At 42.7% G+C, this 288,358-nt stretch overlaps 5 protein-coding genes and 1 long non-coding RNA gene across 23 annotated transcripts; 4 read left to right on the top strand and 2 right to left on the bottom strand.

The window, feature by feature from the left end:
* The first annotated feature begins 25,899 nt into the window (after positions 1 to 25,899).
* On the top strand, positions 25,900 to 87,194 carry LOC115135413 (LHFPL tetraspan subfamily member 6 protein). 2 transcript variants are annotated; one of them, XM_029670091.2, is made up of 4 exons: positions 25,900 to 26,202; positions 26,830 to 27,378; positions 85,596 to 85,694; positions 85,860 to 87,194. In XM_029670091.2, exons 2-4 carry the CDS (start codon positions 26,994 to 26,996, stop codon positions 85,976 to 85,978), a joined length of 603 nt encoding a protein of 200 aa, XP_029525951.1. In that variant the 5' UTR covers positions 25,900 to 26,202; positions 26,830 to 26,993; the 3' UTR covers positions 85,979 to 87,194. The 2 variants fall into 2 exon arrangements, with proteins under 2 accessions (XP_029525951.1, XP_029525950.1); XM_029670090.2 differs by having other exon boundaries at positions 25,900 to 26,352.
* Positions 87,195 to 111,827: 24,633 nt separating this feature from the next.
* On the bottom strand, positions 111,828 to 119,194 carry si:ch211-215c18.3 (uncharacterized). Of its 4 annotated transcripts, XM_029671973.2 has the most exons (6): positions 118,807 to 119,194; positions 118,357 to 118,389; positions 118,172 to 118,267; positions 117,814 to 117,980; positions 116,227 to 116,419; positions 111,828 to 115,692 (listed from the first exon to the last, which is right to left on the bottom strand). In XM_029671973.2, exons 2-6 carry the CDS (start codon positions 118,367 to 118,369, stop codon positions 115,586 to 115,588), a joined length of 576 nt encoding a protein of 191 aa, XP_029527833.1. In that variant the 5' UTR covers positions 118,370 to 118,389; positions 118,807 to 119,194; the 3' UTR covers positions 111,828 to 115,585. The 4 variants fall into 4 exon arrangements, with proteins under 4 accessions (XP_029527833.1, XP_029527834.1, XP_029527835.1 ...); XM_029671974.2 differs by lacking the exon at positions 118,357 to 118,389 and having other exon boundaries at positions 118,172 to 118,294; positions 118,807 to 119,192; XM_029671975.2 differs by lacking the exon at positions 118,357 to 118,389 and having other exon boundaries at positions 118,807 to 119,192.
* A 20,450-nt stretch (positions 119,195 to 139,644) lies between these two features.
* LOC115136385 (uncharacterized) lies at positions 139,645 to 140,894 on the bottom strand. Its single transcript, XR_003864605.2, has 3 exons — positions 140,772 to 140,894; positions 140,412 to 140,566; positions 139,645 to 139,807 (listed from the first exon to the last, which is right to left on the bottom strand). It is a non-coding gene; the product is annotated as an uncharacterized LOC115136385 (long non-coding RNA).
* A 34,844-nt stretch (positions 140,895 to 175,738) lies between these two features.
* On the top strand, positions 175,739 to 203,285 carry LOC115135412 (upstream stimulatory factor 1-like). Of its 13 annotated transcripts, none has more exons than XM_065023472.1 (11): positions 175,749 to 175,931; positions 176,386 to 176,455; positions 176,562 to 176,611; positions 177,059 to 177,127; positions 178,464 to 178,609; positions 178,763 to 178,876; positions 179,063 to 179,204; positions 179,435 to 179,489; positions 179,799 to 179,857; positions 179,972 to 180,078; positions 180,668 to 180,958. In XM_065023472.1, the coding sequence occupies exons 5-11, from the start codon at positions 178,475 to 178,477 to the stop codon at positions 180,899 to 180,901; spliced, it is 846 nt and encodes a 281-aa protein (XP_064879544.1). In that variant the 5' UTR covers positions 175,749 to 175,931; positions 176,386 to 176,455; positions 176,562 to 176,611; positions 177,059 to 177,127; positions 178,464 to 178,474; the 3' UTR covers positions 180,902 to 180,958. The 13 variants fall into 13 exon arrangements, with proteins under 13 accessions (XP_064879538.1, XP_064879546.1, XP_064879540.1 ...); XM_029670079.2 differs by lacking the exons at positions 177,059 to 177,127; positions 180,668 to 180,958 and adding exons at positions 201,912 to 202,040; positions 202,379 to 203,285 and having other exon boundaries at positions 175,750 to 175,931; positions 176,562 to 176,650; XM_029670080.2 differs by lacking the exons at positions 177,059 to 177,127; positions 180,668 to 180,958 and adding exons at positions 201,912 to 202,040; positions 202,379 to 203,285 and having other exon boundaries at positions 175,754 to 175,931; positions 176,562 to 176,650; positions 179,972 to 180,066.
* A 4,399-nt stretch (positions 203,286 to 207,684) lies between these two features.
* Positions 207,685 to 240,613, top strand: f11r.1 (F11 receptor, tandem duplicate 1). Of its 2 annotated transcripts, none has more exons than XM_029670078.2 (10): positions 207,685 to 207,945; positions 219,682 to 219,738; positions 219,921 to 220,037; positions 220,245 to 220,385; positions 224,164 to 224,366; positions 235,159 to 235,261; positions 237,183 to 237,290; positions 237,553 to 237,565; positions 237,835 to 237,892; positions 238,348 to 240,613. In XM_029670078.2, the coding sequence occupies exons 1-10, from the start codon at positions 207,897 to 207,899 to the stop codon at positions 238,381 to 238,383; spliced, it is 885 nt and encodes a 294-aa protein (XP_029525938.2). In that variant the 5' UTR covers positions 207,685 to 207,896; the 3' UTR covers positions 238,384 to 240,613. The 2 variants fall into 2 exon arrangements, with proteins under 2 accessions (XP_029525938.2, XP_029525937.2); XM_029670077.2 differs by having other exon boundaries at positions 219,676 to 219,738.
* A 595-nt stretch (positions 240,614 to 241,208) lies between these two features.
* On the top strand, positions 241,209 to 287,300 carry ubash3ba (ubiquitin associated and SH3 domain containing Ba). The gene is made up of 13 exons (XM_029670076.2): positions 241,209 to 241,796; positions 270,788 to 270,841; positions 271,470 to 271,656; positions 271,962 to 272,160; positions 274,907 to 275,076; positions 275,325 to 275,533; positions 275,741 to 275,885; positions 276,123 to 276,243; positions 276,372 to 276,587; positions 276,736 to 276,880; positions 279,705 to 279,811; positions 282,738 to 282,847; positions 283,067 to 287,300. Exons 1-13 carry the CDS (start codon positions 241,666 to 241,668, stop codon positions 283,202 to 283,204), a joined length of 1,932 nt encoding a protein of 643 aa, XP_029525936.1. The 5' UTR covers positions 241,209 to 241,665; the 3' UTR covers positions 283,205 to 287,300.
* The last annotated feature ends 1,058 nt before the right edge of the window (positions 287,301 to 288,358 follow it).

Raw genomic sequence — 288,358 nt, 5'->3', positions numbered from 1 at the left:
AATGTGATTTTCTGGATTTTTATTTTAGATTCTGTCTCTCACAGTTGTGTACCTATGATAACAATTCCAGACCTCTGCATGCTTTGTAAGTAGGAAAACCTGAAAAATCAGCAGTGTATCAAATACTTGTTCTCCCTACTGTATACACATACTAATCAGGGGGAATTGTAATCAGGTGTGCGTAATGAGACAAGACAGTCCGGGGTTGGTGGAAATGAATCCAATTCAGTGATGCCTAGAAGGCATGTGACGTAGACCTCCGGAGCTGGTGAACAGAATGAGCAGCAGCACCGGGGGGGTCCGTGACTGCACCCCCCCACGACACGCTGCACAAGCAGCGGGACAACACCGGTGGGACACGGAGTGGGCCGGTCAGGGATGTGAAAATCCCTAGTCAGCGACGCGTCCAGGATGTCCACCGCAGGAGCCTAACACCGCTCCTCTGGGCCGTACCCCTACCAGTCGATGAGGTACTGGAGACGCCCCGCCCGACACCTCGACTTCACGGATCGACTATGCCGGACCTCCCTCGATGTCCAAAGGTGGGGGCAGGGCATCACTGGGTCCAGCCTCAGCGAGGGGACCGTGGAGAGCCAGATCCGGTCGCCTGGAGAGAAGATAGTCGCCTCACTGTGGTGGCGGTCGATCTGCCCACTGGAGACGAGTGTCCGCAGCGTTCTAGGTCTCCTCAGCACGCCGAAACCACTAGTCCACCACAGGGGCCTCGGTCTGGCTCAGATGCCAAGGGGCCAGGGCCTGGTGATTCCCCAACACGCACTGGAAAGAAGTGAAGTTAGTTCAGGAGTAGCGGAGGGAATTCTGCCCATACTCAGCCCAAGGTAGAAAATCAGTCCCCTCCCCTGGCACGGTCCTGACAGTAATACCTCAGGAACCTGCCCACTTCCTGATTGACCCTCTCCACCTGCCCATTAGCTTGAGGACGGTACATGGAGGTGAGACGCCTGGGGGTCACGGTCAATGAACGCTTTCCATATGCATGAGGTGAACTGAGGGCCACGATCTGGCATAATGTCCTCCGGGATCCCGTAGTGCTGGAAGACGTGCGGTTTGCATGGCCGACAACAACTCAAGCAGAGGAAGGAGGCGACAAGCTTTGGAAATCCAGTCCACAACGACGAGAACGGTGGTGTTCCCCTGGGAGGGGGGGAAGGTCAGTGACCAAGTCCACAGAGAGGTGAGTCCAGGGTTGTTGTGGAACTGGCAGGGGAAGGAGCTTTCCATAAGGGATATGTCTTGTTGTCTTTGATTGGGAACAGATGGACCAATGCACAGCGCGGTAAGTGTCCATATTGATAATGTATTATCATGAACACAAAACAAAATAACGAGAACGACACGAAACAGTCCTGAACGGTGAATACAAAAACCACTGAACAGAAAGAAAATAATCACCCACAACTCAAAGGTGAAACCAGGCTACCTAAGTATGGTTCTCAATCAGGGACAACGATTGACAGCTGCCTCTGATTGAGAACCATATCAGGCCAAACACAGAAATCCCAAATTATAGAAAAAAGTACATAGACTGCCCAACCCAACTCACGCCCTGACCATACTAAAACAAAGACAAATCAAAGGAACTAAGGTCAGAACGTGACAATATTGCTGTTTACCTCAGCTCATTGGCTATCTTCCAAGCTAGATTTCAAGATGATTTTGGTCATTGGGCCAAAATACAGTCAATCAACGATAGACCGCTCCTACCATTGGTGCGCAATGAGGTAATTGATTGGTGTCTTCAAATCGGTTTGTTTCGGTCAATACGTCCCGGGAAAAGAGCCATCAAGTGTGATTGTGTTACTAACAAACAGAGGATTGCAATGAAACCAACCATGACTGGATAAACGTGTGTGTATTTACCACAAATGTTTCGTCCAAAGTTGAATGAGATGGAAATCACGACGCAAGCGGTTTACAAATGTTTCGTGTTAGGCTATAAAAATGTATTTTATCAAACAAAACTAACATTCATTGTGGAGCTAGGACAATTGGCATTGCCACCAGAGGAATATTTTCAAAGGTAAGCAATTTATTTTATTGTTATTTCTGACTTCTGTGACTCTAATGCTTGGTTGGAAAATGCTAATAATACTTTTGTTAGCTGGGTGCTCTCCTCAGATAATCGCATGGTTTGCTTTTGACGTAAAGCCTTTCTGAAATCTGACACAGCAGCTGGATTAATAAAATGTTAAGCTTTGAAATGATGTTAGACACATGTATTTACAGCCCTACAGTATAATAATGATACACGTTATATCAACATAAAAAGGCTTTATTTACAACCTATGGGGTATAAGATGTTGAGAATAGTGGAATAAGAGATTCAGAAATTGATTAAATACCCTAACCCTAAGTTATATTCAATGTCAGCAGAATTTTCCAGTGAAAAATGCTCAGTCTAAAGTCATTCGGCTATGGGTTTCATAGCCCTATAAAAATGATACAAGTTATATCACCTGAAAATGGTTTTATTAACAATACGTTGGGCAAAGTGCTATAGGAGAGTCTCATAACCCCTAACTGTCACACCCTGATCTGTTTCACATGTCTTTGTGCTTGTCTCCACCCCGCTCCAGGTGTTGCCCATCTCCCCAATTATCCCCAATGTATTGCTGCTGACCTGTGTTCTCTGTTTGGCTGTTGCCAGTTTGTTTTGTCTGTCAAGCCTACCAGTGGGTTCACATTGCCCCTGTCTTTTTCTATAGTTCCTGTTTTCTTGTTTCCCAGGTTTTGGCCATTCTGCCTGCCCTGACCCTGATCCTGCCTGCCGTTCTGTACCTTGTCACACCGCCATGGATTATTGACCTCTGCCTGCCCTGACCCTGAGACTGCCTGCGGTTCTGTACCTTTTGACTCTGATCTGGATTACTGACCTCTGCCTGCCCTTGACCTGTTGTTTTGCCTGCCCCTGTCCTAGTAATAAACCTTTGTTACTTCGACACTGTCTGCATCTGGGCCTTCCCTAAAACATGATACTAGCTTGAGTGCAGTCTTTGCCAATGAGAACCAAGACGGGTCTAGCTTTGTCCTTCATGACTAGGAATGGCCTCAATTCTAGGCCGTAGGAAATCCTACGTACATCCATCTCATTAGATCAGAACAGGATGGATCAGCTGAATCATATTACTGGTTTGCATCCTAAAAAAAATAGTTGTGTTTTGCTGCACAACACACTTACATTATCTGCCTACCCATCATTGTCAGGCTATTTGATGTTTAAGCTTCAGTAACAGAAGAACACCATGGTTGTAATAACACTTTAAACAGGTAGTTTGTAAATGTGTAGAATGTGTTTGTTTTAGGTCTTCATTGGTAAGTTGACGTCTGTAAATTAGACAGTCACTGAGGATTTTCTTCTGAATAACTGGTCAGGGCATAGCACTTTCCATTCAGCTTCAGGCAACTTTGATGTAAGTTTTGATCACACCTGTAGTGACTACTTCGATCTGTCACACCCATTGTTGCTTATCCGTTGCTTACATTATCAATGTAATTACACCCAACACAATGTTGAAAAACAGAATGCTTCCCACCACTAGATCACACACGTGAGCTGGAAGTGATCCCAACACTGCCACCAGTGTAGCGGAAGAAAGTGAAAGCTGCAACAGGGACTCTAACCAGGGCTCATTCTTGGCAAAGTGAACTCTAACGGCCATTGCCACGAAAGTCTAGGCAGACGCAGTAGTCCTACAATGCTGGCATATGCCTTGTTACAATAGTTTAAGTGTATAACATGATTGACACGACCATAATAATCACCATGAAACGGCCTTGGATGTTCCATAAATGTAAGCCAGCATAATTCATTATTTTACATTAACCTGTTTAACTGCGTTGATATGGCTTAATTGATCATAGTCCAGACTCGTTATAGTGCAAACACCATGTGGTTGCACCAGGGGAGTTGTTTTGGGGTCTTCTGTTTCCACAGATTTATTGATGATTTAATTTCCCATCATGAAACTGTATCCCCATTCCCCAATCAAATACCTGTCACGCCCTGATCTGTTTCACCTGTCTTTGTGATTGTCGCCACCCACCTCTAGGTGTCACCCGTTTTCCCCATTAGTCCCTGGGTATTTATTCCGGTGTTCCCTGCTTGTCTGTTGCCAGTTTGTCTTGTCAAGTCAACCAGTGTGTTTTTCCATGCTCCTACTGTTTCTTAGCTCTCTTTTGCTAGTCCCCCTGGTTTTGACCCTTGCCTGCCTTGCCTCTGATCCCACCTGCCTGACCACACTGCCTGCCCTGAACTCGAGCCTGCCTGCCACTCTGTACCTCCTGGACTCTGACCTTGTTTCTGATCTTTTGGCTGTCCCGTGGATTATAATAAATATCAGAGACTCGAAAAAGAAAGACAAATACAGCTTTTTGGCGACCCCTTTAAAATCGGACATAGCACCAGTACCCCAAAGTATTAAGTGAAAACAAGCATATAAAACAGTATTGGCATTAATAAAAAATAAAAAAATAAACGTAAGGCTACTATTATATAAGTATTTCGGTGACACTGGTTGATTAACAATATTGGGATGCTAACAGGTTTGTTTTCTGCATTTCTCCAATAACTTTCAAAAGATTTTTACAAAGTTTGCCCCCCAAAAATGTATTTTCATATGAAGTCGCACAAAAATGTGTATTTTCCTACGAATGAAGTCAAAACATTTGTTTTGTATTTTCACATGAATTAAGCCACAAAATACATTTTGTACATATTTGCATGAATTGAGTGTGAGATTGTGTTGCAACATTCACCACCATGTAAGATGGCGCCGAAGCAGAAGGCAGACGTTTTACGTGCCCCCAACCAATTGTGTTTTTTTGTTTATCTGCGTTGTTTAACTTATTTTCTTACTCTTTCTATACATAATGTTGCCACTACCGTCTCTTATGACTGAAAATAACTTCGACATCAGGACTGCGATTACTCACCAATGACTAGCAGAATCCTTTTTCTAGTTTCATGACACTGATGAGCCCGAGGGAGCCTTATATTCTCTGCTTCGGGCTCATCAGTGAAGGTCCCGACCCCAGCGATCTGCATGAAGAGAAGGTGGAGAAAGATACAGCTGGCTGGTTATACGATGTACCGGCAGGGTAGAACATCGGCATCTGGTAAGACAAGGGGCGGCGGTCTATGTATTTTTGTAAACAACAGCTAGTGCACGATATCTAAGGAAGTCTCGAGCTGTTGCTCGCCTGAGATAGTGTTTTTCATAATAAGCCGCAGACCACATTACCCACCGAGAGAGTTTTCATCTATATTCTTTGTAGCGGTTTACATACCACCACAGTCAGAGGCTGGCACTAAGATAGCATTGAATGAGCTGTATTCTGTATTCTGTATTCATAAGCAAACAAGAAAACAACTAGGCACTCCAAGTAGCCGGGGACTTTAATGCAGGGAAACTTAAATAAGTTTTACCAAATTTCTATCAGCATGTTAAATGTGCAACCAGAGGGAAAAGAACTCTAGACCACCTACACTCCACACATAGAGATGCATACAAAGCTCTCCCTCACCCTCCATTTGCCAAATCTGACCCTAATTCCATCCTTCTGATTCCTGCTTACAAGCTAAAATTAAAACAGGAAGCACCAGTGACTAGATCAATAAAAAAGTGGTCAGATGAAGCAGATGCTAAGCTACAGGACTATTTTGCTAGCACAGACTGGAGTATGTTCCGGGATTCCTCCAACGGCATTAAGGAGTACACCACATCTGTCATTGGCCTCATCAAAAAGTGAACAGTGACTGTAAGTACATACCCCAACCAGAAGCCATGGATTACAGGCAGTATTCGCAATAAGCTAAAGGCTGGAGCTGCTGCTTTCAAGGGGCGGGACTCAAACACGGAAGCTTATAAGAAATACCAATATGCCCTCCGACGAACCATCAAACTGTTATGCAGGTGAGTGAGGACCCAACAGCGATTCAACAGAAACAGTCTTTTAATGTCCAAACAGGGAAAACATAAATCCTCAATCTTTACAGGAGATGTCCAAACAGGGAAAACATAAATCCTCTATCTTTGCAGGGGAGTCCTCCTTCTAGTAGTAGAGGAGAATTGCAGGGCTAGCGGCAACAGACTGCAGGTCCCTCTGGGTAGGTGCGGGCCGTAGAGGACAGAGACACCTGCTCACACGCAGCATCTAATGAAGAGGCAGATAACGACAGGACGGGACAAGGGCAAAGCAAACAAGAATCCGACAAGGACAGAAGCAGAAACAGAGAGAGAAATAGAGACATAATCAGAGGCAAAAGAGGAGACAGGTGAGAGAGAGTAAACGAGGTCGTTAGGAGAATGGGGAACAGCTGGGAGCAGGAACGGAACGAAAGAGAGAGAGAAAGATAGTAACCTAATATGACCAGCAGGAGGAAACGAAGAGAAGAGAAAGCACAGGGACAAGACATAACATGACAGTACCCCCCCACTCACCGAGCGCCTCCTGGCGCACTCGAGGAGGAAACCTGGCGGCAACGGAGGAAATCATCGATCAGCGAACGGTCCAGCACGTCCCGAGATGGAACCCAACTCCTTTCCTCAGGACCGTAACCCTCCCAATCCACTAGGTACTGATGACCACGGCCCCGAGGACGCATGTCCATAATCTTCCTGACCCTGTAGATAGGTGCGCCCTCGACAAGGACGGGGGAGACGAACGGGGCGCGAAGAAAAGGCTTGACACAGGAGACATGGAAGACCGGGTGGACGCGACGAAGATGTCGCGGAAGAAGAAGTCGCACTGCGACAGGATTAACGACCTGAGAGATACGGAACGGACCTATGAACCGCGGGGTCAACTTGCGAGAAGCTGTCGTAAGGGGAAGGTTACGAGTGGAGAGCCATACTCTCTGACCGCGACAATACCTAGGACTCTTAGTCCTACGCTTATTAGCGGCTCTCACAGTCTGCGCCCTATAACGGCAAAGTGCAGACCTGACCCTCTTCCAGGTGCGCTCACAACGTTGAACAAAAGCCTGAGCGGAGGGGACGCTGGACTCGGCGAGCTGGGACGAGAACAGAGGAGGCTGGTACCCGAGGCTACTCTGAAAAGGAGATAGCCCGGTCGCAGACGAAGGAAGCGAGTTGTGAGCGTATTCTGCCCAGGGGAGCTGTTCTGCCCAAGACGCAGGGTTTCGAAAGGAAAGACTGCATAAGATGCGACCAATCGTCTGATTGGCCCGTTCTGCTTGACCGTTAGACTGGGGGTGAAAACCGGAAGAGAGACTGACGGAAGCCCCAAACAAACGGCAAAACTCCCTCCAAAATTGAGACGTGAATTGCGGACCCCTGTCCGAAACGGCGTCTGACGGAAGGCCATGAATTCTGAAAACATTCTCAATGATGATTTGTGCCGTCTCTTTAGCAGAAGGAAGCTTAGCGAGGGGAATAAAATGAGCCGCCTTAGAGAACCTATCGACAACCGTTAGAATAACAGTCTTCCCCGCTGACGAAGGAAGACCGGTAATAAAGTCTAAGGCGATGTGAGACCACGGTCGAGAGGGAATGGAAAGCGGTCTGAGACGACCGGCAGGAGGAGAGTTACCGGACTTAGTCTGCGCGCAGTCCGAACAAGCAGCCACGAAACGACGCGTGTCACGCTCCTGAGTGGGCCACCAGAAACGCTGGCGAATAGACGCAAGCGTACCCCGAACGCCGGGATGGCCGGCTAACTTGGCAGAGTGAGCCCACTGAAGAACGGCCAGACGAGTAGGAACGGGAACGAAAAGAAGGTTCCTAGGACAAGCGCGGCGACGGAGTGTGAGTGAGTGCTTGCTTTACCTGCCTCTCAATTCCCCAGACAGTCAACCCGACAACACGCCCCTCAGGGAGAATCCCCTCGGGGTCGGTGGAGGCTACTGAAGAACTGAAGAGACGGGACAAAGCATCAGGCTTGGTGTTCTTTGAGCCCGGACGATAAGAAATAACGAACTCGAAACGAGCGAAAAACAGCGCCCAACGAGCCTGACGCGCATTAAGTCGTTTGACAGAACGGATGTACTCAAGGTTCTTATGGTCCGTCCAAACGACAAAAGGAACGGTCGCCCCCTCCAACCACTGTCGCCATTCGCCTAGGGCTAAGCGGATGGCGAGCAGTTCGCGGTTTCCCACATCATAGTTACGTTCCGACGGCGACAGGCGATGAGAAAAATACGCGCAAGGATGGACCTTATCGTCAGAATGGGAGCGCTGGGACAGAATGGCTCCCACGCCCACCTCTGACGCGTCAACCTCGACAATGAACTGTCTAGAGACGTCAGGTGTAACAAGGATAGGAGCGGATGTAAAACGCTTCTTGAGGAGATCAAAAGCTCCCTGGGCGGAAACGGACCACCTAAAGCACGTCTTGACAGAAGTAAGGGCTGTGAGAGGAGCTGCCACCTGACCGAAATTACGAATGAAACGACGATAGAAATTCGCGAAACCGAGAAAGCGCTGCAGCTCGACATGTGACTTAGGGACGGGCCAATCACTGACAGCTTGGACCTTAGCGGAATCCATCTGAATACCTTCAGCGGAAATAACAGAACCGAGAAATGTGACGGAGGAGACATGAAAAGCGCACTTCTCAGCCTTCACATAAAGACAATTCTCTAAAAGGCGCTGGAGGACACGTCGAACGTGCTGAACATGAATCTGGAGTGACGGTGAAAAAAATCAGGATATCGTCAAGGTAAACAAAAACAAAGATGTTCAGCATGTCTCTCAGTACATCATTCACTAATGCCTGAAAGACAGCTGGAGCGTTAGCGAGACCGAACGGCAGAACCCGGTATTCAAAATGCCCTAACAGAGTGTTAAACGCCGTTTCCACTCGTCCCCTCCCTGATGCGCACGAGATGGTAAGCGTTACGAAGGTCCAACTTAGTGAAAACCTGGCTCCCTGCAGGATCTCGAAGGCTGAAGACATAAGGGGAAGCGGATAACGATTCTTAACCGTTATGTCATTCAGCCCTCGATAATCCACGCAGGGGCGCAGGGTCCCGTCCTTTTTCTTAACAAAAAAAAACCCCGCTCCGGCGGGAGAGGAGGAAGGGACTACGGTACCGGCGTCGAGAGCTACAGACAAATAATCCTCGAGAGCCTTACGTTCGGGAGCCGACAGAGAGTATAGTCTACCCCGGGGGGGGAGTGGTACCCGGAAGGAGATCTATACTACAATCATACGACCGGTGAGGAGGAAGGGAGGTGGCCCTGGACCGACTGAAGACCGTGCGCAGATCATGATATTCCTCCGGCACCCCTGTCAAATCACCAGGCTCCTCCTGTGAAGAGGGGGCAGAAGAAACAGGAGGGATAGCAGACATTAAACATTTCACATGTCAAGAGACGTTCCAGGAGAGGATAGAATTACTAGACCAATTAATAGAAGGATTATGACACACTAGCCAGGGATGGCCCAAAACAACAGGTGTAAAAGGTGAACGAAAAATCAAAAAGAAATGGTTTCGCTATGATTACCAGAGACAGTGAGGGTTAAAGGTAGCGTTTCACGCTGAATACTGGGGAGAGGACTACCATCCAAGGCGAACATGGCCGTGGGCTCCCCTAACTGTCTGAGAGGAATGTCATGTTCCCGAGCCCAGGCTTCGTCCATAAAACAGCCCTCCGCCCCAGAGTCTATCAAGGCACTGCAGGAAGCTGCCGAACCGGTCCAGCGTAGATGGACCGACAAGGTAGTACAGGATCTTGAAGGAGAGACCTGAGTAGTAGCGCTCACCAGTAGCCCTCCGCTTACTGATGAGCTCTGGCTTTTACTGGACATGAAATGACAAAATGACCAGCGGAACCGCAATAGAGACAAGAGGCGGTTGGTGATGCTCCGTTCCCTCTCCTTAGTCGAGATGCGAATACCCCCCAGCTGCATGGGCTCAGCACCTGAGCCACTGGAGGAAGATGGTAGTGATGCGGAGAGGGGGGAAACGGATAACGCGAGCTCTCTTCCACGAGCTCGGTGACGAAGATCTACCCGTCGTTCTATACGAATAGCGAGTTCAATCAAAGAATCCACGCTGGAAGGAACCTCCCGGGAGAGAATCTCATCCTTTACCTCCGCGTGGAGACCCTCCAGAAAACGAGCGAGCAACGCCGGCTCGTTCCAGTCACTGGAGGCAGCAAGAGTGCGAAACTCTATAGAGTAGTCCGTTATGGATCGATTCCCTTGACATAGGGAAGACAGGGCCCTGGAAGCTTCTTTCCCAAAAACTGAACGATCAAAACCCGTATCATCTCCTCCTTAAAGTTCTGATACTGGTTAGTACACTCAGCCCTTGCCTCCCAGATTGCCGTGCCCCACTCACGAGCCCGTCCAGTAAGGAGAGATATGATATGACGTAGGCGATACGAGCTGTACCCCTGGAGTACGTGTTGGGCTGGAGAGAGAACACAATATCACACTGGGTGAGGAACGAGCGGCATTCAGTGGGCTCCCAGAGTAACACGGTGGGTTATTAATTCTGGGCTCCGGAGACTCGGAAGCCCTGGAAGTAGCCGGTGGATCGAGGCGGAGATTGTGAATATGTTTCGAGAGGTCGGAGACTTGGGCGGCCAGGGTCTCAACGGCATGTCGAGCAGCAGACAATTCCTGCTCGTGTCTGCCTAGCATCGCTCCCTGGATCTCGACGGCTGAGTAGAGAGGATCCGAAGTCGCTGGGTCCATTCTTGGTCGGATTCTTCTGTTATGCAGGTGAGGACCCAGGACCCAACAGCGATTCAAACAGAAACAGTCTTTTAATGTCCAAACAGGAAAACATAAATCCTCTATCTTTGCAGGGAGTCCTCCTTCTAGTAGTAGAGGAGAATTGCAGGGCTAGCGGCAACAGACTGCAGGTCCCTCTGGGTAGGTGCGGGCCGTAGAGGACAGAGACACCTGCTCACACGCAGCATCTAATGAAGAGGCAGATAACGACAGGACGGGACAAGGGCAAAGCAAACAAGAATCTGACAAGGACAGAAGCAGAAACAGAGAGAGAAATAGAGACATAATCAGAGGCAAAAGAGGAGACAGGTGAGAGAGAGTAAACGAGGTCGTTAGGAGAATGGGGAACAGCTGGGAGCAGGAACGGAACGAAAGAGAGAGAGAAAGATAGTAACCTAATACGACCAGCAGGAGGAAACGAAGAGAAGAGAAAGCACAGGGACAAGACATAACATGACACAAACAGGCAAAGCGTCAATACAGGGCTAAGATCGAGTCGTACTACACCAGCTCTGACGCTCGTCAGGTGTGGCAGGGCCTGCAAACCATTACAGACTACAAAGGGAAGCACACCCTAAACTACTTCTATGCTCACTTCGATGCAAATAACACTGAAACATGCATGAGAGCACCAGCTGTACTGGAAGACTATGTGAACTCCGATCTCCGCAGCCGATGTAAGACATTTAAACGGGTCAACATTCACAAGGCCGCAGGGCCAGAGGGATTACCAGGACGTGTACTGTGAGCATGCGCTGACCAACTAACAAGTGTCTTCACTAACATTTTCAAACTCTCCCTGTCCGAGTCTGTAATACCAACATGTTTTAAGCAGACCACCATAGTGATTGTGCACAAGACACTAAGGTAACCTGCATAAATAACTACCAACCCGTAGCACTCACGTCTGTAGCCATGAAGTGGTTTTAAAGGCTGATCATGGCTCACATCAACACCATCATGCCAGAATTCCTAGACCCACTCCAATTTGCATGTCGCCCCAACAGATCCACAGATGATGTAGTCTCTATTGCACTCCACACTGCCTTTTCCCATCTGGACAAAAGGAACACCTATGTGAGAATGCTATTCATTGACTACAGCTCAGCGTTCAACACCATAGTGCCCTCAAAGCTCATCAATAAGGACCCTGGGACTAAACACCTCCCTCTGCAACTGGATCCTGGACTTCCTGATAGGCCGCCCCCAGTTGTTAATTAAGGGTAGGTAACAACACATCTGCCATGCTGATCCTCAACACAGGGGCTCCTCAGGGGTGCGTGCTCAGCCCCCTCCTGTTACTCCCTGTTCACTCATGACTGCATGGCCAGGCATGACTCCAACACCATCATTACATTTGCCGATGGCACAACAGTGGTAGGCCTGATCACCGACAACAACTAGACAGCCTATAGGTAGTTCAGACACCTGGCTGTGTGGTGCCAGGACAACAACCTCTCCCTCAACATGATCAAGACAAAGGAGATGATTGTGGACTACAGGAAAAGAGGACCGAGCACGCCCCAATTCTCATCGACGGGCTGCAGTGGAGCAGGTTGAGAGCTTCAAGTTCCTTGGTGTCCACATCACCAACAAAGTAACATGGTCCAAGTCATGAAGCATGCACGACAAAACCTATTCCCCCTCAGGAGACTGAAAATATTTGGCTTCTACAGCTGCACCATCAAGAGCATCCTGACTGGTTGCATCACTGCCTGGTATGGTAACTGCTCAGGCTCCGACCGCAAGGCACAACAGAGGGTAGTGTGAACGGCCCAGTACATCACTGGGACCAAGCTTCCTGCAGTCCAGGACCTCTATACCAGGCGTTGTCAGAGGAAGGCCCTAAAAATTGTCAAAGACTCTAGCCACCCTAGTAATAGACTGTTCTCTCGGCTACCACACGGCAAGCGATACCGGAGCGCCAAGTCTAGGTCCAAGAGGCTTCGAAACAGCTTCTACCCCCAAACCATAAGACTCCTGAACATCTAGTCTAATGGCTACCCAGACTATTCGCATTGTGCCCCCCCTCCCCTCTCCACACCACTGCCACTCTCTGTTGTCATCTATGCATAGTCACTTTAATTAACTCTACTTACATGTACAAACTACCTCAACGAACCGGTGCCCCCGCATATTGACTCTGTACTGGCACCCCCCTGTATATGTTTATTTTTTACTGCTGCTATTTAATTACTTGTTACTTTTATCTCTTATTTTGATCCGTATTCTTTTAAACTGCACTGTTGTTTGCATTCGGATGGTATGCACCTGTTGTGTTCGGCGCATGTGACAAATAAAATTTGATTTGAGGTAGAGACAGGTGGGTTGTCTTTGTGTGCAGGTATCCCCAAAGAAATACCATTCTAACGGCCATGTCAGACTGCGAAGAGACACAGTGTTACGTGTATAAGTACCTGTCATGGTGCCCTTTGAATTTGCTACAATGTTATCCTCAATCCCCTGCGTATGTCAACACCTTGCAGAGTATCTTTTAGAGAGTAACAGCTAAGCCAGCAGCCTATAAGTCGAAACGAAAGGTAAACTTACAAATGTGTGCATAATGACATGGTGTTTTATGTAGGCTACACTTCAAATGAAGTAACCTCATAGGCCTATGCTTATTATCTTGTGAATTTAAGTCATGGATTGCATGGGTAAGGATTGCATGTCCTTGTCGGGTTCAAGAGCTGCCTCAAACCCCTGTCATAGACAGTGGCGATTTTAGCCACTTGGTGGGGAAAACTCCCCCCAAAATAGTTTTGATGCATGACAGAAAATCCACTACACAACCCCACACTAAACAATATATGAATTGCACTGTAATGGTGACAAACGGTGCCCACAAACTCTTAGGGCCTACATAAAGCTGTCCCAACACCAGAGTCCCAACAGTTTACAACTGCTACACCTGTCTATCAGTAGAGCCTTGTCGGGCAGCGAAACAGTTCATTCAGCTCATTTACTGCCTTTAAAAAACCAGCTGATATGGCTGACTTGCTTAAACAAATGTGGTTTCTACTGAGAATTGAGATGTACAAACTATGGCATGAGGGGATGACGAGCAGATACGAGGCAATCCGTAATTTCGATTAAGACATTAATGAGTGAGGTAGGACCAACGTAGTCAATATAACTATTTATTCAGCACTTTGAAATGTGCAGCGATAGAATTCAGAACAGGGGCCGTTCTTACAGTATTCTCCCTGTACACAAAGTCAGAACCATAGGATAAATAAAGGGGGTATATAAGCAGACAATGAAAGCTCTTACAATATTCAATGATTGCATTTCTCTAAAACAGTCTATAGGCTACATGTGCACCACCAAGTCAGAACAGTAGGCTAAATTATGTAGGGAAAAGGGACCAAATTATTACAGTGAGGCACATGGGCTACTAACAGCTTACTACACAACATACCATTAGCATTACTTTCTTAGCTACAGTATACATATCTCCCTGGTATATTACATAATTTATGCAGCAGCATTCAAGACATTTTTGGACTCACCTTGTTGTGCTGTGCTCACTTGAACAGCAACGTGGCGCGGTGGTCCTTCGTGGGCAGATTTTGTTTTCAAATTTGGTCATCAAAGTCTGGCATTCTCTGGATTTGTGGTGCTTTCAAGACAACTGGAAACTCTAAGAATTTTTTTAGAATCATGATGACATCAGTGATCTTCAGGTCGGAGCTCAAGGAAGAGGCCAAAGTTCCCTACTTACAATTTAATTTTTTAAATTTTGTTATATTTTTTCATTTAACCTTTATTTATCTAGGCAAATCAGTTAAGAACAAATTCTTATTTACAATGACAGCCTAGGAACAGTGGGTTAACTGCCATGTTCAGGGGCAGAATGATAGATTTTTACCTTGTCACCTCTGGGATTCGATCCAACGCTCTAACCACTAGGCTACCTGCCGCCCCAAAATGGAAGACTGTCAAAAATGTATTATCCCAGTTGGAGCTTGTTATTTTCCGAGTTCCCAGTTGTCTTGAACTCACTGAAGTCTGATAATTCCCAGTTCCGAGTTTCCAGTTGTTTTGAGCGCGGCAGAAGTCATGCTGATTGACAGCATGCTTGATTGACAGCATGACCAATGTTCAATGTTTATCGTTTTAAGCTTGGAAAAGAGACCCTTAAACCAAGACTTGGACCACACACCCACTCCACTGAATAGCAGACTAGTGATTGCTTTGCAATGCTTGCAGTTAGCCACTGATTCCTTCCAAACAACTCATTGTTGAATTTGCGATTTCCAACTTGTTGTTTATGTCCAATGGCTGATGAGCACCGACACGTTTTATCTATAATTTCTCTTCATATAACAAGGATTGAAAGGATTTGACAGTAGATTGTCGACTTGATTCATGATGATAACTGCAAGCTTGCTAGCTAAGATTTCAAAAGTATGATGTTGACATGATTAGTCCAATCAAAGCTAATGTAGATAGAACGTTATTTGACTTTATTTTATCTGTGGACAATGCCCTTGAGCCTTCTTGGATGGGTACTTCGATTGTAGCTCAATGGCAGCACCCAAGTGGCTTGAATTTTTTTATCTCTGCCTGTATGTTTTGCGGTGATGTAGCATCCCCATGAATGAATGAACATTGAGCCACAGCGCAACTAGAGAACATTAACAACCCCTATGTTCTGTATTTTCCGCTGGCTGCCCCAAGGTCCTGGAGTGGCCTAGCCAGTCTCCAGATCTCAACCCCGTAGAAAATCTTTGGAGGGAGTTGAAAGTCCGTGTTGCCCAGCAACAGCCCCAAAACATCATTGCTCTAGAGGAGATCTGCATGGAGGAATGGGCCAAAATACCAGCAACAGTGTGTGAAAACCTTGTGAAGACGTGCAGAAAACGTTTAACCTCTGTTATTGCCAACAAAGGGTATATAACAAAGTATTGAGATAAACTTTTGTTATTGACAAAATACTTATTTTCCACCATAATTTGCAAATAAATTCATAAAAAGTCCTACAATGTGATTTTCTGGATTTTTTTCTTCTCATTTTGTCTGTCACAGTTGAAGTGTACCTATGATGAAAATTACAGGCCTCTCTCATCTTTTTAAGTGGGAGAACTTGCACAATTGGTGGCTGACTGAATACTTTTTTGCCCCACTGTAGATGGATAGTGAAAGGAGATAATATGCTAGGCTACCAACCAAGTCATGTCAGACAAGTGATTATTTCTTTATAACCTACAGTACCAGTCAAGAATGTGGACACACCCACTCATTCAATGGTTTTCTTTATTTTGACTATTTTCTACATTGTAGATTCAAAAATATATATATTTTTATTTCACCTTTATTTAACCAGATAGTCTAGTTGAGACCAAGTTCTCATTTACAACTGTGACCTGGCCAAGATAAAGCAAAGCAGTAAGACACATACAACAACACAGAGTTACACAGGGAATAAACAAACATACAGTCAATAATACAGTAGAAAAAAGTCTATATACAGTGAGTGCAAACGAGGTAGGATAAGGGAGGTAAGGCATAAGTTTGCGAGTTCGAATCTCATCACGGACAACTTTGTTTGCTAACTAGCAACTTTTCAACTAATTACTACTTTTTTTAGATACATTGCAACTATTTACCATGTTAGCTGACCCTTCCCATAACCCCAACTTGAACCCTTTTAGCTAACCCTTCCCCTAACCTTAACCCTTTTCGCTAACACTTTCCTTAACCCCAACCTTAACCTTTTAACTTCTTGATGCACCCATCCCGTTAGCGGGATCATTTTCGTCAACATCCGCAGTATGCAGAGCGCCAAATTCAAATTAAATTACTAAAAATATTTAATTTTCATGAAATCACAAGTGCAATATAGCAAAACACAGTTTAGCTTGTTGTTAATCCACCTGGCATGTCAGATTTCAAAAAAACTTTTCGGCGTGTGTTAAGTGTTTATGTAAGGACATAATTACAATATAGCAATTAAACACTGGAATGGAAGATGTGCAGAAGGTGAATGTGCAAGTAGAGATACTGGGGTGCAAAGGAGCGAGATAAATAAATAAATACAGTATGGGGATGAGGTAGTTGGATGGGCTATTTACAGATGGGCTATGTACAGGTGCAGCGATCTGTGAGCTCCTCTGACAGCTGATGCTTAAAGCTAGTGAGGGGATATGAGTCTCCAGCTTCAGGGATTTTTACAGTTCATTCCAGCCATTGGCAGCAGAGAACTGGAAGGAAAGGCGGCAAAAGGAAGAATTGGCATTGGGGGTGACCAGTGAAATATACCTGCTGCAGCACGTGCTACGGTGACCAGTGAGCTGAGACAAGACGGGGCTTTACCTAGCAGAGACTTGTAGATGACCTGGAGCCTGTGGGTTTGATGGTGAGTATGAAGCGAGGGCCAGCCAACCAGAGCGTACAGGTCACAGTGGTAGGTAGTATATGGGGATTTGGTGACAAAACGAATGGCACTGTGATAGACTGCATCCAGTTTGTTGAGTAGAGTGTTGGAGGCTATTTTCTAAATGACATCGCCTAAGTCGAGGATCGGTAGGATAGTCGGTTTTACGAGGGTATGTTTGGCAGCATGAGTGAAGGATGCTTTGTTGCGAAATAGGAAGCCGATTCTAGATTTCATTTTGGATTGGAGATGATTAATGGGAGTCTGGAAGGAGAGTTTACAGTCTAACCAGACACCTAGGTATTTGTAGTTGTCCACATATTCTAAGTCAGAACCGTCCAGGGTAGTGATGCTGGTGGGCAGGTCCAGGCAGCGATTGGTTGAAGAGCATGCATTTAGTTTTATTTGCATTTAAGAGCAGTTATAGGCCACGGAAGGAGAGTTGTATGGCATCGAAGCTTGTCTGGAGGTTAGTTAACACAGTGTCAAAAGAAGGGCCAGAGGTATACAGAATGGTGTCGTCTGCGTAGAGATGGATCAGAGAATCACCATCAGCAAGAGCGACATCATTGAAGTATACAGAGAAGAGAGTCTGCCCGAGAATTGAACCCTGGGGCACCCCCATAGAGACTGCCAGAGGTCCAGACAACAGGCCCGCCTGATTTAAAACACTGAACTCTATCAGAGAAGTAGTTGGTGAACCAGGCGAGGCAATCATTTGAGAAACCAAGGCTGTTGAGTCTGCCGATAAGAATGTGGTGATTGACAGAGTCGAAAGCCTTGGCCAGGTCGATGAATACGGCTGCACAGTAATGTCTCTTATCGATGGGGATTATGATATTGTTTAGGACCTTAAGTGTGCCTGAGGTGCACCCATGACCAGCTCTGAAACCAGATTGCATAGCGGAGAAGGTACGGTTGGATTCAAAATGGTTGGTAATCAGTTTGTTAACTTGGCTTTCGAAGACCTTAGAAAGGCAGGGTAGGATGGATATAGGTCTATAGCAGTTTGGGTGTAGAGTGTCTCCCCCTTTGAAGAGGGGGATGACCGTGGCAGCTTTCCAATCTTTGGGAATCTCAGACGACACGAAAGAGAGGTTGAACAGGCTATTAATAGGGGTGGCAACAATTATTGCAAATCATTTTAGAAAGAAAGGTCCAGATTGTCTAGCCCGGCTGATTTGTAGGGGTCCAGATTTTGCAGCTCTTTCAGAACATCAGCTATCTGGATTTGGGTAAAGGAGAAATGGTGGGGGCTTTGGCGGGTTGCTGTGTAGGGTGCCGGGCAGTTGACCGGGGTAGTGGTAGCCAGGTGGAAAGCATGGCCAGCCGTAGAGAAATACTTGTTGAAATTCTCAATTATAGTGAATTTATCGGGGGTGACAGTGTTTCCTAGCCTCAGTGCAGTGGGCAGCTGGGAGGAGGTGCTCTTATTCTCCATGGACTTTACAGTGTCCCGGAACTTTTTTGAGTTAGTACTACAGGATGCAAATTTCTGTTTGAAAAAGCTAGCCTTAGCTTTCCTAACTACCTGTGTATATTTGTTCCTAACTTCCCTGAAAAGTTGCATATCACGGGGGCTATTCGATGCTAATGCAGAACACCACATGATATTTTTGTGCTGGTCAAGGGCAGACAGGTCTGGAGTGATCCAAGGACTACATCTATTCCTAGTTCAACATTTTTTAACGGGGCATGCTTATTTAAGATGGTGAGGAAGGTACTTTTAAAGAATAGCCAGGCATCATCTAACCCACTGGCTCCAGGTCATCTATAAGTCTTTGCTAGGTAAAGCTCTGCCTTATCTCAGCTCACTGGTCACCATAGCAACACCCACCCGTAGCACGCGTTCCTGCTGGTATATTTCACTGGTCATCCCCTAAGCCAACACCTGCTTTGGCCGCCTTTCCTTCCAGTTCTCTGCTGCCAATGACAGGAACGAATTGCAAATAACTGAAGTTGGAGACTTATATCTCCCTCACTAGCTTTAAGCATCAAAGCAGCTTAACGATCGCTGCAGCTATGCACAGCCCATCTGTAAATAGCCCATCCAACCAACTACCTACCTCATCCCATTTTTGTTTTTATGCTCTTTTGCACACCAGTATTTCTACTTGCACATCCTCACCTGCACATCTATCACTCCAGTGTAAATAGCTAAATTGTAATTACTTTTCCACTATGGCCTATTTATTGCCTCACCTCCTAACTTCATTTGCACACACTACATACAGGTATTTCTATTGTGTTATTGACTGTACGTTTGTTTGTCCCATGTGTAACTCTGTGTTGTTGTTTTTGTCGCACTGCTTTGCTTTATCTTGGCTAGGTCGCAGTTGTAAATGAGAACTTGTTCTCAACTGACCTACCTTGTTAAATAAAGGTGAAATAAAGAAATGTTAATAAAAAAACATTAGCAACAACTGGCCCGATTTCAGGACACCGATCCAGTAGTAATGATGGACTGTAATTTCTCTTTGCTTATTTGAGCTGTTCTCTCCATAATATGGACTTGGTCTTTTACGAAATAGGGGTTTGTTCGGTATACCATCCCTACCTTGTCACAACACAATTGATTGGCTCAAACACATTAATAAGATTAATAAGAAGGAAATAAATTACAAAAATGTACTTTTAACAAGGAAAGGAAAGGAAAGGAAAGGAAAGGTGGGATACCTAGTCAGTTGTACAACTGAATGCCTTCATCGACATCCACGTCTTCGGCGCCCGGGGAACAGTGGGTTAATGCCTTGCTTCGGGACAAAACGACCTTGTCACCTCAGGTTTTGAACACCTGTTAATTGAAATGCATTCCAGGTGACTACTTCATGAAGCTGGATGAAAGAGCGCCAAGAGTGTGCAAAGCTGTCATCAAGGCAAAGGGTGGCTACTTTGAAGATTCTCAAATATAAAATATTTTTTGATTTGTTTAACACTTTTTCGGTTACTACACGATTCAATGTGTTATCTCCTAGTTTTGATGTCTTCACTATTATTCTACAATGTAGAATATAGTAAAAATAAAGAAAATCCCTGGATGAGTAGGTGTGTCCAAACCTTTGACTGGTACTGTATATAACCTATCATAATGGATCTAATAGGCCTATATTTAGATCATTGACAGTTTAAAGAGAGGGAGAATCCACTCGTGAATATATTCAAACAGTGCCTCAGATCAGCTGCTTTGCGCATGCAGGAGTGTTTCTGAGTTGCCTCTCCTCCCACCCCTGCTTCATTGTTTATTCCTACGAGGCCGTTAATACCTATAATTTACTTTCACTTGCCCACTGTGCAATGTACGATTATCCTACAGGTTAACCTACAGGGAACTCGATCTAGTGTGCCACTATAGGTTTAAAATCGTCTGCAAATTAGCGCTATTGTAGCTTATTTGAAGAGTAGTTTGACATGGGACACATGTTGGTAAAGCACCACGGATAAGGTCGTTAATAATTGCCATTATGCACAGTTTTTTTACAAGTTCGCCTAGGCTACACAGTAGAACGTTGTATGGCGAATTCGGGGGGAAGACTGAAAGGGACTCAACTCCAGTTCTTTTCGCATTCAGTGACAGTGCCCAAAACGATTTTTGTTTGTGCTCTTAACCCACCATTAGAAGAGTGTATTAGAAGGTTAGAAGAGTGTATGCCTTTAGTCTGACATTAACAGGGGTAAACTTGGTGTATGCGTGCGTGTACATGCGAGTTATTGGATCATTAGATTGATAAACGTGAGTGGACAGTGATGCCTGTTTGAACGAGTGTATTAGATAATTAGATTGATGGTCATTGGTTTTATATTCCCCTACATTCAGCCTGGTCTCATAGACTAGACGTAACATAGTACATGTATAATCAGAAATACTGAAATTAGTATAATATACAGTATTATGCTTTGTGTGGTAACATAAGACAGACGGTTGTTTAATCCAAAACAAAAGTAGGGTGGTTGGTCAGGCGTACCAAAAGTTTGCGAGTTCGAATCTCATCACGGACAACTTTGTTTGCTAACTAGCAACTTTTCAACTAATTACTACTTTTTTTTAGATACATTGCAACTACTTACCATGTTAGCTGACCCTTCCCATAACCCCAACTTGAACCCTTTTAGCTAACCCTTCCCCTAACCTTAACCCTTTTCGCTAACACTTTCCCTAACCCCAACCTTAACCTTTTAACTTCTTGATGCACCCATCCCGTTAGCGGGATCATTTTCGTCAACATCCGCAGTATGCAGAGCGCCAAATTCAAATTAAATTACTAAAAATATTTAATTTTCATGAAATCACAAGTGCAATATAGCAAAACACAGTTTAGCTTGTTGTTAATCCACCTGGCATGTCAGATTTCAAAAAAACTTTTCGGCGTGTGTTAAGTGTTTATGTAAGGACATCTCTCAAAACAGCTAGCAGCCAAGTAGATTGGTCACGAAAGTCAGAAAAGCAATAAAATGAATCGCTTACTTTTGATGATCTTTGGATGTTTGCACTCACGAGACTCCCAGTTACACAATAAATGTTCCTTTTGTTCCATAAAGATCATTTTTATATCCAAAATACCTCCATTTGTTTGGCGCGTTATGTTCAGAAATCCACAGGCTCGAGCGGTCACGACCGGGCAGACGGAAATTCCAAATAGTATCCGTAAAGTTTGTAGAAACATGTCAAACATTTTTTATAATCAAGCCTCAGGTTGTTTTTACAATATACAATCGATAATATTTCAACCGGACTGTACCTTCTTCAATAGGAGAGAGAGAGAAAATGTCTGCTCCAAGCCACACAATGACGCGATGTAATCTGTCTCGCTCATTTTTCAAAATAACAGCCTGTAACTATGTCTAAAGACTGTTCACAACATGTGGAAGCCATAGGAAAAGGAATCTGGTTGATATCCCTTTAAATTGAGCGAAGGCAGGCAATGGAACAGAGAACTTTCAGGAAAAACAGCACTTCCGGGTTGGATTTTCCTCAGGTTTTCGCCTGCAATATCAGTTCTGTTATACTCACAGACAATATTTTGACAGTTTTGGAAACTTGAGTGTTTTCTATCCTAATCTGACAATTATATGCATATTCTAGATTCTGGACCTGAGAAATAGGCAGTTTCATTTGGGTACGTTTGTCATCCAAACATCAAAATACTGCCCCCTACACTCAACAGGTTAACCTAACTCCTAAACTTAACCTTAACCCTAACCCCTAACGTTAGCCACCTAGCTAGAAAATCATATCATGCGTTTTGCAAATTTGTAACATATAATACGAATTGTAATTTGTAACATATCATATAAAATGGGTGATGGACATCCGCAAATGAATACATCCCATACAAAACGTAACATATCACACTAAATGATGTTTCTCAGATTTACGTACAGAATAATAAGAAATGCTCTGGGACTAGGTTGCGACCAAACAAACTCCTTTCGTATTTGCCTTAACTTCTTGCGTCGAGCCAACCCGGATCCGGGATCATGACTACGGCCTCAAGCTATTACCATAACGCAACGTTAACTATTCATGAAAATCGCAAATGAAATGAAATCAATATGCTAGCTCTCATGCTTAGCCTTTTGTTAACAACACTGTCAGAACAGGGCTCCGGGCAGCCGAGCGGAAATGGAGGAAAACTCGCCTCCCTGCGGACCTGGCATCCTTTCACTCCCTCCTCTCTACATTTTCCTCCTCTGTCTCTGCTGCTAAAGCCACTTTCTACCACTCTAAATTCCAAGCATCTGCCTCTAACCCTAGGAAGCTCTTTGCCACCTTCTCCTCCCTCTTGAATCCTCCTCCCCCCCCCCCTCCTCCCTCTCTGCAGATGACTTCGTCAACCATTTTGAAAAGAAGGTCGACGACATCCGATCCTCGTTTGCTAAGTCAAACGACACCGCTGGTTCTGCTCACACTGCCCTACCCTGTGCTCTGACCTCTTTCTCCCTCTCTCTCCAGATGACATCTCGCGTCTTGTGACGGCCGGCCGCCCAACAACCTGCCCGCTTGACCCTATCCCCTCCTCTCTTCTCCAGACCATCTCCGGTGACCTTCTCCCTTACCTCACCTCGCTCATCAACTCATCCCTGACTGCTGGCTACGTCCCTCCCGTCTTCAAGAGAGCGAGAGTTGCACCCCTTCTGAAAAACCTACACTCGATCCCTCCGATGTCAACAACTACAGACCAGTATCCCTTCTTTCTTTTCTCTCCAAAACTCTTGAACGTGCCGTCCTTGGCCAGCTCTCCCCGCTATCTCTCTCAGAATGACCTTCTTGATCCAAATCAGTCAGGTTTCAAGACTAGTCATTCAACTGAGACTGCTCTTCTCTGTATCACGGAGGCGCTCCGCACTGCTAAAGCTAACTCTCTCTCCTCTGCTCTCATCCTTCTAGACCTATCGGCTGCCTTCGATACTGTGAACCATCAGATCCTCCTCTCCACCCTCTCCGAGTTGGGCATCTCCGGCGGGCCCACGCTTGGATTGCGTCCTACCTGACAGGTCGCTCCTACCAGGTGGCGTGGCGAGAATCCGTCTCCTCACCACGTGCTCTCACCACTGGTGTCCCCCAGGGCTCTGTTCTAGGCCCTCTCCTATTCTCGCTATACACCAAGTCACTTAGCTCTGTCATAACCTCATGTGGTCTCTCCTATCATTGCTATGCAGACGACACACAATTAATCTTCTCCTTTCCCCCTTCTGACGACCAGGTGGCGAATCGCATCTCTGCATGTCTGGCAGACATATCAGTGTGGATGACGGATCATCACCTCAAGCTGAACCTCGGCAAGACGGAGCTGCTCTTCCTCCCGGGGAAGGACTGCCCGTTCCATGATCTCGCCATCACGGTTGACAACTCCATTGTGTCCTCGTCCCAGAGCGCTAAGAACCTTGGCGTGATCCTGGACAACACCCTGTCGTTCTCAAATAACATCAAGGCGGTGGCCCGTTCCTGTAGGTTCACAACATCCGCAGAGTACGACCCTGCCTCACACAGGAAGCGGCGCAGGTCCTAATCCAGGCACTTGTCATCTCCCGTCTGGATTACTGCAACTCGCTGTTGGCTGGGCTCCCTGCCTATGCCATTAAACCCCTACAACTCATCCAGAACGCCGCAGCCCGTCTGGTGTTCAACCTTCCCAAGTTCTCTCACGTCACCCCGCTCCTCCGCTCTCTCCACTGGCTTCCAGTTGAAGCTCGCATCCGCTACAAGACCATGGTGCTTGCCTACGGAGCTGTGAGGGGAACGGCACCTCAGTACCTCCAGGCTCTGATCAGGCCCTACACCCAAACAAGGGCACTGCGTTCATCCACCTCTGGCCTGCTCGCCTCCCTACCACTGAGGAAGTACAGTTCCCGCTCAGCCCAGTCAAAACTGTTCGCTGCTCTGGCCCCCCAATGGTGGAACAAACTCCCTCACGACGCCAGGACAGCGGAGTCAATCACCACCTTCCGGAGACACCTGAAACCCCACCTCTTTAAGGAATACCTAGGATAGGATAAAGTAATCCTTCTCACCCCCTCCCCCTTAAAAGACCTAGATGCACTATTGTAAAGTGGCTGTTCCACTGGATGTCATAAGGTGAAAGCACCAATTTGTAAGTCGCTCTGGATAAGAGCGTCTGCTAAATGACTTAAATGTAAAATGTAAATGTAAATCTCAGATTTTCAAAAATATGCTTCTCTACCATAGCAAAACTAGCATTTAGCATTTAGCGTTAGCATTTGGCATTAGCATTTAGCATTAGCATCACCAGGCAACATTTTCACAAAAACCAGCAAAAACATTCAATAAATAATTTACCTTTGAAGAACTTCGGATGTTTTCAATGAGGAGACTCTCAGTTAGATAGCAAATGTTCAGTTTTCCTGAAAGATTATTTGTGCAGGAGAAATCGGTCCGTTTTCTGCGTCATGTTTGGCTACCAAAAAACCCCGAAAATTCAGTTATAAAAACGCAGAACTTTTTCCAAAATAACTCCATAATATTGACTGAAACATGGCAAACGTTGTTTAGAATCAATCCTCAAGGTGTTTTTCTACATATCTCTTCAATGATGTATCGTTCCTGGAAGTGTGCTTCTCCCTCTGTATCGCATGGTAAAATGAGTGCCACTGAGAATTGCGCACCAATTTAGACAAAGGACACCAGGCGGACACCTGGCAAATGTAGTCTCTTATGGCCAATCTTCCAATGATATGCCTACAAATACGTCACAATGCTGCAGACATCTTGGACGAACGGCAGAGAGCATAAGCTCGTTCACGGCACATTCACAGCCATATAAGGAGACGATAGTAAAACAGAGCTTCAAAAATTCCGCTAATTTCCTGTTTGAGGTCTCATCTTGGTTTCGCCTGTAGCATCAGTTCTGGGGCACTCTTTTAGCAGTTTTGAAAACGTCAGAGTGTTTTCTTTCCAAAGCTGCCAATTATATGCATAGTCGAGCATCTTTTCGTGACAAAATATTGCGCTTAAAACGGGCACGTTTTTTTAATCCAATAATGACATAGCGCCCCCATAGGTTGAAGAGGTTAAGTAACCTTCTGTCTTATGTAACCATACCAAACGTAACATATTATATACATTTGATTGTCTCGGATTTACTATGTTACGTCTAGTCTGAAACCAGGCTGTTCATGTTTTCCTTAAATAACCTTTTGTCTCTTGTAATCATACCAAATGTAATTTACAGTATACGAAATTGATTGTTCCGGATTTAAATGTACTATGTTACGTCTAGTCTATGAGACCAAGCTGCAACCGCAGGAGGCAAACAGGAACCAACCCACATTCTGCTGCTCACAGAATAATTGTGTTCAAGCCTACGTCGTCGTCACTCACTTCGAAGCCAAGGAATGTTGCTCTGGTCGCTGCATTGGGACAGAGGTGTTTTCAGTTTCCCGTTAACTCCAGAACGCGGACCGCTTTGCCTACAGTAACTGAGGGAGTTTGACATATTGGATATCTTTTTTTCGATAACCGAGAGCTGTACCAACGGCGGGCACTTTATTGAAGTCGTGTTGCTCTTCTCTTTATCAATTAGATTGCACTTTGAAATCGACCTCTCACCTACACGTTTGGGATCACGTTGAGGAATTGAAACGTAAGATTTTTGAAAACTTTCCCTTGCATTACAAGAATAGAATAGAATGCTCGACACAATGTCTGTTTGCTTCGAAATTAAGCGCCTATGGTGCTGAGATGAAAGGAAATAGGAAATATCTATGAACACACGGACATCTATGCCTGAGAGGTAATTATTTTTTATATTTAGCAACTTTTGATATGAGAACAAACACTGCAGACTGCCATTACATTCTAAAAATAGCCTTGATTGCCTTGGGTTATTATTAGTAGGCTAAGGTTTAGCAGGTCTGAATTTTAAAGCTCATATGCAGTATTGTAATTATGTAGGAAGCTATTATAATTATTACCTATGTAAATAATTACATGTATGTATTGTTAAAATGAATCACCCGTTGAAATTAAGGGCACATTAACAAAGTCAAGAGATGCCACTTGCATTATTTAATAGCACTGTAATAAGTCTTAGCCCAAATTATAAAGATGTTTTGCAAATGTGAGGTCCATAGTTTATGATCCCTTAACCTTCATGTATCCAGTGACAGTATAGTTGTTTTTCCTGTCTGTACCTCAAATCCAACTCTCTCTCCCCCTCACTCGGTCTCTCTCTATGTCTCTCTCTATGTCTCTCTCTCTCTCTCACCAGGGGTCATCATACAGAGAAGAGGCTGGACGATTAACACCGCTGGTGCTAGCCTGGGAATTATTCATCAACAGAGCTGCTGATAAAAAGCAAACAACTTCTGTGGGATAAAAAAACAAACATTTTTTGGGGGTCATCGTTGTTGCTGGTCACTGAGATACTGAGATATGGGTTCTAGCCTGACATGTGCGGGCGTGGTGTGGGCTCTGCTCTCCTTCCTGTGTGCGGCGGCCTCCTGTGTGGGTTTCTTTATGCCATACTGGCTCCTAGGGTCCCAGATGGGTAAACCGGTCTCTTTCGGGACCTTCCGGCGGTGCTCGTACCCGGTGCGTGATGAGGTTCACCAGGCCACGGTGATGCTGGAGCAGTGTGGGCGTTACGCCTCGTTTCAGGGTATCCCCAGTTTGGAGTGGAGGATCTGTACGGTGGTGACAGGGGTGGGCTGTGGCCTGCTGCTCCTGGTGTCCCTCACGGCCCTGATGGGCTGCTGTGTGTCTGACCTCATCTCCAGGACCATTGGACGGGTGGCCGGGGGCATCCAGTTTGTAGGGGGTAAGTTAAAATCATTAAGCACTGTTAAGATTGGATGGGTGGAAGGATGGATGGGTGGAAGAAAGGATGGATACAATAATGAGTAGACTGACTCCTCCACCAATGGATGTAGAATGTTATCGTTGAATGATTTAATAGAATGAAGCTGGGCTGAACGACGACTCCACAGCGTTATTTTTGGTTTCTCCGTTTGTCTTATTTTTCGGACCTTGGGGGTCTGAAGAGAGAGACATGAGGTTGTGATGGCGGGGGCTTCCTGATCCAGATGCAACACACTCAACATGTGGTGTGTGTCCTCTAAGAAAAATGCCTCTATAAGAGGAAAGGCCTCTGTAGTAAATCAGAGCATACTGCTTATCTTCCCCCTCATGCACTCATCCCCCTCTCCTCCATCTGTATAAAGACTTTGATCACTATTTTCATTCAGCCAGTGTGGGGGACTGGGGTTGATTTAGTGTGACCATTTCATGCTTGCATATCAGGGCCTCGGAGTCCTCGCTCTGTCTCTCTCAAATTCTGTATGCTTTAATGGCATGAATGACGAGGTCAATGTTGCCAAAGCGATACACATGAAAAGTATGAAAACAACCGGGACAACAATGAGAATATTAGCTAGAATACTAAATATAATACTAAATATACACGCATCTTCCAAGAATAATGGAAACCCCTACATGAAGTGTCTTAATAGGGTGTTGGGCCAGAACAGCAATGTGCCCTTGGCAAGTGTCTGGAACTCCATTGGAGGTATTGTTAGCAATTTATGTTATTCTTTAATAACACAGACCACAAAGCAAATCAGGGGGAGGAAAATAGGTTTATTCAAAAAGGACAAATCATGCTAGGAAGTAGATGGTCATGCTCCCCTGTCCTCAGTGATTCTCTCCAGTGATTCTCCCCAGAACAAAGGGACAGCATGTAGTTTTATAACCCAGCCCTAGCCTGTGGTTGACCAATTAGAATTCCTTGTAATAAAACTAGCCAATGGCCGAATAACAAAGTATCCTATTTCAGAAGACATATCCCTCCCATGTCTCTGACCCATTGCTCATTAATCCCCTATTACAGAAAAAAACACTATTTCCATTGATCGTTATTACTCTTTTGACTTCTAGTCCTTTTGACCTCTCGTCCTTTTGACCTCTCGTCCTTTTGACCTCTAGTCCTCTCTCTGCGTTGTGTATTTATCTTCAACATATTCTTACAGTATGTTACATCATTCTTCCACCAGAGATTCCATCATTTGGTGTTTTTTTTTTATGGTGGTGGAAAACGCTGTCCAGAATCTCCCAGAAGTGTTCAATTGGGTTGAGACAGAGAGGAAGAGGCCAAGTGAGAGGTTTTACTCCACCCTATATTTGTCCACAAAAATAAGCCCACGAAGTGAGGAATTTTTGTATGGAGGTCAATGAGAAAGTATGAGAAACAAAAAAATGTAATTGCCAATTTGCTACGTAAAGCTTATTTGATCGAATAGACATTTTGTAATGGTTAAGTTATAAAAGCATTGATATATTACTGGATGCACGTGGTGTTTCGGCGACTTTAAATAAGTCGCTCTGGATAAGAGCGTCTGCTAAATGACGTAAATGTAAATGTAAATACAATTTATCTGGGAGTTATGCCTTCTGTCATAGAGATAGAGGAATCATCATGGATATAACCAGTGGCGATTTTAGCATGTAAATCTTGGTGGGACAAAAAATGTTTTTGTGGGATGCATGCCAGTAAAGCCACTAGACAATACATTCATTGCACTATAATGGTGACAAGCGGTGCCCATAAACTGTTAGGGCCTACATAAAGCTGTCACAACACCAGAGTCCCAACAGCAGTCCCAACGGCAGCTACCACTGCTACACCTGGCTATCAGCGGAGCCTTGTCTGGCAGCAAAATAGTTTATTCAGCCTCATTTACTGCCTTTAAAAAAACATAGCTGATATGCTTACACAAATGTGGTTTCTACTGACAATCGAGGTGTACAAAATATGGCATAAGGGGACGACAAGTGGATAAGAGACATTGAGCGAGCTAAGATGGACGTAGTCAATATAACTTTGTTCAGCACTTTTGAAATGTACACCAACAGAATTCAGAACATGGGCTGTTCTTAGTGTTCTCCCTGTACACCAAGTCAGAACCGTAGGATAAATAAAGGGGGCATATAAACAGACAATGAAAGCTCTTACAATGTTCGATGATTACATTTCTCAAAAACAGTCTATAGGCTACATGGTGGTCCTTCGTGGGCAAACGTTGTCATCAAAGTCTGGTATTCTGTGAAGGTATGGTGCTTTCAAGACAACTGGGAACTCGGGGGTAGAATCATGATGATGCCAGTGATCTTCAGGTCGTAGACCTAGAAAGGGGCCCGAGTTCTGAATTTACAATTCTCATTTGAATTAAAGTTTTCCCAAGTGCCCAGTTGTCTTGAACTGAAGTCAGATTTTGAAGTTCTGAGTGAATTTGTTGTTTTGGGAGCTGCACAAATCATGCTTCATTGACAGCTCAATGTTTATAATTTTAAACTAGGAAAAGAGACCCTTTAATGTTAGACTTGTAACCACACTGCCAATCCACTGAATAGCAGGCTAGTGATTGCTTTGCAAGACACTGATTCCTTCCAAAACCACTCATTGTTGAATTTGCGATTTCCAACTTGTTGTTTATGTCCAATGGCCGATGAGCACCGATACTTTTTATTTATAATTTCTTCATTATTTCTCTTCATATGACAAGGATCAAAAATAATTTGCCAGAAGATTGTCGACTTGATTCATGATGATAACTTCTTGCTAAGATATTGAAGTATGATATTGACATGATCAGTCCAATCAAAGCCACTAGCTATAATGTGATTTGACTTCATTTTATCTGTGGCCAATGACATTGTGCCTTCTTGGATGGGAACTTCTAATGTAGATCTACCCTTAGACTTGGCGGTGATGTACTGTCCCCATGAGTGACAGAACAGTGAGCCAATCACGCCGCAACGCTCTGTATTTTCTGCTGGCTTGCATCACCACCACCACAGAAAGCATTGAGATAGGCTGCCTTACTCAAGAAAACAAAAAAGAGACCATGTTTGTACGTGGCTTTATTAACTCAATGATATATATATATTTTTCTACATTGTTTGCAAACTGATATGTGACACATATTAATGCCAAAATATCATGCAATACTGGGAAAGCCCCCCCAAAGAAATGTGGGCCACCTGCCCTGAATGACGGGTCACCACTGGATATAACCCATTTTACCACACATATTGCCATTGAGGGCTTCCACCATTTCTTAAAGTTGTCAACTGGGTGGGGATTCCTATGAGTTGGTAGCAATCAGCCAATGAAGAAGAAAATGGACTAGGCCTCAATGGTGCTGCCCCATGCTGTCACAGACACTATTGTGGCACAGATACAAACATGGCCTGTTGTTCACTCACGTATCTGTCCTTTCATTGGCTAGAATGGTCTCACCTGATCTCTCCTGCCTGCCTGTCTGCCTTCTATCTTTGAGGACATCTATTTCCATTGTTAGAGATGTCTTGTCAATATAATAGACACTGTTTGGTTGAGATCTGGTGACTGAGATGGCCATGGCATATGGTTTACATCGTTGTCATGCTCATCAAACAATTTGTGACAACTCATGCCCTGTGGATGGGACATTGTCATCCCATGGAGGCATAGCCATGGTGTTCAAAAGTACTGTAATTTCTAAACAGTTGACCCAATATGGATGGAAATGCCCTCAGATTAAAGCTGACAGTTTATCCTCCTAGTCATTGTATCATCTCAAATCCAAAGTGCTGGAGTACAGATCCAAAACAACAACAAATGTGTTACTGTCTAAATATTTTTGGACCTCACCGAGTACGGTTACATGTACACAATAATACAGTTATTGTGGATAGTGAGATTAGTGTAATAGTTTGTTTAAAACGTTTACATGCTTTGCAAGAACAACAATTTCCCAAATAATCCAATTTACATGGACACATCTGAAATCAGGCTACCTGATGGGACTGAAATAAATGTGGAAAATCACCATTCAAAATAAACGTTCTACCAAAGTAACCATGTTATTTTTGCAAAGCCTATTTGATTCTGAGTTCGGACATATAACATTTGTTTGCGTGAACTATTTCTAAGATGTTTTTCTGAACTCACTTCACTCGTGCAAAAGAGGGAGGCTTGCCCCACTGGTGCAGGTACATGTACAGATCAAATAAACTTCTTGAACTCTGATTAAGCTGTTTACATGTCCTAATAATTTGTAAATTTGTTCAGAAAACCAGGTGTTTTAATTGGCGTATGCTAACCTAGATTTTTACCTTACACCAATCAAGATAGTCACGTAAACGCTTTACTCTGCTTATTGCCATACTCGGCTTACTGCCACAATCAGTTTAATACTGAATTATTAGTGTGCATGTAAACATAATGTATCTCTCCCCTCTCTCAGGAGGCCACTGGCCATTTCATGCACGATAAATATCTCCCGACATTTTGCTCTCTGAGAACACAGCATCCGCCTCATTATTCATTAATGAAAGAGGAGGGAGACTGTTTATCCTACTCAATTCTCCTCTAAATTCTGTTCTATGGTCCATGCAGTGGTTCTTACATGCTCAGAAATACACTTCCATTAGGTAATGGCTATAATGCCAGCAGTGGGGATTCTTAGAGATCCTCACTTATGAAATTATACAATACTTTATCTGAATTTTCATGGAAATTCACTTGTTAAGTAACTAACGATTTTCTGTTTATTCAGTTCATATCAACAAAGTACTGAGTAATGGGTCTTAATACTTATGTAAATGTAATTTTTCAGTTTAATTTTCAATAAATGTGCAAACATTTCTTCATCTGTTTTTTGGGGATTGTGTGGGGGAAAAATACATTTAATCAATTTTAGAATAAGGTTGTAACGTAACAAGCGAGGAGCGGAGCGATTCCATTATGACTGGAGCATGGAGCGAGATTCCCAAAGGCTGGAGCATAGGCCTTCTCGTTCGCTACAATTTCGCTTCTGACCTGCTCTCCAGGCACCATCTCACGAGCCTGAAGCCACAGACTGGCCAAAACTTTCTAAATATAAATGTATAAAAATCATTTCAAAAGCATTGTCATTTAAAAAAAATGTATTTCATTCAGTATTTCAAGTAAATCACAGCCTATATGTGATATGTATAGACTATAATGATTTGATACAACAAAATGTTTAAATGCTGTGTGCTACCAGCCTATTGTGTCGCACTCGCAAATGCTTCACAATGTATTTCTATGTAGGGTACAGCCTTGAAATAATATAGCCTATATAATGAATTTGTTCCTTCTTGGGAAGTAAAGTGGAAAGCTGCATTGTTGTCATCAACATATTGTTGCATCTGCTGCATTCCTGCAGACTAAAGAGTGAACGGTCGGCAAACAACTGCGCTCATTGAGTGACAGGGGCCGGGGCTTGGTGAGAGAAGGAGAGAGCCGATGCAAGTAGCACAGTAAATTATAAAAACAGAGTGGTGTATCACTTTAAAACCTCTACATGATCAGTGGGTCCCCCACGGGACAGTTGCGCTAACATAGGCTAATGCAATTAGCATGAGATTGTGAGTAACAAGAACCTTTCCCAGGACATAGACATCTGATATCGACAGAAAGCTTAACCACCAACTCACCATCCTGAGACTCAAACAACCTCCTGAAGCCTCAAACAACTTTCTAAAGACTGTTGACATCTGCTGGAAGCATTGGGAATTGCAATCTGGCCCCATAGACACAGCATATTGAATAAACTGCCTACTACTCTGTCCCAGATGCTAATATAGGCATATTATTAGTAGTATTGGATAGAAAACACTCTGAAGTTTCTAAAACTGTTTGAATGATGTCTGTGAGTATAACAGAAATCAAATGGCAGGTGAAAACCTGAGACAAATCCAACCAGGATGTGGGGAATCTGAGGTTTGTAGTTTCATTTAAGTGATTGCCTATCCACTTAAATGAAACTACAAACCTCAGATTTCCCACTTCCAAGCTACTCAATACAGCCCCCCTGTCACCAAGAAGTTAATTTAATAGTTATATATCTAAGATGTGCCAAATAAATTCTCTCCAGCTGAGTTTTGCTCACTGGTTAATGTTAGCTAAGTGGCTAATGTTAGCTTGGAAGATCAAGCTTCTTGCTAACAGAAGCAGAGAAAATTCCCTCCTGGATTAAGAAAGTGTTTGTTTTGTGTGTGCTGCAAACTGCGTTTTGAGATACTTTCTGGGTTGTCTGTCCTAGTAGTAAATATTTGTGTGCACTCGTTAGCATTTACCTAGCATCTGCTCTGAGGATTCCTTAGTACTTGTTAACATTTTATTAGCATTCTGGTACGTGACTTTTTTTGGAGAAAAAAAATATAAATAGCACCCCTTGTGTCCACTACCAGTAATACCGTACATCCTGGGAATGCACAGGCATGAAGGTATGGAAATCTGGATACCGTCCAACCCTAGTGTATAATGTAGCCCTGTCTGTGTGTGTGCGTACCTGTGTGTGTGTTCAACGTACAGTGCATTCGGAAAGTATTCAGGCCCCTTGACTTTTACCACATTTTGTTACATTACTGCCTTGTTCTAAAAATTTATGAAATTATTTTTTTTCACCAATCGACAAACAATACCCCATAATGACAAAACAAAAGTTGTTTAATTTTTTTATTTGCATAAGTATTTAGACCCTTTGCTATGAGACTCAAAATTGAGCTCAGGTGCATCCTGTTTCCATTGATCATCCTTGAGATGTTGCTACAACTTGATTGGACAGGATTTGGAAAGACACACACATCTATTTAAGGTCCCACAGTTGACAGTGCATGTCAGAGCAAAAACCAAGCAATGAGGTTGAAGGAATTGTCCGTAGAGATCTGAGACAGCATTGTGTTGAGGCACAGATCTGGGGAAGGGTACCAAAACATTTCTGCAGCATTGAAGGTCCCCAAGAGCACAGTGACATCCATCATTCTTAAAATGGAGGAAGTTTGGAACCACCAAGACTCTTCCTAAAGCTGGCCACCCGGCCAAACTGAGCTATCGGGGGAGAATGGCCTTGGTCAGGGAGATGACCAAGAACCAGATGGTCACTCTGACAGAGCTCCAGAATTCCTATGTGGAGATGGGAGACTCGTCCAGAAGGACAACCATCTCTGCAGCACTCCACCAATCACGCCTTTATGGTAGAGTGGCCAGACCGAAGCCACTCCTCCTCCGCGGCCAAACTTACCCTAGTAAAACTGACTATCCTACCGATCCTCGACTTCGGCGATGTTATCTACAAAATAGCTTCCAATACTCTGCATCCAGTTTGCTGAGTAGTCTATCACAGTGCCATCCGTTTTGTTACCAAATCACCTTATACCACCCACCACTGTGACCTGTATGCTCTCGTCGGCTGGCCCTCGCTACATATTCGTCGCCAGACCCGCTGGCTCCAGGTCATCTATAAGTCTATGCTAGGTAAAACTCCACCCTATCTCAGTTCACTGGTCACGATAACAACACCCACCCATAGCACACGTTCCAGCAGGTATATCTCACTGATCATCCCCAAAGCCAACACCTCATTTGGCCGCCTTTCCTTCCAGTTCTCTGCTGCCAGTGACTTGAACGAATTGCAAAAATCGCTGAAGTTGGAGACTTTTATTTCCCTCACCAACTTTAAACATCAACTATCTGAGCAGCTATCCGATGGATGCAGCTGTACATAGTCCATCTGTAAATAGCCCACCCAATCTACCTACCTCATCCCCATACTGTTTTTATTTGATTTACTTTTCTGCTCTTTTGCACACCAGTATCTCTACTTGCACATCATCATCTGCTCATGTATCACTCGTGTTAATCTGCTAAATTGTAATTATTCACTTATATTTATTGCCTACCTCCTCATGCCTTTTGCACACACTGTATATAGACTTTATTTTTTCTACTGTGTCATTGACTCGTTTATTGTGTTATTGGCTTGTTTATTGTTTACTCCATGTGTAACTCTGTGTTGTTGTCTGTGTCACACTGCTTTGCCAGGTCGCAGTTGCAAATGAGAACGTGTTCTCAACTAGCCCACCTGGTTAAATAAAGGTAAAATAAAAAATTTTAAACCGCTCACTTTGAGTTTGCCAAAAGGCACCTAAAGACTCACAGGCCATAAGAAACAAAATTCTATGGTCTGATGAAACCAAGATTGAACTCTTTGGCTTGAATGCCAAGCATCACATCTGGAGAAAACCCGTCACCATCCCTATGGTGAAGCATGGTGGCAGCATCATGCTGTGGGGATGTTTTGTAGTGGCAGGGACTGGGAGACTCGTCAGGATCGAGGGAAAGATGAATGGAGCAAAGTACAGAGAGATCCTTGATGAAAACCTGCTCCAGAGCATTCAGAACCAGAGACTGGGGCGAAGGTTCACCTTCCAACAGTACAAAAACCCCAAGCACACAGCCAAGACAATGCAGGACTGGCTTTGGGACAAGTCTCTGAATGTCCTTGAGTTGCCCAGCCGGAGCCCGGACTTTAACCCGATTGAACATCTCTGGAGAGGCCTGAAAATAGCTCACCATTCTACCTGACAGAGCTGGAAGAGGATCTGCAGAGAAGATTGTGAGAAACTCCCCAAATATAGGTGTGCGAAGCTTGTAGCATCATACCCAAGAAGATTCAAGGCTGTATTGCTGCCAAAGGTGCTTCAACAAAGTACTGAGTACGGATCTGAATACTTATGTCAATGTGACATTAAAAAAAAAAACAGTTTTTGCTTTGTCATTATGGGGTATTGTGTGTGGATTGATGAGGGAACAAATCTATTTAATCCATTTTAGAATAAGGCTGTAACGTAACAAAATGTGGAAAAAGTAAAGGGATCTGAATACTTTCCGTATGCATGTGTGTCATGGTGTCAGTGTCCTTTCCATTCTTGTGGGTTTTGGAGAGCTTGTCAGGGGCCTCTGAGTCTGCCTACGGAATGTTTGTAATGCCTTGGAATTCACATAGAATGTCAGAGTGCAGGACATTCTAAACCCTCCCCGCCACCCCCACCATCTCACCACTCCAGAAAATAAAGCCACCTACAGCTGCCACTTTCCATGGCCACATAATAGGTTATGCTGCCTTGCTATGTGGCTGTGAGGGCAGGCAATGCTCCAGTGCTTAGGGTGGGCTTCTATATACTGTTTTGGTTGGCTGCTGCTTGCAACTGCTCTCATTTTCACTATCAGACATTAGATCTTGTCAATTCATTTATGTATGCAGGGAAAGCTGATATCTATGGGTACACTCACAATACCGCATCCGCAAATGATTTAGCTTTGCAGTTTTTAGCAATCAGTTGGCAAGAAGAAACGGATCTGTTGTGCTGATATGATCTTTCATTATAGGTTTTTATATCCTTGACATGTTTTTCACTTTGAGTGTTTCCCTGCCTCATTCTGGTTCTGTTTAATCTGAACATATTCCCCAGACAACATCTTGCGTTTGCTAATACCGTCATTCCTGGGCTGAATTGCTGTAGCAGCAGGCAGACTCTGTGAAAGTCTGAAGATATAATCACTACACAAACACCCAAGGTTTAAGACAGATTCCAATCCACCCTTTTATCAACAGTCTTTATAGGAATACATCAGCAATGAGGCCAACTTGTAGCAATCATGGAAATGTGAGATTCAGAGATATTTTTTAAATATTGCATCATCACCCTTTGCTTAAATTCCAGTTACTTGCCGGTTTAATTATACAAACATCACCAATTGGGACGTTTAGAACCATCTTAACAAGTAAAAGTCACTGTAAAAGGGTTCAGTACAGAGAGCATGGCAAATGTATTGGAACCAGTCTGTTTAGTCCAGGGGCACAGTAGGGCTACTGACACGGCTGGATTCAGCCCAGAGGGAGATCTTTGAAGGCTACACAGTCTCCTTTGTTCTCCAGCCTCACGGACGTGCCAGTGGCATTATGCCTCCTCTCACCAACCACCTTCTATGGAAAATCTATTGGCTTTCATTATATTATAGCCTGCAAATAGACAACTTTACTTCAGTTGATCCCTTTCTCTCTACAGCTGTCAAGGTTAGTCTCAGACAAGGAGGTAAGTCTCAGACATGGTTCAGAATCCTAACCCCATACGCACTCAGGCAAGTGAACCGGACAAACACTCACACACACCACAGTACAGTCATTTAGACATCCAATCCAATATGGAGTAAATCACTGCCTCTCAGGCAGGTTGTTAAATATGCAGAGTGGTTGCGTTGCATAATTAACAGCTGTAAATTGCCTTGTGACCAACTTTCTCATTTCCCCTCATGACTGTCTGTCAACACTGCTGCTGCACACACTGTCCTGCTTTCAGAAGCCAATCACAGTAGATGTTTTATTCTCCTTGGTAATAACAGTTTGGTTGGTGACTGTCTGAAGTTCTTTACTCTGCGGTCAGTGTTGTGTAGGGGTTCTAGAAGGCTAAATGGAATGGTGCTGGGTTGGTTGACTGCTATTCTCTTACCCTGTGGTCAGGGACAGAGTAGGGGTGCACATACACACATACAAATCTAAATTGCACCTGGGCTGGAATATTACATTATGGCCTTTCTCTTGCATTTCTTTTTTTTTATTGCATTTCAAAATAAAGTTTTTTTTTCTTCTTTGTATTGTATTATCTTTTACCAGATCTATTATGTTCTCTTACATTTCTTTCACATTTTTACAAACTGCAAAGTGTTTCCTTTCAAATGGTACCAAGAATATCCTTGTTTCAGGGCCTGAGCTACAGGCAGTTAGATTTGGGTATGTCATTTTAGGCGAAAATTGAAAAATAGGGGTGGATTCTTAAGAGTCATCCGCATCCATAGGTTCGGTTTGCACCTAGCAGAACTTGGCTAGGTGAAGCGACTGTATGTGCTCGCATACTCCCTAAAGACCTTTGCTTGAAAAACTTAAAAAACTGCAATATTGCTGCTGTTTATCTCTCTTGAGCCACCGTGCAACAACATAGCCAGTAATGCTTCCTCAAAATAATTTGAATTTATCTAAGATAAATCAAGAGATTTGTAATAATAATCCTGGTTTAGGAAGACCACCAAAAACTCTGAAATTTTAATCCCAAACTATTTTCAGACAAGATAGAACTGCCAAAGGGGGCGGCGTTGCAATCTACTGCAAAGATAGCCTGCAGAGTTCTGTCCTACTATCCAGGTCTGTACCCAAACAATTTGAACTTCTACTTTTAAAAATCCACCTCTCTAAAAACAAGTCTCTCACCGTTGCCGCCTGCTATAGACCACCCTCTACCCCCAGCTGTGCTCTGGACACCATATGTGAACTGATTGCCCCCCATCTATCTTCAGAGCTCGTGCTGCTAGGCGACCTAAACTGGAACATGCTTAACCTGTTGCGACGAGCAATCCCGTATCCGGGATCCTATTTATAGCCTCAAGCTCATTACCATAACGCAACGTTAACTATTCATGAAAATCGCAAATGAAATTAAATAAATATATTTGCTCTCAAGCTTAGCCTTCAACACTGTCATCTCAGATTTTCAAAATATGCTTTTGAACCATAGCTAAACAAGCATTTGTGTAAGAGTATTGATAGCCTAGCATAGCATTAAGCCTAGAATTCAGCATGCAACATTTTCACAAAAACAAGAAAGCATTCAAATAAAATAATTTACCTTTGAAGAACTTCAGATGTTTTCAATGAGGAGACTCTCAGTTAGATAGCAAATGTTCAGTTTTTCCAAAAATATTATTTGTGTAGGACAAATCGCTCCGTTTTGTTCATCACGTTTGGGTAAGAAAAAAACAGAAAATAAAGTCATTACAACGCAAACTTTTTTCCAAATTAACTCCATAATATCGACAGAAACATGGCAAACGTTGTTTAGAATCAATCCTCAAGTTGTTTTTCACATATCTATCGATGATAAATCATTCGTGGCAGTTTGGTTTCTCCTCTGAAGAAAATGGAACACGCATGGACCTGGAGATTACGCAATAATTTCGACGGAGGACACCGGGCGGACACCTGGTAAATGTAGTCTCTTATGGTCAATCTTCCAATGATATGCCTACAAATACGTCACAATGCTGCAGACACCTTGGGGAAACGACAGAAAGTGCAGGCTCATTCCTGGCGCTTTCACAGCCATATAAGGAGACATTGGAACACAGGGCATTCAAAATCTGGACCATTTCCTGTATGAAATTTCATCTTAGTTTTGCCTGTAGCATTAGTTCTGGGGCACTCACAGATAATATCTTTGCAGTTTTGGAAACCTCAGAGTTTTTTCTTTCCAAAGCTGTCAATTACATGCATAGTCGAGCATCTTTTCGTGACAAAATATCTTGTTTAAAACGGGAACGTTTTTTATCCCAAAATTAAAAGTGCGCCCCCTATCTCGAAGAAGTTAACACCCCAGCCATCCTACAATCTAAGCTTGATGCCCTCAATCTCACACAAATTATCAATGAACCTACCAGGTACCTCCCCAAAGCCTTAAACACGGGCACCCTCATAGATATCACCCTAACCAACTTGCCCTCTAAATACACCTCTGCTGTCTTCAACCAAGATCTCAGCGATCACTGCCTCATTGCCTGCATCCGTAATAGGTCAGCGGTCAAACGACCTCCACTCATCACTGTCAAACGCTCCCTAAAACACTTCAGCGAGCAGGCCTTTCTAAACGACCTGGGTATCCTGGAAGGATATTGATCTCATCCCGTCAGTAGAGGATGCCTGGATATTTTTTTAAAATGCCTTCCTAACCATCTTAAATAAACATGCCCCATTCAAGAAATTTAGAACCAGCAACAGATATAGCCCTTGGTTCTCCCCAGACCTGACTGCCCTTAACCAACACAAAAGCATTCTATGGCGTTCTGCATTAGCATCGAACAGCCCCCGTGATATGCAGCTGTTCAGGGAAGCTAGAAACCATTATACACAGGCAGTTAGAAGAGCCAAGGCTAGCTTTTTCAAGCAGAAATGTGCTTCCTGCAACACTAACTCAAAAAAGTTCTGGGACACTGTAAAGCCCATGGAGAATAAGAACACCTCCTCCCAGCTGCCCACTGCACTGAAGATAGGAAACACTGTCACCACTGATAAATCCACTATAATTGAGAATTTCAATAAGCATTTTTCTACGGCTGGCCATGCTTTCCACCTGGCTACTCCTACCCCGGTCAACAGCACTGTACCCCCCACAGCAACTCGCCCAAGCCTTCCCCATTTCTCCTTCTCCCAAATCCATTCAGCTGATGTTCTAAAAGAGCTGCAAAATCTGGACGGGCGAGACAATCTGGACCCTTTCTTTCTAAAATGATCTGTCGAAATTGTTGCCACCCCTATTTCTAGCCTTTTCAACCTCTCTTTCTGAGGTTCCCAAAGATTGGAAAGCAGCTGCGGTCATCCCCCTCTTCAAAGGGGGGCACTCTTGACCCAAACTGCTAAAGACCTATATCTATCCTACCATGCCTTTCTAAGGTCTTCGAAAGCCAAGTCAACAAACAGATTACCGACCATTTTGAATCTCACCATACCTTCTCTGCTATGCAATCTGGTTTCAGAGCTGGTCATGGGTGCACCTCAGCCACGCTCAAGGTCCTAAATGATATCTTAACCGCCATCGATAAGAAACATTACTGTGCAGCCGTATTCATTGATCTGGCCAAGGCTTTCGACTGTCAATCACCACATCCTCATCGGCAGACTCGACAGCCTTGGTTTCTCAAATGATTGCCTCGCCTGGTTCACCAACTACTTCTCTGATCGAGTTCAGTGTGTCAAATCGGAGGGTCTGCTGTCCGGACCTCTGGCAGTCTCTATGGGGGTGCCACAGGGTTCAATTCTTGGAATGACTCTCTTCTCTGTATACATCAATGATGTCGCTCTTGCTGCTGGTGATTCTCTGATCCACCTCTACGCAGACGACACCATTCTGTATACTTCTGGCCCTTCTTTGGACACTGTGTTAACAACCCTCCAGGCAAGCTTCAATGCAATTACAACTCTCCTTCCGTGGCCTCCAATTGCTCTTAAATACAAGTAAAACTAAATGCATGCTCTTCAACCGATCGCTACCTGCACCTGCCCGCCTGTCCAACATCACTACTCTGGACAGCTCTGACTTAGAATACGTGGACAAGTACAAATACTTAGGTGTCTGGTTAGACTGTAAACTCTCCATCCAGACCCATATCAAACATCTCCAATCCAAAGTTAAATCTAGAATTGGCTTCCTTTTTCGCAACAAAGCATCCTTCACTCATGCTGCCAAACATACCCGTGTAAAACTGACCATTCTACCAATCCTCGACTTCGGCGATGTCATTTACAAAATAGCCTCCAATACCCTACTCAACAAATTGGATGCAGTCTATTACAGTGCAATCCGTTTTGTCACCAAAGCCCCATATGCTACCCACCATTGCGACCTGTACGCTCTCGTTGGCTGGCCCTCGCTTCATACTCGTCGCCAAACCCACTGGCTCCATGTCATTTACAAGACCCTGCTAGGTAAAGTCCCCCCTTATCTCAGCTCGCTGGTCACCATAGCATCTCTCACCTGTAGCACACGCTCCAGCAGGTAAATCTCTCTAGTCACCCCCAAAACCAATTCTTTCTTTGGCCGACTCTCCTTCCAGTTCTCTGCTGCCAATGACTGGAACGAACTACAAAAATCTCTGAAACTGGAAACACTTATCTCCCTCACTAGCTTTAAGCACCAACTGTCAGAGCAGCTCACAGATTACTGCACCTGTACATAGCCCACCTATAATTTAGCCCAAACAACTACCTCTTTCCCTACTGTATTTAATTAATTAATTAATTAATTTTGCTCCTTTGCACCCCATTATTTTTTATTTCTACTTTGTACATTCTTCCACTGCAAATCTACCATTCCAGTGTTTTTCTTGCTATTTTGCCACCATGGCCTTTTTTTTGCCTTTACCTCCCTTATCTCACCTCATTTGCTCACATCGTATATAGACTTGTTTATACTGAATTATTGACTGTATGTTTGTTTTACTCCATGTGTAACTCTGTGTCGTTGTATGTGTCGAACTGCTTTGCTTTATCTTGGCCAGGTCGCAATTGTAAATGAGAACTTGTTCTCAACTTGCCTACCTGGTTAAATAAAGGTGAAATAAAATAAAAATAAATACAAAATAAATATTGACATTTTTTCAGAGGATGTCTTAGTTCCACAATTTTACATCTAGCTAAGATATTTGGTGCAGTACTTCATGAAATCTAGTAGTGCACTGCAGACAGTAGGGCGTAGCTGCTGCTGTGCTCTCGTTAAATGACAACAAACACTTAATTGAAGAATCCCGTCCAAAGTTCCCACCCCTACTGTTGACCGATCACCAATGAAAGGGCGGAGACTTCGGCTACCAAACTTCGACTTTCCTCAAGAAAGAAAATGTGTGCGCAAACAGCCGACAACCCCCCCCCCCCCCGCCTAACATCAAAACGAACAAAAATGTCATCATAATATATGCTCAAACTGTTTCGACTGGGATGCAGGCGACAGGCTTTACACAAACCTAGCACACGTTTGCTGTTTTTCTTCCTACCGTTTCTTCTCCCACTTCTGATTTCTCTAAAGCTCATCCTTTGCTGTCTTTTTAATCCTACATCATTTATATCCCTCTCCCTCTTAAACCCACAACCATAAGTCTATATTGCTCCCTTTTTCTTACTCTCGCCTCCTTAAAGACCCATTGGAGTCAAAAACATGATTTTTCCTGTGTTTTCTATACAGTGAGAATACCAAACATTAGGAACACTTTCCTATTCCTGAGTTGCACCTCCCCCAATTTGCAGAGGGGTAGGCCATCATTGTAAATAAGAATTTGTTCTCAACTGACTTGCCTAGTTAAATAAAGGTTAAATACATGATTTATTTATTTTTGTCTGGAGATGGACTCTTAAAGGTGTGGAAAGCTGTGATGCTGGCGCATGTTGGCCAATGTTGAATGCAATGATTCCCACAGTTGTCAAGTTGGCTGGGTGTCCTTTGGTTGGTGGCCCATTCTTTATACACACGGGAAACTGTTGAGCGTGAGAAACCCAGAAGCATTGCAGTTCTTGAAACAAACTGGTGTGCCTGGCACCTACTACCATACCTCGTTCAAACACACTTACAATAAATATTTTGAATCTTCTGAATGGCACACACACACAATCCATGTCTCAACTGCAGCTAGCGACTGGAACAAGCTGCAAAAAACACTCAAACTGGACAGTTTTATCTCCATCTATTCATTCAAAGACTCAATCATGGACACACTTACTGACAGTTGTGGCTGCTTTGGGTGATGTATTGTTGTCTCTACCTTCTTGCCTTATTTGCTGTTGTCTGTGCCCAATGTTTGTACCATGTTTTGTGCTGCTACCATGTTGGGCTGCTGCCATTTTGTGCTGCTGCCATGCTGTGTTGTCATGTGTTGCTGCAATGCTATGTTGTTTTCTTAGGTCTCTCTTTATGTAGTGGTGTGGTATCTCTTGTCGTGATTTCGTCCTATATTTTTATTACATTTTTATCCCAGCCCCCGTCCCAGCAGGAGGCATTTTGCCATTTGGTAGGCCGCCATTGTAAATAAGAATTTGTTCATAAATGACTTGCCTAGTTAAGTGAAGGATACATGAATAAAAATGAAAAGGCTGAAAAATCATCCTTTAACCTGTCTCCTCCCCTTCATCCACACTGTTTGAAGTGGATTTAACAAGTGACATCAATAAGGGATCATAGCTTTCACCTGGTCAGTCCATGTCATGGAAAGAGCAGGTGTCCTAAATGTTTCATACACTCAGTGTACATTTCCACACTATGAGATTGTAATAATACTGTGAAATTTGAAATAAAATATGACCAGCCCTTTTAGTGTCAGGTCTGTTTGAAAAGACCACCTGAAATGTCAGCCTTTTTGACATCACCATGCAGTAAATTAGTTAATATAGCAATAAGAAAGAGATTTCCAAACTTCTCTGCCAATTTTTTTTCCCTCACCACTCAGACCAGTCCCAGACATTCCTAGAAAACTTCTTGCTTGAGAAATTGATCTTAGCTAAGAAGCTATTTTTGTTTCTTTTTGGCCATTTTAACTGAAAACAATCACAGTAAGGTACTTAATTGTTACTCAGAAATTCTTATATTGAGATAAAAATAGCTGCATTGGACCTTTTTTAAAGTGTGCCATGCTTGTGCAGCTCAAGACTTTCTCTTCCAAGCTAAATTATGATGAACTTAAAGCTGATCTTACACTGACTAGGGTACAGTGAATAAATCAACACATGAAGCTGTAACTTAGCTCATTCCTGCCTACCTAAAGACCCAATGCAGCCATTTTATATTGATCTAAAATAATTTCTGGTTAGTACCTTACTGTAGGGGAGAGTTGGGTAAGTTGAGCCATCCTTGTTTCTAGGAAACTATACACAAAATGAATCATTTGACCAAATATTTAGGAAGTGGCCGTCATTTCATGGAGTTTGTGAAGGAAGAAACCACATGGGCAAAGTGGTAAGCAGGTTAGGTCCAAAAAACATAAATTAATTTGTGTTCAAGGTTTCATGATGCTTGTATCTAAACCAAAGTAGATAATTATAAGACTGTTCTATACATCAGTTGGGGTCTCTATAAGATTCAATATGAAGTCCTAAAACTAGCATGAAAGTGCATCCTTGTAGCTGTGTTGGCTAATATAGTCAAAATATTTGCCTTTGGGAGAGTTGAGCTAATGGTTGAGCAAGTGGCAAGTTGAGAAAATGTAATTGTTTTCTTCCAAGGCGTAATGCATGGCATTACCGATGAGATATGATGCAACAACAGGGCCTGGCCTATGTTAAAAGTGTATAAAAAAGTACAACGTGTTTGTTAGGTGTTAAGCCTGTGTTAAAATATGTGTGTGATTAAAATTATTAAAAGATTAAAAGTGATTTGTAATTTAATTCATTACAGAAATTAGTAGGTGGCTTAACTTACCCTGTCCCACAGCTCAATTTAGGCCATACCCGAGACAACTCTGTTTTGGACAAGCTATGTTTTCAAACTGTACTGTTTACATGAATTCTGATTTATCTCCAGGGATACACAACATCCTGAAATATATGTAGATATCCTTGTTAGAAAGAATACTATATTTCTCTTGACAGATTGATGCGGATTGTAAAAAAAAAAGGCAAGCTTTACCCCATCCTGCCCTACTGCTTTTTGTCTAAACTTTAAGTTCTGGCCTCCACCCAAAGTGTTTAAGGAAATGAGATTTCTAGTTCACTTGACTGCCAAGGAGCTATAGTATGCAACATACCAGGAGAACCTCTGCTTCAAGCCCAAACTTGGAATTAACTAAACATCCCAATCAGACACAATGTTTGTAATTGTATTATCTGCAAGTGCAGTAACTCAGTTCTGCAATGTGCTGGAATGTCCAAAGCATTTGATACATCTAGAATCACAAGAATGCTGTATATACAATATGTTCCAAATCAGAAATGTACAGTATATCCACTGTGAACCAGTATAGACATTGTTTACTTGATGGATATCCTGTGTTGTAGCAACACTGTCTAATGTTGTAAATATGTTGAACCATACTCCACGGTATGATATGAGAGTCTTTCTCTCACAATCATCTAGGATTGTTATTCCCATAAAGCTCTCCTTCGTCAAGCATTTCGCAGCTATGAAATTAATTAATTAACATGCTTGAACACACACGTGCGCTCTCACCTTCACCCACACATACTTATTGTCTCAATCTGAGCTCAGTGGAGTGATTGAGAAGACTCTAAGTGCCTCTGTCTCTCTGACTGGCCTTATCGGGGCCTGCTGACAACCGTGAAGTCTCTCCCCCATTGCGGAGAGAGGCACTGCAATGGGGGAGAGAGGCACCGCAATGGGGGAGAGAGGCACCTCAATGGGGGAGAGAGGCACCGTAATGGGGAGAGAGGCACCGCAATGGGGGGGAGAGAGGCACTGCAAATGTGGAGAAGGGTACTACGATGGGGGAGACTAGACGTAACACATTATACTAATGTCCTGCATTTACATGTACTATTTAACGTTTGGAATGGTTACATAAGACAGATGGTTACTTAAGGCAAAAATTAAAGGAGGGTGGGTGGTTGGTGGGTATATAACGCAAATGTCTAGCAATGCAAAGGTTGCGAGTTAGAATCTCATCACTGACAAATTTAGCATTTTAGCTAATTTGCAACTACTTACTACTTTTTTAGTTACTTTGCAACTATTTAGCATCTTAGCTAACCCTTCCAGCATATCAGAATGAGTTTTTCCCCACAAAAGGGCTTTATTACAGACCGAAATACTCAGTTTCATCACCTGTCCGGGTGGCTGGTCTCAGATGATCCCGCAGGTCCTGGGCTGGCATGGTTACACGTAGTCTGCGGTTGTGAGGCCGGTTGGACGTCCTGCCAAATTATCTAAAACAGTGTTGGAGGTAGCTAATGGAAGAGAAATTAGCATTTCATTATCTGGCAACAGCTCTGGTGGACATTCCTGCAGTCAGCATGCCAATTGCACGCTCCCTCAAAATTTGGCATTGTGTTGTTTGACAAAACTGCATTTTTTAGAGTAGGCTTTTATTGTCCCCAGCAGAAGGTGCACCTGTGTAAACTTCATTCTGTTTAATCAGCTTTTTGATATGCCACACATGTCAGGTGGATGGATTACCTTGGCAAAGGAGAAATGCTCACTAACAGGGATGTACAGTAAACACATTTGTGCAAAATGTTTGATAGAAATAAGCATAAACAAAAAAAGAATCAGCTCATGAATCATGGGACCAACCCTTTACATGTTGTATTTATATTTTTGTTCGTAGGAAATGGGTGACGGACATCCACAAATGAATACATACCATATGAAACGTAACATATCATACTAAACGTAGTGTTTCGGATTTGCGTACAGAATAATTACGACCAGGAGACCACGTTGGGGAGAGAGGCACTGCAAAGGATGTCATTTCAGACCAGGAGGAAGAAACCCAATTACACTCTGTCATGGTTTGAAGATTGGAGATACTCTATCCAAATCATACTCCCTATGTGGCTTGGAAACTGTTCTGTTCTTCCAACATCAGACTGGAGTTGATACCAGTTGAAGCAGTCTCCCCCTTTTTCTTCTTCTTCTCCACGTAAAGAGCTGAGCTTTTACAACACAACAACAACCTCTGACAACAAAAAAACAGGCAAAGAGCAAGACGGCTCCCTACTTTCATCTGAGCAGCAGACTGACAATTTCAGAATACAACTTCAAAGACTCGCCGAAGGGTGTGAAAAAGAAACCAGAAAGAAAGAAAGAATGAATATGTATGAGTCAGAGTGGTGAGACATCTTGAGGCACAATAATTAAGAATCCTCGCAGGGGGTGTCCTGATTTTAAAACAGAACTGTGCGGGCTAAATGAGAGTACCTCAACATTGTTTTGGCAGACGAGAGGAGTTATGGCTACCTGCCTGATTGAAGGACATCCACTCAGTGTTAAACCAGCAACTACATGTTATTCAGTGTTTGGTATTTAGGTCGGGATACAATCCCATCGTGCCGTGTTGCGCACTTGACATTGGATTGAATCATGCCCTTAGTGTTAGTGTTTGTGTATACAGTGCCCATAACCGAAGTGAGACGAGATAAAGAGAGAATTTTCTTGCTTTAGTTAAAAGGATGCCATCCCCATAAGATAGTGTAAGAAGTCTTATACAGTGCCGGATGTAAACACCACATTTTCTCCGAGCACCTATTCTGCCGGTGTGTTGTGCCCTATGGCACTTCAGAGGTTTGTAAAAAAAAAAAACATCAACACATGCTGTGCTCTGTAGTGCTGCCGCTACTGCTCAGTTCAGTCAGTCAGTCTTGACCTAATTTTCCCACTCACACATATCTATTCCCAGCCTCTAAAACCGTAGTCACAGACTAACTGTATACCGTCACACTACGTTTCCTTCCAGCATCATTGCACCCCCTTCTCTCTCACACACACACACATACACACACACACACACACACCTCCTAATCTATGAACACCTCATTATCAGTACATACTGAAGTTATCTTCTCCCACTCATTCACAATCCCCTTGCTCCTTTCTCTGGCACGTTGTTTTGATCTTTTCCAATAGACACAGTCAAACTCCTTCCCAGTTAGTTTTTTCACCAAAATATCTACATTTTAGTTTGGAAGTTAAACTGTTTACATGCACTGGGATCAAATTAATATAACAGAAAATACGTAGTGCTATAAGATACACTGACTATACTGTAGATGTCTGCAATAGTGGGATTTGATCAGAGGAATCATGCCCTTCTCTGCTCCTTTCTCTTCCCAGCATTATGCAGATCTGCAGTAGAGAGCCGAGTGTTATAATCTCTGGTATGGGGTGTTTTAGGTGTTGAAGTCGTAAGTCTCTGGGACTATACCAAATAGAATCCTATTCCCTATTATGGTGCACTACTTTTGATGAAAAGTGGTGCACTATAAAGGGAAAAGGGTGCCATTTCAAATCTGTTATTTGTCACATGCTTCGTAAACAACAGGTGTAGACTAACAAGGAAATGCTTTCAGGCTCTTCCTAACAATGCAGAGGGAAAAATATAAATAATAGAAAAATAGTAACACAATAAATAAATACACCACGATAACTTGGCTATATACATGGGGTATCAGTAACCGAGTTGATGTGCACGAGGTAATATGTAAATATAGGAAGGGATAAAGTGACTAGGCAACAGTAAAAATATAAACAGTAGCAACAGTATACAGTATGTGATGAGCCAAAAGTTGCCGTTCAGTAGCAGAGAGAACAGTCTATGACTTGTGTGGCTGGAGTCTGCAATTGTTTGGGGCCTTCCTCGGACACCGCTTGGCATAGAGGTCCTGGATGGCAGGGATCTCGGCCCAGTACACACTACCCTCTGCAGCGTCTTGCGGTCGGATGCCAAGCAGTTGCCATACCAAGCAGTGATGCAGCCAGTCAAGATGCTCTCAGCTGTAGAACTTTTTGAGCATCTAAAGGCCCATGCCAAATCTTTTCAGCCTACTGAGGGGGAAGAGGTGTTGTCGTGCCTTCTTCATGACTGTGTTGGTGTGTGTGTGGACCATGATAATTCCTTAGTGATGTGGACAATGAGGAATTTCAACTACCGCAGACCAACTGTACTTCACCAACTGTTGGTCTGCCTACATCATCACCAGCATCATCAGAGGGACCGATGACATCAGAGGGACAGTTGTCTCCTTTTGAAATACATTGCTATTGCTACAGCTGAGCCCACTAGCTACATACATATTCAACAACACTGTCTCCAAGTGAGTGTCAAGGGTGACGCGATTGGCTGCCGGTGTGGTGATACTGGTGATTTTTCTCCACAGATGGTTTGTTTACATAGCAGGTTAGGATAATTAAAGTGGCAGGTTATGTTAATTAACATAGGTTAAGAGAATGAGGTTAAGGTTAGGAAAAGGGTAAGGCTTAGCTACAATGCTACAGTTGTTTGCTACAGATGTTTTAGTGAAGTGTTCTAATCACACCGGTTTGAGCGTGCACTGCAGGGACCACGATAGAATGATCACAGTGTATTCGTACGTGTCAAAGGATTAAAGGTCTTACTCACATCGGAGGTAGTAGCTGAATTTCTTATAAGCATCCGGATTAGTGTCCCGCTCCTTGAAAGCGTTAACTCTAGCCTTTAGCTCAGTGCGGATGTTGCCTGTAATCCATGGCTTCTGGTTGAGATATGTACAGTGGGGCAAAAAAGTATTTAGTCAGCCACCAATTGTGCAAGTTCTCCCACTTAAAAAGATGAGAGAGGCCTGTAATTTTCATCATAGGTACACTTCAACTATGACAGACAAAATGGAAGAAAAAAAATCCAGAAAATCACATTGTAGGATTTTTTATGAATTTATTTGCAAATTCGGATTATTAGGAAATGGAAGACATACAAGACCACTGATAATCTCCCTCAATCTGGGGCTCCACACAAGATCTCACCCTGTGGGGTCAAAATGATCACAAGAATGGTGAGCAAAAATCCCAGAACCACACGGGGGGACCTAGTGAATGACCTGCAGAGAGCTGGGACCAAAGTAACAAAGCCTACCATCAGTAACACACTACACCGCCAGGGACTCAAATCCTGCAGTGCCAGACGTGTCCCCCTGCTTAAGCCAGTACATGTCTAGGCCCGTCTGAAGTTTGCTAGAGAGCATTTGGATGATCCAGAAGAAGATTGGGAGAATGTCATATGGTCAGATGAAACCAAAATATAACTTTTTGGTAAAAACTCAACTCGTCGTGTTTGGAGGACAAAGAATGCTGAGTTGCATCCAAAGAACACCATACCTACTGTGAAGCATGGGGGTGGAAACATAATGTTTTGATGCTGTTTTTCTGCAAAGGGACCAGGACGACTGATCTGTGTAAAGGAAAGAATGAATGGGGCCATTTATCGTGAGATTTTGAGTGAAAACCTCCTTCAATCAGCAAGGGCATTGAAGATGAAATGTGGCTGGGTCTTTCAGCATGACAATGAACCCAAACACACCGCCTGGGCAACGAAGGAGTGGCTTCGTAAGAAGCATTTCAAGGTCCTGGAGTGGCCTAGCCAGCCTCCAGATCTCAACTCCATATAAAAATCTTTGGAGGGAGTTGAAAGTCTGTGTTGCCCAGCAACAGCCCCAAAACATCACTGCTGTAGAGGAGATCTGCATGGAGGAGTGGGCCAAAATACCAGCAACAGTGTGTGAAAACCTTGTGAAAACATTTGACCTCTGTCATTGCTAACAAAGGGTATATAACAAAGTAATGAGATAAACTTTTGTTATTGACCAAATACTTATTTTCCACCATAATTTGCAAATAAATGCATTAAAAATCCTACAATGTGATTTTCTGGATTTTATTTCTTCTCATTTTGTCTGTCATAGTTGAAGTGTACCTATGATGAAAATTACAGGTCTCTCTCATTTTTTTAAGTGGGAGAACTTGCACAATTGGTGGCTGACTAAATACCTTTTTGCCCCACTGTACGTACAGTCACCGTGGGGACATCGTCGTCGATGCACTTATTAATGAAGCCAGTGACTGAGGTGGTAAAAATCCTCAATGTTATCGGATGAATCCCGGAACATATTCCAGTCTGTGCTAGTGAAACAGTCCTGTAGCTTAGTATCCGCTTCATCGGACCACTTCCGTTTTAAGCACGTCATTGATAATTCCGGTTTTGAGTTTATGCTTGTAAAAAGGAATTAGGAGGATAGAGTTATGGTCAGATTAGCCAAATGGAGGGCAAGGGAGAGCTTTGTATGCATATCTGTGTGTAGGGTAAAGGTGATCTAGTTTTTTTGGATGCATTTGGAATGCATCCTCGACGGGCTCTGGCTGGCTGGATGTTCCTCTGTGACCACATGGCCTGCCAGCTCCCCTGCTGTCTTCATGCCTCAATAGGAGGGGGATGAATATTATCTTATCTGAGCCTGTCTCTTTCCCCTGGTCCTCTGCTTCCACTGCTCAGTCAGGTCAGCAGGGTTAGGATCTGGGGGCTGCAGCCACAGACAGGAGAGTCATTGCATGTCACTTCAGCAAGCCATTACACCCACCATCTCAGAATGTTCACGAAATTATTGATGTAGTTAGAAACCGGTACGATTGGCATTCTTGAAACATTATTTCTGTTGAAATAAAATTTTATCTCAGAGAAATTAAGCTAATTGATTTCACCCAAATTGGCCATTTTCAGATAATATTAAATAAATATAGTACCGAACATCTTATTTGGATCCACCTTCTTTCAACCAATGAGTAAGACATGAGGAATTCCTCCAAAAATGTAAAAGCCACCCACGGACTCCCCACGCCAATCCCAACCTAACAACCAGTACACAGTATCAGTTCTCTGATTGTCAAGTAGTATGTCATTCCTGTTCATTATGTGAAGTGTACATATAATTTAACAGATTTGGGATTTACATAGGCTTTTAGGGAACATTATGGAACGTTATTGAAGCTCAACCTTAGTTCAACCTTAATCTGTTCTGTTGTATAGTTATCACATGTTAACAGGAGTGACATTTACTCTCACAGGTGGCTAAAAAAAGCCACACCCCTTTCCTTATTTAAGTGTTTTATTATTAATAAAACATATGTAAGACAGTTATATTGCAAACAAATGTTTTTATATATTGTAGAGAACACAATTTACAAGTAATATCTGTCCCTCAATTTCATGTCACTTGTGTTAAAACGTATGAAAAACACAACTTTAAAAAAATGGAACATCCTTGCCAAGTTCTTCCTGGGTCAAAGGTTCATTGGAGACGGGACTGTTTTGAAAAGCACATGGTGAGTGTGCACTCTCTCTCCATATGTCAACAATTTGCCAGCAGCATACCACTCTGCATACCACTGCTGGCTTGCTTCTGAAGCTAAGCAGGGTTGGTCCTTGTCAGTCCCTGGATGGGATACCAGATGCTGCTGGAAGTGGTGTTGGAGGGCCAGTAGGAGGCACTCTTTTCTCTGGTCTAAAAATATCCCAATACCCCAGGGCAGTGACTGGGGACACTGCCCTGTGAAGGGTGCCGTCTTTCAGATGGGACGTTATATGGGTGTTCTGACTCTCTGAGGTCATTAAAGATCCAATGGCACTTATCGTAAGAGTAGGGTTGTTAACCCTGGTGTCCTGACTAAATTCCCAATCTGGCCCTCAAACCATCATGGTCACCTAATAATCCCCAGTTTACAATTGGCTCATTCATCCCCCTCCTTTCCCCTGTAACTATTCCCCAGGTCGTTGCTGTAAATGAGATCGTGTTCTCAGTCAACTTACCTGGTAAATTAACAGATAAATCAAATTTCATGATTAACTTGGTAATTTCATGTGAGGACATAAGATGTGTCACTTGTGTTATACAGTTTATAGTAAGGGGAAAGGAAATTGGATTAAAATGATTTATACAATTGCATGATTAAGTGATTTATTTACAATTTAAGAAGTGTGATTTGAGCTACAGTGGCCGCCATCTTAGATATGCCATCTTGTCTGCAGATTTGTCACTGGTGTTATCGTCACTGGTGTTACTGTTCTTGCTGGTAACGCCAGTGACAATCAATAACAGCACAAACTTTTTTCTCAAAGTAATGTTTTATAAAACCCTCAACAATTATATTAAAAAATACTTTGCATTTTATAACTGTTTCAATATTCTAATCACATATAACTTGCAAGTATGCATTAGAGATCCAGTCAGTTCACTTCGGGGGTTCACACAAGCAAATGTGAACCCCCGGCAGGGTAGCCTAGTGGTTAGAGAGTTGGACTAGTAACCGGAAGGTTGCAAGTTCAAACCCCCGAGCTGACAAGGTACAAATCTGTCGTTCTGCCCCTGAACAGGCAGTTAACCCACTGTTCCTAGGCCATCATTGAAAATAAGAATTTGTTCTTAACTGACTTGCCTAGTTAAATAAAGGTAAAATAATACATTTAAAAAAAGTGACGCTCCACACTGGTGTCCTCTGTGTGGCAGAGGAGCCCCCCCCCCATCTTCCTCTGCACCATCTCACCCAGCAGAAGGCATTATCCAGCAACCATATGGGCTCACCTGGACCTCATTCTGGGCATGATAAAACACCAGTACCCTATCGTGCAACACCTTAATTTCTTCAGTGATGGCCCTGCCACACAATATACAGTTGAAGTTGTAAGTTTACTCGTTTTGTCAACCACTCCACAAATTTCTTGTTAACAAACTATAGTTTTGGTTAGGACAAGTCGGTTAGGACATCTGCTTTGTGCATGACACAAGTCATTTTCCCAACAATTGTTTACAGACAGATTATTTAACTTATAATTCACTGTATCACAATTCCAGTCGGTCAGAAGTTTACATACACTAAGTTGACTGTGCATTTAAACAGCTTGGAAAATTCCAGAAAATTATGTCATGGCTTTAGAAGCTTGATAGGCTAATTGACATCATTTGAGTCAATTGGAGGTGTACCTGTGGATGTATTTCAAGGCCTACCTTCACATTCAGTGCCTCTTTCCTTAACATTATGGGAAAATCAAAAGAAATCAGCCAAGACCTTAGAAAACAAAGTGTGATTAATCCTTGGGAGCAATTTCCAAACGCCTGAAGGTATCACGTTCAGCTGTACAAACAATAGTACGCAGGTATAAACACCATGGGACCACGCAGCCGTCATACCACTCAGGAAGGAGACGCGTTCTATCTCCTAGAGATGAACGTACTTTGGTGCGAAAAGTGCAAATCAATCCCAGAACAACAGCAGAGGACCTTGTGAAGATGGAGGAGGAAACAGGTACAAATGTATCTATATCCACAGTAAAACGAGTCCTATATTGACATAGCCTGAAAGGAAGAAGCCACTGCTCCAAAACTACCATAAAAAAGCCAGACTATGGTTTGCCACTGCACATGGGGACAAAGATGGTACTTTTTGGAGAAATGTCCTCTGGCCTGATGAAACAAAAATAGAACTGTTTGGCCATAATGACCATCGTTATGTTTGAAGGGAAAGGGTGAGCCTTGCAAGCCGAAGAACACCATCCCAACCGTGAAGCACGGGGGTGGCAGCATAATGTTGTGGAGGTGCTTTGCTGCAGGAGGGACTGGAGCACTTCACAAAATAGATGGTATCATGAGGCAGGAAAATTATGTGGATATACAGTGCCTTGCGAAAGTATTCGGCCCCCTTGAACTTTGCGACCTTTTGCCACATTTCAGGCTTCAAACATAAATATATAAAACTGTATTTTTTTTGTGAAGAATCAATAACAAGTGGGACACAATCATGAAGTGGAACGACATTTATTGGATATTTCAAACTTTTTTAACAAATCAAAAACTGAAAAATTGGGCTAATGGTCGTGATCTCTCACCTCCACAACAACCAGATGTCATCGACCTGGATACCTCAGCTCCACTTCGTCCAGATGTCATCGAGTCTCACCACAGTGGACAGTGGTGTATCGTGAACTATGATGAACAACCATAACCTTGCACTGTACTGTAGGTTGAAGAACATAATGTCAAAGTAAAGTGCATGCACAGGAATGGTGTCAACAAGTTCTACTGGCCAAGCCCAAGAGATGATATAAACTGGTATGGGGATGACCCGATTGTTTGTCTGATGCAAGTGAACAAAAGATCAGTTCAAATTTGTCACAGTATCTGGAAGTACTTGGAGGAGCACCTGACTGTGTGAAAGTGGCATATGTGAACTGGATACTAGTGAAGAAGCCGTCAGTAGCTAGAAAGCAATGGAGATTGGCTCAGAGATGGACGTGACACAATAACATGGCAAAGACAAACATGTCTGAAGTAAAAGTGAAGAACAATACAGGACAAATTCCATTAACATGTTTTACTGCATACAAAATGTTTGTATCGGTGTGGTTAGGAAACCAGATTTAGTTTATGTTCAATGTTTGTGTTTCTAATGTTCTAGTGGACATATTTTGTTTGTATGACAATGTTGTGTTATGAAAGACACATTTTAGTCAATAGGCTTCATCTTTTATCTTAATCTTTGAACAATAACCCTCATTTTATTGTTCATTTTAAATCAACTCATCTTGTGAAATCTGAAATTATTTGTAAATAAAAATATTACTAATAAATTGATAACATTTGTTTGAAATAATCTTATGTTTGTCATTGGTTTCACTTTGCGTCACTGGTATTACTGTATGGCGTATTGGTGTTCTGGCATCAGTTGCCCAATTTAATTGAATGTTTTTTGTATCTACCTAACTGTTGCTACATTCATTAGTAAACATTTTAAGGATATGATCATTCAATTTTGATGACTCAACATCAATTATTTCTAATGTACCAACAACAAAAATCAATGGTATATATGACAAAATGTCAGACAATATAACTTTACACATGCATGTTGACAATGCTTGTGCAGTTCTACTACGCAATATATTATTTAAAAATGCTGCGTTAGACAGGATTACCTACACATACTGACCAGCTCAGATAGACAGAAGCATGCTACATGGCAGACCAATCCGAACTCATCTCTCTGCATGTCCAGCCCACTTATTAACTCAGCCAATCATGGCTAGTGGGAAGGTTGCCGCCTTTTTCTGTGGCTAAACCAACTAGGCTCGTAATTTAGCAATTTTATTAGTATTTACAGATTGCATACAAGTTTGTTATTAAGGCACATGAAAGATCATATGTTCCAGAAGGCATTTCTGCCCCAAAACGCATTTTGATGAAAAAAGTTTATGTTCAAATGGTCTCCTGTAAAGTAGTGACATGCGACATACACCTGGTTTCCTGAAACGAGTCACATATACAAAAGTATGTGGACATCTCTTCAAACTAGTGGATTCAGCTATTTCAGCCACACCCGTTGCTGACAGGTGTATAAAATTGAGCACACAGCCATGCAATCTCCATAGACAAACATTGGCAGTAGAATGGCTTTACTGAAGAGCTCAGTCACTTTCAACGTGGCACCGTCATAGGATGCCACCTTTCCAACAAGTCAGTTTGTCAAATTTCTGCCATGCTACAGCTGGTCCGGTCAACTGTAAGTGCTGTTTTTGTGAAGCAGTAACGTTTAGGAGCAACAAAAGCTCAGCCGCGAAGTGGTAGGCCACACAAGCTCACAGAAGCTCACAGAACAAGCTCACAGAAAACCATTTCTCCTCGGTTGCAACACTCAATATCGAGTACCAAACTGCTTCCTGAAGCAACGTCAGCACAAGAACTGTTCGTCGGGAGCTTCATGAAGTGGGTTTCCATGGCCGACCATCGCACACAAGCCTAAGATCACCATGTGTAATGCCAAGCATTGGCTGGAGTGGTGTAAAGCTCACTGCCATTGGGCTTTGGAGCAGTGGAAACTCATTTTCTGGAGTGATGAATCACGCTTCAACGATCTGGCAGTCTGACGGACAAATCTGGGTTTGGTTGATGCCAGGAGAACTCTACCTGCCCGAATGCATAGTGCCAACTGTAAAGTTGGGTAGAGGAGGAATAATGGCCTGGGGTTGTTTTTCATGGTTGGGGCTAGGTCCTTTAGTTCCAGTGAAGGGAAAATGTAACGCTACTGCATACGATGAAATCCTAAGCGATTCTGTGCTTCCAACTTTAAGGCAACAGTTTGGGGAAGGCCCTTTCCTGTTTCAGCATGACAGTCCCCCCATGCACAAATCCAGGTCCACACAGAAATGGTGTCAAGATCGGTGTGGAAGAACTTGACTGGCCTCCACAGAACCCTGACCTCAACCCCATCGAATGCCTTTGGGATGAATTGGAACACCGACTGCAAGCCAGGCCTAATCACCCAACGTCAGTGCCCGATCTCACTAATGCTCGTGGCTGAATGGAAGCAAGTCCCTGTAACAATGTTCCAACATCTAGTGGAAAGACGTCCCAAACGAGTGGAGGCTGTTATAGCAGCAAAGGGGGGACCAACTCCATATTAATGCCCATGATTTTGGAATGAGATGTTCGACAAGCAGGTGTCCACATTGTATGTCAGCATTTGCTTCATTGAGTCCTGTAATCAATGAGACTTTTCTTATATCTGCAGGCTTCCCCACTCTTCACCTTTTTACCAATGTGTTTCTAGTTGTGGTGCTTTTGGCTCCACTAGCTACATTGTGTTAAGTTAGAGCTTGAGTGAGTCCAGATGTTTCAGATGGGTTTTTTAAGAGAAAGAGAGCACTGTCCCCCATACAGAGAAGGCCAAGCTAATTTCTAGGTGTGGTGCTTTTGGCTGCACCACCTCATGTGTTGGAGCTCAAGTATGTCCAGATGTGGGTTTCTATAGGTACTAGTGGGGAATTAAAACATATTCCTGTACCAGAGATCCTGGCTGTAAGGATCCTTCATGTCTAGTATGGGTAACTCTATCTGCTGTTCAGTGCTCACTGGAGACACACTGTAAACTGAGTTTACAAAACATTAAGAACACCTTCCTAATATTGATTTGCACCCATTTTTTGCCCTCAGAACAGCCTCAATTAGTCGAGGAATGGACTCTACAAGGTGTCGAAATCGTTCGACAGGGATATTGGCCCATCTTAATTGTGTTAAGGCTTAAAAATCCTTCTTTAACCTGTCTCTTCCTCTTCATTTACACTGACTGAAGTGGATGTAACAAGTGACATCAATAAGGGATCATAGCTTTCACCTGGATTCACCTGGTCAGTCTTTGAAAGAACAGGTGTTCATAATGTTTTGTACACTCAGTGTATACAGACTTCACAGAGAGACATAAAACAGAAAGACATACAAAGATGGCAGAAAGACTGTGTTCTGTTCATGGAGGCCGTCAACATCTGTCTGGGGAATCTCTTTAAGGCTCAAGTCTACTTTACAGCTGAGTTCTATTTGTGTCATATTCCCTTTCTGAGAGGACAGCTTTATTTCTGTGGTATTCTAAGGGAGAGAGTGAGTGGTCTTTTGCAAAATCATTTTAATCACAACATTTTTGTGGTGGGCTACTTACCTCTCTCTCACACACTCACCTCATTATGCAGGCATAGCTACAGTACTGTCTATGTTTACAGAAATATACACAGAAGGTGCTTACACTCAATTTCAGGGGGAGGCAGTTGGTGGATTGTGTCAAATCCTGACTTGGTTTAAAACTGCAAAGCAGTAGTGAATTTATCACAATCTTTTTCCTTACGTTACATGGCAGCAATGTCGGGATTGTTAAGATAGAAGTAGGGAAGATTGTGATATCCAAGTCATGACTAACATAAATGCACTTTCACTATGTTTTATTATCAAGACGGCTCTTTAAAGGGATAGTGGTCTGTTTTTTTTTCAATCGAGCCCTTTCATATTTACCCAGAGTAAGATGAATTTATGGATATCATTATTATGGCTCAGCATGCAGTTTAATGGAAGTTGAAGGTAGTTTCTGAAGCCATCGCTAATTATCATTATTGCAATGACTGGAAGTCTCCAGGAACAGCTAGCCTACTATCCCTTTAATAATGCAGTCTTTTAACTTGAGAAGCATTCCAGAATAGAGGTATTCTACCACTTAATTTTATGGTTTTAATTCACCACATTTTAAAGCAATTGATGGCCCTCAGTGAAATGCGATGCACTGCAAAGCCGCATGTTTAGTTAGCTAAACTTGAGCATAGTGCAAAGTCTATGGATGAGAGGATCATCGTGGACCAAGTGGCTGGTTGGTAAGGGCCACGGCACGGGGGAAGAAACCGTTCAGGTGGTCTGAGATTTTCGTTGTGATTGACCTGAACCGTTTGCCAGAGGGTAGTCTTTGGAAGAGGGTGTGGAAGGGCCGGTGATGACCTTTCCTGGAGTTGTGCAGGACCTCAATGGAGGGCAGGTGGCAGTCAAGGACCCTCCCAGCAGACCAGATAATACGTTGCAGTGATCAAGGGGGTGAGGATGGACACACAGCATTCAAAGGAGGATTTAGGACAAAACAACACCATGCATTCACCAAACACTGCACGGAGGAAAACATATTTGTTTTATAGTAATTGTCTGATTGGGATCTACAATTTTCTATCAATTAGAGAATTTGGCATTGGAAGTTTTATTGAATACAGTCAATAATACAAGAGTCAAATCACATTGGGTGTCTCATCAGATATCAACAAGCTAGAGCCAACTCACATCAAACATCTCCAATCCAAAGTTAAATCTAGAATTGGCTTCCTATTTCGCAAACAAAGCATCCTTTCTCTCATGCTGCCAAACATACCCTTGTAAAACTGACCATCCTACCCATCCTCGACTTCGGCGATGTCATTTACAAAATAGCCTCCAATACCCTACTCAATAAATTGGATGCAGTCTATCACAGTGCCATCCGTTTTGTCACCAAAGCCCCATATACTACCCACCACTGCAACCTGTACGATCTCGTTGGCTGGCCCTCGCTTCATACTCGTTGCCAAACCCACTGGCTCCAGATCATCTACAAGACCCTGCTAGGTAAAGTCCCCCCGTATCTCAGCTCGCTGGTCACCATAGCAGCACCCACCTGTAGCACGCGCTCCAGCAGGTACATCTCTCTGGTCACCCCCAAAACCAATTCTTCCTTTGGCCGCCTCTACTTCCAGTTCTCTACTGCCAATGACTGGAACAAACTACAAAAATCTCTGAAACTGGAAACACTTATCTCCCTCACTAGCTTTAAGCACCAGCTGTCAGAGCAGCTCACAGATTACTGCACCTGTACATAGTCCATCTATAATTTAGCCCAAACAACTACCTCTCCCCCTACTGTATTTATTTATTTTGCTCCTTTGCACCCCATTATATCTATCTCTACTTTGCACATTCGTCCACTGCAAATCTACCATTCCAGTGTTTTACTTGCTATATTGTATTTACTTCGCCACCATGGCCTTTCTTTGCCTTTACCTCCCCTATCTCACCTCATTCGCTCACATTATATATAGACTTATTTTTCTACTGTATTATTGACTGTATGTTTGTTTTTACTCCATGTGTAACTCTGTGTTGTTGTATGTGTCGAACTGCTTTGCTTTATCTTGGCCAGGTCGCAATTGTAAATGAGAACTTGTTCTCAACTTGCCTACCTGGTTAAATAAAAAAATAAAATCTGTGGAAAGAGCAAAAGTAGAACAAAGATATAAGTGCAAACCGATACTACGTGTATCATTCAATATAAGTTAACAACTAAAACAATGACATGAGCTCTGTCCCAATTAATCTCTGCTCAGCTCCTCACTTCCTCTACTTGCATCCTTCTCAAAACCCATTGGAGGAGGTCTGAGGCGAGGAATCTTGGGTCGTCTCCTCCAATGGGGTTTTAGAAGGAGGCGCGATGGCCAGTCCTTGCATCCATAGATCTGTCTATGAATTTGAGAATGGTTACATTTCTCCAGCCCCATCCCTAGCGTTTTACCAAAATGGGTGGGAATGGCTTTGTTTTTGTTTCAACTGCTGATTTCCGCTTTACAAAACACAAATGAGCTAACACGGTTGAGCTAACATAGGCTAATGTGATTAGCATGAGGTTTTAAGAAACAAAACTTCTCAGGACATATATCTGATATGGGCAGAAAGCTTATATTCTTGTTAATCTAACTGCACTGTCAAATTTACAGTAGCTATTACAGTGAAAGAATACCATGCTATTGTTTGAGGAGAGTGCACAATTATGAACTTGAAAATGTATGAATAAACCAATTAGGCTCATTTGGGCAGTCTTGATTCAACATTTTGAACAGAATGCAATGGTTCATTGGATCAGTGTAAAACTTTGCACATACAATGCTGCCATCTAGTGGCCAAAATCTAAATTTCACCTGGGCTGGAATAATACATTGTGGCCTTTCTCTTGCATTTCAATGATGATGGTACAAAAAGAAACTGTTTGGTTTTTCTTTGTATTATCTTTTACCAGATCTAATGTGTTATATTCTCTTACATTCCTTTCACATTTCCACAAACAGTATCAATAATATGCATATCCTTGCTTCGGCTTAGGCTATAAAAAGGGGTAGAAGAAGAGAGATGTTTTTCTGTTACCGCTTTGACCGGAGGCTCTACATTCATGCAGCAATGCAGTTCTACTCACTCAAAGTCCCAAATCCAAGATGGCATAGCAGTGAAGACGTGTTTGTTTTGTCCTCTCGTGTACTTTTGTATTTTTTTGTATTTTTTGTATATATATTTCAATTTATTTTCAATCTCTTCTCAATTTTTTTTATTCGATTATACCTTCCGGTAACCTGCTTCACCCAATGTGATACGGAATCGCATTCAAAAATCTCCAGAAGCTAACCAGATAATTAGCTACAAGCTATTTAGTCATTGTTAGCGGCTTTTACCTTCTGCACAGATACCAGCCCTGTTTTTATCCTGGACAATACTCGCCTGTCTACCAATATCGCTTGTTTACCAATATCGGACTGTCTCTCCACAACAACGCCGGATTCCTGCCGTAATCCCTGGACCACTACTTCTGATCTTCACAGCTAGCTTGCAGCTAGCTAGCTCACATCTTGCAGCTGGCTAGCTCACAGCTGGCTAGCTCACAGCTAGCTAGCTCACAGCTAGTTAGCTCACAGCTAGTTTTCACTCACCGTGGCACCTAGTACCGAAGCTATTCCCTGAGGCCCACCTCCCGGCCTACTCAGCTGTTCACCCGAACCCCACTCATACACGGCTAGAGCCCAAAACTCCACCGGATCCTTGCTGTAAACTCTGGACCTTGGCACCGGATCACCGCTGCTACCGATTGGATATAGTGGCTAACGCCACTGCCACGAAGCTAGCACTAGTTAGCCGTGAGCCAGGCACATCTCCCGGCTAGCAAACCAAATTCCACAATACCTCTTTCGCCATCTGGCTTGGATTCTCTGTCCACCACCACGACTGGTCTGCCGACGAATACTCCATCCGCTGTGCCTTCATCCGGCCTCTGTCGGAGCAGACGCTACTAACTTTAAACGCCGTGTCGCTAGTGTAGTGGGGCTCCCCTGTTCCATCTACTACTGCCCCCTGGACACTATGATCACTTGGCTACATAGCTGATGACTACTGGACTGTCCATTAATCACGGTACTCCATTCCGTTTATTTATTTTATATCTGTCGGCCCAAGCCTCGAACTCAGGCTTATTCTTTGTCCCCAACGCTCTAGGCGACCAGTTTTGATAGCCTTTAGCCGCACCATCATTCTACTCCTCCTCTGTTCCGCGGATGATGTGGAGGTAAACCCAGGCCCTGCATGTCCCCAGGCACCCGCATTTGTTGACTTCTGTGATCGAAAAAGCTTTGGATTTATGCATGTCAACATCAGAAGCCTCCTCCCTAAGTTTGTTTTACCTACTGCTTTAGCACAATCTGCCAATCCTGATGTCCTTGCTGTGTCTGAATCCTGGCTTAGGAAGGCCACCAAAAATTCAGAGATTTCCATACCCAACTATAACATTTTCCGTCAAGATAGAACTGCCAAAGGGGGAGGAGTTGCAGTCTACTGCAGAGATAGCCTGCAAAGTAATGTCATACTTTCCAGGTCCATACCCAAACATTTCGAACTTCTAATTTTAAAAATGAATCTCTCCAGAAATAAGTCTCTCACTGTTGCCGCCTGCTACCGACCCCCCTCAGCTCCCAGCTGTGCCCTGGACACCATTTGTGAATTGATCGGCCCCATCTAGCTTCAGAGTTTGTTCTGTTAGGTGACCTAAACTGGGATATGCTTAACACCCCGGCAGTCCTACAGTCTAAGCTAGATGCCCTCAATCTCACACGAATCATCAAGGAACCCACCAGGTACAACCCTAAATCTGTAAACAAGGGCACTCTCATAGACGTTATCCTGACCAACTGGCCCTCCAAATACACCTCCACTGTCTTCATTCAGGATCTCAGCAATCACTGCCTCATTGCCTGTATCCGCTACGTGTCCGCAGTCAAATCACCACCCCTAATCACTGTCAAACGCTCCCTAAAACACTTCTGCGAGCAGGCATTTCTAATCGACCTGGCCCGGGTATCCTGGAAGGACATTGACCTCATCCCGTCAGTTGAGGATGCCTGGTCGTTCTTTAAAAGTAACTTCCTCATCATCTTAGATAAGCATGCTCCGTTCAAAAAATGCAGAAATAAGAACAGATTTAGCCCCTGGTTCACTCCGGACCTGACTGCCCTCGACCAGCACAAAACAATTCTGTGGCGGACTGCAATAGCATCGAATAGTCCCCGCGATATGAAACTGTTCAGGGAAGTCAGGAACCAATACACGGAGTCAGTCAGGAAAGCAAAGGCCAGCTTTTTCAAGTAGAAATTTGCATCCTGTAGCTCTAACTCTAAAAAGTTCTGGGACACTGTAAAGTCCATGGAGAAAAAGAGCACCTCCTCCCAGCTGCCCACTGCACTGAGGCTAAGTAACACGGTCACCACCGATAAATCCATGATAATCGAAAACTTCAACAAGCATTTCTGAACGGCTGGCCATGCCTTCCTCCTGGCTACTCCAAACTCGGCCAACAGCTCCACCCCCCACCCCGCAGCTACTCGCCCAAACCTCCCCAGCTTCTCCTTTACCCAAATCCAGATAGCAGATGTTCTGAAAGAGCTGCAATACCTGCACCCGTACAAATCAGCTGGGCTTGACAACCCTCTATTTCTGAAACTATCTGCCACCATTGTCGCAACCCCTATTACCAGCCTGTTCAACCTCTCTTTCATATCGTCTGAGATCCCCAAGGACTGGAAAGCTGCCGCGGTCATCCCCCTCTTCAAAGGGGGAGACACCCTGGACCCAAACTGTTACAGACCTATATCCATCCTGCCCTGCCTATCTAAGGTCTTCGAAAGCCAAGTCAACAAACAGATCACTGACCATCTCGAATCCCACCGTACCTTCTCCGCTGTGCAATCTGGTTTCCGAGCCGGTCACGGGTGCATTTCAGCCACGCTAAAGGTACTAAACGATATCATAACCACCATCGATAAAAGACCGTACTGTGCAGCCGTCTTCATCGACCTTGCCAAGGCTTTCGACTCTGTCAATCACCATATTCTTATCGGCAGACTCAGTAGCCTCGGTTTTTCTAATGACTGCCTTGCCTGGTTCTCCAACTACTTTGCAGACAGAGTTCAGTGTGTCAAATCGGAGGGCATGTTGTCCGGTCCTCTGGCAGTCTCTATGGGGGTGCCACAGGGTTCAATTCTCGGGCCGACTCTTTTCTCTGTATACATCAATGATGTTGCTCTTGCTGCGGGCGATTCCCTTATCCACCTCTATGCAGACGACACCATTCTGTATACTTCTGGCTCTTCCTTGGACACTGTGCTATCTAACCTCCAAACGAGCTTCAATGCCATACAACACTCCTTCGGTGGCCTCCAACTGCTCTTAAACGCTAGTAAAACCAAATGCATGCTTTTCAACCGTTCGCTGCCTGCACCCGCACGCCCGACTAGCATCACCACCCTGGATGGTTCCGACCTAGAATACGTGGACATCTATAAGTACCTAGGTGGCACCATAGTGCCATCCGTTTTGTCACCAAAGCACCTTATACCACCCACCACTGCGACTTGTATGCTCTAGTCGGCTGGCCCTCGCTACATATTCGTCGCCAGACCCACTGGCTCCAGGTCATCTACAAGTCCATGCTAGGTAAAGCTCCGCCTTATCTCAGTTCACTGGTCACGATGGCAACACCCATCCGTAGCACACGCTCCAGCAGGTGTATCTCACTGATCATCCCTAAAGCCAACACCTCATTTGGCCGCCTTTCGTTCCAGTACTCTGCTGCCTGTGACTGGAACGAACTGCAAAAATCGCTGAAGTTGGAGACTTTTATCTCCCTCACCAACTTCAAACATCAGCTATCCGAGCAGCTAACCGATCGCTGCAGCTGTACATAGTCTATTGGTAAATAGCCCACCCATTTTCACCTACCTCATTCCCATACTGTTTTTATACTGTTTTTTAAATTTATTTATTTACTTTTCTGCTCTTTTGCACACCAATATCTCTACCTGTACATGACCATCTGATCATTTATCACCCCAGTGTTAATCTGCAAAATTGTATTATTTGCCTACCTCCTCATGCCTTTTGCACACATTGTATATAGACTGCCCATTTTTTTTTTCTACTGTGTTATTGACTTGTTAATTGTTTATTACATGTGTAACTCTGTGTTGTCTGTTCACACTGCTATGCTTTATCTTGGCCAGGTCGCAGTTGCAAATGAGAACTTGTTCTCAACTAGCCTACCTGGTTAAATAAAGGTGAAATAAAATAAAAAAAATAAAAAGGTGTCTGGCTAGACTCTCCTTCCAGACTCATATCAAACATCTCCAATCCAAAATCAAATCTAGAATCGGCTTTCTATTTCGCAACAAAGCCTCCTTCACTCACGCCGCCAAACTTACCCTAGTAAAACTGACTATCCTACCGATCCTCGACTTCGGCGACGTCATCTACAAAATGGCTTCCAATACTCTACTCCGCAAACTGGATGCAGTGTATCACAGTGCCATCCGCTTTGTTACTAAAGCACCTTATACCACCCACCACTGCGACCTGTATGCTCTAGTCGGCTGGCCCTCGCTACATATTTGTCGCCAGACCCACTGGCTCCAGGTCATCTACAAGTCCATGCTAGGTAAAGCTCCGCCTTATCTCAGTTCACTGGTCACGATGGCAACACCCACCCGTAGCACATGCTCCAGCAGGTGTATCTCACTGATCAACCCTAAAGCCAACACCTCATTTGACCGCCTTTCCTTCCAGTTCTCTGCTGCCTGTGACTGGAATGAATTGCAAAAATCGTTAAAGTTGGAGACTTTTATCTCCCTCACCAACTTTAAACATCTGCTATCTGAGCAGCTAACCGATAGCTGCAGCTGTACATAGTCCATCGGTAAATAGCCCACCCAATTTACCTACCTCATCCCCATACTGTTTTTATTTATTTACTTTTCTGCTCTTTTGCACACCAGTATCTCTACCTGCACATGACCATCTGATCATTTATCACTCCAGTGTTAATCTGCTAAATTGTAATTATTCGCCTACCTCATGCCTTTTGCACACAATGTATATAGACACTTTAAAAAAAATAAAAAACAACAACATTTTCCTACTGTGTTATTGACTTGTTTATTGTTTATTCCATCTGTAACTCTGTGTTGCTGTCTGTTCACACTGCTATACTTTATCTTGGCCAGGTCGCAGTTGTAAATGAGAACTTGTTCTCAACTAGCCTACCTGGTTAAATAAAGGTGAAATAAAATAAATAAAAAATTCACTCCAATATAGAAATGGGTAAAACAATCACTTCAACATAACAAAGACAAGGAATTGTAGGTCAGTGGCACTAGAATTCCACACTTGACCTTTTCAGCAGAAAGACATTTCTGTTGTGACGTGAGCAAGCAGGTGTGGAGTTGAGGCCTCACCTTTCTAATCTAAAGGGTGTGTGTTCTGCTCTGTGACTGGAACAAATGATGTTTTTTTGCGGCTGACAATAGATCTCCTTCCCTCACCTCACCCCCCCTCCCTCTCCCAATGGGGTGAGGTTCTGAGACAATAGCAAGGTAGGAAGTGAGCTGTTTTGACTGTTCCAGGTCAGCATGAGGTTAAGGTTGGGTAACAGTGAAAGGTTGCTACAGCTCCTCTGTGCCCTCCAAATTGTAATGACTTCATGCCCTGTTGGGCAGTTCAGTTAGCACAAACACTAAGGTTATCGAAGGTGAGCCATCTGAAGTGGGCTGCATTAACAACATGTTGTTATTGTGAATTCGGAGAGAACACGATTGTGTTGTTATTGTGAAAGTCACCTCAGTTCTGCTGAATGTATAGAATGTCACTAATCAAAACAGGCTGGAATTGGAATCCCCAAAGGGAGTTGCTAAGCAGTTAAAATACACTAATAATGTCACTGTGTATCTTATTCCATTAAGACAAGGTCCTCTTCCTGTATCTAAAAATAGCACTTGGCAGCTTCATAAAAGGGCAATATCAGAGCAGCTATGACGGCATATCAGTTCTTTATTTAAGCTGATTCATACAGTAAGCAGATGGCTGTCAGAGAAATGTTATAGCGTAACTACAGTAGTGCCGTTAGGGGCCCTCGGGGTTCTGTGTGAGCAATATTGTGCACTTGTTCTGTAATAATTTTGTCAAGATTCGCTTAAGCAGCTGCATGATCTATTTCAGGGAAGCAAAATCTTCAAAGTCATTCCATTGGCACTGGCGTACCTGACAGATCTTATCTGCTATACAGCCTGATAAATTGCAAGTAAAGTTGAGGATTTTGTATGCATTTGGCATATTCATATCAGGTCGAGGAAATAATGAAAAGGGTTCTCCTTTGAAGATTATTTCCGACCAAATTTGGAGCACTATCCTTTTCCAACCATTATAAACTCAGCAAAAAAAAAGAAACGCCCTCTCACTGTCAACTGTATTTATTTTCATCAATCTTAACGCGTAAATATTTGCATGAACATAACAAGATTCTACAACTGAGACATAAACTGAACAAGTTCCACAGACATGTGACTAACAGAAATGGAATAATGTGTCCCTGAACACTGGGGGTTCAAAATCAAAAGTAATAGTCAGTATCTGGTGTGGCCACCAGCTGCATTAAGTACTGCAGTGCATCTCCTCCTCATGGACTGCACCAGATTTGCCAGTTCCTGCTGTCAGATGTTACCCCACTCTTCCACCAAGGCACTTGCTAGTTCCCGGACATTTCTGGGGGGGAATGGCCCAAGCCCTCACCCTCCGATCCAACAGGTCCCAGACGTGCTCAATGGGATTGAGATCCGGGCTCCTCCCTGGCCATGGCAGAACACTGACATTCCTGTCTTTCAGGAAATCACGCACAGAACAAACAGTATGGATGGTGGCATTGTCATTCTGGAGGGTCATGTCAGGATGAGCCTGCAGGAAGGGTACCACATGAGGGAGGAGGATGTCTTGCCTGTAAGGAACAGCGTTGAGATTGCCTGCAATGACAACAAGCTCAGTCCGATGATGCTGTGACACACCGCCCCAAATCATGACGGACCCTCCACCACCAAATCGATTCTGCTCCAGAGTACAGGCCTCGGTGTAACGCTCATTCCTTCGACGATAAACGCGAATCCGACCATCACCCCTGTTGAGACAAAACCACGACTCGTCAGTGAAGAGCACTTTTTGCCAGTCCTGTCTGGTCCAGCCAGTCCTGTCTTGGTTTGAAGGTCCTGTCTGGGTTTGTGCCCATAGGTGACGTTGTTGCCAGTGATGTCTGGTGAGGACCTGCCTTACAACAGTCCAGCCTCTCTCAGCCTATTGCGGACAGTCTGAGCACTGATGGAGGGATTGTGCGTTCCTGGTGTAACTCGGACAGTTGTTGTTGCCATCCTCTACCTGTCCCGCAGGTGTGATGTTCGGATGTCCTGATCCTGTGCAGGTTTTGGTACGCATGGTCTGCCACTGCGAGGACGATCAGCTGTCCCTCCTGTCTCCCTGTAGCGCTGTCTTAGGCATCTCACAGTACGGACTTTTGGTGTTTTTCAGAGTCAGTAGAAAGGTGTCTGTAGTGTCCTACGTTTTCATAACTGTAACCTTAATTGCCTACCGTCTGTAAGCTGTTAGTGTCTTATCGACCGTTCCACAGGTACATGTTCATTAATTGTTTATGGTTCATTGAGCAAGCATGGGAAACAATGTTTTAATCCTTTACAATTAATTTCTGTGAAGTTATTTGGATTTTTATTAATTATCTTTGAAAGACAGGGCAGTTTCTTTTTTTGCTGAGTTTAGAATCCATTTTGCTTTTGATGTTCAGCTAAACTATTTTTCCCCAGACAGAATTGTGGGGGTTGTGTTTTCCTTCCCAACTTTCCAGCCCTTGGCCCAACCTCATTCCATGTCTCCCCATGGTCTCTTCTCCTAGAGTGAAAAGAAGGTCGTGGGAAACACTATAATACACTCGTTGCTGCAGGCAATGCCAATAGACAATGACAATTGACCTTTAATTAGTATTTTAGAAAGTCTTCAAAAATGAATCAGACAACGATAGATTGGTTGTGGGAAATTACTTTTGCAGCGATGTAGCAAAGCTGAAATGTGTCAGACACTGAGGATGGAAAAGTCTTACCATAATCACGGTAAGTTAGCCCAACTATTATAATCCTTATCCCTCTAGCTAATTTCCTCATTGTTCTCCCTCACATGCTCTCAAAGGCATATCCTTGGTTTGTTATTATCGTTCACATTGCTGTGCTTAATGCAAACACTGTATCATTCCCTTATCTTTGAGAGGGCTAAAGAAGAATGTAGAAAGTTGAGTCAGAGTTCATGCTGGGTGAAAATATTATCTTGTTATATGGTGAAAAAGTTAGCTTGTGTCAAGTTGTTAATAGTTCAAGTTGTACAGTGTATAGCTGTATTGAGTAACAAATCTTTCCCCACTCTGCATTGCTCACTGCATACTATGCATACAATTAGTCTTGTGAGTGGAGTAGGCCTGTTTGGGTGAGTTTTACGAGAGGAGGGCGGTGTGAAAGATGCTTCTACATCTGCTTCTACATGTGAGCAAGACAAAGGAGCTGATTGTGAACTATAGGAAAAGGAGAGCCAAACAGGCCCCCATTAACATTGACAGGCGTGTTTGGCCCCCGGACCATGACCCGTGGAGCGGGTCAAGAGTTTCAAGTTCCTTATCCATATCACCAACAAACTATCATGGTCCAAACACACCAAGACAGTTGTGAAGAGGAGGCTGAAAAGATTTGGTATGGATCCCCAGATCCTCAAAAAGTTCTACAGCTGCACCATCGAAAGCATCCTGACAGGTTGCATTACAGCATGGTATGGCAACTGCTCGGCATCTGACCGTAAGGCGCTACAGAGGGTAGTGCGTACGGCCCAGTACATCACTGGGGTCAAGCTTCCTGACATCCAGGACCTATATACTAGGCGGTGTCAGAGGAAGGTCCAAACAATTGTCAGACTCCCGTCACCCAAGTCATAGACTGTTCTCTCTGCTACCGCATGGCAAGTGGTACCGGAACCCCAAGTCTAGGACCAAAGGCTCCTTAACAGCTTCTACCCCCAAGCCATGAGACTACTGAACAACTAATCTAATAAAATGGCCACCCAGACTATTTACATTGACACCCTCCCCCCACTCGCTGTTTATTATCTATGGATAATCCCTTTTCAAATGACCTCGATTAACCTGTACCCCCGCACATTGACTCAGTACCGTAACCCCCTGCATATAGCCTCGTTATTGTTATGTACATTACTTGTGTTACTTTTTGACTTTAGTTTATTTAGTAAATATTTAATTAAATCTATTTCTTAAACTGCATTGTTGGTTTCACATTTCACTTGTATTCGACGCATGTGACATAACATTTGATTTGATTTTACGTGTACTTGCTGTTTGTGGTTTTGGGCTGAGTTTCTGTATAGCACTTTGTGACATATTCTAATGTAAAAAGGGCTTTATAAATAAATGTGACAGATTGATTGAAAGTACATAGTCTGAGCATTCACACAGAAATGGCCTGCATGGTTTCTTTAAAGTATTGAGAGACGGAATTCTCTAGTGATGACCTGAAGGTCTTGTGCGGAATACTCTGCAAGTATCAGGTGGAGTCGGTGGTCTACTGTAGTGTTTTAAACGGCACACAGTTGTCATTCCAGCTGTCTCTGTGTTGTTTGGGGCTCTTGTGTTGATTGAACCGTTTTTAAGGTCCTGTCAAGCTAGTCTTCGACAGCAGAGCCTCTTAACGGTGCGGTGCACCACCTGTTTCTGTAGAGACGTCAAGTTCAGTGAACAGTTTTAAGGTTTGGTTGTGCTGTCGAGCGACTCTGACAGAGGGCTGCCCGACCGCATGCCACCTGTTCTGTAGTGAGATCAGAGAGCTGTCGGTAGGAACTCTCTCTGGGACACAAAAACGGCTCGACGTTTGAATACACTCACTGCTGAGAGGGCAGCTGTTCTAGTGGGTCATCAGGCAGTTCTCCTTCCAATTATTCCCCCCCCCCCACCTTTCATTTAACAAGGCAAGACTATTCTAAGGGGTGCACAGATAATGACTCCACTATAAGGAATGAACTTGCCAGTTGTGAAAACTGTGAGGTATTGGAAGGAAAATCTGTGGTGAAAATCTGGTCAACGTTTCTTCTAAGAGCTAACATAGACATCTTGGAAATCTTATAGAAGTCTGAGAGACAAAATGTTGAAGCGTGCGTGCTCTCCTAAAGAATGGTAGAGCTCAGGACTCTGGCTGGAGTTCTTTACTGTAGTATGCATTTCACCATCCTGATTAGTAGGGTGCTGTAGATAAATGTTTACCAAATCACTCAAAAGTCAGTATAATGTTAATTTGACGTGACTCACTTTTCCCTAAACCTTCACACTATGCAGAAACCATTTAAAGGGACACCACGACTTTTTAACTTCCTATCATCTCAAGCACTATACCAGTGTCTACATAAGTAAAAACTTATGTTTTGTAGTCCAAAAGATAAGAAAAGGTCCTAAGAAAATAAATGTTTGATTAATTAAAATAATGAAGTGTCCCTTTTAATATTCTGCGATTGTTATCTGTTCTATTTTGTTCTTTTTTCGCCCTCTTTGTTTTTCCCACTTTGGTTTTGTTATCTGTATTATCTGATGACGTTCACAGACGGACCCTACCTCTCTATTGTATCACCTTGTTCCTTTATGGCATCCCTCAGGGCATAATGACCTATAGGTCATGTTCAGGGTGTGGTTTATTCCCAGACAGGCATTTCTCTCCTACTACTCTCTCCTGCTCTCATATACTGCCTGTGGTCATTTCACAAAGCCTTTTAACCCAGATGAAAATGCCTTGAATGATTTGAGATTCAATTGTAAAGAGTATAAAATGACATACTGGATTTTCTGGGGTTGTATTCATAAGAAATGGAGGGAGACACTTAGGCATGTGTGGAATGTCTATAGAAAGGATTTGATGCATACAGACAAAAGGGGCTTAGAGAAAGACAATGATATAGTGGGCCAGGGGTGGCAGCAAACTAAGAGGATGATTTGAATACAAGACATTGCAATATATCTATCTATGCATGCGAGTGGTTTCAACTTGTGTCAGCTGGCTGAGTTATATTTGAAAAGTTCTTCAGAGGGCTCTTGAATAAAATACCTCTCCCTAAGCTCCCAATGAATTTGCTTTTCAATAAGAGTAAAACATAAATTCTTCTTCTTTTCAGGTCAGGGTTTCAGAATATTCTGAATAAAAGCCATTCCCATGACGATATGCTTTGTTAGATATAGCCTACTACTGGTGGCACTGCATTCATGCTTTCATCTGTAACTTGTAACAACCTCCCGAAAGTAACAGACAGACAGTCAAAGACAAACATCATATCACCATGCAGACTATCTGTGGTGTTTCTGTGTTTGACTCCAGGCTATAAACCCAGACCCCAGTGTCTGTGTGCCTCCCAAATGGCACCCTATTCTCTATAGGGTGCAATACTTTTAAACCAGAGTACTATGGGCCCTGATCAAAAGTAGTGCACTACATGAGGAATAGGGTGCTATTTGGGACACAGCCCCAAGTCCTCCTGCCACATGCTCCAGTTGCTTGGGCCTCCACTATCATCTCCCCACATCCTCACGACATCACACCTCCAAATCAACACTTTCAGTCTGGTTTAGCTACTACCATCACTGTTAAAAAAATACAGTCAGTTAGAGGGACATTTACTACACATAAAGTGAGATACAGTGGTGAAGTAGCTATAGCATTTCACAAAAACAATCCTGACACCTTTCATGTGGTAAAGCAATAAGCTACAGCTGGCAGGATCATGCACAGTTCAGTGCCTTCAGAAAGTATCCACATCCCTGGACTTATTTCCACATTTTGTTGTGTTACAGCCTGAATTTAAAATGGATTAAATTGAGATTTATTTTTTCACTGGCCCACACACACCATATTGGAATTATGTTTTAGGATTTTTTTTAAACAAATGATTTAAAAATGAAAAGCTGAAATGTCTTGAGTCAATATGTAGTCAACCCCTTTGTTATGGCAAGCCTAAATACGTTCAGGAGTAACAATTTGCGTAACAAGTCACATAAGTAGCATGGACTGACTCTGTGTGCAATAATAGTGCTTGACATAATTTTCGAATAACTACCTAATTTCTGTACCTCACACATACAGTTATCTGTAAAGTTGAGCAGTGAATTTCAAACATAGATTCAACCACAAAGACCAGGGACGTTTTCCGATGCCTCGCAAAGAAGGACACCTATTTGTAGATGGTTTAAAAAAAACAGACATTGAATATCCCTTTGAGCATGGTGAAGTTATTAATTACATTTTGGAGAGTGTACCAATAAATCCAGTCACTACAAAGATACAGGTGTCCTTCCTTACTCAGTTGCCAGAGGGGAAGAAAACCGCTCATGGATTTCACCATGAGGCCAATGGTGACTTTAAAACAGTTACAGAGTTCAACGACTGTGATAGGAGAAAACTGAGGATGGATCAACAAGATTGTAGTTATTTCAAAATAATAACCTAATTGAGAGATTGAAAAGAAAGAAGCTTGTACAGAACAAAAATATTCCAAAACATGCATCCGGTTGGCAACAAGGCACAAAAGTAATACTGCATACAATGTGGCAAAGAATGAACATTTTGTCCTGAATACAAAGTGTTATGTGTAGAGCAAAACCTAATACAACACATTACTGATTACAACTCACACAATTGTCAAGTATAGGGATGGCTGCATCATGTTATGGGTATGCTTGTAATCGTTAAGGACTGAGTAGTTTTCCAGGATAAAAAATAAATGGAATGGAGCTAAGCACAGGCAAAATCCTAAATGCTTTCCACTAGACACTGGGAGATGATTTCACCTTTCAACAGTACAATAACCTAAAACACAAGGCCATATCTACACTGGAGTTCCTTACCAAGACTGTGAATGAATTAAATCTGCTTTGAAATCTATGGCAAGACTTAAATGTCTGTCTAGCAATGATCAACAACCAATTTGACAATTATTATACAATCCAGGTGTGCAAAGCTCTTACAGACTTACTCAGAAAGACTTACAACTGTAATCGCTACCAAAGGTGAGTCTAACGTGTATTAACTCAGGGGGTTGAATACTTAAGTAATCAAGAGATGTTTCATTTTTCATGAATGTTTTACAAATGTTAGAATTTCTCTTCCACTTTGACATAACTTTTTTTGTGTAGATCGTTGACAAGAAATTACTCAATCACAACAAAATGTTGAAAAAGTCAAGAGTGTACTTTCTGAAGGGACTGTGTCACACAGAAAGTCATACAGTGGATCTTCCTTTAAAAGTTGCGGCACACCTTGTGGGCTGCTGCAGCATTCTGTGGCACGTTATCTATTTGTCCTAATTTTTTTTTGTTAATGCAAGTTATTGCTAGTTTGACCACCAGAGGGCATCTTTGAGAAGCATTTGATGGTCTTCCATATTGCAGCCACGCAGGAGACAGGGGTTCAATCCCCCAATGGGGAAGAATGTGTAGGCTATCCTTGTAAATTAGAATTAGTTCTTAATTAAATAATGGAGTTTGATACACCTGGTATTGGATATGACTGAAAAAGAATGTCTCACAGAGATTCATACCTGAACCACACCTTTATTTGCCAAGGAAGAGTACATTAGGGTGACCAGATGTCCCCGTTTCCGGGGACAGTCCCCGTTTTTGGTGGCCTGTCCTCGGCTGGAGCTGTCCCCGGAAATGTCCCCGTTTTTAACTGTGCGTTAAAAACAGACCGCAAAGTGAAATATTTTACTTGGCAAGAAAGACCGGGCAGCAGAGCCTACGGGTTGACGTCTCAATCGCGTTGTGCTTGTTTAGGCCAACAGAGGGGGCTGCTCTCTATAGCAGCTTCATTCACTCTTCTTCTTCTACTAACTACTTGCTCGCGATAGTTTTAGAGAAAACTGCTGTGGAAAACTCAGGCAGAAGCTGGCAAGTATAAAGTGAATCCACAACATCACCACAAACGTATTTTCAAGCCAGGTAAATTACAATCGTTTGAGATACTAGCTAGTGATGTTATAATGTCACAACTTATTATATAGATAGATTATCTGCTCTATAAGGTTTTAAATAGTTAGCATAACCTAACGTTAGCTATGTAGACTAAGTTAGCTAGCTAGCTACTGTTTATGGTAGCTAGGTTAAAAAAAACTTCACATTTAAACATGCAGTGGACGGGCTATTTTGAAAATATGATTATATTAAAATGAATGCACAAATTATTCAGAGAATATTTTTGTAGATTACAATTTTAATGGTTTTGCATTATAATAAATATTGTGAAAATATATTTAGAAATGTTCATGGATAGCATTAGCAGTGGAGAGGAAGGAGAGGAGGAAGACTGATTAGGAAAGAAGAGTGAAGGAAACATAGGAGGAAAGGTAAAGATATGGTTACAGAGCCTGCCAATTTATTTTTCCAAACATGAGGCAACCAATGGGAATCTGTTAAAATACGTTGGCTATCTAATGCTACGCTATGCTATGTATTAATACAGATTGGAGAGGAAGGAGAAGGAAAAATGAAGGGAGTAAAAAAGAGGGGGGCAAGGAGAGTGTAGAAGAGTGAGGTGGAAAGGTGAAGAGAAGGAAATGAGGACAGGTGAAGAAAAGAGGAGAAAGATTGGAGGAAAATAAAAAGTTAAGAGAGTAATTAAGAGTGGCACAAGGAGAGTGAAGAAGAGCAGACAGAGGAGATACAATGACTATTTCCAAAAAACAAAAATGCACTGTTTATGATAAACATGAAGAGAGAATTTCCATTTAATATGCTCAGATCAAGATGATAGAATGGTTCACTGCGTCCTCTCTTTCAATTGGCAGCCGGGGAAGAATGGCAGTGGTAGAACATCAGCAGACGAAAAATCATAAAGCCTCTCTGATTGCCCGTGTTGGTATGTCCTCTGTCACCACATTCTTCAAGAAGGTAGAGCCTTCCCAAGAAGAATATGGTTTAGCTGTGCAGGAGGGTGTCTTTGCATGCCACACTATGCGACACAATCATAGTTACAGATCTATGGACTGCACAGCACAACTGACACGGAAGCTTTATGAGCCAAAGTTTACATGTGCTAGGACAAAATGTGACGCCATAGTGAGTAACATGTTAGTAACATGGGCAACACAGGACCTAGACCAGGTTGAATTTGTGTCCCTGACCAATGATGCGTCCAATCATGGACATATAACGCTGCTGCCAATAGTAGTCCGATATTGTAAGATATATGATGGCAGCACATCTGTGGAAACAAAACTGCTTGATTTTGTTGAATTGAATGGAGAAACAGCAGACGAAATTGCAGCTGAGGTCCTGGTGGTCATCCAAAAATGTAACCTGGAAAACAACAACAAACGGGAGTTAGCATTTAGCAGTCACTTCTTCTAAACCTGAAAAGGGACACTTCTAAATGTTATTCAGCGAAAACAGCCAAATATATCCAAATTGGACTTCACTAACCACATGAGGGATTTAACGAATATCCACTGTATTAGCAAGCTAACATTAAAATAGGCACTAGTTGGTTACTAGTCCAACGCACGAACCACTAGGCTACCTGCCGCCCCGTGCAATTCACTATCTACAAACAAACACCTTTTGATTTGTATTTGTAAATCGAGGGCCTTGAGTAAAATGACTGCCATAAAGATTTGCACATAGAAGAGACATGCGCAAACATGACAGATATGGCAAACCTGCAACTCCATATTTGGAATCGCTTAGGTCACTGGACTTTTGTCAGGGATATAACGACAAGAAAAAGATTAGAAGTTCTCAGGCGTAGACAAGAAGTTCTCACACATAGATAACAAGTTCTCACGGTAGAAAGAGATTTGTAGTCATAGAAAAAAGGTTTGTACCCATACAAAGCAATTTTTATAAACTGCTGGTAGCCTCTCGTTCGGCCATTTTGATGCCTGCTTTTCAAGGCTGCATAAATTATGGTATTGTAACCATAATATGTTAACCATATATGTACCCATACTATGTCCAACATAAATAATCAAAACCCTAGCCCTAGATTACTCTATATTTGCAACACTATTGCGGTGTACACCCGTTCTTCACCCAAATAGTTGAATTAGCTGGCCAGTGTGATAGCACCACTAAATGTGAAGGATAAATCATACATTGTAAGTGATTATAATCCATCCGCTGTCTCATGTTGCACAGAAAATGAGCATTAAGGAGACATGAGTATTCCTGAGGCCTCTAACCATTTGCCCAGGAGAGGCATGCAAAAGGTAGAGGGGAGGTGTAGGACATGGGTTCAGACTTTGTAACAGTATTGCTTCAGTCTCTCTCCTCGCCCCAACCTGGGCTTAAACCAGGGACCCTCTACACACAGACAAGTCACCCTCAAAGCATCGTTACCCATTGTGCAACAAAATCCACAGCCCTTGCAGAGCAAGGAAAACACCTACTTCATTGAAACGCTATTAGCGCGCACCGCTAATTAACTAGCCATTTCACACCGGTTACACTGACCCCCTTTTTTCTGCACCAACCAGTGATCCTGGTCAACAGCATCAATGGAATAAACTTTTCTACGACTACAAATCGCTTTCTACCCTGAGAACCTTTTTCTACGTATGAGAACTTAGTCTTTTTCTTGTCGTCGAATCCCTGACAAAAGCCTCTGCCAGCTAGCCTACTTCAGCAGTACTGTATCATTTTAATCATTTTAGTCAATAAGATTCTTGCTACGTAAGCATAACTTTCTGAACACTCAAGACGTGTAGTCCACTTGTCATTCCAATCTCCTTTGCATTAGCGTAGCCTCTTGTGTAGCCTGTCAACTATGTGTCTGTCTATCCCTGTTCTCTCCTCTCTGCACAGACCATACAAACGCTCCACACCGCGTGGCCGCGGCCACCCTAATCTGGTGGTCCCAGCGCGCACGACCCACGTGGAGTTCCAGGTCTCCGGTAGCCTCTGGAACTGCCGATCTGCGGCCAACAAGGCAGAGTTCATCTCAGCCTATGCCTCCCTCCAGTCCCTCGACTTCTTGGCACTGACGGAAACATGGATCACCACAGACAACACTGCTACTCCTACTGCTCTCTCTTCGTCTGCCCACGTGTTCTCGCACACCCCGAGAGCTTCTGGTCAGCGGGGTGGTGGCACCGGGATCCTCATCTCTCCCAAGTGGTCATTCTCTCTTTCTCCCCTTACCCATCTGTCTATCGCCTCCTTTGAATTCCATGCTGTCACAGTTACCAGCCCTTTCAAGCTTAACATCCTTATCATTTATCGCCCTCCAGGTTCCCTCGGAGAGTTCATCAATGAGCTTGATGCCTTGATAAGCTCCTTTCCTGAGGACGGCTCACCTCTCACAGTTCTGGGCGACTTTAACCTCCCCACGTCTACCTTTGACTCATTCCTCTTTGCCTCCTTCTTTCCACTCCTCTCCTCTTTTGACCTCACCCTCTCACCTTCCCCCCCTACTCACAAGGCAGGAAATATGCTCGACCTCATCTTTACTAGATGCTGTTCTTCCACTAACCTCATTGCAACTCCCCTCCAAGTCTCCGACCACTACCTTGTATCCTTTTCCCTCTCGCTCTCATCCAACACTTCCCACACTGCCCCTACTCGGATGGTATCGCGCCGTCCCAACCTTCGCTCTCTCTCCCCCGCTACTCTCTCCTCTTCCATCCTATCATCTCTTCCCTCTGCTCAAACCTTCTCCAACCTATCTCCTGATTCTGCCTCCTCAACCCTCCTCTCCTCCCTTTCTGCATCCTTTGACTCTCTATGTCCCCTATCCTCCAGGCCGGCTCGGTCCTCCCCTCCCGCTCCGTGGCTCGACGACTCATTGCGAGCTCACAGAACAGGGCTCCGGGCAGCCGAGCGGAAATGGAGGAAAACTCGCCTCCCTGCGGACCTGACATCCTTTCACTCCCTCCTCTCTACATTTTCCTCTTCTCTCTCTGCTGCTAAAGCCACTTTCTACCACTCTAAATTCCAAGCATCTGCCTCTAACCCTAGGAAGCTCTTTGCAACCTTCTCCTCCCTCCTGAATCCTCCTCCCCCTCCCCCTCCTCCCTCTCTGCAGATGACTTCGTCAACCATTTTGAAAAGAAGGTCGACGACATCCGATCCTCGTTTGCTAAGTCAAACGACACCGCTGGTTCTGCTCACACTGCCCTACCCTGTGCTCTGACCTCTTTCTCCCCTCTCTCTCCAGATGAAATCTCGCGTCTTGTGACGGCCGGCCGCCCAACAACCTGCCCGCTTGACCCTATCCCCTCCTCTCTTCTCCAGACCATTTCCGGAGACCTTCTCCCTTACCTCACCTCGCTCATCAACTCATCCCTGACCGCTGGCTACGTCCCTTCCGTCTTCAAGAGAGCGAGAGTTGCACCCCTTCTGAAAAAACCTACACTCGATCCCTCCGATGTCAACAACTACAGACCAGTATCCCTTCTTTCTTTTCTCTCCAAAACTCTTGAACGTGCCATCCTTGGCCAGCTCTCCCGCTATCTCTCTCAGAATGACCTTCTTGATCCAAATCAGTCAGGTTTCAAGACTAGTCATTCAACTGAGACTGCTCTTCTCTGTATCACGGAGGCGCTCCGCACTGCTAAAGCTAACTCTCTCTCCTCTGCTCTCATCCTTTTAGACCTATCGGCTGCCTTCGATACTGTGAACCATCAGATCCTCCTCTCCACCCTCTCCGAGTTGGGCATCTCCGGCGCGGCCCACGCTTGGATTGCGTCCTACCTGACAGGTCGCTCCTACCAGGTGGCGTGGCGAGAATCCGTCTCCACACCACGTGCTCTCACCACTGGTGTCCCCCAGGGCTCTGTTCTAGGCCCTCTCCTATTCTCGCTATACACCAAGTCACTTGGCTCTGTCATAACCTCACATGGTCTCTCCTATCATTGCTATGCAGACGACACACAATTAATCTTCTACTTTCCCCCATCTGATGACCAGGTGGCGAATCGCATCTCTGCATGTCTGGCAGACATATCAGTGTGGATGACGGATCACCACCTCAAGCTGAACCTCGGCAAGACGGAGCTGCTCTTCCTCCCGGGGAAGGACTGCCCGTTCCATGATCTCGCCATCACGGTTGACAACTCCATTGTGTCCTCCTCCCAGAGCGCTAAGAACCTTGGCGTGATCCTGGACAACACCCTGTCGTTCTCAACTAACATCAAGGCGGTGGCCCGTTCCTGTAGGTTCATGCTCTACAACATCCGCAGAGTACGACCCTGCCTCACACAGGAAGCGGCGCAGGTCCTAATCCAGGCACTTGTCATCTCCCGTCTGGATTACTGCAACTCGCTGTTGGCTGGGCTCCCTGCCTGTGCCATTAAACCCCTACAACTCATCCAGAACGCCGCAGCCCGTCTGGTGTTCAACCTTCCCAAGTTCTCTCACGTCACCCCGCTCCTCCGCTCTCTCCACTGGCTTCCAGTTGAAGCTCGCATCCGCTACAAGACCATGGTGCTTGCCTACGGAGCTGTGAGGGGAACGGCACCTCAGTACCTCCAGGCTCTGATCAGGCCCTACACCCAAACAAGGGCACTGCGTTCATCCACCTCTGGCCTGCTCGCCTCCCTACCACTGAGGAAGTACAGTTCCCGCTCAGCCCAGTCAAAACTGTTCGCTGCTCTGGCCCCCCAATGGTGGAACAAACTCCCTCACGACGCCAGGACAGCGGAGTCAATCACCACCTTCCGGAGACACCTGAAACCCCACCTCTTTAAGGAATACCTAGGATAGGATAAAGTAATCCCTCTCACCCCCTTAAAAGATTTAGATGCACTACTGTTCCACTGGATGTCATAAGGTGAATGCACCAATTTGTAAGTCGCTCTGGATAAGAGCGTCTGCTAAATGACTTAAATGTAAATGTAAATGTAAAAGTCCGGTGACCTAAACTCTTCCAAATATGGAGTTGCAGGTTTGCCATATCTGTCATGTTTGCGCATATCTCTCCTATGTGCATATCTTTATGGCAGTCATTTTACTTAAGGCCCTCGATTTACAAATTCAAATCAAAATGTGTTTGTGGATAGTGAACTACATTTGTGGATGGCGATTTACATTTGTGGAAAGTGATTTACATTTGTGGATTGGTGATTTACATTTTTGGAAAGTGATTTATATTTGTGGATTGGTGATTTACATTTGCGAATACATTTGGCATGATATTGATCCTGTATATTATGGCCTTTCTCTTGCATTTCAAAGATGATAAAAAATGTTAAAAACAGAAAAAGCATGTTTATTTCTTTGTATTATATTTTACCAGATCTAATGTGTTATATTCTCCTACATTAATTTCACATTTCCACAAACTTCTAAGTTTTTCCTTTAAAATGGTATCAATAATATGCATATCCTTGCTTCAGGTCCTGAGCTACAGGCAGTTAGATTTGGGTGTCATTTTAGGCAAAAATTGGAAAAAAGGGTCTGATCGTACTGTCAATTGGGTAATTACATGGTCTTCGTAGGGGCCAAGAACTTAAATGTACCTGTTTGAGGTCCTGTTAGACAGATTCAACTTGGTTTCTCTTGTCCTCTACCTGTGTCCATTCAGAATCTAATAATGACAAGGACGTGCAGTTGGCCTGTTTTTATACTTTTGTTTAATTAAACATTTAATATATTATATATCTTGCGACTCCTCAACCTCCAGAAACCCCACGTAGTGCCCATCAGGAGAGGGGAATTTGCTCCTGGTGCAGCTGACAAAACAGCACCACTTGGTTGTCTGTTCCCAGCCGCTATACTCGCATGGCCCACTCCAGGCACCAGTAGGCAGGCACAATTGTCTACAAAGAATTAAACAAATATCTGTCAGGCACCATAGATAGCAAGACATTCATGTCACTTACATGGTAACAGATACTGTCTCTCATGATACCATCATTGCCATTGATAATTGTAATATGTGGGCTGGGGGATTTTCTCAAATGAATGGGTAGGTTTGAATGGGTGAAAATAAAAAGTGACATTCCTTCCAGTTATGCTACATCCTCCACCCAAAACGTTGAATGAACATGTCTTTATACAAAACCATGGGCTTTTCAGAAAGGTGAGAACATCAGTATGGGACAGTTTGTTTGGTAGCTAGCTAAATTGTTTCATTACTTTTTCACAATGTAGCTAGCTACTCGTATGGAAATGAATTAATGTAACGTTAACGTGACCTGGTGATGCAAGTCAGCTAGCTAGGTAAAACCAGTCTAGCTAGCTACCGTGGCTGGTTAACTGGCGACTGCCAGCTAGTTACTATCACATTTGAAGGTAAGACCCAGGTGCAGACAATGTCAAAGTAACAAAAGTGTATTCATTCGAACACAGGCAGGCAAACGTACAGGATGGCAGGCAGGGTCAGGGCAGAGGTCGGTAATCCAGAGTAGTGGGGCAAAGGTACAGGACAGCAGGCAGGCTCAGGGTTAGGGCAGGCAGAAAGGACAAAAACAGGAAAATAGACAAGGCAGGAGCAAGGGGGAAAATGCTGGTAGGTTTGAGGAACAAAATGAACTGGCAACAGACAAATAGAGAACACAGGTATAAATACATAAGGGATAGTGGGGAAGATGGGCGACACCTGGAGGGGGGTGGAGACAATCACAAAGACAGATGAAACCGATCAGGGAGTGACAACTTACTAATGCTAGTTAGCTAGACTGGTTCTAGCTAACATTAGCTAACTTATGCGCAGCAAAGGAACTTGGACATCTGTCCTCACGCTCCCTCTGGTCTGGGCTGCTCACTACAGTTCCTCTTCAGCATGTGGAAGGTGGAAACTATACCTCTGTCAGTGTGGGGTCCAATGCTGGGGTGGGCGAGGAGGCATGCACGCTCCTCAATTTCTGTTAGCAGTCCCTGCCCTTGTACACACTGACAGCAGAGGCATTCCTCCTCTTTGGCCATCACCGGTCGGAGAGGTAGCTATGGCTATAATGTTACTAGCTAGTTGTTGGTCGCTGAGAAGGGACATTCAACTCTGGAGCCTTCTAGCTAACAACAGTTAGCTAGCTAGCTACCTAGCTACAACATAAGCTAACAGAAACATATTAAATTGAAGCATTCTGATTTGAATTTATTTGTGAATATTGCTAACAATTTAACAAAATATATTTAGCGTCAATGATGTCAGAATATAACATTATGTAGTTAGCTAGTTAGCTCAACTTGTGCCGCTAGCTACTGGTTGCTAACGCTGCCAATTAGTCTAGAACAGAGAACGACGTCACATTCCTCAACATAGACAATCAAGACATTCTACATTCTCACGTTAACTGAGACTGAATGATCTATAAACCTAATTGTGTCTATCTTTTCTGTTTCTCCTCCAACAAAATATAATTATTAGCATTTGCCTTTCCCCATTTAATTATATTTTATATGTATTTTTTATGGAAAGACAGCAGAGAAAATATTTGTTTTAATTACATCAACAACAACTTTCTCTGATATTCAAACGGAAGGCACTTCTGATATTTTATCCTTGCCCGTGATTCGAGTGTCATTTCTTAAATGTCTCCTGAGGTCTCGCTTATGGCATAGTGCTAATATTTCGACCCCCCTTTTTGAAAGAAAACTAGCAAACTGACATGGCGCCATCGGCTGACCATTTAAGGAATGGAGTTCTCAGCTGAGGTGTCAAATTTTGTTCAAGAAAATGGAGTATTGACGGAAAAAGAGGAAGGGGAAAAACTCACTATAGTTAAGATGCATTGGCCAATCAAAACATATCGTTGCGTCTATAGTAAATTCCAAAATGACACTACATTATTTTTTTACGCTCTTTTTCTCCCCAATTTTGTCATATCCAATTACGATCTTGTCTCATTGCTGCATCTCCCCAGTCAAGCTTGAGAGAGGCGAAAGTCGAGTCATGCGTCCTCTGAAACATGACCTGCCAAGCCGCACTGCTTCTTAACACCAGCTCGCTTAACACCGGAAGCCAGCTGCACCAATATGTCAGAGAAAACACCGTTCAACTGACAAACGAGTCAGCTTGCAGGCAACTGGTCTACCAAAAGGAGTCGCTAGAGCGCAATGAGCCAAGCAAAGCCCCCTCGAGTCGCTAGAGCGCGATGAGCCAATCAAAGCCCTCCCTGTCAAACCCATTCAACAAGTTTGTCGAGTCACAAGCTTGATGTAGTCATTGCGTGCTTAGAATATGTGACCAAATGCTAAATTTAATACTATAAATGAATTAGTCCAAATGTTTATGACACCTTCAAATGTGGGGACTAGATAAATAAAATGCATTCATTTGTAGATGGTAAAACAGATATGCATGAAAATGCCCTCAAATAAAAGGTGACATTGTACTGCTTCCTCATATAACACATTTGATCTCAAATCCAAAATGCTGGAATAAAAGTGTTGCCTTCACTGCCCACATAAATATGTTGGGAAGTGTTCGTAGGCTCTTGATGAAAGTGCCATCTCAGGAAATCATGTGACATAGTGGAACGTGTTATCTTTTTAACTTAAGTGGTTTTGAATAATGCAAGCTGCACTATTCACTGTATGATGGGTTTGTTATGACATAGCTTAGCACATGCTCTCTCTCTCTCTCTCTCTGTACAGCGTTGCTGATTGGGTCGGGGTGTGCACTCTACCCTCTAGGTTGGGACAGTGAGGAAGTCCGACAGACATGCAGCAACAGATCCAACCAGTTTGAACTTGGTACGGGTCAAACATCTACACACAGTCACATCCACACAACATCATCATATTCAAGTCACATGTTGATAATCAACAAGTCATTCAATTTGATCACAGCTCATATTATGCTATGTTAGCTCTGATTTTAATTCACTGTTTGTGTCTCCTGTCTGTGTCTGTATCCAGGTTCTTGTGAGATTGGCTGGGCGTTCTACTGCACAGGAGCAGGGGCAGCAGCAGCCATGATGTTATGTACCTGGATGGCCTGCTTTGCTGGGAAGAGACGGAAGCAGTACCCGTACTGATGGCATCAAGGCAGGACGGCCATGATGACAACTTGAAACAACACTTGTCATCACCAAACATTTGGGACTCAGAGCAAGGGAGAATATCAGGGGGACAGAGTCTGTATGGTAGCTATGCACTCTGTCATAAGTGAAAAGTAAATGAGCAGACCACCTTGTGCTGTATTTGATGCTGCAGTAGAAAGCAATACACAACACACGCAATGAGACACTCCATCGTTCTGCAGAGCACTTCAAAGAGTGGAGTCTACATACTTGGTTGTCATTGACAGCAAGAGCAACAACATGTGTTTCCATCTCTCTTTTCTATTTTCCATGTTTTGTTTGGTTGCTCCTCTATTCCCCCTCTAGTCTGTCGTGTTCCAGTCCCTGTACTATAACTCTTCATCGTAACTGAAGTAATGGCACAATCCTGTGGTATAGAGAAATTACTCTACTTTTGATGTTACTTTGTTATTGTGAGTATTTTATATCCTGTATTTAATGAATATGTTATGTGTCCCCACGTTGGCCTAGTGTTGCCTTAAATATATAAACCTTCTACCTACTGGTAACTTGCAATAATTTTAAACTGTTTTCATGTCTATTTACAGTATATCTATAAACAGAGACTATTGAAGTCCCTAACCATGTACATCTGTCAAATATGAATGATGTATGTTTTTGTGTATTACGTTTATTGTATTATAATAACATATTCGCACCTTTTTGTATGAAACACTATGTCTAATTTGACTTGGTTTTGTAAATACATTGTAAATAAATATTGTTACTTTGAAGTCTTAATTAACAAATAAAACGTTCAGCAGTGGAGAAGTTGTAGTTCCACTGTAGCGCCATTTAATCTGAATTGAATCACTTGGCATGAGCCTATTACTCTTTCTTAAAACTGTAACAGCAATGTTGGTGATTATGGTGATTCACATGCTCGGTTAATCTTGGTTAAAATTATCTGTCATGTTTGTCCTTATTGATGATGGCCAGCTCTAACAACATTCAGTGGCTGTTATGAGCTCTGTTGGGAGTTTAGGCTTTACTATGAACAGCAGGAAGAGAGGTGAATGGACCATTCAACAGATGCTGCTGGAGGTAAATCATTAGTAAGGGTTAACACACACCTCTTCACTAGTCCCACAAATCACTGCTCATGCTCTTTGCAATACACCTGGCTATTTAGTGAAAAGTCAACAATAAATTGGGGGTTAAGTGATTTTCACAGATGGTTTTAAAAGTGTTCTATATCACCAAACTGTTGTCTAGAGAGTGTGATGTCATTGGTCCACTGCCAGACCTTTAGTAAACACACCACTTCATTGAAGGACACAGCCTGCAGCTAAAGGCTATAGAAAATCAAAATAACACACGGTCAGTTCAATAAGTCTCTCAATGTCTTATTTTTTCACTTCAAATGGTAATTTTGTTAATTGGTCATGTGTTTTGTGAATCCCTCAGCCTTTTGGTGGACAGTGATTACTTTCAAAGCTCACTTTCAGAAACAGAGCGTAGAGGTTGAGAAAGAGGTAGGGCACGTGTGCTCTCGACGAGGGTGGCTTTGTAGTTGAGGACCTCTGGGGAACTCGACACTAAATTGATTTTGACAATGATATTTAGCGATTTTGGCGCATAATTATTCTCATGCAAGCGAGAGGCAGCTTTGTTACAACAACAAAATAAATGTATCCGGGATAGCCGTAAATCAAAGTGCGCAAAGGATTCACTGCTGACACAACCAACCAAGTTTAGCAAGAAAATGAACGCTTCTCACAGGCCAGATAGGCCAGCCAAGCCAGATACTGCCACTGGTGAGCCCACACTGAGCATTCTTGCCTCAGAAATCGGAGCAATTTGTGTGTCCCTGCAAAATAAGAATAATCAGAAATTAAGACCACGATGGAGAAAATGAGGGGAAAATGTATACACTGAGCAACCGTGTTGGCAAAGCAAAGGACCATATTGCAACATTGGAAAATGTCGCCATCACAGTGAAAGACCAGATAGAAGAACTCCAGAAGGAAATGCAAAAATGTATCATTTGGATAACAGAGATAATATTAAAATCTTGGGTGATCCTGAGATGGCAGAAAACAAGGACATGATACCCTTACCTACAGGAGATTCCGACCTTGCTGGAACAACATGGTCAACATGCTGCGTTTATGGGAAGGAGGAGATTTTCCAGGCAGTGAGAGGAAGAGAAAGGTGACATGGCAGCCCAGCTAGCACATTTGGCTCCTTTGAAGTTCTGGAAACGAAGCCATGCATTACCTGACGGGTAAAACGTTCTGAGAACGGCGGTAAAAATTCTGCCTGTTCTGGGAATGTTCATTTATTTGTAGGCTGCAGGGAGGTTCTGAGAACATTTTACTATGGTTCCCTGAAAGTTTTCCTGGAAGATTTTATTAACATTCTCAGAACGGAAATTCTAGAATATATGAAGGTAGATAAATAACGTTTTGAGAACATGTTTCAACAACATTGCTAGCTTAGTTGAACTGTTTTGAACACCAAGCAGAAATAGGACACATGGAAACTAATTTCCTTAGGCATTAATCATGCAAAAAATATATTTATATATTGTGGCACAACATCAGTGAAATTTAAACCAATGAGTAAGATTTGAACCCAAGGTCTTCAGTTCTCTATCCATGGGAATTTGTCCGCTGCGCCATCAGTATAGAGCCAACATGCCTTGTTTTTTAACCTTTCTAGCGCAGGCTTTATTCAAATTACAGAAATATAAATATTTAACATTCATGAAAATACAAGTGTTATACATCAAAATAAAGCTTAACTTCTTTCAAAGCTTAACATCTTTCAAAAAGGCTTTACGGCAAAAGCACACCATGCAATTATCTGAGGACAGCGCCCTGCATACGAAAGCATGAAAAACATATTTCAACCAGGCAGGGGCGCCACGAAAGTCAGAAATAGCAATATAATAAATGCCTTACCTTTGAAGATCTTCTTCTGTTGGCACTCCAAAAGGTCCCAGTTACATCACAAATGGTCCTTTTGTTTGATAAAGTCCTTCTTTATATCCATAAAAACTCAGTTTAGCTGGCGCACTTCAGTCAATAATCCACCGGTTTCTCTCCTCCAAAATGCATACAAAATTAATCCCAAACGTTACCAATAAACTTATCCAAACAAGTCAAACAACATTTATAATCAAACCTTAGGAACCCTAATACATAAATAAACGATAAAAATTAAGACGGAGAATAGTAGGTTCATTACCGGAGATAAATAACAAAGAACATGCTTCATCCACGCGCATGGAAACACGACAGCCAAAATGCGAGCCACCTCGAAAAACTACATCTTCTAGCTCATTTTTCCAAAAACCAGCCTGAAACTCTTTCTAAAGACTGTTGACATCTAGTGGAAGCCCTAGGAACTGCAATCTGGGAGGACTTCGCCCAAGAAAGCCATTGGAAACAGTGGTAGGCTGAAATGTTTGGTTTTTTGGATGGTTTGTCCTCGGGGTTTCGCGTGCCATATCAGTTCTGTTACACTCACAGACATTATCTTAACAGTTTTAGTTTTAGAAACTTTAGAGTGTTTTCTATCCAGATTCTATCCAGATCTAATTATATGCATATCCTAGCTTCTGGGCCTGAGTAACAGGCAGTCTCTTTGGGCACACTTTTTGTCCGGACGTAAAAATACTGCCCCCTAGCCCAAAGAGGTTTTAACTAATACAAAGCTGATAATTAAATAACATTATTAGAACATTCTTTGAATGTCATTAATGTTTTCTTTTGTTTTTTATTAAAAGTTTTCTTAATGTTACGGCTAGACGTTATTTCGACAACATCCGGTGAAATTGCAGAGCGCGAAATTCAAATGAAATTATTAGAAATATTTAACTTTCATAATATCACAAGTGCAATAAACCAAAATAAAGCTTAAAGCCTCTTCATCAAAATGTCTTTATAAGACAGATGGCCCAGCACCGTCCTCCCACAATTGCTTTACGTTTTGGTTTAATTTTCATTTCTTGAAAATTAGACCCCGCTCCACAAATCCAACTCCAGTAACTTAAATTATGAGAGAGGCGTGGGCTATAAAAGAAACAAGAAAAAGATTACTCGTTCCAGTAGCCCAATAACTCTACCTCCATTCTAAACCAACATGGTAAGAAATAATCATAGCATTGGCTAAAATAACTTGTTTGACAGTCCTTGATGGTCCTGATTCAAACTGAATTCTGGATTCAACAGTCCTCCCTGGTGGTGCATCTCTGGATGAAGGCTTATGCTTCATCTGGTGAGTCAAACTTGTGCTTGATCTCCAGTATATCAGGGAAATGCAGAAATAACTCAATCACCCACCATTTCAGATCTGTTTTCACCTGTTTAAAGGCCATCCTCTGGTCTGCAAAGCTAAGTGTTTAAAGCTGTCATCAAGGAAAAGGGTGGCTATTTGAAGAATCTAAAATATACTTTGAGTTGTTTAACACTTTTATGGTTACTACATGATTCCATATGTGTTATTTCATAGTTTTGATGTCTTCACTATTATTCTACAATGTAGAAATGTTTAAAAAAACAAAACAAAGAACAACCCTTTAATGAGTAGATGTTCTAAAACTTTTGACCGGTAGTGTATTTAAAATCATGTTCTCGGGACATTTAAATAAAGTTTAAAATCCAGGTCATGTGACATGATCATCCAGAATACAGGGCTCTATTTACAGTAGGGAGAACAAGTATTTGATACACTGACGATTTTGCAGGTTTTCCTACTTACAAAGCATGTAGAGGTCTGTCATTTTTTTAATCATAGGTACACTTCATCTGTGAGAGACTGAATCTAAAACAAAAATCCAGAAAATCACATTGTATGATTTTTAAGTAATTATTTTGCATTTTATTGCATGACATAAGTATTTGATCACCTACCAACCAGTAAGAATTCCAGCTCTCACAGACCTGTTAGTTTTTCTTTAAGAAGCCCTCCTGTTCTCCACTCATTACCTGTATTAACTGCACCTGTTTGAACTCGTTACCTGTATAAAAGACACCTGTCCACACACTCAATCAAACAGACTCCAACCTCTCCACAATGGCCAAGACCAGACAGCTGTGTAAGGACATGAGGGTTAAATTGTAGACCTGCACAAGGCTGGAATGGGCTACAGGACAATAGGCAAGCAGCTTGGTGAGAAGGCAACAACTGTTGGCGCAATTATTAGAAAATGGAAGAAGTTCAAGATGACGGTCAATCACCCTCGGTCTGGGGCTCCATGCAAGATCTCACCTCGTGGGGCATCAATGATCATGAGGAAGGTGAGGGATCAGCCCAGAACTACACGGCAGGACCTGGTGAATGACCTGAAGAGAGTTGGGACCACAGCCTCAAAGAAAACCATCAGTAACACACTAGGCCGTCATGGATTAAAATCCTGCAGCGCACGCAAGGTCCCCCTGCTCAAGCCAGCACATGTCCAGGCCCGTCTGAAGTTTGCCAATGACCATCTGGATGATTGTCACGTTCTGACCTTAGTTCTTTTAGTATGTCTTTGTTTTAGTATGGTCAGGGCGTGAGTTGGGTGGGTTGTCTATGTTAGTTTATCTATGATTTGCTATTTCTGTGTTTGGCCTGGTATGGTTCTCAATCAGAGGCAGCTGTCAATCGTTGTCCCTGATTGAGAACCATATTTAGATGTTTTCTATTGTGTTTCGTGGGTGATTATTTTCTGTTGTCTGTTGTGTGTCTGCACCAGCCAGAACGTTTTTCGGTCATTTCTCTTTGTTATTTTGGTTATTTCCGTGTTCATTCTAATAAATATGGACACATACCATGCTGCACCTTGGTTCTCACCTTCTTCCACCAACAACGGCCTTTACAATGATCCAGAGGAGGAATGGGTGAAGGTCATGTGGTCTGATGAGACAAAAATAGAGCTTTTTGGTCTAAACAAAGGTTTCTGTATCAAATATTAAGTTCTGCTTTTCTGATGTTGAAGTGTACCTATAATAAAAATTACAGACCTCTACATGCTTTGTAAGTAGGGAAACCTGCAAAATCGGCAGTGTATCAAATACTTGTTCTCCCCGCTGTATATGTGACAGAACGTCTTCAAAAAGCCTACTATAACTGAAATGGGTATTGCAGATGCATAAAGTGTCAGGTTGTCGGAGAGTCAAATTTGGGTGAATCTTAAATTTATCAATTCCATTTACAGTGCATTCGGAAAGTATTCAGACCCCCTGACTTTTTCCACATTTTGTTACATTACAGCCTTACTCTAAAATGGATTCTATAGTTTTTTTCTCCTCATCAATCTTCAAACAATACCCCATAATGACAAAGTAAAAACAGGTTTCTAGAATTTCATACAAACGTATAAAAAAAACATTTACATAAGTATTCAGACACTTTCCTCAGTACTTTTTTGAAGCACTTTTGGCAGCGATTACAGCCTCGAGTCTTCTTGGGTATGGCTCTACAAGCCTGGCACACGTGTATTTGGGGAGTTTCTCCCATTCTTCTCTGCAGATCCTCTCAAGCTCGGTCAGGTTGGATGGGGAGCATCGCTGCACAGCTATTTTCAGGTCTCTCCAGACATATTAGATAAGGTTCAAGTCCGGCCTCTGGTTGGGCCACTCAAGGACATTCAGAGATAAGTCCTGAATGCCACTCCTGCGTTGTCTTGGCTGTGTGCTTAGGGTCGTTGTCCTGTTGGAAGAAGAACCTTTTCCCCAGTCTGAGGTCTGGAGCAGGTTTTCATCAAGGATCTCTCTGTACTTTGCCGCGTTCATCTTTTGCCCGATCCTGACTAGTCTCCTAATCCCTGCCGCTGAAAAACGTCCACACAGCATGATGCTGACACCACCATGCTTCACCATAGGGATGGTGCCAGTTTTCCTCCAGACGTGACGCTTGGCATTCAGGCCAAAGAGTTCAATCTTCAATGGCTTCCGTCTGCCCACTCAGAGATGGTTGTCCTTCTGGAAGGTTCTCCCATCTCCACAGATGAACTCTGGAGCTCTGTCAGAGTGACCATCGGGTTCTGGGTCACCTCCCTGACCAAGATCCTTCTCCACCGATTGTACAGTTTGGCCCGGGCGGCCAGCATTAGGAAGTGTCTTGGTGGTTCCAAACTTCTTCCATTTAAGAATGATAGAGGCCACTGTTATCCTGGTGGACCTTCAATGTTGCAGACATTTTTTGTCAGCCTTCCCCAGATCTGTGCATCGACACAAGCCTGTCTCGGAGCTCTACGGACAATTCCTTTAACCTCTTGGCTTGGTTTTTTTCTCTGACATACACTGTCAACTGTGGGACCTTATACAGACAGGTGTGTACCTTTCCAAGTCATGTCCTGTCACGACAGATTTCCTCCTCTTCCTCTGAAGAGGAGGTGTAGCAAGGATCGGACCAATATGCAGCATGGTAAGTGTCCATGGTATTTAATAAGAAAACTCAACATGAACACAAATACAAAACAACAAAGTGAACTGGCAACGAAACAATCCCATGTGGCACAAACACTGACACACACCTAGATTCAGAAAACACCCAAAAAACATACAAAACCCCTAGACCAGGAAAAAACACATAAATCCCCCATGTCACACCCTGACCTAACCAAAATAATAAAGAAAACAAAGATAACTAAGGCCAGGGCGTGACATGTCCAATCAGTTGAATTTACCATAGTTGCAGAAACATCTCAAGGATGATCAATAGACATAGGTCCATTTCGAGTCTCATAGAAAAGTGTCTGAATATTTATGTAGATAAAGGTATTCTGTTTTTGTTTTTAATACATTAGAAAACAATTCTAAAAACCTGTTTTCACTTTGTCATTATGGTGTATTGTGTATAGATTGATGAGGAAAACAATTTATGTAATCCATTTTAGAATAAGGCTGTAATTTAACAAAATGTGGAAAAAGTCAAGGGGTCTGAATACTTTCAGAATGCACTGTAGGTCTTGGTTTGTGTTGTTTCTCCCCAGCTCCTTAGGTTTGGCTGGGATTTTACTTAGTTTTACTGTTGGATATGTGTACCGTTTTTATATGTATTTTCTCATATTTTCTGATGTACTCATATACTGTACAGATATAACATATGATTAATATGACCTCTTTATATCTAAATAATCAGGTTTCCATCCAACCTTGTTATGCGACAAAAGGGCATGTCGGGTAAAAAATGTCATGACAGGGTTGATGGAAACAGAACATTTTTAGGTCAATTTTCCATAATGTCGGCAGAATACAATACTATAGACATGCTGGGATATTTTGTGTCGGTAAAATGAATTGCGAAATGTCGGTGGAAATGCTTTTATGCGCAGGTATTAATATAATAACCATAATATCGAAGTAAATTTGGAGTCACGCGATGACATGTCGTGTGGTCCTCCCACTACGAATAATCTGGAAAGCATGCCGTTTGTTAAACTACAGATTAAATCAATTATGATGAATTTCACATGGTGGTGAAACTGCATGGTGATGAGCTTGATGCTCCTTTCCAGTCATTATCGAGAGTCTTATTCTTATTCTGGTGACACATTGCCAAACAAAAATGATTTTGCTCTTTTGTCCGTAATAATGTCAACATGTAGGCTAGAAGTGCGCTGTAGCCAACAGCATACTGCGGGCTGTCGGCACGCTCGCTATATAACGCAACATTTATTGTGAGAAAACCATCAGTAGAGTTGAAAATGCGAAGGAAACCCATTTAACTAGTATTTTTTATTTGGTAAATGGGAATTTAACCGCAAAAGGTATTTTTATGTGCACTACGTCATCACGCATAGCTTCTTATCTGGTGGGAAAATGTGCACATTGTTTTTATGACGATTTTAAAATATCTGTATGAAAATCTGTTGCCAATTGGATAGAAACCTAGTTATTTACAGACAGCTGAATTAAAAGTAGCCAGCTGGAATTTTCAAAGGGGATAATCATATAATCAAGAAATAGAAAACGTTAGCATATCTCAATTAATCTAAAACTGATATAGCTTTTGTCCAGGAGACACATTTGAATAAAAGGCTTTCTCTAGCCCAGGTACATGTAAAACAAGGGGTATCTGCTCTCATACACAAGTCTGTCAACTTTACAGAAACTAATGTTCTGAGAGGGTCTCTATATAATAGTGTGTGGGCTCTTGATGGGAACATCAGTTGTTCTATGCAATATATATGCACCTATTGCAAACTTGCTTGATTTTTGTTATGGGTTATCACAAACTGTTTTAGAATTGGGAGACATCTCAATAATATCGGGGGGAGCGATTTCAATCAGATCCCAGACCAAGATCTGGACAAGTCTCAGCTGAGAAATAGTGTGGAGGGTAAATCTGTAGCTGCAATAGAAATACTAGCTGAAGACCTAGGTTTAAACGACATCTGGAGTTCAATGCACACAGATTGGAGGGACTATTCTTTTTTCTCCTCCTCATATTGTTTACACTAGGATTGATTACTTTATCTCAGTCACCAGTGGATATCACTGTCAGTTCTACCATAGGTAATATAGTGATTTCGGACCACGCACCTGTGTCTATTTGCCTCTCCCAATTCTCGCAGACTCATAAGAGCCGCAGAAGGAGTTTAAGCATGTCTCTGTTGAAAGATAGTATATTCATCAAGATTATTAGGGATGAAATATCTTCCAGCTAGCACATAACGTTCTGAGAACCATATGTTTCTTAGAGCTTGATGAGAGTGTGGTTGTCCTATGGTTATTTTGCATACAAACCTTCCCACACATTTCTGGAAATGGTGCAGGATAGTTGCTTGGCTTTGGAATGTTCTCAGCACATTTAAGTAACTTGACAAAAAAACTAAATTTTCTTGGTATTTTATCACTTTAACAGAATGTTTCCTAAATGTTCAAACATGATTACGTTGCATTTCAATTTTGGCAATGGTCTAGGAATGTTCTCCAATTGGTTTCACATTGGTAATATTCTCAAATAGTTCAGAGAACTTTAAGAAGCAACATTCTTCTGTGGGAATTTCAGTACTTTAGAATAATGTTTTCTGCAGGTTTCCTCGTGGTTCTATTTTAAAGTCATGTTCTCAGAACATTAAGAAAACTTTCCATAAAAGCCACAAGAAAAAACAAGTAATGTTGAAAGAACTTTCTAAGAATGTTGTTTAATTAACCCATAAGGTTGATGTCCGTACCCCTGCAGAAATGTAATTAGGATATTAATTAAAAACATGAGACTCACCCGAACACGATGGTGCTCTACTACCACCACAAGTGTCTTGGGACTCATCTGATGTCTCTACAGCCGATCTGACAACTTCTGTAAGTAGTGTCCGAACGGTTTGAGCTACACACCAATAGTGTTCGTGAGACTCTCACAGACACAACAAACACATTGTTTTGCTCTGGATGCCCACGGGCCTCATAAGACTCGTCTGAAGGTCCCCCGGAACCAGTTGAAAACATTTATGGAAGCATACTGTATATAGAGATTGTTTAGTGCCAAAAATAAGGGGTTAAATACATGTACAAAAAATGACAAATGTTTTCTGATATTTCTTATACAGTATCTCTCAGATATAGGACAGACACTTCAGAACAAACTTCCTTTAGATTTTATTTAGGACATTTGTGTGGGCTAATAGCAGTAAACAATTTGCACATTTTTCATAATTCAAGGGGTCTTCTTTAGGATCGGTGGGTCCCCTGGGTTAGGGACGGTTGAGCTAACGTAGGCTAATGCAATTAGCATGAGATTGTAAGTAACAAGAAAATTCCTCAGGACATAGACATATCTGATATTGGCAGAAAGTTTAAATATCTGTTCTAATTGCACTGTCCAATTTACAGTAGCTATTACAGTTAAAGAATACCATGCTATTGTTTGAGGAGAGTGCACAGTTTTGAACATGAAACATTATTAATAAACAAATTAGGAACATTTGGGCAGTCTTGATACAACATTTTGAACACAAATGCAATGGTTCATTGGATCAGTCTACATCTTTGCACATACACTGCTGCCATTTAGTGGGCAAAATCTAAATTGCAACTGGGCTGGAATATTACATTATGGCCTTTTTCTTGCATTTCAAAATTGATGGTACAAAAAAAAAAACAGTTGGTTTTACCAGATCTATTATGTTATATTCTTCTACATTAATTTCAAATTTCCACAAACTTCAAAGTCTTTCCTTTCAAATGGTATTAAGAATATGCATATCCTTGCTTCAGGGCCTGAGCTGCAGGCAGTTAGATTTGGGTATGTCATTTTAGGCGAAAATTGAAAGAAAAGGGGCCGATCCTTAAGAGGTAAAACCTCCAAATAACCTTTAAATTTCATTCAAACATTCACATTTAGAGAATGTTCTCTTCTCAGAACATTAATAAAACTTCCCAGCAAAACATTTAGGAAACCATAGTAAAATGTTCTCAGAACCTCGCTGCAACCTAAACATTGACGTTCCCAGAACAGGCAAAATGTTCAGTTTTACTGGTCAGGAAATGTATGGCTTCGTTCCCAAAACCAATGGGAATCCTAAAACGTATATACCCACAACTTCCAAGGAACCAAATGTGCTAGCTGGGATCTCTTTGAGAAAGGACAGCATACTCTTAAAACATATTTGAGAGGGAGGATTTATTGAAGAATAAGACAGCCAATCTACGAGACTCCAAACTAGAGAGTGAGCTAAAGGCACTTGACACTTTATACTCCCAAAACAGAGACAGAACAAGCTATAATTGCTACTAAGTATGAGTGGAATAGATTGTACCATAAAAAAGCAGAGTATGCACTATTTCATATTAATCAATCTTACTGGGAGATGGGTGAAAAACCTGTCCGCTTGCTGGCACACCGACTGAAGCAACAAGATAGTAGGAACCATATAACTGGCATACAGATACATTTTTTGGCCATTTCTACTTCCTCTAAGCAGAAAAATGTGGAGTTTAGATGCTTCTACAACACATTTTATATATTACAAGGTGTACTGGACAAACAAAAGTTTGACAGCTTTTTTTGAAGACCTGAATTTACCACAATTCTCTGAGGATAGGGAGGATTTAGATGCACCACTTGGAGTTGAGGAGATCTTTCAGGTTGTCAAGAATACACCTTCTAATAAGTCTCCTGGGGTAGATGGCCTACCTGCTGTATTTTCAGTTAACTTCAGAAGTCTGGTTAGCATACAGTGTGCTGTCCAGGACTCAAGCTCTTCAACTATTGCTTTGTGGTTAGAAGCTGCAAAGGCCTTCGATTGTGTTGAATGGATATACGTTTTTGAATCTCTTATTCGTTTTGGTGTTGGAGAGAACTTGGATAATAACTTTATGACACTTCTTATGCCTGTGTCTCAAAGAATGGTCTTACATCCAACCGATTCCAGTTACTTAAAAGCACAAAGCAGGGGTGCCCTTTAAGTTCTGGGCTCTAGAACCCTTAGCCCGGAAACTGAGAGGGAACCTGCTTGTTCATAAATTATAGTGGGCAATAATCAGCATAACCTTATGCTTTGCAGATGACAGGTTACTATTCTTATCTCAACCTGAGATTTCTGTATCTGCTTTACTATAAAATGTTAAGTTTACAATATTATCTGGTTATCGTATTCATTGGGATACATCTGAGACTCTTCCTTTAACTGGCTTCTGCCCATCCACTCTCTTCAAACAATGGAAATGTAGATGGTCCCCTAAGGGTATGAAATACTTTGGTATTCTGATGACCCCCAGCTAAGGGGATATTGTTGGAGAAAATATGAAATCCTTACTTTTAAAATGAAGAACGACTTTGCTAGATGGTAAAACATATATATTTTATTATGGGTTCAAATGAACTTATATTGCAGATTCTTACTTTAAAGATATTGACAGGCATGAGCTATACGTTCTCAGGGGTAACTCACAGCACCGTTTAGGAATTAAGAAACTTCAGGCTCCCCCAGTGAAAATTGGATTTGGTCTTTGTAAGTCGCTCTGGATAAGAGCGTCTGCTAAATGACTTAAATGTAATGTAATGTCTTTCTAATTTGAAATGGTACTATTGCATTTACATTTACATGTTTTTAGCAGACACGCTTACAGTATTAATTCCATACATTTTCATACTGGTCCTGCTTCAGAATCAAACCCACAACCCTCGCATTGCAAGCACCATCATCTACCAACTGAGCTACACAGGACAGCACTGGGCTATCAATGTCAAAGATTTCAGTATGTTGTTGCCAAGTTGAAGGGAAGGTCTAAACCAGGCTGCTTCCAGATGGAGTCTGTTGTTTGTGGGGGAGTCACCCCACTGTTACAAACACCAGAACCTTTTGGGGTAAACTGTACAGAGCAGGAGGTTAGGACCTTTATAAATTGCTTAGGACCCTCTGCGGCACAATAAGCATATCTTAATTGGGGGTGAATCCATATTTTGGGACAGTGGCAATATGTAAAGATCAATTGTCTTTTGGATCTATTTGATGGGAGTACTAAGACATTCTTAAGCTTTGCCCAGATTTCTGTTAAGTATACTCTGCCACAGAATCAATATTTGAGACACCTGCAAAGTTTTTTGTCAAAATGGCTGGGAAGCCCACCTTGCCAATGGAAGCTTCTCTAACATCAGGTACTGTATGTACAGTGCAGGGTCCCTCAGGGTAGTTGCCTTGGGCTGTTACTCTTCTCTATTTTTTACAAATGATTTACCACTGGTCTTACACAAAGCTTGAATGACTATGTATGTGGATGATTCCCCACACTACATGTCAGCACCCAAAACCAGTGAGCTCACAGACATTCTAAATAAGATGTTACAGTTAGTATCAGAATGGGTGATAAATAATAAACTGGCCTTAAATAAACTGGCCCTAAAACTAAAAGCATTTTATTTGGTTCAAAACATTCTCTAAGACCTAAACCTCAACTGCAGTGGTGCATAAAAGGTGTGACCATTGAACAAGTTGAGGAAGCTAAACTCCTAGGTACAGTATAACATTGGATGGTCAATTATCATGATGACATAGTTGCTGTTAACCTCTTCAACCTATGGGGGCACGTGCCCGTTTTAAGCGCAATATTTTGTCACGAAAAGATGCTCGACTATGCATATAATTGGCAGCTTTGGAAAGAAAACACTCTAACGTTTCCAACACTGCAAAGATATTATCTGTGAGTGCCCCAGAACTGATGCTACAGGCGAAACCAAGATGAAACTTCAAACAGGAAATGAGCAGGATTTTTGACGCTCTGTTTTTCATTGTCTCCTTATATGGCTGTGAAAGCGCCACGAATTAGCCTGCCCTTTCTATCGTTTCTCCAAGTTGTCTGCAGCATTGTGACGTATTTGTAGGCATATCATTGGAAGATTGGTCATAAGAGACTACATTTACCAGGGGTCCGCCCGGTGTCCTTTGTTGAAATTGTTGCGTAATCTCCAAGCTGCTCGCATTCATCCATGTGATTGAGACAGAGAGGAGACTTCCAGAAATGATATATCATGAAGAGATATGTGAAAAACACCTTGAGGATTGATTCTAAACAACGTTTACCATGTTTCAGTCGATATTATGGAGTTAATGTGGAAGAAAGTTTGGCGTTTGGATGAATGAATTTTCGTTTTTTTTTGGTAGCCAAACATGACGCAGAAAACGGACCGATTTCTCCTGTACAAATAATCTTTCAAGAAAAACTGAACATTTGCTATCTAACTGAGTCTCCTCATTGAAAACATCCGAAGTTCTTCAAAGGTAAATGATTTTATTTGAATGGTTTTCTGGTTTTTGTGAAAATGTTGCCTGCTGAATGCTAACGCTAAATGCTAACGCTAAATGCTAACGCTAAATGCTGTTACACAAATGCTTGTTCTGCTATGGTTGAGAAGCATATTTTTGAAAATCTGAGATGACAGTGTTGTTAACAAAAGGCTAAGCTTGAGAGCTAGCATATTGATTTAACTTCATTTGCGATTTTCATGAATAGTTAACGTTGTGTTATGCTAATGAGCTTGCTGATAGATTTACACAATCCTGGATACATTTTTTTTCTTAGCTAAACGTGACGCACAAAATGGAGCGATTTCTCCTAAACAAATAATCTTTCAGGAAAAACTGAACATTTGCTATCTAACTGAGAGTCTCCTCATTGAAAACATCAGAAGTTCTTCAAAGGTAAATTATTTTATTTGAATGGTTTTCTGGTTTTTGTGAAAATGTTGCCTGCTGAATGCTAATGCTAAATGCTATGCTAACGCTAAATGCTGTTACATAAATGCTTGTTTTGCTATGGTTGAGAAGCATATTTTTGAAAATCTGAGATGACAGTGTTGTTAACAAAAGGCTAAGCTTGAGAGCTAGCATATTTATTTCATTTCATTTGCGATTTTCATGAATAGTTAACGTTGCGTTATGGTAATGAGCTTGAGGCTGTATTCACGATCCCGGATCCGGGATGGCTCGACGCAAGAAGTTAAGATGGGGAGGAGTATGTCTGCTATAAAAAAAATCTGTTTTTTTTTACACACAAATCAACTGTTCAAGTTCAGACACCTGCAGGATCAGTATGTACCCTGCGGGACGGTCAAGCTAACGTAGGCTAATGTGATTAGCATGAGGTTGTAAGTAACATGAACATTTCCCATTACATAGACATATCAGATATGGACAGAAAGCTGAAATTATTGTTAATCTAACTGCACTGTCCAATCTACAGTAGCTATTACAGTGAAATAATACCATGCTATTGTTTGAGGAGAGTGCACAATTATGAACTTGAAAATGTATTCATAAACCAATTAGGAACATTTGGGCAGTCTTGATAATATATTTTTAACAGATATGCAATGGTTCATTGGATCAGTCTATAACTGTGCACATACACTGCTGCCATCTAGTGGCCAAAATCGAAATTGCTCCTGGGCTGGAGTAATATATTATGGCCTTTCTCTTGCTGCCAGCTCTTTCTTTTACCATATCTAATGTGTTATATTCTCCCAAATTAATTTCAAATTTCCACAAACTTCAAAGTGTTTCCTTTCAAATGGAATATGCATTTCCTTGCGTCAGGTCCTGAGCAACAGGCAGTTAGATTTGGGTTTGTCATTTTAGGTGAAAATTGAACAAAATGGGCAGATCCTTAACAGGTTGGCTCTGGTCTTGTCCCATCTTATTACTGTCTGGTAATATAGTCAAGTGGAGCAAAGAAAGACCTAGCAAAGCTGCAGGTGGCTCAAAACAGAGCAGCACACATTGCTCTTAAATGCACATGCAGAACTAACATCACCACTTCCGGTTGAACGCGGCACAAGGAAGAGCTTGGTTTTGTTGTTTTGAAAAAGTTTGTTGTTTGTTGTTTTGAAAGTGTACTTTTTAGTTTGGATCCCGCAATGCAGTTGGCATCAGTTGCTGGGACTGCTAGTGTCTGTCCAGTGATCCTGCTGACTAAGGATGGGTCTGAGGAGGTATTTGCTGTTTCAGCTAGCCTAGCTGCTAGCTAGCTGCTTATCAAGCTAGCAGGGTTTTCTTGAGGGCTTGAAAGCAGCCTGCAACGCGGTTAGCCATTGTGGCTGGGACAGCGGATTGTGGCTGTCTAGATACCTGCTGTTTGTTGTTTTCAATATTCCATATGACCTGCCCTGTCTGGAGCCGCAAGGAGTAACACTGTAACCTACGTTGCTAGCTACCTTGACAAAGACCAAAGCCGGCGGGAGTATCATTGAGGACAGTGGTGTCTCTCTATCACACATGAAAGATCTTTTAAACGAACAAAAATTGTTCTACAAGCAGTTGTTACAACAACAAGAAAATAGCTTCAAGTGTTTTGTCCAAATACTAGTCGATTCAACTAATAAAAGAATGGACGACCTGACCAGAGAGGTACAGGACCTGAAGAACAGTTTGAAGTTCTCCCAGAGTCAGCTCAATGAGTTGAAACAGGAGAATGGCAAGATGACAGCAATCTGTAAGTCATTGAGAGACATCAGTTGGGTGTGTGAATCCATGATGACAATGACGGATAAATATTGAGGGACAATCAAGGTTGGAGCAACATGGCTGTGGACTGAATTGCAGAATTTCCACATTAGACCTGGACGGAGTCCGAGGACAAAGTGAAGTAAATGATCTCTGATAAACTGAAGATGGACCACAAGAAGATTGAGGTGGAGCACACCCACAGGACTGGAAAACCCACCACCGGCCCAGGTGACAGGCCCAGGCCGATAGTGGTCAAGTTCCTGATTTTCAAGGACAAGGTAGCTGTTCTGGAAAGAGCCAAGAACTTGAGAGGAACGTATATCATCCTTGATGAGGACAATCCTGAAGCTGTGCCAGAGGAGGAAAGAACTGTGCACCAGAGGAGGAAAAAACTGATTCCAGCCATGGAAGCTTCCAGAGCGCGTGAGGACATTGCTTACATCCGCTATGACAGGCTCATTGTCCATCCTCCCTCCCAGAAGCCTGGAGGGGATGAGAGAGCCAATCCTATGGGTTCATAGCTTTAACCCCGCAGCACATACACACACAACAATTGATTAATGGACTGCTGAATGTATTTTTTTTCTCTTGCTTTGTTTGCTCCTTTCAGTATTCTGTCTATCTCTGATAAGCTACCCAGGAAAGGGCTAAAAATAGCTCATATTAATATATGTAGCCTTTTGGAATGGGTGGCCAGTAATAAACTGGTCCTGAACATCTCTGAGGATTGTATTTGGTATTAGACCTCAGCTGAATATGGTAATGAATGGTGTGGCTGCTGAGCAAGTTGAGGAGACTAAATTACTTGGCGTTACTTTAGATTGTAAACTGTCATGGTCAAAACATATCGATTCAGTGGTTGTAAAGATGGGGAGAGGTCTGTCCGTAATAAATAGATGCTCTGCTATTTTGACACCACACTCCAAAAGTTCAGCAGGTTCAAGTTTTGTCTAATTCGATTATTCTCCAGTCATGTGGTCCAGTGCTGCAAGGAAATACCTAGTTAAGCTGCAGCTGGCCCAGAACGCCTTGCTATTCGTTGTAGTCAGAAGGTTGATATAAATACTATGCATGCCAGTCTCTCTTGGCTAAGAGTTGAGGAGAGACTGACTGCAATCACTTATTTTTATAAGAAACATTAATGTGTTGAAAATCCCAAATTGTATGCATAATCAATTTACACACAGCTCTGACACACACACTTAAAGCACCAGACATGCCACCAGGGGTCTTTTTACAGTCCCCAAATCCAAAACAAATTCAAGAAAGCATTTTATATAGAGCCATTATTATATAGAGCCATTATTGCATTATTGCAACTCCGTTCCTGTCACGCCCTGACCTTAGAGATCCTTTTTATTCTCTATGTTTGGTTAGGTCAGGGTGTGACTCGGGTGGGAAAGTCTATGTTTTCTATTTCTTTGTGTTTGGCCGTGTGTGTGTGTGTGTGGGGGGGGGGGGGGTCCCAATCAGGGAAGGCAGCTGTCTATCGTTGTCTCTGATTGGGGATCACATATAAGTTGTCATTTTCCTTTTGGGTTTTGTGGGATCTTGTTTTCTGTTTAGTGTTTCTGCCTGACAGAACTGTGCGCTTTTGTTTTTTGTCTTTGTTATTTTTTGGTGTCATCAATAAAATTACGATGTACGCCTACCACGCTGCCCCTTGGTCCACTCATTTCGACGAGAAATAAACAGCAAACCTGTTTGCTCTAATAAACAGATAAAAAAACAGATAAAGCAACACCTCATGGTACAACGCCTTTTAAAAGGCATGTAGTTCTGTCTTTGAGCTGTTCTTGTCTATTAATATTCTGTATTACGTGATGTTTCATGTTTTGTGTGGACGCCAGGATGTATGCCAGTCTTTCCTGGTTGAGGATTGACTAGAGACTTCTCTTCTAGTTTTCATGAGAAATATTACTGTGATGAAAATTCCAGATTGTCTGCATAATCAAATAACTTTCTGCTCAGAGACTCATACATACACCACAAGATATGCCACCTGGGGTCTCTTCACAGTTCCCAAGTCCAAAACGAATTCACAGCAACACACAGTATTATACAGAGCCATGATTGCATGGAACTCCCTTCCATCTCCAATTATCCAAGCGAACAGCAAAATGACTTAAAAAAACGGATCAAAAAATTGTCAAAGACTCAAGCCACCCTAGTCATAGACCGCTCTCTCTGCTACAACACGGCAAGCGGTACCGGAGCGCCAAGTCTAGGTCCAAAAGGCTTCTTAACAGCTTCTACCCCATAGCCATAAGACTCCTAAACAGCTAATCAAAGGGCTACCCAGACCCCTCTTTTACGCTGCTGCTACTCTCTGTTTATTATCTATGCATAGTCACTTTAACTCTACCTACATTTACATAAACTAAAAAAGAAACGTCCTCTCACTGTCAACTGTGTTTATTTTCAGCAAACTTAAAAGGTGTACATATTTGTATGAACATAACCAGATTCAACAACTGAGACATAAACTGAACATGTTCCACAGACATGTGTAATGGCTGTTGGTGGAAGAAGGTGAGGACCAAAGCGTCGTAAGCGTTCATGATTATTTAATAGAACAGAACATTGAATGACAAAAACAACAAGAGAACGAAATGAAACCGAAACAGTTCTGTCTGGTGCAGACAGGTCCCAGATGTGCTCAATGGGATTGAGATCTGGGCTCTTCGCTGGCCATGGCAGAACACTGACATTTCTGCCTTGCAGGAAATCACACACAGAACGAGCAGTATGGCTGGTGGCATTGTCATGCTGGAGGGTCATATCAGGATGAGCCCGCAGCAAGGGTACCACATGAGGGAGGAGGATGTCTTCCCTGTAACGCATAGTGTTGAGATTGCCTGCAATGACAACGAGCTCAGTCCGATGAGGCTGTGACTCACCGCCCCAGACCATGACGGACCCTCTACCTCCAAATCGATCCCGCTCCAGAGTACAGGCCTCAGTGTAACGTTCATTCCTTCAACGATAAACACGGATCCAACCATCACCCCCGGTCAGACAAAACCGCGACTCGTCAGTGAAGCACTTTTTGCCAGTTCTGTCTGGTCCAGCGACGGTGGGTTTGTGCCCATAGGCGACGTTGTTGCTGGTGATGTTTGGTGAGGACCTGCCTTACAACAGGCCTACAAGCCCTCAGTACAGCCTCTCTCAGCCTACTATGGACAGTGTGAGCACTGATGGAGGGATAGTGAGTTCCTGGTGTAACTCGGGCAGTTGTTGTTGCCATCCTGTACCTTTCCCACGGGTATGCAGGTGTTGTTACACGTGGTCTGTCACTTCGAGGACGATCAGCTGTCCGTCCTGTCTCCCTGTAGCTCTGTCTTAGGCGTCTCACAGTACAGACATTGTAATTTATTGCCCTGGCCACATCTGCAGTCCTCATGCCTCCTTGCAGCATGCCTACACAGATGAGCAGGAACCCTGGGCATCTGTCTTTTGGTGTTTTTCAGATTCAGTAGAAGGCCTCTTTAGTGTCCTAAGTTTTCATAACTGTGACTTTAATTAACTGCCGTCTGTAAGCTATTAGCGTCTTAACGACCGTTCCGCAGGTGCATGTTCATTTTTGTGTATGGTTCATTGAACAAGCATGGGAAACAGTGTTTAAACCCTTTTAGAATGAAGATCTGTGAAGTTGTTTGGATTTTTACGAATTATCTTTGAAAGACAGGGTCCTAAAAAAGGGGCAATTATTTTTTTGCTGACTTTATTACCTCAACTAGCAGAGCTAGAGCAGTGTTTGTCAGACAATGAGACATCCCAAAATAATAGTGTAGAGTCCGAATGGTTTGACCTACAAACTTTTATGACCACTCTATGGAAAGGGGAGACTTTCATGAACACAATGGTGTGTTTTTCTCTACCACTCCAACACGTGTCAGGGGACTCGTCTGAAGTCAGTATCAGTATTGTTGATGTGCCAGCTGTAACACAGCAAAATGGGGAATAAGTCAAGGGATATTAATACTTTCTGAAGGCACTCTAGATGGCACTGGACACCACAAAGGTTACATAAGCTGAAGTTATTACCAGATGATAGCTGTTGGAGATGCAATGATGACGTTGCCTCTATTACACAGCCAGGATTTCCTCTAGGATTTGTCCTGTGCTTAGTTCTATTCAGTTTCTTTTTATCCTAAAAAAAACTCCCTGGTCTTTGCTGATGACAAACATACACATAACATGATGCAGCTTGAAAATATGAAGAGTGGTAATGAGTGATGTGTTGTTGGATTTGCCCCAAACATAACACTTTGAATTCGGGACATAAAGTGAATTTCTTTGCCACATGTTTTGCAGTTTTACTTTAGTGCCTTGTTGCAAACAAGATGCCGTTTTTGGAATATTTTTTATTCTGTACATGCTCCCTTCTTTTCACTCTATCATTTAGGTTATTATTATGGTGTAATAACGACAATGCTGTTGATCCATCCTCAGTTTTCTCCTATCACAGCCATTAAACTCTGTAACTGTTTTAAAGTCACCAATCGCCTCATGGTGAAATCCCTCAGCCCGTTCCTTCCTCTCAAGTGAGAGGAACTCTGAGAGCAACTCTCAACTGAGTTAGGAAGGACACCTGTATCTGTCACGATTGTCGTAAGAACATTCGGACCAAAGCGCAGCGTGATATGGGTTTCCACATACCTATTGACGTGAAACGCACAAAACAATAAAAAGCAAATGATACGTGAAGCTATGGAGTGCTCACAACTACACATAAACAAAATCACACAAAACACAGTGGGGAAATGGCTGCCTAAATATGATCCCCAATCAGAGACGACGATAAACAGCTGCCTCTGATTGGGAACCATACCAGGCCAACATAGAAATAAACACCCTAGATTACCCACCCTAGTCACACCCCGACCTAACCAAAATAGAGAATAAAAAGGATCTATATGGTCAGGGCGTGACGGTACCCCCCACCCCCCCCCACCCCAAAGGGGAGGGTCCGGGTGGGCATCTAACGTTGGTGGCGGCTCCGGTGCGGGGCGAAGTACCCACTCAGCTCGCGAATCCGCCAGCATCGGTGACGGAAATGGTGCAGGACGAAGAACCCGCTTATCCCGCGGATCCAGCCATGGACCCGGGCTGAACACTGTGCCTGGACTGGACCTCGGTGCAGAGGAAGGCTCCTGCCATGGAGCGGGACTGGACACCGGGTCTAGACTGGAGATCGGTGCAGAGGAAGGCTCCGGCCATGGAGTTGTGTTGGTCGCCTTGCCTGGCGTGGGCACCGGCGCAGAGGAAGACTCCGACCCTGGAGCTGGGTTGACCTTCGAGCCTGGACTGACTCCGCGTCTCTGATTGGGGATCAAACTAGACGATTTTCAATATATTTTGGGCACCTTTATTGCTTTGTCTAATGGACCTTAAAGGTAAAAATGTATACAACTGAAGTCCATTTCTATTGTGGTGTAACTGTGAATAATATTTAAAATATTCTTTATCTGTGTTGTTTTTGGTATGTATGTTATATTTTTGGGGTTTTATGTTATTATTTTTACATGATTAATTTTTGGTCTATTTAATGATTTTTGATATCCTAAACTTTTTGATATCCTTGTTTGGACATTATTGTGTTTGTCACGCCCTATCTTTTCGTTGGAAAATCCTAACAGAGAGAGAGAGAGAGAGAGAGAACATCTTCCAGATAGTGAATGTCAGTTCTCATCGTGTTGAGCGTCACCTTCACTACTTCTCTTAATTTACAGCCCCATAGATGTAAAATCAAGCTGCTGATAGGAGGAGGGGGCAGCAGGAGAATGGAAGAGATAACAGGAAAATTGTGTTTTGTCAAGACACCAGCTGGGCAGATTTATTGCACATGTATTGAGTTGCATTTCATGTTTAACTCTCACTTTCACTTAGCTCTGTAAAGTTTTATTTTGACTTTAGACGACTTCTACTATTTCTGTCCCCACCCCCCATCCTTTTCTCCCCCGATCCGGTATACTTTTACCAGTTCCCCTTTAACAATACATTCATGCAGGCTATACTTCTATGAGAATATATTTTCTCCACTCCTCCTTTCCCCATACAAAGCCATATGTTGGGAATCAAGACCATATGGATTTTGGTCTCGTAAATGTTGGTACTTTCCCCTCTGCTACCATATGTAGCCAACAGAATATTCATAGATCACTCCCTCTCAACAACGCAGTGTAGCCATATGAATGCACAGGCCATCTGGCTGGAGTGTTTTCGAAAATACTAAATCTCTCCCTATCCCAGTCTGCTGTCCACACTCTGCTTCATGACGTCCACCATTGTTCATGTACCCTAGAAAGCGAAGGTAACTGAACTAAATTACTATCGCCCTGTAGCGATAGTAGTTAAGGATGATATCACCTCCACCTTAGGTGACACCCTAGACCCACTGCAATTTGCATACCACCCCAATAGATTTACAGATGACACAATCACCATCGCACTGCACACTGCCCTATCCCATCTGGATAAGAGAAATACCTATGTAAGAATGTAGTTCATTGATTACAGCTCAGCCAATCAACACCATAGTGCCCTCCAAGCTCATCATTAAGCTTGGGGCCTTGGGTCTGAACCCCGCCCTGTGTAACTGGGTCCTGGACTTCCTGACGGGCCACCCCCAAGTGGTGAAGGTAGGCAAAAACACGTCCACTTCACTGATCCTCGATACATGGGCCCCACAAGGGTGTGTGCTCAGCCCCTCCTGTACTCCCTGTTCACCAATGACTGCATGGCCATCCACATCTCCAGCTCAATCATCAAGTTTTCAGACAACACAACAGAGGTAGGCCTGATTACCAAAACCGATGAGACAGCCTACAGGGCCCTGGGGGAGTGTTGCCACGAAAATAACCTCTCCCTATACGTCAACAAAACGAAGGAGCTGATCGTGGACTTCAGGAGACAGCAGAGGGAGCATGCCCCTGTCCACATCAACGGGGCCGTAGTGGAGAAGGTGAAAAGCTTCAAGTTCCTCGGCGTACACATCACTGACAATCCAAAATGTTCCACCCACAGACAGTGTGGTGAAGAAGGCGCAACAACGCCTTTTCAACCTCAGGAGGCTGAATAAATGTGGCTTGGGCCCTAAGACCCTCACAAACCTTTACAGATGCACCATTGAGATCATCCTGTCGGGCTGTATCACCGTCTGGTACAGAAACTGCATCGTCCATAACCGCAGGGCTCTACAGAGGGTGGTGCTGTCTGCCCAATGCATCACCGGGGGCACACTGCCTGTCCTCTAGGACATCTACAGCACTCGGTGTCACAGAAAGGCCAAAAAGATCCTCAAGGACATCAGCCACCCGAGCCACGGCCTATTCCCCCCACTACCGTCCAGAAGGAGGTGCATCAACGCTGGGACTGAATAACAGCTTCTATCTCAAGGTCATCACTGTTAAATAGTTACCATTACCTTGCCCTGAACTTTCGTCATAGTCACTAGCCGGCTACCACCTGGTTACTCAAAACTGCACCTTAGATGCTGCTGCCTATGTACATAGTGTAACGCTCCGGGTGTCGTGGGTGTGGAGTCAGACGCAGGAAACATAGAGTGCGATGCTGTGCTCTTTAATGCACAAAACGCAACACAGGGTGCTCACAACCAAAATGCACGACCAGGAACAAACACGTTCCTCTACTACAAAACAGAAGGTCACAATAATTAATCCCGCACAAAGAACCAGGCGGGCCGGCTGACTAATAAAGCCTCACTAATTATACCCAACTCAAAACAGGTGTACTCAATAAACACATAAGGAGGGGGAGGAAAGAATCAGTGGCAGCTAGTAGGCCGGCGACCTTCGGTCAGAGTCGTGACACATAGACATGAAACACTGGTCACTTTAATAATGGAACATTGGTCACTTTAATAATCTTTGCATATTAATGCAAATTAATGACTTAAAAATCATACAATGTGACTTTCTGGAATTTTTGTTTTAGATTCCGTCTCTCACAGTTGAAGTGTACCTATGATACAAATTACAGACCTCTACATGCTTTGTAAGTAGGAAAACTTGCAAAATCGGCATTGTATTAAATAATTGTTCTCCCCACTGTATGTAAATAAGGTATTTCTGTTTTTACTGTTAATACATTTGCAAAAAAATCTAAAAACCTATTTCTGCTTTGTCATTACGTGTAGATTGATGACAACATATACTATTCTATCCTATGTATTCTTCAGATATACTACATATTCTATCCATATACTGTCCATAATGTCTATACATTCCATCATCTTTATTCTTGTATATTGTTAGATATTACTGCACTGTTGGCGCTAGGATCACAAGCATTTCGCTACACCCTGTTTTTGCTTTGTCATTATGTGTGTAAATTGATGAGGACAAAAAATGTATTTAAGCAATTTTAGAATAAGGCTGTAACGTAACAGAATGTCCAAAAAGGGAAGGGGTCTGAATTCTTTCCGAATGCACTGTATAGTGTATATAGGGCATGTTGGGTCTGTAATGGCACAATTCTCAATACTATTCTCAACCATGTTTATTTTCATATTGGACTGCCATCTAGTGGCATACGGTCTGCTCCATCTCTGCTACAGAGACACAGGCAGTAACCTCAGCTCCCTCAGCAATTACAGAAGCGTATTGGTATAATCCACAGTGAAGGTGTGCTCCTCTTCTCTAGTGTCAGACTGCATTGTCACAGTACTGGAGCCCTGAGGCATGGGCCCCAGGGACGAGAACAAAACACATGACCTGGTGACAAAAGTTTGATGTTCCAAAGAGAGATGCATGATTCTATAATAACTTCCTCCAAATTCTGCAATGAATGTATCCTGTACCAACACCAGACTTGCCAATAGCATATATACAGTAGATTGTCTGTGAACATCATGGAAATAAATTGAAGATGCTGAAATGACAAAAAATACAATTTTTACTGTTATACCTTTATTTCTTGCTATTGCATTTTGTACACATTCAGTGGCAAGAAAGAAAGGAGAGAAAACACTGGTTTGGCAAACTAATGTGTACATATCACATTCACAAATCCCACTTTGCAAAGCAGTCAAACTACAATGAGATTTCAGTGCGTGGTGACAAAAACAAAAAGGTACAGCACACAGGATATGTGCTAAGTAAGATGTGCCATGTAAGAGAAGCATAATTGTCTGCAAGGACACAGATACTGATATGAACAATAAAGCAGCATTCAAAAAGCATAGGCACTTGAAGCATGTGCAAATAGCCAGTGCAGTGCCAGTGGGAGCTGTGCGTGGGAGCAATAAGAGCATTAGAATGAAAAAGGAAGAGAATGGAAAGCAGCTAATGACATCATCAACAAGACATATTTAACCCATCTACATGTTCTTTCATTCTGCACATACTAAAAACTAACATCAACAAACTATCAACTTACTAACTACTATCAGGACACGTGATGGTAGTGTGTATCAGAGACCCTGGTCCATTTCAAGTGCTAATTTCAGTTAATCATTTTTTTGTCCAGAAACATTTAGTTAGTTATGGTAGTAAATCAAATTAACTATCTCATTCATTCACCACCTGATCTTATTATCTCAATAGCTTTTCTATAATTTGTGCTTGTCCTAAAACAGCCTCAATTTCAGTGTGGTCTTCTAGACTCTGATCTCATTCACAGTGATTGGAGGTTTTTGAGGACAAAGATCTAGAATGACCTCCATGATGAGTCCTAAAAAAATTGCTACAGTAATTTTTTAATCTGCAAAGCATATGAAATACTTTTACTTGTAATAATCTATATAATTATTTCCAAAATAATGCAATGGTGCAGTGAAAGTACAATTTGATCAATCATTTTTGGCAAGATACATCTGTAAGCAATTCCACTTAATAATTTTCTAAAAAATAACATTACAAAATGTTGAATATAATTGTTGCCTATGGATTTAATACATTATTACAATAACTAATAATGTGCCATGTGAAGCTGAGTATCAAAACATTTAACACAGTCATGACATGTCTTGAACTTTCAATGGCTAATCAGCAATCCGTAATTATGCAATACAGGGGATATCACTAAGAGTAATGTTTCCTTTGATATACAATTTAGCTAAGCTCAAGCTTCTACTGTATGAAATCTACAAGAACATGTGGGAATGACAAAATGTAAACAAAACTTTCAAACTAGAGAGAGCATCAGATTTCTTTGCGTCTATGAAAGGTTTCTTAATACTTTGAGATTGAAATAAAAGGCAAGAGTTGATCATTAACCAATTATTGAATAGTTACAACATACCACCTGACACGTAAATATTTTAGCCAATCAATAGCATGGGATTGTCAACTTCCAACTTTCATTTCCATTTCATCCATTATCTTAATGGTAATTCAGAGGAAATCCTTAGAAATCACTCTGTCATTTCCTGGTTACTAAAATTATAATAGTTGCCCTAATTTCAGTTCATGTGCCAAAACAAGTATTGATAATCATTGTACCATCTGAAATACTGTGATTCTTTTTTTAAGTACAAAAATAATGTATAATCAGCTCTTTATAGCTGGTGTACAAAACCAAACGTAAAAGATACAAAAATAAACTTAAGCACGAGAAGCATAGAAATCGTTTCTATGTGAATTTGGTTGGGTCCCCCAAAAAGTTACATACAATATTGCAGCTTTAAGTGCCCCAGAATCAGGGGCTGTGAGCCAAGTACACACTCTGATACGGTAGTGTTGGCCTTACTTTTCACCCCCCACTATCTCGTCAATGCTACAGGGATGCTACAATGGGAATGGGTGATCATGTCCTAAAGAGATTCACAAAGGCTGTGTTTGCAAACTTGTCTGTCGCCCCTTCATTAAAGACCAAAATTGGTTAATGAAAATTGTGATTGAATAAAAAAACTAGACCAGTTTCATTTACAGAGCAAAAAATATACAGCTGTGCAATATACACTGAACAAAAATATAAAATATACATGTAAAATGTTTGTCCCATGTTTCATTATCTGAAATAAAAGATCTAATATGTCCCATATGCACAAAAAACTTATTTCTCTCAAATGTTGTGCATAAATTTGTTTACATTCCTATTAGTGAGCATTTCTCCTTTGCTAAGATAATCAATCCACTTGACAGGTGTGTATTATCAAGAAGCTGATTAAACAGCATGATCATTACACAGGTGCACCTTGTGCTGGGGACAATAAAAGGCCACTCTAAAATGTGCAGTTTTGTCACACAAAAGAATTCCACAGATGTCTCAAGTTTTGAAGGAGTGTGCAATTGGCATGCTGACTGCAGGATGTACAACAGAGCTGTTGACAGATAATTTAATGTTCATTTCTCTACCATAAGCCGCTTCCAACGTAATTCTAGAGAATTAGACAGTACATCCAACTAGCCTCATAGCCACACACCACGTATAACCACGCCAGCAAAGACCTCCACATCCGGCTTCTTCACCTGCGTGATCGTCTGAGACCAGCCACCTGGACAGCTGATGAAACTGAGGAGTATTTCTGTCTGTAATAAAGCCCTTTTGTGGAGAAAAACGTACTCTGATTGGTTGGGCATGGCTCCCAAGTGGGTGGGCCTATGCCCTCGCAGGCTGTGCACCCGCCCAGACATGTAAAATCCATAGGCCTAATGAATTCATGATTCATGAACTGATACATACAATTACGCTGGATTCAAAACTTAGTTAAATTATTATACAACCATCCCAGCTCTGCAGATTTTGCTGTGAAGAGATAGAATCATTAGATAATTTGTTTTGGTACTGAAGAATTGCAACATTTACCTGGAGCTAACTCTGCAAAAAAACTGAGTGTTCAGAGATAGATGGGAGGGGTTGAAATGAAGCTGAAGGGTTGTACTAAAAATAACAAGATAACTATTGTAAAATATACTGTGTCCGTACAATGTATATAGGTTCAGAACTTTTGTGAAACAGCAGTTTAAAATGATATGGCAAATAAAAAATCAAAACTGGATGGTCTTCAGAGATAGATGGGAGGAGTTGAGGGTAGCAGAAGGATGGGACAAAAATAAACAAAATATAACTATTATAAAATATACTGTGTCCGTAAAATGTATATAGTATGTATAAACTGGAAGTAGAAGCCTAAGTGTTGTTGAACACTAGTTTACTCCAATTAGGGGAGGGGTGGTAGTGTTAGGGTAAAATAATAAAGGATAATTATATATATCTTTACACAAAGTCTGCTTTTAACTAATCTGATTGTTTAAAAAAACGATTAGTGGAAAAATATCACTATTGGTCTGCCTGTGGTAAACATAGCCATTGTGAATCTCTTTAGGATATGACCATCCATTCCAGTACTAGCATCCCTGAGCCAAAGGGCTGATATGAGCGTGAAAGTCTGGAAGTCCTGAAAGTTTGACTGATATAAAGAAATTCTTTGATAGGATTCTCACCTGATACTCCAAAAGCAAAGTCTAAAGTATAGAGAATAGATAGTACAGAATAAGAACTAGTCTGATGGATCAGTTTTTGAAGTGATCATTGAAGTGGTCAGAAAACAGTGAATATGGAGCCACAGCCTCCAACATACCACTGTTTCACACTAATTACACATTGTCTATGTCTATGATCTCAGTAAATTGTAGTTATTATTGTGAACTAAAATAATGATATGAAAATCTGTTTAAAAACATTTAATAACATCTAGCTATCTGTACATTGAAAGGAGGTCAGGGAGAGAGGAGACCCGTAGTTACAGGAAGTGTCATCACAAGGGACAGAAGAAATAGCCCGGTATGGAACATCACGCTGAGGGCTGAACAGATTGGAAGAATTCCTAGACAGACAAAAACAGACCATCAGATTTAAACACTTGTACACAAACACAACAAACAAACCCTTGCAACAAAGAAAATTGCATTTAGAAAAATGCTAATATTATCTACCACATCAAGAGTCATTACTGAAAGATCATGTCATCACACTTCTCTTTCAATTATACTTTGCTACTAGTTTTTGATTTCATACTCATTTTCCAGACAAAAATGATTCAAATGCCTTTCGAAATGCACACTTCATCTGTATGGATGTGCAATAACACAAGAACAAATAGGTATACATGTACACAAAGAGATCCACAAAGAGAATTTCTTGGAAATACTTTCATAATTCTTGTCTACCCTACTACATATTTGATTGAGTAAATTCATATCTTTGGGCAACCCACCGAACAACTCCAATGCTGTATATGTTTGCATTTTTTTGCAATAATTTATGCTCCGCACCATCAACTACATTGACTCCCCTCTCCTTCCCACTCCTATCTCAGTTGTCCTTCCTCCTGCTCATCCCTGTACCCATGATGACTCACGCTGGTGTACAGCCATGCTGTTCTCCTTCCAGGTAGACCCCTGGTACACCCTGCAGGTGTAGGTGTAGGGCTTATCGTCCGCCATCGGAGCCCAGGTGAGGCGACACACTGTGGGGTTGACCAGGCTCACGTTGGCCCTCCTCCGGTTGTCTGTGGACACCAGGGACACAGCGTTGGGGTAGGTGCTGCCCACCTATTGTGAATGAGATTTTTTTTTCTTCAATTACTTGCTTCAGCAGCAACAGTGGCAAAGTTAGTGTGGTAGTGGGCATTTTAAAGCTCATTTCTTGCAATTCTACACATTTTGTTATGGGGCGTAGAGAACATTTGATTGTTTCAAAACAAATTACCTGTAATTTTACACATTTTGCCAATTGGCAGATGCTATCTGAGTGACTCAAACATTGTAACAAAATCAATGGGGGCCTCATGACATTTTTGGTATTTTAGATTCTCACTGTCTGTCTAGTTTTTCCCTTTGGTGACTGTTAGTTGTCAAAAATGATCTTATTTTTAAATATATTGCTCCATTTCTCACATCCTGATCAGTTTCACCTGTCCTCGTTATTGTCCACTCCCTCCAGGTGTCGCTTGTTTTCCCCAGTGGATTTATCCCTGTGTTTCCTGTCTCTCTGTGCCAGTTCATCTTGTATGTTTAGTCAAGTCAACCAGCATGTTTTTCCCATACTCCTTTTGCTATTCTCCCTTTTCTAGTCCTCCCGGTTTTGACCCTGTCCTGTTTCTGGACTCTGTACCCGCCTACCTGATCATTCTGCCTGCCTTGACCACGAGTCTGTCTGCCACTCTGTACCTCCTGGACTCAGATCTGGTTTTGACCTTTTTGCCTGTCCACGACCATTCTATTGCCTACCCCTTTGTATTAATAAACATTGTAAGACTCCAGCCATCTGTCTCCTGTGTCTGCATTTGGGTCTCTCCTTGTGCCTTGATACCATTATATTTTCTACATACTTTCTATCTGGTTTAGTCACACTTAAACGTCTAAAATCAACAGTGTGCCGCTGCTAAATGCATATAGGGGAAGATTAAGGTTAAATGCAATAAAATTGCACCCCTTTTCCCCTCAGACCAGCCTCAATTCGTTGGGGCATGGACTCTACAAGGTGTCGAAAGCATTCCATTTTGACTCCAATGCTTCCCACAGTTGGCTGGATGGTGGACCATTCCTGATACACATGGGAAACTGTTGAGCTTGAAAAATCCAGCAGCGTTGCAGTTCTTGACACACTCAAACCAGTACGTGCGCCTGGCACCTACTACCATACCCGTTCAAAGGCACTTAAATCTTTTGTCTTGCCCATTCACCCTCTGAATTGCACACATACACAATCTATGCCTCAATTCTCTCAATGCTTAAACATCCTTCTTTAACCTGCCTCCTCCCCTTCATCTACACTGATTTAAAGTGGATTTAACATCTATAAGGGATAATATCTTTCACCTAGATTCACCTGGTCAGTCTATGATATGGAAATAGCAGGTGTTCCTCATGTTTTTACACTCAGTGTAAATAAAGAAAGAGAAAAATAAGAGAACGAAAATCTATCAAAAACAATCAAATCCCACCAGTCGGCTGTCCTGCTTGTACTCGCAGTAGGGGCCTAGGTGTGCAGGGTTGTCTTCCACAGGGAACTCACAGTCCACCCGCAGGTTGCGCTCCATGTAGGTGAGGCAGGGGTACATCTGAGGACCCCGGGGAGTCCAGAAGAACCCAGAGGTTGTGGAGACCAATGCTAGGACACACAGAATAAGAGGCAATAAGAAACATCCTTGAGAATCACATCACATGATGTATTGATAAGAAATCTAAACAATAATACAGAGGAAATAGTTCATAGCCAAAGGAAGATTAGAAAGCAGGTTTTGTAGACCCCCCCACCCCCAAAAAAAGCCAGATGATTGCCATGCAGAGTGAGTGCATTACCTAGGACGAGATATGCGGTGGCAGAGAGATGCGACTCCATGGCACCTGCTGGCTCGTGTGTGCTCGGCCCGGTAAACTGAAGTACGTTCAGATGCTCTGCGTGCCAAATTCCAACAAAGACCACTGTGAATAGTGGCATAGACTTACATCCCTACTAAGAACCAGAAGTGAAATAAAAAAAATACCTTCACATTGCATGCCTTATCAAGAGCACACTTCTTCCATGATGATCCCAACAGGAGAGAAAAATATTTTGGCTGTTAAAACTCGGCATTGTAGCCAAAATGACAGTGGACATCTATTTTGTAGAGTAGGCTAAAGAGCCCACACAGCCAGCACAATCTACATAATATTTTCTTCTAAACCGGACCAACATAAATCCTAAGAGCCTGCGGGGAGACAAGCCTACGCCCATGCGGTCTCGTCTTCAATAACACTGCACCAAACCGGCTTCTATGAAACAGCACGTTTACAGCATAGCCTTATAGAGAGCTTAAATAGAGGACACCTTGAAAGCGTCTCGAAAAGGGCGATTTGCTAGAGCCTACTATTTCCGATGGTGCATTATACCCAATTGTAGAATTACAGCATATAACATTATCAAATAGTCAATCAAATAAATCTGTCGCATTTACCTGATGGAAGTGGGTAACTCGTGCTTCTTTGCCCTAGGTCAAAGCCGTGACGTCCTGTCCTGATACAGCATAGGCTATCCCGCAAGGAGATGCGAAGTAGCCTAGCGTGCTGATACCTTCGTATATACAGTCATTGGCTGATACAGTCCCAGAGTATGGAGGGCGTGGGCGATTATATGGCTGCTGTGCAGTCCAGCCTGGTCTCATAGATTAGAGGTAACAGTAAACATAAATACACGACACTCAAATTAGTATGATCAAATCAAATTGTATTTCTCGCATGCGCCTAATACACCTGCTTTAGACTTTACCATTAAATACTTGCTCAGAGCCCTTCCCAACGATGCAGAGCTTAAAAACAATAACACAAGGAATAAAATAAAATACACAAGAAGGGAGCTATATACAGAGAGCACCAGTACAAGACCAACGTGCAGAGAGAGGTACAAGGTATGAGGTAGATACAGTGCATTCGGGAAAGAATTCAACCTTATTCTAAAATTAATTGAATTGTTATTTTCCCCCTTATCAATCTACACACAATACTTCATAATCACAAAGCAAAAACAGGTGACGACATTTCTGCTAATTTATATATATATATATATATATATATATATATATATATATATATATATACACACAGTGGGGAGAACAAGTATTTGATACACTGCCGATTTTGCAGGTTTCCCTACCTACAAAGCATGTAGAGGTCTGTAATTTTTTATCATAGGTACACTTCAACAGTGAGAGACGGAATCTAAAACAAAAATCCATTCACATTGTATGATTTTTAAGTAATTCATTTGCATTTTATTGCATGCAATAAGTATATGATACATCAGAAAAGCAGAACTTAATATTTGGTACAGAAACCTTTGTTTGCAATTACAGAGATCATACGTTTCCTGTAGTTCTTGACCAGGTTTGCATACACTGCAGCAGGGATTTTGGCCCACTCCTCCATACAGACCTTCTCCAGATCCTTCAGGTTTCGGGGCTGTCACTGGGCAATACGGACTTTCAGCTCCCTCCAAAGATGTTCTATTGGGTGCAGGTCTGGAGACTGGCTAGGCCACTCCAGGACCTTGAGATGCTTCTTACCGAGCCACACCTTAGTTGCCATGGCTGTGTGTTTCGGGTCGTTGTCATGCTGGAAGACGCAGCCACGACCCATCTTCAATGCTCTTACTGAGGGAAGGAGGTTGTTGGCCAAGATCTCGCGATACACGGCCCGATCCATCCTCCCCTCAATACGGTGCAGTCGCCTCTCCCCTTTGCAGAAAAGCATCCCCAAAGAATGATGTTTCCACCTCCATGCTTCATGGTTGGGATGGTGTTCTTGGGGTTGTATTCATCCTTCTTCTTCCTCCAAACACGGCGAGTGGAGTTTAGACCAAAAAGCTCTATTTTTTTCTCATCAGATCACATGACCTTCTCCCATTCCTCCTCTGGATCACCCAGATGGTCATTGGCAAACTTCAGACGGGCCTGGACATGCGCTGGCTTGAGCAGGGGGACCTTGCGTGCGCTGCAGGATTTTAATCCATGACGGCATAGTGTGTTACTAATGGTTTTCTTTGAGACTGTGGTACCAGCTCTCTTCAGGTCATTGACCAGGTCCTGCCGTGTAGGGCTGATCCCTCACCTTCCTCATGATCATTGATGCCCCACGAGGTGAGATCTTGAATGGAGCCCCAGACCGAGGGTGATTGACCGTCATCTTGAACTTCTTCCATTTTCTAATAATTGCGCCAACAGTTGTTGCCTTCTCACCAAGCTGCTTGCCTATTGTCCTGTAGCCCATCCCAGCCTTGTGCAGGTCTACAATTTTATCCCTGATGTCCTTACACAGCTGTCTGGTCTTGGCCATTGTGGAGAGGTTGGAGTCTGTTTGATTGAGTGTGTGGACAGGTGTCTTTTATACAGGTAACGAGTTCAGACAGGTGCAGTTAATACAGGTAATGAGTGGAGAGCAGGGGGGCTTCTTAAAGAAAAACTAACAGGTCTGTGAGAGCCGGAATTCTTAGATGATCAAATACTTATTGCAAGCAATAAAATGCAAATGAATGACTTAAAAATCATACAATGTGATTTTCTGTATTTTTGTTTTAGATTCAGTCTCTCACAGTTGAAGTATACCTATGATAAAAAAGTACAGACCTCTACATGCTTTGTAGGTAGGAAAACCTGCAAAATCGTCAGTGTATCAAATACTTCTCCCCACTGGAAATATATATTCATATATAAAACTTTAATATCACATTTACATAAGTATTCAGACTTAAGTATTCAGATTTAAGAGGGCACCAACAGAGATGGTCACTTCCCTTCAGGTCCTTAAGAAACTAGTTATTTGTTCTTATTTATTATTTTAAGTATTATTTCTTACATTGTTAGCCCAGGAAATCTCAAGTGTTATTACATACAACCGGGAAGAAATATTGGATATTAAATTGATGACAACTTACCAACATTCAACCAGGAATACGTATTTCCCGAAGCGGATCCTTTGTTCGGACCTCCACCCTGGACATGGGATATTATCCCAGAGGCTGCCCCAAAACAACGCAGCCGCCGCAGGAGATGCAGACGGAGCGGCCTACTGGTCAGACTCAGAAGGCGAGCACACCATCCATCGCTCCAGAGCATATTACTCACCCATGTCCAATCTCTAGATAACAAGGAGGGCAAAATTAGGGCACGAGTTGCCTTCCAGAGAGACAGAGATTGTAACAAACTATAACAGGAAACACCCGTGCTCAGGTCCGTCCAACACTGGTCTGACCAATTGGATACCACGTTTCAGGATTGCTTCAATTACGTGAACTGGGATATGTTCTGGATAGCCTCAGACAACAACATTAATGTATACGCTGACTCGGTAAGCGAGTTTATTAGCAAGTGCATCGGAGATGTTATACCCACTGTGACTATTAAAACATTTCCCGAACCAGAAACCGTGGATTGATGGCAGCATTCACGCAAAACTGAAAGCACAAACCACTGCTTTTAATCATGCCAAAGGGACTGGAAACATGACCGAATACAAACAGTGCAGCTATTCCCTTCGTAAGGCAATCAAATAACGGCTCAAACAAGAGACGTATGTGGCAGGGTCTACAGTCAATCACACATTACAAAAAGAAAACCAACTCCTTCGCAGACATCGACGTCTTGTTCCCAGACAAATTAAACAACTTCTTTGCTCGCTTTGAGGACAATACAGTGCCACTGACACGGCCCGCTACCAAAGCCTGTGCGCTCTCATTCTCCGTGGCCAACGTGAGTAAAACATTTAAACGTGTTAACCCTCACAAGGCAAGGCCCATCCCTAGCCGCATCCTCAGAGCATGCGCAGACCAGCTGGCTGGTGTGTTTACGAACATATTAAATCATTCCCTATCCCTGTCTGTTGTCCCCACATGCTTCAAGTTGGCCACCACTGTTCCTGTTCCCAAGGAAGCTAAGGTAATTGAACTAATAGACTATCGCCCCGTTGCAGTCACTTCTGTCATCATGAAGTGCTTTGAGAGACTAGTCAAGGAGCATATCACCCCCACCCTACCTGATACCCTAGACCCACTCCAATTTGCTTACCGCCCCAATAGGTCCACTGACGATGCAATCGCCATCACACTGCACACTGCCCTATCCCATCTGGACAAGAGGATTACCTATGTAAGAATGTTGTTCACTGACTACAGCTCAGCATTTAATACCATAGTACCCTCCAAACTCGTCATTAAGCTTGAGACCCTGGGTCTCGACCCCGCCCTGTGTAACTGGGTCCTGGACTTTCTGACAGGCCGACCCCAGGTGGTGAAGGTAGGAAACAACATCTACACTTCGCTGATCCTCAACACTGGGGCCGCATAAGGCTGCGTTCTCAGCCCTCTCCTGTACTCCCTGTTCACCCATGACTGCGTGGCCATGCACGTTTCCAACTCAATCATCAAGTTTGCAGACGACACTACAGTGATAGGCTTGATTACCAACAACAACGAGACGGCCTACAGGGAGGAGGTGAGTGCCCTCGGAGTGTGGTGTCAGGAAAATAACCTCTCACTCAATGTCAACAAAACAAAGGAGATGATTGTGGACTTCAGGAAACAGCAGAGGGAGCACACCCCCCATCCACATCGATGAACCAGTAGTGGAGAAGGTGGAAAGTTTTAAGTTCCTCTGAGTACACATCACGGACAAACTGAAATGGTCCACCCACACAGACAGCATGGTGAAGAAGGCGCAAGAGACTGAAAATTTTGACTTGTCACTTAAAAACTCACAAACTTTTACAGATGCACAATCGAGAGCATCCTGTCAGGCTGTATGGCCTGGTATGGCAACTGCACCGCCTCAACCGCAAGGTGCGGTCTGCGCAACGCATCACCGTGGGCAAACTACCTTCCCCTCAGGACACCTACAGCACCCGATGTAACAGGAACGACCACCCGAGCCACTACCTGTTCACCCCGCTATCATCCAGAAGGCAAGGTCAGTACAGGTGTATGCTGGGACTGAGAGACTGAAAAACAGGTTCTATCTCAAGGGCATCAGACTGTTAAACAGCCATCACTAACATAGAGAGGCTGCTGTCAACATACAGACTCAAATCTCTGGCCACTAATAAATGGACTTAATAAAGATGTCACTAGTCACCTTAAATAACGGCACTTTAATAATGTTTACATATCCGACATTACTCATATCATATGTACAGTGCCTTGCGAAAGTATTCGGCCCCCTTGAACTTTGCGACCTTTTGCCAAATTTCAGGCTTCAAACATAAAGATATAAAACTGTATTTTTTTGTGAAGAATCAACAACAAGTGGGACACAATCATGAAGTGGAACAACATTTATTGGATATTTCAAACTTTTTTAACAAATCAAAAACTGAAAAATTGGGCGTGCAAAATTATTCAGCCCCCTTAAATTAATACTTTGTAGCGCCACCTTTTGCTGCGATTACAGCTGTAAGTCACTTGGGGTATGTCTCTATCAGCTTTGCACATCGAGAGACTGAAATTTCTTCCCATTCCTCCTTGCAAAACAGCTCGAGCTCAGTGAGGTTGGATGGAGAGCATTTGTGAACAGCAGTTTTCAGATTCAGGTCTGGACTTTGACTTGGCCATTCTAACACCTGGATATGTTTATTTTTGAACCATTCCATTGTAGATTTTGCTTTATGTTTTGGATCATTGTCTTGTTGGAAGACAAATATCCGTCCCAGTCTCAGGTATTTAGCAGACTCCATCAGGTTTTCTTCCAGAATGGTCCTGTATTTGGCTCCATCCATCTTCCCATCAATTTTAACCATCTTCCCTGTCCCTGCTGAAGAAAAGTAGACCCAAACCATGATGCTGCCACCACCATGTTTGACAGTGGGGATAATGTGTTCAGGGTGATGAGCTGTGTTGCTTTTACGCCAAACATAACGTTTTGCATTGTTGCCAAAAAGTTCAATTTTGGTTTCATCTGACCAGAGCACCTTCTTCCACATGTTTGGTGTGTCTCCCAGGTGGCTTGTGGCAAACTTTAAACTACACTTTTTATGGATATCTTTAAGAAATTGCTTTTTTCTTGCCACTCTTCCATAAAGGCCAGATTTGTGCAATATACAACTGATTGTTGTCCTATGGACAGAGTCTCCCACCTCATTTACATTTACATTTAAGTCATTTAGCAGACGCTCTTATCCAGAGCGACTTACAAATTGGTGCGTTCACCTTAAGACATCCAGTGGAACAGCCACTTTACAATAGTGCATCTAAATCTTTTAAGGGGGGGGGGTGAGAAGGATTACTTTATCCTATCCTAGGTATTCCTGAAAGAGGTGGGGTTTCAGGTGTCTCCGGAAGGTGGTGATTGACTCCGCTGTCCTGGCGTCGTGAGGGAGTTTGTTCCACCATTGGGGGGCCAGAGCAGCGAACAGTTTTGACTGGGCTGCGCGGGAACTGTACTTCCTCAGTGGTAGGGAGGCGAGCAGGCCAGAGGTGGATGAACGCAGTGCCCTTGTTTGGGTGTAGGGCCTGATCAGAGCCTGGAGGTACTGAGGTGCCGTTCCCCTCACAGCTCCGTAGGCAAGCACCATGGTCTTGTAGCGGATGCGAGCTTCAACTGGAAGCCAGTGGAGAGAGCGGAGGAGCGGGGTGACGTGAGAGAACTTGGGAAGGTTGAACACCAGACGGGCTGCGGCGTTCTGGATGAGTTGTAGGGGTTTAATGGCACAGGCAGGGAGCCCAGCCAACAGCGAGTTGCAGTAATCCAGACGGGAGATGACAAGTGCCTGGATTAGGACCTGCGCTGCTTCCTGTGTGAGGCAGGGTCGTACTCTGCGGATGTTTTGTAAGTCGCTCTGGATAAGAGCGTCTGCTAAATGACTTAAATGTAAATGTAAATGTAAATGTTGTAGAGCATGAACCTACAAGAACGGGCCACCGCCTTGATGTTAGTTGAGAACGACAGGGTGTTGTCCAGGATCACGCCAAGGTTCTTAGCGCTCTGGGAGGAGGACACAATGGAGTTGTCAACCGTGATGGCGAGATCATGGAATGGGCAGTCCTTCCCCGGGAGGAAGAGCAGCTCCGTCTTGCCGAGGTTCAGCTTGAGGTGGTGATCCGTCATCCACACTGATATGTCTGCCAGACATGCAGAGATGCGATTCGCCACCTGGTCATCAGAAGGGGGAAAGGAGAAGATTAATTGTGTGTCGTCTGCATTGCAATGATAGGAGAGACCATGTGAGGTTATGACAGAGCCAAGTGACTTGGTGTATAGCGAGAATAGGAGAGGGCCTAGAACAGAGCCCTGGGGGACGCCAGTGGTGAGAGCGCGTGGTGAGGAGACAGATTCTCGCCACGCCACCTGGTAGGAGCGACCTGTCAGGTAGGACGCAATCCAAGCGTGGGCCGCGCCGGAGATGCCCAACTCGGAGAGGGTGGAGAGGAGGATCTGATGGTTCACAGTATCGAAGGCAGCCGATAGGTCTAGAAGGATGAGAGCAGAGGAGAGAGAGTTAGCTTTAGCAGTGCGGAGGGCCTCCGTGATACAGAGAAGAGCAGTCTCAGTTGAATGACTAGTCTTGAAACCTGACTGATTTGGATCAAGAAGGTCATTCTGAGAGAGAATCACCTCAGCTGTAGATCTCTGCAGTTCATCCAGAGTGATCATGGGCCTCTTGGCTGCATCTCTGATCAGTCTTCTCCTTGTATGAGCTGAAAGTTTAGAGGGACGGCCAGGTCTTGGTAGATTTGCAGTGGTCTGATACTCCTTCCATTTCAATATTATCGCTTGCACAGTGCTCCTTGGGATGTTTAAAGCTTGGGAAATCTTTTTGTATCCAAATCAGGCTTTAAACTTCTTCACAACAGTATCTCGGACCTGCCTGGTGTGTTCCTTGTTCTTCATGATGCTCTCTGCGCTTTTAACCGACCTCTGAGACTATCACAGTGCAGGTGCATTTATACGGAGACTTGATTACACACAGGTGGATTGTATTTATCATCATTAGTCATTTAGGTCAACATTGGATCATTCAGAGATCCTCACTGAACTTATGGAGAGAGTTTGCTGCACTGAAAGTAAAGGGGCTGAATAATTTTGCACGCCCAATTTTTCAGTTTTTGATTTGTTAAAAAAGTTTGAAATATCTAATAAATGTCGTTCCACTTCATGATTGTGTCCCACTTGTTGTTGATTCTTCACAAAAAATACAGTTTTATATCTTTATGTTTGAAGCCTGAAATGTGGCAAAAGGTCGCAAAGTTCAAGGGGGCCGAATACTTTCGCAAGGCACTGTATATACTGTTCTATACTATTGACTGCATCTTGCCTATGCCTATCATTAGTCACTTTAAATAACACCACTTTAATAATGTTTATATATCCTACATTACTCATCTCATATGTATATACTGCTCTATAACATCGACTGCATCTTGCCTATGCTGCACAGCCATCGCTCATATACAGTTGAAGTCGGATGTTTACATACAGCTTAACCAAATACATTTAATCTCAGTTTTTCACAATTCCTGAAATTTAATCATAGTAAAGATTCCCTATCTTAGGTCAGTTAGGATCACCACTTTATTTTAAGAATGTGAAATGTCAGAATAATAGTAGAGAGAACAAATGATTTATTTCATCACATTCCCACTGAGTCAGAAGTTTACATACACGCAATGCTATTTGGTAGCATTGCCTTTAAATAATTTAACTTGGGTCAAACGTTTCGAGTAGCCTTCCACAAGCTTCCCACAATAAGTTGGGTGAATTTTGGCCCATTCCTCCTGTGTAACTGAGTCAGGTTTGTAGGCCTCCTTGCTCGCACACGCTTTTTCAGTTGTGCCCACACATTTTCTATGGGATTGAGGTCAGGGCTTTGTGATGGCCACTCCAATACCTTGACATTGTTGTCCTTAAGCCATTTTGCCACAACTGTGGAAGTATGCTTGAGGTCATTGTCCATTTGGAAGACCCATTTGCAACCAAGCTTTAACTTCCTGACTGATGTGATGTCTTGAGATATTGCTTCAATATATCCACATCATTTTCCTGACTCATGATGCCATCTATTTTGTGAAGTGCACGGTCCTTCCTGCAGCAAAGCACCCCCACAACATGATGCTGCCACCCCCTTGCCTCATGGTTGGGATTGTGTTCTTTGGCTTGCGTGGTCCCATGATTTTTATACTTACTATTGTTTGTACAGATGAACGTGGTACCTTCAGGTGTTTGGAAATTACTCCCAAGGATGAACCAGACTTGTGGTGGTCTACAATTGTCTTTCTGAGGTCTTGGCTGATTTCTTTTGATTTTCCCATGATGTCAAGCAAAGAGGAACTGAGTTTGAAGGTAGGCCTTGAAATACATCCATGGGTACACCTCCAATTGTCTCAAATTATGTCAATTAGCCAGAAGCTTTTAAAGCCATGACATCATTTTATGGAAATTTCTAAGCTGTTTAAAGGCACAGTCAACTTAGTGTATGTAAACTTCTGGCCCACTGGAATTGTGATATAAGTGAATTATAAGTGAAATAATCTGTCTGTAAACAATTGTTGGAAAAATTACTTTTGTCATGCACAAAGTAGATGTCCTAGCCGACTTGCCAAAACTATAGTTTGTTAACAAGAAATTTGTGGAGTGGTTGAAAAACAAGTTTTAATGACTCCAACCTCAGTGTATGTGAACTTTTGACTTCAACTGTACGTACATATTCTTATTCAGCCCTTACATTTGTGTGCATAAGGTAGTTGTTGTGAATTTGTTAGATTACTTGTTAGATATTACTGCATTGTCGGAACTAGAAGCACAAGCATTTCGCCACACTCACATTAACATCTGCTAACCATGTGTATGTGACCAATAAGATTTTATTTTATTTGACCATGTACTCAGTACTTTTTTGAAGCACCTTTGCCAGCGATTACAGACTCCATTCTTCATGGGTATGATGCTACAAGCTTGGCACACCTGTATTTGGGGAATTTCTCACATTCTTCTCTGCAGATCCTCTCAAGGTCTGTCAGGTTGGAAGGGGAGCGTCGCTGCACAGGTGTTTTGAGGTCTCTCCAGAGATGTTCGATCGAGTTCAAGTCCAGGCTCTGGTTGGGAAACTCAAGGACATTCAGAGAGTTGTCCAGAAGCCACTCCTGCGTTGTCTTGGCTCTGTGCTTAGGGTCGTTGTCGTGTTGGAAGGTGAACCTTCGCCCCAGTCCTTCGCCCCCAGTCTGAGGTCCTGGGAACTCAGTCCACCCCCAGGTTGTGCTCCATGTAGGTGAGGCAGGGGAACATCTGAGGACCCCGGGGAGTCCAGAAGAACCCAGATGTTGTGTAGACCAATGTTAGGACGCACAGAATAAGTGGCAATAAGAGACATCCTTGAGAATCACATCACAGGATGTAATGATACGAAATGTAAACAATAATACACAATCCTGTCTCGGAGCTCTACGGACAATTCCTTCGACCTCATGGCTTTTGCTCTGACATGCACTGTCAACGGTGGGAAGTCATATAGACAGGTTTGTGCCTTTCTAAATCATGTCCAATCAATTGAATTTACAGCAGGTGGACTCCAATCAAGAAAAACTTCAAGGATGATAATTGGAAACAGGATGCAACTGAGCTCAATTTCGAGTCTCATTGCAAAGGGTTTGTATTCTATTTATTTATTTATTTATGTATTCTATATATGTATTTTATTTACAAAAATTTCTAAAAATCCTGTTTTCGCTTTGCCATTGTAATGGCTTTCTTCTGTGGACGAAGGATCGGACCAAAGCGCTGTGTGGTTAGTGTTCAACGTGTTTAATAAAGACAAATAAACGTGAACACTACAAAATACCAAAACAACAAATGTGAAAAACCGAAACAGTCCTATCTGGTGCATAGACACAAAGACAGAAGACAACCACCCACAAAACCCAACACAAAACAGGCTACCTAAATATGTTTCCCAATCAGAGACAATGACTAACACCTGCCTCTGATTGAGAACCACATCAGGCCAAACATAGAAATGGGAAAACTAGACACACACCATAGAATGCCCACTCAGCTCACGTCCTGACCAACACTAAAACAAAGAAAACACAAAGGAACTATGGTCAGAACGTGACAGTATCCCCCCCCCCCCCCCAAAGGTGCGGACTCCAGCCGCAAAACGTGAACCTATAGGGGAGGGTCTGGGTGGGCATCTGTCTGCGGTGGCGCAGGACGTGGACCCCACTCCACCATAGACTTTGTCCGCTTTAGTCTCCTCTTAGGAATGGCGACCCTCGCCGCCAACCTAGGACTGGCAACCCTACTAAAGGGTCTCACTGGACTAAACAAACTCCTCCGGACTGAGGGGCAGCTCCGGACTGAGGGGCAGCTCCGGACTGAGGGGTAGCTCAGGACTGAGGGGTAGCTCAGGACTGAGGGGTAGCTCAGGACTGAGGGGTAGCTCAGGACTGAGAGGTAGCTCAGGACTGAGGGGCAGCTCAGGACTGAGGGGCAGCTCAGGACTGAGGGGTAGCTCAGGACTGAGGGATAGCTCAGGACTGAGAGGTAGCTCAAGACTGAGAGGTAGCTCAGGCTGGTTGACGGCTCTGGCAGCTTCTGGCTGACTGACGGCTCTGGCGGCTCCTGGCTGACTGACGGCTCTGGCGGCTCCTGGCTGGCTGACGGCTCTGGCGGCTCCTGGCTGACTGGCGGCTCCTGGCTGACTGGCGGCTCTGGCAGCTCCATGCTGACTGGCGGCTCTGGCGGCTCCATGCTGACTGGCGGCTCTGGCGGCTCATGACAGACTGGGGGCTCTGGCGGCTCATGACAGACTGGGGGCTGAGAGGTAGCTCAGGATTGAGAGGTAGCTCAGGCTGGTTGACGGCTCTGGCAGCTTCTGGCTGACTGACGGCTCTGGCGGCTCCTGGCTGGCTGACGGCTCTGGCGGCTCCTGGCTGACTGACGGCTGGTTGACGGCTCTGGCAGCTTCTGGCTGACTGACGGCTCTGGCGGTTCCTGGCTGGCTGACGGCTCTGGCGGCTCCTGGCTGACTGGCGGCTTTGGCGGCTCCTGGCTGACTGGCGGCTCTGGCGGCTCATGACAGACTGGGGGCTCTGCTGGCGGCTCATGACAGACTGGGGGCTCTGGCGGCTCAGGACAGACTGGCGGCTCTGACGGCTCAGGACAGACTGGTGGCTAGGCTATAGAAATAGGAAAACTAGACACACAACATAGAATGCCCACTCAGCTCACATCCTGACCAACACTAAAACAAAGAAAACACAAAAGAACTATGGTCAGAACTTGACAGTCATTAAAATGTCATTTAATTCATTTTAGAATAAGGCTGTAAAGGTTTTTAAAAAATGGAAAAAGTCAAGGGGTCTGAATACATTGTATGTACATGAGTCCAGAGACCATGGTGTTGAACGCTGAGCTGTAGTCTATGAACAGCATTGTCCATAGTAATTTCCCCTCTTGTCCAGGTGGGAGAGGGCAGTGTGTAATTAACATTGTGTCATCTGTGGATCTGTTGGGGCAGTATGCCCATTGCACTGGATCTAGGGTAACTGGGATGATAGTGTTTATGTGTGTCATGACCAGCCTTTCAAAGCACTTCATAATTACAGATGTGAGTGCTACAGGGCGATAGTCATTTAGGCTCTTGGGAAAAGGGACAATGGTGGTCAGCTTGAAACATGTTGGGATTACAGACTGGGACAAGGAGAGATTGAAAATGTCCAAGAAGACACTTGCCAGCTGGTTTGCTCATTCTTTGGGAATGTACCCTGGTATTGCTTCTGGCCTGGCAACCTTGTGGTTGTAAACCTGTTTGAACACTTTGCTCACATCAGATCACTCAGTCATACAGAAAAACAGAGGCTTTTACACAAGGCACAGTGAGCATAAAAGGCATTTAGCTCATTTGGGAGCTCTGCATCGCTGGGCAAATGACGACTGGGTTTCATCATCTGCCAGCACTACCACATACGACTAGCTTTGGATCCAGGGTAAAAGGATTCCATCTTCCTCTTATATTGTTATTTTGCATGTTTTATGTATTGTCAGAGGTCATAGCGGGCTTTATTGTATGTGTCCATGTCCGTGTCCCGTTCCTTGTAAGCGGTAGCGCTAGCCTTTAGCCCAGCGTGGATATTGCCTGTAATCCATGGTTTTCTTATAGTCACTGTGGGGATGGCATCGTCTATGCACTTATTGATGAAGCCTGTGACTGTTGTGGTAAACTCCTCAATGCTATCGGAGGAACCACAGAACATATTCCAGTCTGAACTAGCAAAATAATCTTGTAGCCTTGTGTCTGCTTTATCCAACCACTTCTGTATTGAGCGCATCACTGGTACTTCCTGTTTGAGCTTTTGTCTGTAAAGAGGAAGCAGAAGAATGGAGTCATGGTCAGATTCGCCAAAGGGAGGACGAGGGTAGAATAAAAGTGGTTTAGCGAACCCCTAGTGGCACAGGAGACGTGTGGGTAAAAGTGAGGTAGGACGGTTTTAAGTCTACCCGTGTTTCTTGTTTGTTTTTGGCCCCATACATTTTGTTGAGTTCCAGAGAGGTGTTGGCTTGTGGAGGGATGTACACAGCCATGATAATTATGGATGAGAACTCTCTTGGTTGATAAAATAATCTGCAGCTATCCAATATCCAGGTGAGCAAAAGCTTTAGATTTCATTCACACTTGAAGCAGCACACCAGTATTTATTTATGAAAAAAGCATTCCTCCCTTCGTATTCCTCGAAGCCGTTGGCCAATCCTGCCGCTGCATGGAGAATCCACTGAGTACTACGTGCATAGCATCATGATCCAGCTACGTTTCAGTAAGACATACAGTGCCTTAAGAAAGTATTCACACCTTCACTCTTTCCACATTTTGTTGTGTTACAGCCTGAATTTGAGATTTTTTGTCACTGGCCTACACAAAGTCAACGGGGTCATGGCCAACCTAAATCAATTCAGGAGAAAGAAAATTGCTTAACAAGTCACATAATAGGTTGCATGGACTCTGTGTGGAAAATTTTTTTTTTTTGAGTACCTCATCTCTGTACCCCACACATACAATTATCTGTAAGTTCCTTCTGTCGAGTTACAGTTTCTGTAGCTGTAGCGTTAAGATTACCCTTCGCTGGAACTAAGGGGCCTAGCCCGAACCATGAAAAACACCTCCAGACCATTATTCTTCATCCACCAAACCTTACAGTTGGCACTATGCATTTGGGCAGGGATCGTTCTCCTGGCAGCCACCAAACCCAGATTCCTCCGTCAGACTGCCAGATGGTGAAGCGTAATTCCTCACTCCAGAGAACGTGTTTCCACTGCTCCAGAGTCCAATGGCGGCGAGCTTTACACTACTCCAACCAATGCTTGAGTGTGACTGCTCGGCCATGGAAACCCATATCATGAAGCTCCCGATGAACAGTCCTTGTGCAGACATTGCTTGGAACTCGGGAGTGAGTGTTGCAACCGAGGACGGACAATTGTTACGTGCTACGCACTTCAGTACTCGACGGTCCCGTTCTGCGAGCTTGTGTGACCTACCACTTAGCGGCTGAGCCGTTGTTGCACCTAGATGTTTCCACTTCACAATAACAGCACTTACGGTTGACCAGGGCAGCTCTAGAAGGGCAGAAATTTGACAAACTGATTTGTTTGGTAAGCGGCATCATATGACGGTATCATTGAGTTCTTCAGTAAGGCCATTCTACTGTCAGTGTTTGTCTATGGAGATTGCATGGCTGCATGGTTGATTTTAGATACCTGTCAGCAACGGGTGTGGCTGAAATAGCCGAATCCTCTAATTTGAAGGGGTGTCCACATGCTTTTTTATATATAGTGTATATTTGTCAACTAATGTAAGAATTTACATTTTATTGCAAAATATACAATGATATGAATGTTTTAAATGGTTTTTGTACTGACTACAGTGTCATGACGTGCCCTGGGGGGAGGCTCTATTTCTACCTTTGAGAATGTGGGAATGTTCCGTGGACACTAGGACACAGTTATGATGAGTGTTTCATTTGGTGATCTCATGGAGGACAGGAAACACACATAAAGGTATCTAACAAAGTGTACATTTCCCAGCTGTCAGGTTTCCATCTAAATATTGTGAAACATATGTCATTTAACAATTTGTGAAAAGATGTAATGTGATGTTAACCTTCTAAATGAGAAAATATGGGTTTTCATATAAAGATTAACTAGTCAGTGGCCACGCCCACGTGAGCATAGGATTTACGTTGACGTCATAGAACTGCCCTTTTCTACTGAAACGTATAAAACCCACCCGTGACAAAATGTACATTTCATGCCAAAGAGACCCACGGTAAGCAGGACGTCTCGAATGGTTAAGACCATGCAAACCACGGTATAAGCTAAGGTTGCAAATGGTTCAACTCTGAGACTATCAATTCACTACAGAAGGAGCAAATTCTAGAGTACACGTATTATGAGTCTGCAGCTAGAAATTACGTAAACCTATAATGAGAATACCGACAACTGCCGAAGCAATTTTTCTATGAGAACATTTCTGAATGGTACACTGAAGTATCTATTCTAACCACCTACAACCACGAAAGACTGTGATTTCAATTAAAGTTAACCAGAGACTCTGATGAACCCTACAGGATGATCAAGGATTCCAACAGAGAAGACAACAACGACATACGGGCGTAAATATATATACATTGCAATTATGAGCGGAAATGAGCGGCCGTTCATGTGCAAAGGATTAGCATTTCAATTAATATATTTATAGACTGTGTGTAATGAATCCATTTTGTCTTTCCCGCTCTTTCTCAGTCCCAACCTTTCCTTTTGTCTACTAAGCTGTCATATCGGCTTAGCCCACTAGGGACTTATCTATTATTGTTAGTAACCAATATCTACTGTTTGTCTGTCATGTATTTCTGTGATTATTTAGTTAGTTAGTAAATCAATTATTAAGCCAATTTGTATATCGCTGATTCATAATTCATGCTAGCATTCGTGCAGATAACCAATAATTTTACGACATTTGTAATGAGCCTAACAAGGTAATAATAACATTTGATTGAGAATGATGAATCGATCAGATATTAAAATATCTGAAGAGTTATATTCGGAATATCATTGCTCTGTAAATCAACATTTTCCATGTTGCCCCGACTTCCTAGTTAATTAAGTTTACATTATTAGTTTAATCACGTAATAACAATTACACATACAGAATAGATTTGATCAAATAACAGTCTTCATATTTAATGATAGTAAACAACAACAGATAGCATACATTTATGGAGAGAGCTTTTGGTGGATGCTGGAGACACCTGTCAACGACCGGCCGAGCTCCACAAGCCCAGGGCACTGTCCATGGCAGTGTGGTGCTGAAATCATATTGTGTGTCCCTGGAACATTAAATTAATTTACATTAACTTTTGTTGCACTTTTCAACATGTTAAATAAAACAATCTGATCTAGTGATGGAGCTTTCAGATTTGAAAAGGAAAAGAGTCTATTGAGGCGACATTGCATCTTGTATGTTTAAAACAAATCATTAAAGCCTACCATATCTATGCACAAAAGGAACATTTTGGACGGCAAATGAAAACGTCTATATTGGTTGTCACTAAACTATACACTTGAACTACCCCATTAGATTCAGGATATTGATTCCAGGAACTATGTGGTGTCTGATAACTGGAGTTGAGTCCCTGTGGGCATACATCATTTCAGAAATGGCCTCTGCAACCACATTATGGAAAAGTAGAAGGCCTTATAATGACTGTTTACTTCAATAATTTGCTACACACTCAGGCCAAGTGAGGAAGGACAGAGAGCTGAAGAAATGGCCAGGGAATTAAGATATAATATTTGACAAATTATTATAAAAATGGTATTACACAATTAAGGAAATACAGCACAGTCATGGGCTGAATATTTATCACAATGCATGCTGTGGCCAATAGATAAATAGACCTTGGTAGACCTGCAGCCTACCAGTGTTCTCCCACAATCCCTCTAGTGTGCAGTCTAAACTGTGCAATGTCATTTTGATAAACAACATTGACACACCCTGTCCCTCCTTTTTTCTCTGGCTCTCCCAACCCTCTCTCTGCATCTCATTGAGAGCCGACATTATCCACCCCTAACATCACACAACCGAGCACAGCTTCAACTCCTTCAGCGTTAAGGTAAGAGACATTACTTGTATTATCATCGATTAATAACATAAGTAACTCACATCGGCTAAACCATAATCTGTATGTTATAGGCTCGAGCACATTATTGATGTCTGCATTGTATAAAGCAATATTTAACTGAATTAACAATAATAAATTGTAATTGTTAAAACACATTTATGAAATTAACAATACATCTTGGCATTGCGTTTTTTTCACCTATTACAGTTACTCTAGCTACGAACCTATGACTTTATACAAGGTTAGAGATGTAATTGAGACCGGGGACAGGCAGAGACTTGTCCATTTTAGGGATGCGGAGAAGATTTTATTGGCTGGTTTTTCCCTACGCATGTAACATTTGACAATTTCTAAAGTTGCATACTGAGATCACAATAATAATAGATGGTGAACATATTTCTAAAATGACACATTTGCTCATGTGAATGAGTGATGCACGTACAAATGGGTGTAATCTTTTGATCTTCCATATTCTGCTTTGTTTTGTATTTATAGTCTTTTTGCTTTAGAGAAGATCATGTACATCCTAGCCACAGCTGTCTGCCTGTTGGGTAAGATAACCTTTGGTGTTTTCATCACGATAGCACAATGCTTTGTCACAAGAGATAGTAATGTCACTCTGGTGATATTGAGTCCTCATGGATATGATCAATGCTAATATAGGTTATAGATTTTCTGTGCAATTCTGAGGAAGGTAATCTATGGAATAGATAGTCCAACAATAGTCCAATTAATATGTTGTTGACATATGATTGAGGGAGAGTTGGAGGGGAAAGTACAGTATCTGTATGCCGTCTCTGGGATTTAGGTTTTGCCTCAGCCCAGAAGGTGACTAAGCTGACCTCCTGCCTGACGAAGGAGAAAAACCTGAGGATGGACTGTGAATACGAGCTGACAGCTGCGACACCAGTTCCTACCTGCACATACACCCAGGAGAACAATGTGGTGGGCAGCACAGACCCTGCTAAGAGTCAGGACCCCACCTTCAAGAACCGTGGTGCTGTCGCCATCATGGAAGGCATCTCCACCTGCCGTCTCAACCTCACTGGCTTTTCCGACGACAAGCCCAAAAACTTCACCTGCACCATCAAGCAGAAAGAGACGGTGTCAAAAACTTCCACTGTGGAAAAGAGTAAGTATTTTTTCAAACTTGTATTAGTTTCATTTCTGCATTCATGAAACTGTGCGTCTACATTGCTATTTGAGAGTAACTGTAAGTTCAGTTCCCTAGGTACCCTAATATGAAAACAGAACAGTTGATCTAAGTCAATAGAATTCATGTTTGTGTGGTTATCATTTGCTTTTCAGTGAAAATGGTGAAGTGATAGGGAAGTAAAACGTTCCTCACGTTTCTAATAGACCAAAGATTTGTGTGAGAAAGGCTGCCCCTGTCGAGTCCTTCACTTCAACTTGTGTTTGCTTCTCTCTCTCTTAGAGCTACTCCTCCAGTGTTCAGCGTGGAGTGAGCATGGCAGCATGTTGATGTTGACTGTAACATCACTTGTTTTGCTGCTGGAAGCCAAGTGGCTGTGAAGAACCATTATAAAACCATTATAGCTGCTGTTTCCTTTTCCAAAGCTGTTCAACATAATCATGAAAAATATAGCTTATCATTATCTCGTTAATGTAGCCTAATTGCACTCACACAGAATTGTGTCTTTTAAATCTATACTATTTAGAATGCTTAGAATATGGTCTTAGAATATGGTCTGCTAGTATAGATAAGGTAAAGAGGTCAATGGAACTCGACCCAAATAATGGAAATGCCATGGAAACGTGTGGTGGAAAGATCCTGAATCTCCTCATTGCCCCCCCCAGCTAAATGTACCTACATTTAGGCATTTAGTTCATATGTGTATTTGACACTATGTTAATGGAAAAATCTGAGAGTAATGCTTGTATGGATGTCGACCCGAATACATGTCTTCGTCACCAATCAACTGTATTGCAGTTAAAAACAACCTTGACTACTACCACCGATTTTTGTATGCTAGCTATGCTACCAGCTCATACGAATGGGGGTTAGCATTTAGCAGCCACTTCTTCTAAACCTTCTAAATGTTATGCAGTGTTATTATCATCGTTAATTGTATTATCATCGATTAATAACATAATTACTTTGCATTGGCTAAACCATCATCTGTTTAGTTATAGACTCAAGCACCTTTTTCATGTGTGCATTGTGTCAAGCAATATTTAACTGAATTAACAATAATAAATAGTTTTATGTAAAACACATTTATGAAATTAACAATACAACTTGGCATGAAAGAAGAATGTAGAAACATTTGACGTTTTATTCCCCTACCGTTACTGTAGCTACAAACCTATGACTTTATACAAGGTTGGAGATGTAATCGAGACCGGGGACAGGCAGAGACTTGTCCATTTTAGGGATGGGGAGAAGATATCATTGACTGGCTTTTCCTCAGGAATGTAAAATTTCACAATTTATAAAGTTGCATACTTAGATCACAATAATAATAGTCTGGTGAACATATTTGTAAAATGGAACGTTTGCGCATGTGAATGAATAAACAGATCTTGGAACATGCAGGTACCTGTTTTTTGTTTTTATCTGTCCTGACCCCAGCCTTTGAGGTTTGTGCTACATTCTTAACAAATTTGCTCACATAGATCTCGTTTGATCATAACTTGTCGACGTAGAGTAGTGAATAGTGGATTAACCTATTGTATTAGGGGAATTTATGCATTTAGATGCAAATGTAACTAAACTGAACATATTTTGATCTTCCATATTCTGCTTTGTTTTGTATTTATAGTCTTTTTGCTTTAGAGAAGATCATGTACATCCTAGCCACAGCTGTCTGCCTGTTGGGTAAGATAACATTTGGTGTTTTTGTCATGAGACACAATACAAGAGATAATAGTTTATCCTGAATGTCACACTGCTGATATTGAGTCATCATGGATAAGATCAATGCTAATATAGTTTATAGCTTTTCTGTGCAGTTCTGAGGAAGGTAATCTATGAAAAACAATAGTCCAATTAATATGTTGTTGACATATGATTGAGGGAGAGTTGGAGGGGGAAAGTACAGTATCTGTATGCCGTCTCTGTAATTTTGCATTCTAAATAGTATAGATTGCAGTTCAAAATGACGATTACCACCACCTATCTCTGTATGCTAGCTATGCTACCAGCTTATATGAACAGGAGTTAGCATTTAGCAGCCACTTCTTTTAAACCTTCTAAATGTTACGCAGTGAAAACAGCCAAATATATAAAAATCTGACTTTAGTAACCCCATTGTGGGCCTGTTACAATAACATCAATCATGACGGATTTCACGAATATCCACTTTGTTAGATTAGATTTGTTGAATGTAGGCCAAGCCGGCATCCATCTTCTATTTCCCACGGTCTGCATTCCATTGACTTCTTTACCGCAACTCTGGTCTGCAGATATAGGCTACACTCTTAGAAAAAAGGGTTCCAAAACCCTTATGCGGTCCCCATGAGAACCCAACAACAGAACTACTAGCATGACAGACTGAGCCTGGTCCCTTAACTCAGTGGTTCTCTCCATTCTTTGGTTACCCCTTATTACATGAATTTACCCTTGGGGATTAATAAAGTACTACTATATGTCTTTATGCCTTATGTTCATTTTACTATTAGACCTGTTATTTTTGACCCACTTCACAATTGTATCTTCTATTTTCGACCAATGTTTAATTAAGTAAGCATGTTTACAGAAGTTTAATGCTCCAAAATGTACATTATTTTCATTGTTTAACAGTATGCTAAATTCAATGAACAGTAATTGATAGCCACATTCACAATGCTTTTAATGTAGCGCAAATTTAAGTGAATAATGAAAAAAAAAAATGACATACAACTTCAGCCAGTTTAGTCTAGTGACGAGACTGTTGCTGGTGTCTTTTGTCCTTTTATGGCCTGGACAAACTTTCCAAATACAGCTTTGAAGCCGTTAAACGAGGCTGTCTGGGCCATCTCAGTCACCCTGGCTGCTGCCTCATTTTCACACATCTGATTGAAGTGCTGATCCTGCTGCTGATGCTGGGCCTCACAGTGAATGGCAATAATGCACCATAACGTTGGATGGCAACCACCAAAAAAAAAAAAAACACCGAATAATTATTTAAACATTTTTATTTGACCTTTATTTAACTAGGCAAGTCAGTTAAGAACAAATAATTATTTTATAATGACGGTCTAAGAAGAAGAAGAAGACACTGGGCCTCAAGTGTCTCCAGGTATGAGGCCTCGGTCACCCTCATGAAGTTCAGGTATTCGCTGGTTGTGCTCCAAGTGTGTTCTCTTCCCTGGGAAAATATACAGTACCAGTCAAAAGTTTGGACACACCTACTCATTCAAGGCTTTTTCTTTATTTTTGCTATTTTCTACATTGTAAAATAATAGTGAAGACAACAAAATTATTAAATAACACAGAATCATGTAGTAATCAAAAAAGTGTTAGACAAATCAATATATATTTTATATTTGAGATTCTTCAAAGTAGCCACCCTCAATAACAGCTTTGCACACTCTTGGCATTCTCTCAACCAGCAGATGATATGAGATTTACAGTACAGGAATTATAAGGTACAGACTACATAGCAAACCTGAGGGCAGCCAGTGTGAGTGCAGTTTTGTTCGCCAACCATGGATTGTCTCAGCAAATGTATTAAATCTTGTCCACCAAAGGCCAATGATGGAAATATTAGATGTCTTGGCTCAGAATATGATGAATTTAATCTGTAATCCAGTTTTATATAATCACTCCTAGATTCATAATGTCTCCTTAAATAATGTTTAAGAACATAACCCTGCCATGACAAAAGCCCTCTGTTGATAAGCCCTGTTGAAGAAATTGTGTAATTTGAGCTATAAGTGAACATGACAATTAACATTGAACTGTTCACCAACCGAGAATGGACCCTTGGGGTGCTGAGTTCATGGGTTTCAGGAGCATTGATTGTGTCGATGGACCCTGGGTGTCGGGGTGCAGGGCTCTGAGGTTGTGGCTTCACCATTCGAGCATGTTGCAGCTTCTTCTGAGTCCATAAATTCAGGAATGACCTCTGAAAGTATACAAACAGTATAACGTAAATCGGATACTCTGGCAAACATCAAACATGTAGCTAAGTCTTCCATGTATGTTTGTATGACAAGTTACTGACCCTGGTTCACATCGCATTGCAAACTCTCACACGCTACAGCTATAGTAGCTAGCTGCACTAAAGACATTGCTAGCCATCTAGAATTTGGTTAAAAACAATGGATTACTGTGTTGATCATTGCTGCTTGCTGACATCATGGCTTCAAATATCGCTGTTGGTTGTGTCGAGTCCAGCATCCACGGAGTAGACATCACAGGTTTGCATCGGTCAAAATGGAGACTGGAAAAATGGAAAAGACTCGTTTTCTAATTTATAGTCAAAATTGGACATGGAATAATGGAAAACAAATACCATTGATCAAACAACTGAACAAAGTTAGCTTGCAAGCTAGTACTAACTGGCTGGCTATTGACTAGCTGGTTGCTATTGACTAGCTAGCACTAACATTAGCTGGCTATTGACTAGATGGCTGGCTAGCCCTACCTGGTTACTGGCTATAGTCATGCTAGCTAGTGAAAGTAAGTTAATCCCTCAACCTGCTACAAGATGAAGCTGACCGGTCAGAGCTACCTGCTGCAGAAAGGTCTTATATCTCCACTACTTTCTGTAGCTAACGTAAACTCACCCCATTCCGTACAAATGTGAGCAACCGCAACATTCAAACGAGGCTGCAAAGAAAACTAATGGGACTGTAGCGACTGTGTTGACTTCAAAATCTGGGGTGTGAACTACGTTTCTATTCAAGCATTGATCGACATGGTAATGGCTCTATAGTATTGGAGAAAAGTTGAAAAAAAATGGACCCTCCGTTACATCGTGATGTGTCATGCCGTAACGTACAGCACGCATAAAGCAACTATTTCTGTCTTACAATATCTCCACCATGTGTAGCACTTCTCTCATCGTTTAAAAACAAGAAATGTACAGTGACGGGGGTATCATTACTGTAAGTGATCATGACTCTCAAAGCCGCTGTTTACTTCTGAAGATCACTTTAGCACCTCCCTAAAAACCCATTTCAAATTCGACACAAACCTTCAAATGGGTATGTAATGACACATTATATAAACTCTTTATAGTGTTTTATTTTCATTTTAGAGGCGATAGGGTGATAAGTTGGACAGATCATGAGAAACGTTTTCCCACACATCTCTCCTTCTCACTACCACGCATTAGTTTCGCTTCCCCACCCGCCATTTTTAAAAAGACCAGACGGATCTTATTGCTTTCTCGAATTATGCAGAAACGGGCAGCTTGGAGGTCATGTCATTCATTTTGTTGGAAATGGGTGAAATTGTGCATTACAATGGTATTGACATTACAGTTGATCTGGAAGTATTACGTTTTTGGGGCGCTAAAATAAGGTCAATTTTACAGACCAAGGCGATGTACAAAAGTGAGTGAGTTTACGTTCTATTTTTTGTCGGCTGATGGTGTTAATTGACTGAGAAATTATTATTCTTTGATGAGTTTTAACGGCGGTTGGCATCCAATAATTGTTGCATTACCGCCACCTACTAGACTGGAGTACAACTCCCTTATACTTTGCTTGAATTGTTTTTAAATAAATAAACAAATACCATAATACGACACTCACAAAAGAATAATAATAATAACACCACCCTACTCCACTATTTAAATCTATTTAGTCCTACCTCATGCCAACAACCTGAAAGGATGGGACACCACCACTCAACACACCCTGTGCGACTTACAAATTGGTGCATTCACCTTATGACATCCAGTGGAACAGCCACTTTACAATAGTGCATCTAAATCTTTTAAAGGGGGTGAGAAGGATTACTGTAACTCTTCTGATGTCAAGTCTCGGACACCCAAATACCTCTCTGCAGCTGCCACCACAACCTCAATTTTCTGCAACCTACGTTCCATCCCTGCAGTACAGTTGATAACCATTACTATAAATTCAAAAAATCCAATCTTACTGAAATATATATCACTTGTTGGCCTTTCACTCTGTACTGGTAAAGATATACTACTCACACCACTCCTCTCAGGATCCCTCCCCCTTGATCCATCTTCCTCAGCATATGACAACTTCTGCACTACTCTGACCCTGGAAACCTCAACCTGCCTCTCTCGCACAGGACATTTCTGATCCCCAGTCCCATGGGCACCCCTACAATTAACACATACCACTACTTTCCCCAATATTACACATTCCTTTGTCTCATGCCCTTTTGCACATTTCTCACCCTAGGAACCTCCCTCCTACACACTGCTGCCACATGCCCATAAGCTGTAACAATGCAGGATAACTTATATCGTAATATCACTTGGTCAGGAAAAGACTAAATATCAAAACTCAAAAGAACAGACAATGACTTCTGTTTCACCACTCACGCCACCCTGTCTGTGTCGCACCAAGCGACGAGCATCACACCAAATGACGAGCATCACAAACACCAGGAATCTTCTCCTTCAGTTGGTCAGCTTTGACATTTACTGCTACCCCATTAATCACTCATTTCAATGGCACCCTTTTCTTGAGAGCAATACAATTCACATTTATTTTTTCAATTTAAAGTTTAAAGTTCTTGTTTTTCAATCAACCAACAAAACATATTCCACATTCACAGATGTGACAGACTTTTAAAAAAATTTAAAAAATAAAAATAAATAATATATAATTATTAAACAATTGAAAATAAATATATATATACAGTATATATATACAGTGCCTTGCGAAAGTATTCGGCCCCCTTGAACTTTGCGACCTTTTGCCACATTTCAGGCTTCAAACATAAAGATATAAAACTGTATTTTTTTGTGAAGAATCAACAACAAGTGGGACACAATCATGAAGTGGAACGACATTTATTGGATATTTCAAACTTTTTTAACAAATCAAAAACTGAAAAATTGGGCGTGCAAAATTATTCAGCCCCCTTAAGTTAATACTATTTTCTCGATCAGGATCAAGAACAGTCCTGCTGGGCATTAAGAAGATAGATACATGGGGTCATATCAAACTGTACATCTAGTATTTTCTGTGCAGCAGTATGTATAGATTGCCAAAATCTGGCAATCTCTCTACAGTTCCAAAATACATGCATATAGGTTCCACTTTCAGAGGTAAATATTTTACAGTTAGGAGATATGTCTGTTTTCATTCTATGGAGTCTCAAAGGAGTGTAATAAAATTTGTACAAAAATTTGTAATTAGATTCTTTCATTTTTACATTAGTAGAGGAGCAGTATACCCTGTCGCAAACCTCCGCCCATAACTCATCACTGATAGTCAGACCAAGGTCCTTTTCTCAGATTATTTTCAAAGGAGTAAAGGAGGAGCCTCCTTTCTCAGGAGTCCATAGATATAAGATATTTTGCCTTTAATGGATTGTGCTATGACAAGAAGGGTTTCATCTTCATTCAACTGAGTTCTAAACCCCCTCTTGGAAGTAAATGAGGAACTGACATGTCTAATTTGAAGATATAAAATACATGGGATCTTGGCACACACTTCACTCCAGAGCTCTTGAAAAGATTTCAGTGTAGTGGTTTTCTGATGAAATAGGTCTGAAAAGGTCCTGATTCCTAGAGTATGCCAAAGATTAAAGTTGGCATCCTTCAGGACTTTTGGCAAGCCTGGGTTGCCTACTATGGGCGAGTGGGAACATATTTTGGAAGAAATGCCCAGGTATTTCTTACAGTCCCTCCAAGCTAGTAGGGTGCTTTAATCACAAAGGTTTTGGCTATGTTGCCCCCTTCACTTAAGTTACTAATGAATATAATTGAGCTTAGTGGCAATGAACCACAGGATTGGGCTTCTATCTGAATCCACGTTGACTCTTGTCTGTTTGTGATCCATGTTAACATGTTGCGGATTTGGGCATACAAATAGGCGGGCGACTCCGGCAGCGCCGGCGAGAAGGGTGGCTCTGGAAGCTCCGGACAGGGAGGCAGGCTCTGGCAGCTCCGGACAGGAGGGAGGCTCTGGAAGCGCTGGACAGGAGGGAACACCTGGAGGGAGGAGACGGAGAGACAGCCTGGTGCGTGGGGCTGCCACAGGAGGCCTGGTGCGTGGAGGAGGCACCGGATGGACCCGGACCGTGGAGGCACACTGGAGGTCTCGAGCACCAAGCCTGCACAACCTGTCCTGGCTGGATACTCCCCGTAGCCCGGCAAGTGCGGCGGGGTGGAACAGACCGCACTGGGCTGTGCTGGCAAACCGGAGACACCGTGCGTAGGGCTGGTGCCATATAACCCGGGCCGAGGAGACGCACTGGAGACCAGATGCTCTGTGCCGGCTTCATTGCTCCTGGCTCGATGCCCTCTCGCCACGGTAAGCATGGTGAGTTGGCTCAGGTCTCCTACCTGACTTAGCCACACTCCCTATATCCCCCCCCCCCCAATATATTTTTGGGGCTGCCTCTCGTCCCTGTTGCGCTGCCGTGATAACTCCTCATAACGCCTCCACTCGGCTTTAGCTGCCTCCAGCTCCTCCCTGGGGCGGCGATATTCCCGAGCCTGTGCCCAGGGTCCCTTACCGTCCAAAATCTCCTCCCATGTCAAGGAGTCCAGAACCCTCTGTTCCTGGTTACCACACTGCTTGGTCCGGTTGTGGTGGGTAGTTCTGTAACGAATCTCTTCTTCGTCTGAGGAGGAGTAGGAAGGATCGGACCAATATGCAGCGCGGTAAGTGTCCATGTTGATTTATTTAAACTGAACAGACAAAACAAAATAACAAAGTGAATGAAAGAAACGAAACAGTTCCGTCAGGTGATACACACAAAACAGAAAACATTGAATGCCCACCCCAACTCACGCCCTGACGAAACTATAACAGAGACTTAAAAAGGAACTAAGGTCAGGACGTGACTGGTTAAGGGTACAATTAAAATCTCCGGCCACGACGCCAAAGGAAACACAATGCTCATTGAACAGGGTTATCATTTTTGACATGAAAGCAGGAGTATCTGTGTTAGGGGCATATATGTTTAACCTCATAGTCCGCCCCATCCCGCATGCGGTATCGTTACTACAGCCTCAAGCTCATTACCATAACGCAACGTTAGCGATTTCTAAAAATCGCAAATGAAATGAAATAAATATGCCTGCTCTCAAGCTTATCCTTTTCTTAACAATCCTGTCGTCTCAGATTTTCAAAATATGCTTTAGAACCAGAGAAAATCAATAATTTGTGTAAGAGTGGTGATAGCTAGCTTAGCATTTAGCGTTAGCATTTAGCACGCAACATATTCACAAAAACCAGCAAAGGAATCAAATAAAATAATTTACCTTTGAAGAACTTCAGATGTGTCAATGAAGAGACTCTCAGTTACATAGCAGATGTCCAGTTTTTCCTGAAAGATTCTTATGTAGGACACATCGTTCCGTTTTGTTACTATGCATTTGGCTACCGAAACTAACCGAAAATTCAGTCACCTACACGTCGAACTTTTTTCCGAATTAACTCCATAATATCGACTGAAACATGGAAAATGTTGTTTGAATCAATCCTCAAGGTGTTTTGTCATATATGTCTTCATTGAAATGCCGTTCCTGGATGCATGCTTTGTCCTCAGATTCGGATGGAAAAATACTGGTAGCTGACTTTTGCGCACCAATTTCCACGCAGACACCGTGCGGGACACTTGGCAATTGTAGTCTCTTATGGTCAATCTTCCAATGATATGCCTACAAATACGTCACAATGCTGCAGACACCTTGGGGAAACGATAGAAAGTGTCCGTTCATTCCTGTCGCATTCACAGCCATATAAGGCGACCATGGAAAACGTAGCTTCAGAAATCCTGTTCATTTCCTGGTCGCTCAAACATCTTGGTTTTGCCTGAAGCTTTTGTTATAAGGCACTCACAGTGAAAATCTTTGCAGTTCTGGAAACGTCAGAGTGTCTTCTTTCCAAAACTATCAATTCCAAGCATAGTCGAGCATCTTTTCGTGACAAAATATTGCGCTTAAAACGGGCACGTTTTATCCAAAAATGAAATAATGCCCCTAGAGGACTAACAGGTTAAGATAGTAATTGGTTGTCCGTACAGTGACCAAGTTATCAAAATAAATTTCCCCTCCGGATCAGATATGTTTTTGTCAATTATGAATGGAACATTCTTATGGATAAGTATGGTTGTACCTCTACTGTTTGATTTGAAAGATGAGAAATAGACCTGTCCCACCCAAGCTCTGCAGAGTTTGGCATGTTCAGCATCACAGAGGTGTGTCTCTTGCAATAGCGCGATGTCTGCTTTTTCCTTTTTTAGAGCACATAGTATCTTTTTCCGTTTTATTGCATGACCTAGACCATGGCAGTTCCATGTCAATAGATTTAAGGTGCTAGTCATCGAACAGTAATCCAACTTTAGTGCAAGTCATCTCTGGCTAAAGGTGGATAATAGTTACTGCTGCATTCACATAAAAGGAAACTAAATGGTATACATAAAATAATCATCTCTGAACACTCCAGCCGAGTTCCCAAACAACTCAAAATATCCAGAGTAAGTGACAACATAGCCCCCGTCCAGACCACATTAAAAGAGGGATAAAATAAAATCAATAGCCCAGCCTACATATGGTTCAGGCATGTTCAAAACATTCTTTCTGAGGGTTCTTCGTTGTTGTTGTTTTTATGTCTGATGCATAGGAGGTTAATTTAATGTACTGTTAGGTTCTTATTTTTCAGCATAAATAACTCACGGACACTAGAGAAGCTTAACCAAGTTTAATTATTCCCAAAGGGTCGACACAGCTGTATTCAGACAGCAAAACATTTCTCACCATCACAGTTACAGTGGGGAGAACAAGTATTTGAAACACTGCCGATTTTGCAGGTTTTCCTACTTACAAAGCATGTAGAGGTCTGTACTTTTTTTTATCATAGGTACACTTCAACTGTGAGAGGCGGAATCTAAAACAAAAATCCAGAAAATCACATTGTATGATTTTTATGTAATTCATTTGCATTGTATTGCATGACATAAGTATTTGATACATCAGAAAAGCAGAACTTTATTTGCAATTACAGAGATCATACGTTTCCTGTAGTTCTTGACCAGGTTTGCACACACCGCAGCAGGGATTTTGGCCCACTCCTCTATACAGACCTTCTCCAGATCCTTCAGGTTTCGGGGCTGTCACTGGGCAATACGGACTTTCAGCTCCCTCCAAATATTTTCTATTGGGTTCAGGTCTGGAGACTGGCTAGGCCACTCCAGGACCTTGAGATGCTTCTTACGGAGCCACTCCTTAGTTACCCTGGCTGTGTGTTTCGGGTCGTTGTCATGCTGGAAGACCCAGCCACGACCCATCGTCAATGCTCTTACTGAGGGAAGGAGGTTGTTGGCCAAGATCTTGCGATACATGGCCCCATCCATCCTCCCCTCAATACGGTGCAGTCGTCCTGTCCCCTTTGCAGAAAAGCATCCCCAAAGAATGATGTTTCCACCTCCATGCTTCACGGTTGGGATGGTGTTCTTGGGGTTGTACACATCCTTCTTCCTCCAAACACGGCGAGTGGAGTTTAGACCAAAAAGCTCTATTTTTGTCTCATCAGACCACATGACCTTCTCCCATTCCTCCTCTGGATCATCCAGATGGTCATTGGCAAACTTCAGACGGGCCTGGACATGCGCTGGCTTGAGCAGGGGGACCTTGCGTGCGCTGCAGGATTTTAATCCATGACGGCGTAGTGTGTTACTAATGGTTTTCTTTGAGACTGTGGTCCCAGCTCTCTTCAGGTCATTGACCAGGTCCTGCCGTGTAGTTCTGGGCTGATCCCTCAACTTCCTCATGATCATTGATGCCCCACGAGGTGAGATCTTGCATGGAGCCCCAGACCGAGGGTGATTGACCGTCATCTTGAACTTCTTCCATTTTCTAATAATTGTGCCAACAGTTGTTGCCTTCTCACCTAGCTGCTTGCCTATTGTCCTGTAGCCCATCCCAGCCTTGTGCAGGTATACAATTTTATCCCTGATGTCCTTACACAGCTCCCTAGTCTTGGCCATTGTGGAGAGGTTGGAGTCTGTTTGATGGAGTGTGTGGACAGGTGTCTTTTATACAGGTAACGAGTTCAAACAGGTGCAGATAATACAGGTAAAGAGTGGAGAACAGGAGGGGTTCTTAAAGAAAAACTAACAGGTCTGTGAGAGCCGGAATTCTTACTGGTTGGTAGGTGATCAAATACTTATGTCATGCAATAAAATGCAAATGAATTACTTAAAAATCATACAATGTGATTTTCTGGATTTTTGTTTTAGATTCCGTCTCTCACAGTTGAAGTGTACCTATGATAAAAATTAGAGACCTCCACATGCTTTGTAAGTAGGAAACCCTGCAAAATCGTCAGTGTATCAAATACTTGTTCTCCCCACTGTATATACATCCTACTTAAAACACTCCTCCTTCTCTCCAATCGTTACATTTGATGGTTCTACAGGAAGAAAATATATAGGGTAACAGGATACCAAACCTTATTGCTCCCTTAAGAGAATCTGTCCTCACCTCCTGACCTCAACCCCTCCTTCATCTAATCCACAGATGTCCATCTGTCTCCCCTGTTTCACACGTTCCTCTCCTCTCGTCCACCCAACACATTCCGAAGCCATTTGTCTTTCTTCAGAGAACCATTAACTTCTGTCATAGAACCCAGTCTCTTTCACTTTCTATCATTCATTTAATATCTCAATGATCAAAGTTTAGCCGATTCCAACAGTCCTTCCTCTTGAACAATAGCATCCTAATGTTCAATTTACATAAACTTGGAAATGACTAAAATGGATAAACAATAATAAAACATGAATTTAAAAACACTAACAAAAGATTATAAAACATGAATTAAACAAACAAACCAAACATTCACCGCAAGGTTTACAAATTCAGAGACTTATTGCCTCTGTGTGATCACACAATTTTATTTCCATCTATTATCACACATCAAACTGCTATTCCAGCTGAATCTGCTGTCTCGTTCTATGGCAGATGGAGCAGCTTTTAGTTTCTCCATTTCCCCTTTTGGTCCCTAAGAGCACAAGACTTGGAAAGCATCATAAAGACACACAAACATAACAGCATTAATACTGTGTTAAGATGTACCCAATTATACATGAATGACAACTCAAAGTTTGATAACATGACAATTCCCACTCTCTCTTAGCCTGACTATGCCTTCAGGATACTTTTCTGCTGAGTTTGGCAAAAATGGAAGTGCTAAAAAGCTTCCTGATGCTTACACCCTTTCTTCCCCGTCAGACTACAGGATCCAAGAGGTGTTCCCAAGCCATGTGATTCTCACTTTGCTCCCCATCATCTACCTCCATAGCCACCTGATATATACGTGCGGTAGCCTTAATCAATTTTACCTCATCTTGAGGTAACTCAACACTGTGTAGTCGTTTTAACATCCATGCCCTCAACACACGATATCCTAACAATATCACCAAAGTAACCCCTGCTATTACTAACACTGCTCCTGACGCATATTTCACTATTCCCCTCATTTGCGCTGTAGTCCAGTTCCATGCAGTCAATATAGCTTCCTGCGCTACTACCACAGCTCCTTCTGTTACTGTCCCTACAGCGACTGCTGTGAGAATAGCTATTGCTCGGAATCCGTCTCCTGCTCTTCTATTACCTTCATGGTTTACTGAGAGGTCTAGGACTGGACCTTTCAGATACCCCCTACCTGTTTCCCAGTTTATTCCTTGGTCCTTAGCCACCAATATCTCTAATGACCTGTGTTCTGCTACAGTTGGTACCTGCGTATAATACATCCCTGTGCTCAAGTTAGGTACACATCTCTCATCCCAAGGCCGATCTACCCCCCACCCGTTTGTAAACACCCTTGTTACAGAGTAGACTTTGGACCCCAATGGCTGATAAGCAACCACCTTCTGACACCTTCCGTTTACTGTGGTTCGGTCTCAATCTACTGGGAGATATGTCAAGTGTTTTCTAGCTGTCAGAAACTCTGAGTCACATTTCTTAATCGCACTCTGCAGGAGATGTGATGCTATTATCACAGCAAACCTTCCTTCTGGTGATGTGGTGTCCTTTATACAGGGATTGGTTGCTATACTTTCAAGTGTTATGCCTTCTGTGACAAACTCATTCCTGAAAGTTGACAACAGTGTCTGAAATGACAACACTATCTCTGCTACTTTCACCATTATCTGGGTATGTGTAACGTTAATTTCCTCTTCATAATAGTCCCTATAATGTACACAACTAGCCGTCCTCCCTTTCCTACGAGCTATTTCCTGTACCAATATACATAGAGGAGTGGTATCATTCCCCAGAGACTCTAGTACCAACTTCCTTAACTTACTAGCGACACAAACTTCCACCCCAGTCATGTTAAATTCTGCTCTCCCAATTCCCTGTAACGTTAATGCCTTGGTTTGTGGGACCCAATAGAATGCACTGATATCGGTCCTGCCAGAATCTGCATCTAACACTCCGCAGGACTGACCCTTGATCCCTCCATAATACCATCTGCATTGATGTATGTCTGTCTCTGTCACTAGTTCAGGCCCTAAATGAGTCTGTAAGTATGCCTTCATCTGCTCATATGCATCTTCTTCCCCCTGTCACTTGACAGTAAGAATAGTTTGGTTCCCATATTCCCCCCTTAGGATGTTGTCCAGAGTATAATTACACCAACAAGCTATCTTTCCCCAGGTTCGTGGTCTACTGGTGTCTAAAACTTTCCCTGACCACTTCACTCTCCTAGTTGCTGTACTAAAGGGCATTACTGGTGAATACAACCTCCTTTTATGAGATAGCACTTCTCCCACACTATCCTTTGCTGCTCCATAGTCAGCAATGGTTGTGTCCATGCTATCAACCTTCTGAAATGTTTTAAGTTCGGGTAACATTAATCTGAAAGTTATCAACTGAGCTACAGCTGATCTTGAACCCTGACACATGATGTCTATTTGTGGCAACAGAGAAAATCTAGATATTTTCTGTAAACTCTCAGCATTATTACGTTCCTTCCACACTCCTGTCTGTAATAAAACCACACCTTGTTTAGAACAACCTATGTCCAATGTGCTAGTTCTGTTATCAAGTGGCTCCATCCATATCACCATACCATTGTGATTAGTGACCTGTTTAGTAGTTGTAGCGTTAGTATCGACTTTACCCCAATGCATTCTCGTATCTTCATATTTGGCAACCCATTCTATGATAATAGTCAATCTATCGTCTTTACATGGTTCATTAACCATCAGAGCAACCGACACTAAAACTGTGACGGTTAAAATCGCTCCCACACCCACCCCAATTGCTTGTCTACAGTGAACTCTACTCTTCCACTCTCACTTTAGCTCCGCTTCAGCCATCATGGCGAATTCTAGCTCACCCATTATTCTGCGGGATCTCGCTTAACGTGAGAAGTGTGAACCCACCGAGGAGAGGCTGTTGTCTTTACCGCTGCGTTTGCGGTAAGTAGTGCGGTGTGTGGTCCTGACCAATGGCGTCCCAACAACCCCACCTGGGGGATCTTGATGTACAGTCGATCTCCAGGAGTCAGCCTGTGCTCTCGGTTATCTCCTGGCGCTTATTCCTCGTGTGCAGCTTTCACCTGGGAAAATGCACACTGCAACGCATGGGTCATTTTCTGACAATATGACAACATAGATTCTCCCATTATCGCCAAATCACTCCTTTGTGACATGCGAATAACAGCTACTGGAACCCTCATCGGTCTGCCAGTCACCACTTCGTGTGGCATGAGTCCAGTAGGGGTGTTAGCTGACGCCCTCATTGACATCAGCGAACTTTGTGGCACAAACTCTGTTGAGGGAAGTGATACTGAGATGGGGCTTATTTCGGACATTAGATCCGATCAAGGAACGCATTTATCTTCTAAAGTGCTACAAACGGTATGTAAGGCTTTGGGAATCTCACATGCTTCCCGCTGCTTCGAGGGAGTGGCCCTATAAAGTGAATCTGCATGGTCCTTCCGGCAAGGGTTGCTGTCGGGCAGGAGTAGGCATTGTTGGTGCAATATTATGTTGGGCACATATCACACATCTTTTAACCCAGTCCCGAAATGTTCCTTTCACCACCACGTCTTCTTGAACTGAGAAAACATGTTCACAGCCGATTGATGAGTTGGTCCGTGATACATTTCAGGAAGAGTAACATGTATCCCACTTGGCGCCACTGGCCTTCTAGTGTTAGTGTTATACCATAACCCTTCAATGTCTACTTGGCACCCCTGTTCTAACAACTCCTGCATTTCCATCTTGCTAGTTTGTGAGTCTAAAATATTTACAGCAGCAATCCCAGCCTTCGTATTCACAATATTTACATGTGGTTCTCTAACACTTTCTCTCACCAAGGCAGCTGCCTTAACCATTTCGTCTGCTCTATGATTACCTATGGTAATTTTATCTGTGCGACTAGTATGAGATTCACATTTCACCACTGCTAATTTACTGGGTAACTGACATGCTTCTAATAATGCCTCTACCTCCAGTCCATTTTTTATTGGCGTTCCTGTCACTGTTAACATGCCTCTTTGTGACCACAATGTACTGAAATCATGAACTACCCCAAATGCATACCAAGAATCCATGTATATTGTTATATTCTCCCCTTCCGACAACCTACAAGCCTCGGCCAATGCATGTAACTCCGCCCCCTGGGCTGATACCGAGGCTGACATTGGGCCTGCCTTCACCATTCCTCTGTCATCACACACAGCGTACCCCATTACTCTCTTCTCTTCGGTGGTTATGTAACTAGAGCCATCTGTATACAATACTTTTCTCAATTCTAATGCCGTCTCTTGCAAATCAGGCCTAGGTTTTGGAGTAATCTGATCTGGGTTACATGTATGTGATTCGCCCTCCCCAGGCATTAACGGCGCAGGATTCAAAGCACCAATCTTATGAAATTGTAGATTTTCCCCATTTTAACGTTAACTCCCATTTTGTCCATCTTGCACTAGTAACATGTTGTGCTTTCATGCTGTTCAGTATGGTTGCTACTGCGTGTGGAACATACAAAATCTACTTTTTGACCCATTGTAATGGAAGCCGTGTTATGTAACACCATTTCAGTCGCCTGTACCTCCCTAAGGCACGGTGGCATTCCTTTTGCATTCCTTTTGAGTCTAGCAATTTACTCCAGTACATTACTGGTCTCTCTCTACCCCCATGATTTTGCATGACCACTGCGTTACAATGTCCTTCTTGTTCATTAACAAAAGTTTTAAAAGGTAATTTTAGGTTTGGCAATCCCAATGCTGGCGCTTGACACAATTGCTTCTCGAGAAACGCTTCCTCACACTCTTGATTCCACTCTATCCTCTCATGGGGACCCTTCCCACCTTTCGTCAACTCTGTAAGTGGCTCAGCTATTTCAGAGAATAACAGAATAAAATGTCTAACAAAATTGAAAACTCCTAAAGTTTTCGTGAGCGTGCGAGGAGTGTTTGGCCGTGCCAAAGAACGCATGGTTTCTATCCGATCCCGCGTAATGTGTTTCGTGCCCTTAGAAATCGCAACCCCCAAATATGTTACTTCTTGCTTTGCTAGTTGTGCTTTCTCATATGATGCCTTATGACCCTGTTCCACCAAATAGTCTACCATTGTGGTGAGGTCTCGCATATGAGTTTCTTCGTCTTTTGATACTAATAACAAATCATCCACGTATTGTACCAACACAGAACCTTCAAACGTACATCCTTTTAACGATTGTTTCAATGCAGAATGATACCAAGTGGGACTATTTGTGAATCCCATCGGTACTTTAGCCCACGTAAATTGCTCCCCCTGGCAACAGAACCCGAAGCAGTGTTGTGACTCCTCAGCCACCGGCACAGACCAAAATCCATTTTTCATGTCTAACACACTGTACCATTCTGAGTCCGAGGGAATAGATGCCAATAGGTCTGCCAAATCTGCTACCACTGGTGTGATTTTCACTGCATGTTTGTTTAGGCCTCGTAAAATCCACAGTAATACGCTATTTTAGTCCTTTTTTTTACTGGGTATAAAGGGCTGTTGCATCGAACTGGTCCGCGGATCACTATGCCACGTTCAAGTAATATTGGAAGGTACTCCGCCACCGATTTCTCAGCCTCTGGTTTAATAGGTTATTGCTTCATTGGTGATGGCGGTTCTCCCTCAACGACAACAGGCGTGCAACCTTTGATTAGACCACAATCTAATGCGTCTTTTGCCCATAATGGATGGTCCTGAAACAACAATTGCTCTGCTTTCGCCGTTCTTCCTGCCAATTTTAATTTGTTCAGAATCCATTCCCCCGGCATCTCGCAAAGATTATCCAACCCCAAAATCGGTTCTATTCCCGTAGCCATGTAAAATTATCCTGGTATTGTCACTGGTCCTAGGTTTAATGACATAGGTAATAGTTGTGTCGCCTTAGATTGTGGCCCTGTTACCCTGCTGAACGTGATACTTTTAATTTTGCCAATTTTTTTATTGTATGGAATTAGTGATATTTGAGCGTCTGTATCTATTAGAAAGTTGTGTGAGACGTGACCTCCTACGTCTCCTTTCACATAAAAAAACGTAATCTCTATGAACCACTATTGATCGACCGGAGGCCATGTACTGCTAGGCAAAATGTTCATGTCCTGCTGCTTTTAAGAGGGTTTACTGCTGCTCTTTTGACAAAGAAGCAAACACTTTTACTCCCAAGGTAGTAAAAGCATTTCCTCCCAAAGTAGCAGATTCCAGTACCACCATACATTCATTCTTTCAATGCCCGATAGCCCCACACCTAAAACAGGGAGCTAACCCTGTCACGTTCTGACCTTTATTTCCTTTGTTTTGTCATTATTTAGTATGGTCAGGGCGTGAATTGGGTGGGCAGTCTATGTTTGTTTTTCTATGTTTTGGGGTATTTCTATGTTTCGGCCTAGTATGGTTCTCAATCAGAGGCAGGTGTCATTAGTTGTCTCTGATTGAGAATCATACTTAGGTAGCCTGGGTTTCACTGTGTGTTTGTGGGTGATTGTTCCTGTCTGTGTTACTTTGCACCAGTATTAGGCTGTTTCGGTTTTCGTGTTACGTTTATTGTTTTTGTATTTGATTCGTGTTTACTTTGTTTCATTAAACATGAATCTCAATAGCCACGCCACATTTTGGTCTGACTCTCCTTCAAGTCAAGAGAACCGTGACAAACCCTCTGTGCCTTATCACCGGGTTGCTACCCTTCCCTCTCGGTTTCTTTATCTTATTTGGACCATTGTAACCACTGTTGACTTTCACTGTGGCAGCATTAACCACTCGTACGGCTGCGGAGTAAATGGAATTAGAATCTACTCTGAACACTGCTTGTACTATTTCATCCCAGTGAGAATGCTGATCTACCACCCCTGCGATAGCCATTTTGATAACAGGTTTCAAACCTGAATGGCGGAGGAGTTGCAATTGCATACACTCCTCTACACTTATTCTGATACTGTTGAAGCATAACCCTGAGTTGTTTCATTTGGTTTTGCCTATCCTCGAGGTCTTTCTCGACCTCTTGATTTAGGTTTTGACTTTTTTCTAGCTCAGTAGCCAATTCCTGTTTCTGTTCATCTAATCTATGTGCATGCCCTTCGGATATTCCTAGTTTTTTATTTGTCGCCTCATTCTTGTCTGCTGCCTGGTGTCACGCCCTGGTCTTAGTATTTTGTGTTTTCTTTATTTTGGTCAGGCCAGGGTGTGACATGGGTTATTTATGTGGTGTGTTTTGTCTTGGGGTTATTGTAGGTTATGGGATTGTGGTATAGTAGAGTAGTCTAGGAAAGTCTATGGTTGCCTGGAGTGGTTCTCAATCAGAGGCAGGTGTTTATCGTTGTCTCTGATTGGGAACCATATTTAGGCAGCCATATTCTTTGAGTGTTTCGTGGGTGATTGTTCCGGTCTCTGTGTTTGTTTGCACCAGATAAGGCTGTTTAGGTTTTTCACGTTACGTTTATTGTTTTGTATTGTATCGTCATTATCTTTATTAAAGATGTATGAAGATAACCATGCCATTTTGGTCCGATCCCTGCTACACCTCCTCTTCAGAGGAAGAAAACCTTAACACCTGTTCCATTTTACCTAGCAGATCTTTATTTTTTCTCTTTTTCTAGTTTTATCCGCTGCTGATAAAATTCTGTGATTAGGATGCCTGCATATTGTGGTTTGGACCGTTCTCTGATCTCAGTGTTCCACAGCACAATTGCATCCAAATATTCTCTTAAATATTTTTGTGTTCCAATTTTGTCCAATTTCACAAATTTTCCCCACCATTTATTTGGTTCTTGGTTTTGATTATATGCTTTTTTTTAGTGCCTCTAAGACTATGGTAACATTTTATTTTATTTTCCTCCCTCCCCGGGTGTATCCTGGTCTTTTAGAAGACATTTTTGTTGTATTGTCTCAGCGTCACCCCCCCAGCGTTAATTAATAACAGTCTAGTCTATTAATCATTTGGACACTTTTGTACCTTATTAGTGCTTGTTTATCCTATCGTTCATCAATTCACATCCCGATAGTCCTGTACCAACTGCTTGTTTGCTCTCTACTGATACTTTCTAATATTGTCCACACATCTAGCTGCTTCACAGCCACTACACCTAGGCTCACACCCCTTTCTAGATTATGCAGGGAACCAACCCCGCTGGGATTTACCCACAAGGACTTTTGCAGATTCTAAACTGCTCAGGTTTACCTTCCGGGCCTCACCCTTTTTTGTATAGTAATCACAGGTACTAACCCACTGGGATTTATCCCATAGGACTTACCTTCTAAACAGGTACCAACCTGTTTGGGCTTACCTTCCGGGACTTACCTTTTACTATAAATCTATGACAGGTAATAACACTATGGGCCTTTTAAATAAACTCAGGCTTATCCTATAATATACAGTCCGTATCCTATAATTATTCAGCTTACGATTCGCATCTCCCCAAGATGTCAAAAAGAGTGGTAACAGGTGTAGGAACTTGCCTACCTTATTGCTGTGCCGGCTCCTGTTCCACTGATTTGGACTCTTTGGTTTGATAATCCTGCCGACAACGCCAACTGTTAGGTTCTTATTTTTCAGAGTAAATAACTCACGGACACTAGAGAAGCTTAACCAAGTTTAGTTCTTCCCAAAGGGTCGAAACAGCTCTATTCAGACAGCAAAACATTTCTCACCATCACAGTTATATACATCCTACTTAAAACACTTCTCCTTCTCTCCCATCCTTACATTTTATGGTTCTACGGGAAGATAATTGTAGGCCTACTAGCTAGTGGAGGTGCCGGTGGTGATGCTGAACTGTCAGAATTAGCATCGCCATCAGGAACTATTTGCCCCTCACTCCTCCAGCACTGACAGTTCTTTGGCTCATTCTGGGTTCAATTCAACATCTTTCTCTGTATTTTTGGACTTGGAAAAATGTCAACCTCTATTGCTTTTTCTTATACATTTTTTTAATGTGGCTTTTCCACGATTCAAATTCAGTAGGGAGACGACTACACTATGTGATGTGAATACATAGGGACCTCTTCACTAGCTGACCACCACTACCAAGATCTATGTTAAGATCAGTTACTTAACCCCACTGGCCCTCCCCATAACCTCTATGTACAAATAAGAGAGCAGGTTTTGAATCATTGTGGCAGGATAGGATGATTATATATAAGGATCACCGCGCTTTTACATGATGGTCTTTCTGGGGGGCGGGATAAATAAGGAGGAGTCAACTTAATTTATTAGAATGTCAAATAATGAATAAGTCATGCCGCGAGAGGTACAGAAAAACTCTCACATCTAGTGGATAAAAAAATGGTACAGCACTGGTACATTTCAACCATATGAGACTTGACGCAGGATTAATAATGGTAACTTCAAACCATGTCAGATTTAACAATATTGGATACCTCACTGTACATACAGTACCAAGATATACATAACAATACAGCCTGTGTCACACTTCAATCAAAGTGTGTTACCTTAAATGTTTTAAACAGGCCGAAAAAAACAAGAAATGCTATCTGAAGTGGATGGTGACTGCATTTCCATCTATGTACTTCCTTCCCCCACACACATCCCTCCATACAAGTGCCATCTGTCAACTTTCAGTACAAACCACACTTGAAGCTAATTTAAACATTGAATTAAACTGAAAACTACTTCCCCCTAATGTATCCTGGAGAGAAAGATAATACCACATGACACGAATGAAATGGGAGACACACTTTGAGAGCATCATTCCTAACAAGTGTAAAAAAACGATCCAGTAGAGGTTACCTCAAACAGTTTGTAAAGGACACATGGGACATTTGGGACATAGGAATGAATAATGATACATTTTTGACCATTTCCAATTATTACCACTCAATTCTATAGTTTGGTGTAATCCCAGTGATTTAAGAATGTAATGTAATATAAAACAATAATCTGTTTCCATTACGTGGCATTGTATCCAGAATTTAAGTAGATCCAAGTAAATGTTTTTAGTACTGAATATCGAGTTGATAAGCCAGCACTAACTTTTTGAAGGACTTCGCAGATTTGTTAAACAACAGGTTTCATATTTTGACTAGTTGATGTCACAGGGACAGTCATTACAGAACATATGCAATGCAATAGGTCAAAATGACAAGACTACAAGAAAGGGTCTCTGGGATTGTTTACTATTCCGCTTAACGGGACAATATCATATATTACATTACACTATCATCTGATGTGTCTGAAGTATGATTCTGTATACACATGGTTTAATCAAGACTTCCTGAACAAGATGGCCATTTTGTTTATTTTTACCATGCATTTTACCACACACGCCAGTACCCACACACAAACAACCTATTTGTTAGTGGTGTTGAAACCGTGTTTGATTTATTGTGTTTTAGTGGGCTCTTCACGGGTTGGCACACACATTACATTTTCTGAAGTATCTATTGTCCGAGTTTTGGTTGCACACATGTAAATTCTCTTGATAAGAAATGTACTGAAAAACCCAATGTAAACCTGGTACACAAAATGTTTGAAATGTTTGAAATATCTTTAAAAAAAGATAGTCTGAAGTACAGGGAAAGAAAAGGGAAAGAAACACTCACTTATGGGGTTGAATGACTTCTGACCTCTGAGTTAGGCCTCTTAGGCTTGAGCTGACAAAAGAGTTACAGTCTGCATTCCATAGACAAGATGTGGTGGGTGTAACAGAGATAGCCTGAAGGAGTAGAACAAAACCCTCATTGATCCTCATCATCCTGGCATCTGGGAAATGGCACCAGATGCAGATTTTTTTATTTAGTATTTTATTTAACTAGGCAAGTCAGTTAAGTACAAATTCTTATTTACAATGACAGCCTACACCGGCCAAACCCGGACAACGCTGGGCCAATTGTGCACCGCCCTATGGGATTCTCAATCACGGCAGGTTGTGATACAGCCTGGATTCGTACTAGGGTGTCTGTAGTGATGCCTCCTGAGATGCAGTGCCTTAGACCGCAGTGCCACTCGGGAGCCCCCAGATAACAACAGGGTGTTGGATTTGGATTTGGAGGGCCTGTGGCCCCAGGGCAAGCCACTTGTTTCATATTTTTTCAATCAATTTATTATATGATTCTGTGTTTTTGGGACAAGATGGTGGATTTACCTATTGGCTCGATGTGTTTCCTCCACTCTACCACTTTGGGGACAAAATAAAAAGGAAAGAAGAACATGTATCATTTGAAGATATGCAAATATGCTTCCGGGTTGGAGTGAGCCGGTCGCATCCGCGCTTCGGTCTCCTTCGGTCTGCAGGTTGTATAACTTTTTCATTACATTTCATTACATTTCATTATAGTACAACGGTCTGATTTGTCTAATCTTAGCAATTTCTTCTTAGCTAGCTACATAGCCGTCGTTGTATCAAAGATAATTGCGTAATTATCGTATTTCGTCGTCCTCCTATCTGCCCAACACGTTCACCGTCTACCGTAGCACTGTAGTAACTATCACACTCAACTGAACGACTTGATTAGTGTAGTGTTAGCTAGCTACATAGTTGTCTTTGCTGTCTTCGTATCCAAGATAATTGTGTAGTTTAGAGCGTGGAGTCTTAGAGTGATAATTGCGTTATTATCGTATTTCGTCGTCCTCCTATCTGCCTAGCAGCTAGCCAGCTAGCATACGTTCACCGGCTACCGTAGCACTGTAGTAACTATCACACTCAACTGAACGACTTGATTAGTGTAGTATTAGCTAGCTACATAGTTGTCTTTGCTGTCTTCGTATCCAAGATAATTGTGTAGTTTAGAGTGTGTAGTCTTAGAGTGATTATCTTAATTTACCGAGGTTAGCTAGCCAGCTATTTTGTCGTCCTTAACGTAGGAGACACTCCTAGCTAGCCAACAGCCAGCCAACGTCTACTGAATAGAACTTTCGCATTCCGGTCGCATTCCGCTTCGCTCCACAGGTAGTATCACATTTTCATTTCATTTCATTACAGTCCCAACGGTGTGATTTGTTTGATCGTAGCTAGCTACATAGCTAGCTACATAGCCGTCTTTGTTTCAAAGATAACTGTGTAGTCTAGAGCGATTTTCTAGGTTAGCTAGCCAGCTATTGTCGTTCTCCTAACGCAACGTAACGTAACCAACACTGCTAGCTAGCCAGCTAGCCCCGAATAGCAGCATTGTAGAAACTTCACACTCAACGGAACGACTTGATTAGGTAGTGTCAACAACGCAGCTAGCCTACCTCAGCAGTACTGTATCATTTTAATCATTTTAGTCAATTAGATTCTTGCTACGTAAGCTTAACTTTCTGAACATTCGAGACGTGTAGTCCACTTGTCATTCCAATCTCCTCTGCATTAGCGTAGCCTCTTCTCTAGCCTGTCAACTATGTGTCTGTCTATCCCTGTTCTCTCCTCTCTGCACAGACCATACAAACGCTCCACACCGCATGGCCGCGGCCACCCTAATCTGGTGGTCCCAGCGCGCACGACCCACGTGGAGTTCCAGGTCTCCGGTAGCCTCTGGAACTGCCGATCTGCGGCCAACAAGGCAGAGTTCATCTCAGCCTATGCCTCCCTCCAGTCCCTCGACTTCTTGGCACTGACGGAAACATGGATCACCACACACAACACCGCTACTCCTACTGCTCTCTCTTCGTCCGCCCACGTGCTCCCGCACACCCCGAGAGCTTCTGGTCAGCGGGGTGGTGGCACCGGGATCCTCATCTCTCCCAAGTGGTCATTCTCTCTTTCTCCCCTTACCCATCTGTCTATCGCCTCCTTTGAATTCCATGCTGTCACAGTTACCAGCCCTTTCAAGCTTAACATCCTTATCATTTATCGCCCTCCAGGTTCCCTCGGAGAGTTCATCAATGAGCTTGATGCCTTGATAAGCTCCTTTCCTGAGGACGGCTCACCTCTCACAGTTCTGGGCGACTTTAACCTCCCCACGTCTACCTTTGACTCATTCCTCTCTGCCTCCTTCTTTCCACTCCTCTCCTCTTTTGACCTCACCCTCTCACCTTCCCCCCTACTCACAATGCAGGCAATACGCTCGACCTCATCTTTACTAGATGCTGTTCTTCCACTAACCTCATTGCAACTCCCCTCCAAGTCTCCGACCACTACCTTGTATCCTTTTCCCTCTCGCTCTCATCCAACACTTCCCACACTGCCCCTACTCGGATGGTATCGCGCCGTCCCAACCTTCGCTCTCTCTCCCCCGCTACTCTCTCCTCTTCCATCCTATCATCTCTTCCCTCTGCTCAAACCTTCTCCAACCTATCTCCTGATTCTGCCTCCTCAACCCTCCTCTCCTCCCTTTCTGCATCCTTTGACTCTCTATGTCCCCTATCCTCCAGGCCGGCTCGGTCCTCCCTCCCGCTCCGTGGCTCGACGACTCATTGCGAGCTCACAGAACAGGGCTCCGGGCAGCCGAGCGGAAATGGAGGAAAACTCGCCTCCCTGCGGACCTGGCATCCTTTCACTCCCTCCTCTCTACATTTTCCTCCTCTGTCTCTGCTGCTAAAGCCACTTTCTACCACTCTAAATTCCAAGCATCTGCCTCTAACCCTAGGAAGCTCTTTGCCACCTTCTCCTCCCTCTTGAATCCTCCTCCCCCCCCTCCCTCTCTGCAGATGACTTCACAACCATTTTGAAAAGAAGGTCGACGACATCCGATCCTCGTTTGCTAAGTCAAACGACACCGCTGGTTCTGCTCACACTGCCCTACCCTGTGCTCTGACCTCTTTCTCCCCTCTCTCTCCAGATGACATCTCGCGTCTTGTGACGGCCGGCCGCCCAACAACCTGCCCGCTTGACCCTATCCCCTCCTCTCTTCTCCAGACCATCTCCGGTGACCTTCTCCCTTACCTCACCTCGCTCATCAACTCATCCCTGAACGCTGGCTACGTCCCTCCCGTCTTCAAGAGAGCGAGAGTTGCACCCCTTCTGAAAAAACCTACACTCGATCCCTCCGATGTCAACAACTACAGACCAGTATCCCTTCTTTCTTTTCTCTCCAAAACTCTTGAACGTGCCGTCCTTGGCCAGCTCTCCCGCTATCTCTCTCAGAATGACCTTCTTGATCCAAATCAGTCAGGTTTCAAGACTAGTCATTCAACTGAGACTGCTCTTCTCTGTATCACGGAGGCACTCCGCACTGCTAAAGCTAACTCTCTCTCCTCTGCTCTCATCCTTCTAGACCTATCGGCTGCCTTCGATACTGTGAACCATCAGATCCTCCTCTCCACCCTCTCCGAGTTGGGCATCTCCGGCGCGGCCCATGCTTGGATTGCGTCCTACCTGACAGGTCGCTCCTACCAGGTGGCGTGGCGAGAATCTGTCTCCTCACCACGCGCTCTCACCACTGGTGTCCCCCAGGGCTCTGTTCTAGGCCCTCTCCTATTCTCGCTATACACCAAGTCACTTGGCTCTGTCATAACCTCACATGGTCTCTCCTATCATTGCTATGCAGACGACACACAATTAATCTTCTCCTTTCCCCCCTCTGATGACCAGGTGGCGAATCGCATCTCTGCATGTCTGGCAGACATATCAGTGTGGATGACGAATCACCACCTCAAGCTGAACCTCGGCAAGACGGAGCTGCTCTTCCTCCCGGGGAAGGACTGCCCGTTCCATGATCTCGCCATCACGGTTGACAACTCCATCGTGTCCTCCTCCCAGAGCGCTAAGAACCTTGGCGTGATCCTGGACAACACCCTGTCGTTCTCAACTAACATCAAGGCGGTGGCCCGTTCCTGTAGGTTCATGCTCTACAACATCCGCAGAGTACGACCCTGCCTCACACAGGAAGCGGCGCAGGTCCTAATCCAGGCACTTGTCATCTCCCGTCTGGATTACTGCAACTCGCTGTTGGCTGGGCTCCTGCCTGTGCCATTAAACCCCTACAACTCATCCAGAACGCCGCAGCCCGTCTGGTGTTCAACCTTCCCAAGTTCTCTCACGTCACCCCGCTCCTCCGCTCTCTCCACTGGCTTCCAGTTGAAGCTCGCATCCGCTACAAGACCATGGTGCTTGCCTACGGAGCTGTAAGGGGAACGGCACCTCAGTACCTCCAGGCTCTGATCAGGCCCTACACCCAAACAAGGGCACTGCGTTCATCCACCTCTGGCCTGCTCGCCTCCTTACCACTGAGGAAGTACAGTTCCCGCTCAGCCCAGTCAAAACTGTTCGCTGCTCTGGCCCCCCAATGGTGGAACAAACTCCCTCACGACGCCAGGACAGCGGAGTCAATCACCACCTTCCGGAGACACCTGAAACCCACCTCTTTAAGGAATACCTAGGATAGGATAAAGTAATCCTTCTCACCCCCCTTAAAAGACCTAGATGCACTATTGTAAAGTGGCTGTTCCACTGGATGTCATAAGGTGAAAGCACCAATTTGTAAGTCACTCTGGATAAGAGCGTCTGCTAAATGACTTAAATGTAAATGTAAATGTAAATGTACCTGAAGTAGCTTACAACCAGCATCTCCAGAGATACAACCTCTCTCATCATCACCCAGGGCCTGGGCTTACCTCCGCTGTACCCGCACCCCACCATACCCCTGTCTGCGCATTATGCCCTGAATATATTCTACCATGCCCAGAAACCTGCTCCTCTTATTCTCTGTCCCCAACGCTCTAGGCGACCAGTTTTGATAGCCTTTAGCCGCACCCTCATATTACTTCTTCTCTGTTCCGCGGGTGATGTGGAGGTAAACCCAGGCCCTGCATGTCCCCAGGCACCCTCATTTGTTGACTTCTGTGATCAAAAAAGCCTTGGTTTCATGCATGTCAACATCAGAAGCCTCCTCCCTAAGTTTGTTTTACTCACTGCTTTAGCACACTCTGCTAACCCTGATGTCCTTGCTGTGTCTGAATCCTGGCTCAGGAAGGCCACCAAAAATTCAGAGATTTCCATACCCAACTATAACATCTTCCGTCAAGATAGAACTGCCAAAGGGGGAGGAGTTGCAGTCTACTGCAGAGATAGCCTGCAAAGTAATGTCATACTTTCCAGGTCCATACCCAAACAGTTCGAACTACTAATTAAGAAAGAAATAAGTCTCTCACTGTTGCCGCCTGCTACCGACCCCCCTCAGCTCCCAGCTGTGCCTTGGACACCATTTGTGAATTGATCGCCCCCCATCTAGCTTCAGAGTTTGTTCTGTTAGATGACCTAAACTGGGATATGCTTAACACCCCGGCAGTCCTACAATCTAAGCTAGATGCCCTCAATCTCACACAAATCATCAAGGAACCCACTAGGTACAACCCTAACTCTGTAAACAAGGGCACCCTCATAGACGTCATCCTGACCAACTGGCCCTCCAAATACACCTCCGCTGTCTTCAACCAGGATCTCAGCGATCACTGCCTCATTGCCTGTATCCGCTACGGAGCCGCAGTCAAACGACCACCCCTCATCACTGTCAAACGCTCCCTAAAACACTTCTGTGAGCAGGCCTTCCTAATCGACCTGGCCCGGGTATCCTGGAAGGACATTGACCTCATCCCGTCAGTTGAGGATGCCTGGTCATTCTTTAAAAGTAACTTCCTCTCCATTTTAGATAAGCATGCTCCGTTCAAAAAATGCAGAACTAAGAACAGATACAGCCCTTGGTTCACTCCAGACCTGACTGCCCTCGACCAGCACAAAAACATCCTGTGGCGGACTGCAATAGCATCGAATAGTCCCCGTGATATGCAACTGTTCAGGGAAGTCAGGAACCAATACACGCAGTCAGTCAGGAAAACTAAGGCCAGCTTCTTCAGGCAGAAGTTTGCATCCTGTAGCTCCAACTCTAAAAAGTTCTGGGACACTGTGAAGTCCATGGAGAACAAGAGCACCTCCTCCCAGCTGCCCACTGCACTGAGGCTAGGTAACACGGTCACCACCGATAAATCCACGATTATCGAAAACTTCAATAAGCATTTCTCAACGGCTGGCCATGCCTTCCGCCTGGCTACTCCAACCTCGGCCAACAGCTCCGCCCCCCCCCCGCAGCTCCTCGCCCAAGCCTCTCCAGGTTCTCCTTTACCCAAATCCAGATAGCAGATGTTCTGAAAGAGCTCCAAAACCTGGACCCGTACAAATCAGCTGGGCTTGACAATCTGGACCCTCTATTTCTGAAACTATCCGCCACCATTGTCGCAACCCCTATTACCAGCCTGTTCAACCTCTCTTTCATATCGTCCGAGATCCCCAAGGATTGAAAGCTGCCGCAGTCATCCCCCTCTTCAAAGGGGAGACACCCTGGACCCAAACTGTTACAGACCTATATCCATCCTGCCCTGCCTATCTAAGGTCTTCGAAAGCCAAGTCAACAAACAGGTCACTGACCATCTTGAATCCCACCGTACCTTCTCCGCTGTGCAATCTGGTTTCCGAGCCGGTCACGGGTGCACCTCAGCCACACTCAAGGTACTAAACGATATCATAACCGCCATCGATAAAAGACAGTACTGTGCAGCCGTCTTCATCGACCTTGCCAAGGCCTTCGACTCTGTCAATCACCATATTCTTATCGGCAGACTCAGTAGACTCGGTTTTTCGGATGACTGCCTTGCCTGGTTCACCAATTACTTTGCAGACAGAGTTCAGTGTGTCAAATCGGAGGGCATGCTGTCCGGCTCTCTGGCAGTCTCTATGGGGGTGCCACAGGGTTCAATTCTCGGGCCGACTCTTTTCTCTGTATATATCAATGATGTTGCTCTTGCTGCGGGAGATTCCCTGATCCACCTCTACGCAGACGACACCATTCTATATACTTTCGGCCCGTCATTGGACACTGTGCTATCTAACCTCCAAACGAGCTTCAATGCCATACAACACTCCTTCCGTGGCCTCCAACTGCTCTTAAACGCTAGTAAAACCAAATGCATGCTTTTCAACCGATCGCTGCCTGCACCCGCATGCCCGACTAGCATCACCACCCTGGATGGTTCCGACCTTGAATATGTGGACATCTATAAGTACCTAGGTGTCTGGCTAGACTGCAAACTCTCCTTCCAGACTCATATCAAACATCTCCAATCGAAAATCAAATCAAGAGTCGGCTTTCTATTCCGCAACAAAGCCTCCTTCACTCACGCCGCCAAGCTTACCCTAGTAAAACTGACTATCCTACCGATCCTCGACTTCGGCGATGTCATCTACAAAATGGCTTCCAACACTCTACTCAGCAAACTGGATGCAGTCTATCACAGTGCCATCCGTTTTGTCACTAAAGCACCTTATACCACCCACCACTGCGACTTGTATGCTCTAGTCGGCTGGCCCTCGCTACATATTCGTCGCCAGACCCACTGGCTCCAGGTCATCTACAAGTCCATGCTAGGTAAAGCTCCGCCTTATCTCAGTTCACTGGTCACGATGGCAACACCCATCCATAGCACGCGCTCCAGCAGGTGTATCTCACTGATCATCCCTAAAGCCAACACCTCATTTGGCCGCCTTTCGTTCCAGTACTCTGCTGCCTGTGACTGGAACGAATTGCAAAAATCGCTGAAGTTGGAGACCTTTATCTCCCTCACCAACTTCAAACATCAGCTATCCGAGCAGCTAACCGATCGCTGCAGCTGTACATAGTCTATTGGTAAATAGCCCACCCATTTTCACTACCTCATCCCCATACTGTTTTTATTTATTTACTTTTCTGCTCTTTTGCACACCAATATCTCTACCTGTACATGACCATCTGATCATTTATCACTCCAGTGTTAATCTGCAAAACTGTAATTATTCGCCTACCTCATGCCTTTTGCACACATTGTATATAGACTCCCCCCCTTTTTTTTCTACTGTGTTATTGACTTGTTAATTGTTTACTCCATGTGTAACTCTGTGTTGTCTGTTCACACTGCTATGCTTTGTCTTGGCCAGGTCGCAGTTGCAAATGAGAACTTGTTCTCAACTAGCCTACCTGGTTAAATAAAGGTGAAAAAAATAAATAAATAAAAAATAAATAAAAAATGATGCCCCCTGATCTGCATGGGGGGGGGGGTGGAACCAGCCAATACTAAGCATTTTTGGGTCCCCTATATAATATCTGAGTTTTTTTCATTAAAGGCTAAACTCTCGGCAACACACACTTTGAGGTGTGTGTCGAACAGCTTCATTATTGCAATAATTAATCAATTTTAAATGAAGCTGATTGTTTGAAGAAATGACAGTCTCTCTCAGTACTATGCATTTCTATGACACCTTACAGACAGAGAGCTTGATTGGGTAAAGGATAAGGTCTTTTATATGAAGAAGTGTATTGCTGTTGTTGTTTTTGTTTGTTTTGTTTTTGTCTTGCTTCAATACAAATCTCACCAGATTGTGTCTGCTGGGTGGTTGGGATTTCTCCCTAAGGATTAGCCCTCTGACTCCCTGACCCTGTAACTCTGCGGCGAGGTCGCCGATATGTTACCTTAAAATGTTACGATAAAGCAGGCAATGTGAGGGAAAATGTTGTTGTCTCTAGAGATAGCATTGAATTGTAAACAACATCTCCTCTCCCTCTATCTTGGTTTGTGCAGGTGACTGTGACCTCCTCCTCAGACCAATTGGCAGTACTTCCAGAACATTGTTCTGGGAACCAAAGGGGATATCTCAGTTTCAAGGTCTCAGCTTGGAGAGAATAAGCCTTGTGAGGAACCAAACGTTAATGACGAATTAATGATTAATAATGTAAATTGTGCAATTATAACTTGTCTGTGAAAGCAGTATACAGTGCCTTGCAAAAGTATTCGGCCCCCTTGAACTTTGTGACCTTTTGCCACATTTCAGGCTTCAAACATAAAGATATAAAACTGTATTTTTTTGTGAAGAATCAACAACAAGTGGGACACAATCATGAAGTGGAACGACATTTATTGGATATTTCAAACTTTTTTAACAAATCAAAAACTGAAAAATTGGGCGTGCAAAATTATTCAGCCCCCTTAAGTTAATACTTTGTAGCGCCACCTTTTGCTGCGATTACAGCTGTAAGTCGCTTGGGGTATGTCTCTATCAGTTTTGCACATCGAGAGACTGAAATGTTTTCCCATTCCTCTTTGCAAAACAGCTCGAGCTCAGTGAGGTTGGATGGAGAGCATTTGTGAACAGCAGTTTTCAGTTCTTTCCACAGATTCTCGATTGGATTCAGGTCTGGACTTTGACTTGGCCATTCTAACACCTGGATATGTTTATTTTTGAACCATTCCATTGTAGATTTTGCTTTATGTTTTGGATCATTGTCTTGTTGGAAGACAAATCTCCGTCCCAGTCTCAGGTCTTTTGCAGACTCCATCAGGTTTTCTTCCAGAATGGTCCTGTATTTGGCTCCATCCATCTTCCCATCAATTTTAACCATCTTCCCTGTCCCTGCTGAAGAAAAGCAGGCCCAAACCATGATGCTGCCACCACCATGTCTGACAGTGGGGATGGTGTGTTCAGGGTGATGAGCTGTGTTGCTTTTACACCAAACATAACGTTTTGCATTGTTGCCAAAAAGTTCAATTTTGGTTTCATCTGACCAGAGCACCTTCTTCCACATGTTTGGTGTGTCTCCCAGGTGGCTTGTGGCAAACTTTAAACTACACTTTTTATGGATATCTTTAAGAAATGGCTTTCTTCTTGCCACTCTTCCATAAAGGCCAGATTTGTGCAATATACGACTGATTGTTGTTCTATGGACAGAGTGTCCCACCTCAGCTGTAGATCTCTGCAGTTCATCCAGAGTGATCATGGACCTCTTGGCTGCATCTCTGATCAGTCTTCTCCTTGTATGAGCTGAAAGTTTAGAGGGTCTTGGTAGATTTGCAGTGGTCTGATACTCCTTCCATTTCAATATTATCGCTTGCACAGTGCTCCTTGGGATGTTTAAAGCTTGGGAAATCTTTTTGTATCCAAATCCGGCTTTAAACGTCTTCACAACAGTATCTCGGACCTGCCTGGTGTGTTCCTTGTTCTTCATGATGCTCTCTGCGCTTTTAACGGACCTCTGAGACTATCACAGTGCAGGTGCATTTATACGGAGACTTGATTACACACAGGTGGATTGTATTTATCATCATTAGTCATTTAGGTCAACATTGGATCATTCAGAGATCCTCACTGAACTTCTGGAGAGAGTTTGCTGCACTGAAAGTAAAGGGGCTGGATAATTTTGCACGCCCAATTTTTCAGTTTTTGATTTGTTAAAAAAGTTTGAAATATCCAATAGACGCTGTTCCACTTCATGATTGTGTCCCACTTGTTGTTGATTCTTCACAAAAAAATACAGTTTTATATCTTTATGTTTGAAGCCTGAAATGTGGCAAAAGGTCGCAAAGTTCAAGGGGGCCGAATACTTTCGCAAGGCACTGTATAAGAGAAATAATGGAACTGCCCTGGCAGAGCTCCCGACCAACGTGTGCTATGGTGCATTAAGTTTGTTGGAACCTCTCCAGCTTGCTGATAATAAAGGATGATTAATTTAGGTTTGACTGAGTCCCTAGTGAAAATTTCCAAGACACCATACTGTGTCTTTCTCCTGCGGGCACATTCTGAACCCCCACACCCACAATATCAGCATTGACTGTAGCTTAACTGGATATTGTTGTATTGAATGTAAGAAAATAGCTACGCAAAGGGCCAGATAGGTTACCATTTACAGTAAACACTGTTAATTATTAGCCTACTTAGTCAATCACCAGCCTGACTGAAGATCTAGCTAAGTTAGCTACAGAAATTAATGTAGAAATCTCCCCTTTCTACAGCAGGTACCTCTGGCCGGGCTGCTTTATCTTGCAGCAGGTTGAGAGACTAACGTTGAGAGACTTACTTCATCTAGCTAGCATGAGGGACAAACTAATATCCACTAGTTAGCATGACTATAGCCAGTAGCCAGGTAGCAAGCCTGCTAGCTAATTGGTTTGCACCACCTGCTAGCTAGTCAGTTAGCCAGCTTGCTAGCTAGTCAGCATTAATGTTAGCTGGCTAATGCTAGCTAGCCAGGTAGTGCAAGCCAACTTTGTTCAGTTGTTACTGAGTTCGTTCTATTGGCATGCTAACTTCATGATTATTTAAACATCTTAGGTAACGTTAATATTTTTATCTTCCTGTCACATAAATGTCTAATCCTTTCTTCTGTGCTGCCGATACTGTAGCTCAACCCAGACCCGCTATGCACCGTGAATATTATATTATTGCAACATGGGGCGTCTACTTCCAGGTATGAATTTTAAAAAAAAAGTGATACATTTTGTAGTAATTTGTTTTCTCTTACTCAATGCCTCATTTGGAAACCATAAAAGAGAAAATGAGTTGACATCCATCCCCCCCAACTACAAAAATTATAAAATGATTAATTTCCTTTTGTTAGGCCTTGCCGAGATTACAGAAATAGGAAGGATCCTCTATACTCGATTTTTATCTTGTCCTCTAATAGGAAATATTAATTGGCCAAAAAAGTACATGGACCATGCTGGAGTCTGCCCAGATGCTCAAAAGCCTTGAACATCTCCAACTGACCAATTTCTTGCCTCCATTATTCATTTTTAGAGTTATTTCTTAGTGTAGCTGCACTGTTTGTAGTCAGATTTACCTTATGTTTTGAAAATGGAGCCACTGTCTCAATTTGTATTTGTATTCATTATGGATCCCCATTAGCTGCTGCCTTTGAAGCAGCTACCCTTCCTGGGGTCCAGAAAAATTAAGGCAGATAAAAAATGTTTTACATTACAATACATTCACAACAGATTTCACAACATATTAAGTGTGTGCCCAAAGGCCCATACTGTACTACCACATATATACAAATCTATGTTACATGTGTATATGTGTGTTTGTACGCATGTGTCTGTGCCTGTTTGTGTTGCTTCAGAGTATTAACAACATTTGTAACACTGTGACATCATTGCGTGAGACCAATCATTGAGTACGGCCATTTGTAACCCCACCCACCGGCCTACTTGGTTTGAGGTTAGTACCAGATATCAAACAAACGGTAAGCCTTTTGGCTTATCCATTTGTGGTTTCAGGGTGGGTGAAAACAGAGTTGGGTGCTGTGGAATCGGTGAAAGTAACCCGAAGTGGTCTTGTGATAATTATTTGTGTTCCTGCAGGTCAGAGGGAGCAGGCGCTCTGAGCCAAATGACTGGGGACAAGATATGTGAATCGTTTTGCGCTCACGAAAAGGGTGCCATTGAAAGGAGTGATTACTGGGGTAGCGGTAAATGTGAAAGTGGACCAACTGAAGGGGAAGATTCACTGGCTGCAGTCCAAACATGTTATTTTTACCCCCTCAGCCCTTGCGCTATCCACACATCTGTCACGCTGATCCTCAAAACGGGGGCCCCTCAGGGGAGCGTGCTTAGTCCCCTCCTGTCCTCCCTGTTCACCCACGGCTGTGTGGCCAAGCATGACACCATCATTAAGTTTGCTAGCTTCATACTATTTTTCTGACATGCCGAAAATGGAGCCTTGTTGATTACATTTGTGGATTTAGTGGAGTAGGGAGGTGGGTTTTTTCCAAGCAAAGTATTAGGGAGTTATACTCCAGTGCAGTTGGCAGTGCAACATCTGTTGGATGCCAACCACCTTTAAACCTCATCGAAGATATCAAACGAGGCTGAATATCCTGCTTGGTTTCGGCGCCGACTGAGATGGCCGCCTCGCTTCGCGTTCCTAGGAAACTATGCAGTTTTTTGTTTTTTTACATGCTATTTCTTACATTAGTACCCCAGGTCATCTTAGGTTTTATTACATACAGTCGAGAAGAACTACTGAATATAAGATCAGCGTCAACTCACCATCAGTACGACCAAGAATAAGTTTTCCGCGACGCGGATCCTGTGTTCTGCCTTACAAACAGGACAACGGAATGGATCGCATGCAGCGACCCAAGGAAACGACTCCGAAAAAGAGGGAAACGAGGCGGTGTTCTGGTCAGACTCCGAAAAAGGGCACATCGCGCACCACTCCCCAGCATTCTTCTTGCCAATGTCCAGTCTCTTGACAACAAGGTTGACGAAATCCGAGCAAGGGTAGCATTCCAGAGGGACATCAGAGACTGCAACGTTCTCTGCTTCACGGAAACATGGCTTACTGGGAAGACGCTATCCGATGCGGTGCAGCCAACGGGTTTCTCCACGCATCGCGCCGACAGAAACAAACATCTTTCTGGTAAGAAGAGTGGCGGGGCGTATGCCTCATGACTAACGAGACATGGTGTGATGAAGGAAACATACAGGAACTCAAATCCTTCTGTTCACCTGATTTAGAATTCCTCACAATCAAATGTAGACCGCAGACTAAATAACTTTTTTGCCCGCTTTGAGGACAATACAGTGCCACTGACACGGCCTGCAACGAAAACATGCAGTCTCTCCTTCACTGCAGCCGAGGTGAGTAAGACATTTAAACGTGTTAACCCTCGCAAGGCTGCAGGCCCAGACGGCATCCCCAGCCGCGCCCTCAGAGCATGCGCAGACCAGCTGGCCGGTGTGTTTACGGACATATTCAATCAATCCCTATACCAGTCTGCTGTTCCCACATGCTTCAAGAGGGCCACCATTGTTCCTGTTCCCAAGAAAGCTAAGGTAACTGAGCTAAACGACTACCGCCCCGTAGCACTCACTTCCGTCATCATGAAGTGCTTTGAGAGACTAGTCAAGGACCATATCACCTCCACCCTACCTGACACCTAGACCCACTCCAATTTGCTTACCGCCCAAATAGGTCCACAGACGATGCAATCTCAACCACACTGCACACTGCCCTAACCCACCTGGACAAGAGGAATACCTATGTGAGAATGCTGTTCATCGACTACAGCTCGGCATTCAACACCATAGTACCCTCCAAGCTCGTCATCAAGCTCGAGACCCTGGGTCTCGACCCCGCCCTGTGCAACTGGGTACTGGACTTCCTGACGGGCCGCCCCAGGTGGTGAGGGTAGGCAACAACATCTCCTCCCCGCTGATCCTCAACACGGGGCCCCACAAGGGTGCGTTCTGAGCCCTCTCCTGTACTCCCTGTTCACCCACGACTGCGTGGCCACGCACGCCTCCAACTCAATCATCAAGTTTGCGGACGACACAACAGTGGTAGGCTTGATTACCAACAACGACGAGATGGCCTACAGGGAGGAGGTGAGGGCCCTCGGAGTGTGGTGTCAGGAAAATAACCTCACACTCAACGTCAACAAAACTAAGGAGATGATTGTGGACTTCAGGAAACAGCAGAGGAACACCCCCTATCCACATCGATGGAACAGTAGTGGAGAGGGTAGCAAGTTTTAAGTTCCTCGGCATACACATCACAGACAAACTGAATTGGTCCACTCACACTGACGGCGTCGTGAAGAAGGCGCAGCAGCGCCTCTTCAACCTCAGGAGGCTGAAGAAATTCGGCTTGTCACCAAAAGCACTCACAAACTTCTACAGATGCACAATCGAGAGCATCCTGGCGGGCTGTATCACCGCCTGGTACGGCAACTGCTCCGCCCTCAACCGTAAGGCTCTCCAGAGGGTAGTGAGGTCTGCACAACGCATCACCGGGGGCAAACTACCTGCCCTCCAGGACACCTACACCACCCGATGTTACAGGAAGGCCATAAAGATCATCAAGGACATCAACCACCCGAACCACTGCCTGTTCACCCCGCTATCATCCAGAAGGCGAGGTCAGTACAGGTGCATCAAAGCTGGGACCGAGAGACTGAAAAACAGCTTCTAACTCAAGGCCATCAGACTGTTAAACAGCCACCACTAACATTGAGTGGCTGCTGCCAACACACTGTCATTGACACTGACCCAACTCCAGCCACTTTAATAATGGGAATTGATGGGAAATGATGTAAATATATCACTAGCCACTTTAAACAATGCTACCTTATATAATGTTACTTACCCTACATTATTCATCTCATATGCATACGTATATACTGTACTCTACATCATCGACTGCATCCTTATGTAATACATGTATCACTAGCCACTTTAACTATGCCACTTTGTCTACATACTCATCTCATATGTATATACTGTACTCGATACCATCTACTGTATGCTGCTCTGTACCATCACTCATTCATATATCCTTATGTACATATTCCTTATCCCCTTACACTGTGTATAAGACAGTAGTTTTGGAATTGTTAGTTAGATTACTTGTTGGTTATCACTGCATTGTCGGAACTAGAAGCACAAGCATTTCGCTACACTCGCATTAACATCTGCTAACCATGTGTATGTGACAAATCAAATTTGATTTGATTTGGTTCCAGGAATCAATTGGAAACAAAACGAGGAACTGTGAAAATCATGGCAGTGCAGTGGAAAAGCCGCCATGATTAATTTGCTTCAATACAGCTCATAATAATGAAACCCAGAAAAGAATTACCTTTGTTTTGTTCAGCAATTCCTATGTGGAAAATTAATGGGGAAAGAATAGGGTTTCGGGATTTATGCCGAAGGTTTAGGAGATCTTAAAAGTTTGATATTTAGTTAGTTAACATTAGGGTTATAAATGATTTAGCCTTTGTGCTTTTTAAAAATGTCATAAGTGCTTCAAAATTCACAAAAAGTCATGTTAGCTGATGAAGATGAACATAGAACAAGAAGTTATCCTAAACCTATGTTTACCACATACCTTATATTTGGCGTTTATCCAAAACCCTTACAAAAACACAATTCATTTCCCCAATAGGCTATGTACAACGCAACATGGCGAAGTTAGTACCTACAAAAAGAAGCCATTACTATATTGGAAACGACAGTCTGTGATCGGTCTTGGGTTAGTTATAAAAAAAATCGGTACATGGCTTCCATCTTTGACGACATGTAGAGCGGTCACTCGACTATCTTGTCAATATAATATATAATCTTTGTTTTATGGATGGGTGGACTAGCTGCGCTACAATATTTACGGGTTAGTTTGACTTCAATTGGATTAAATACTCATTAAATGGTTCGGTATGATGAGCTAGCGATCTCCCTTGCTTTTCTAACGAATTCTAGCGCGGAATGGTTGTTTGCAAGCTAACTAGCACATTTGCCTTGTTTACATTGCTAACGATAGATAGCTAGCTAACCATTTTCGAGCCCTGCCGTCCAGTGTTTGAGGTTTAGGATTGAATTTGAGTAGGTATCGTAGCTATAACATATTGCCATCACACACTCATTTGTATTTGTCAATTAATACTGCTTAAATATCTATATTTACATGGGGTGCCTAGCTAATTCGTAATTGTTGTGGACTGTATCGAGTACTTAATTAGCTAGCAAGCCAGTTAACTTTACAGTGCGAGATAAACATGGCAATGTTTTTCATTGTTGGTTTCAATATAGACCTAATTTTTTGATTCTGGTAAATAACGTTATAGGTGAAACTGGCGGACAGAATCGCCGCTGCTGTTTTTTTAAAGGCATAGAGCAGCAAACCGAGATGAAGGGGTAAGTGTGGCAGAAAAAGCTTTCGTTAATGGGCAATCAACCTTTTGTTTTATGTTGTCCAGTTAACTATTGGCTGACTGTTGCCGCCTTCTCCCCTGTACCACAGGCAGCAGAAGAGCCCGGATGACGACTGTGACGTGCCCATAATCGATGAAGGTGAGCGCCATAGAGAGTATTCTATGATTTATCATAATGGTGAGAATTAACTACTTTTGTTATAGACTGAACAAAAATATAAACTCAACGTTTTCATTGATTTTACTGAGTTGCAATTGGGGGCGGCATGTTAGCTTAGTGGTTAGAGCGTTTCCCTGAACAAGGCAGTTAACCTGGTAGGCCGTCGTTGTAAATAAGAATTCGTTCTTGCCTAGTTAAATAAAAGGAAATCCAGTATTGTGAAATACATGTAGTAGGCCCTAATCTATGGATTTCACATGACTGGGAGTACAGATTATTTTAACCTTTATTTAACTAGGCAAGTCAGTTAAGACCAGATTCTTATTTACTGCCTACCAGGGAACAGTGGGCTAACTGCTTTGTTCAGGGGCAGAACAACAGATTTTTACCTTGTCAGCTCTGGGATTCAATCCAGCAACCTTTCAGTCTGCAGCCACCTTCTCGTCTGATCAGCCAATCAAGGACCTGTTCAAGACAGAAGGAGGCGGATTGCCGGTAGGGGATTTGTACCCTTTTGTGTTTTTTTTTTTGTGGGGTGGGGGTTACTGGCCCAACGCTCCAACCACTAGGCTACCTGCCGCCCCATCTGTTGGTCACCCAATACCTTGAAAAATGTATAATAAAATAGGGCCTCAGATCTCATGATGGTTTTTTTGTGCATTACCATAGATAAAATGCAAATGTGTTTCATTGTCTGTAGTTTACGGTATGCCTGTCCATTCAATAACCCCACTGCCATCATGGGCCACTCTGACACCATTGACATCAGTGAACCGCTTGCCCACACGATGCCATACACGTGGTCTGCAGTTGTGAGGCCGGTTCGACATACTGACAAATTCTTTAAAACGCCGGAAGTGGCTTATGGTAGAGATATGAACATTAAATTCTCTGGAAACCGCACCTGTTGGTATTCCTGTAGTCAGCATGCCAATTGCACACTCCCTCAACTTGATACATCTGTGGTCTTTTGCTGTATGATAAAACTGCACGTTTTAGAGTGGCCTTTTATTGTCTCCAGCACCTGTGTAATGATCATACTGTTTAGTCAGCTTGTCAGGTGGATGGATTATCTTGGCAAAGGATAAATGCTCACAAACAGGGATGTAAACAAATTTGTTTACATAAAACATTTTTGCCAATGGAACATTTCTGGGATCTTTTATTTCAGATCATAACCATGGGACCAACACTTTACGTGTTGCGTTCTATACTTTTGTTCAGTGTAAACAATATACGTTCTTTGCATTGCTTCACTGAATGGTCAATGTGATGTGTGTTTACTGAAATGATTCAGGCTGTGATCTATGCAAGTACACATGCTGTCATAGCCATGGGCCTAGGCCCTATAGTTTCCCAAACTCAATCCTGGGGACCCCAAGGGGTGCACATTTTGGATTTTGCCCTGACACTACACAGCTGATACAAATAATCAAAGCTTGATGATTAGTTTATTATATGAATCAGCTGTGTAGTGCTAAGGCAAAAAATGTTCTGCCAAGTTGTCTCTCATACATCCTGCTAATGTTAACGTAAAAACTGGTTAGTCAGGTTTATCTGATTTATTACTTTGGGGGACCGAGTGGCGCAGCGGTCCAAGTCAGTGCTCGAGGCGTCACTACAGACCTGGATTCGATCCTGGGCTGTATCGCAACCGGCCGTTATCGGGCTTCCCCTAGGGCGGCGCATCATTGGCCTAGCGTCGTCCGGGTTAGGGGAGAGTTTTTGACCAGGGTGGGCTGTCATTGTAAATAAGATTTTTTTTCATAACTGACTTAAATAAAATAAAAAAGAATACAAAGACTACAAGACTCTCCGGTCTCGCCCTCAGGTGCTGTTGCCATGGCCGACGACCCAACTGCCATCACCACCATCCAGTCTGCAGCCACCTTCTCGTCTGATCAACCAATCAAGTACCTGTTCAAGACCGAAGGAGGCGGGTTGCCGGTAGGGGAGTTGTACCCTCCCTCAGGGCAGGTAGAAGGGACTTTGCATGCCACACACACTCAGTCGGTCCCAATTTTCTCCCTTCCCCATGGCCCTAAACCTTCGATGTTTGCCCATTTGTAAGGTTGAAGAACCAGATTCTGTCTTAGCCATCCCTTTACTGACCCACCCCCCTCTGTTCAGGTGACGTACCGGGTGATCCAGGTGTCTGATGGACAGGTGGACGGACAGACAGACGGCGCCTCTGCTGTTAGCGTGGTGACGGGCTTCCCCGCAACGACACAGACTGTCACACAGGTACAACCCTTGGATGGTGTTGAGACACACACACACACACACAAAATGCACAAGTTTGCTTTGTCTCACATATATCATCCCCTTTGGCTGGAGTGCGTCTCTTGATAAAGTTTCACCCATCATTTCTTCATTAGTTGGATCTGTTGCTATCTAAAATATCTGTCATGTGTGTTGTCTGTCTGTCAGGCGGTATTTTCCCAGTCTGAGGGACTGGAGGGGGAAGCCTCAGAGACTCACTACTACTACCCTGTCACTGATGCCACACAGACTACCATGGTTGAGAATGTACAAGCGCCAGAAACACTGCTCACTCAGAGCACACCCACTGGTCAGTTGAAATTATGTCATTCAAACATGTCCCAATTAGCTCCCTGCCCCATCCTTCAATGTTGGCATATCTGTAAGATGTAAGCAAGATAGCACTTTTCCGGTTATACCTAATCAGGAAACTTCAGATCTGCAAAAACCGAAGGGTTAGGTCCAAGGGCAAGGTGGAGAATTTGGGCCAGCTGAATCTGCACATTGTCTGTTTGCTTAATAGTGCCCTGTGTCTTCCAGGTCAGCTATATGTGATGATGTCCCCACAGGACGTGTTGGGCGGAACAAACCAGAGGTCCATAGCACCCTCAACAAAGATATCTAACACATAACATCACATCCTCTCTGTCCAGGTTATGATATTACATAACCCATCACTGACTAGGCCTTCGGGCCTTCATCAAGGGAACTGGGGTTGTCCAATAAGAAAAGCTCATTTGGTTTCCCATTGCAAAATGTTAAAAAATGTTTTCTGTTGCGTGACCTAATGAACACGACCATAGTTAAAATACCATGACATTGCCAATAGTATTTCATATGTGGTGATAGGTCTACATGTTGTACATTGGGCTACTGTTTTGAATCTTCTTTTTCTATTCTACAGCAAGTCAGAGCCTCCTCGTACATCTAGAGATGACAAGAGACGAGCCCAACACAATGAAGGTACTTGAATATACAGCAGTACTGTGACCTTGAAAATGTTCAAGGATGTTGATCTGTGAAGTCTTGTTTTATATTTGTTCAAGACATTTTATAACCTTTTTAATCGGTCCTCAGTTGAGCGCCGACGCAGAGATAAGATAAACAACTGGATCGTCCAGCTATCCAAAACCATCCCAGACTGCACCCTGGATGCGACGAAGAATGGGCAGGTGAGTTCCCAGGTACTCAAGTCAAGTCTTCATATTTTATTCAACTGGTATACGTTTTCACATGGACGCATTTCTGAGATTCTCTTTCTAGTTCTTCTTCCTTGATTATTCCCACAGCACCCCCCTTCTCCCTTAAAAAACTTCAGATATACATCTGTTTTCTTCTAAAAAGCAGTTTTCTCACCTAGTTACCTAAGATGAATGCGCTCACACAGTAATTACAGTATGTTGCCTGTAGAACTTATTAAAATGTGGGAAATGTTTCTATGAACCCCACTTTCAAACATGCCTATTTTTACCACATTCTTGCCGGCATAAGCCTTTTGTACCTCCCACATGCATGCGGGTGAGGAGAGGAAGTAGGGGTGTGCATATGTGGGCGGGAGTCTATTTTAATAAATCCATTGATATACACCATCACAAAGAAATCCATTATTAATTTGATTTGGCAGGTCGTATGAAACAAGACAAATAAAATGTGTTTTCAAAAGAATAGAATAACATATAATAATATTATTATTTATTTTTTTTTACCCTTTTTTCTCCCCAATTTCGTGGTATCCAATTGTCTCATCGCTGCAACTCCCGTCCGGACTCGGAGAGGCGAAGGTCGAGAGTCCTCCGAAATACAACCCAACCAAGCCGCACTGCTTCTTCACACAATGCCCACTTAACCCGGAAGCCAGCCGCACCAATGTGTCGGAGGAAACACCGTACACCTGGCGACCGTGTCAGCGTGCACTGCTCCCGGCCTGCCACAGGAGTCACTAGTGCGCGATGGGACAAGGACATCCCTGCCGGCCAAACCCTGTTCTTAACTGACTTGCCTAGTTAAATAAAGGTTAAATAAAAAATTGATAAACACAGGAAACTGTTGAGCGTAAATAACACAGCAGCGTTGCAGTTCTTGACACAAACCGCTTTCAAAGGCATTTACATTTGTTGTCTTGGCCTTTCACCCTTTGAATGACACACATACACAATCCATGTCTCAACTATATCAAGGTCTAAGAATGCTTTAACCTGTCTCCTCCCCTTCATCTACACTGATTGAAGTGGATTTAACTAGTGACATCAATAAGCGATCATAGCTTTCACCTGGTCAGGCTGTCATGGAAATAACTTGTTTTGAACTGTATACTCAAATTTTATTGGTCACATACACATATTTAGAAGATGTTATCGTGGGTGTACAGATACTTATGTTCCTAGATCCAGCAGTGCAGTAGTGTCTGACAATACACACATCTAAAAGTAAAAGAATGGAATTAAGAAATATATTAATATTAGGACGAGCAATGTCGGAGTGGCATTAACCAAAATACATTTAGGATACAGTATATACATATGAACTGAGTAAAGCAGTATGTGAACATTACTTATTCAAGTGACCAGTGATTCTATGTATATGGGCAGCAGCCTCTAAGGTGCAGGGTTGAGTAACCGGGTGTTAGCCGGCTTGTGATGGCTAGTTAACAGTCTGATGGCCTTGAGAGAGGAGCTGTTTTTCAGTCTCTCGGTCCCAGCTTTGCTGCATCTGTACTGACCTTGCCTTCTGGGTGGTAGCAGGTTGAACAGGCCGTGGCTCGGGTGATTTAACTCCTTGATGATCTTTTTGGCATTCCTACAGCACATTGGGTGTCCTGGAGGGCAGGCAGTGTGCCCCAGTGATGCGTTGGGCAGAGCCCTGCGGTTCCGAGCGGTGCAGGTGCCGTACCAGGCGGCGGAACAGGATGCTCTCAATTGTGCATATGTAAAAGTTTGTGAGCGTTTTAGGGGCCAAGCTGAATTTCTTTAGCCTCCTGAGGTTGAAGAAGCGCTGTTGCACCTTCTTCACCACACTGTCTGTGGGTGGACCATTTCAGATTGTCAGTGATGTGTCCGCCAAGGAACTTGAAGCCTTCCACCTTCTCCACTGCGGTCCAATCGATGTGGATAGAGGTGTGCTCCCTCTGCTGTTTCCTGAAGTCCATGATCAGTTCCTTCGTTCTGTTGAGGGAGAGGTTATTTTCCTGGCACCACTCTGCCAGGGCCCCCACCTCCCTGTAGGCTGTCTAGTCATTGTTGGTAATCAGACCTACTACTGTTGTGTCGTTTGCAAACTTGATTGAGTTGGAGGCGTGTTTGGCCACGCAGTCATGTGTGAACAGGGAGTACAAGAGGGGGCTGAGCGTGGGGCCCCTGTGTTAAGGATCAGTGAAGTGGAGGTGTTGTTTCTTACCTAGGGGTGGCCCGTCAGGAAGTCCAGGATCCAGTTGCACAGGGCGGGTTTCAGACCCCAGATGGTGTTGAATACTGAGCTATAGGCAATGAATAGCATTCTTACATAGGTATTCCTTTTGTCCAGATGAGATAGGGCAGTGTGCAGTGCGATGGCGATTGCATGATGTATGGATCTATTGGGGTGGAATGCAAATCAAAGTGGGTCTATGGTGTCAGGGAAGGTGGAGGTAATATAATCCTTAACTAACCTCTCAAAGCACTTGATGATGAAAGAAGTAAGTGCTATGGGGCGATAGTCATTTAGTTCAATTACCTTTGTTTTCTTGGGTACAGGAACAACGGTGGACATCTTGAAGCAAGTGGGGACAGCAGACTGGGATAGGGAGAGATTGAATATGTCCGGAAACACTCCACCCAGCTGGTCTGCTCATGCTCTGAGGACGAGGCTAGGGATATCGTCTGGGCCGGCAGCCTTGTGAGGGTTAACACGCTTAAATATCTTACTCCTGTTGGCCATGGAGAACGAGTCCACAATCCTTGGGGAGTCGGCCACGTCGATGGCACTGTGTTATCCTCAAAGCGGGCAAAGAAGCTGTTCAGCTTGTCCGGGAGCAAGACGTCAGTATCCGACATGGCTGGTTTTCCTTTCGTAATCAGTGATTATCTGTAGACCCTGCCACATGTAGTGGTTCCTCAAATTAAAGTTTTGAGATTATGTCGTGGGACTTAGAGGTAATTTGTGGTTTAGTACGTTACCCTGCGTCACTGTTTCATTGCTCCAGACCACCGAAAGGGGGAGTTAGAGCACTGATTATGCTTTTGGAAGCTTTAAAAAAGTTAATATATTCTTAAGATGTATGTTGACTGAAATATAAGAGGCAAGTGATGTTTGCTAAATAATCAAGTTGATGGCGTGGACATATAGCCTCGGCACTCATTCATGGCTTTGGATCAAAATAAACAAGTACCAACTTTCTTTCTGATAGTCTAGAAGTGAAAAATATAAAATAGAAGTGATTATAAACTCAGCAAAAAAAGAAACGTCCTTTTTTCAGGACCCTGTCTTTCAAAGATAATTCATAAAATCCATATAAATTCACAGATCTTCATTGTAAAGGGTTTAAACACCATTTCCCATGCTTGTTCATTGAGCTATCAACAATTAATGAACATGCACCTGTGGAACGGTCGTTAAGACGCCAACAGCTTACAGATGGTAGGCAATTAAGGTCACAGTTATGAAAACGTAGGACACTACAGAGGCCTTTCTACTGACTCTGAAAAAACACCAAAAGACATGTCCAGGGTCCCTGCTCATCTGCTTGAACATGCCTTAGGCATGCTGCAAGGAGGCATTAGGACTGCAGATGTGGCCAGGGCAATAAATTGCTATGTCCATACTGTGAGACGCCTAAGACAGAGCTACAGGGAGACCGGATGAACAGCTGATCGTCCTCGCAGTGGCAGACCACGTGTAACAACACCTGCACAGGATCGGTACATCCGAACATCACACCTGCGGGACAGGTTCTGGATGGCAACGACAACTGCCCGAGTTACACCAGGAACGCACAATCCCTCCATCAGTGCTCAGACTGTCCTCAATAGGCTGAGAGAGGCTGGACTGAGGGCTTGTAGGCCAGTTGTAAGGCAGGTCCTCACCGGCAACAACGTCGCCTATGGGCACAAACCCACTGTGTCAAAAAGTGCTCTTCACTGACGAGTCACGGTTTTCTCTCACCAGGGGTGATGCGTTACATCAAGGCCTCTACTCTGGAGCGGGATCTAGGTGGAGGGTCCCTTCCTGCAAGCTCATCCTGATAATGCCACCAGCTATGCTTCTCGTTCTGTGTGTGATTTCCTGCAAGACAGGAATGTCAGTGTTCTGCCATGGCCAGCGAAGAGTCCGGATCTCAGTCCCATTGAGCACGTCTGGGACCTGTTGGATCGGAGGGTGAGGGCTAGGGCCATTCCACGCAGAAAGGTCCGGGAACTTGCAGGTGCCTTGGTGGAAGAGTGGGGTAATATCTTACTATCATAATGCATCCTAATAATGCAGTGTTAATAATAATCGCTTTGTTAATAATTATATAAAAGCCCATTAGATATTCTCACAGACCAGATTTTCCCTAATGTAAAATGTCCCTTAGATATTAATTTTAGAGTCCTTCAATCCTCTAACTTTTAATCATTGGCGGAGAGTCACGTCATTGCCGGAGAGTCATGCGGCATTGGCGGAGAATCGTGCGGCATTGGCGGAGAATCGGGCGGAGAGCGACCTGTTTATATTACAAAAAATCTTCCCCACCTTGCGATGTAGGGACTTCATAGGGATCAAATCACGTTACCGGGATCGATTTGACAACAGCCAGTGAAAGTGCAGGGCGCCAAATTCAAAGAACAGAGATCTCATAATTAAAATTTCTCAAACAAGTATTATACAGTATTATATATACAGTATTATACAAGTATTATACACCATTTTAAAGATAAACTTCTTGTTAATCCAACTATTTGCGCCTAGTCACAAAAAACATACAGCCATTTTCCAGCCAAAGAGAGGAGTCACAAAAAGCAGAAATAGAGAGAAAATGAATCACTAACCTTTGATGATCTTCATCAGATGGCACTCACTTCATGTTACACAATACATGTATGTTATGTTCGATAAAGTTCATATTTATGTCCAAAAATCTCAGTTTACATTGGCACGTTATGTTCAGTAATGTTTTGCCAACAAAACATTCGGTGATTTTGCAGAGAGCCACATCAATTTACAGAAATACTCATAAACTTTGATGAAAGATACCAAGTGTTATGCATAGGATTATAGATACACTTCTCCTTAATGCAACCGCTGTGTCAGATTTCAAAAAAGCTTTACAGCGAAAGCATACCAAGCAATAATCTGAGTACAGCGCTCAGCCACCAAAACAAGCCAACCTGCCATGTTGTGGAGTTCTCCCACTTAAAAAGATGAGAGAGGCCTGTAATTTTCATCATAGGTAAACTTCAAATATGACAGACAAAATGAGAAGAAAACATCCAGAAAATCACATTGTACGATTTTGAAGGAATTTATTTGCAAATTATGGTGGAAAATAAGTATTTGGTCACCTACAAACAAGCAAGATTTCTGGCTCTCACAGACCTGTAACTTCTTCTTTAAGAGGCTTCTCTGTCCTCCACTCGTTACCTGTATTAATGACACCTGTTTGAACTTGTTATCAGTATAAAAGACACCTGTCCACAACCTCAAACAGTCACACTCCAAACTCCACTATGGCCAAGACCAAAGAGCTGCCAAAGGACACCAGAAACAAAATTGTAGACCTGCACCAGGCTGGGAAGACTGAATCTACAATAGGTAAGCAGCTTGGTTTGGAGAAATCAACTGTGGGAGCAATTATTAGGAAATGGAAGACATACAAGACCACTGATAATCTCCCTCGATCTGGGGCTCCACGCAAGATCTCACCCCGTGGGGTCAAAATTATCACAAGAATGGTGAGCAAAAATCCCAGAACCACACGGGGGGACCTAGTGAATGATCTGCAGAGAGCTGGGACCAAAGTATCAAAGCCTACCATCAGTAACACACTACGCCGCCAGGGACTCAAATCCTGCAGTGCCAGACGTGTCCCCCTGCTTAAGCCAGTACATGTCCAGGCCCGTATGAACAGCAGGCAGAGAGCGAGTAAACAGTCAGCACAGCCCTTATATACGTCACAGAAAGTAGGTTGACTCTAGGAAGATCGGATCTCCGGATTGGTTCAGCTGGTTGTAGTCTGTAGTCTTCCGCCATTGGCTCAGTTGTCTGTCCGTCATCGTAGAATCTTCTTCGGGCACACAGTGTTCGTTTAAAAGGGAGATTATGTGTGTAATGTGGGAGCTATCCTGTAGGGGACCCCACAGGCTTTACTGTGAAAATACGTTGCTATGTGTTGTCTCAGTTATAACAATGCAATAGCCACGTATTTAGCAGTAGATTGGTCTCCTGCATAATAGCAATTCTTTACAACTGCATCTCCTCCCCCTTTGGCAGTTCTATCTTGACGGAAGATGTTATAGTTGGGTATGGAAATCTCTGAATTTTTGGTGGCCTTCCTGAGCCAGGATTCAGACACAGCAAGGACATCAGGGTTAGCAGAGTGTGCTAAAGCAGTGAGTAAAACAAACTTAGGGAGGAGGCTTCTGATGTTGACATGCATGAAACCATGGCTTTTTCGATCACAGAAGTCAACAAATGAGGGTGCCAGGGGACATGCAGGGCCTGGGTTTACCTCCACATCACCCGCGGAACAGAGAAGGAGTAGTATGAGGGTGTGGCTAAAGGCTATCAAAACTGGTCGCCTAGAGCGTTGGGGACAGAGAATAAGAGGAGCAGGTTTCTGGGCATGGTAGAATATATTCAGGGCATAATGCGCAGACAGGGGTATGGTGGGGTGCGGGTGCAGCGGAGGTAAGCCCAGGCACTGGGTGATGATGAGAGAGGTTGTATCTCTGGAGATGCTGGTTGTAATGGGTGAGGTCACCGCATGTGTGGGAGGTGGGACAAAGGAGTTATCAGGGGTATGAGGAGTGGAACTAGGGGGTCCATTGTGAACTCAAACAATGATAACTAACCTGAACAACAGTATACAAGGCATATTGACATTTGAGAGAGACATACAGCGAGGCATACAGTAATCACAGGTGTTGAATTGGGAAAGCTAGCTAAAACAGTAGGTTAGACAACAACAGCTAATCAGCTGGCACGACAACAGCAGGTAAAATGGCGTTGACTAGGCAACGGGGCCAACAGATAAAACAAACAAGCAGAATGGAGTACCGTGAATTAATGGACAGTCCAGCGTGCATCAGCTATGTGGCCAAGAGATCAGTGTCCAGGGGGCAGCGGTGGATGGGGCAGGGACGCTGGACTGGCGAGTGTTATCCACTGCTCTAGAGGAGATCTGCATGGAGGAAGGGGCCAAAATACCAGCAACAGTGTGTGAAAACCTTGTGAAGACTTACAGAAAACGTTTGACATCTGTCATTGCCAACAAAGGGTATATAACAAAGTATTGAGAAACTTTTGTTATTGACCAAATACTTATTTTCCACCATAATTTGCAAATAAATTCATAAAAATCCTACAATGTGATTTTATGGATTTTTTTTCTCATTTTGTCTGTCATAGTTGAAGTGTACCTATGATGAAAGATTACAGGCCTCTCTCATCTTTTTAAGTGGGAGAACATGCACAATTGGTGGCTGACTAAATACTTTTTTGCCCCACTGTATTAAACTGTATACTTCCCTATCTATTCTTTACTATTGCATTTTAGCTGCTCTGTCACTGCTTATCCATATATTTTATACTTATATATTCTTATCCCATTCCTTTACGAGATTGTGTGTATTAGGTTTTGTTGGGGAATTGTTAGATATTACCTGTTAGATACTGCTGCACTGTCGGATCTAGAAGCATAAGCATTTCGCTACACTCGCAATAACATCTGCTAACCATGTGTATTTGACCAATATAATTTGACTTGATTTGAAGTTAGTGTGTTTGAGAGAGAGAAAGAAAGAGGATCGAAACAGATACAGTAACGCATGGAATATAGCAATAAGAATGCCAGTTTAATATGCAGTGCAGATCACCTCCTATTACCCTACTCAGAGTTTGAATAATGGTGTGTGTTCAATTATGTGTGACATTGCGGCATTTAAAGCATATTGAAGATAGAAGCAATAGGATTTGAAGCAATAGCCTACCCGTGTGTGGTCAACTATTTGAGCACCGTTTCGTGCTGCTCTGAGACAAGCATGGGGACTGGTCTTGATAAATCACTGATATTTTTTATTTTCACTGAATCTCCATTTGGGTATTGGTTAGCCTACAATTAGGTTATGGAAATGTTAGGATTATTTTGTTCTTAGTAGCCTACTCCTGATCAGTCACATTGTACAGGGTTTTGTTTTTCTTCGAATAGAAACACCATAATATTAATCAAATGAATTAAGATACATTTCTTAAAATCAATCCCATATACTATGTTCTTACAAAAAAGGTTTTAAATTCTCTAGAACAGCCAATATTTAAAAAAAGTCAAATGCTTCTCAGATGCCCTCTGGTGGTCAAACTAGCACTAACTAGCATCAATTGCAACAATGGCTGACACTTATAACGTGCCATAGGATTCTGCAGTAGCCCGCAAGGTGTGCTGCAGTACAACGCAACTTTTAAAGGAAGAACCACTGTACGTCTCGTGTCTGAGCCGTTGAATTGCGACTCCACTTTGTCTCTATACTGACGTTTTGCCTGTTCGACCTTATTCCCAGTCACCTTGCCATGGTTAAATGTGGTGGTTTGCGCTTTCAGTTTTCTGCAATTACTGATATCTATCCACGGTTTCAGTAGGTTTTTAGGAGTCACAGTGGGAACATCATCCCCTATGCACTTCTTGATGAACTCAGTCACCATGTCCGTGTATACAGTGGGGAGAACAAGTATTTGATACACTGCCGATTTTGCAGGTTTTCCTACCTACAAAGCATGTAGAGGTCTGTAATTTTTTATCATCGGTACACTTCAACTGTGAGAGACGGAATCTAAAACAAAAATCCAGAAAATCACATTGTATGATTTTTAAGTAATTAATTAGCATTTTATTGCATGACATAAGTATTTGATCACCTACCAACCAGTAAGAATTCCGGCTCTCACAGACCTGTTAGTTTTTCTTTAGGAAGCCCTCCTGTTCTCCACTCATTACCTGTATTAACTGCACCTGTTTGAACTCGTTACCTGTATAAAAGACACCTGTCCACACACTCAATCAAACAGACTCCAACCTCTCCACACTGGCCAAGACCAGACAGCTGTGTAAGAACATGAGGGTTAAATTGTAGACCTGCACAAGGCTGGGATGGGCTACAGGACAATAGGCAAGCAGCTTGGTGAGAAGGCAACAACTGTTGGTGCAATTATTAGAACATGGAAGAAGTTCAAGATGACGGTCAATCACCCTCGGTCTGGGGCTCCGTGCAAGATCTCACCTCGTGGGGCATCAATGATCATGAGGAAGTTGAGGGATCAGCCCAGAACTACACGGCAGGACCTGGTCAATAACCTGAAGAGAGCTGGGACCACAGTCTCAAAGTAAACCATTAGTAACACACTACGCCATCATGGATTAAAATCCTGCAGCGCACGCAAGGTCCCCCTGCTCAAGCCAGAGCATGTCCAGGCCCATCTGAAGTTTGCCAATGACCATCTGGATGATCCAGAGGAGGAATGGGAGAAGGTCATGTGGTCTGATGAGACAAAAATAGAGCTTTTTGGTCTAAACTCCACTCGCCGTGTTTGGAGGAAGAAGAAGGATGAGTACAACCCCAAGACACCATCCCAACAGTGAAGCATGGAGGTGGAAACATCATTCTTTGGGGATGCTTTTCTGCAAAGGGGACAGGACGACTGCACCGTAGTGAGGGGAGGGTGGATGGGGGCCATGTATCGTGAGATCTTGACCAACAACCTCCTTCCTTCAGTAAGAGCATTGAAGATGGGTCGTGGCTGGGTCTTTCTAGCATGACAACGACCCGAAACACACAGCCAGGGCAACTAAGGAGTGGCTCCGTAAGAAGCATCTCAAGTTCCTGGAGTGGCCTAGCCAGTCTCCAGACCTGAATCCAACAGAAAATCTTTGGAGGGAGCTGAAAGTCCGTATTGCCCAGCGACAAGGATCTGGAGAAGGTCTGTATGGGGGAGTGGGCCAAAATCCCTGCTGCAGTGTGCGCAAACCTGGTCAAGAACTACAGGAAATGTATGATCTCTGTAATTGCAAACAAAGGGTTCTGTACCAAATATTAAGTTCTGCTTTTCTGATGTATCAAATACTTATGTCATGTAATAAAATGCTAATTAATGACTTAAAGATCATACAATGTGATTTTCTGGATTTTTGTTTTAGATTCCATCTCTCACAGTTGAAGTGTACATAGAATAAAAATGACAGACCTCTACATGCTTTGTAAGTAGGAAAACCTGCAAAATCAGCAGTGTGTCAAATACTTGTTCTCCCCACTGTACGTTAATGTTATCCTCAGAGGCTACCCGGAACATATTGCAGTCCGCGTGATCAAAACACTCTTGAAGCATGGCTTCCGATTGGTCAGTCCAGCGTTGAATAGACCTTAGCACGGACGCTTCTTGTTGGAGTTTCTGCCTATAGGAAGGGAGGAGTAAAATGGAGTTGTGATCTGATTTGCCGAAGAGAGGGCGGGGGAGGCCCTTGTAGGTGTGCCTGAAGGGGGAGTAGCAGTGGTTGAGCGGTTTTCCAGCACGAGTACTACAGTCAATGTGTTGATCGAACTTCGGTAGTGTTTTCCTCAGATTTTCTTTGTTAAAATCCCCAGATACAATAAATGCAGCCTTGGGATATATGGGTTCCAGTTTGCACAATGTCAAGTGTAGTTCCTTGAGGGCCATCGTGGTATCGGCATGAGGGGTAATATACACGGCTGTGACTATAACCGAAGAGAATTCTCTTGGGAAGTAATACGGTCGGCATTTGATTGTGAGGTATCCTAGGTCGAGTGAACAAAAAGACTTGAGTTTCTGTATGTTATCACAGTCACACCATGAGTAGTTAATCATGAAATATACACCACTGCCTTGCTTCTCCCCGGGGAGTTCTTTATTCCTATATTTGCGATGTACTGAGGACCCAACTGGTTGTATGGATGGGGAAAGTATATCCAGAGAGAGCCATGATTCCGTGAAACAGAGTATATTAAAGTCCCTGTTACCGTCCCTTGCTATATGAGCTTGTCTACTTTATTGTCCAGAGACTGAACATTAGCGAATAATATACTTAGAAGTGGTGGATGGTGTGCCTGCCTCCTGAGTTGAACTGGAAGTCCACTCCGAATACATCTTCTCCGCCGGCGGCGTCTTGGAGCAGCCTCGGGGATAAGTTAAATTGCCCTGTCGGGTACAAACAAAGGATACAATTCGGGAGTAGTATTCCTGGTCGTAATTCTGGTGAGTTTGACTGATGTCCAAAAGTTCTTTCCGGCTGTATGTAATAACTCAAAAAACCTTATGTGCTAACAATGTAAGAAATAACACACACACAAAAAAAGTACTTCAAAGTTGCTTCGGATCTAGAAGCAGAGCTGCCATGTCTGTCAGCGCCATCTTATCTTTGCATAGAAACCCACATAAAAGCATGTAGATAAAAATATGTAATGTTTGCTAGAATGGAGGTTTAAAATCAGCTTCATATGTATATTAGCCAATACATATGGCATAGCCTACACATATAGCATACCTTGCAAAACAATATTCAATAAAAACAATTGTACAATGTGCTCTGCAATAAGATTACAAAAGATTGATTTCTAAACCAGATGAGTTCTCAAATAGCAGCTGCCCAGTGTTGGATGCATTGGAATATAAGGTATGGAAATGACAAAGAACCTGTAGGATTATAGAAAAAGCAGTTGGGAAATAAATGTTCAATTAATACAAGTGTATTTAGGTGGTTTAAATTATTAACTTTCCTACTATACTTCTAGAAGTTGACGGGGGCCAAAGTCTTGCAAATTCATTCATTATTCTACTAACTATGACTGAATGTGAGACGTTTTCCAAAATGTACGTTTCATGCATATACTGTACATTCAAACTGTATATTCGAACAAAGAACACCATCACAAATAGTGTTTCACCATTTATTGAGAACTAAGACAAATGGCAAAGGTGTCTTGGGCAGTATTTGAGGTATCTAAATATAGTGTAACCTACCAATCAATGTATATCAAGTGCAAAGGGCACAATCTTACAATGTTGCAGTCCAGAAATGAGAGCTTTGCCATCTATGTCAAAAGCCTGGGCCTCTGATGGAGACTAGAACTGTCATCAACGTATGCTTCAGTATTCATCCTTCTCGCTAGGAGCATTTGTGTGCCCAGGCCCCAAGTGAGAGATAATGAATAAACATGTTCAGACAAGCATGTATCTATAGTTGGTTGGTGTTCTTCAACTCTAAAATGCAGTAGACTGCGAGACAAAACCCACAAAGAAAAGACAACAGGCAAATGCGTAATCATATGGGGTCCCAATGTCTAAATAGTGACGCCAGGTCTAGTTCAAACTGCAGTAGGAGTGAATCGGCCAATGCTTGGTGATTAGCACTTGGTTGATCTATGGGACTTGGACATAGGAGGGCATAATAGATCATGTGAGACAAAAGTGAGAGACAAGAATTCATCAAATAAATCATCACAGCAAAGGAATGTAGTTTGTGAGCTAGAAAATGAACATCCTGACAGTCTGAGGCAGGGTGCTCTGCAATCATCCTACTCCAACTATTGACAGGGATAATGTGGGATTTCGTATTTGTCAGTATGAAATAAATGAGTGGGTCCTGCCTTGATGACTATTAGATGTACACTACTTGTCCTATAGATATGTGTAGTCAAAGTACTTGTAATAAACTGATAGCTAAAACGCTCTTACCTCAATTAACCCATACCCCTGGACATTGACTCTGTACCCCTTGTATATAGCCTCGTCATTGTTATTTTGTTACTATTTTCAGAGTTATTTAGCTACTTTTTTAAAACTCTGCATTGTTGGTTAAGGGCTCGTAAGTAAGCAAGGTTGTATTCGGCGCATGTGACAAATAAAACTTGATTTGAATTTGACATTCTATCTAGTGATAAAACTATCTGGTCCTGCTAGCTAGCAATATATATATTTGTTTTAACTAGATTACTTGCTGTGTTCTAAGTTGTGAGTCATTTCACAGCTTGCATTGAGGGTGTCACATTTCTAGAACTAAATAGTTAGATTACAAATAAATAATAAGACTTTGCTTGAGGAGTTTGTCGGACAAAGCTCTCTTTCAAGATGTCACCAGGTGTCTACTACCTTAGATAAGGATAACGTGATTGGCATACGACACAAGTTTTGATTGGTTTACAGTTTAGTACCAGCGGTGTTTGCCTGTCCAGCTAGCGAACATAAAAGTAAGTATTTTGAGAACATTTGCAAGAATTGACCTTGCGTTCAGAATAATTAAATATACACAATATGTAAAAGTCAGTTCCCTCAACAGAGATTGATTATCTCGGTGGTGGTCCGTAGCAAGCTATGTAAATCGCTTTGGATAAAAGTGTCTGCTAAATGGCATTATTATTATTATTATACTGAACAAAAATATACACAACATGCAACAATTTTAAAGATTTTACTGAGTTACAGTTCATATGAGGAAATCAGTCAATTGAAATAAATTCATTAGACCCTAATCTATGGATTTCACATGACTGGAACTACAGATTTGCGTCTGTTGGTTACAGATACCTTAAAAGGAATGGGCCTAAGGATCTCATCATGGTAGGTCTGTGCATTCAAATTGCCATCGATAAAATGCAATTGTGTTCGTGGTTTTAGCTTATGTCTACCCATACCATAACCCCACCGCCACCATGGGGCACTCTGTTCACAACGTTGACATCAGCAAACCACTCGCCCACATGACGGCATACACATCTGCGGTTGTGAGGTTGGCTGGACGTACTGCAAAATTCTCTAAAATGATGTTGGAGGCAGCTAAGCATGGTAGATAAATTAACATTAAATTCTCTGGCAACATCGCTGGTGGGCATTCCTGCAGTCAGCATGCCAATTGCACGCTCCCTCAACTTGAGACATCTGTGACATTGTGTTGTGTGACAAAACTGCACATTTTATAGTTGCCTTTTGTACCCAGCACAAGGTGCACCTGTGTAATGATAATGCTGTTATATCAGCTTCTTGATATGCCATACCATCCGCGGGTGATGTGGAGGTAAACCCAGGCCCTGCATGTCCCCAGGCACCCTCATTTGTTGACTTCTGTGATCGAAAAAGCCTTGGTTTCATGCATGTCAACATCAGAAGCCTCCTCCCTAAGTTTGTTTTACTCACTGCTTTAGCACACTCTGCTAACCCTGATGTCCTTGCCGTGTCTGAATCCTGGCTCAGGAAGGCCACCAAAAATTCAGAGATTTCCATACCCAACTATAACATCTTCCGTCAAGATAGAACTGCCAAAGGGGGAGGAGTTGCAGTCTACTGCAGAGATAGCCTGCAAAGTAATGTCATACTTTCCAGGTCCATACCCAAACAGTTCGAACTACTAATTTTGAAAATTACTCTCTCCAGAAATAAGTCTCTCACTGTTGCCGCCTGCTACCGACCCCCCCTCAGCTCCCAGCTGTGCCCTGGACACCATTTGTGAATTGATCGCCCCCCATCTAGCTTCAGAGTTTGTTCTGTTAGGTGACCTAAACTGGGATATGCTTAACACCCCGGCAGTCCTACAATCTAAGCTAGATGCCCTCAATCTCACTCAAATCATCAAGGAACCCACCAGGTACAACCCTAACTCTGTAAACAAGGGCACCTACATAGACGTCATCCTGACCAACTGGCCCTCCAAATACACCTCCGCTGTCTTCAACCAGGATCTCAGCGATCACTGCCTCATTGCCTGTATCCGCCACGGAGCCGCAGTCAAACGACCACCCCTCATCACTGTCAAACGCTCCCTAAAGCACTTCTGTGAGCAGGCCTTTCTAATCGACCTGGCCCGGGTATCCTGGAAGGACATTGACCTCATCCCGTCAGTTGAGGATGCCTGGTCATTCTTTAAAAGTAACTTCCTCACCATTTTAGATAAGCATGCTCCGTTCAAAAAATGCAGAACCAAGAACAGATTCAGCCCTTGGTTCACTCCAGACCTGACTGCCCTCGACCAGCACAAAAACATCCTGTGGCGGACTGCAATAGCATCGAATAGTCCCCGTGATATGCAACTGTTCAGGGAAGTCAGGAACCAATACACGCAGTCAGTCAGGAAAGCTAAGGCCAGCTTCTTCAGGCAGAAGTTTGCATCCTGTAGCTCCAACTCCAAAAGTTCTGGGACACTGTGAAGTCCATGGAGAACAAGAGCACCTCCTCCCAGCTGCCCACTGCACTGAGGCTAGGTAACACGGTCTCCACCGATAAATCCATGATTATCGAAAACTTCAATAAGCATTTCTCAACGGCTGGCCATGCCTTCCGCCTGGCTACTCCAACCTCGGCCAACAGCTCCGCCCCCCCCCCGCAGCTCCTCGCCCAAGCCTCTCCAGTTTCTCCTTTACCCAAATCCAGATAGCAGATGTTCTGAAAGAGCTGCAAAACCTGGACCCGTACAAATCAGCTGGGCTTGACAATCTGGACCCTCTATTTCTGAAACTATCCGCCGCCATTGTCGCAACCCCTATTACCAGCCTGTTCAACCTCTCTTTCATATCGTCTGAGATCCCCAAGGATTGGAAAGCTGCCGCAGTCATCCCCCTCTTCAAAGGGGGAGACACCCTGGACCCAAACTGTTATAGACCTATATCCATCCTGCCCTGCCTATCTAAGGTCTTCGAAAGCCAAGTCAACAAACAGGTCACTGACCATCTCGAATCCCACCGTACCTTCTCCGCTGTGCAATCTGGTTTCCGAGCCGGTCACGGGTGCATTTCAGCCACACTCAAGGTACTAAACGATATCATAACCGCCATCGATAAAAGACAGTACTGTGCAGCCGTCTTCATTGACCTTGCCAAGGCTTTCGACTCTGTCAATCACCATATTCTTATCGGCAGACTCAGTAGCCTCGGTTTTTCGGATGACTGCCTTGCCTGGTTCACCAATTACTTTGCAGACAGAGTTCAGTGTGTCAAATCGGAAGGCATGCTGTCCGGTCCTCTGGCAGTCTCTATGGGGGTGCCACAGGGTTCAATTCTCGGGCCGACTCTTTTCTCTGTATATATCAATGATGTTGCTCTTGCTGCGGGCGATTCCCTGATCCACCTCTACGCAGACGACACCATTCTATATACTTTCGGCCCGTCATTGGACACTGTGCTATCTAACCTCCAAACGAGCTTCAATGCCATACAGCACTCCTTCCGTGGCCTCCAACTGCTCTTAAACGCTAGTAAAACCAAATGCATGCTTTTCAACCGATCGCTGCCTGCACCCGCATGCCCGACTAGCATCAACACCCTGGATGGTTCCGACCTTGAATATGTGGACATTTATAAGTACCTAGGTGTCTGGCTAGACTGCAAACTCTCCTTCCAGACTCATATCAAACATCTCCAATCGAAAATCAAATCAATAGTCGGCTTTCTATTCCGCAACAAAGCCTCCTTCACTCACGCCGCCAAGCTTACCCTAGTAAAACTGACTATCCTCCTCCAATGTCTTGACCGATTGAATGCCCCGTTGAGTTTTATGTCCAGGATCACCTCAGCATGATCAGATATGACTATGCTTCCTATCCTAGCAGATAAAACAGACTGCAAAGATGTCTTGGGCATAAAAAATAATCTATTCTAGTCTGACATCCATGAGGTGCAGAGAAAAAAGTGAACTCTCTGTTGGAGGGATGGAAAGCTCTCCAGACATCCGCATACCCCAGATCATCACAAATAACTTTAAGTGACTTAGCTTGAGGAGAGAGTGAAGCTATACCACTGGGAAACTTATCAATAAGGGGGTTCAACAAGCAGTTAAAATCTCCTCCAACCACTGCAGTGTCTGAGTTTAATTCTGAAAAGTCTAGAAATGCCTTAGTGAGGAAATCAGGGGGGTGAGCAGGGGGGAAGTAAATGTTCATTATGGAAATGTTCTGCCCTTGTAAAGTACCATTAATTATAACAAAGCGACCAAATTTATCTTTCACACAATTCAAGACCTTAAGTGGTAAGTTCTTTTTCACCAGAATTGCTACACCTCTACTTCTGAATGTAAATGATGAGAAAAACACTTGACCAAACCCTCCTTGTTGTAATTTCAGGTGCTCCTTATCATCCAAATGGGTTTCTTGCAACAGGGCAATATCAATATTTTCTTTTTTCAAAAAAGACAATACTTTCTTCCTTTTAATGGGGTTATGGCTCCCTCTAATGTTCCACGTACATACACGCAGTCTGTTATCTGCCATTGTATCTTGACCATTCAATATTCATTCTTAAAGACCATACATTCACATCATACTTTATAACAGAGTTTAAAGCATTTTTCTCTATTAACTCTCAATCAACAGATAACCCCTGGCTCCTTTGGGAGACCTGTAAAGCGTATGCCAGGGGTCTGATTATGTCATACACAGCTACTAAGAGACGGAAAAAGCGGGAAAAGCAAAAAATGTTAGAGGGTGAATTAGGAACTAAAGAGAAGGACTACATTAAAACGCCCACTCCTGCCCTATTAAAGGAAATATCAGTCATTAGATCAACGTTAGACTCTCTCCTAACGCAGGACGCTGAAAAGAAAATGAGATTTGTCAGGCAAAAGCTATATGAACATGGCAATAAGCCAGGAAAGTACTTGGCATACCTAGCTAAAAAGAGGGCTGACTCTCAGTCAATTGCTACTGTTACTGATTCTGATGGTAATCATTTATATGAAAATAAATTGATAAGTGACTCATTTAAGAAATTTTATACAAACCTTTATGCCTCAGAACTGCCAAAGGATGCACCCAAATTAATGGAGAACTTCTTTGGTAAGATTGAGCTCCCTACTATCTCCGAAGAACAGAGGTCCCTCCTTAATGCCCCTATTACCAAGGAAGAGATAATGTTCGCAATTAAGAATCTGCAAAATGGTAAGGCCCCAGGACCAGACGGGTTTTGTAGTGAGTTCTATAAAGAGTTCCATGGTCTGATCCTTGAGCCATTGCGTGATATGTTTAACCACTCATTTTCAAATGACCAACTCCCTCAAACGCTGAGAGAAGCCAACATTTCACTTATTCTCAAAAAGGGAAAATGTCCAGAGTCTTGTTCCTCGTACAGACCAATTTCCCTTCTGAATGTGGATAGAAAATTGCTTTCTAAAATTCTAGCCACAAGATTAGAGGACTCATTGCCACTAATTGTGAAAGGAGACCAAACTGGCTTCATTAGGGGCCGTAAGTCATGCAACAACGTCAGGCGGCTTCTTAATGTAATTCAAGCCTACCAACAAAGTGCTGTAGATGGTCTTGTGCTCTCCCTAGATGCTGAGAAAGCATTTGATCGTGTGGAGTGGTCTTACCTATTATTTGCTCTAAATAAATTTGGTCTGGGGGACAACTTTATAAAATGGGTGAAAGTTTTATATGATGATCCTCAGGCTGCTGTCCTTACTAATGGGCTACGGTCAAATAGCTTCTCTATACACAGAGGTACCAGACAGGGCTGTCCTTTATCCCCCCCTCCTCTTTGCACTCGTTATGGAACCACTGGCCGAGGCCATCAGGGTAACGCCTGCTATACAGGGGCTGCTCATTGGTGATGTTCACCATAAAATAAGCTTGTATGCTGATGATGTCCTGATATTCATCTCTAGTCCCGAGACTTCAATTACATCTCTTATTAATATAATTGAATTATTCAGTGAATTCTCAGGCTACAAGATTAACCTAACTAAGTCAGAGGCTATGCCACTTGGTAGCCTACACTCTGTACCTAATACTTCTCCCCCCTTCCCTTTTAAATGGTCTCCCTCAGGTTTCATGTATCTGGGTATATTTGTAACTCCTAAATTCCAGCAAATGTACAAAGCCAATTTTGTTCCCTTGTTTGATACAATAAGACAGGATCTGGAGCGCTGGAACTCTCTCCCCATTTCTTGGTTGGGTAGAATATCCCTCCTGAAAATGAACGTTTTACCTAGACTACTTTACCCAATCCAAATGATCCCAGTATTACTCTCCAATAAGGTAATAAAGGATGTAAATGGATGGCTAAGTTCCTTTATATGGAGTAAACGCAAGCCAAGACTTGGCAATATTGCAGCTGCCAAGTTCTATAGGCGGCTTGGACCTGCCCAATATCAAGTTCTATCAATGGTGTGCCCACCTTTGTTATATTTCTGACTGGATCACAAATGATGACTCCTCTATTTGGTTAGACATTGAGACTTCTCTTTCAAAATACCCCTTACAGGATCTTTTATTTTTCAGAAGTTTCAAGTCTGTAGAAGAACACTGCAATAATCCAGTTACACTTAACACACTCAAAGTATGGAGGTCAGTTCAACGCTTCCTGGGAAGGTCCAAGCTAACCTCTGCTCTTACCCCAATTCTTAACAACCCAGATTTCAGTCCAGGATTGCTGGATGCTGGCTTTAACTTATGGCTTAATAAGGGCATACGCAGGCTAAACGACTTATTTGCTGACAAGATTTTGTTGTCATTTGAGCAGATGGTCGAGAAATATCGACTCCCAAAGCAGGACTTTTTCCGCTTCCTACAAGTAAGACATTATATTCTGGAGAGCACCACCTTAATTGGTAACCCTGATATGTCTGTCATTGAAAGAATGCTTTTTTTTCCCACAAAGGAAAATGTCTGTAAGTCTGTTTTATGATACTTTAAGGTCCTTTTCTGCTGTCAACACACAGAGGGTGAAACAAGTGTGGGAGAAAGAATTGTCTGTTACTATTGACGAAGAGATGTGGGAGGACATTTGGAGATATGCAAAAACAATATCTATATGTAACCGTACTAGAGCAATCCAATTAAGAATAATACACAGATTGCATATATCCCCAAATCGCAGACATGCTTTTAGCCCCACTTCCTCTTCCCCTCAGTGTCTTAAATGCAAAACTGATACAGGCACCCTAACACATTGTTTATGGTCATGTACCAAAATACAAAGATACTGGTCTGGTGTCCTGCAAGAAATTGAAAAGATCCTAGGGGTTGATCTAGAATTGGACCCAGTTTCTTTACTGTTAGGTCTCCCTAGTAGGCATGTTACTTCTGTCTGTAAAAGGAGGCTTTAAAACATCCTTACCTTCGCAGCGAGGAAAAACATCCTTTTACAGTGGATTAGTGATAAGGTTCCTTCTATTAAAGACTGGCATAAGATACTATTTGAATGGGTGCCTCTGGAATATCTGACATGTACATTGCATTCTAAAACAGACCAGTTCTACAAAGTATGGGAACCTTATCTAAATTACCTAGAACCTGAGGTATCAGCTATTATGCTGCAAGGATTCTCTTAGAATGGCGGGGATCTATGTATTTCAGAACTACACTGTACGTTCCATGTGTGGAACCTAACCTCTTGGTTTAAACTGAGCTTTTTTGTTTAATTTCTGTTTGTAAGTTTGTTTAAAATGTATGTATTGAGGGACGCAATGATGGTGATGGGGTGAGAGAAGCACAGAGCGGGAAGAGGAAAATGGTGTACGTATGTATGGGTGTGTATATGTGTGTGGGTGCGTGCGTGCGTGTATGTATGCATATGTGTGTGTATATGCATGGGTATATGTATATGTGTGTATGTATGTGTATGTATGTATGTGTATATATATGCACGTAGATGTGGGTAAGTGGGGGCTGTTTTTATTTTTGTTCTGTGTGCTTTGTCTCTGTTGTTGTATCTCTTAATATGGGTGAAAATTGTGAAATTTCAATAAAAATACTGTTACAAAAAAAAAAAACGGACTATCCTACCGATCCTCGACTTGGGCGATGTCATCTACAAAATGGCCTCCAACACTCTACTCAGCAAACTGGATGCAGTCTATCACAGTGCCATCCGTTTTGTCACTAAAGCACCTTATACCACCCACCACTGCGACTTGTATGCTCTAGTCGGCTGGCCCTCGCTACATATTCGTCGCCAGACCCACTGGCTCCAGGTCATCTACAAGTCCATGCTAGGTAAAGCTCCGCCTTATCTCAGTTCACTGGTCACGATGGCAACACCCATCCGTAGCACGCGCTCCAGCAGGTGTATCTCACTGATCATCCCTAAAGCCAACACCTCATTTGGCCGCCTTTCGTTCCAGTACTCTGCTGCCTGTGACTGGAACGAACTGCAAAAATCGCTGAAGTTGGAGACTTTTATCTCCCTCACCAACTTCAAACATCAGCTATCTGAGCAGCTAACCGATCGCTGCAGCTGTACATAGTCTATTGGTAAATAGCCCACCCATTTTCACCTACCTCATTCCCATACTGTTTTTATACTGTTTTTATTTATTTACTTTTCTGCTCTTTTGCACACCAATATCTCTACCTGTACATGACCATCTGATCATTTATCACTCCAGTGTTAATCTGCAAAATTGTAATTATTCGCCTACCTCCTCATGCCTTTTGCACACATTGTATATAGACTCCCCCTTTTTTTTCTACTGTGTTATTGACTTGTTAATTGTTTACTCCATGTGTAACTCTGTGTTGTCTGTTCACACTGCTATGCTTTATCTTGGCCAGGTCGCAGTTGCAAATGAGAACTTGTTCTCAACTAGCCTACCTGGTTAAATAAAAATAAATACCTGTCTGGTAGCTGTATTATCTTGGCAAAGGAGAAATGCTCACTAACAGAGATGTAATCAAATTTGAGAGAAAAAAGCTTATTTTTTTGTTGTTGTGCGTATACAACATTTCTGGGTTCTTTTTTTATTTCAGCCTATGAAACAGCGTATTACATGTTGTGTTTTATAATTTTGTTCATTGTATATATCAAGGCATGATGCCAGTGCTGTGACCAGTGTGGTGTCATCCTGTCCTGTCTGTTCCCTACAGAGTAAAGGAGGGATCCTGTCCAAGGCTTGTGATTACATCCAGGAGCTGCGTCAGAGCAACGCCAGACTGGGGGAGGACCTGGAGAATCTGGAGAGACTACGCATGGACAACCAGTTGCTCAGACAAGAGGTACTGCAGCAGCTTAGATTGTTCCCACTCAAACACACAATCACCATGTTCAAGGGGATCTGTCTGAGCAATGTGCTGCACAGATTTGCTAACCTTGACCACATAACGACTAGTTACTAGTTGCAGGGGAATTGTAGACCAGGGATTCATCCGCAGCACCTTGCTCAGACTGATCCTCTCAAACATGCTAAAGATCTATACATAGCCAAAGAAACCTCGATGATGCATTACATTAATCTTAATAGTAGTGAGCAGTGTTGGTCAAGAGCTGGTGATGTGGGTTACTATGACAACTCACAATCATACCACATTAACATATTCCCTTTTCCCACTCACAGGTTGATGATTGGAAAACCAAGAACCAGATGATGAGAAGCCAGCTGAGACAGAACGGCATTGTGGGAGCAGCAGGTGTAGATCCACAGTGAAGGAGAAGTGACAAAGGTGCCTGTACGAGGGCTCTGTTTGAATTGCCAAAAAATACACCCTCCTTTCCTCACTTGAGGTAGTAACTGATCTGTATGGGATTGGAGAGGTGAAACGTAGGGTCCCAATGACACCAACCCAGTCATCTTATATGTGTAATTTCATCTAGGATGGATGTATTTGGAAAGCATTCGAACAAGGTCTAGGATGTTGTGGATGTTGGAATACGACAACATTGGTCAGTGGAGGCGGTTGTATGCAGAGGGTTGCTTCCAACAAATCTGGACTGCACTCTTTTTGGATGTCCTCCGTGATGTTTTCTTCCTTGACAATTGTATGGACACCCCATGATCATGGACATTCATCCTACCTAGAAAAACACTTAAGCTACACAGCATAATACTCATGTCTGTGTTCTTTATCACCTTTGAAATCAAATGTATTTTGTGACCCCTCAAACAACTTGCCCATATATGGGTATTTCTACGCTCTTGCCACACATTATTTGAAAGAAAAAATGTGATGCCTTTTATGTTTGAAATAAAATATTTTATGAAAAGGCTTATTTAAATGCTAGACTGAACCGAACACCATGTCTATTGGTTGACAGTTTCACTACCAGCTGACTGACACTGGTGTTCTCCATCAGTTTGTATCAGTCACTGAGCAAATAATGAATTTGATGGTTCTTTGTGTATTTTTAGTTTTCCAAAATTTGGACTAACCTATTTCTGACATTAATACAACCTTCAGCCTCTAATATTATTTTGTGTTATAGGTTGATTTGCTGTAATTTCTATTAAATTTGTCTGAAAGAAATATCTTGTTTATTTACAGACACTGAAAATTAAATGGTATTCATTTATGGTATAAACAATCATTCACTATCAGTCACTATCATGAGTGGACAATATACCTTGAATTCAGCTATGCTGATTGAGTGAGATTGATAATTATGTGGGTGTGCTTGTATTTGTCCTATTTCACACATGTACAAGTATGTATTATACACTTGTGAATTGGAAATGTTTGTTTTTTCATATCCCATTCCATGCTGAGAATGGGATATGTGGGTTCACAGTCAGAGTTTGCCATTATCAACTCCAACCATGGAGCAATTAGGGTTAAATGCCTTGCTCTCAAGGGTACATGGACAGATTTTTTACTTTATCAGCTCTGGGATTCAAACTGGTGACATTTCGGTTACTGACCCAAAAATCTGTTAGGCTACCTGCCGCCCTTATTACTTTCAAGTCAGTCAAGTTTATTTGTCATATGCAGAATACACATGGTACACAGTACAATTAAATACTTGCAGGTGTTATGATACTGATGGTTTGTCCAGACTGATGGTTTGTATGGTTGTGGCTACCAGTACAGCTCCATCTAGTTTTCGTGTCGGGGATACCAGTTGACAATTATAGAATTTCAGCTAAGCCTTTTCCTAACCTTAATCTCATTCTCCTAACCTGTTACGTTAATTATCCTCATCTGCCACGTTAGTTCTCCTAACCTGCTATGTTAATTATCCTAACATGCCACGTTAATTCTCCTAACCTGCTATGCAAACAAACCACCAGTGCCGACAAACAATCAGTATCACCATGATGCGACAATAAAAAGAATAAGAGTAAGGAAAAATATATTTTTTTTAAAAAGCTCAATGGATTAAAATAAAATTCATTTAGCAGAAATATAAATACAAGGAAGGTACTCAAAACAAATTTGCAGTAGGATATTTACTAGCCCCAAGGTTCGCCATTGTGCCCTATAGGCTCATTATAAAACTCACCGCCCTGGGTCTGAACTCCTCCCTATGCAACTGGGTTCTAGACTTCCTGACGGGCCGCCCCCAGGTGGTGAACGTAACATTACCTCCTCGACACTGATTCTCAGCACAGGGCCCTCACAACGGTGCATCCTCAGTTCACTCCCGTATTCCCTTTCATACCACGACTGCATGACCTCACATTTCAAACTCCATCATCAAGTTCTCTGACAACACAACAGTAGTAGGCCTGATTACCGACAAGGACGAGACAGCATACAGTTAGGAGGTAGGAACTCGGATGGCGTAGTGCCAGGTAAACAACCTCTCCCACAACGTTAGAAAAACAAAGATGATTGTGGACTTCAGGAGGAACCAGGCGGGACACGCCCCCATCCTTATCAACGGGGATGCCGTGGAGACGGTCAGTATATTCAAATTCCTCTGCGTACGCATCTCAGAGAAGCTGAAATGGTATAACTACACGGACACCATGGTGAAGAAGGCACGACAGTGACTTCAACAACCCTCCGGCTACTCCCCCTATGAACGTTACCTTTTTGTAAATTACCATTTTCATTACTTTATTTCACTTAAGTCGTGCATGTTGTAGCTCAGAGCCTAAGATTTTCACTGTACCCTTTAATCACACCTGAAACCCTGTACATGTGAGTATTAAAACAATCTCTAAACTAAGTTTTCTCCTATCACAGCCATTAAACTCTAACTGTTTTAAAGTCACCATTGGCCTCATAGTGAAATCCCTGAGCGGTTTCCTTCTTCTCCGGCAACTGATTTAGGAAGGATGCCTGTAATTTTGTAGTGACTCGGTGCAATTCATAACTTCACCATCCATAAATGTTAGAATTGTCTAATTAGTTTTCATTGGGAAGGGCAGATAAAGCGTTTTTATCAAAAGCAATCCCTTTTGCATGGGAAACAGAATCCTAGTGATTACTACACTTGCTTAATTGCGTCACTTTTGTTTTGAGCAGACTTACATTTACATTTACATTTAAGTCATTTAGCAGACGCTCTTATCCAGAGCGACTTACAAATTGGTGCATTCACCTTAAGACATCCAGTGGAACAGCCACTTTACAATAGTGCATCTAAATCTTTTAAGGGGGGGTGAGAAGGATTACTTTATCCTATCCTAGGTATTCCTGAAAGAGGTGGGGTTTCAGGTGTCTCCGGAAGGTGGTGATTGACTCCGCTGTCCTGGCGTCGTGAGGGAGTTTGTTCCACCATTGGGGGGCCAGAGCAGCGAACAGTTTTGACTGGGTTGCGCGGGAACTGTACTTCCTCAGTGGTAGGGAGGCGAGCAGGCCAGAGGTGGATGAACGCAGTGCCCTTGTTTGGGTGTAGGGCCTGATCAGAGCCTGGAGGTACTGAGGTGCCGTTCCCCTCACAGCTCCGTAGGCAAGCACCATGGTCTTGTAGCGGATGCGAGCTTCAACTGGAAGCCAGTGGAGAGAGCGGAGGAGCGGGGTGACGTGAGAGAACTTGGGAAGGTTGAACACCAGACGGGCTGCGGCGTTCTGGATGAGTTGTAGGGTTTAACTTTGACTTCGCCGTGGGCTTTGAACGGGGCACCTGGCTCACGACCGGGAGGCGGCCCAGTTCAACATCGAATGCAATCAACTTTCAGCCAATGCAAAATAAGTCTCCACGGGCGCCCGGGCGGTATTAATCAAACCACCTCATGGACATACGTCACAGTGTTTGTGACGCTTGTAGTTTGGTGAGACGTAGACCCAGTGGCAATGGCGAGATTGAAAATACCCTGTCTGTCTCGTTGTCGCAGGTGGCATTTTTCCGCTATTTTGCCCCCCAAGCAAGGAGTGTTTGTATGGAGGTCAATGAGAGGGTGGCGAATTTGGTCAACAACAAAAAATGAATAACTTATTTGCTACGTGAGGTTTGTTTTATCGAATAGAAGTTTCGTTATGCTTAAATTGTTAGGAGTTTACTGATATAAGTAGGACATGTGACATCCCAGCAACTTTGAGAAAAAACACTTTATATCAGAGTTGTCTCGAGATGGTTATGCATATTCATGGCATGAGGTTAGTAGTATAGTATCTCTATCCATTGAATACAGGCAGTCGATGTCAATATTTTTAAAAGGATTACAATAATGAGATGTATCCTCCAATCCAAAGAAAGGATATGTGGGAGCTATAGGTGGGAGCCCACTGTGCGGCTTTGTGGATAACGACTCCCATTGTTAGGGCGGAGAGACATGTCATCTTGTCAGTATATCCATAATCTTTGGGTTAAGTTTTATTTGCTATTCTGTGAGAGCCTGTGCACCTGAAAAATATATTGGATTGGAATTTGTCGTATGTGGATCTGCAAAGCAGGACGCCTATCAAGGGGGTTATTTATCTCTGGAGTGGAGCTAGAAGTGAGTGCAGAGGATAAAACTGAAGAAGTAGAGGCAGTGTGTAACAGTATGAGTTTAGACGGTCCCCTCGCCCATACCCGGGCGCGAACCAGGGACCCTCTGGACACATCAACAACAGTCACCCACGAAGCATCTTTGCCCATCACTCCACAAAAGCCACGGCCCTTGCAGAGCAAGGGGAACCACTACTTCAAGGTCTCAGAGCAAGTGACGTCACCGATTGAAACGTTATTTAGCGCGCACCACCGCTGACTAGCTAGCCGTTTCACATCCGTTACAGGTGCACACCGACTGACCCGTATGGTCATCCTTTATTTTGTTATTTGAAGAAGAGTCTCTCCCGTCATACGTACATTTGGGTGATGTGAGATATCCTGTAAGAGCCTTTGTGCCCAAACCCTTGCAGTATGATAATGTAAACTATTGGGACATGTGTCAAGTGTATGTAGACATGCTGCAATTATGGTGGCGAGCATGCACCAGAATTCATGAAGTGCCCTGTTGAAGGAGGTGAAGGAGACCGAGGTGTCAAGAATAAGGTCTGTCCAGCATGTTTCCTATCCGGAGGCGGTGAGAAGAGTCGAAGAAGGGAGTAATTTTGAAGAAACCATGGTATTGGATTAGAGACATCAATCAGTAAATGTTGCTCACCAAATGGATCCTGACATGTTGCATGTTAAAACATGTGGACTTGTTTATTGCATTGGTTATAAACTGCACAGCACAAACAAAGAAGATATCTGAGAAAAAAAAGGCATCATTGTGAGTGTTGCTGAACGTTTTTTGGGAGTCAGGGAATTTACGGCAGAGGCTAAATAAGGAATCCTGTTGAATGTTCCAGTCCACACAGGCCCCTGAGCCTTAATATCACTGAAGAAGTGGATTATTTTTGTATTTTGTATTATGTCCCGCAATGGAATATTTTTTTTGTTTCAATACCCCGTACAATAGGTGGCAGCAATACACCAAAAGGTGTAGTCTGCCACAAAAGTTAAAAGAAGAAGAATCATTCCTTTCTACAGGTGCAGTTAAAAGAAGAATCGTCATACTGTTCCATAGGTGCATTCGGTAGGGGTAGGTTCTTTGTTCTTCGAAATTATATTTCAGTCAGAGTGGGCCACAGTTTCAACAATTACTTAACCATACTTAGAATTTTGGATTAATCGAAACGTTTTGATTTGAAAGTGACTGTCGAAATTGGACACTTCACCAGTTTTGAAAACAAATAAGGCTTCATTTGTCGAGAGCCGATATGTTTGTCAGCGGCTTGGTATCGGTGTTTCTCTTCCTTCATGCAACAGGTGAGTGCTCCAGGTGATCAAAACTCCTCTTCTGGTCTTAGATTACGTTTCAATCGGTATATTGTATTGGAAAGACAAACTTGATTATAACTAATGTAAAACTATTACTAAACTACAACTACGTTTTTTTGGTAGCATAAGGATCTTTTCATATTAGTAATAAATAACAAATTGCTTATTGATAGCTTTTTTTATTTTATAGGGTTAGTTTTCCCACATGGACTTTTGTCAATGTTACAACACTTGTTTATAGAATACTGAGGGAAGGTGAAGGCTGCTACCTGGGCTAATTCACGTTAGCTGTCTAACTTGATTAGAACACATTTGTGTAAACTAAAAAATAAATAAGCTATGTAGGAAGTGTAGTTCACACGAAGCCAACTTTGGGCGCTGAAAACCCTTCTCTCCGTGGGGTTTTCGATTGCCTGGAAACCCGACGTTGAATTGTATTGAATTCTACCTCGGGCAAAAATGTATTTTGGATCAGAAAAGTTTCCTCTACCTTTTTTGCCTGTACTGTCTTCCGTTGTCGGACCCCAGTAAGATTAACTGTCGCTAATGGGGATCCTAATACATCAAATCAAGCCAGAATGTTGAATAAAATGACATTTAAACATGTTCTACCGGTTGTTACCGCTGTTGGTCATTCTGACGGCAGGAATGTGAGACTAATCCACAGGAAAGTATACCGGTATTCAACATTATGGCTTGTTGAGTACCTGTGAGGGAACTTTTTTTAAATATCCGAAGACACTTTTGTTGGTTCTCAGGCAAGTTTGTATTTTATTGTATTTATTAATCTGCAGCTGAATTGTTTACTTTGCTGTCATAACCATTGAGTAATGAATGGAAGATTACTTTTTCAGAGTTGTGGACAAGACTTCTTACCCATTTTAAGTGTGGCTACCATGGTGCAGGTGCATTCATCTCTTTAATTAGGTGTTGGAGATGATAAAATAATTTAACACATTGGGATCAATAAAGTAATACTCTTCTCTTTAGATTGTCTAAAATGACAGTGCAACACTGGCTTCAAATAAACCAGCCCTCAGGACTATTAGCTTAGTTTCAAGAGTTGAATTAAATATTGGTCTAGAAGGCCTTTAAACATTCCTAAAAATCCGTGCAAGGGGACATAGACTTTCCACCTGTTATGTGGTTATTGCTTTACCTTGGAAACCCTAGCTCTGCCTCTCCACCTCCGAAACTCACACGACAAGCAAACAAGATAATTCTCTGGTTTCATTTTACACACTGTAGACTTAGTTCCCATGCTTTTATCTGGACAAATCATTTATCTAAATGGGCAAACCAAACTCTGTTCACACAGTCACCACTGATACTTTCAGATAAAAGCTGATTAATTGAGATTGATGTTGAGATTGCTTTTTAACTGAGCAGTGCAGTGGGAGCTCTACTGTACAAGCTGTACCCTGGACATAAAATATCCTCTTTAATACAACTTTGCAGATGCAGTAGTGTGTAGAACTGAACTAAGCTATCCTGTCCTCCATGTACCTAATGAGGCCCATACCAATGTTCCCTCAGTTTTTTGCCATTGAGCAAATTTCAGGTTTGCTGAGCGCCAACTTGAATGTTGTGAGTTCTGTGCAACTTCCAGTGCGCGTTTACTGTGAACACAGGCTGTACTCACTTTTTAAGTTTCAGACAGTGATCAAGTAGGCTGCTGTGGCTATTTGATCATAATGGAGGCCTACCATCAAACAATGGAGAAAATGCATCCCATAACATTTTAACATGTAGCTATCATTCAGCCTACAGTAGCAGCCATTGTGTGGTGTTCAATACAGGCCTACATTCCATGAGTCTATAAAAAAAAACATGCAGGGCTTGACATTAACCTGTTTATCCACTTGTCCTTCAGACAAGGAGGTGGCTGAAAATGTTTGATGCAAGAAACCACTTCAAAAAATCAAATGCATTATTATTCCCATACCAATATTACAGTGAATTAGGGCTGGGCAATATGGCCAAAATATCACATTTTTGATGGTATGACTGTTTTTGAATAAAAGTTTTGCGTGACCCTAGGTTGGCAACACATACATTCTAAGTGATTTCAATGGTACTTTCTCCATTCTATTGCAAATATATCACGGCTAAGGGCTGTTCTTACACAACGCGGAGTGCCTGGATACAGCCCTTCGCTGTGGTATATTTGCCATATACCACAAACCCACGAGGTGCCTTATTGCTATTAGTAACTGTCTACCAACGTGATAAGAGCAGTAAAAATGCATGTTTTGTCATACCTGTGGTCTGATATCACGGCAGTCAGGGCTCGAACCACCCAGTTTAGGTTCAATTAATCTACAACCAAAAACAATGTTCATCAATTTCTGCATTTCCTGCTCTGTTGAGGTCATTTCCACACTGCCATGTGGGGCTGCACAATATGGGCAAACAATCTAGGCCTTATATTTTTTTTTAACCAAATGTTGCAATTGTGATTTTAGTTGCGATTTTAGAGCAAAACACTTGGGTGTACTGTTGGAGTCATGGAAATGGAATCAATATTCTAATTCTATAGTTAAAATATCATAGTGGGCACTTTGAATTGTGTTTGACATGACAACGAAGAAAGGCCAGGGAGGAGTTATTGTGACTGTGTAGGAACCAAAGTGTGGATAATTGTTTCTTAGGGGACCTTGTTATCTTTGGCTATATTTTGTTTTCTCTTTGCAGGAGAAATTGTATTCATGTTGCGAACATTCATGCTTTGCGTATTGCTCTTTTGATTTAGAAGCACAAACAACATTCTGATTTAGGGCTACACCATCACTGGTATTATCAGGCTGTATAGCTAATTACTTTCGCGCAGACTCTACATTTATTAGTTGGCTAACTAGTTTGGGTGCTTGGCCATTGATCACTGGCTAGCTACTAACAGACACATGAGAGAACACCCTATTCTGACAATTTTACTCGCCCTAGCAGAGCTGGTTAGGCTGTTTTCATGTTATCCAGAGCGTTGGTGACTAACTGCTGCTGGCAATTTTATTTTTATTTTTTGCCGATGTTTACTGACACCAGCCATATTCAACCGGTGTTGAGCGTTTGTAAATTCATCAGTTATTCTGCGCTCTGGCACACTGACGAGTGCTATGAAATCTGAGTAGATGGCCAGACTGAATTTACGAATGCACCCGAAATTGTTACTTTCATAATGGTGTCTTTTTAAGACGTGGCTAGCTAAACAATTACCCATAATCCCAACTCATTACATTACTACACTGCATGAATCTGCAGGTAGCTAACCTACCAGGATCAATTTTAACATTCAGCTAGAACTAGCCAAGCAAATGGCTGAGATTTGAATAATTAGATCATACACGTAATGTTAACAAGCCAGCCAGCTAACGTTAACTAGCTAATCGCATTTTTTAAAACTTGAAATTAAACCACTTTCTGTCAATTAGAAACGTGTAATATTTGAATGTCTTACCTGTATACATCATGGATGGATGCGTCTCCGGTCGGATGCCATGGTTGCCCTTAGTTTGCAGATGTAATCTGGAGACCGGTGTTTTCTCAACTCGTTAGCTATTATACTCCTAGTTTCCTGAAACGGGTCACAAATGTAGATGTTTTGTGCTCTTGAAAGGAAGCAATCACTCCCATGTTGCTGACTACAAATGATCTATACTGAACAAAATTATAAACGCAACATGTAAAGTGTTGGTCCCATTTATATATTTTTTTGTTCAGGAGCTGGAATAAAACATCACAATATGGAACATTTCTGGATAGACAAAAAGCTTATTTCTGTCATTCTGTGCACAGATTTGTTTACAAATGTTAGCTGTTTGTGCACCCGCCCACAATGGCTAATAACCATCCACAACCACAGACTATTTGTGAAAATCTGAGGCCCGCACAGACAGACTGCATAACAATTTTTTTTTCGATGGAGCTGGTTTTGCCTGATTGTAGTTATGTTTCTGCTTATTTATGGCTTTGTTAGTCAACTTGTCTATAATTAGATACATGTTGCTTCTCCTTTGTCATGTTGCCCTTGAAGAGTTAAAAAAAAAAAAAAAAAAAAAAAAAAAAAAACTTGCTCAACATTATAATGTAATAGATCGAATGAGTCAATCTAGTTTACATCGGTAAAGTTCTCATATTTTGTGGAACAATGACTTATGGACTGGGGAGTAAATACAATAAAGCAATAATATTTCACCACAATATGTATCAGCTTTTATGATGAAGACAGCACCTCTACATATTTTATATAACTGAGCATTGCATTCTCAAGAAGTACAAAGATGTGCATTTGTATCATTTTCTGCAGGAGTTAAGGCTGTAGCTCTATTCGCAAGGGACTAGTGTTACTAGACTGTTGGTTATGTATTTATTGCCCCAAAATGTCTGTTATTCCAAAGTATGTTTCACATGGGATACATATTTTAATTCATGAAAATAAAACATCTATTTAAATGACAGTTATGATGGAATCCTTGGTTTTTGTCCAGTTTAACTCAAGCTTGGTTCAAACATTTCTAAACCATACCAAACCATCTTTGGTGTCGTGTCGCTATAATATTTGTGACCTTAATCATTAGGATATTGTAATGATCCGCAGTAGAAGACGTCCTAAACACCTTCAGATGTGAGCTTAACTGCTAACTTGCACTTGATATGTGTTTTTAGGCTATGGATGAGAAAGTGAACTTGTTCCAAACGTGTATCTCAGTTGTATGCTGCATTGTGATTTATACAGTGCTTTCGGAGTATTCAGACCCCTTGTTCCACATTTTGTTACATTTATAGCCCTATTCTAAAATGGATTTAATTTGCTCCCCCCTCCCCCCTCAATCTATACACAATACCTCATGACAAAGCAAAAACAGGTTTTTAGAAATTGTTGCAAATTTAAGGGGAAAAAAATCATTTACACAAAGAATTCAGACCCTTTACTCAGAACTTTGTTGAAGCACCTTTGGCAGTGATGACCGCATCGAGTCTTCATGAGTATGATACTACAAGCTTTGCACACCTGTATTTGGGGACTTTCTCCCATTTCTTCCCTGCAGATCCTCTCAAGCTCTGTCCGGTTGGATGGGGAGTGTCGCTGCACAGCTATTTTCAGGTCTCTCCAGAGATGTTCGGTCGGGTTCATGTCCGGGCTCTGGCTTTTCACAGTTCCTCGATCCTGACGAGTCTCCCAGTCCCTGCTGCTGAAAAACATCCCCACAGCATGATGCTTCCACCACCATGCTTCACTGTAGGGATGGTGCCAGGTTTCCTCCACATGTGACACTTGGCATTCAGGCCAAAGAGTTCAATCTTGATTTCATCAGACCAGAGAATCTTGTTTCTCCATTTAGGTGCCTTTTGGCAAACTCCAAACTACCTGTCATGTGCGTTTTACTGGGTGGCATCCGTCTGTCTACTCTACCATAAAGGCCTGATTTTGTGGAGTGCTACAGAGATTGTTGTCCTTCTGGAAGAGTCTCCCATCTCCACAAAGGAGCTCTGTCCAGAGTGACGATCTGATATTTTGTCACCTCCCTGACCAATTCCCTTCTCCCCTGATTGCTCAGTTTGCCCTAGGTGACCAGGCCGGGCAGTCTTGGTCTTTCCAAACTGCTTCCATTTTATGATGGATGCCACTGTTTTTGGGGACCTTCAATACAGCAGAAATGTTTTGGTCCCCTTCCCCAGATCTGTGCCTTGACACAATCCTGCCTCAGAGCTCTACAAACATTGCTTTCGATCTCATGGCTTGGTTTTTACTCTGACATGCACTGTCAACTGTGGGACCTTGTTTTTATTTAGGTGTGTGTGTGCTTTTCCAAATGTCCAATCAATTGAATTGAACTCAGGTGGACTCAAAGTTGTAGAAACATATCAAGGATGATCAATGGGAACAGGATGCACCTGAGCTCAATTTCGAGTGTTTACCTTGTACATATTACCTAAACTAACCGGTGCCCTGCACATTGACTCTGTACTGGTACCCCCTGTATATAGCCTTGCTACGTTATTTTACTGCTGCTCTTTAACTTTATTTTTTTAACACATGTTTTTCTTAAGTGCGTTCGTTGTTGGTTAAAATAAAATACAATTTGATTTGAGTCACAGGGCAAAGGGTCTGAATGCTTGTGTAAATGTAATTTCTAAACCTGATTTCGCTTTGTCATTATGGGGTATTTATTGTGTGTCGCTTGGGGGGGCATTTAAATCCATTTCAGAATAAGGCTGTAACCTAACCATGTGGAAAAAGTCAAGGGATCTGAAAACTTTACAAGTGCACTGTATTAACAGCAAGGGTTGCATTTAAATGGGTGCAATATTGTTTTAATGATGCATTTGGTGATCAATTCATTCCCACAAAACATATAAACATTCACTGTGAAAGATTCATGTTGGCCATCCGTTCAATTTATCAAATCAGTTTAAAAAAAATAAATAAAACTACGCAACACCTGGAAAACTGACATTTTCTCTCAACACAGGGATGCAATTTGCAAGGGACTGGTATCATCAGGAATTTGCCCAAAAATAGTAGGTTATTCTGTTGTCCAGGATTTCAGTTTTCATTTAACCCATCTAAACGGTAGATGACATGCCATTGACATGCCATAGGCCCATCTGAAGTCATCTTGTGACTGTAGAATGTGTAAAGTTACACCAGGAACGCACAATCCCGCCATCAGTGCTCAGACTGTCTGCAATAGGCTGAGGCTGGACTGAGGGCTTGTAGACCTGTTGTAAGGCAGGTCCTCACCAGACATCACCTGCAACAACGTCGCCTATGGACACACACCCACTGTCGCTGGACCAGACGGGATTGGCAAAAAGTGCTCTTCACTAATAAGTCGTGGTTTTGTCTCACCAGGGGTGATGGTTGGATTTGCGTTTATCGTCGAAGGAATGAGCGTTATCGAGGTGGAGGGTCCGTCATGGTCTGGGGCGGTGTGTCACATAGTCATTGGACTGAGCTTGTTGTCATTGCAGACAATCTCAACGCTGTGCGTTACAGGCAAGACATTCTCCTCCCTCATATGGTACCCTTCCTGCGGGCTCATCCTGACATGACTCTCCAGCATGACAATGCTGCCAGCCATACTGCTCATTTTGTGTGTTTTCCTGCAAGACAGGAATGTCAGCGATCTGCAACGGCCAGCGACAAACGGATCTCAGGTCTGGGACCTGTTGGATCGGACGGTGAGAGCTAGGGCCATGCAGCCCCCCCACACACAGAAATGTCCGGGAATTGTTATTGACCAAATACTTATTTTCCACCATAATTTGCAAATAAATTCATTAAAAATCATACAATGTGATTTTCTGGATTTTTTTTCTCATTTTGTCTGTCATAGTTGAAGTGTACCTATGATGAAAATTACAGGCCTTATCTTTTTAAGTGGGAGAACTTGCACAATTGGTGGCTGACTAAATACTTTTTTGCCCCACTGTACCTAGTGTTAACTTCAGTTGTTTTTTTCATTGTTCTTAGCATGACCTTCATTGCAATTGAGACAGCAATTAGACATTGTTCTTGAGGGGAGGGTGCTAGTTACCCCCTAGTAACGGTGACTAACCCCATTCCGTACAAATTTGCACAACTGCAGCATTCAAATGAGGCTGAAATAAAAAATAATGGGACTGTTGCATTAAAATCCGAGGTCTTTACTTTCGATTCTGTGTGGCTTGACACGGTAATAACCTAATTTGAGACATTATGGGAAAAAAAACGGACCCCTCTGATGCAGTACGTTACATCGTGACATGTCACTATGTAACGTACTGCACGCATTTGCAACTCATTTTGTGCCGTACAGCCTCTTTCCACCAGGGTTAGCCCTTCTCTCTCTCTCGTGGAGTTCCAGGTCTCCGGTAGCCTCTGGAACTGCCGATCTGCGGCCAACAAGGCAGAGTTCATCTCAGCCTATGCCTCCCTCCAGTCCCTCGACTTCTTGGCTCTGACGGAAACATGGATCACCACAGACAACACCGCTACTCCTACTGCTCTCTCTTCGTCCGCCCACGTGCTCTCGCACACCCCGAGAGCTTCTGGTCAGCGGGGTGGTGGCACCGGGATCCTCATCTCTCCCAAGTGGTCATTCTCTCTTTCTCCCCTTACCCATCTGTCTATCGCCTCCTTTGAATTCCATGCTGTCACAGTTACTAGCCCTTTCAAGCTTAACATCCTTATCATTTATCGCCCTCCAGGTTCCCTCGGAGAGTTCATCAATGAGCTTGATGCCTTGATAAGCTCCTTTCCTGAGGACGGCTCACCTCTCACAGTTCTGGGCGACTTTAACCTCCCCACGTCTACCTTTGACTCATTCCTCTCTGCCTCCTTCTTTCCACTCCTCTCCTCTTTTGACCTCACCCTCTCACCTTCCCCCCTACTCACAAGGCAGGCAATACGCTCGACCTCATCTTTACTAGATGCTGTTCCTCCACTAACCTCATTGCAACTCCCCTCCAAGTCTCCGACCACTACCTTGTATCCTTTTCCCTCTCGCTCTCATCCAACACTTCCCACACTGCCCCTACTCGGATGGTATCGCGCCGTCCCAACCTTCGCTCTCTCTCTCCCCCGCTACTCTCTCCTCTTCCATCCTATCATCTCTTCCCTCTGCTCAAACCTTCTCCAACCTATCTCCTGATTCTGCCTCCTCAACCCTCCTCTCCTCCCTTTCTGCATCCTTTGACTCTCTATGTCCCCTATCCTCCAGGCCGGCTCGGTCCTCCCCTCCCGCTCCGTGGCTCGACGACTCATTGCGAGCTCACAGAACAGGGCTCCGGGCAGCCGAGCGGAAATGGAGGAAAACTCGCCTCCCTGCGGACCTGGCATCCTTTCACTCCCTCCTCTCTACATTTTCCTCCTCTGTCTCTGCTGCTAAAGCCACTTTCTACCACTCTAAATTCCAAGCATCTGCCTCTAACCCTAGGAAGCTCTTTGCCACCTTCTCCTCCCTCTTGAATCCTCCTCCCCCCTCCCTCTCTGCAGATGACTTCGTCAACCATTTTGAAAAGAAGGTCGACGACATCCGATCCTCGTTTGCTAAGTCAAACGACACCGCTGGTTCTGCTCACACTGCCCTACCCTGTGCTCTGACCTCTTTCTCCCCTCTCTCCAGATGACATCTCGCGTCTTGTGACGGCCGGCCGCCCAACAACCTGCCCGCTTGACCCTATCCCCTCCTCTCTTCTCCAGACCATCTCCGGAGACCTTCTCCCTCACCTCGCTCATCAACTCATCCCTGACCGCTGGCTACGTCCCTCCCGTCTTCAAGAGAGCGAGAGTTGCACCCCTTCTGAAAAAACCTACACTCGATCCCTCCGATGTCAACAACTACAGACCAGTATCCCTTTCTTTTCTCTCCAAAACTCTTGAACGTGCCGTCCTTGGCCAGCTCTCCCGCTATCTCTCTCAGAATGACCTTCTTGATCCAAATCAGTCAGGTTTCAAGACTAGTCATTCAACTGAGACTGCTCTTCTCTGTATCACGGAGGCGCTCCGCACTGCTAAAGCTAACTCTCTCTCCTCTGCTCTCATCCTTCTAGACCTATCGGCTGCCTTCGATACTGTGAACCATCAGATCCTCCTCTCCACCCTCTCCGAGTTGGGCATCTCCGGCGCGGCCCACGCTTGGATTGCGTCCTACCTGACAGGTCGCTCCTACCAGGTGGCGTGGCGAGAATCCGTCTCCTCACCACGTGCTCTCACCACTGGTGTCCCCAGGGCTCTGTTCTAGGCCCTCTCCTATTCTCGCTATACACCAAGTCACTTGGCTCTGTCATAACCTCACATGGTCTCTCCTATCATTGCTATGCAGACGACACACAATTAATCTTCTCCTTTCCCCCTTCTGACGACCAGGTGGCGAATCGCATCTCTGCATGTCTGGCAGACATATCAGTGTGGATGACGGATCATCACCTCAAGCTGAACCTCGGCAAGACGGAGCTGCTCTTCCTCCCGGGAAGGACTGCCCGTTCCATGATCTCGCCATCACGGTTGACAACTCCATTGTGTCCTCGTCCCAGAGCGCTAAGAACCTTGGCGTGATCCTGGACAACACCCTGTCGTTCTCAAATAACATCAAGGCGGTGGCCCGTTCCTGTAGGTTCATGCTCTACAACATCCGCAGAGTACGACCCTGCCTCCCACAGGAAGCGGCGCAGGTCCTAATCCAGGCACTTGTCATCTCCCGTCTGGATTACTGCAACTCGCTGTTGGCTGGGCTCCCTGCCTGTGCCATTAAACCCCTACAACTCATCCAGAACGCCGCAGCCCGTCTGGTGTTCAACCTTCCCAAGTTCTCTCACGTCACCCCGCTCCTCCGCTCTCTCCACTGGCTTCCAGTTGAAGCTCGCATCCGCTACAAGACCATGGTGCTTGCCTACGGAGCTGTGAGGGGAACGGCACCTCAGTACCTCCAGGCTCTGATCAGGCCCTACACCCAAACAAGGGCACTGCGTTCATCCACCTCTGGCCTGCTCGCCTCCCTACCACTGAGGAAGTACAGTTCCCGCTCAGCCCAGTCAAAACTGTTCGCTGCTCTGGCCCCCAATGGTGGAACAAACTCCCTCACGACGCCAGGACAGCGGAGTCAATCACCACCTTCCGGAGACACCTGAAACCCCACCTCTTTCAGGAATACCTAGGATAGGATAAAGTAATCCTTCTCCCCCTCCTTCCCCCCCTTAAAAGACCTAGATGCACTATTGTAAAGTGGCTGTTCCACTGGATGTCATAAGGTGAAAGCACCAATTTGTAAGTCGCTCTGGATAAGAGCGTCTGCTAAATGACTTAAATGTAAAAAATGTAAATGTATATTACCTTGTCCCTTTGTTTGTAAGGGGGATACCTAGTCAATTGACAAAAAATTAATGCATTCAGCTGTACATCACTGCAATCCATCAAGACTTTAAAAAGCCGCGACAGCTGCTGTTTGCTTCTGAACTTTAGCACCGCCCTAAACCTGATTCAAATTCGACACAAACCTTCAAATAGGTGTGTGTGTGATATATATATATATATATATATCTCTTTATAGTGTTTTATTTACATTTTAGAGGTGATCAGTTGGACAGATCTGGTGAAAAGCAGTTTCCCCACACCTTTCACGATCACACAGTTGGTTTCACTTCCCCACCTGCCATGTTAAATACCCGAAGGAGCTAATTTCCTTCAATCGTGCAGAGACGGGCATCTTGACTGTCTCGTCGTTGATTTTGCTGAAAGGGGAGAAATTGTGCTTTACAATGGTATTGATATTACAGTTGACCTGGAAGTATTATGTTTTGGGGGCGCTAAAATAAGGTCAATATTATGGACCAGCACTATGTACAAAACTGTTAGTTACAGTTACCCTACTCATCTGGCTGGTTGAAAAAAAAAAAAAAGTTCCAATATGTGCCTCGGATCTGGATAAGGATGCGCTCAGTTGTGTACCCAATGTGTGTTCACTTGTAGCCTCAAAGATTTGTATAACTTAACCATTTCCATTGAACAGATAAGTCATAGTGGGCAGCATAAGCAAGGAGGTGGGCAGAGCCAAGCATGAGTTTGCGAGATCCTATGGTCCCTTTGTAGCATAAATCTGTATATTTCAGTTGGAACACCTACTCTGAAGTGCACATGTGCAATCACTGAATTTGAGTTTGATTTCCAAAGCTGCAATGCATCCCTTAAGTAATTTCACGTCTTTAATGTCTCTGATCTCTCTATTGCTCTCTCCCGAGGTATAGACTGCGCCTTCACAGTCACAACCAGCAATGCAGATGTGAGAGCTAAAGAGAATGAAGGTAAGTCCTGGAGAATAGAAATTGGTTATCAATTGGCATGTTGAGCTTTTCTGAAATAAACAAAAGCTTTCAACTGTCACATTTTGTCTGTTACAAGGAAGGAATACAGAATATATTGAAAACGTTTTATTGTATTTGTCCCACAGCTTTGTGGTTTAAACTGATCAGACTGTTCTCTACAGGTGCTGATCTTTACTGCACTCACTCTGCTGACTTTGGTGCAAATGCCAGAGTTGAGTGGAAGTTTAAGGACATGAAGGGTTCTACAACCCATGTCATTTTTGATGGGAAACCTACCAGTAAGTACATCAACTTTTCAGACTGTTGATTCCAAAGAAATGCATTACGTATGGCCTCTTGTATTTGTAGGATTTGTGATTATTAGCTTGTATATTCATCCACATTAACAGTTAGACCATTCTTGTATTCAAACCAGAACACTTTTGTTATCCCTACAAATGGGTGACTGGCCATTCCTCCAGTATAACGTTTCCTCCCTCTCTCAGCACCGTATGCCGACCGTGTCACTAAGTTTGATGGGATGCTGAGGTTCAGTAAGGTGACACGGAAAGATAATGGGGAGTATTACTGCGCGGTGTCTGGTAGTCAGAAGTTTGGGGAGGTCAAAGTGAAGCTCAACGTTTTAGGTAAGTACAATCTAGAGGACTGTTATTAGCATGTTTTTTTTAAACCACTCCTATAACAAATTGTAGACTATCAGATACTCAAGAAGAAGGCCTGATTTTCATTATTACTGAAACGGGACCCAAGTGTTACATATAAAGATGAGGTCCATAGAAAAAATTGAGGCCCCTTACACTTCAGTGTTGTGATCCTGAAATGCTAGCAAAATGCATAGCGCATAGAATTAAAAAGATATTGTTCGATATTATTCATCTTGATTAGACAGGTTTTTTTACATGGAAGATAAGCAGGAGATAAAATAAGACAAGTACTATAAACAATAGAACACTGAAAAATCTGGGAAACCAGGCCTGGTATTCATAGCTGACTTTTAAAATACTTTTGATAAATTACAACTGGAATTTATATAAAAATGCCTGGACTATTTCAAGTTTGGATAATCTCTTATACAATGGTCTGAAATTGCGTACAGTGCGTTTGGAAAGTATTCAGACCCTTTGACTTTTTCCACATTTTGTTACATTACTTATTCTAAAATGGATGAAAAATGTCTCAATCTACACACAATAACCCAAAATGACAAAGCAAAGACGTTGTAAGAATTTTTTGCAAAGTTATAAAAACATTTAAACTGAATTTTAAGTATTCAGTCCCTGTGCTTTGTTGAAGCACCTTTGTTGGGGGTGATTACAACCTTGGGTGTGACGCTACAAGCTTGGCCCACCTGTATTTGGTACGTTTTTCCAATTTCTGCTCTGCAGATTCTCTCCACCGCTGTCAGGTTGGCTGGGAAGTGTCACTGCATAGCTATTTTCAGGTCTCTCCAGAGATGTTCGATCGGGCTCAAGTCCGGCCTCTGGCTGGGCCACTCAAGGACATTGGGGCTTGTCCTGAAGCCACTCCTACGTTGTCTTGGCTGTTAGCTTAGGATTGTTATCCTGTTGGAACATTCACCCCAGTCTGAGGTACTGAGTGCTTTGGAGCAGGTTTTCATCAAGGATCTCTCTACTTTTCTCAGTTCATCTTTCCCTCGATCCTGACTAGTCTCCCAGTCCCTGCCTCTGAAAAGCATCCCCACAGCATGATTCTGCCACCACCATGTTTTACTGTAGGGATGGTGCCAGGTTTCCTCCAGTCCAAATAGTTCAATCTTGGTTTCATTAGACCAGAGAATCTTGATTATCATGGTCTGAGTCTTTCTGGGCCTTTTTGGCTAACTCCAAGCTGGCTGTCGTGCCTTTTTTACTGAAGTGGCTTCAGTCTGCCTACTCTACCATAAAGGCCTGATTGGTGGAGTGTTGCAGATGTCGATCTGGTAGAGTCTCTACTCCACTGAGGAATTATGGAGCTCTGTCAGACCATTGGGTTTTTACAAAAATGTCTAAACCGTTTTTCGATTTGTCACTATGGGGTGTTGATTGAGGATTTTCATTAAAAAAATCTATTTTAGGATAACATGGGAAAAGTCAAGGGGTCTGAATACTCTCTTAATGCACTGTATCTATGTATTAAGACCATTTGAAATGTGAGCTATTAAAATCATATCCAACCATCTCAAGGGTCTAGAAATCCAGGGGTTAAAAACAAAGTTGTCATTGTATGCAGATTCATGTTTTCTTTTATATCCACAATTTGGATCCCTCCACAGCCTCATAGAGGATCTAAATACTTTTCTAACATCTCTGGATTACAACAAAATTATAAGTGTACTATTATATATTAGATCACAAAAAATTGGACATTACCGTGTAGTTTACCAATAAAATGGTCTGACTGATGTGGACATACTCAGTCTTAATTTCTTTCAGGATATGATCTCAGTACAATACATTTTAATAGAAAGTAGCATAAAAATAAGTAAGAACTTGCTACCATAGAATGGAAAATACCTGTCCATTTTGTATGAAAAATCACCCTGAGTAACTCTTCAGTCATATCCCAGTTTAACTATTTACGTATGGCCTTGCCTATATCTAGCAACTTGTTTTTTAAAATTTATTATGAAAAAATATTATTTGGAAACTGCGAGCCAGACAAAATTGTACGGAACTATTTATATAATATGAATTCGAAGCTCAAATATTATTAAAGCATTCGACCTCACTAAAGGCATGAGTCATATGTATAACTTTTGTATCCGAAGTAGTTTTTTTAGCAGATTAAGAATGTCTCGCCAAAGTTCAAGAATGGCCTTTTCCCCTTTATTCAGATTACAACCTCTCACTTTCGGTTATTTAAAAATCTATTCTCAAATATCGCAATTTAAAAAAAGAAACATGCTCTAGAAAGTTGGTTGCTATTTCAGTTTAAACCACCAGAAAAGACTGAACAAATATTATGGTTAAACTCCAATATACTAATGGATAAAACAAACATTTAGTTTTGGAATAAAATAAATATTTTGTCAACAATATAAGAGGACTGGTGGAGTTAAGTCACACATGCAGCTAACAAAAATATGGAAATATCTGCTCTACCCAAATTTACAACCAACTAATCGCAGCATTACTGCAAAAAATTGAAGAGGGGAGAAGAGTAAGGAACTTGTCAGTCGGCCCTGCATTAATAAAGACCAAAATCAGCTAAAGAAATTTGTGATTAAAGTATACCAGTTTAATTTAGACACACGTTGCCAGCTGTGCCACATAGATTGCAAAATAGTTGAAGTTTTATGAACTGATGACGCCAGATTCAGAACTTAGAATTTTTGTGTGCCAGCTCTGCAGATTTTGTGCCAGCTCTGCAGATTTTACTGCGAGACAATCATTTGATACTGTCTAATATATATTTAGCTTGTTTTTGGTCTGAAGGATTGGATTAGATACAAACTAAAGATCACTCTTGTGAAATGTATATCGTATGCATAAACTGGAAGGGGAAGCCTCAGTGTTCCATTAGTTAACTCCAAGGAGGGGTGGTAGGGTTAGGAGAAAATATTTACAAAACATTATAGTACCAGTCAAAAGTTTGGACACCACCTCATTCCAGGGTTTTTATATTTTCTACATTGTAGAATAATAAGACAAACTATGAAATAACACATGGAATCAAAGTGTTGAACTTCAAATATATTTTCATTTGTTTAAAGTAGCCACACTTGGCATTCTGTCAATCAGCTTCATAAGGAATGCATTTCAATTAATAGGTGTGCCTTAAAGTTAATTACGGAATGTCTTTCCTTACTGCGTTTGAGCCAATAAATTGTACATTCTTCAATATAGGAAAAATAAAGAATCCCGTGTTGCATTTCCCCCCCCCCCAAAAAAAAATATTTACAAAAAATGTGAGGGGATTCGAAATGATGCAGACAATTACATTGATGGAAGCTGCAATATTAAAGCTGATCTACCCCTAAAGAATTTGAGATTTGACTTGTATCATTTGTTAACTAAGTGAGAACAGCCCTTAAATGTGTTATGGCCATATACCAAAATCCCCAGAGGTGCCTTATTGCTACTTTAAACTGATTACCAACACGAATACAACAGTAAAAAAGTGTTTTATGCGTCATACCCATGGTATATTATCTGATGTACCTACAGCTGTTTCAGCCAATCAGCATCCAGGACCCAAACTACCCAATTTATTATTACATAATCCCTCAAAGCAGTGTCTAGCTCTTATCTTCGGAGGTCATCTGAATTTGAGCAATGATATTGCCTGTAAATGTAATAGACAGGATAGAAACTCCCTTGTAATGTGACAATTTTTTGATCGTGTGTGAATTGATTCAGGATACAGCGACAAGATCTCAGTGTAACATATTACGTTTTCCTGCAGTGCCTCCATCCATGCCTATGTGTAGGGTCCCAACCTCTGTGACAACGGCGCGTAGCGTGCTGCTTTCCTGCCATGATGCCCAGGGGTCACCTCCCCCTACCTACAAGTGGTACAAAGACAATAACCCTCTCCCTGAGGACCCCAGCAAGTTCGCTGCCTTCAGGAACTACACCTACAAGATCAACACTGTCAATGGCAACCTGGTCAGTGTTCCTGCGTCCTTTTCACCCCAACTCTCATTGCTAGGCCTATACAACATTAACCTGGGTCATATTCATTGGAGCACATTGGAACAAAACGTTTTGCGTACACATACACAATTATGCACTTGATTAAGAATTATCGAGGATAAGCAGTCTACTTATATCTATTGTGGCCCTCTTTCATTATAGTGTTTGGCATATGTGACCGACTGCCTTGATTCGATCTAATGTAGCAAAAAATGGAATGGTGTTTGAAATTGTGTTTTTTACATTGGATAAAAGCACACACAGGGCTACAAAATGGTATATCATAGCCTGCATTTGAGAAACAGTGGGAAAGTAATTCTGCTTTGAAAGTTGATCAACTTGTAAAGTCACTTTTGACAACATGACCTTTTGAATGTTTTGGTACCTACTGGAGAGCTCTCCTTTGTATACACCATTCAGCATCGTTCACACCCTCTTAAGCTTTAGCCACACCCATCTCTAAGGGTTGATCCGAGCGTTCTGTTATAACAGTCAAGCACCCAAACCAACTGGCTAACAGTTGTCGCATTGATGTTCTATTAAAATGGACACATGCATAGTGTAGTCTTTTGTCAAGACATGTAGCAAGCTAAGCAATGAACCATAATCTCCACTCATTACTTTTTCCCCCCTTCATTCTGAGTGGTTATCGAAAGGGAGAGGGCTGGAAAGATTTAAAAAAATATAAATACATTGACAATGGCATCCATTCTCATTGGATGTAATAACATACTTTGTTTGCTTGCTGTTAGAGGTGAAAACATTACTTTGAGAAGCTCCACGGGTCATTAGTGGTTCATTAAGCCAATCAGAAATACTATCAGGGTACGTTTTATATACCTGCATTTGCCCGCAGGGCAGGTAGCCTATAGACCTACTTCTATGCGTGCGCGTCCTTACTCAACATTGACAGTAGCGCTCCGAAAAAAAGATGACTAAATTGACAACTCGTAAATGGAATGAGATGAACGAGAACTTTTCTCGTGTAGTATATGTTGTGCTCTGTGCAAACAACCTCTCCACTCTGACAATGAGAACTGCAAAAGACAGGAATAATATTGAATGCATTAACAGAAATTCGCATAACCAAGCACATTGTAGATGACTAATTATAGGCATTAACGGTAAATGTACTACTGGTAATTTATATGTAATGTGGAGTTGATATACAATAACAATCAAGGCAAACAATTCACACAATGAAGTTACGAAAGTGCACAAATTGGCACGAGTCACATTGAGACGTGCAGCCCCTTGTAGTGTGCCATCCACGTGGCCTCCACAATGGATTAGTTCACTGACATGGGTATGACTCAGACAGGTGTCCTGTGTGCCATTTAAAAAAAATATATATATATATAATAAGTGTGCTACTGCTCGAATCAGAAAAGCAATAAAATTAATCACTTACCTTTTGATCTTCAGATCTTTGCGCTCACGAGACTCCCAGTTACACAAATGTTCCATAAAGATTTTTTATATCCAAAATACCTCTTGTTTGGCGCGTTATGTTCAGAAATCCACAGGCTCGAGCGGTCACGACATTGCAGACAAATTCCAAATAGTATGTGTAATGTCCACAGAAACATGTCCCATTTTTAAAAACAACCTGAGGATTGATAAACATTTATAATTGATAATATATCAACCGGGACAATCACTTTTTCAATAGGAGAGGGAGAGACTATGGCTGCCCCACTCCGGTTGCGCAAGCAAAACTCATGCGGACACCCAGCTATCCACTGGCGCGATGTTATCTTTCTCACTCATTTTTCAAAATAAACGCCTGAAACTGTCTAGACTGACACCTTGAGGAAGTGATGGGGAAAGTAATCTGGTTGATATCCCTTTAAATGGAGCGAAGGCAGGCTATGGAACATGGAGCTTTCAAAATAGAAGCCACTTCCTGGTTAGATTTTTCTCAGGTTTTCGCCTGCAATATCAGTTCTGATATACTCAGACAATTATTTTGACAGTTGCAGACTTTAGAGTGGTTTCTATCCTAATCTGATAATTATACGCGTATTCTAGTGTTCATCCAAAAAATCTAAATACACTCAAGTTAAGAAGTTTCTTTAATTCTGTGAATAACACTTTTTATCAATGTTTATTATGAGTATTTCTGCAAAATCACCGGATGTTTTGGAGTCAAAACATTACTGCATGTAAGGCGCCAATGTAAACTGAGATTTTTGGATATAAATATGCACATTATCGAACAAAACATACATGTATTGTGTAACATGTCATCTGATGAAGATCATCAAAGGTTAGTGATTGATTTGATCTACATTTCTGCTTTTTGTGACTCCTATCTTTGGCTGTAAAAATTGCATTTTTTTACCGACCTGGTTATGACCTAACATATGTTGTGCTTTAGCTGTAAAGCATTTTTTAAATCTGGCACAATGGGTAGATTAACAAGAAGTTTCTTTCATTTGCTGTATTGGACTTGTTAATGTGAAAGTTACATATTTCTAAAAAATATTTTTGAATTTCGTGCACTGCCTTTTCAGCGGAATGTTAAGGGGGTTCCATTAGCGGAACGCCTGCCCTAGAAAGGTTAATCGGTCGACCTCTAGTTAGGAATAACCGAAGCCTTAGCATGCTCCCATATGGCCATCCACCGCTTATGGGTTTAGCCTTGGAGGGCAAACCATTTACTTCAACCACATGTTCCCTCCCTAGCAAGTAGGACATACAACCCATTCAAGAGTGGTACTTCCCAACCTGTAGCCTCTAACTCACTGTCAACTGTGTTTATGTATGCATATAAGACACCAGAAACAAACTGAACAAGTTCCACAGACATGTGATTAACAGAAATGGAATAATGTGTCCCTGAACAAAGGGGGGGTCAAAATCAAAAGTAAGTCAGTATCTCATGGGACTGCACCAGATTTGCCAGTTCTTGCTGTGAGCTGTTACCCCAGTCTTCCACCAAGGCACGTGCAAGTTCCCGGACATTTCTGGGGGGGGATGGCCTTAGCCCTAACCTTCTGATCCAACAGGTCCCAGACCTGCTCAATGGGATTGAGATCCAGGCTCTTCGCTGGCCATGGCAGAAACACTGACATTCCTGTCTTGCAGGAAATCACGCACAGAACGAGCAGTATGGCTGGTGGCATTGTCATGCTGGAGGGTCATGTCAGGATGAGCCTGCAGGAAGGGTAGCACATGAGGGAGGAGGATGTCTTCCCTGTAACGCACAGCGTTGAGATTGCCTGCAATGACAGGCTGTCCAATGATGCTGTGAGACACTGCCCCAAATCATGACGGACCCTCCACCAAGTCGATCCCGCTCCAGAGTACAGGCCTCGGTGTAACGATCATTCCTTCGACGATAAACGTGCCCATAGGTGACGCTGTTGCCGGTGATGTCTGGTGAGGACCTGCCTTACAACAGCCCTCAGTCCAGCCTCTCTCAGCCTATTGTGGACAGTCTGAGCACTGAGGCAGGGATTGTGCGTTCCTGGTGTAACTCGGGCAGTAGTTGTTGCCATCCTGTACCTGTCCCGCAGGTGTGATGTTTTGGATGTACCGATCCTGTGCAGGTGTTACACGTGGTCTGCCACTGCGAGGATGATCAGCTGTCCGTCCTGTCTCCCTGTAGCTCTGTCTTAGGCGTCTCACGGTACAGACATTGCAATTTATTGTCCTGGCCACATCTGCAGTCCTCATACCTCCTTGCAGCATTCCTAAGGCACTTTCACGCAGATGAGCAGGAACCCTGGACATCTTTCTTTTGGTGTGTTTCAGAGTCAGTAGAAAGGCCTCTTTAGTGTTCTACGTTTTCATAATTGTGACGTTATCGTGTTTTAACGACCATTCCACAGGTGCATGTTCATTAATTGTTTATGGCAATTTAGCTAAGTAGCCTATAACATCAACTAAAAGCATACTGTATTTCTTTACTTGTGCACTAGGCTATAGGCTACCATGCCTGCGCGCAAATAGTCTCATAAATGTGCCCATTTTGGGATCTGATTATTTCTGATTGGCTTAACGCACCACCATCTGTGGAGCTTCTCAAAGTAATGTTTTCCTTCACCTCAAACAGTAAGCAAACAAGGTCTCTGTTTTTACATCCATTGAGAATTACAATAGTTCCTCAATGTATTTGAAAAATCTTTCCAGCTTTCTCCCTTTCAATAACTACTGTAAACCACAAATTTCCATTCTGAAATGTATCACTTGCAGGCAACTGTTCTTCGGTAATCCTCCTTATGAAATCGAACTTCGAACGTTCAGAAAATGGAGGCCCGAATCTCGAAAGAGGTGAAAAAGCTCTAAAGGCCTATATTCATGACTCTGACTTGTTTCTCGGCAGGGCGGTATATAACGTAAATAAAGTTATTCCATAATATGGGTATTTCTTATAGCATGGGTATTTCTCTGGTCCAGTGGAAATGTCATAAAATATGCCTGCCTGATTACTTATCAGTGCTCTACTTGGACTGAAATAATAGGGTCCTGTAATCATTTTGGGAGCTCCACAATACATTCGAGCTAATATTCTAGAAAAGGAGTTCAAGCAGTAAACTTGAGGTGCTGGTTAAGTCGAGCAACTGGCCTAAAGCTGTCTGTTCCAAGCTCACTAGCAACTGGCCTAAAGCTGTCTGTTCCAAGCTCACTAGCACATGACACTCGAGGGCCCAGAATATTTTCTAAAATGTTGCAAGTTTGCTAGCATAAGCTTTGAGCCAGACTCAAGTTAATAGTTGATACAATGTTTCATATTTGTTGCAGGCAGGACATGTGCAGCCAATGTGATTAAAAATATATTTATTTTATCAGGATATTTTCTGCAATGTTTTATTTGTTGGCTTTATGTAGGCCTATTTTTTTTTACATAATTGGCAGTAAGACGTACTCATAATAAACATTGATAAAAGATACAACTGTTATTCACAGAATTAAAGAAACTTCTCCTTAATGCAACCGCTGTGTCAGATTTCAAAACTTTACGGAAAAAGCATAATTTGAGTTTCTGTGCTCAGAGCCCAAAACAGCCAGAGGAATATCTGCCATTTTGGAATCAACGAAGTTAGAAACAACACAAATATTCACCTACCTTTGATCTTCATCAGAATGCACTCCCAGGAATCCCAGTTTCAACAATGAATGACTGATTTGTTCCATCATTTATGTCCAAATAGCCACCAGTAATCCATCTTCATGAGGCGCGAGCATTTCGTCCAGACAACCTCATAAAGTTCCGTTACAGTCCTTTAGAAACATGTCAAACGATGTATAATATCAATCGTTAGGATGTTTTTAACATAACATCAAAGTTCCAACTGGAGAATTCCTTTGTCTTCAGTTTATTTCAAGTGGAAATTGGCTTCCTGCAACACTAACTCAAAGTTCTGGGACACTGTAAAGTCCATGGAGAATAAGAACACCTCCTCCCAGTTGCCCACTGCACTGAAGATGGGGAAACACTGTCACCACTGATAAATCCACTATAATTGATAATTTCAATAAGCATTTTTCTACAGCTGGCCATGCTTTCCACCTGGCTACCCCTACCCCGGTCAACAGCACTGCACCCCCCCACAGCAACTCTGCCAAGCCTTCCCCATTTCTACTTCTCCCAAATCCAGTCAGATGATGTTCTGAAAGAGCTGCAAAATCTGGACCCCTACAAATCAGCCGGGCTAGACAATCTGGACCCTTTCTTTCTAAAATGATCTGCTGACATTGTTGCCACCCCTATTACTAACCTGTTCAACCTCTTTCGTGTCATCTGAGATTCCCAAAGATTGGAAAGCAGCTGCGGTCATCCCCCTCTTCAAAGGGGGGGGCACTCTTGACCCAAACTGCTACAGACTTATATCTATCCTACCCCATGCCTTTCTAAGGTCTTCGAAAGCCAAGTCAACGAACAGATTACCGACCATTTTGAATCTCACCATACTCTCTCTGCTATGCAATCTAGTTTCAGAGCTGGTCATGGGTGCACCTCAGCCACACTCAAGGTCCTAAACGATATCTTAACCGCCATCGATAAGAAACATTACTGTGCAGCCATATTCATTGATCTGGCCAAGGCTTTCGACTCTGTCAATCACCACATCCTCATCGGCAGACTCGATAGCCTTGGTTTCTCAAATGATTGCCTCGCCTGGTTCACCAACTACTTCTCTGATAGAGTTCAGTGTGTCAAATCGGAGGGTCTGCTGTCCGGACCTCTGGCAGTCTCTATGGGAGTGCCACAGGGTTCAATTCTTGGACAGACTCTCTTCTCTGTATACGTCAATGAAGTCGCTCTTGCTGCTGGTGAATCTCTGATCCACCTCTACGTGGACGACACCATTCTGTATACTTCTGGCCCTACTTTGGACACTGTTAACTTCTTGCGTCGAGCCATCCCGGATCCGGGATAATGACTACAGCCTCAAGTCCATTACCATAACGCAACGTTAACTATTCATGAAAATCGCAAATGAAATGAAATAAATCTGCTAGCTCTCAAGCTTAGCCTTTTGTTAACAACACTTTTATCTCAGATTTTCAAAAGTATGCTTCTCAACCATAGCAAAACAAGCATTTGTGTAACCGTATTGATAGCTAGCGTAGCATTTAGTGTTAGCATTCAGCAGGCAACATTTTCACAAAAACAAGAGAAGCATTCAAATAAAATCATTAACCTTTGAAGAACTTCGGATGTTTTCAATGAGGAGACTCAGTTAGATAGTAAATGTTCAGTTTGTCCAAAAATATTCTTTGTATAGGAGAAATCGCTCCGTTTGGTACATCACGTTTGGCTACCAAAAAAAAACGAAAATTCAGTCATCAAAACACCAAACTTTTTTCCAAATGAACTCCATAATATCGACTGAAACATGGCAAATGTTGTTTAGAATCAATCCTCAAGGTGTTTTTCACATCACTTCGATGATATATCGTTCATGGAAGTGTGCTTTCTCCTCTGAATCCCATGGGAAAATGCCTGCAGCTGAAGATTACGCACCAATTTAGACAAAGGACACCGGGCGGACACCTGGTAAATGTAGTCTATGGCCAATCTTCCAATGATATGCCTACAAATACGTCACAATGCTGCAGACACCTTGGGGAAACGACAGAAAGGGCAGGCTCATTCCTGGCGCATTCACAGCCATATAAGGAGACAATGGAAAACAGAGCCTCAAATTCTGCTCATTTCCTGTTTGAAGTTTCATCTTGGTTTCGCCTGTAGCATCAGTTCTGTGGCACTCACAGATAATATCTTTGCAGTTTTGGACACGTCAGAGTGTTTTCTTTCCAAAGCTGTCAATTATATGCATAGTCGAGCATCTTTTTGTGACAAAATATTGCGCTTAAAACGGGCACATTTTTTTATCCAATAATGAAATAGCGCAACCATAGGTTCAAGAGGTTAACAACCTCGGTCAAGCTTCAATGCCATACAACTCTCCTTCCGTGGCCTCCAATTGCTCTTAAATACAAGTAAAACTAAATGCATGCTCTTCAAACGATCGCTGCCTCCACTTGCCCGCCTGTCCAACATCACTACTCTGGACGGCTCTGACTTAGAATACGTGGACAACTACAAATACCTAGGTGTCTGGTTACTCTCCTTCCAGACCCACATCAACCATCTCCAATCCAAAGTTAAATCTAGAATTGGCTTCCTATTTCGAAACAAAGCATCCTTCACTCATGCTGCCAAACATACCCTTGTAAAACTGACCATCCTACCAATCCTCGACTTTGGCAATGTCATTTACAAAATAGCCTCCAATACCTTACTCAACAAATTGGATGCAGTCTATCACAGTGCCATCCGTTTTGTCACCAAAGCCCCATATACTACCCACCATTGCGACCTGTTCGCTCTTGTTGGCTGGCCCTCGCTTCATACTCGTCGCCAAACCCACTGGCTCCAGGTCATCTACAAGACCCTGCTAGGTAAAGTCCCCCCTTATCTCAGCTCGCTGCTCACCATAGCATCACCCACCTGTAGCACACACTCCAGCAGGTATATCTCTCCGGTCACCCTCAAAACCAATTCTTTCTTTGGCTACCTCTCCTTCCAGTTCTCTGCTGCCAATGACTGGAACGAACTACAAAAATCTCTGAAACTGAAAATACTTATCTCCCGCACCAGCTGTCAGAGCAGCGCACAGATTATTGCACCTGTACATAGCCAATCTATAATTTAGCCCAAACTACCTCTTTCCCTACTGTATTTATTTTACTTATTTATTTTGCTCCTTTGCACCCAATTATTTTTATTTCTACTTTGCACATTCTTCCACTGCAAATATACCATTCCAGTATTTTACTTGCTATATTGTATTTACTTTGCCACCATGGCCTTTTTTTTTTTACCTTTACCTCCCTCATCTCACCTCATTTGCTCACATTGTATATAGACTTATTTTTCTACTGTATTATTGACTGTGTTTGTTTTACTCCATGTGTAACTCTGTATGTGTCGAACTGCTATGCTTTATCTTGGCCAGGTCGCAATTGTAAATGAGAACTTGTTCTCAACTTGCCTACCTGGTAAAATAAAAGAAAGGCACTGAGGTAACTCTGTCGAGACCGCGCGTCATGAGACCAATGCTCTCTGCCAGACCACTCACTCAGGAGTCAGTGACGGTTGCCATCTAGTGGAAGCCGTAGGAAGTGCAACCTCATCCATATCTCAATGTGTTTTCGGTAGGTCAAGCTTTGAAAAACTACAAACCTCAGATTTCCCACTTCCTGGTTGGATTGTTCTCAGGTTTTTTTCTTGCCATATGAGTTCTGTGATACACAGACATCATTCAAACAGTTTTCGATACTTCAGTGTTTTCTATCCAGTACTACTAATAATATGCATATATTAGCATCTGGGACTGAGTAAGAGGCAGTTCACTCTGGGCACGCTATTCATCCAAAAGTGAAAATGCTGCCCCCTATCCCAAAAAGGTAAAAGGAATTAGTCCAGTGTTGTAATCGGAGTCATGATTTTCATGACTTGTGACTCTGACCTCAGACTCGCCTTCTCGACCATTGGTGACTCACTCGCCTTCCCGCGTGCTTGTATTTGGACTGGACAGGCTACTACTGTATATGCAGAATATTAACAACACTGTGCGCAGAGGAGCAAGGGTTCTGTTCTCTAGCTAGCAGTAAGGACACTGGCACACGCAGCTGTGGCGAAGAAAGTGCTGAGTGTGTGCAGGCTCTGCTCCGGGTCTGCCTCTGATCGTAGGCAACACATCGCGCAGGTGGCTTGCTTGCTCGCTTCCTTGTAACCAACAGTCACCAGCCTACTCTTTGTTTTGGCTTTGCCTGGTTATACACTAACTGCTTAATGAAATTGAAAACCAATAGGATCACGTTTTAAAAGTATAACTGCATTCTAGCTATTGTATTGAAGACCCTCTTGCAATTATTGACGAGATTATTACTTCCAATCTGACAGCAGCAATAGCCAATTCTGTCTAGACATTCATCCCTTAAGTGTGCCCATCACTGACACAGGTGCGCTCCCCACTGCAGGCGTTTCTAGACCCGTCGCTGGGATAAAGTGACTAAGGGGGCAGTGGAAATGGGTGAGGGGGCACAATTTCTTTTGGGGGGGAGGTTCTTGCATTGGAAAGTAGCAACCTGGTTATTCATGCATGAAAACAAAAGTAATGAATAGCAGTTTGACTTAGAATACTGACATAACTGCTAATGTGAACCGAACAAAGCAGCGATACCAAGTAGGCCTAGTAAACAAAATAGCAGATTGATACAGGCTAGTTACAGTAAACAAAAGGCGACTGGAGATTCAAAACAGACTACTACAGTGAGATGCAGCATGCTTCAAACATGGATAATGATGGTGTTCATGAGTTCAGCGACACATTGTGATTTAGCACATTGGAGCCTTAGTGGGCGATTTCAGTTTGCAAAACCTGGCGAGCGACAGCTCCACTTCCACCAAATCGGGTTTTGCTTAGATCCAGCAGTGGTTTCACCTTCTATAAAATCAAGGGCACACAGTTGGCTATTGCCTTCTCTGTTCTTGGTGAAATGTCAGAACGATGCAGTCTTTTCTCCTCTGTCCTACTGGCCTACTGTACTGTCTACCACGTATTGCTGGAGTTGTACTTGCATAACATTGTAATTTGCTTGGAGCTGGTGGTGCGTTAGTGCCACTGAACTGTTACCAAATGGTTTTGAAGTTGCTGTCCCACCAACTTCTCGATGCACTGCGGACCACTGACTTCAGTGTAAAGATCTGTTGCTTTTGCCTGGAGTAATTTGTTTGAAGGATCGCGAAGACTGAGGTGGCTGTAAACTGTCACTGCCTTCAGCAGCCCTGTAGCCTCGAGTCTTATTGTGTTTTTATGAACACTTGCATCCAGTGCCCAAGGAACTCCTGCGCTGTCACAACTTTTAACATCTGACACAGTAGCCAGGTGTCCCCTGCTACTTTGGCTTTGTTTGGCTACTTTATCAAAGCCAATTTCTGATATCCATCGTGGCAGTTTAGCTGGTTTGAGCTAGCTAAATAGGCTACGGCTAATAACACGTGTGCTGAATAGTAAACTCCTATGATCATTGGAATGCCAAACAGGCTGACCATAGTTTGCTGTATAACACAAATACATCTGGGACCAGGCTAACACAACAGTACTCTGTGGTATCCAACGTCATGTCTCTATTTAAGTCGCTCTGGATAAGAGCGTCTGCTAAATGACTTAAATGTAAATGTAAATGTTTACCCTTTTGATTTAATATCAGTGCTTGTAAATGTCTCTTTCTATCCCCGCAGGAGTTTCCTTCTGCTTCTAAGATGGATACAGGAGACTACAGCTGTGAGGCTGTGAACGATGCCGGCCCTGCGAAACGCTGTGAAGCTGTCAGAATGGAAGTCCGTAAGTGCTCTTCGTTTTCTATGGATTGGAGAATGCCAATGAGGGCAAAGCTGTCATCAAAGCAAAGGGTGGCTATTTTGAAGAATCTCAAATACAAAATAAATTTAGATTTTGTTTAACACTTCTTTTGGTTACATGATTCCATGTGTTAAATTTCATAGTTGTGAGGTCTTCTATTATTCTACAATGTAGTCAAAATGAAGAAACCCTGGAAGGTATAGTTTAACTTTTGACTGGTACTGTATATCAAAAAATAAATCATGATACAATTCAAATAGAGAAATTATTTCCAACCCCCATCCCTAATGTGAATCACTCTTGTTTGGTTTTGATAGTAGCTTACTGGCCTAATACAAAAATGTGAAAGCGATCTAGGAAAGTGTTTCCTTCATTCAAATGTAGGTCATACCATACACCGGTAAGTCTAGATAATCCTGTTGCAGCCGATTCACATGTACTCTTAAAATATTGTTATGCTGGTTTGGTTGGTGGATATGTTTCCTAACAACCCCTGGAATCAAAGTTTTTACATCCGCACAAGTGCTTTTACAATAACCAGACCTAGATGGGTGCAGCAGATAGGTTAGAGCGTTGGGCGAGTAACCGAAAGGTTGGTGGTTCGAATACCGGCGTCAACGAGGTGAAGCAAAGGCACTTAACCCTAATTCCTCCAGGGGCAGGTGACCATGGCCGTGACCCCACTCCCTGCAGTTGTCTCGGAGTTGGGATATGCAAAAACTATTTATTTCCATTACGTGTGTAACAAGCACCCCCCGAATATTAGCATTATTTGCTTTGGTCTTTATGCCATAGTGAATGCACATATTCTTTTTCCACTCAATGACAAGGATGCTAGGATGCTTCACTCTCACATTTTGACTTTGTGAGCCAGGGTAATGTATTTAATTTCTCTCTCTCCCTCTTTCAATTCAAAGGATAAATATGTTTACATTTGCCAAGGCAAGTGAAATTAACAAATACAACTGAGAAGAAAATAATTAAAACTATTAGAAATGAATAATGAACATTGCACTCAAAGGTTTAGAAAAGATACATTTCAAGTGTTATAAACTCTTCATAAAAAGAAATATCCTCTGTCAACTGCGTTTTTATTTTCAGCAAACTTAACATGTGTAATTATTTGTATGAACATAAGATTCAACAACTGAGATGAACTGAACAAGTTCCACAGACATGTGACTAACAGAAATTGAATGTGTTCCTTAACAAAGGAGGTAAAAATCAAAATTAAGTAAGTATCTGGTGTGGCCACCAACTGCATTAGGTACTGCAGTGCATCTCCTCCTCATGGACTGTACCAGATTTGCTAGTTCTTGCTGTGAGATGTTACCCTGCTCTTCCAAGTCACCTGCAAGTTCCCGAACATTTCTGGGAGGGAATGTCCCTAGCCCTCACCCTCTGATCCAACAGGTCCCAGACGTGCTCAATGGGACTGAGTTCCGGGCTCTTTGCTGGCCATGGCAGAACACTGACATTCCTGTCTTTCAGGAAATCGTGCACAGAACGAGCAGTATGGCTGGTGGCATTGTCATGCTGGAGGGTCATGTTAGGATGAGCCTGCAGGAAGGGTAGCACATGAGGGAGGAGGATGTCTTCCCTGTAATGCACAGCGTTGAGATTGACAACAAGCTCAGTCCGATGATGCTGTGTGCATGTTCATTAATTGTTTATGGTTCATTGAACAAGGATGGGATATAGTGTTTAAACCCTTTACAATGATCTGTGAAATTATTTGGGTTTTTACTAATCGTCTTTGAAAGACAGGGTCCTGAAATATATATATATATTTTTTTTTTTTGCGAAGTTAGTCTGCTAGTACAGTGTTTTATCAATGTGCGGGAAGATGCATCAACAAACATTTTGTTGGAAATTACCCAATTCTTTTCCTCATTCTGTCTAGATGACGTCAACACTGGAGGTATTGTTGCCGGGGTGATCGTGGCTCTCCTAGCCCTGGCCCTGCTAGGCTTTGGACTGTGGTACGCCCGCCGCAAAGGATACCTGCCTAGTGAGTTCACACCCCCTAACCACTCCTGGTCTTGTATTCATAAAGCGTCTCAAAGTAGGAGTGCTGATCTAGGAACAGATTGGACTTTTCGATCATAATGAATAAGATTGCATGGACAGAAGGGACCTAATCTTAGATCAGAACTCTTATTAATAGACATTTTGACTGAAACATTATGAACTGCAAGTTATAACCTTCAAATTCAAATCATCATACAAATGTCTCTACATTTAGCTCACTTTTATTTATTTTGTCCTCACAGAAAAGAGTGCAAGGTAAGTGGACTCTTTAATAACTGATTACTTTGTCTGATCATGTTAATGCAGGACTTAGCAAATTGGTTTTCAGTGCCAGTGTCAAATTACATCTATGTCCTCCTTTGGCTGCCTCAGCCCTTATTGCTGAGGGCTTTTTAATTTAAGGATTTTATGTAACATTTCATAAAAAGAGAACACCATGTAAAAAGTACAATATAGTACACGTTAAAGTGGCTGATGGCTTTATAGATATTACTGTAGGCTCACTTGGTGTGTTCCTCTTACAGCCAACCCAAACCCTCAGTAGTCTACCAGCCAACATCGGAGTATGGCGATGAAGAGGATGTAAGTTTCATCGGTCTTTGTAATGTCTTAACATGTCTTGTGCTTTTTAGACATTAATTTCCATAGTATTTCTTCCATTTCTCTGGTATGTTTAACATTTTAGCAAGCAGAAGATTATTCAAAAGATAGACATTATTGTGATAAATAATTTCTATATGCTTTGTTTTCAATTTCTGATGATTATTACGATTGTAGTGTATTATATGGTTTGGTTGTCAGGGAAATGTATATTTAGCAGATGCTTTTATCCAAGGCGACTCAGTCATAGGTGCCTACATTTTTACGTGTGGGTAGTCCCGAGAATCGGCCCCAATATCCTGGCGTTGCAAGCGCCATGCTTTACCAACTGAGCTGCAGAGGACCATCTCTAAAAACTTAATGGTTGCTGTCCTTTGGTCTTGTATTCCAGTGAAAAGGTGTAGTCTTGTAATTGCAGTCTTCTCTGTCTGTTTCAGGGGGAATTCAAACAGAAGTCTTCTTTCGTGGTATAGCCAGGGCAAGCAACATAGGATATACTCAGGAGTCTACGGCAACAACGATGAATGCGGTTGCGTCCCAATAACATCTCCCTTTTTCTCCTGAAGTGTGCTCTTGTTCACTGCTTCCCACAAATCTCAAAGCATTGGATTGGCTGCGACATGGGCTAGTGGGAGTTTCCACATGTTTTCCTTATACCAGCCATTTCCTTTCAAATCAGTGAAGCAAAGTGCACACTTTGGGAGGAAGGAGAGATAATTGGGTAAATGCTAATACCACTGGCCCTTTTACCTGCTCGGTGTGGATTGATTTTAATGTTATCTTTTTTAATTCCATCTGTTTATAAAAACTATTTCCACTTTAATATTTCTCTAACCGGCAGTCACCTACTGTATGTCTGCTTTATTTTGTGGCGGCTGTGTCTATAGAACTTATTAATAACGCTGGTCATTTCAATAACGCTGGTCATTTAAATTTTTCTAACCCCAATAGAACATGCGTTTTATGCCTTGCGTCCCAAATTGCACCCTATTCCCTATATAGTCACTAGAAGGAAGGGGAAAGGGAATACCTACTCTGTTGCACAACTGAAGGCATTCAACAAATGTCTTCTGCATTTAAACCCAACCCCGCTGAATCAGAGGTGTGGTGGGCTGCCTTACTCCCGACACCCACGTCATCGATGCCCGGGGAGTATATGTTGGGGGTTAACTGCCTTGTTCAAGGGTAGAAGGGGATTTGAACCAACAACCTTTCAGTTTCTTGCGCAACACTGTTAACTGCTAGGCTAGCCCAATATAGAGCTCTATGGGCCCTGGTCAAAAGAAGTGCACTATATAGGGATTAGTGTCATTTTGAGCTACAACCTACATTCTTCTTCATAAGGGATTCAACTTGCGAAGTCTTGCTTGTTCAACCTGACACAAGCTTTGGAAATACCACAGCTCCCTCTGTCCCATGCCTCTACTGTATCCCAAATGGCACCCTATTCTGTATATAGTGCACTACTTTTGACCAAGGCTCTAGGGATTTATGTAGGGAATAGGTTGCAGTTTGATACACATACCTTGTGTGCCTTGAATATCCATGCTGTTCAGTGAGTTGTAATGTGAAATGTTTTGTTTACGGTAGTTAGAGTTTTAAATGGCATTGTGTTTTGATCAACTCATATCGAGCTTGATTTATACAGCACATTTCTGACATGGAATGCAACACCGTGTGCTTTACAGGGGGAGAAATTATAACAAACTATTTACTACACAACAGACATAAGAGCATAAAAACACTGAAGAATTAACGAACTGAATGACTAAAAAGCACCCTAAGGAAATGCATATCTAAAAAGATGTGTTAAGATATCTTTAAATAATGTCCAATTTTGGCTTCCCCAGGTTCTCTGGCAGGCTATTCAAGAGTCTGGGGGCATAGTAACTAAAGGCTGCCATTCCATGCCTCTTGGTCCTAGGCTTTGGGATAGTTAAAAGGCCAGTGCCAGAGGAACCTACTTGGTACATAACTTTAAAAGCCTGGCTTACATGTATTGGGTGCACAATTGTAAATTGATTTTAAAAACCAATAGAAGAATCTTAAAATGAATTCTAAAACACACAGGCAGCCAGTGCAGGGACCATAAAACCAGTGTAATGTAGCTTCTCTGTCTGGTCTCGGTCAGGACCCGTGCTGCAGCATTCTGTATGTTTTGCAGATGACCAATTGCTTTCTTGGGTAGACCAGACAGGTGAGCATTAGTGGTCAAGCATGCTTGGAATAAAAGCATGGAAACGGACCCATCTTGGCAATGTTTCTCAGGTGGTAAAACGCTATTTTGGTCACATTCCTAATGTTTGTATTAGTCATTGTATTGTTTGTTTGCTGGTCCCAGATCGGTTTGTGCTGCCGTGCAAACTCTGTCACTCACTATTAAACACTTAAATATGTTTATGACAATTCCATGAGAAGTTGTCAAGAGCAGTAACAAACTAGCAACCAGACTTGTTGAGATGTGCATTCTCCTTCTTTGCAAGTTATCAAGTTTAGCATCCCAAAGATGGGATATTGTGCTCACAGCAACATCATACAAAGAACATGGGTGCAGTCGTACTTAAGATATTTATTTTGCAAAAATTAGTCAGGTTTTAATCTAGATCTTTTTATTGAGCATTTTACAATTTTGACAGATTAATGTATTTGTTGTTTATAAGGTAACACCTGATTCTAATATTAAATACTATTTGAAGAACAGTCTCTGAAAGACCATTTTTGTAATAGTTGTATTTTCCATATCTTTGACTTTGGGCTATTATTATTATGTACAATGTATCCACAAGGTGCTAGCTAAGATCATCCATGGTCCTTCAGTACCGTTGAGTATTATCTACCCTTTACCATAATCAGTTTAGCCTAGATTGAGAGAGAATATTCTTAAGGCACACTGTATAAAATGTTTGTTTAGTGTATAGCAGGTTTGGTGTAGGGCTAATTAGAGAATATTAATATGCCCTCTGACCTGTGCCACTTAGATGTGTTCCCATGCAGCTTACTGTTTTCCAGACCCAAACATTTTAAAGATATACAATTTGTACATTTACAGACCAGTATCCTCAAATAGTTTTTGTAATTCGGAATGTCTTAAGAATTCCGTAGATAACCATGTGCATGTGGTGCAGAGAAAGGGTAAGCTTCTATTCTGTTTGCGCAGTCACTGTATAATCACTGTGAATGGATACATTTGATCATACAGAAAGAAATGTGACGCAAGTGAATCCTGTCTCTTTAAGAAAAAGGGGCAGTGCTGTTGAGAGCTGCAACCTTTTTGACAGGCTGGCCCGACGCTCACTCAAAATCCATTCATAAATAAGACATTTGAGGCATAGTTACATTGAATAAATAATTTCAGGACACAAATGTGTTAACGTTTTTAGCGAACAATTGCAAGAAACTCCCAGCAAAAAAAATAGTTTACATCCTAGTCAGCGCATTCGACTCGGCGACGTTGAGAGCAAAAGTGACTTCCGACTAGTGACCCCCCTTCTGCAGCTATGGTTATGACTTTATCTGCGTTTCACCAGGAAGCTGCTTAGTTCATTCTGTGTTCAGAACATTTGTCTACAGAACCTCCTGTTCGCTTTATTACATCCACTGAACGGGATTGTCGTTCATGTGTAGCCAAGTCTAGTCTAATTCCGTTTGAAAAAAGCGGATAATTTGTGTTAATGTCTGCCGCCGCCTCCATCTTTCCGGTTTTACTGAAAGTAAGTGAAACCGAGGACTGAAATACCAATGGAACGGTGAGAGTTATGATGGCAGCTAAAGAAGAGCTTTACACCAAAGTCACCCCGCGGAGGCAGCGCCAGAATCGATCGGGCACTGTAAAACATGGGTCAAGTCTGGACGTGCTGCTGTCCATGGGATTCCCCAAGACCAGGGCGTGAGTATCTGACCTACAGCTAGTGTACTGCCGCTATTCATTAGATTACTTTCCCTAGCTAATGCAGTCTAATTTTAGACTAAGGCTGCGGTCACACAGGGAGGCCAATTCGGATATTTTTTCCACTTATTGGTATTGACCAATCAGATGTTTTCACATCAGATATTTTTTCAGAGCTGATCTGATTGGTCAAAAAATGCCAATTAGTGACAAAAAGATCAGTTTCGGACTGCGTGTCTAAACACAGCCTAAGCTGGGCAAACAAAGCTTTATTTTAAGCCTGCTATTATAGGTTAAGTTGCAGAGCAATATTGTTCCATACCGGTATTAAAATAAACACTCCATTGTTGGTAGAGGGTAAAATGCTATGTCCTATATATATCGGCATCATTTGGACTCCAACTTGACTTTCAAGAAACCGGTGAAGGTGGTTAACACGGTCTAGTTTGGACTAATTTAAGGTTTCTAGGACCTTGCCGTCCTTTGGAACCCACCAAACTGAATGCAATTAACTTTTCACATGTTTTTTTCTCACATACAGTAGCCACCATTCTAAAACCAATTGAATCACTCTACAAACAGTTCATATTTTTGATAACAAACCAAACCGTTACCACCATTGTCAGAGTTGATTTACTGAGAGTGCAGAGTGTCACTTTCTGACAGTTACCATATATTGGAAAACATTTAAATCATGACTCAAATTTTAACCAAACCTATGACAGCTTATTACTTTTTCTTTATTAAAAAAATTTATGGATAGGTTATTGTGTTGAATGTAATTGTTTTTGAGTATTTGAATTATGGCTGTGTAATTGCCCTTGCCTGCCTAGGGCCCCCAAAAGGCTAGGGCTGGCTCTTACTGCATGTGTGGGTATGCAGACCAATGATGTGTATATAAACTCTGGATTGCTGATGCTATGTAATGGCCAAAGGGGGGCTATGAAGCCACTTATTGGACATATTGCCACTCCCTAGAAGGAGCAGTCCTCCATAGGAATGAATGGAATTCTACAGTCTACTTTTTTTGGGGGGAAGTGGGGACCGTAACAACATTACTTAAACATTTTCCTTTAAGTATATATTTTGTATATTGTCTTAATGTTGAAGTATGCATTAAGGTGTCTAATATATTGCATGTAGACATCACAATGCATTTCTATAGCTTCCCAACTATTTGTTTTATAATCGTGGGTGAGTACCAAAATGGAGGTGCGGTGGCTTCAAAACAGCACCCCCTGTGAGTCATCTTGTGTGTGTATATAAATCATTTGGCCCCCACTCCTATCAAAGTTGCCCATCCCTGCTCTATAGCCTAATGTTGTCACAATCAACCATCCACCTTGGACAGGTCTTGAACTCCTTCAATAACATCTTGACAGGTTGGGTTAAATGCGGAAGACACATTTCGGTTGAATGCATTCAGTTGTGCAACTGACTAGGTATCCTCTTGCTCTCTCTTCACTGACATCTGCTGACGTATAAATAACTTTTATAAATATATTGATCAACTGAAATTGTCCTAGTTGCCTCTGGAATTATGTGTCTGAAGACACCCCTTGAAATAAGTGGTTTCGGCTATTTCGGCCAAACCCTTAGCTGACGGGTATATACAATCAAGCACACAGCCATGCAATCTCCATATACATTAGCAGTAGAATGACCTTACTGAAGAGCTCAGTGACTCAACATTGTACTGTCATAGGATGCCACCTTTCCAACAAGTCAGTTTGTCACATTTCTGCCCTGCTAGAGTTGCCACGGTTAACTGTTAGTGTTATTGTGAAGTAGAAATGTCTAGGAGCAGCAACGGCTCAGCTACAAAGTGGTAGGCCACACAAGCTCACAGAACTGGACCGCAGAGTGGTATAGTGTGTAAAAATCATCAGTCCTTGGTTGCAACACTCACTAGTAGTTCCAAATTGCCTCTGGAAGCAATGTCAGCAAAAATAACTGTTCGTCGGGAGCTTCGTGAAAGGGGTTTCCATGTCCGAGCAGCCGCACACAAGCCTAAGATAACCATGCGCAATGGAAGTGTCGGCTGTAGTGGTGTAAAGCTTGCCGCCATTGGACTTTGGCGCACTGGAAACGCGTTCTCTGGAGTGAGGAATCACTCTTCCCCCATCTGGCAGTCTGGCGGACAAATCTGAATGTTGCGGATGCCAGGAGAATGCTACCTGGCCCAATGCATAGTGCCAACTGTAAAGTTTGGAGGAATATATATTTTGCAAGGTTCTGGCTAGGCCCCTTAGTTCCAGTGAAGGGAAATAGTAACGCTACAGCATACAATGACATTCTAGACGATTCTGTGCTTCCGACTTTGTGGCAACAGTTTGTGGAAGGCCCTTTCCTGTTTCAGCATGCCAATGCCCCCGTGCACAAGGCGAGGTCCATACAGAAATGGTTTGTTGATCGGTGTGGAAGAACTTGACTGGCCTGCACAGAACCCTGATCTCAACCTCCTCTAACACCTTTGGGATGAATGGGAACGCCAACTGCGAGCCAGGCCTAACTAGCCAACATCAGTGCCCAACCTCACAAATGCTCTAGTGGCTGAATGGAAGCAGCAATGTTCCACCATCTAATGGAAAGCCTTCCCAGAAGATTGGAGGCTGTTATGGAATTGGTCCCCCTTTGCTGCTATTTTAAGAACCCAAGCAGGAGTTCACATATTTGGTCATGTATTGCGTCTTGGGAAATGAAATTGTCTTCCTGGCCAAATTTGAGTTTGTTTTTAATACCGTCCCAGGCAGACAGGACAGGAGGGTACTGCTAAAGCAATACTTCTCAGGATTTCCCAAAAACACTTCTTAACCTGAACAGGACCCCAACGGGACGGTTAAGCTAATGTTGGCTAATGTGGTTAGCATGAGGTTGTAAGTAATATGAAAATACTTCTCAGAATTGACCAAAACCACTCTTAAGGAAAAACTGTTGCCTGAAAAGTAGTGCACCGTCATGTCACACCTAAGTAGCAACGGGTGTTTAAAAAAACTTATTTTTTAAAAACTGGTTGGGTGTTCAATATATCCTATACCAAACAGCATTGTTTTACATGTTAGTCTGAACTGTTTCACAATCACATGCTAATGGCCTTAACACTGTTTTATATGCTTGAATACTTAAATACTCTGAGCCTGAACACTGTTTTAGATGCTATAGTGTACTCAACTCTAGTACTCCTCACCACATGTGAGGTTCACAGATGGTTTAGGTATCCAACTTTGTAAGCAGAGGAAGGAGGAGAGAAAATGGGGAAAGACAAGCATATATATATATTTTCTTCAACCAAACAATTGGGATCTGGAAATTAGTGTTGATTGGTTTGTCTTTAAACAGTTTAATATTGAAAGTTGACCAGGGGTTTTGTGTATTTTAACCCTCACTTCAGTGTATCCTTCTTTGTTAGCATGGCTAATTGCTTAGTGAGTCTCTACCTTCAATCCCTGTAGTGATTGAAGGTTTCCTGGTACAGAGAAGCACTAATACTTATGACAGAAGGGTTATATGATTCACTCTACAAACACACAAGCCTCAATGACCTACTGTAGCTATGAGGATAAGACAAAATGTTTGTCCGGGGAAACTCTTTGGCATAGACTTTCGAGGACAAGAGCTTCAGTGTGTGTGGAGAACATGAATCATACAACCCTACTGTTGTATGAAGGGTATTCATGCTGAATAATTTGTCATTGAGCAGCGATAATCAGATGTGATCTAGCTGGACAGTCAGCCACTGTCACAGCACTTGACACTTGCACGCAGTGTCAGCCACTGTCACATGCAGAACTGTAGGAGGAAGGGGCAGTGATCCTTAGTCTGGTGGTCAGATCTAACCTGCGTGCCAGCCTTTCTGCTGTCTTGCAAGAGGGGATCTGGAAATGTGTGTGTTGCAAGAGAGCAGAAACGGACTGGCACCCAGGCTAGATCAGCCATGTGGAAGATGGATCCATCTGAGAGAATTATAAGATGGAAATATCTCACATTTCAATGTGGTTGCTGTTAGCTTCCTGCTGCTTCTCCATTTTAAGATTGGTTTCCAAGAAGTCTTTCAGGAAAGGCTGTCGACTTGATAACCGGCAGTGTACACAAGGGAGCTATTCCTTTCCTTCCCCAAAATAATTTTACACACACACACAGTTGAGGTCGGAAGTTTACATACACCTTAGCCAAACGCATTTAAACTCAGTTTTTCACAATTCCTGACATTGATTTATTTGAGCTTTTATTTCTTTCATCACATTCTCAGGAAGTCAGAAGTTTACATACACTCAATTAGTATTTGGTAGCATTGCCTTAAACAATTTAAACTTGGTCAAACGTTTCGGTAGCCTTCCACAAGCTTCCCGCAATAAGTTGGGTGAATTTTGGCCCATTCCTCCTGACAGAGCTGGTGTAACTGAGTCAGGTCTGTAGGCCTCCTTGCTCGCACACGGTTTTTCAGTTCTGCCCAGGTCAGGGCTTTGTGATGGCCTCTCCAATACCTTGACTTTGTTGTCCTTAAGCCATTTTGCCGCAACTTTGGAAGTATGCTTGGGGTCATTGTCCATTTGGAAGACTCATTTCCGACCAAGCTTTAACTTCCTGGAAGATTTCCTGATGTCTTGCGATGTTGCTTAAATATATCCACATCATTTTCCTGTGTCATGATGCCATCTATTTTGTGAAGTGCACCAGTCCCTCCTGCAGCAAAGCACCCCCACAACATGCTGGCACCTCTGTGCTTCACGGTTGGGATGGTGTTCTTCGGCTTGCAAGCCTCCCTTTTTCCTCCTAACATAACGATGGTCATTATGGCCAAACAGTTCTATTTTTGTTTCATCAGACCAGAGGATATTTATCCAAATGTGCAGTTGCAAACTGTAGTCTGGCTTTTTTATGACGGTTTTGGAGCAGTGGCTTCTTCCTTGCTGAGTGGCCTTTCAGGTCATGTCGATATATGACTCGTTTTACTGTGGATATAGATACTTTATCTGTTTCTTCCAGCATCTTCACAAGTTCCTTTGCTGTTCTGGGATTGATTTGCACATTTCGCACCAAAGTACGTTCCTCTCTAGGAGACAGAACACATCTCCTTCCTGAGTGGTAATGAAGGCTGCGTTGTCCCATGGTGTTTATACTTGCATACTTTTGTTTGTACAGATGAACGTGATACCTTCAGGTGTTTGGAAATTGCCCCCAAGGATGACCTAGACTTGTGGTCTACATTTTTTTTTTTTAAGGTCTTGGCTGATTTTTCTTTTGATTTTCCCATCCTGTCAAGCAAAGAGGCACCGAGTTTGAAGGTAGTCTTTGAAATACATCCACAGGTACACCTCCAATTGACTCAAATGATGTCAATTAGCCTATCAGAAGCTTCTAAAGCCATGACATTTTCTGCAATTTTCCGAGCTGTTTTAAGGCACAGTCAACTTAGTGTATTTAAACTTCTGACCCACTGGAATTGTGGTACTGTGAAATAATCTGTCTGTAAATAATTGTTGGGAAAATTACTTGTCATGCACAAAGTGCTGTTTGAATGAATGCTTACGAGCCTGCTTGGTGCCTACCATAGCTCAGTCAGACTGCTCTATCAAATCAGACTTAATTATGACTTAATAACACACAGAAATATGAGCCTTAGTTTCCAGATTCTACCATATTAATGACCTATCATCTCGAAAACAAGACGTTTATTCTTTCAGTGAAATACGGAACCGTTCCGTATTTTAACGGGTGGCATCCATAAGTCTAAATATTCCTGTTACATTGCACAACCTTCAATGTTATGTCATAATTATGTAAAATTCAGGCAAATTAGGGAGCCCAAACTGTTGCATATACCCTGACTGCGTGCATTGAACGCAAGAGAAGTGACACAATTTCACCTGGTTAATATTGCATGCTAACCTGAATTTCTTTTAGCTAAATATGCAGGTTTAAAAATATACTTCTGTGTATTGATTTTAAGGTATTGATATTTATGGTTAGGTACACATTGGAGCAAGGACATTCCTTTTTCGCGAATACGCACCGCATCGATTATTTGCAACGCTGGACACGCTACATAAACTAGTAATATCAACCATGTGTATTTAACTAGGGATTTATGATTGTTTTTTTACAAGAAGTTTAATGCTAGCTAGCAACTTACCTTGGCTTACTGCATTCGTGTAACAGGCAGGCTCCTCGTGGAGTGCAATGAGAGGCAGGTGGTTAGAGCGTTGGACTAGTTAACTGTAAGTTTGCAAGATTGAATCCCCGAGCTGACAAGGTAAATCTGTCGTTCTGTCCCTGAACAAGGCAGTTAACCCACCGATCCTAGGCAGTCATTGAAAATAAGAATGTGTTCTTAACTGACTTGCCTAGTTAAATAAACATTAAAAAAGGTTTTGGGAAGAAATCGGCCAAATCGGTGTCCAAAAATACAGATTTCCGATTTGTTATGAACTTGAAATCTACCTCTAGTTTTGTCGCACAACACAATGCCACAGATGTGAAGTCTTGATGGAGCGTGCAATTTTCATGCTGACTGCAGTAATGTCCACCAGAGCTGTTCATTTCTCTACCATAAGCTGCATCCAACGTTGTTTAAAATAAAATAAGTTAACAAATGGAATTGTAAATTGTTTTATTCAAATATTGAATGACTTTTACTACACATACAGTACCAGTCAAAAGTGTGGACCACTGATTCAAGGGATGAGTTGGATGGCAGAGTGAAGGAAAAGCAGCCAAGAAGTTCTCAGCGTATGTGGGAACTCCTTCAAGACTGTTAGAAAAGCATTCCAGGAGAATGCCCTAGCCCTTACCCTCCGATCCAACAGGTCCCAGACATGATCCGGGCTCTTCCTTGGCCATGGCAGAACACTGACATACCTGTCTTTCAGGAAATCACGCACAGAACGAGCAGTATGGCTGATGGCATTGTCATGTCAGGATGAGTCTGCAGGAAGGGTACCACATGAGGGAGGAGGATGTCTTCCCTGACATGACTTCCCTGATTACATGCACTAAGTTGACTGTTCCTTGGAAAATTCCAGAAAATGATATCGGAGGCTTCTATATCCATGACGGGCTAACATCATCTGAGTCAATTGTAGGTGTACCTGTGGATGTATTTCAAGGCCTACCTTCAAACTCAGTGCCTCTTTGCTTGACATCATAGGAAAATCAAAAGAAAACTGCCAAGATTGTAGACCTCCACAAGTCTGGTTCATCCTTAGGAGCAATTTCTGAACACCTGAAGGTACCACATTAATTTGTACAAACAATAGTACGCAAGTATAAACACCATGGGACCACGCATCCGTCATACCGCTCAGGAAGGAGACGCGTTCTGTCTCATAGAGACTTACTTTGCAGCAAAATGTGCAAATCAATCCCAGAACAACAGCAAAGGACCTTGTGAATATGAATATTCACAGTAAAATGAGTCCAATATTGACATAACCTGAAAGGCCGCTCAGCAAGGAAGAAGCCACTGCTCCGAAACGCCATAAAAAAGCAAGACTTCAGTTTGCAACTGTACATTCGAACGCTAGACAGAAATGGACAATTACCCCAATCATACTTCCAAAGTTGTTGCAAAATGGCTTAAGGACAAAGTCAAGGTATTGAAGTGGCCATCAAAGCCCTGACCTGAGCAGAATTGAAAAAGTGTCTGCGAGCAAGGAGGCCTACAAACCTGACCCAGCTCTGTCAGGAGGAATTTGGTTCAAATTCACCCAAATTATTGTGGGAAGCTTGTGGAAGGCTACTTAAAACGTTTGACCCAAGTTATACAATTTTAAAGACACTCAATTAGTATTTGGTAGCATTGCATGTAAACTTCTGACCCACTGGGAATGTGATGAAAGAAATAAAAGCTGAAATCATTCTCTATTCTGACATTTCACATTCTTAAAATAAAGTGGTGATCCTAACTGGCCTAAGACTGGGAATTTTTACTATAATTAAATGTCAGGAATTGTGAAACTGAGTTTAAATGTGTTTGGCTCAGGTGTATGTAAACTTCTGACTTGAACTGAACTGTTCACACTACCGTTCAAAACTTTGCAGTCTCATAGGAATGTCCTTGTTTTTGAAAGAGAAACACTCTTGGGCCATTCTAAAATAACATCATTGATCAGAAATACAGTTAGATTGTAAATGACTTGTTGCATTTTAATGGCGTCTACAGAGGCCCATTATCAAAAACTATCACTCCTGTTCCAATGGCACGTTGTGTTGGCTAATCCAAGTTTGTCATTTTAAAAGTCTATTTGATCATTACCTTTTTGCAATAATGTTAGCACAGCTGAAAACTGTTGTTCTGATTAAAGAAACAATGAAACTGACCTTTTAGACTTGAGTATTTGGCAGAGTTACAAAGAAAAAGCCAATCAGACTGGCAAATAAAAAGAAAAGACTAACATTAGCGAAAAAACACACACTGGACAGAGGAACTCTGCCTAGAAGGCCAGCATCCCAGAGTTGCTTGATGTTTATTCCATGTGTAACTCCATCTGTAACTTGTTCTCAACTAGCTTACCTGGTTAAATAAAGGTAACATGAAAAATAGACAAACAATAGCATATGGTGGTATGTGCGTCAAGAGTGCAAAAAGGGTAAATGCAGATAGACCGGTTAGCTATTTAACTAGTTAGCTGTCTTATGGCTTGGGGGTAGAAGCTCTTCAGGGTCCTGTTGGTTCCAGACTTGGTGCATTGGTATCGCTTGCCGTGCAATAGCGGAGAGAACAATTTATGACTTGGGTGTATCTCAATGCCCAGTGTGTCCTTCCAGGATAGCAGAGTTGATGCCAGAGCAACTCCGTGGCTTGTAAGGTAATATACTGGACAAAAGCTATGGTTCTCCAGGTATTGCCACACGTTTAAACCTTTTTTTTTTAACCTTTTCGATTTGAGTTATACACTTAAACAACTTTAATCATTACATGTTGTGACAGGAAGTCTCTGTTAGAGGTCGACCGATTTATGATTTTTCAAATCAAAAAGACCAAAAAAAAACGATACCGATTTAAATCGGTCAATTTTTCATATTTTTTAAAACTTTTATTATTATTATATACATTTTCTTGTAATGATGATAACAACAATACTGAATGAACACTTATTTTAACTTAATATAAAACATCAAAATCAATTTAGCCTCATAAATAATGAAGAAGAAAGTAATATGTGCCATGTAAAATGTGCCATGTAAAAAAGCTAATGTTTAAGTTCCTTGCTCAGAACATGAGAACATATGAAAGTTGGTGGTTCCTTTTAACATGAGACTTCAATATTCCAAGGTAAGAGGTTTTAGGTTGTAGTTAATATAGTATTTATAGGACTATTTCTCTCTCTACCATTTGTATTTCATATACCTTTGACTATTGGATGTTCTTATAGGCACTTTAGTATTGCCAGTGTAACCGTATAGCTTCCGTCCCCCTCGCCCCTACCTGGCTCGAACCAGGAACACATCGACAACAGCCACACTCGAGGCATCGCTCCACAAAAGCCGCGGCCCTTGCAGCGCAGGGGGAATAACTACTCCAAATCTAAAAGCGAGTGACGTTTGAAACAGTATTAGCGCACACCCAGCTAACTAGCTAGCCATTTCACATTGGTTACACCAGCCATTAGGCTGATAGGCTTGAAGTCATAAAAAGCGCTGTGCTTGCGAAGAGCTGCTGGCAAAACGCACGAAAGTGCTGTTTGAATGAATGATTACGGGCCTGCTGCTGCTCAGTCAGACTGCTCTATCAAATCAGACTTAATTATAACATAATAAAACCCAAATACGAGCCTTTGGTCATTAATATGATCGAATCCGGAAACTATCATTTCGAAAAGTTCGGTATTTTATCTAACTGGTGGCATCCCTAAATCTAAATATTCTTGTTACATTGCACAACCTTCAATGCATGTCATAATTACGTAAAATTCTGGCAAATTAGTTCGCAATGAGCCAGGCAGCCCAAACTGTTGCATATACCCTGACTCTGCGTGCAATGAACGCAAAAGAAATGACACAATTTCACCTGGTTAATATTGCCCGCTAAACTAGTTTGACTGTGAGATTGCAGTTAAGCCCTGCTTTGTAATCATGCAGCATAGACTCATCAGTTTCCACAGTTCAGTAGAAGTGTGTTTCGCAGTGCCTGCGTGTCTGCTGTACAGTATATCTAAGATGAGCTTGACCACAAGTGTGTACTTACTCAACCCAAAGATATGAAAGTGTTGACTCCACAGCCTCATTGCATTAACATTATGTGACATAGGCTGCTTGTTAATGTTTGAGTAGCCGATGCTTCTGTTGGAGGGTAATGCATTTGACTGTAATTACTGGTGTGTTTGAACACATGTTTATCCTTGTGTGTGTGTGTGTGTGTGTGTGTGTGTGTGTGTGTTTTGACAGAGGGTGTCTTTGTGTACGAGTGTGTCTCTCTGTGCATGTGTTTATTGATGAGCCATCTGCCTAGTCGCTGTTGCCATAGTAAGTGTCCCTCCCTGCTGTACCATACTGGTTGTGTTCAAACACCTTCCATTCCCAGTCTGTTAATGCCCATCCTCAGTCTCTTTCCATACTGAGAGCCCTTGGGCACTTGACTGTAGGGTCTGGCAGGGCTCTGGAAGGCATGTGCAACACAGCATAGTGCAGATGGCGTTCTGGCTGTCTGCGGGGTTAGGATGGGATGGCTGCAGAGTAATAGGCTTTTAATTACAACGCCTGATTACATTTGGCCCTTTGACACAACCGTGGGGTTCACTGGCCTGGCCTTAGCTCGGCTTTGTTCTTATTATTCTTCGGCCTCTTCCTCTGACTATACTTCCTCCCTTTTCCTCTTCTTCCTCCCTTTTCTCCATCTGCTTTTTCTTGGCACATTTTTGGTTTTTATTTCACTGCCCCCTTGTCCTCTTCCCCTCTTCTTCCTCATTTTTCTCTTCTGTAGCTTCCCTCTTGTTTGTTTGTTCTGACTACTCTGGTTCTTAGCTCCCTCGGTAGATGCCTACTGGATAACTTATTTGTATTGCTTTTAATCTTTTTAAATGAATTTATCTTATTAACACTTTGTTCTAGCTAGCTATTTGTGTAGGTAGCTATCAAGTAAACGCAATGATAATAGTAACTGCTAAACATGACCGGGGAGTTGTTGTGACATAGTAACCCAGCATTGCCATGTTGCTTGCTGTTTGGGGTTTTAGGCTGGGTTTCTGTACAGCACTTTGAGATATCAGCTGATGTACTAAGGGCTATATAAATACATTTGATTTGATTTGCTTAACTGCAGCTTTTAGTTACAAATTTAACCAGAAACGTGCTTAATGCAAATTCACTAATGTAGCAGGCATTATATAAAATTAACACCGATCTCGTAAACCATCTCTCAAGCACAAGAAAATGTGCTAGTGCGTAGCCAGCTAATATTTATATTTCAAGTTTAGCCAACTTGGATCTAGGTACAAGCTCTGAATTCAGCTGACAAAACAGTTGAATTATGAACACAACCTTCTGTCCAGCTGACTTTCATCAACATGCCAGCCTGTCCTCTTTGTTTCAATGTTGAAATCAAGTGGCCTACGTTATTTCTCAGAATGAGAACTAGTTGCCAATTCCTAAGAATTTTTTAAAATGCTTATTGCACATTTATAAAACTGACTAAACAGCTAGTATAGCAATCTTTATTTGACTAAATGTTGCTAGCAATATGTAATGCGTGCACAACAAACTGAGCATTAATTTTCCAGAATGAATGTTCATTGGTACATCCATTTTAGTAGTGTCTGCTCGAATTTGGAGGAGTTGAAACATAAACAGGGTATGGTTTGAAAGGTTGACTCCATTACAGTAAAATAATATTTCTGTTTCGTTGTCTTTATCAATTTGTTGCACAAATAGCAAGTTGAAACCATTTGTCAGAGAGGAAGAAGTGATCTCATCTTTGTTGTGAGTGGTTGAGGGATGGGCTTGGGAGAAGGATACCATGAGAACAAGCGTACATAAACACTCAAAAATGAAAAATACAAAAACTTGACTCTGTGAAAAAGGCATTTGGAATATACATTTAAATGAATCACATTTATATACAGTGCATTCAGAAAATATTTAGACCTTGACTTTTTCCACATTGTTATGTTACAGCCCTTTTTTTTGTTATTTAACTAGGCAAGCCAGTTAAGAACAAATTCTTATTTACAATGTAGGCTCAGGAACAGTGGGTTAACTGCCTTGTTCAGGAACAGAACGACCTTGTCAGCTCGGGGATTCGATCTAGCACCCTTTTGGTTACTGGCCCAATGCTCTAACCACTAGGCGACCTGTCGTTTCCAAACTTCTTTCATTTAAAAATGGAGGCCACTATGCTCTTGGAACTTCAATGCTGCAGATTTTTATTTGGTACACTTCCCCAGATCTGTGCCTCGACACAATCCTGTCTCGGAGCTCTACGGACAATTCCTTCGACCTCATGGCTTGGTTTTTGCTCTGACATGCACTGTCAACTGTGGGCCCTTATACAGGTGTGTGCCTTTCCAAATCATGTCCAATCAAATGAATTTACCACAGGTGGACTCAAATCAAGTTGTAGCAACCTCTCAAGGTTGATCAATAGAAACAGGATCCACCGGATCTCGATTTCGAGTTCCATAGCAAAGGAATACTTTCTGAATGCACTCTTATCGCCCAGCCCTAGCCAAACGTCGTCTGGAGTGGTGTAAAGCTCACCGCCATTGAACTCTTGAGCAGTGGAAATGCGTTCTCTGGAGTGCGAAATCGCGCTTCACCAGCTGGCACTCTAACGGACAAATCGGGGTTTGGCGGATGCCTGGAGAACTCTACGTGCCCCAATGCATAGTGCCAACTATAAAGTTTGGGGGAGGAGGAATAATGGTCTGGGGCTGTTTTTCATGGGTCGGGCTAGGCCCCTTAGTTCCAGAGAAAGGAAATCTTAACACTACAGCATACAATGACATTCTAGACGATTCTGTGCTTGCAACAGTTTGGGGAAGGCCTTTCTTGTTTCAGCATGACATTGCCCCTGTGCACAAAGCGAGGTCCATACAGAGATGGTTTGTCGAGATTGGTTTGGAGAACTTGACTGGCCTGCACAGAGCCCTGACCTCAACTCCATTGAACGCCTTTGGGATGATTTGGGACGCCGACTGAGTGCCAGGCCTAATCGCCCAACCTCACTAATGCCCTTGTGGCTGAATCGAAGCAAATCCCTATATTAATGCCCATGATTTTGTAATGAGATGTTCGACGAGCGGGTGTCCACATACCTTTGGTCATGTAGTGTATGTCACATGGGTAAACAATCTTTGGCAATATGCAGGCATGGCATACCACTGTCCCTGGACAATTGCTCTGACATGCAATACTTTTATTTTTTAGTAACAGCCCTATGTTACTGTCTTATTACTGTGATACTACAATGTGGTTACTGTGTAATTACGCCCAGAGATGTAGTCAAGTCACTAAACCTAGAGCCCTTATCAAGTCACGAGTCCCTGTGCTCAAGTCTGAGTCACTGAGTCCACATGAACTCAAAATAACATTATTTGGTCAGTACATTGTTTGCTATCCATTTTCCTGTCTTTCTGTGCCACCAAATGTTTACATATAGGCTATTGGTAATGTTACCAGGGCCAAGTTCAGCTGCAATACGTTGCAGATAGAAATCCCATGAATTGAGTGACGTTATTCATTATTCAACATGTCAGAGGCAGGTTTGTTCTACATACAATGTTTTGGAACGTTTAGAAAACATTTATATCGTGCTGAACGCACCCCAGATTGTTAGCTATAACTAGCTGATGAGGTAACGGAATTGAACAAGGTCTCAACAAATGGTTAACGGTCCATAAGTAGCCTAGTTTTACAACGACCTGCGATATGTTTCATGAAAGTAAAATGCAGCCCTCCAATACACTGATGGAAAGATACGTAATAGCCGGTCTTATCGGGCCAAACTTTTGAACAGCAATGGCTAGAATCAAGCTGTTTTCTCTGAGGAAAAGAGGGGGACGCAGCTAGTACGTTGGTTACACAACCTGTCTCTGAAATGCAGTGGGGAAAGTGGGAGGGTTGAGCGTGACTACAAATTCAACATTATATACTCAAGGGAGCGAAACGTAGCTAGGCTGTTTTACCGTTAAACTTAATTCTGCCATTGTTTTTTAATTTCATAAAGCAGCTAGTGTTTCACAACTAGGCAAAGGGTATCTAACTAGAACGCTGGTGATGACTGGTTAGCTATGGGAAAGCAAGCGTCGCCTGGGCCACACGTGTAATCGGAGGCGGCGCTGGAGCGGAGCCTGTCTGCCCACACTCATCTCGTGCTCTCCCGCAGTGCACCAGCTGATGTAGGCTAGGCTGTATGTGCCGGATTTGGCGCATCCTAACTGCTGGACAGGATTTCGTTTTGCATCTGCGCTTCTATTATTAGTTTTGTTTATCACTGAAAAGCTCTATTCTCTCCAACTCTTAACCAGTCCATTTAGTAGTCAGATTTTAGTCAATGTTCTCGTTTTAGTCAACTGGAAATATTTTTTTCCCTGGGTCTAGTCCGTTATAGTCTCGTCAGTTGCCACTGAAAAAAATAATGTTTGAATATTCAAATCACATTTTATTTTATTAGTCACATGCGCCGAATACAACAGGTGTAGGTGACCTTACAGTGAAATGCTTACTTACGAGCCCCTAACCGAGAGTGCAGTTTAAAAAAAAGAATATTTTTGTTGATGAAATGAACAATATTTCAATGTTGCACACTATTAAAATAGGCGACTTGCACCATGCGAAGACAGAATTGCTGAGTTTGAAGGTAGGCCTTGATCATGACAAAATATCTGAGCCATTGTATTATACTGGAGTGAAAGTAAAATTCTTCAATGTCTTGACACTGGTTAGATCACTGTGGCTTATTGTCACATGATGCAGGGAGGATTCATCGTTTCCTGTATGATTAGCACCATTTTTCTTCATGGTGGTGTTAAACAACATGTCTCTTCCAACCAAGCCTCTCTTCTTTTTTTTGCTTATCTCCTCCCTAAACCGAGAACTTCAGTCTCTTTCTGTGGTCACTGAATAATGCGGAGAGTAAAAATAGATCTCTTTTGAAATGCTCTCCTACTCTCTACCAAACAACGTACACCTTTGCCTCTTTTTATTAATTCATATTCTGATTAGAGAAGCAAATCTACACACACTCACAAATACACATGTATGCATACTCATGCACACACGTATTCTCCACCCATGCTGCCAGGGCAGGCTCTCTGTCTCTCGTTTGTCCACCAAGAGGAAGTGGGCTGTTTGAGGAAGTGGTTTGTGACCTTTACAGAATCAAAGTGCTGAGAGCGAGAGAGTTTAGTTTAGTTTATTAGGATCTCCATTAACTACTGCACATGCAGCAGCTGCTATGCCTGGGGTCTGTGTAAAACTTACAAATACATGACCGAACAGAACAGTAATAGACCAGAACAACAGGATATTACATGTAATTACATTTAAAATAAGTTGTGCGTACAGTTTAAGTCGGAAATTTACATACACCTTATGCATTTAAACTCAGTTTTTCACAATTCCAGATATTTAATCCTAGTAAAAATTCAATTTTAGGTCAGTTAGGATCCCCACTTTATTTTAAGAATGTGAAATGCCAGAATAACAGTAGAGATTTAATTCAGCTTTTCTTTCATCACATTCCCAGTGGGTCAGAATTTTGCATACACTCAATTAGAATTTGGTAGCATTGCCTTTAAATAATTTCATTTGGGTCAAATGTTTCGGGTAGCCTTCCACAATCTTCCCACATTAAGTTGGGTGAATTTTGACCCATTCCTCCTGACAGAGCTGGTGTAACTGAGTCAGGTTTATAGGCCTCCTTACTCGCACACGCTTTTTCAGTTTTGACCACAACTTTTCTATGGGATTGAGGTCAGGGCTTTGTGATGGCCACTCCAATACCTCGACTTTGTTGTCCTTATTAAGCCACAACTTTGGAAGTATGCTTGGGGTCATTGTCCATTTGGAAGACCTATTTGCGACCAAGCTTGAACTTCCTGACTGATGTCTTGAGATTTTGCTTCAATATATCCACATAATTTATGTCATGATGCCATCTATTTTGTGAAGTGCACTAGTCCCTCCTGCAGCAAAGCACCCCCACAACAAGATGCTGCCACCCCCGTGCTTCATGGTTGGGATGTTGTTCTTCGGCTTGCAAGCCTCCCCCTTTTTCCTCCAAACATAATGGTCATTATGGCCAAACAGTTCTATTTTTGTTTCATCAGACCAGAGAATTTTGCCAAAAAGTACGATCTTTGTCCCCATGTGCAGTTGCAAACCGTAGTCTGGCTTTTTTATGGTGGTTTTGGAGCAGTGGCTTCTTCCTTGCTCCGCGGCCTTTCAGGTTATGTCGATATATGACTTGTTTTACTGTGGATATAGATACTTTTGTACCGGTTTCCTACAGCATCTTCACATGGTCCTTTGCTGTTGTTCTGGGATTGATTTGCACTTTTCGCACTAAAGTATGTTCATCTCTAGGAGACAGAACGCGTCTCCTTCCTGAGCGGTATGACAGCTGCGTGGTCCCATGGTGTTTGTACTTGCGTACTATTGTTTGTAGATGAACGTGGTACCTTGAGGGGTTTGGAAATTGCTCCCAAGGATGACCCAGACTTGTGGAGATCTACCATTTTTTTCTGAGGTCTTAGCTGATTTCTTTTGATTTTCCCATAATGTCAAGCACAGAGGCACTGAGTTTGAAGGTAGGCCTTGAAATACATCCACAGGTAAACATCCAATTGACTCAAATGATGTCAAGTAGCCTATCAGAAGCTTCTAAAGCCATGACATTTTGGGGAATTTTCCAAGCTTTTTAAAGGCACAGTGAACTTCTGACCCACTGGAGTTGTGATACAGTGAATTATAAGTGAAATCTGTCTGTAAACAATTGTTGGAAAAATGACTTGTCATGCACAAAGTAGATGTCCTAACCAACTTGCCAAAACTCTAGTTTGTTAACAAGACATTTGTGGAGTGGTTGGAAAAACAAGTTTTAATGACTGTGTATGGAAACTTCTGACTACAAGTGTGTGTACATGCATACATACAGTACCAGTCAAAAGTTTGGACACCTACTTATTCAAGTGTTTTTCTCTATTTTTACTATTTTCTACATTGTAGAATAATAGTGGAGACATCAAAGCAATGAAATAACACATGGAATCATGTGGTAACCAAAAAAGTGTTAAAGAAATCAAAATATATTTTATATTGATTCCTCAAAGTAGCCACCCATTGCCTTGTTGACAGCTTTGCACACTGTAAGTTTATCGATAGCCTAGCATAGCATTATGTACACTTAGCATCAGAAAGCTTGGTCACAAATCAGAAAAGTAATCAAATTGTTTACCTTTGAGCTTCGGATGTTTTCACTCACGAGACTCCCAGTTAGACAGCAAATGTTCCTTTTGTTCCATAAAGATATTTTTTATATCCAAATACCTCCGTTAGTTTGATCCTTTATGTCTAGGAATCCACCGGAAATAGCGGTCACGACAACGCAGACCAAAATTTCAAATTATATCCATAATATCGACAAACATGGCAAACGTTTTTTTAATCAATCCTCAAGGTGTTTTTCAAATATCTATTCCATAATATATCAACCGGGACAGTTGGCTTTTCACTAGGACCGGGAGGAAAAATGGCTACCTCTCTTTTTTGCTCAACAATCAGAGCCAACAGACCACTTACGCAATGTGGATGTTTACGCTCGTTCTTCAAAATAAAGGCCTGAAACTACGTCTAAAGGCTGTAGACACATTAGGGAAGCCACAGAAAAGGGAATATGGTTGATATCCCTTTCAATGGGAAATTAGGGATCGAAAGAAAGACAGGGGTTTCAAAATAAGAGTCACTTCCTGATTGGATTTTTCTCAGGATTTCTCCTGCAATATCAGTTCTGTTATACTCACAGACAATATTTTTACAGTTTTGGAAACTTTAGAGTTTTCTATCCCAAGCTGTCAATTATATGCATATTCTAGCATCCGGTCCTGAGAAATAGGCAGTTTACTTTGGGAATGTTCTTTTTCCAAAAATAACAATAGTGCCCCCTAGCTTCAAGAGGTTATAACATAACAAGTTTCATGGACTCAATAATCGTGTTTAACATTTTTTTTATTTTTATGACTACCTCGTCTCTTTACCCCACACATACATACAATTATCTGTAAGATCCCTCAGTCGAACATTGATTTTCAAACGAAGATTCAACCAGAAAGACCAGGGAGGTTTTCCAATGCCTCGCAAAGAAGGGCCCCTATTGGTAGATGGGTAAAAAAAAACATACATTGTAAATCTTTTTGATCATGGTGAAGTTAATTACACTTTGGATGGAGTATCAATACACCCAGTCACTACAAAGGTACAGGTGTCCTTCCTAAGTCAGGTGCCGGAGAGGACAGAAAACAGAAACAACAGATTGTGAAATATGTCAAGGGCTATGAACACTTTCTGATGGCACTGTATGTATCTAATCTGATTTCGGCATGAGAAAATGAGTGAAGTCCCAAATTCCTGCGAGATACTGCAAGAATTTGCACACTCACGGATACTGAGCCTCAGAAATAAAAGATCCAGTCATGGATTAGGAGCCACTCCCTATCATGTAAGTCTTTATCCCTACTTCACCAAAACTATATATATATATATTTTTTAAATGTCTTATTTTCCTCAATTGACAGTATGTCAACCAAACAGATGAACAACCTGACTTGTTTGCCACTTTTTTTCTTCTTTTTTTGCATATCTTTGAACCATACAATTCATCACCGATCCAGTGGGCTCTTACACTTTCTTAACAGGTGCATGCTTGTCAACAATTAGCAAGAATAATTTTACAAATACTCCGTGCTTCATCTGGATTCTCATCCTTATACACATCAGACTAACATACATTTTGTTTTGAATTTTCAACAAAGAGTCCTGAGAAACATGATCTCTTTATCAATAACTATAAGCCCTTCCTTTGGTACTTTGTGGCAATAACAAGGAAAGCCAATGTTATGGTCACTACAGTCAATGGGATCTGATATTGCATTGAAGATATGATCACTAGAAGTGAATGTCACAGATCCAACACTATTGGTATAAAGTACACTCTAGCAAAGACTCTCCCTCTCTCCTGTTATTGTTTCCTTTTTCTAAAAGCTTTGTAGTTGCATTCTAGGGACATCCAGTAGAGATGTTTACCACATTGCTAGATGTAGCCTACAAGCAAATGGGTATATTGATGTTCTTTTGTTTGTTTGTTTGTGTGGGTGGGGGTGGGGGTTACTGACTGTCTGTCTGCAGAATAGCTCGCTGATGCTCTGTACTGTGTGCATTCAGCAATCAGGCCCCCAGAGACAAACATGCATGGTGGACAGATTCAGATCTGCAGGAATAGATGGAATTCTTTAGAATTCCAAAATAAGTATGGTTTGATTGCTGACAAGTCTATACTGTATGTACTGAGTCAGAAAGCTGTAGTGTCATTGGTAATATACTGTAGCTTAAAGCCATACACAAGGACTAGACCACAATCAAAATGAGAGGTTTTAAAACATGTTTTTGTTTTGGATGTGTGTGTTGTGTGTGTGTGTGTGTGTGTGTGTGTGTGTGTGTGTGTGTGTGTGTGTGTGTGTGGGGGGGTGATGCCTTCATGCCTTCATGCATTTGTAACCTGATCTGAGCCACTGAGGACAGACTTTGAGAGGAGATATTTGTATTGATTACTCTGGCTCTTCTGTGTCAACTAAAAGTGAATACCAAAAGACTAGTGTTTACTGTTTCTGTGGACTCAGCATCTCATGCATTATGCAACAGAGGGGAAAACATATCCAAATAGCTACACTGACATCAGCATATTTGGTTATTAATGGTGGTATCATTTAGTGTTTTTATTTGTGTCCCTTGCAAAGCTAACCAGTCTTTTGAAGTTGTGCTACGTCAGTAAAGAGCTACAATATTTCTACAGTTTGACAATTAGGTTAGTCTTGCGGATGTACCGCGGCGGGTGTGGCTTGAAGCATTGAGTGACATATTTCAAGGGCAGTGGCCATGCTGACAAGCGTTTCACAACCCAACCACATTCCGTTTTTCAAATGGTCGTTCAGTACAGCACCTTTTCCCTTCAAAAGAAACGTGCCAGAACTAAAAAATTGTACTGAACACAACCCTGGTTAAACCTGACTGTACTATTCGCTCACCACCTAAGTACAGTGTTCAGTCTGGTCTACCCAGGCTAGAGTAGAATAGGGAGGACCTGATGGATTAAATGTTGCTGGTGCCTTGAGCTTGACTCGGCTTTCTGTGTGACAGATGTTAGGCTATGGTTATGTCCCAAATTACACCCTACTCCTTTATTTCATTCCCTTTCTCTCCAGAGCCACCAGAGAGATATGGTAATGTCCTAAATGACACCCCATCACCTATTTAGTGCACTACTTTTGACCAGGGCCCTTTTTTAAGGGTTCTGGTCAAAAGTAGGGCACTATATAGGCGATGGGGTATCATTTAGGACATTACCATATCTCTCTGGAGAGAAAGGGAATGAAATAAAGAACACACACCCTTTTAAATGAGGTGGTGCTGACTAACGGATAAGAAACTATACCAATGAAAAAGAAAGTTGCACACTCGTCTGTCCTTGCTGTATAGTGTTCTGCCTGGAGACTCCCAATGTTAGACGGACTAGTAGTTGCTTTTACATTCCCATGTGAGCTTGTTCTTTTCTTTCTTCCGTTTTTATGTACCGAATAAAAGATCTCATGTTCAGTGTGTTTCCATCGCATTATCAACTCTACCGATTTTAGTTTTGTCAAATAGCGTTGCGTTAAATAGCAAATGTGCCTACTCTGGCCTACTTTGTGTGGTTTAAGCACAGAGGATCAGCATGCCTAACTCTCTTCCGTCTCCCTCCTGTTGTCTTCCATATCCTTTTCTTTCTCCCCCCCCTCTCTATCCTCTTTGTCTTAGAACTCTCTCTTTCTCCCTCTCTCCTCTTCCCCCACTGCTCTGCCTACCTCTGCACATTTACAGCGAGGTGTGCCATCACTCCTCCCTGAGTGAGTAGGGATATGTAGTGAGACTGATCGGAGCTGGAGATGATGCATTTACGGCACAACAGAGCACAGGGACTGAGATATAGGCTCTGTCCCAAATGGCCACCTATTCTCTACATAGTGCACTACATTGACCAGGGCCCATAGGGTGCACTGTAAAGTAGTACACTATGTAGGTTATAGGGTGCCATTTCAGACGCATACAGAATGTTGTTCTTCAACCTTTTTTTTAACATATTCTCTTCTGAAAGGTCATCCAACAGGAATTCAGTAACTGCTGTTGAAAAAAGGCCCTAAAGTTGGAGAGGATGAGGAAGTGTTTTCTTATTCTGTGTGGTTCAGTTCAAACACAGGCTGATGATGTATGAGGATCAGGTTCGTGAAGCCTTATCTCAGCTGTCTAAGGGTGAGTCAGAAGCCAGGCCAGATACAGGGAAGGACACTTCCTCTGTTGATAGTTTTGTAGGTGCAGTTGATTTGTGTGTTGTGGATGAGTTTTCTCTGCACGGTCAGTGTGATAAGTGGTGAGTGATGTGTGCACACTAGCAGCTTTGTAAACAGGAAATGTGAATTTCCCCATAGAGGCTGAGTCGGGGAGGGGCCAGGGGGAGCTGTAGTTAAGATTCTGAAAGGGGATGCAACCAGATGAGTATGTTTTTAGGTTGTGTGAGTAAACAGAGCTCCCTCAAGTGTTTCCTAAATGTTGTACTCACTCAAATATCTCCTCTTCTTTATCACCAAGCAGTTAGTCCTCCCGTTTGACCCTGTTGTGTGATTTTATTCAAGAACAAAAACATACATTCACTACGGCTATGCAACGTGTCCATTCAGACAAATCCACACTCCCTTTCACCACACCACTACTATGATTGTACATTATCAGAGTGCACTCCAACCTTTTTATCCCTTGCTTGCCTTGAACAGGAAATGCAGTTTATAAATAAATCATTGAGTTCCTGCTTGGAACCGAGGAGGGGCGGGGTGGACGAGGAGAGGGGCTAGGGACTAGTGCCTGGAATTGCCAGGGACCTCACGATATGATATCACAATGCTTAAATGCCGATACGATTTGTATTGCGACTCTCTCTCTATATGTTTTGCGATTAGATGTTGCAAACATTTCGCTGACCGTATGTCGGCTGCAGAAGGACGAGCCATGAGAAAACGAGTTTTGATCAGTCATGGAAATAAGAGCGCAAAAAAAAATGCCTCCCTATTTCAAAACAAGATGGAGATCTAGCTAATGAAGGGAAAATACTGGAGATTTGGTGCAGGTACAGCCAACTAGAGCAAAAATGACAGTATGTTGCGATATTGTCAATATGATATAATGTATTATAATATCATCAAAGAGAAATACTGATATGTAACTATAGATTTTTTTTCTTTCCTCCCATCACTGTTAGGGACTAGAGGAGTTGTGAGGGGTGGAGGGGGTTGGAGTTAATAACTCCAGACCTGGCCAGCACACACACTGGAGAACATGACAAGCTAGCATTTTAACAGGTGTGTGTGTTATATTACAGTGTTCTAGTCTTCCCTGAATGAGTTAAACTCTCTCACACCTAATCCTCATGAGATGATAAGCTTCAAAGTATTTTAGTCTGTGTCGTAAGTGTCACTTACATAGATTTAGCCACTTTATAATAACCACATTGGGGTGTCTTCCATAGAATGCTGTACTGAGAATGTTAGAATATCGAGAAAACGAGTTCTAACACACTTCATTTGATTGTGTGCCAAATGTTTTATGTGAGGGCAGTGTCCTCCTTGTTATTGGTGTCACTCGGTCACCTCTGGGTATATCTCCTGCAGAAATAGGAAATCGATCTATACTGAACAAAAATATAAACGCAACATGCAACAATTTCAAAGATTTTATTGAGTTAGTTCATATAAGGAAATCAGTCAACTGAAGTAAATTCATTATCCCCTAATCTATGGATCATGGATTTCACATGACTGAGAATACAGATATGCATCTGTTAGTCGCAGATACCTTAAAAAAAAAAGTAAGAGAGTGGATCAGAAAACCAGTCAGACCATTTGCCTCATGCAGCGTGACACGTCTCTCGCATGGAATTGATCAGGCTGTTGATTGTGGACTGTTTACCCACTCCTCTTCAATGGCTGTGCGAAGTTGCTGGATATTGGCAGTAACTGGAACAAGCTGACGTACACGTTGATCCAGAGCATCCCAAACGTGCTCAATGGGTGACATGTCTGAGTATGCAGGCCATGGAAGAATTGGGACATTTTCAGCTTCCAGGAATTGTGTACAGATCCTTGTGAAATGGGGCCATGCATTATCATGCTGAAACATGAGATGATGGCTGTGGATGAATGGTATGAAAATGGGCCTCAGGATCTCTTCACGGTATCTCTGTCCATTTAAAATTGCCATCAATACAATGCAATTGTGTTCCGCGTCCGTAGCTTACGCCTGCCCATACCATAACCCCACTGCCACCATGTGGTACTCTGTTCACAACGTTGACATCAGCAAACTGCTCGCCCACACGACGCCATACACATGGTCTGCAATTGTGAGGCCAGTTGGACATACTTCTAAATTCTCTAAAACGACAGAGGCGGCTCATGGTAGAGAAATTAACATTAAATTATTTGGCAACAGCTCTGGTGGTCATTCCTACAGTCACCATGTCAGTTGCTTGCTCCCTCAACTTGAGACATATGTGGCATTGTATTGTATGACAAAACTGCACATTTTAGTGGCCTTTTGTCTCTAGGTGCACATATGTAATGATAATGCTGTTTAATCAGCTTCTTAATATGCCACATGGGGTCAGGTTGATGGATTATCTTTCTAAAGGAGAAATGCTTACTAACAGGAATGTAAACAAATGTGTACAAACAATTTGAGAGAAATACGCTTTTTGTGAGTATGGAAAATTAATGGGATCTTTCATTTCAGCTCATGAAACATGGCAGCAACACTTTACATGTTGCGTTTTATTTATTTTGTTCAGCGTAGTTTCTCCCTTGAATAAAGGTGGAATATACTGTATATGTGTGTTCGAAAGTGCTTGTGTGTAGGCCTATGCTTCCACGTGTCTCCCTCACTACATGTGGGCAATTCCATGGTAATGGAATGTTTGTGCTGAAACTCATATTTTTCACTTAAAAATAAATTTCCAAATTTAACAAACCATACAAATCGATGCACTGAACATTTGACAAAAACACATTTTTACTGAAGATTCAAAGTTTGGTAACAGAGTTTCGGTAAAATGTACCTCAGTTTTATTTAACTAGGCAAGTTAGTTAAGAACAAATTCTTATTTACAATGACGGCCTACCCCGGCCAAATCCTCCCCTAACCCGGATGACGCTTGGCCAATTGTGCGCCGCCGTATGGGACTCCCGATCGAACCAGGGTCTGTAGTGACGCCTCTAGCACTGCGATGCAGTGTATACATTTTTTTAATGCCGTGTTTGACATGATTACCAACAGACTGACCAGCTCAAATAGACAGAAGCTGTCTATATGGCAGACCAATCCGAACTCCTCTCACAGCATGTCCAGCCCATTCATTATCTCAGCCAATCATGGCTAGTGGGAAGGTTGCTCTCTCTTTCTGTGGTTTAACCAACAAGGCTCGTAATTTTACAATTTGTATTCATATTTACAGATGGCACACAAGTTCGTTATTAAGGCACTTGAAAGTTCACATATTCCAGAAGGCATTTCTGCCCCAAAACACATTTTGCTAAAAAAAAAAAAAATGTAATGGCTCTCCTGTGAAGTCAGGACTAGCGACATATGCCTAGTTTCCTGAAATTGGTCACATTTGAAGTATCTAACATCTAAAATATATTTTGATTTGTTTAACACGTTTTTGGTTACTACATGATCCCATATGTGTTTCATAGTTTTGATGTCTTCACTATTATTCTACAATGTAGAAAATAGTAAAAAATAAAGACCCTTGAATGAGAAGGTGTTCTTAAACTTTTGACTGGTAGTGTATATATGAATTACTTTTGCAAAATATTTCACACCCAATTTTACATGCTCCTTTGAACTTCATATGTTGGTGCTCATGGGTAATTTTACATGGAAATGACCGTATGTCTGTGTTTTCTCTACGTGACTGTATGAGCCATCTGGTGAGGTAATCAGGACTTTTTTGTCCTAGCATGCATTGCGGCAGCAGCAGCCAGGGCAGGCAGGCACACTGCTCTGTCGGCAGGCTTTCTCTCTGTGGGGATAGCTAGTGTAAAAATAGCTCACCGACTGTGAACACCAGAGTGGCACGACATTCACTGTTAGCTTCTCACTCTGAGGTCTGGTCACATAGTGGTGATAGTGGAGTCTTTGGATGTGTCCCAAATGGCACCTGATTCCCTATATGGGGCACTGCTTCATGACCCTGGTCAACACTAGTGTACTATACATGGAAAAGGGGTCCATTTGAGATGCAGGCTCTGTTTCCATTATGAATCATTCACATACAGATGGTGGTGAGCCAAGACACACACACACACAGTGAGTATAGTCATATTCGCGATGGTTGGTTGGTTGCTTGTGTCTTGGATAGTTTATATACTGCTAACAAAAATGTAATAGTAAGTGTTGTCTTTGACACTTATTTGCTTCCACCTCTTTATGAAGTGTTTTGTCTACACACTGAATTATCCTCAGGACATACTGTACACACCAAACGGTGTCTGTGGAAGGGCCGAAAAATAGCCAAACATTCCAGCCACCCCTTCCATAAACTGTTCTCTCTCTGCTTCCGTCCGGCTGGCGGCAACGGAGTATTAGGTCTCGGTACAACAGGCTCCGAGACAGCTTTCCCTCCCCCCAAGCAATTGCATTTTTAAGCAGATAGACAATAGCTGCCTACCCCACCAAGGACCATATGCTTCTGACTGACTAAATGCAAACTGTCTCAACTCGTACACATTAACACTCTTGCGCGCACACACACACACACACAAAGTCACATACACACACACTTACCACTATGCCCACACCCACCACTTATGTTGCTGCTATATTTTTATTATAATTATTATTATGGAAAGGAGCTAAACACATGCAAAATCCTAGAGGAAAACCTGGTTTAGTCTGCTTTCCATCAGACGTTGGGAGATGAATTCACCTTTTCAGCAGGAAAATAACCTAAAACACTAGGGCAAATCTACACTGGAGTTGCTTAACCAGAAGACGGTGAATGTCCCTGAGTGTTCGAGTTACAGTTTTGACTTGAATCTACGAATACCTGCAAATGGTTGTCTAACAATGATAAACAACCAATTTGACAGAGCTTGAAGAATTTTGAAAAGCTTCATGGTCAAATGTTGCACAGTCAGGTGTGGAACTTTCTTAGACGTACCCAGAAAGATTCACAGCTGTAATCGCTGCCTACGGTGCTTCTACAAAGTATTACCTCAGGGGTCTGAATGATGATGTAAATCTGTATTTCACTTTCAATACATTTGCAAACATTATTTCTAAAAACACAACTACTTGTGAAATAAGTCAAGGGGTATGAATAGTTTATGAAGGCGTATCTACCTCAACTACTCCAGTATGCACATTGTAAACGTGGTACTGGCACTGACTCTGTATATAGCTTACATCAACCTGTCATTTTTGTGTGACGTTTTTTTTTTAAATACTATTTTGATATAGAATGCTGCACTGTTTTTTGAAGGGCTTGCAAGTTAAGCATTTCACTGTTATTTTGCATGTGACAAATACAACTTCAAATTTACCTCCATTCACAGACAGATGGGGAGATCATGAGACATGCAAAGTAAGAGAGCAGAGTCACAAACAGGGTGATTGGTAGACTAGTCTTCTCAGTTGTTTCTATACTGCTAACAGAACTGGGGAAAAAAGACACTATATTTTAGTCTGTGTGGTGCTTCTTACAATGGTTGTTCCTCATTCACTGATGGTGATAGCAGAGTCACGAGTACTTTTCATAGTCTTTACTGCTAACGGAAATGAAATGCATACAGTTCATCAAATAACATTTTATGTGTCACATACACTTGTTTAGCAGATGTTATTGCGGGTGTAGCGAAATGCTTGTGCTTCTAGCTCCAACAGTAATATCTAACAAGTAATATCTAACAATAGACACAATCTAAAGTAAAGGAATGAAATTAAGAATGTATACATATTTGGACGAGCAATGTCAGAGCGGCATAGACTAAGATACTATAGAATATAGTATTATAGTATAAAACATATAGTATAAAACATTATTAAAGTGACCAGTAAGTAGCCTGTGAAAGAGAAGCAGGAAGTGAAGTAACCTTGAAGAGAACCAGGAAAAGGAATCGATCAATGGCCCTCTTTGTGATTACATTAAACAAATGGTGTTCTATTGTCATCTGAAATAAACTAGGGCTTTTGCTATTCTCAGCTCGAGTCAGAGCGACAGCGTGGTGTTGTATGTTGCGTCCGAACGTGTGTGACTGTGTGTAAAAGTTATCTGTGTCATTCACTTGAAGTGTTTATTCGTGCGTGCAGGTGTCCGTGTGTGAATATAGGTCCTTCACAGGTACAAATGACACATTGAGGACAGGCTGACTGGGGTGGGTGTGAAACAATGTGACATAGAACAGTGTCACACTGAGAGGGAGTGTGTGTCAATAAGAGTCCATCCACTTAACTCTGTCCATGTGGCTCACAGTTAATTACCATCCCCAGTGCCGTAGTCAGTGGGGATTCTGGGTAATGAAGTCCTCCGAGTTGTAGTCCAGTTGTCAGTTTGTATTCTGGGTTAATATGTAGTCCTTTGAGTTATGTGGCAGCTGGCACTGCCTGGCACAGTCTCTGATCATCATAGCAGGTATTCTAGTCCCTACAGAGTTACTGTGAGTGTGAACATGTGATTTTAGAGGTTTTATAAAAAGACACTAATTATAATCTGAGAAGCTCTCATTAACTGTAATGTCATTAGCGCTTTCTCACTCAGAGTGAGTGATCCCATAGTTGTTAGCTGACTGGCTTTGGGAAATGGCACAGTTAGCTAGCTTTTTATACCGTAGCTTCATAGATGGTATCAAATGTAGGTAATAATGTTTCTAATTGACCTCAGTGACTTTCTCCCCACTTTAGTTTTAGCTGATGTTTTTCTCATTTCCCAGCAGTAACTCATTTGCATTTTCTTCACATATTCAATCATTAATTTCCACAAGAAAAATACATCTGCAGCTGTTGCCTTTTATCACTGCACACAATGACTCTTCTCTCTCTGACACGGGCACGCATGGATATACATCGTCCATAAAGACACAAACAAACATACATGTCGTCAAACGCTATAGCTATCTTACCCGCTCAATCTTGCCACGGAAAGTGTGTTATTGAAGCCTGTCTGTTAAGAGTTGTGTAAGGATCTATTGATTACAGTCGACTGAATATCATCCACTCCAACCGTGTGACGTGAGGACAGTGGCTTTGCTGATCTAAAGATGGTCAGTGGCCACAGTTTTTCTTAATGACTAATAAAGTGTAAGAGGAACTAGTGTGTGTCATCTCCTCACTCCCTAGCACGTGATAAGAATGAACACTGTAGCTTGTGTTTAGCATGCATTAGCAGTCATTTATTTAACCCTTAATAAGCCCTGTTTTCACATCTTAATTTAAACTCTCTCCAAAGCAAATGAACAGAAGTTGACTTTGCCGACTGTGGTTGTGCTGTATCATGACATTTAGAGCCATATAAAATGCAAACTATAGCCATACCTACTGCAAGGCCTCGCTGTGGTACAGTGCTGGGTACTGTGGTACAGGGATACATGGTAATAATACAAAACTCTTGAACAAGTTCCAATAAACTAAGTTCTAGTAAAACATCCTCTGGAAAAGACACTATTGATTTTGACACTCTGCTGATCATCTCTGTCTTTCTGCAGGCTAAAAGCTCTGGTGTCTACGGGAGGCAAAAATGTGCAGGCAGCCTGTGATTGGTGGGTATTCAACACACACACACACACACACACACACACCCCCTTACTTCTTCCTGACTTAATAGTGAAGGCCTGGTTAGAGATGGTAATCATTCAAGCGGATCACATTTAAGGACATCCGTCCATAGACTGTATGAGGACATTGCTGTAACTCTGTTACTGCAAACACTGTTGCTAGCTGCTGGTGATGAAACAAACATGCACCACTCACTCACCTCACACTATTTTTATTATTGCACAGTGCCAGTTTATAAAATGGAAAAAAAATGTTTTTTGTTATATGAATGAATATACTGTAGAGTAATGAAATATACTGTAGTGTCAAGTGAAATGCTATTTTGACAGACACTTCATTATAAAGACATGACTCATGTTGTTGGTTGAGGGTGTAGCCCACATCCAGTTCCCTAGGCTCATATTTCAAAGGAATCTTTGTGTATGAATGCTGATCTAGGATTGGGGCCCCCACGTTCGTCCATATAGTCATATTCATTGTGACCTGAAAGGCAAGACTGATCTTAAATCAGTGCTTCCACTCTGAGACTTTTTGAATTTGCCCCGTGTACTGACCCTCCCGCCATCCCTCCTCACCTCCCCTTCTCCTCACCTACCCTTATCCTCGCCCAAGGTTGTTCTCTCATGTGGACGACCCATTTCTGGACGACCCTCTCCCCAGGGAGTATGTGTTGTACCTGCGCCCCAGCGGCCCCCTGCTCCACCAGCTCAGCACTTTCTGGCAGCAGTCACGGGTCACCTGCGGCAAGAACAAAGCCCACAACATCTTCCCTCACATCACCCTCTGCCAGTTCTTCATGGTGAGTACTGCCCTGACCAATGGGGGACCCTTGTTTGTCTGTTTCAGGACAAACCGTGAGACTGTTTGTCGTCAGTACTGGCAGTGACTGCACATCTTGGCTGGGTTTCATTGACCTGGATTCTTGGCATTGTTTTACTGTATAATGTGCCATGGTGCATGTATACGCTGCTAGCTGGGTTTTGACTCAGCTGTCGTTGCTCTGTATCTGTGCAATCTCTGTGTTATGCAGCACTGTGTACAGAGTTGCGTCTCTGTCTGTACTATACTGTACATGTAACTAACTCGGTCACCCTCTCTCTTCAGTGTGCGGACGGTAAGGTGGAGGCACTGAGTGAGGCCCTACAGGCTACAGTGGGGTCATGGAGGGGTCGTTTCCCTAACCCTCTCCCCCTGGAGCTCTACACCTCCTCCAACTTCATAGGCCTCTTTGTGGAGGAGCAGGTGGCAGAAGTGCTCAAGGACTTTGCCGCTGACTTTGCCACGGAGGCGGCTACTAAAGCAGGTATATTGGACTTATGTATTGGACAATACATTTAAATGATACTGTCTGAGAAGCAGGTGTTTGGAGGATATACAATGGGTTACCAACATAGTCAAATAATGAAAATGGTATTTTGATTAATTTATTCACACGCGTGTCGGAACTTGTGGAAGGATGAAACAATCTAGGGTTTTACCTGTTTTCTATAGATAGTTATTTTGTATACAGTACCAGTCAAAAGTTTGGACACACCTACTCATTCAAGGGTTTTTCTTTATTTTTACTATTTTATACATTGAGAATAATAGTGAAGACATCAAACTATGAAATAACGCATATGGAATCATGTGGTAATCCAAAAAGTGTTAAACAAATCAAAATATTTTAGATTCTTCAAAGTAGCCACCCTTTGGCTTGATGACAGCTTTGGACACACTTGGCATTAGCCAGTTTCATCTGGAATGCTTTTCCAACAGTATTGAAGGAGTTCCCACATGTGCTGAGCACTTGTTGGCTGCTTTTCCTTCACTCTGCGGTCTAACTCATCCACAACCATCGCAATCGGGTTGAGGTAGCCCACAAAGATCTCCCCCACGGCACAACCCGGGGGGGGCGCCAACCCGGACAGGAAGATCACATCAGTGACTCAACCCACTCAAGTGACGCACCCCTCCGAGGTATGGCATGGAAGAGCACCAGTAAGCCAGTGACTCAGATGAGTCCTTTGAATTTCCACCGGTCTAATATCCATTGATCGTGTTTCTTGGCCCAATCAAGTCTCTTCTTATTATTGGTGTCCTTTAGTAGTGGTTTCTTAGCAGCAATTTGACCATGAAGGCTTGATTCATGCAGACTCCTCTGAACAGTTGTTGTTATGTGTCTGTTACTTGAACTATGAAGCATTTATTTGGGCTGCAATCTGAGGTGCAGTTAATTGCCCATTTCTGAGGCTGGTAACTTTAATGAACTTATCCTCTGCAGCAGAGGTTACTCTGGGTCTTCCTTTCCTATGGCGGTCCCCATGAGAGACTCATATCGCTTGATGGTTTTTGAAACTGCACTTGAAGTTCTTGAAATGTTCCGCATTGACTGACCTTCATGTCTTTAAGTATTGATGGACTGTTGTTTCTCTTTGCTTATTTGAGCTGTTCTCGCCATAATATGGACTTGGTCTTTTACCAAATAGAGATATCTTCTGTATACCACCCCTACCTTGTCACAACAGAACTGATTGGCTCAAACGTGTTAAGAAGGAAAGAAATTCCACAAATTAACTTTTAACAAAGCACACCTGTTAATTTAAATGCATTACAGGTGACTACCTCATGAAGCTGGTTGAGAGAATGCCAAGAGTGTAAAAGCTGCCATCAAGGCAAAAGGTGGCTACTTTGAAGAATGTCAAATATAAAATATATTTTGATTTGTTGAACACTTTTTAGGTTACTACATGATTACATATGTGTTCTTTCATAGTTCTGATGTCTTCACTATTATTGTACAATATAGAAAATAATCCAAATAAAGAACCCTTGAATCAGTAGGTTTATCCAAACTTTCAACTGGTACTGTATATCCATAAAAATTATGCTGATTCATTTTTATTTTTATTTTACCTTTATTTAACCAGGCAAGTCAGTTAAGAACAAATTCTTATTTTCAATGACGGCCTAGGAACAGTGGGCAGAACGACAGATTTGTACCTTGTCAGCTCGGGGTTTTGAACTTGCAACCTTCCGGTTACTAGCTCAATGCTCTAAACACATTCATGATTTTGACTGGCTGATAAAAGCTGCCTGCATGTCTCTTGTCCCGACTCCCGACCCATTCATTATTATGGGACAGCTGGAGATCGAATTTGAATATTGAAACAATGTTGCAAATATCGGACAGACCGCAAGGTTTATTCAAATCTCCACTGTTGAAAACAAAATATTAGTCTAAAAGAATGGGGGATAAATGGGAGATGTCTCGATGCTTTTTATAGTGGAGATCAAGTTTTTAAATTGCCCTGGCTGGGCTGATGAGACAGTGGATTGCGCAGTCAGATGGAACAGAGTAAATAGCCATTTTAACTAACGCCATAGACATTGGTAACTTGTGCAAAAGACACCGGTTGGAATGCTGTTTTAACCAATCAGCATTCAGGATTAGATCCACCCATTGTTAAAATGGCAATCAACATATTAAGAATGAAAGCAATATTGTTTCATGCTTCGTACATTCCTCCCTCTTTTGTAGCCACTGCAGTCATACAGACGGGTGGGAACTGTGTTCCTCTGCCTCAGTGTGTACGATAGACTGAATGAATGTATTCTCCACTCTGCGCTCCTACCAGAGGCTGAAGTGGAATACATTCATTCAGTCCATCGTAAACATGTATTGTTCTGGATTACAATAAATGGGCAATAACCGCAATATAGCAGTAATAATGCATGGAATACTTCTGTGTGTCTCTGTACAGTGTTGTGGTGCAATGAATGAGAAAGAAATGGACAATACCAGCAATAATAGTGCCTGGAACGTAGTGTGTGTCTGTTCCTCTGTGCTCACATGTGTGCTCACACGCCTCTGTTTTGTCTTATAATGAATGAAAAAGAAAAATGGCAAATGAGTGCATTGCAGCAACAGTGTCTTTAATGCTCCTCCTCTGTGCTCAGATGTTTCGGTCTCTCTCCAATTATCGAACTTTCAAAAATAAATTACCATATAGCTGTAAATATATAAATGGTGTCTATAATGCTCCTGTTTCTCTCCCTCCGTAACTCAGATGTGCACGTGGAGCCCCATAAGAAGCAGCTCCATGTGACCCTGGCCTACCACTTCCAGACCAATCACCTGGCTGCCTTGGAGAAGCTGGCCAAGGGAGTGGACGTGTCGCTGGGCTGCGATTGGCTGGCTGTGCTCTTCTCCCGGGACATCCGATTTGCCAACCACGAGGTACACCAGCCCCCCCAATCTGCCTTACTCTGACCTGGTTGTGGCCTATGTGTTATTCATCTCTCTTTTTTGTCTTTATTACTGATCTCTTGTTTTCCTTTTTATATATCTCTTTTACTTTAGTTTACTTTTGTTTTACTGTATTGTCGTATTGTTTTACTGCAAAGTGTATTGCAATATTTAAATACAATTTAGATTTGACCCCTGCTCTCTGATTGGTAACCTGACCTCCCCCCCCCTAACCCCAGACGCTGCGTGTGATGTACCCATACGTGCCCCAGAACGAGGACGAGCTAGAGCTGGCTCCTGGCGACTTTATCTTCATGACCCCCGTGGAGCAGAGTAGTGCCAGCGAGGGCTGGGTCTATGGCACCTCTCTGGGCACTGGGCTACCTGGACTGCTTCCTGAGAACTATGTCAGGCGGGCAGATGAGTGTGACACCTGGGTCTTCCATGGGTAAGTAGAGGAAGGCTTCATACTCAATGGGCAGAGATTTGCTATGGATGTGATTCTGTAAATAAGTGAGTTTTTAATGCAGTAGAGTTGTCCCCTTTCCTTTCTGCTTGCTGTTTTGCTGCTCCAAAACGTAGCGATTTTAAAAGAGCGTTGTTACTTTTGATATGGTTTAAGTTAATTTCCTGATTCTGTATATCTGTTCCCAAGATCTCACTCTTTCAGCAACCCAGCCTCCCCGTCCAACACTGGGGGTGCAGTGGGCGGCCTGTTATTTGATGGACAGCTGGACGGACGTTTTCTTGACGACCCTGGAGATCCATCCAGCCTCACTGTCCTCTGTCCACCTGTCCAGGTAGTTGTGTTACACTGAATGATTTGGCACAAAATAACACATTTTTGATTTTTTTAAAAATCACAATGCATTTTTTTAGGTTACTAAAGGCTGTACAACCTTGCTTATTCTACTCTGAATAGAATTCAAATGTTTATGTACAGACATGATTGAATAATAGTAATAATAGTACTTAATAATGGCTATGAACAGTGTATGAACGGTGTGTTAATTGTGTAATGGAACTGTGTTCTCCAGATGCTGAGGCCCACCACTCAGTCATGTCTTCCCAAGAGGAGTCTGTTTGTGTGTCGCCATGGTGAGAGGATGGATGTAGTGTTTGGGAAACACTGGATCACTCAGTGCTTTGATGCTAAAGGTCAGTAGTAGATAGGATATAGGGGGAAATGTATTGGATTGAATAGTAGATATGCTTTACTGTAGTACTAATTTACATACTGTATTATGATAATCAGTCTGCCTCCTATTTTACTTTCATAACTCTAGGCCGATATGTTCGCTCCAACCTCAACATGCCGTCTAGTTTGCCAACAAGAAGTGGAGGCTTCCGAGACTACGACAAAGACTGTCCAATCACAGTATTCGGCTCCACTCAGGCCCGCCTTGTGGGTGAAGCCCTGTTGGAGAGCCAAGCGGTGATAGATTTTGTGTACTGTTCTCCCTCGCTGCGCTGTGTCCAGACTGCCCACAACATCCTCAGAGGTATGTCCTGATCAATATCATCACCATCCACCACAATCATCAGTCTGATGAACAAAGAATTTCCTCCTCGGATTACAATGAACTATTCTATTGTATTCCATTCCGTTTTATTCTATTCCATTCTACTTTATTCTATTCTATTCCACAGGCCTGCAGCAGGAGGGGAAGACTAAGATCCGTATAGAGCCTGGTCTGTTTGAGTGGACCAAGTGGGTGTCTGGCACCTCTCTTCCTGCCTGGATCCCTCCCACTGACATGGCTGCTGCTAGCCTGAGTGTGGACACAACCTACAGGTACAGTACCTCAGAACCTACATACACACACCTGAAATACTTTATTTGAATCCACAACTAACATGGCATCATAAAGGATTCAAACATTTCAAAGGTTGTTGATGCAAGGACACTTAAGGAAACAAAAAGTGCCTTCTCCACACAGCTAGGCTCCCCATAACGGCTGATTCAGAGCAGTTCCTAGCCAGTTTTTTTGCTTTACTCTTACGCAGGCCACGTAAAATAGTACATCATATACAGTGAGGGGGAAAAGTATTTGATCCCCTGCTGATTTTTCACATTTTCCCACTGACAAAGAAATGATCGGTCTGTAATTTTAATGGTAGATTTATTTGAACAGTGAGAGACCGAATATCAACAGAAAAATCCAGAAAAACGCATGTCAAAAATGTTATACAATTATTTGCAATGAGGGAATTAAGTATTTGACCCCTGCAAAACATTACATAGTACTTGGTGGCAAAACCCTTGTTGGCAATCAGAGGTCAGACGTTTCTTGTAGTTGTCCACCAGGTTTGCACACATCTCAGGAGGGATTTTGTCCCACTCCTCTTTGCAGATCTTCTCCAAGTCATGAAGGTTTCGAGACTGACGTTTGGCAACTCGAACCTTCAGCTCCCTCTTCAGATTTTCGATGGGATTAAGGTCTGGAGACTGGCGAGGCCACTCCAGGACCTTAATGTGCTTCTTCTTGAGCCACTCCTTTGTTGCCTTGGCTGTGTGTTTTGGGTCATTGTCATGCTGGAATACCCATCCACGACCCATTTTCAATGCCCTGGCTGAGGGAAGGAGGTTCTCACCCAAGATTTGACAGTACATGGCCTCGTCCATCGTCCCTTTGATGCGGTGAAGTTGTCCTGTCCCCTTAGCAGAAAAACACCCCCAAAGCATAATGTTTCCACCTCCATGTTTGACGGTGGGGATGGTGTTCTTGGGGTCATAGGCAGCATTCCTCCTCCTCCAAACACGGCGAGAGAGTTGATCCCAAAGAGCTCCATTTTGGTCTCATCTGACCACAACACTTTCACCCAGTTGTCCTCTGAATCATTCAGATGTTCATTGGCAAACTTCAGACGGGCATGTATATGTGCTTTCTTGAGCAGGGGGACCTTGCGGGGGCTGCAGGATTTCAGTCCTTCACGGCGTAGTGTGTTACCAATTGTTTTCTCGGTGACTATGGTCCCAGCTGCCTTGAGATCATTGATTCCTCACCGTTCTCATGATCATTGCAACTCCACAAGTTGAGATCTTGCATGGAGCCCCAGGCCGAGGGAGATTGACAGTTCTTTTGTGTTTCTTCCATTTGCGAATAATCACACCAACTGTTGTCACCTTCTCACCAAGCTGCTTGGCGATGGTCTTGTAGCCCAATCCAGCCTTCTGTAGGTCTACAATCTTGTCCCTGACATCCTTGGAGAGCTCTTTGGTCTTGGCCATGGTGGAGAGTTTGGAATCTGATTGATTGATTGCTTCTGTGGACAGGTGTCGTTTATACAGGTAATAAACTGAGATTAGGAGCACTGCCTTTAAGAGTGTGCTCCTAATCTCAGCTCGTTACCTGTATAAAAGACACCTGGGAGCCAGAAATCTTTCTGATTTATAACAATTTATAACATTTTTGACATGCGTTTTTCTGGATTTTTGTTGTTATTCTGTCTCTCACTGTTCAAATAAACCTACCATTAAAATTATAGACTGATCATTTCTTTGTCAGTGGGAAAACGTAGAAAATCAGCAGGGGATCAAATACTTTTTCCCCCTCACTGTAACGTCCCTTCACCACCACATATTCACAACCCCCAAAAATGTAATACCACCATACAACAATATCACAATGTTTGCGTATGCATGTGTGTTTTTACCTGCTTATTTTTTACATCTGATTCTACTGCTTGCATCAGTTACCTGATGTGGAATAGAGTTCCATGTAGTCATGGCTCTATGTAGTACCCTGCGCCTTCCATATTCGGTTCTGGACTTGGAGTGTGAAGAGACCTCTGGTGGCATGTCTTGTGTGGTATGCGTGGGTGTCCGAGCTGTATGCTAGAATTTTAAAACAGACAGCTCGGTACATTCAGCTTGTCAATCTCCTTCAATAACAAGTAATGATGAAGTCAATCTGTCTTCCACTTTGAGCCGTGGGAGATTGACATGCACATCATTAATGTTAGCTCTCCATGTACTTTTACGGGCCAGCCGTGCCGCCATGTTCTGAGCCAACTGCAATTTTCCCAAGTCCCCCTTTGTGGCACCTGACCACACTACTGAACAGTAGTCCAGGTGCAACAAAACCAGGGCCTGTAGGACCTGCCTTGTTGATGGTGTTGTTAAGAAGGCATAGCTTCTGTCGTATCAATATGTTTTGACCATTTTACAATCCAGGGTTACACCAAGCACCTCAACTTGCTCAATTTCCACATGATTCATTACGAGACGTTGAGATTCAGGGTTTAGTGAATTATTTGTCCCAAATACAATGCCTTTAGTTTTGGAAATATTGAGGACTAACTAATTCCTTGCTACCCATTCTGAAACTAACTGCAGCTCTTTGGTAAGTGTTGCAGTCAGGTGAAAATACATTGTAAACAGAAAATAGCCAGCAATAAAAATGTTATACAGTGTCATTATAAGGATTTTCTGAATATTTCATTTAGCAAATGCTTTTATCCAAAGTGACATAGTCATGCTTGCATACATTTTATTGTACGGTGGTCCCGGGAATCTAACCCACTATCCTGGCGTTGCAAGCGTCATGCTCTACTAACTGAGCTACAGAAGACAGGGCTCAGTGTAACTAACAGATTATTCTCTTCTTCTCCTCCAGACCTCATATTCCCATCAGCAAGCTTGGCGTGTCAGAGTCCTATGACGCCTACATCAGCCGGAGCTTCCAGGTCACCAGGGAGATTCTGACAGAGTGCAAAAACCTGGGTAAGATGGACCAAAGCAGACTAGACAGTCACTGAAGTAACACTATGCTACATATTCAGTGTTCCAGAGGATGGGCCTGAGCAAGGCTCTGTGCAGAATCCCTGATCTACAAATCATCCTGCATCCTAAACAACTACTCATGATGTGGTCAAGATTAGCAAATCTGTGCAACTAATCGCCCGGGATGATCCCCTCAAGTGCTGATTGACTCCTAAACTCTTGAGTTAGTGTGTGCGTATCCACATCAATGGAGGCTGGTAACTTCAAAAATGGAGGAGTATAAGAGAACCACGGTATAGTCACAGACCACACGAAGAAGACTGTGTTTCAAAAATGATTTGAACCTAAGACATTTATAATGAATTATTATGGGGAATAGGAATGAGAGGGCTACTTACAGTGTTGGGAAGGGATTGAATGTGGGTATGAGGTGTGTTCAAAGGCTTCAGTGCTGTACAAAATAGCTAAGAATGAGTTAGTCCAAGCAAGGATTACAATCACATTGATGTGTAATAAAGTGATTGTGTTTGTGAATGTGATTGACTCTACATACAGTAATGAGAGAACATTGACAGGCCTATTCACAATGCTTGGACAGGAAAAATTCAGTGAATCCATGAGACATGGCTTCAGTTCATGTCAGGAGAGAGTTGACACTGGTAGCGGAGTGGTCATCCCCTCTTAATCAGGGAACAGGAGGGGACCAGGCTTGTGAATACAAATAGCCAATGCATTCCATTACATAAGCGCCATCCTAGGTTTGGGCAACAAGTGATGATGCTTTACTTGCTGAGCATATGGAAGTTTCTACTGTCTTTCTCTTTAATGCCGAAATCAATTCCGAATGATTTGATAGCTTCCATCCATTTAAGAGGTTGACAGCGCATTTTGTCACATGGCAAATGGACGAAACCACAGACATCAGCTGTCGCTCGCAGTTGTTAGTTATAGTCGGGTAATGTGGATGATCAGGGCTTTATTCAGGAACGTTTCTTGGGATACTTTTGTGTCAAATGAGCAAGGTGCGCAGTCTGGACATCTCAGAATTAACAAAGTCAGAGTTCAACTTCATGGAGAAACTTGTTGCACAAACCTATGACGGCGCTTCTGTACATTTACATTACATTTAAGTCATTTAGCAGACGCTCTTATCCAGAGCGACTTACAAATTGGTGCTTTCACCTTAAGACATCCAGTGGAACAGCCACTTTACAATAGTGCATCTAAATCTTTTAAGGGGGGTGAGAAGGATTACTTTATCCTATCCTAGATATTCCTTAAAGAGGTGGGGTTTCAGGTGTCTCCGGAAGGTGGTGATTGACTCCGCTGTCCTGGCGTCGTGAGGGAGTTTGTTCCACCATTGGGGGGCCAGAGCAGCGAACAGTTTTGACTGGGCTGCGCGGGAACTGTACTTCCTCAGTGGTAGGGAGGCGAGCAGGCCAGAGGTGGATGAACGCAGTGCCCTTGTTTGGGTGTAGGGCCTGATCAGAGCCTGGAGGTACTGAGGTGCCGTTCCCCTCACAGCTCCGTAGGCAAGCACCATGGTCTTGTAGCGGATGCGAGCTTCAACTGGAAGCCAGTGGAGAGAGCGGAGGAGCGGGGTGACGTGAGAGAACTTGGGAAGGTTGAACACCAGACGGGCTGCGGCGTTCTGGATGAGTTGTAGGGGTTTAATGGCACAGGCAGGGAGCCCAGCCAACAGCGAGTTGCAGTAATCCAGACGGGAGATGACAAGTGCCTGGATTAGGACCTGCGCTGCTTCCTGTGTGAGGCAGGGTCGTACTCTGCGGATGTTGTAGAGCATGAACCTACAAGAACGGGCCACCGCCTTGATGTTAGTTGAGAACGACAGGGTGTTGTCCAGGATCACGCCAAGGTTCTTAGCGCTCCGGGAGGAGGACACATTATTATTATTATGATTATGCGATGGAAGCTGTCAAATCATTCTGAATTGATTTTGTCTCAAAGAAGAAGACAGTAGAAACTTCCATATGCTCAGCAAATAAAGCATTGTAACATCTGATGTGGGCAATGAGGGTTCCTCAACAAAAAATCCACTACATTGTTTGTGAGCGTTAAGCAGCAATTCTAGCAGAGAAAACTGCACTCTGGTAGCTAAACTAGCTACTTGCTACACACTTTTTTTTATAAACGGCACTAACGCAACACACAAATAAAGTTATAAAACCAAGAAAACAATATATACTTTACCTTCATGTCCTGTAGTTTGAAGAAACTAATTTGAATTGAATATCTTAAACGCTTAACTATTCACTATGCCAATCTCAATCTAACCAACAATGTCGCCAACTCACCAAGCTTCTAAATCACACATGCTTAGTACTCGGTTCATTCTCTAATTCTTTAATTGGATGAACAACATGTCAGTTCATACTGAAAAAGCTTTGATTGGTTGGAGGACGTGCGCCGAAAGTCGTCATGATTACCATTGAAATAAATTTAGCCAGAGGAGGATGGAAAATAGCTGTCGTCCGGCTACACCATGGTGCTACCCTAGAGGGTGCTGTTGAGACTACTATAGACCTTCATTGTAAAACAGTGTGTTTTAATCAGGTACTTGGTGAAGGGAATATAATTGTATCTATTTCTGAAATTCACTGATTAGGATGGTCTTCCTCTTCTGAGTAGCCTCCACTGGTCCATGTACTTTTTTGTGAGTTAGCGTGTATATGTAGTAGATATGTACTGTAAGTAAGTCATGTTATGTGTGGTAGGTAGCCTAGCGGTTAAGAGCGTTGGACCAATAACTGAAAGGTTTGAATCCGCGAGCCGGCTAGGTGAAAAACCTGTTGATGTGCCCTTGAGCAAGGCACTTAACTCAAATTGCTCTTGTAAGTCGCTCTGGATAAGAATGTCTGCTAAATGACAAAAAATGTAAACGTATGTAACCTCTTGTCTCACACAGGAAACACTGTGCTGATCGTGGCCCATGCTTCCTCCCTGGAGGCATGTACTCGCCAGATGCAGGGCCTCAGCCCACAGAACGCCAAGGACTTTGTACAAGTGGTCAGGAAGGTCAGCATGCTTTCTTTAGGACATCTCTTGATCTGCTATCTCTTGCTTTCTATCTCGCTTTCTTTTGCTCTCTCCCTTCTAATGTATCTCGTTTTCTCCCTCTTTATCCCTTTCTCTCTGCCTCCTTTCTCTCTCTGCCTCTGCCCCCCCTGCACACTTCTCTAATGACACCAGTTTGTCCCTCAATACGCATCCATCTCTCCTTCTCTCCCTGTATAGATTCCTTACCTAGGTTTCTGTGCGGCTGAGGAGATGGGGGAGACAGGGGTGTGGCAGCTGGTGGACCCGCCCATCCTTCCATTAACCCACGGGCCCAATCACAGCTTCAATTGGAGGGAGACGCTACAGCAGGACTGAGGAATTCCTGCCCCCACCTCCCAGCAGCCCAGAGAGACACTGCTGCGCTAAGACGGATGCAGCCAACGCAAAGCTAACATTTCCTCTGCTATCTAACTAGCGCGGTAAACACACACACACACACACACACACACACACACACACACCGCTATCAAAACCAGACCAAAAATGCCCCGCCTTCCATCGCATATGCTGTGTAAACACACTCATTGAATGAGTCTATATACACTGAGGGTACAAAACATTAGGAATGAGTTGAACAGCCTCAATTCGTTGGGGTGTGGACATATTGAAAGCGTTCCACAGGGATGCTGGCCCATGTTGATTCCTATGCTTCCCACAGTTGTCAAGTTGGCTGGATGTTCTTTGGCTGGTGGACCAATTGTTGATACACACGGCAAACTATTGAGCATGAAAAACCCAGCAGTGTTGCAGTTCTTTACACACTCAAACCGGTGCGCCTGGCACTTGCTACCATACCTCGTTCAAAGGCACTTCAATATTTTGTCTTGCCCATTCACCGTCTGAATGGCACACATACATAATCCATGTCTCAAGGCTTAAAAATCCTTCTTTAACCTGTGTCCTCCCCTTCGTCTACACTGATTGAAGTGGATTTAACAGGTGTCCTCAATAAAGGATCATAACTTTCACCTGGATTCACCTGGTCAGTTTGTCATGGAAAGAGCAGGTGTTCCTAATATGTTGTACAATCAGTGTATATTGCAGCATTGAGATCTATATAAAGAATACCGTTCTAAAGTTTGGGGTCACTTAGAAATGTCGGTGTTTTTTAAAGAAAAGCACATTTTTTCCCCATTAAAATATCATCAGATTGATCAGAAATATAGTGTGGACCTTGTTAATGTTGTAAATGACTATTGTAGCTGGAAACGGCAGATTTTTTTTAATGGAATATCTACATAGGCATACAGAGGCTATTATCAGCAACCATCACTTCTGTGTTCCAATGGCATGTTGTGTTAGCTAATCCAAGTTTATCATTTTAAAAGGCTAATTGATCATTAGAAACCCCTTTTGCAATTATGTTAGCACAGCTGAACACTGTTGTTCTGATTTAAAGAAGCAATAAAATTGGCCGCCTTTAGACTAGTTGAGTATCTGGAGCATCAGTATTTTTGGGTTTGATTACAGGCTCAAAATGGCCTGAAACAAAGAACTTTCTTCTGAAACCCGTCAGTCTATTCTTGTTCTGAGAAATGAAGGCTATTCGATGTGAGAAATTGACAAGAAACTGAAGATCTCGTACAATGCTGTGTACTACTCCCTTCACAGAACCGCACCAACTGGCTCTAACCAGAATAGAAAGAGGAGTGGGAGGTCCCGGTGTACAACTGAGCAAGTAGACAAGTATATTAGAGTGTCTAGTTTGAGAAACAGACGCCTCAAAAGTCCTCAACTGGCAGCTTCATTAAATGGTACCCGCAACGTCAACAGTGAAGAGGCGACTCCGGGATGCTAGCCTTCTAGCAGAGTTACCTCTGTCCAGTGTCTGTGTTCTTTTGCCCAGTCTTAAGCATTTATTTTGATTGTCCACTCTGACATATGGCCTTTTCTTTGCAACTCTGCCTGGAAGACCAGCATCCCGGAGTCGCCTCTTCACTGTTGACGTTGAGACAATAGTCATTTAACACATTAACAATGTCTACACTGTATTTCTGATCAATTTGATGTTATAGTATATTTTGAACGGTAGTGTATATTGTAGAATATATTGATATGTATTGAAGATGTATGCTTTAATGCACTATTTGTGAATGAGGAGGTGTGTGTATTGGTCAGAGCACAAAGGACAGGAGCAGGGCAGCAAAATCTCCAAGTTGCCCTTTCCCCTCCCTTCCCTATGCCTCACTGAATGGGGAGGAGAGAGCTTCATGAAAACGTGTCATATTTCTGAGCCGTTGTTGATGGCTAACAAACTTAGGTTGGGTCGTGTCATGAGAAGGGGATGTTTCAGAGAGTGCTGCCTGGGATCTTCTACCCAGCCGACGCTTTGGTGCCACCTTTTTAAAAAATAAACATGGCTGCTTTCTCATACACTGTGACGAGAAGAGACCTGCACAAGAAACCCCTTGTCTGCTAGAATCTTCCATGGCTCTGAAAATGTGACGTTCAATGTACTCAGTCATTTCACCCGCTGCATAAACCCTCCTCAAAAAGCACAAATCTAGGCCTGAATCTTGACAATCAGATGAGAGCTTTAGGGTCGAGTTGGCTAGTTCAACCCTCCAACCATCCCTCAGCAACTCCAACCTAGCCGTAAACGCTTTGTTTAAAGACGTTTGTTTGGAAAGGGTTAAACATTCAAGCTTTTAACATTTGTTTGTTTTTGTCTTTTACATTTGTGCAGCGCACATCCTGTTAAATGACAAGAGTGTTCGTGTTTGTTAGCACAACTAAGAAAATGACATGCAGGTATGTCCAAATAATGAAGGCAGAGGGACGATGTCATGAGCAGTTTTACATATCAACCAGTGCCATGTGTTTTGGGACAGCTAGCTACTGCACATGAGACACCTAGGATGTAGCCAACCAACCAAACTACTCTTGCTGTCTGAATTATGATTTTTCTTATCAAGGTGAAACCGAAATGGAGATGGTTGACAGTCATCACAGATGTCTTGAGAAGAAGCATTCGATCCTAATGATCCTTCTCAGAACCTGTTATAAGCAGTGTTGTGTTAAAAAGCACCAGCATATTTTCACTTTTTTTTCCTTCAATGTATGTATGCTTTCCTTTTCCTTTATATAGTGACCTATGAGTGGAGACCTGGCAAATGTGCAATGTAACCCACACACCCCCCCCACTCCTCCGCCCCAAACGTCACCTTTGCTCAAAACCACAGACTAAACAGTACATTAAAACCATCAACATTGAGATGCTTCCTCTGGAAGGACTTATTATTCATCTATTGCCAATATCAATATGTTCAAATATGTCTTCATTTGAGGCCAACTGTGTTTCGGTCTCCCCGCAAAGCTATACACAGTAATAACCTGTTTCTTTCACAACCTGATAAACGTCATTAGTAACCCCATCTACAGTATAACAAAGCATTGCGCTTGCAAAAACATGGCTGCAAACACAATATGCTGGCAGAAGTGGGAAAGCGTGATCTTAGAAATTAAAACAATGCTTCTGTCACGCCCCCCCCCTCTCTCGCTTCTGTCTCTTCCTCGCTCTCACTGTTTTTCTCTCTCTCCCTCACTGTTTTTCTCTCTCTCCCCTCTTTACTGTGCTCTATGCCATGTCTTTGCACAGAGCACAGAAAGCTCTTCTCAGGACTCTCCCATTGTCTGTGTTTAGCCAGTGATATGTTTGCTAGATTAGAAAGTTATTTGAATATGTTGAAAGATTGGATATTTAAGTTGTTTATTTTAAATGTATGTGATTGCCTATATGAACCGGGGCATCACTATTATTGAAAAAAGGATATAATGATATGGTTGTCAAATGTATGTACAATATATACAACAGCCTTCAAATGATAATGTATGAAACCATTCATTTATATTGTTGTAAAGGAGCGAATGCTTTAATGAATGAGTGAAGAAAATGTATTATTGGTTAAAGAAGTTACAGATCAATTTTTTCTGCGCTGAGTTAATTCCCTTTACTTGGTTTTGCAACTTCACTTTACCCTCACACTGTTTCGTCCATCCTACTTGAGTTGGCAGTACTCCATCTATTGAAGTCGTCAGTACTCGACACAGTCTAGTCTTCCCACATTACCGTTAACTTGTTTTGTTGTTATTTTAATGGTAAGAAAACTATTATTAATAATAACCTCTGCGCTGAGCCAGACTGCTCTCACTATTTCCACAAGTGCTCTCCGTGCAAAAAGGGGAAATAAAACAAGCTCACAAACTATACATGAAAAAAAAAAAAAAATCCTGTTAAAATGTTGTATTTATTGTTTTAAGATGTGTGCATTACACAGTGTTCCAGAAGGTTGTGTATTATATTTTGTTGCAAATGACTGCCTCTGTAATGATAAAGGATTGTGAAAATTATAGTGATCATGAACTGCTTAAGAAATATACAAATGATTTGCAAATAAATGTTTTATCTGCATTCATGTGTGATTTTTGATATTTGCAAAGATGCTACTATTAAATGCCACTAGGTGGCAATGTATGATTGGAGTATTTCAGTTGGACAGCACAGTTTTACCAGTTGATATACCATAGTCATTTAACTAGACATATTATACTCTGAGAAGGCATAGACCAAATTTCTGTCATTGCGCAGCAAGATTTAGCTAGACATTTTTTCATTACACTGAGTGAATAGCATAGCCATGGGAAGTCGGGGTTCTGAGGGTGCTGCAAACCTTAATAAAAATATTACACTTTTTTCTCACAAGTAGTGCACTGACTCTTTCACTAGTCCTGTATTAGCCGACCAATGTATCCCTCCCTACATGATTGAGTGATGAGAAGGTGTTTCAGATATAATTATGCTCTAAAGCTGTATTTTCTCACTATGGGAGTAACGCCAACGACGTCATTGCTTGATTGAGCCTGCTGTCTGATCTAAAAGTCTATGGAGTCATTTTATTGTAGCAAATATTGTGGCCTTTGTGTTTCACTGATTGCACGACCAACCGTATCAGGAATGAAGGTAAGACCCAGATGCAGACAACGTCGAATTGACAAATGGTTTAATAGTCCAAAAGGGGCAGGCAATAGACAGGTCAAGGCAGGCAGGGGTCAGTAAACCGGAGGTGGGGCAAAGGTACAGGTCGGCAGGCAATGGTCAAAACCAGAAGGGCGAGAAAAAGAGAGACTGGGAAAAGCAGGAGCTGAGAACAAAAACACTGGTTGACTTGACGAACTGGCAACGGTCAACCAGAGAACACATGTGTAAATACACAGGGGAGAATGTGGATTATGTGCAACACCTGGAGGGGGGTGGAGACTATCACAAGGACAGGTGAAACAGATTAGGGTGTGACAGATCATGCGAGTAGATACTGTAGGGTTATCCTTGTTCAATGCAGCTACTGGCGTTGTCTCAATGATGTTCCTATCTGCCAGGAAATTGCAGGATATTTAGGTTGACTCATTTTCCCTGGCTTTGTAAAGACTACAGCCTGACAGGAACCATATTTCCTTGTTCCAACTGTCGAA

Source organism: Oncorhynchus nerka, linkage group LG10, assembly GCF_034236695.1.
Source record: "Oncorhynchus nerka isolate Pitt River linkage group LG10, Oner_Uvic_2.0, whole genome shotgun sequence".
Lineage (NCBI taxonomy): Eukaryota > Metazoa > Chordata > Actinopteri > Salmoniformes > Salmonidae > Oncorhynchus > Oncorhynchus nerka.
This window is presented reverse-complemented; position numbering and strand designations above follow the sequence as displayed.

Excerpts from the sequence above, each read along its gene's own strand:
- si:ch211-215c18.3 (XM_029671972.2), bottom strand. The coding sequence starts at position 118,310 with ATGCCACTATTCACAGTGGTCTTTGTTGGAATTTGGCACGCAGAGCAT. Across the intron at positions 117,981-118,171 it reads CACCGCATATCTCGTCCTAG|CATTGGTCTCCACAACCTCT; the intron begins GTAATGCACTCA and ends TGTGTGTCCTAG. Across the intron at positions 115,693-116,226 it reads CAGCATGGCTGTACACCAGC|GAATTCTTCCAATCTGTTCA; the intron begins GTGAGTCATCAT and ends TTGTCTGTCTAG.
- LOC115135413 (XM_029670091.2), top strand. The coding sequence starts at position 26,994 with ATGGGTTCTAGCCTGACATGTGCGGGCGTGGTGTGGGCTCTGCTCTCC. Across the intron at positions 27,379-85,595 it reads GGGCATCCAGTTTGTAGGGG|CGTTGCTGATTGGGTCGGGG; the intron begins GTAAGTTAAAAT and ends CTCTCTGTACAG. Across the intron at positions 85,695-85,859 it reads ATCCAACCAGTTTGAACTTG|GTTCTTGTGAGATTGGCTGG; the intron begins GTACGGGTCAAA and ends GTCTGTATCCAG.
- f11r.1 (XM_029670077.2), top strand. The coding sequence starts at position 207,897 with ATGTTTGTCAGCGGCTTGGTATCGGTGTTTCTCTTCCTTCATGCAACA. Across the intron at positions 219,739-219,920 it reads GAGAGCTAAAGAGAATGAAG|GTGCTGATCTTTACTGCACT; the intron begins GTAAGTCCTGGA and ends TGTTCTCTACAG. Across the intron at positions 237,893-238,347 it reads AGTATGGCGATGAAGAGGAT|GGGGAATTCAAACAGAAGTC; the intron begins GTAAGTTTCATC and ends TGTCTGTTTCAG.
- ubash3ba (XM_029670076.2), top strand. The coding sequence starts at position 241,666 with ATGATGGCAGCTAAAGAAGAGCTTTACACCAAAGTCACCCCGCGGAGG. Across the intron at positions 276,244-276,371 it reads TCAGTGCTTTGATGCTAAAG|GCCGATATGTTCGCTCCAAC; the intron begins GTCAGTAGTAGA and ends TCATAACTCTAG. Across the intron at positions 276,588-276,735 it reads TGCCCACAACATCCTCAGAG|GCCTGCAGCAGGAGGGGAAG; the intron begins GTATGTCCTGAT and ends TCTATTCCACAG.
- LOC115135412 (XM_029670079.2), top strand. The coding sequence starts at position 175,895 with ATGGATGGGTGGACTAGCTGCGCTACAATATTTACGG. Across the intron at positions 178,610-178,762 it reads TGTACCCTCCCTCAGGGCAG|GTGACGTACCGGGTGATCCA; the intron begins GTAGAAGGGACT and ends CCCTCTGTTCAG. Across the intron at positions 179,858-179,971 it reads ACGAGCCCAACACAATGAAG|TTGAGCGCCGACGCAGAGAT; the intron begins GTACTTGAATAT and ends ATCGGTCCTCAG.